The following is a 221,511-nucleotide window of genomic DNA, read 5'->3' on the forward strand; positions in this document are numbered from 1 at the left end:
TCCAGTTGTTAATCAGATAATACCTTATTTGGTTAATTACCATTAAGGCAAGCAGTAATATTCATGTGTAATAAATGTCTAAAAAAGCTTAATTTTGTTTTTTTTTGTAATAAGACATAAATGTGCTTTTTTAGACGCTTCTTACACGAACACAAATATAAAACACATTTCATTTTTATAGGAACGGTTCAATGTATTGAAAAGGAAAGGTGAATTTTGAAAAATGTATTAAGTAAGCATGACTAAATGATGATCAACATCCAAAAAAGGAATCCCGACGAGAACAAATTTTGTTGTTAACGTTAGTCTACTTAAGAATTGATTAGCCCGATCAATCAATGGACCAACAGTTTTGTTGGTACACGTTACACCAACTATCATAAAACATAAAACAAATTTGATCGTTAAATTTATATCGTATCATTTTTTATGACAAGATAGAGGTCTGCATTGACCACTATTCTACAACCCGGTCCGGCCCGGGCTTAATATATTAAAAACCTGACCCAGACCAGACCCGGACTATTATTATATCATTTTGTTGTAAAAACAAAAAAAATCGGCCAACTTAATTTTGGCCAGTTAATTTCAGCCAGAATTATGACGATTTTGGCCAGAATTACGAAAATCCGGGTTTAACGAAAATCATGTGCCGGCCCGGCCGGCCCGGGTGAAGAAATTTTGCCGTTCCGGTCCCGTTTGCAGACCTCTATGACAAGATAATCATAAAAGCTAGATAATATAAATAAAATATTAAATATTGATAGATAATTTAACTAATTTTAAAATTATTGATAATTTATTAATTTTTAAAATTATTATTTTTTTTTTTTACGTAATCATATAGTTGAACAAAAATTTTAATTGTTTTATCATGATTAGCATAACGAAAATTTAGTAATGATCATAATAAAAATTAATTTGTTTAAAGTCATTAAAATATTCTTAATTATCATAATAAAAATAGATCTAGATAAATATTTAATTATTATATTGTAATAAAAGAATAATTGAACAAAAATTTGATTGTTTTATTATGATTTAATTACCATAATAAAGATTGATATTTCTATCATAATTATCATAATAAAAAATGGATTTAGATAATTATTTATTACTACATAATAATTAATAATAAAAAAATAATAATAATAAAAATACCTTCTACAATATCATATTGTTGTGTCAACTGTCAAATAAAGTCAAATGAGCTACTAGTCGAAGAATTTGTCAATGGATTAACAAAATATATAGTTTAAGAAAATAAATTTAAAACATTATTTCCTTTTAACTGTTGATATCACTACTTTTTTTAAATTACAAAAAGTTACAAAAAAAACACACTGAAGGAAAATGGGAAACTTGCGCAATATCTCTGTATTAATGATTATGTCACTGGTATAAAATCCTCTATGAAAATTTCAAGAATTATATTTCTAACCAAAAAGTTGTTTTATAATTCCTTTCACTTTATTTAAAAGGTACTACTTATTTATGTTTTTTTGCTTCTAAATGTAAATTTCTAATAATACAAAACTGCTTGTATTATGTATGCTCATTTGTCAAACTTTCATTAAATAAAAAATGCCTTTGCCACTGCGTACAATACTTTCAAGAATAATACCCACCATTTATACATGGCATTAAAATTCATAATTCTAATAGAAAAAGACTAATTTTGGTCATATATATCACAAAGTACTCCTAGTTATTCAATTTAAAAAAAAATTGTATTTTTTGGATACTGTATGGCCAGTGGCAAATGGAAATAGGAATTCTTTATTAAAAAAGAAAAAGTTCAGTGGGCAATTACATTTTAAAGTTACCAAAAGAAAGCATCATTATTATGGCTTTTTAATGTATAACAACTGCAAAACATTTATATATTTCTCTAAAAAAAATAGAATTACCTACTTAAATATTTTAAAAATGCATAGTATATATATCATAATCATTTTTAATCTACTACTCTTCATAAAAAATAAATATCTTTTTATTAATAATAGTAATACCACAGTATAATACATACAGTATAATTAAATATAGGTAACCAACATGGATAGCTCCTCATGGAAAATTGCCTCTTGTTTTACACCAATCATTTTATGTCACTGATTGGTGAGGTTTTCAATTTTCTTAATGAAAATGATTGATTTTTTATAATTTAATAAAAAATCAGTTTTTTTAAAAAAACATTGATTGACATCAGTTGAGCCTTATTAAAAACGCTTTGGCATTTTTATTTTTGGGTCAATAGGTTAATCAAGTCAGGCAAAAACTTTGACCTGACCTAATACTGAATCAAAAATTTGATGACCTGACCAGATATTTTAGGATAGGTTATTGGGCCTGAATTAACTTTGACCTGTTCAGAACTCTATGAATAATATAAGTCAACATATCTTCTTACACTTTTGAATAATACTACACCAGTAGTTTTCCAAATAGTCTGCATATTGCAACCATCCTTTCTTAGCCTTTTATAAGAAAGGTATTGTTGATTTTTTTCATTTAGTAATAAAGGCAAGCTGTTCTTCTTTCAGAATAGATAGACCTTTACTAACAACAAAGATAGGATGCTGAATAATGGTCCTGGAGTGGATATCAAGTAATCAAATTTGGTAATTTTCCAAGATAACCCTGGGGAGAAACTGAAGTTCTCTTTTCTTTGCAAAATAAAAAAACTATGCCTTTTCATTCAAAGCAGTGAAAATGCTTTGATTTAGTCTTTTCACTTCATCCAAAAAATGACTTAACCAAGAACTGTCAAGGTTTATCCAGCTTGTCAAGAATAACATTGACAAAGTAATAATAGTGTCTCAACTGCAAAATAAAATATCAAGATATGATTTATCTTAATGCTGCTGTAAGTATGAAACAACTGAAGGATATAATGCCCAATATATGTTTTAATAAAATTGGAAGTAGAAGCAGTGACTATAGTGAAAATATATATTATAAATTTTTCATAAATTACACTATAAAACTTTCCAACTTGAACTTATATTAGTTGCACCTTTTTATAAAAATTAAAAAAGTTGCATTAACTAAATAAAGCTATTTATATATTATATTGAGTGAGATAATACTTACATCATTGTATTACTTCTGAAACAATAAATTGATTTCCAAAGTCTGAAAAAAAATCACATGATTGTTTTTGTAATTTTAATTTTAACTTTTCTCCCAAAATCTCTGATTGAGAGAATGTTATTTTAATTTTTATTATAAAATAACAAAATTTTCTAATAAAATTCTCTTATTATTTAGAAAATATATACATTATTTTATGTGGACTGTCCTGTTATGTTAAAGTTATCTTGTATCTGTACAAGTATGATTATAAGAAGTTAAAAGTCCTATACTGATTATCAATAAATTAATGTCACAATAGAATCACACCATTTTATTAATAACAGTACAATCAGGTGATCTAGCTATTTTATGTAACCTATAAACTAGAATGGTAATTTAAATTTGTGTAAATAAAGTTATGTGATGATGATGTCATGATGATGATTACTATGATGATGATGATAAATTATATGAAGAAAAGTTTACTTTAAATGATTTTTCAGTAATAGAGGATGCACTCATAAAGAATGCACTAAGGATTACCATTCCTTAGTGGTCATTAATAATGAAATAGCCATCTTGATAAGTATGTATATTTTTAAGTTTTTATGTATATCAGAATCAAAAAAATATAATGAAAATCTAAATCTATTAGTCATATAAGTTATTAAATTGGTATTGTTAATGTTACTTTTATTGTCAATGTCAAAATCAATTTTTACATTTGTATAAATGTTTTTTGTAAAGTAAAAGAAAATTATAAAAATGAAAAATACAAATTCTCAAATTTAAATTTTTTCAAAAAAAATTCATGTTTACTATTTTTTCTTGGTTTCTTTTAATTTAATCCTATTTAGAATTATTGTCATTTCAGTTTATTGTTTTCAGTTAAATCTTTCATATATTTTTGATAATTAATAAAATTGGTCAATACAAATAAGAATTCAATAAATCCTATGTGAAAAAAATTAAAATTAAATGAGTATAATTTTTGGAACCTTGGAACTAGCATTGCAAAAAAAAAGCCAATCTTTTACAATTAAATTGTTCCAATCAAATATAATCACCACACATGTGTAATTACTTGAAAATTTTCTGATAATTTAACGTGCGCTAAATATTTTTATATATAGGGATTATTATCAACTTCAATAGTAATATCACAATGTTCTTTATTGTTTAGAATAGCCATTATAATTGGATTTTAAATTTTAAATTGAAAGAGTTGAAAAGGAATTACCAAATAAACTAGGGTATCCAGGATTTTACGAACGATTTTCACGATATTTAAATTTGATTGGATAGCTGATAACCATGTCATGATTATGATTTTGCTGAAATTCTGGCCAAAATAATTCCGACTAAAATTATTGCGCTTTAGAAATTAGGCCGAAATTACGTTAATTTCAGCCAATCGCGAATTTGCGAAAAAATCGTGAAAATCACGCGTGATTTTTGGGTCATCACGACAACATCTTGGGCACCCTAAAATAAACCACTATTATTTATAAATCGGGATGTTAATTAGATCGTCCAATATTGAAAGGTTTTGTCTAAACAATTGAATGTAATTAAAAGCCTGTAAACTGCAAATAAATAATTTTAAAATATTCTTAATAATAAAAGGAAACGAAAAGAATAAGTTACTATCCAATTTTTTTTTAGAAAAAGTAGTTGAATGATGCTAACTTTGTACGACTAAAAGGTTTATCATTCTTACAGTGAATACAGTGAATACTACTGATGTTATTAACATACGTAAAAGAAATAGAAGTGGACTATATGCATTTCCATGTTTACAGACTCAATCTATCGATCTCGTCTCATTTTGTTCACTTTCACAAAGGCAAATAAAAGAATTCATTAACCAAGGCCTCATCTTTTTATATAATTTGCAAATAATCAAAAAAAAAAATATCTCCTATTAAAGATATAATTTTCTAACAAAAATCTTCCATTAAAGACACATTTTCCTATTAAAAAAATTCACAAAAGAATTTTATATCAAAAAAAACTTCACTCCTATTAAAAAAAATTCTTTAACAAATTCCTCTATCAAAAAAATCTCCCCCTGTTAAAAAAATTTACTAATAAAATGATCCATTAAAAAAAAACCTTTCCTATTAAAAAAAATTCTACAATGAAATTTCTATCAAAAAAAAAAAAAAAAAAAAAAATTCTCTAACGAAATTCCTTGCAAAAGAATATTTTCACTTATTAAAAAATTCTCAAAAAAAATTCTTTACCAAGAAAAACTTCCTCCTATTAAAAAAAATTCTTTAATGTAATTCTCAAAAAATCTCCAACGAAATTCTAAATCTTCCGTATTAAAAAAATCCTCCAATGAATTTTCTAAAAATTCTCTGCCAAACATTTTTTGAAAAAATCCAATAAAAAAATTCTTCACCTAATTGAAATTTAAAAATTTTTTTTTAATACGCTAAATTTAAACCATGTTGTTGATAGAATCAGCAATATCAGCTGATCTTTTGTCAAGACCCGGACATCAGAGGTCTTACACAAAATAAAATGATCTTAATAAGTTTTTTTTTAAAAAAAAAATAATAAATAATTAAGCAAAATAGCAAATTAATTAGGAATCGCTTCTTAAATTATTCACATGATCTTAATTAACATTATATGTTTGAAATTTTCCGAAAATTCTTACAATTATTTCAACACATATGCACTCCGGTATTCACATAATGCTGCTTGATAATGCCATAAAAAGCACAATTTTATTTTTATAAACTGCTGTTGTATTTGTCTTTTGTTATATTGCTAGTGTTATTTACGGAAACTATACAAACGTGCATAACTTATAAACTAAAAGCAATAAAATATTAAATCATATTTTATATCGTTCCATTATACCGCACATATTCGTGCACGATATTACAGTTGCAATAATTATTATGGGCGAGAATTTGAAGTTTCAAATCTACAGATTCTTTACTGAGATCGATTATCAAAGAGCGCAATGCCGTATTCATTTGTGTTAAATATGTATCTCGCTCTTGAAGTCTTTTTACAATCTGCTTTTGCTTATTACGGTATTTCGCCACTAAATAAAAATGGTTATTACAAATATGTTATTATAGAATAATAAATGTAAGATTATATATACCCGCAATTCGGTTTCTTTCTAATCTTTTCGCTCGTTTTTCTTCTGGGGTTTCTCTACGTTTATTATTCAAAGATCCTGTAGAAATAAAAGTTGTTTCTGCTGGTGAAGATGACTCGGTTTCTGCTTTTGTTACTGTTGTTACAGCAGTATTTAAAATCCCACCAGGCGAATATTCGTATGTCACACTTGAGGGAGTTGTCATAACAGTTGTTGAAGCTTGTCCGTATGATACTGTGGCTTCTGGAGAAATTAAATATGATAATTCAGAAAACGAAACATGTGCTTCGCTTTCTGTTATATGATAAACAGGTTGTGTTTTAATTTCGAGTCCAGAAACTTTAATCTGTTTTACTTGTGGAAATAATCGTTCATAATTTTCCATAATATTAGTTTCATAAAGATAATCAGATTTCATCAAAGAAATTTCCGACATATTGAGAAATTTTTGAGAGAAAAATTTTTTTTTATTGATTTTTAAGAGAATTTTTCCTATTGATTATAAAAAATATCTATCTCTTTTTATAGGAAATCTTATCGTATATAATGATAAAAAGATAAAACATACAATATAAATGTATTAGTCATTATCTCAAGCTCCTGATGCGTAGTAGTATTCAAACTAAAGGAATGATTGTTTATCAGATCCCATACATGTGATTGGCGTAGTAAACAAAATGATTAATAATCTTATGCGCAGTCTAATGAAAATTAATAATAACTTTTTAATTACTGTTTTTTATATTATGCAATTAAATATACCTAATTGAGTCAGAGTATACATTTATGAGATGGGTTAGATAAATAACGTGTAACCCCGTGCTGTTATGATTAATAATTAGTAAGGATATTATTTATTTTGATATTTGAAAAGTTAATGATAAATTTGTTAAAAAACTTTGAAAATTTTTATTTAATAAAATAATATACTGATTTCTGGCCTGTATAACTAGCTAATTTTTTTTACCAAAATTACTAATTTTAATAATAAATTAAATAAGTATATTAAGAGTTACAATTATGAAAAATATTTTGACTTTTTGTTTTACAATATGTTTTTTCAACATTATTTCGTCATATTTTGTCATTGTGGAGAACTCTATTAACAATGTTCGTTAGAACAAGTGAAGAATATTTTCCTTAACAATTATGAAAAATATTTCCCATAATTAATATAACCTTATTAGATTTTAAATTATAAATATAAATACAGACTGATCTATAGTCACATTATGTGTATATCATTGATTGTTAATATCTATCTGAAATTTGATTTGGTATAATTTTTTTTGTAGTGCATTGGACTTTTTTTAAAGGTGATATTTGGTGAAATAGAGAAATTTGCTATACTAATTAAAATCAATCAATTACTTAATCATCTCCCTCCTCTGATTACTTTCCAGCAGATTTAATGGTGGTGGTGGTCCGAGCAGATCTAATGGAAAATATAAAAGATATAAGATAATAGACCATACTAGTTGGAATCTCTTTTATTTTTTTTTTTTAGTTTTTGATGGCAACTTTATGGCGACTTGTATGAGTCCAGAACTCATCTGATAATCATAATTGTTAGGAGAACTTATCAGATATCTTTGTAGATTACCTAGAGCAAATAAAATTGGTTCTATTTAAAATCTAATATTAAAACTTGTAAATATATACAAACTGTCCATTATTCTACTTAAATTTTCATATCCTATATTTATTAAATTATTTTAAATATTTACTAATAGTATCAAATAAAAAATAAAAGTAAATAGCAAGATATTTACTGTGTTTTTAAATGTTTCACTTATTTTGGCATTGAAATGGAGTGACTGTAATTTGCACATAAATGTTCATATTTGGAAACTATTTAATTTTACACCTTCTCTTCATTCTTCTCTTCCTCTTTGTAGATACTCTGATATCAGCATCATAAGAAAAGTTTCTTTTCTTTTTTGTAGGGTGCCGGACAAATACTATGAACCGGAATTTGAATTAAAGTAAATGGAAGAGGGGAGGTACTACTTCATTGTTAATAGAAATGTTTCTAACATTTCTTCTTTTCTTTTTGTAGGTCATCGGACTATTTAGACGAACCCGGACTTGGAATGTAAGAAATGGGGAAGGTGGGAATTAAAGAAACGTACCTAATGTTTCTTTATTTTTTTTAGGCCACTGGACTCCCGAACTTGTAATGTAAGGAATGAACGTCAACTTGGGGTACGCTTGTGGGTGCTCCAATATCAGCTGTGATTTAACAGTATCCTTAAGGCGAACCTTTGTAGCCTACTTGAGTCAAATACAGGACTAAAAAAGGTGCCTCATTTACAATAATAATCATTTTCTTTAAAAACCCTTTCACGCATTTTCTATTTGATGCTCCTCTTGCTCTATCAATGAAATCTCGTAAAAGCTGGCGTAAAGTACATGTATAAAAGAAATCAAATAAATACATGTAATTTGAGATTTTGATCATGATTTTGATCATGAATTTATTAACTTAATAAACTACCAGGTTTTTTCCAAAAGTAAGAATTAAATTTCTGATAATACTACTTAGCCCATTGAATTTGCGGACCTCATATATAATCACAGCACATTTATATTGAACTAGAATAATCATATATTAAAAGACTATCTTATTGTTCACATCATATAATATATATAATATTTGTATAAGCATACATTTTTTTGATCCTAATTAAATGTATAGATGAGCTTATAATTTATTTCATTGTGGCAATGTATAAAGTCATAAATAAACTACTTTCTAAAATATCTCCATTTACTTATTTTAAAAATATAGAATAAAATATTTTCATAAATCCCCTTATATTGGTGATATGTTTTTAGCCATGAAACTATCAGAAGTATAAGGAAATTATTAGGAAGTACTCTAGTAAATGTTCAGCAAATCAGAAATCACATTTAATTTTGACTTGATTTAACCAATATAATCCTTTTCTATATCATATGTTAAACTTGGATATACAATAATTATGTACTCAATACTCATCTATGTAAATCTCTAAATAAAAGTGTTGTAAATACATAATAATACTAATTAAAATTTGTAACATAGAGCAATAAAAATATGCATTTTATTACTTTTAACAAGATTTACAGCCAATATTCATTTACATCTTACTGGGATGAAGTATTAAAAATATATTTACATATTCAAATATTTTTGTGCATAATACAATGTACTGCATATAAATTTATTATTTCCACATATTGATCTTATTATATGGTATATACTTTCTACACATTTCAAGTTATTATAACTAGAAAATATTATCTCAAATTCTCCTATCAGTGTATACCTTTTTTTTAATTCCACTTTAAATTCTTTTCTTTGATTTCTGGTAACTATTTGATTTTTAGTGTTTAATAAGTTTTTATATCTAAAAGTTAAATTTTTAATATAGATCTATAAACTCATATTTTTATGTCGTCATAATCTGAAATTCCTCAATATGTTTGTATACTATCTTTGCAATTTTATTATTTTAAAGTTTAAAATATTATTATTCTTCTAATAATTTTATTTTTATTTTTTTCATTAGTATAAAACTATTTTAGTTCTGTTGCTATGTGCATATCAAATTTTCTTTTATATCATTTTATTAGATTATTGTTATCTTTCTTTAACTATAATTCTTTTATATAATACATTAATATTTTACAAGAAATTGGTGTAATTTAAACATTTATAAGATTTTATAGTTGTATTTCTGATATTCATGAAAAAAACTGGATATTTTGATAATATTATATATAATTTAACAGTTATAACTATCAAAACTAATATTATTGAGCAACTATCATGTCATTTCCTTGTAGTAAATCATTAGTACATCCACACAGCTACAGATGAGACACTGTTATATATTTGATATGTGATTATAGACTTGCCAATTTGATATACTATGTAAGATTACAACATTATATTGTTATACTTATTTGGATTCAAATACATACGCTATCATTTTGAGATTTTATTTATAGCCATATAGTGAGTTAAATATTAAATATAGATCATATCAATAGAAACAAATTTATTTTATTAATAGTGAATGTATATAGACCTATAAATTTAGATCAAATTTAGATCAATTATAAACTGATACTTAATTATAAATAACTAGGTAATAGGAACCGTGAAGCATTATAATCATATGATCATCAAATACTTGGCCATACACGTGAACTTGAAGCTTGAAGCTTCGGACAATTAAACAACATAATAAGATACAAAAAATAGCTACACAAGATCCGAAAATTTGAGTGTATTTGAAGTTTCCTACGCTCATGCTTCGGACAATAATATGTTAAATAATTTTCTTTTTTACAATTTATATAAAGTGGACAAAGTCAAATAAAGAATGCTCTTTAATTGGTCTTGACAAATCTTATTATTATCCAATTATATATACAGATTACTTTATTCACGACCTATTTTGTATTATCTTACAATAATGAATTATTATTAACTTTAAAGCAAAAGCCTTTAAAGCCTAAATTTGTTATATAATAGATTCATTTTAAATAATTATTTGTTAATTACAGTTTAGAGGTTAGAATCATCCAAAAAACCTTAACCGGTAATATTGAGAACATTATTAAACCTTTTTTGCAAATTATTTTTATAATACTAATAAATTAATAAGGTTTGATTCATATTCTTTTATAGTATAATAAAAATAATAAAATTTTTTATCATTATTTATTTAACTGTATTTATTATTACTATTATCATTTGTGCGGTACGTAAAAGACAAAATATTATCTACTTTTGAGTTAATATTTTTACTAACTTTATGCATGACAAATATAAAAATTATTTTTATATAAACATTCATGTAGTTCATTTAAATATCTTTAAACATTTAACTACTTTTTGGAAAATTTAACCTTACATATTTATTTGAACAAAAAAAACACAATATCTCAATTATATTATAAACTATTAGTGGATTAAATTAGTATTATTTATTTAATGGAGTTGGGAATAATAGGGTTTTATCCCAAAGGGAAAGAGGCCCTAATGTTCCCCTTCCCATGAAATAAATGAGTAATCCCCGGAGCGTGTCACTCATTAAATATTAACTATTTTAAACTAAAATTAGTAATTTTCCGATCTATAAGAGCCCAGGAAATAAGTAAACGAAGTTTCCTGATCATTTATAAACTCAGATAATCACTCACATTTTTAAAAATTAGTATAAAGTGATCATGGGTGACACCTAGTTCAATAGGATCAAATTGATATATAGTAATAAATCATTCAAAAAATAAATTTGTTAAGTAATGCATATTTGATGATATAGTAGTATTGTGAACAGTTTTCAAATAAAGTTGATAATTTGGAATGCGCCCAATATGTTGATCGGCCGATATTGGGATCAATGATTATGGAATTTTTAATCATTTTCATCACACAATATGTAGTAGTAAACATGACTACTTTTTTATAGTATATAAAAGCAAGGGTTTCAATATATATTTAAAAAGAAAAAAAAGGGAAAAAAAAATGGAAAGACAAGATTCATTAGGAGAAGACAATCCCAAAATACAATGATGTAGAAATTAATTTTATGGTTGTAGACTAATTTTAGCAGCAAGATCCAAAGTATTTGATAGATTATTTCATTATGGAATAAAGGAATACTATGAACCATAAATTTCCCTTCCAAATATTAATTCTGCCGAAATGGAAATTATATTAGAATATAATTATACAGATTCAATTAAAAAAGAAAGAAGAATCCTTAACAAAAGATAATATAATTAATGCTTTTTACGCAGCAGATTATTTTGGCCTTAATAATTTTATTATGAAAACTTTAAAAAATAAGTCAAAAAACAATTAACATGAAAATTATTCACCAGTATTATTATCTAAATTTGTGGGAAAAATGCCATTAATGAAAGATAATAAACTTTCAAATTTATTGATAAAAGTGGTAGCAATCAAAGATTCCATTAAATACTATTAAATTCTATATTTAAAATCAATGTCACCATTTTATTCTTTGTCAGAAGAATAAGATTCTTCATCAAATTTGTCAGCAATCATTATGGGTTTTTTAAGGAAAGGTGCATACCTATTTTTAAAAGCAAGATCTATTATACAAGCAACAGATTTAAGTTAGAACCCATTTAGTTTCGGATTCACAAGGTATGAGTAATTTAATATTATTATCAGCTATGACAAAATCTGGTTCTCCAACAATATTTTTTAAAGCATGACCATCCAAAAAATAAATAGGTTGCTCTAGTGTAGTTAATGTATCAAAGATATTTGTATCTGTTGCTGACCATATATCTTTCTCACTAATGATTTTACATGACCTAAATATGGGTTTATAATATTTTTATTTGATTCTAGTTGCCATTTTTGAACCTCTTGCTTAAAATCCAACCAATCTGTAATTTCATTAGGAGAACGTTGTTCTGTTAATTCAATAGTTGATTTTGATTTATCAATCTAGATGTACCAGATTTGGTATGATATTTTGGGCAATTCTAATAAATAAATCTCTAAAAATTTACAAAGAACAAAATATAAATCATAAAATAATTGATAATGTTAACAGATATCATAGATAAAAACATCATAATTTACTTACTACTAATTGATGAATATTTTAATGATATTGAAGTAGAAACCATGAAACTTTCTTCATCAGCTTTAAAGTTGTTCTTTTCCTTTTTCATTTTTTTTAGATTTCTTTCTAAATTTATCTTTTCAATAGATTTTCTTTTAACAGGTGTGACAGCCATTTTCCTTTCTTCATTAATTTCTTTTCCAGATTTCTGAAATAATATGCAAGAAATTATGAGTAAGATCCCTTAACATAAGGAAGGTACATAGCGAATTCCTCCTCCAGAATAAGCAGACCTTAATCAAAGAAATCCCATAGCTAGTTGTGCACGCCTCAGCGGATGAGTGAACTCATTCTGGCTAGACGCTCTTCTTCCCTATACCCGCAGAATAGGTTGTAGCACTTTCACTATGGCTCGTTAATATTTTAAAAAAATACTAACCTTTAGTTGACACTTCAAATCATTTATTTCTTGTTTTTGGTTCTAAGTTTTTGATTAAAGTTTCTAGTTCAAATCCTAATGCAGTATGTGATGTTTGCTTTGATGCATTTGGAAATTCTTTAAAGAAAAATTGATCCTATGTATCAATTCGCCATTGTGTATATGATCTTTTCCAGTAATTGGCAAAGATTATGCAAGTCTTTTTGATATCATAATCATAAATAAGTTGATAGTTTAGTGAAAAAGCGATAAGAAATAGAAAAAGAATCAATAAAGCATTTGAGTATTAAATACAAAAAAAATTGCTATAATCAACATAATTTGACACATTGATACAATATGACTATTATGATATTAAAAAGTAAAGATGATGATGATTTTCATTATGATTGTCCTTATTTATTATGTCACAAAACCATTTAGTTAGGCTTAAATGTTACATAATTATTTTCATATGATAATTAAATTTTGAGGCTTATTATTTGTTTTTTTTTCTACTTGATTACGTCATAATAACATGGAAAATTATTCATAGTTATGTAAGTTGATTGACTCTTTTTTATTCATTGATGACGATTATTACTGAACCTGTTAAGGAAATGTCAAACATAAAAACTCATAATAAGTCAGTGCACATATGGCTATGATTGATTATCATTTAATTTTGTATCAGTATGAATACAATAATTACAACAGTATTAAAATTTATATTATTCTTACATACTATAAGATGTGCGTAACACTTGAAGTTGCTTTACCCACTTTTTCTCAGCGTAGTATCATAGCATTATCTTGGTCGAATTTGAATTCGGGCTCATCAAAATAATAATCAATTGTAATAGATTTCAATAAATTTTATACATATAATAAATTTTTTTTTTAACTGGGAATATTATCATTACCTAATTAACTCATTTAATATAAAAAGACAAATATAGCAAAATGGGATTATTTGAATAATATAATAATATTCTAAATCATTATAAATTTATTTTTTAATGTAATTGTTCTGCCTAATCCTGGAGTAATTCATTTGTAAATTAGTAGATCCGAATACCGTTCAAACTCTAGGATTTATCCGTTCAAGAAAAGCTCTAGATTCCCCTTTCATTAAAATTACCCGGTCGGTCATTGCATTCTATTCTTCCATTTCATTCTGCGATACGGTTAGAATATCTTTGCAGAAAGTCAGAAACGATAGTTGTTTTACAACTTGTCTATATTTTGGAATGGATTTTCTTATTATAATGTAATGCTTGAAGTTTTAATAATTTACAAATCTTGGCTACTTAATTAAGATATCGGTCGTTAGCACGTTTCTTTACAACTTAATAATATTATTTCCGGTATCCCATAAGCCAATAATTTTGCTCATATCCGGCATGTTACGTAATTTATTGCCGGAAATAAATGATGCCTGTCGAAATTGATTAATTTATCAAGTACCACAGTGACGATTGAATTTACATTTCACGTGATGTATATACATAACTTACGCCCACGAGACGTCGTGACAATGTACAGTACATTCAAAAATTATGTTGTGCACATAAATATTACGTTAAATATTTTTTTTAAAAAAAAATGGTATGACTACCATCTAATACGAATCCTGAAAACAAAGGAAATGAAATTAAAAGTCTACTTGTATGGCGTTCCTTTATTATCTCATAAAGTTTTCAATTTTCTTTTTTTTTGAAACGCTTTCATGAATAATAATTATTGCAGCGTTAAAAAACAAATAATTTATTCGATAAAAAAACGTCGACGAGGGTAAATATGTTACTTTGACTTTATTGGAATAAATTTCATTTACTAAAAAAAAGTTTCATTTATGTATATTATTAACAGCTGTAATCCTTCAAATTTTTTTTTTGATAACAATATAACACTTGCAATTAGTATAGGAGGTTTATCAAAGCAGAAGATAAAAACAATTAATGTCTTTTTTTTATTCTGGTTGAGTTTGAAAGAAAGTTAGTTCGTTCAAAGGCAAAAATCAATAAATGAAAACATTATTCAGAAATCTGAAAATAAGTTAGTAACATAAATAATATAGGCTGTAAGGCTGTTTTTCTGTATAAATATATAATGTAAAACTCCGTTCCATTGCTAATATCTTGTCTTTCAACAAGAAAAAACATTGTTTGGTCCACAAAATTCATTTTTATATTGTACATCTAAATATTACAATCAAGTAAAATTTTCATATTTACGTTCATTCATAATTTTACTATTTCGTTAGTTACTCTCACGCGTTTGTTGTTATAGTTTGACTATTTATAACTTGTATTACATAATTATGCAGTATTTTATTCGTTGATTTAAATCGGTCGGTCTATTAAATTTTGTATAAATGCCTCATTTTTTTCTTCCTCAACTACATCTTCAACTTCTTCATATATACACTACAGTAAAATGTATATTCCCTATAAAAAAATTGGATACGTTTTTTATAAAGTTTTTATACGATTTTTTTTCCTTAGAAATAACGTATCATAATAGGATACGGAAAAATGCACAATTCCGTATCACTAAAAATATGGTTTGGATACGGAATTTGCACGGAATTCATATGGAATTTACATGATTTGATCACTGATTTTATCACGAAATTTATACGATTTGGTCACTGAATTTACTATTTGTATTACAGTTTACTATAATTATATTTACATAAATCTAATTTTACTTTATTAAATTAAATAAAAAATAAAAAATAAACAAAATACAAATACATTATGAAAATTCCCTCTTTATTAAGGCCACCTATTGCAACCAAAATTATCTATAAGTTCATTTGGAGTTAAACAACCTAAAAAAAACAAAAAAGAACATCTAACTTAATTGGAAACAAAACCCCCTTCATATAGTATCTGCAATCGTCCAAGTCACCAAAGGTCAGAATTCCTACAAAAAAAGAAAGAGAACTCCAGAATGTCTGACCTACATAAATGAAAAGAATTATGAAGCATCTGATGAAAAAGAAACCAAAATAACAAAATAAATCCAAAACTGACCTACAAAAAAAGAAGAATCTGAAGCAACAAAACTGAAACAACCTACAAAAAGAAAAGAATCTGAACCCAACTTACAAAAAAAAAAAAAAGAAAATTTGAACTGACCTAAAAAAGAAAAAAATCCTGAACAATCCTACAAAAAGGAAAGGACTCCCAAACTGATCAACAAAAAAACTGAATCTTCTCACAAAAAAAAATCTGCTGGCCTATGAAATAAAAAAAAGGGATAAATATAAATAAAAAAGAAAGGGGAATAAAGAATAAATCAAAAAAAAATATTTTTTTAAAAAGAGGGTAACGAAGTTAGGAGAGTTAAAAAAAATTTTTTTTTAAAGGGAGGACGTCAAAGTTAGAAAAATAAAAAATTTTTTATAAAGAGGAAATAGAAATAGAAAGAAGAAAATTTTTAGAAGAGTGGGAATAAAAGAATAAAATCAAAAAAAATTTTTTTTTTTAAGGGAGTGACGAAAAAAAATTTTTTTTTAAAGGAGTGATGAAAAAGAAAAATTTTTAAAGTGAGGTACGAAAAAAAAAAATTTTTTTTTAAAAGGGGGGTGACGAAAAAAGAAGAAAAATTTAGAAAAAATAACAAAAATAAGACGAGAGAAAAGAGAAGAAAAGGAAAGACAGAAAGGAAGATCGGAAGATCAAACTCATCAAAGTAAGGGTTTATATAAAAAACAAAAAACGTATCATAACAAAACAATAAACAATCACGTGATCTCGTGTTATGATACGAGATTTTTGTAAAATTATTTTCTAAAAATATTAAGTTTAAAAATTCCGTATACATCCGTATGATTGATTTTTTCCGTATACATTAGTTTTTTTAAAAAATATTCAAAAATGAATTGCTTATTAAATATACGGAATTTGTATACGGAATCTATAGAAACGTACATAAAATGTATACAAAACGTATCCTTTCCGTATACATATTTCTTATAGGGATTCTTAGACATAACAGCAAAATACGGTATATCCATATAGAAGACAAATACGTGGCAGTAACGCAGACATGTTTTCAGTACTAATTGTACGTTTACCATGGACGATGTGTTTGCACATCAATAATTTAATGGTTCCCCTTTTTAATATAGTAAGTATGATTCTATTACTTATGTGTTGTATCAACTATGATGAAAATTCTTAATTTTAAACTTTCTTGCATTAATTTTTGTATATTTTAAAGAAATATCATCAATTTTATTTCGTATAACGAAATTTATATATAAAATCGAATTTCTTAATAACATTTGAAAACATTAAGAGAAAAAATTTTTTTTCTATAGAATTTAAATTTATTATAATACAAATCTATTTTACATTAAGATTATTAAGTTTCTACAAATCATATGATAATTATGAAATTCAAACATTTTATGTATTTTAACATCCTATCGACAATTTTCCCCAGCAGAGCTATTTATATAGTTTTTTATTGTATTGAACTTTCATTTATCTTTCATTCGTTTCTGATTTTTAATCCCTTAATCCTTTAACCTATTACACTTTTGGTAGGGTCGTACATACACGGTTTGATAAAAGTTCTTTAATTGATCTTGACAAAGTTATATACTGTAGATTTTATTCATAACTGATTTTTGTAATATCTTGCATAATGAATTATTAACATTCAAAGCAAAGCTATTAAAGCGTAAATTTATCATAGGATAAATTTATTTTAATTAACCATTTGTCAATTATCCAAGTTTTGTATAATTTCAGTTTAGATGTTTGGAATCGTCCAAAAACCTTACATCGATATGTATCGAGAAATATGAAATTAATAAATCTCTTTTTGCCGCAAATTGTACGATCGATTTACTCACATATTTGGAATAAGGAGATTATATTTCACTAATAGTTTTACTAAAAATAAAAAAAAAACTACTAGAACTTCGATCGACTGAAATGACTGAAATTGTATATTATCTCCGGCCTGCATTATAAAACTTGACCAGAATTATCAAAAAATTTTAACCAATTAACGACCGTCTTAACTCTATAACTGGTTAACATTAATTAGTTCTAAAAATTTAAGCACTTTTTAATATGATATATACATTATCTCATCTTCCAATCCTTCAAACTTTATTTACATTAACTCCTACGATGGTTAATTCATAAAGTACTAGAACGTTAATATAAAAATAAACACAAATTTCTAATAATCTTATGTAATACTGGGCTAATCTGTTATTTAATGCTCTAAATAATTAACAAATCAAAAATTCAAAATTTAACTAACAAGTTTGCAAAACGTTGGTTGGTTTGTTAGAATTTTCATTCATATATATACATTTATACAGTACATTATCCTGCTGATACACGGAGAAAAAACGAAAAAATTCTTTCTAGTGTCGATTAATTAACAATATTGTTCAGAAAGCCGACGGTGAATTCATTGATAGAAGTAATTAAATATTATATCAAATTTTCAATCATTTTAAATATTAACATTGTTTCAAAGGCACATGTTTAGAAATTTATTACGTGCGTGTAAATACGAATAGGGGTTATAGGGAAATATCTATAATTCAATATTAGGCGATACAAAGTAAAAAAAAATTGGGTCTCATGACTCTCATATCAAAATTTACTTTAATCTGACCCGGCCGCACGGGTTTTTTAATAAAATTTTTTAAAAACAAAATTTTATCATTTATTTATTTATTTATTTTATGTGAAGTCAACAAAATTTTTATCATCTATCACGTGTAAAATTTCGATGATTTATCACGTGATATAATTTTAGGGCGATTTTATTGGTTAAAGTTAAAAAATTGGTATCGGCGTGTTTATCAGTTTATGTCGCCTTATAATCATTTAAAAATTTATTGAAATTCAGTAAAACCTTATAATTTTACTACTCTAAAAGCTTCAATTTCTTCAATTATATAAGGTATATTATTATCATCACTTACATTTTTTTCATAATGTTCATTACCGTTAGCATATAAATTCTGATTTTCCATACATAAAGCGTCACCACCAAAATTAAAACCATAATAATAATTATTATAAATAGCATAATCATATGATATTACTCTACTTAATTTAATATTTTTCATATAAGTATCATCTTCAAAAGAAAAAATAAAACTATTTTCAGAATAAATTAAACCATCAATACTATCATTACTATAAAATCCAACAGGAGTATAACCACCAAAAATTTTTTTAGTATTTTGACATTTTATTAAAACTAAAATTGGTAATCTTAAATTACATTTATTTCTAAATGAATTATTATTAATACCAGATTGACTACCACGATAAATAAGATCAAAATTATATAAAGAATCATTTTTATTTCTTATAGCCTTTGCATCTTTTTTATTAATCCAATTAATAATTGTAGAAATAAGTTTTATTTTAATAATTTTCGATTCAATATGACTTTTTCCAACTCTTGGAGGTAAATTGATTGTTTTTGGTATTGTACCATTAAAATAAAATTCTTCAACTTCATTATGAATAATATTAGGAATAATGGCTTTATAAGGACGAACTTTAGTTAAATAATCAGCGGCAGAAATTTCCACAAATCGAATAAGAGGAATAAATTGACTCAAAGTTTCTCTTAATGCTTCATAATTTTCATTATTCCATTTGGTTCTATCATTATTATTACTTTCAAAACCAGGAGTTTGTTCAATACCCCATTTAATTAAGCATTCCCAAATTATAACTTCTTCAACCGGTAAGTCATCACGTTCGAGTAAATTATATAGAATATCTTTATCCAACGAGGGAAAGTTTTTTGAAGTAATAAATGATCGTGGATCTGAACAAATGGATTCAAGACAATAGGTTTGTAATTTTTTACAGTTCAAAAGTTTAAATACAGTATGAAGAACGAGAACAAAATTTTCTTGAACCCAAGTTGTTTGTTTCTCAATTAAATTATCTTGAACATGTTCAAATAATTCTTCAAGGAGTAGTTCATCAGATGCAACTAAAAGTTCGAGAATATCTTCACTTTGATAATTTGTTAAGTCGAGTTCACCTGTATAAATATATCTTTGGAGAGATTATTTTAAATTATAGTAAATCAATCGAAATATTTTAACAGAGTCGAAAATTTTTAATTAAACTTACTTTAATATCATTTCAAAAACTAGAGGAGAAATATTTGGTTTATTAAATATTATCATGTCATTATTCTTTGTAATCCATTTATTTGATAGTGCACTTCTAAAATATGGAGAACGAGTACGTAAAATTACTGAATGGGCATGAAATTCTTTAATATATTCGTTCTTTCCGACTTGAATAATAACATTAAAATCATCGGCATCATTTAATATGGAAGAAAAATCTTTTGAAAGACCGGAATGAAATATTGAAGTCATTTAGAAATAAAAAAAAAAAGAGTTGAGAAGATAATTGTTTCAAACAAACATTGATTTTTTTTATAAAGAAATAATTTTTTTGTTACAGCATTTGTACCAACACGGGACCTCATATTACAGCGGCTCAATGTAGGCTTCTCCCCGTATCTGTTTGAAGTAAAAATCTGCAAGTCCACGATCTGTTTCACACATTTGTATAACCAAATGACATCATCACGGCTTAGTAAATAATGATTGTCAGAGAATGGAAAAAATATTTAAACAATCAAATACTTGCTTTTAGAATTTAATTAAACCGGATAAATGATTAATAATTACTATACTTATAACGAATTAGTTAATTAAAATCTTCAATATTAATTCCATTGAAATGATGGAAATTACTGTATTTGATATAATTATGAATGAATATAATGAACATATGTATTGAACAAGATAAATTACGCAATTCTTACTAGTTTAAATTCATTTACATATGAATATTAAAATATTTATTATTAATATGTGCATTACTTGATTTAAAACACAATGGCTTAAACATGCATAAATTTTAAATTCTTCACATGATAAAATTATTTAAACCAATAAAATCAATTTTCGTACACATTTATTTATAGATAAACTTAACTTATTTTGTATTTATTTGCAGATAGAAAAACAGATTTAGTCCGAATTAGATAAATTAGATCCAATTTTGATCGGGATAAGTATTTTTAACATACAGTAATATGTTTTAACTTTTCTTTTTTTTGGAATTTCTTTGTCTGGATAGATAATTACATGATAATTACCAAATTTGAATTTTTTTTTTTTAAAAATATTTTTTGATTTGTTTAACTTAAATGCCTCGATTTCTATTTATGATATATTCATAAAATTAGGAGTTTAATCACAAATATTTTTCTTAGCCACATGCAGTGTTACGATATATTTAGGGAAATAAATAATAAAATTCTTCTTTTAAGCTTTTATTTTTTGATAATAATGATGTCATCAGCGGCTTTGAACAATTTATCTAATAACGAATATTAATTTTACTTTTATTTTTTTTTTGCCGGTAATTTCCACCATGCATGTAAAAATTATTTATTACACAAAATTAATTAATTTCCAGAAAAAAATTTTTTGCAAGACGATTAAGATCACGTGGCGTGTCACGTTAAATGTTGATGACGTCATATGGCCCATTAAAAATTCTAAAAAAAATGAGAGTTCATGGTTACTAATTAAATAGTTAATATTTTTTTTGTTCCGGACTTATTCGTAAATTCTGCCAACATATAATCTTTTACTATTAAATTTATGTCACAGAAAACTATTTAATATTTCTCAAAACAATTATATTTAATGTGAAATATCTCAATGACTTTTATTTATCATAAATTTTTTTCTTATCTTTGACTTATTCTGCATTTGCAAATAAAAATTTATTTTTCGACTAATCAATTAACTAAAAAATAACATTCAATAAGCTAATGCTGCAAAGCTTTTCAAATACTTATTGTAAATATATGTGGATATTTCCATGAAAGGTACAAACGCACTATAACACTAATAAGAATGAATTTAAACTTTTAATTACATTTAAAATTTTAAATAGTTAAAATCTTTAAAATATTAAATGCTGGCTAAGCTGCTGTCAGAGAAATAATCCCATAAGATTTATACGATAAAAAAGATGTTTTTAGCATTAAAACATTTAAGTAAATTTATAATAAGTTTTGTTATAAATCATTTAGAAAAGAAAAATTAGAATTATTATAACATTGGAATTCGCAAAATACTAATTTATTAGTTTGTTATCATTTAAACAGAACTGCACATTATTTCTCTATTTATAACACTATATAAACTGCATTTTTTTTAATTATATTAATATATAAGTTATAATAAACCAATATTCAATAAAATTATAATTTACCTCGGGTATATGTCAGTATGTCACGTAAACCACTACCATTACTTTAGATTTAAAAGTGAGAAAGATGTTGAATTCTTTCACAAACTAGTAACTATCTAGTTTTAGCTAACTATATCGGTTTGAGCATAAACCGTTTTAAAACCAGTTCGTAATAAACCAGATAATTTCCCTAGCTTTATTATCTGTTATTCACAAAATATCACTGTATTTGTTGACAATCTCAAAACAAAAAATTAATCTTTATTCTTAAATATGCAATGAAAGTACCAAACTAAAAATTGTCGAGTTTCATACAATCACAAAGTGCGTATTGTTATGATACCCGACCAATAATAAAACCTAAAATACGTGACTTCTTATATACTAACTGAATAAAATCAACAATTTTGATATAATAAATTACAAAACAGTTATTTTGAAGACTTCAATTTCTGCCGGGACAAAATTATAATTAAAGTATGGGCTTAAAACATTGGTAACATTATTATCATAATATCCCGGATGATTACTATATATATATTGGTTATTAGATAATTGAAAAGTATTACCAAAATTAAATCCATTGTTGGAATTATGTTCGTAAATTGCATAATCAGCATAGCTACTATTCACACGACTTATTTTCATATTTTGAATATCTTCACTATTTTCAAAAGAAAATATAAAACTTTCAGTTGTATTATACCATTGTCCAGAAGAAGAATTAATAAAGCCAATTGGATTATACCCTCCATAAATCTTTGCTGAACTTGGATGCTTGACTAATACTATGCATCGACCTTTACCACAACAGTAATTTCGAAATGTATTTATATTGAGTCCATGTGCGCTACTACGATAATAAAGATCAAATTTATACTTGTATAATAATGCTTTTACATTTCTTCTTTCGAACCAGCCAGCAATTATACTAGCAAGTTTTGGTTTTATAAGAACCGATCCGATTAAGACATTGTTCTTTTCAATTCGTGGAGTTAAAGTGATTATTTTCGGTTGGGTACCCTTAAAATAAAATTCTTCAATATCATCATAAATATTATTAGGAATAATAGCTCTGTAAGGACGGATCTTATCAAAATATTCGGAAGAAGAAAATTCTGTAAACCGAATAAGTGGAATAAATTGATTTAAAGTTTTCTTTAATGCTTGATAATTTGAATTACTCCATTTGGTTCTATCACTATTATTTTTTCCCAAACCAGGAGTTTGTTCAATACCCCATTTAATTAAACAATTCCAAATGACATCTTCTTCGACAGGAAAATCATCTCGCTTAAGTAAGCCATATAGAATGTCTTTATCTAATGAGGGAAATTTCTTTGAAGTAATAAATGGTTGAGGATCCGCACAAATAGATTTAAGACAATAATCCTGTAGTTTTTCGCAGCCCTTAAGTTTAAATACTGTATGAAGAACGAGAACAAAATTTTTCTGAACCCAAGTTGCCTGTTCATTGATTAAATATTCTTGAACATGAGTAAATAATTCTTCAAGTAGCAGTTCATCAGATGCAACTAGAAGATTAAGAATATCTTCACCAGGATGGTTTTTTAAGTCAAGCTCACCAGTATAAATATATCTTAAAAAAGAAATATCGAATTAATAATACAACCAAATGAAATAATCCACGGTATACCGTATACATAAAAAAATAACTTACTTTAGAACCATTTCAAAAACCGTTGGAGTAATATTTGGTTTAATAAATGTGTTAGAATCATTCTTTTTAGTGGTCCATTCATCCGAAAATGCTCTTTTAAAGTATGGTGAACGAGCACGTAAAATTACTGAATGTACTTTAAATTCTCCTATGTTTTCGTGATCACCAACTTTAATAATAACGTTGAAATTGTCAGCATCATTTAATATGGAAGAAATATCTCTTATAAAGCCAGAATGAAAAGTTGAAGCCATTTTAAAAGCAAACAAAAATAAGTTAAAGTGAAGAAAACTTTCGTTGTCTATCTGATACGGTATCTGTTGTATGGTTCCTTAAATTAAAATTTTTTTTTGATTTATTGTAATATATGGTTAAAATGATTGTAAATGGAAATAATCAAAAAACATTTTTTTTTAAAAATATAGTTTGATTTATTCCAAAACGGCTCTTGATGATGATCAATGATTATCACAAATAAATCATTAAATGAACTTTCTCATTGAGGATTATCACATGAGATTTCTCATTGAGAGAATAATACGGTTAATAAGATCAAAGTAATTATCACAATTATGTGATGTTACATTACTTAATTTAATTTCATTGTTTTATTCAAAAGATAAAAATAAACCTATCCATAGAAGTTTCTAAATTTATATTATCAATTTCGCTTTATAAATAAGGTTAATGAATTATTATTCATATTAGTTGTTATTGATTAAAGATGACTTTTTTTTTCAACTTACGAATTTTGGCTTCGATAATTCTATACTTTAAATATTATTGGGAATTATAACTATAGATAAATTGATATTTTGATATTAGACAGCTTCGGTTTTTCATCATCTCCTATTTGACTTTCATTTTAAGAGTCAAATTTTACGCGGGTAGATAAAGTTTGATGATTTTTATATCGAGCTTTTTTAAGTCGGTTCGGATTTTAGATATTCGGTTCATCAATGTCATGTTATCGCGTGATATATTCTAATACTTTTAGCATATTGAGATTTTTATTATAAATTCCAGTATATCGATTAATTTCATCAAATAATCCGCTTTAGGACAAGTTTCAGTTTATCGAATATTCGATATATTTCGCTGCGTATAAAATGATGTAAATTATTACATTAAAAAACTGGCCTTTGAACATTTTATTCCGGAACAGCTCTGGTTCACGTAATTAACGTATAATGAAAAAAGTGAAGCGACTGATTATAGGAAAAAATCTGGGTTGTGAAATACATTAACGTAGAATAATGGACACGGGAATTATTGAGATTGTTAAACAGCTGAAAGAAGTACACTTAAATAAAACTTTCTTTTTTTAAAATAACCAGAAAGCTTAAGAATTAAATAAACATATATCTTTTATTTGATTCAAGTTGAAGGTACAAAACGACACAAATAAATTGACACGTTTCATACTACAAATTGTCGACACTCGACACTGATCTATAATAAATTTGTGAGAACAAAATCGATTTTGATATATATACCAAATTACGAAGCTTTCATTTTAAAGACTTCAATTTCTGCCGGAACAAAAGTACCACTAGGGTATGGGTCTAAAACATTGTTAATATTATTATCATAATAACCCTGATTACGAAAATATATATTTAGGTTACTATGTAAATAAAGAGTATTACCAAAATTAAATCCCTGGGTATTTTGCTCGTAAATTGCATAACTAGCATAACTACCCTGCACACGACTTATTTTCATATATTGAATATCTTCACTATTTTCAAAAGAAAATATAAAACTTTCTGTTGTACTATAATTTTGTCCATTAGCATTAACAAAGTCGAGCGGATTATATCCTCCATAAATTTTTGCTGAGTTTGGATGCTTAACTAATACTAAACATCGACCCTGGCCATTACATTTAGTTCGAAATGTATTAATGTTAAGTCCATCTCGACTACTACGATAAAGAAGATCAAATTTGTATTTGACTGATAAGTCTTTTTCATCTTTTCTTTCAATCCAACTAGTAATTATATTAGCAAGTTTTGGTTTTATAAGATTTGATTCGATGATCTTTTTACGTGGAGTCAAATTTATTGTTTTTGGTTGGACGCTTTTAAAATAGTACTCTTCAATTTCATCATAAATATTATTAGGAATGACAGTTTTGTAAGGACGGATCTTATCAAAATATTCAGCAGGAGAAAATTCTGCAAACCGAATAAGTGGAATAAATGGATTTAAGGTTTTCTTTAACGCATGATAATTTGAATTACTCCACTTGGTTCTATCACCATTTACATTTCCCAAGCCAGGAGTTTGCTTAATACCCCATTTAATTAAACAATCCCAAATGATACTTTCTTCAACTGGAAAATCATCTCGTTTGAGTAAACCATAAAGAATATCTTTATCTAATGAAGGAAATTTCTTTGAAGTAATAAATGGTTGTGGATCCGCACAAATGGATCCAAGGCAATAATCTTGTATTTTTTCGCAGTCCTTAAGTTTAAATACTGTATGAAGAACTTGGACAAAATTTTTCTGAACCCAAGGTGCTTGTTCTTCGATTAAATATTCTTGAACATGGATAAATAATTCTTCAAGAAATAATTCATAGGATGCAACTAGAAGCCCAAGAATATTTTCACCAAGATGGTTTGTTAAATCAAGTTCACCTGTATAAATATACCTTAAAAAAAAAATATTTTTTTAAATTAATAATAATGAAATCATATAATATAGTTTTATGTATCAAGGAAAAAATTAAAAAAATTACTTTAGAACCATTTCAAAAACTGTTGGAGTAATATTTGGTATATTAAAAGTGATCATATTATTCTTTTTTGTGGACTTTTCATCCGAGAGTTCATTTTTAAAGTATGGACAGCGAGCACGTAAAATTACTGAATGTGCTCGAAATTCTTTTACGTATTCATAATCACCGACTTTGATAATAACGTTGAAATCATCGGCATCATTTAATAAGGAAGAAATATCTTTTAAAAGGCCGGAATGAAAAATTGAAGTCATTTTAAGAACGAATAAATAAACAAACAAAAATAAGTTGAAATGGAATAATTTTTTCCGTTGTTATGGCCATTAAATAAATCTTGAAAAAAGTTTCTTGATTTACAGCAATATATGGTTAAAATGGCGGTGATTGTGACTATTTCGATTAAGGAAATAATTATTACGAATTTACGATAATCTGATTATTGTCATTTTTAACCGAAAGCGGCGGTAAATTGTCTTTGATGATCAATGATTTACTGCGCCATTACACAAACAATGTAAATGAGTTTACTAAGCCCATTGAAAGAATATTATTAATTTGTAATAAGGTTTAAATAAAGTTGTGTAAAAGTCATTAATTTCTAATTTTATAATTTATGAAAGAATGTTTCGTAAAAATTAATTCACAATAAAGTCTAAAAATAATTTTATCATTGAAAAAATAACCATATTTTCTTTTTAAGCCGTTGTGATTTTCTATAATTATTTTTGCATAATTTCATTGTTTCATTGTTTTACTGCTTTAAATCGGTATTGAACTCGGTTCAAACCGGTTTTCTAATGATTCATATTATGAAATCCAGTTATGTTTGAAGCAATGCAACCAGGGTTCCCGATATTTATAAAACAAATAATTATAAAATTTGATTTTCAAGTGCTGTTCATTTGGCGTAATATATTCATTTATTGATAAACTAGGAAACGGAGCAATCGGAGCATCCGGAACGCATAATGACAAAATGTGGTCAAACCATAAATAGTTTTATTATATGTATCACTTTCCATAAAAATTAAGATGTTATTATTTAATTAGTTTTCGATTTCATGTAAGCTGTATCTACTTGTTCTTTTATTAAATAATATGTATTTGATATTTTTTTGTGATTGTTAACAAAAACATTATGATGATTTCGCATCTCCAATTTTATTCTTCACTTCAATTTTTAAGTTGTAACGATAATTTTTTATTGATTAAAACAATAATAACTGAAGTTAAATTGAATAAATTAACAAATATTGTTTGAAGAAAGCTGAAATGTTGTTTCTTCATGAATAAAATATGCATATGAAAATCGAATACGTGCTACAGTATAACAGTAATCAATGGCTTGGACAAATAATTATTAAAAAATGCTTTAATTACACAGAATATTGTTTTATAATTATAAATTTCGTATTTAATTTATATTTTAATTTGATTATATACAGTAACTAAAAATTCCAATTTTTAATTAAGGAATTAAGGCAAACTTCGTTAAATTATGAACGAGAAAAAGTGAATATAGGCTGATTATAGAATTGAATTATAATGAGTTTGTTATACAACTGATGAAAGCAAGGTAGTTGTGAGGCACTTAAAATAGAACTCCCCTTCCATAAAGTCTTTACCAAAATAATCAATCAATCAAACACCAGTTAGTTGTACCAATGCTGATTGGTTGACATCTTATCACATGATTTTAATAAAAAGTAAAGTATAATGTAGGCCAGAATTATAGTGTTGACCAACATTAATCGATCTCAAATGACGGTGGTCATTTGTCATTTGAATCATTTGTCATTTGCCAAACATTTATACGTAACTGATGTTAATTAATTACCAGTTGTTAAAATAAAAATGTGGTGAAATTTTTAAAATGTTTCGCACATCGCTAGCAATAAATTTTTTATAGTAAAAAAATCATATTTTGTCTCGATTTTCAAACAAAAATAATCGTTGTAAAATTACAAGAGGAAAACAGAATAAACTAAAATGACCATACATTTATTGAAGTAGCAAACAAAGAAACAAAGATCCATTTCTAAATTATTAATAATGAAATATCAAACAAAATGCTTAAAAATAAGGTATTGAGTAAAATAGGACAGTACGCTAACGCAAATTAGTACGTACGTGTGTTTTTTTTTGTTCGTACGTACATTTACAGCTAATCAATTTTTTAAAACTAGTACGTACGAAAGTTTTAAAATTTTCGTATTAATTTGAGTTTTCGTACAATCGTACGACTTTGCATTCTTGTATTTTTGTGCAACTTCGAATATTGTTTTCAACAAAATATCTTACTAATTATAAAATTAAATGTTAAATTATAAAATTAAAAAAATTCTTTGAAGATAAGCTAATAAATTTTCATTCCTTTAACATATTCAGCTCCACAATAATAAAACTGACCATTAAAATAATAACTAAATTTTATTGGTTTATTTATTAATTTTTTCAATTCATTATCATATTTTATTTGTTCAAATTCAGGATTTAATAGCTCAAATGGATAATCTTTAACATCGGATATATTATAAATATCCATATTTCCAATTATTTTTCTTCTTCAAAGAAGTAAAAAATTAAAAGATATATTTACGATGACAGATTATATTACTCAAATATTGTGTGCAACATATTCATCTCAAAAATTTGATCACATGATGCTACAATGTAAAATATTAGTACGAAAAAATCAAAATTTATTTTTAAAGGTCCGTCTGAGTACGGAAAATTAAAATTTTTTTTTTTTTTGAACGTCCGTACTAATTTGTATTACCGTACAGTACTAATTTACTATATACTCTAAAAATGTCATTTCATAATAAATAATGTGCGTACTATGCATCTATAATAAATAACCAATAATAAATAACCAATAATAAATTAAATAATTATATAGTAATTATTTTGAATACTTCGATTTCTTCTGGAATAAAATTGGTACCTAAATATGGATTTAAAACATTACTAATATTCTCATCATAATATCCATGATTATCAAAATATATTTGTTGACCATTCATATAAAGAGTATTGAGAAAATTAAAACCATCGTTATAATTTTCGTGTAATGTATAATTATTATTCACGCGACTTATTTTCATATTTTGAATGTCTTTGCTATTTTCGAAAGAAAATATAAAACTTTCTGTTGTATTATAATATTGCATGATAGTATTTGTGAAACAAAGTGGATTATATCCTCCATAAATTTTTGTTGAGTTTGAATGTTTAACTAATACTAAACATTGACCTTGTTCATTACATTTAGTTCGAAATGTATTTATGTTAAGTCCATCCTGACTACTACGATAAATCAGTTCAAATTTGTACTTATTTAATAGATCTTTTTTACCTTTTCTTTCAATCCAATTAGTAATTATATTGGCAAGTTTTGGTTTTATAAGATTTGATTCGATGATCTTTTTACGTGGAGTCAAATTCATTGTTTTTGGTTGGACGTTTTTAAAATAGTATTCTTCAATTTCATCATAAATATTAATAGGAATAATAGCTTTATAAGGACGGATCTTATCAAAATATTCAGAAGAAGAAAATTCTGTAAATCGAATAAGCGGAATAAATTGATTTAAAGTTTTCTTTAATGCTTGATAATTTGAATTACTCCATTTGATTCTATCACTATTTTTTTTTCCCAAACCAGGGGTTTGTTTAATACCCCATTTAATTAGATAATCCCAAATGACACCTTCTTCGACAGAAAAATCGTCTCGCTTAAGTAAACCATAGAGAATATTTTTATCTAATGAGCGGAATTTCTTTGAAGTAATAAATGGTTGTGGATTCGCACAAATTGAATCAAGACAATAATCTTGTAGCTTCTTGCATTCCGTAAGTTTAAATGCGATGGGAAGTATAAGATCAAAATTTTCTTGAACCCAAGTTGTTTGTTTTTCGATTAAATATTCTTGAACATGGGTGAATAGTTCTTCAAGGAGTAGTTCATCAGATGCAACTAAAAGATCAAGAATACTTCCAAGTTGATTCGTTAAGTCAAGTTCACCCGTATAAATATATCTTAAAAAAGAAATATTTTTTTTTTAATTAATAATAATGCAACAATTCATCCAATAGTATTTATATATCAAAGAAATAACTTACTTTAGAACCATTTCAAAAACTGTCGGAGTAATATTTGGTTTTGTGAACATGATCATATCATTCTGTTTTGTAATCCATCCATTTGAGAGTGCAGCTTTAAAATATGGACAACGAGCACGTAAAATTACCGAATGTGCACGAAACTCCTTTATATTTTCGTATTTACCAACGTTAATAATAACATTGAAATCATCGGCATCATTTAATAGAGAAGAAATGTCTCTCAGAAAATTGGAATGAAAAATCGACATATTAAAAGTTAAGAACAAATAAATAAATTAAAAATAAGTTATAATAATGGAAGAATTTTTAGTTATGGCTACTTGCTAGTTCTTTTTAAAGATTTTTTTTGTTTTGTAATATATATATGGTTATTAATTAATGTAATTATTTTTGATTATGTTTTTACAAAAATTGATTATTTCCATTTCCAAATAAATGTAACCGAAAATGGTGATTTATCCGCTCTTCAACATAAATCGTTAGATTCATGGTCGATGAATTCCATTGATGAAACTAGTTATGAATCTCGATTAATCCTAATTTAGAAATTTTCTTTTTCTTTTTCTTTTTCTTTATTTAACTCCTCAAAAGTCCGGAGAAAAAAAAAAACAACATTATTTAGTTAATTCATTAAAACTTGTGAAACGTGATGAAACTGACATGTAATTTGGTAGTGGCACAGCTAAGCCTCAACTTTTTTGATTTTGCTTATACGCACTATAATTGAATTTTTTTTTTATAGTTTGATTTATTTACACTTTCCTAATTTTTTCTTTATATAAAACATATGTAATTATTTTTTTTACAATTTTATTTAATTATAGTATCAATTATTATAGAGGATAAGGCCAATAAGTTAGTATAATTTTTTTTAGTTTTTTTTAATAGATATGAATATTTTTGTTAAAAAAAATTAAATATGAGATAAAAGTATTGTATTGCTTAATAAAGAGAATATATTAAAAGTTTATGTAAATAAAATGAATATGTTTTCTAATATTTTTTAGATTTTTTGTTAATATTTTAATTTTTGTACTTAGGAATTTTTTTTTTGAACGAGATAAATGTTATACATGTTACACAGCGATAAAATTAGTAATAACTACTGTGTAGCATATTTATGACGTAAAGTAGTCGTAAACAATCAGTGTTTTGTATTGGTGATACAGGAAAATTGGGAACATCCGATCGATTTTTTTCTGAAAAAAAGGTGTTTTTTCTGTCAATACTGTAATAAATTTCCATATAACTTGTAATATATTTCACTTTTAGTCATTTTATCGTATGAACTAGAATATTTATAATTAAATCTGTATTCGGCAGATAATTGTTTAAAAACATAATATTTTGAGCAATTTCTTGCAATATTCTTAAATATTTTGTTGTTCTTTTTCTTAAATTCCATGTTCATTGCATAACTTCGTCATATAATATACATTATAATATACATCCTAATTTATATTATTTTGATTATATAAGATAATGGGGATGAACATTTTTGGATAATCACAAAAAGATACGTCAATTATATTCTCACAATAAAAACATTTATAATCATCCTCATTAAAAGAAACAAACTTAATTGGGATAGGACTAGATTTTAATTTTGGAGTCGGGTCAAAAAAATTTCATCATTTATCTTTACAAGTTCCATTTTAGAAAGTCGACATATTTATAGTTTTGAGAATTTCATTGAAAAGTTTTTAGCTCTTTAATCGACAGAAGATTGATAAAAATTTTATTTAACAGGAAAAAAACCCGATCATCTATATTTGAACAACTATACTAAAAGATAATATAAATACAAACACGAAATATAAATTATAAAAAATAAAAAAAAAGAAAACAAACTTGTGACATCAAATGCAAGACTATAAAGATTTATTTTTTATACCGTCCATTAAGTGTCGGAGAAAATCAAATAAAATAAACGATTCATTTTCAAGTAACAATTGATTCACAACCGTGAGAGTGTATATAATAAAATTATAAATTTCTTCGTCATCTATATTTTTAAAGAAGTTAGGACACAGAAATATATATAAAAGGGTCAGGTTTGAGTTTGCGTATTTTTAAAAAAAAAAATCATGAAAATCTTTCCTTTTTTAGATAATTTTTGATAATACCAGTCAGAATTTTATTTCCTATTATATAGTAACCGACTGACATTATCATAATTCCGGCCCTGAAAAAATGCGTAGTAAAAAATCACCTGACCCCTATATATATTTCTGGGTCCTAAAAAGTTCCCTACAATTCTTAATGAAAGTAATATATTAAGTTTTTGAACATTTATTGTACTGAATTGGTTAAAAATATATACATTCGTTTAACAGTTACTTTAGTAAAGCAATACGATAAACAATTTTGAATCCGGAATTCTAGAGCATTCGTGGAATTCCTGGAATACCTTATAAAATTTATAATCAAAATTCTATAATTAATACGTAATTCGGTAATTATTTGGATCATGAGTTTTGCACAAATTACCGTGCCAATATATATATATATATATATATCGCACGCCTCATGTCAAAAAATTAAGATTCAGATGTAATATAAAAATTTTTGAACCCGTCACGCAGCACAAAATCCTGGTATAAAACTGAATATGTAACAAACGTTATCGCATACTGTACATATATTGGCTGATATTCATACAATAAGTTGTGTTTGAATGATCATTGGAACTCATTCCTAAACTTCTTTGATGAATTATCTGAATCTGACATATAATATTATTCGTAAATAAAAATTTTCGATATTCATACTTTTGTAAAATCTTTTCTCAACACAAATAAATTAAACAAATCTTTTGATCTCATGAACTTCTCATGAACTGGATTTTCTTATCGTATTTAATAAATTATAATTCGCAGAAGTGCTAAATTTTGAGCTCCAGAATTTAATTATTATATAATTTAGAATGATTGTTCACATTCTTCTAATCCTGACCCAAGTTACTGGGTTCTAGCAAATTAATAATTTTTATATTACGTATTTGTGTATTCAGCAGTAAAGTGATTTTGTGAAAAAAAAACGCGAAGTTTATGATACATTGTAAAAGCTAAATTTATTTATAAATAAAATAATTGACAAAATAAAGAATAAAATAAAAGCTATGAATAGTAAAGAATTACAAATAATAAAAAAAAATAATAAAATTTTTTGTAAATTCATACTTAAATTCATCATATTTAATAATTAATGAATAAATTGTTATAGAATTTGTTCTATAAAGATAATAATATTTTACCTTGATCATTTTTTATGCCTAAGCCACAATTAAAACAGTAATGATTACCTGTATATACTGTACTGTAGCATATTTAAAAAATATATTTCAACCACAAAATCTCTTTTTTCCTATTTATTTGGATTAAAAAATTTAAATTTATGAAATAAATAATATAAAATAAATGACCAAATGAAGCAATCATTTACCATCATTTTCAATGTTTAATTCATTAATCTTTCTCTTTCTCAAAGTTGCAGGCACATTTAATGACCCACTAGGATAAATTGCATTCGGATGAATCGTTAAAGATAATAATTAATACACACATACTACGATTATTTAATTACAATTTGAATACCTTTCAGCAGACTCTATATCAAATTCCAGTTCTTTCGAAATGTAAGCTAAAAATTTAAGATGTTCGTTAAAAATATATAATACTTTAAGACAAGTTACACAAAACAAATACCTTGTTCATTGCTGTCAAATAAAGATGAATTGATAGATGAGCATTTAGAAATAAAATAGCTTAATGGTCTACTTGTATAAATGGCTTTTGAGTGAGGCTTTTTGGCAAACTCAGGACCAAGCTTCTTTAAATTTAATAACTCAATTCTTTTTAATTCAGCTTTATCAAATATATCATTGTGTTTTTTTCTGAAGGACCAACTACCAAAGGTATTACGAATATTTTTCGCCAAGGGTCTTTTTTTGGGGTCAGGATCCCAACAACTTTTCATTAAATCCGCATAACATTCTGGAGTATCTTCTGTAATTTCAGGTCGTTCTCCATCAAGAATTTTAAAAATCAGTTTATGATCATGTTCAACATTAGCAAAAGGCTTACAGCCTGTTGTTAGTTCCCACATAATCATGCCTATACTATAAATATCAGATTCTTTAGAAAATGAAGACCCCTTAAATATTTCTGGTGCGATGTAAGGTATTACTCCATATATTTCATTATTTGACGATGTGCTATTTGCGGGCTGTGATAATCCTAGGTCTCCAATTAGCCATTGATGTCTTTCTTTAAATTTAAATTTTTCTTTTATTGAGTTATTGTGAAATAAATCATATAATATATTTCCACTATGAAAATCTCGATGTATGTAATCAGCTTTATGAATAGTTTCAAGTCTAAAATAATATAAATGAATTAGAAATTATAAATAAGCATTATAAAATATATATTAATATAAATACCCTTCTGAAATTTGCCATAAAATAATTAATTTATCTTTATTCCACTTAATATTTACAAAACTCTTTTGTAACCAGTTATGTAAATCTCCTCCCGATGCATATTGCATAACTAACATATATTCACCTAATTTGGGATCTTTCGTAACGCCATGAGTTCTAATAATATGATGTTTAATTTCATAACAATATTGATTTGATTTTAACTAAAAAGTTTTAAATAACAAGGGTTAAATTAAATTATTTTTATACTATAATACGAATATTTAAATAATTACTACCTCATTTAAGAAATATCTGCTGGTATCTTGTGAATTTTTGAATTTTTTTAAAATTACACTTTGCCGATCTAAAGTTCCACGGTATATAATGCCAAATCCTCCTCTTGCTATTTCTTTTACATCCGTAAATTGAGGATATGATATCCATTCTATCAACTTTTCTGATTGAGCATTCTTATAGTTTTGACACAGAGAACGAATAGTTGAATTTATTTCCAATGGAATATAATATTCACTACTTTTTATTTTGTCTGCAAACTCATCTGCTTTAAAATTATTGTATGATTCAGGTAATATATTAGCAAGAAAATCATCTAATTCACTATTTCCACTCAAAATATTTAAATTATCAATAATATATGATACTCTTTGGCATTTTCTACATTGAGATCGAGTTGTCAATCCAAAAATAATATTTGTTGTTAAACAGTATCTACATCCAATATAAAATATAAAACATCCACCGCAATACTTTTGACAGTCTGATGTAATTTTTAATTCTTTTCCACAACCATCACAATGAGGTTTATTGTGCCACCATGGTAAATAAATAATTGGAATAAGTTTTTTAGTAAAGGTTGATTCTATATTTCCATAAGTGATCAAATAACAATATGAACATAATCTGACTTTATGTTTAATAGAAGAGTCTGTTCCTTGATATAAAGATTTCCCACATAGCTTACAATATTTTTCACTTTCCACCACATTAACTTTTAAAATGTCGTATAAATTACGTTCAAAAATCGAAGAAAAACCAAATCCGGATATACTAAAATGATTCGTAGGTATTTGTTTAAACCATAATATTTCTAAGCAATTTTTGCAGCAACCTTGAATATTTTGCGGTTCTTTTGTCCTAATTATTTCGTGTTCACTACATTTTAAGTTCCTTGTGAATATATATACATCCAAATAAATATTATTATCAGTTATATTGGTTAGATAATTCGATAAGCATTTTTTACAATATCTTTGATAACAATAATGCGTCAGAACGTAATACTCTCCACAATTAAAACATTTTGTATCATTATTATTAAAAGAAATAAAATTAATTGGTATAGGATTAGATTTTAGTTTTGGCGTTGGATCAAAAGAATTTTCATCATTCGTATTTGTAAGTTCCATCTTATTATTTTATAGGCAATTATAAAAAATTTGACATATTTATAGTTTTAACCATAATCAGTTTAGAAAATTAGAATTTTCTGTTGATCAACTAGAAATGGATAATTACATTTTCTAAGAATGGTTGCACGGAATTTATAATCGAAGAAATAAACCGGTATCATCCATATTGATTTTAATAAAAAGTAAATTAAAAATACAAACAATAAAGAAAAACGGTAAATTAGAACTTTCGAATTCTAGAGCACTCCGAAAATTCTAAGAATGTAAGTTCTATTTTATTATTTTATATGCAATTATAGGAAACTCGATAGTTTTGTCAAGTTCCATAATCAGTTTGGAAAAATAGAATTTTCTGTTGATCAACTAGAAATTGATAATAAGAATGGTTACACAATCGTAGTGCTTTTCGAATTATGGATCATGAGATTTACATCATAAAATCAGCCTATCACAAAATAAGCTCCTTAAAATTAAGGATAACTTAATAAATAATTCAGTGTCGGCACATGACAAGGTCATATGGCCCCAACCACCCTAGCGTCGCCTGCAAAATATGGTAGCCGGTTCTAATTTGCCGGGTTACATATATTATTGAGAGGTGATAAATAATACGTGACATTTAGTACTTTACGTATAAAAAATTTTTTAAGTCCTCAGAATAATTATAAAATTAAAGAAACGTTAGGGTGTGACATTATGTGACGAATTCCTAACCCTTAATCCCCTTACCCTAATCCTAGTCCTAATCCCCTTACCCTAATCCCAACCCTAATCCTAACCCTAACACTAAAGAACCGGCAAAATAATCCGGCTACCATTTTTTGGAGGCGACGCTATGGTCGTCATATGGCCCCGAAAATATTATCTTTGTCATATGTCTATAATGGCATAACTAAAAAATGATTTTTTTTTTTTAATATATTTAGTTAAATTGACTTCGTAAAAAAAAATGTAAAATAAAATTTTTTTATTTTATATCTGAACCTATTTTATATTACATCTTAAAACTGCTGCTGAATGATAATTTTTCTGAATATATTGGTTGAAAACATTGAAAATCTTTATCTGGGTGCGTCTTCCACTGCTGCAATTTCTAAGAGGTCACCATTTTTGGAGTCAACAACTAGTAATTAACAGCTGCAACGAAAGTTCTTTTTTATTAAATAAAATTCAAATATATGAATATGTTTACACTTGCTGCTAATAAGACAATATTCTAATTACATTATTGAAACGTTCCCTTATAGTGAACCAATAAATTTTTAATTATGAATTTAGAAAAAATAAATTAATACTTTTTTTTTATTAAATATCTTACAAGATTTCCATATTCTTTTTTTAACATTATTATAGTTTCTGTAATTAAGTATTTGTTTTAAATAAATATATTGCGATACATGTGGGATTTAAAGGACGGAACTGTGGCGAGCCGCGAGCTAAAAATCGGTAAAATAGATAGAAATAAATAAAATAAATAACTTATTATAAACGCAAAATTTATATAATTAATCGATTAAGGTTTTTTCGGTCGATTCCATGTAGTTACTCTTCAACTATTAGTTATTATAAAATATAAATCGTTACTAATCTACCGTATCACAGAAAGTTTGTACAACTAGAAGTCAGGCATTTGTAAATTTAAATATTGAGAGCATCATTATTTTCTTGATCAATTACAAATATTTTAACTAACTTTGCACTATGTTCAGGTCTGGTTATTTTACTTCATTTGTCTTAATGCCTAAATCTATATTTTAAATACATTTTTTTCAGTAGTATTTTAATAAACTCTATTATTCAAATTACTTCGTATAACTAATTATAATATTTTTTGAACAAATTTATAATCTAATATTATAAATATTGTATATCATCCTATCCCGTTATTCAAATTCTTTTTTGCAGTGTTACTATATTGTTAACTTGTTATTTTCAATTTATCTATTTATTTTATTATTATTGATAAATTTATCTGACGCGTTATCTAAATGGATGGATGTGGATTGCACTTTTATAATTTCTGTATTATATAAATTTAATTTCTCTCGTAAAGTGATAAATTTGGATACAATAGTTTATATGACTGAATATTACATAATCGTAAATAGCCGCAAATTCTGATTTTTTAAACTTACATCTATAGTCAGACCGATATCCTATGTACCAATACTTGCCTGTACCCGATAAATTTTCTGTCCCGTTTCATAATTAATAAAAACCTCATTATGCCGATATTATATATAGTTTCACGATGTAACAATTGTAAAATGTATCGATACTTTAGTTACACTGATATTAATTCGGGCAAACACTATAAATTTGGCCAGAGTTAACATGAAGGTTTCCATCCAAATCACATGACATTTTAATCTGGAGTTTGCATAATGCTGGCAAGAATTGGATTTTGGCCCGCATTATGATTCATTGGTGACCTATATGTAAACGGAACATAAGTAAAGTCTTGATATATCTGAGTTGGAACCTGGAACGGATTATCATAATCTATATAAATTAATTTACCCTCGATATAACGGATTTTTCGATATAACAGATTTTTGACAAATTTTACTAATGGAACGGATGGTTCCATTATATCGAATTTCACTGTGTACATGATGATGAAGCAAACAAAATCATGCTTTCACTGATATATAATTTCCATAGTAAAACTAAAGAGTTTAATGTAAACTATAATAAATATAAATAGAGTATAAACGGAAGAGTATTACAAAATTAAAGAAAGAAGAAGAGGAACCAAAGAAACCAAAACTTATCTACGTTCAATTGAATTGTAATACTATATAATAAGTTTAAAATAAACTTATACTATTATGCTTTACCACAAATCACTCTATTTAAATAAATAAATTTTTATTGAAATTTGGTTATTTTAATACATTAAAAAACATTCTATACTTATAAATATCATCATTCTTTTACTACTTTAAATGCTTCAATATCTTCAATAATATAATAATAATTACTATTCTTACTAACATTATCTTTATAAAAACCATTTTTATTTTTTAACCATAAAATTTGATCTTTCATAGATAATGCATCATTACCAAAATTAAATCCATAATCACCAAAACCATTATTATAAATAGCATAATTACATGTTATAACACGACTTAATTTCATATTTTCAGTATCATTATTATCTTCAAAAGAAAATATAAAATTATTCAAAGAAGTAATATTCTTATGATTAATCCCTAATCTACGTCTTACATTGTGATAAAATCCAACTGTTGTATAACCTCCTAATATTTTTTTTGTATTTTGACATTTAATTAAAACTAATATTTGTTCTTGTGAATTACATTTATTTTTAAATGAATTATTATTAATTCCATCTTTACTACCTCTATAAATAAGTTCAAATTTATATATTGTATCATTTTTTTTTCGTATTTCTTTTGATTCTTTATTATCTATCCAATTAGATATTATAGATATTAATTTTTTTCTAATAATTTTTGATTCAATAAAACTTTGTTTAATTCTTGGTGTTAAAGTAATAGATTTTGGTAATGTACCTTTAATAAAATATTCTTTAACTTCATTATATATATCATTTGGTATAATAGCCTTGTAAGGTCGAACTTTAACAAAATAATCTGCTGCTGAAATTTCTACAAATCTAATATGAGGAATTAATTGATTCAAAGTTTCCTTTAAAGTTTCATAATTACTATTACTCCACCTATGTTTATCACTTCCTAAACTAGGTATTTGTTCAATTCCCCATTTAATTAAAAAATCAAAAATATCAATTTCTTTCACATTTAAATCATCTCGCTTAATTAAACCATAAAGAATATCTTCATCTAATAATTGGTAATTATTTGAAGTAAAAATTTGTTGTGGACTCATACAAATAGATTCAAGACAATGATCTCGTAATTTTTCACATCCTGAAAGTTTAAATATTTTATGATGAACGTGATGAAAATTGTTTTGAAGCCAGGTTGTTTGTTCCTCAATTAAATAATTTTGAACATGATTAAATAATTCTTCAAGTAATAATTCGTCAGATGCAACTAGAAGATCAAGAATATTTTCAACTTGATATTTTGTTAGGTCAAGTTCCCCCATGTAAATATATCTTTTCAAAAAAAAAAGGTAATTAATTATTAAATTATTATTATATTTGATTATATCATTTATATATAAAAAAAAATAATAAATAACTTACTTTAGTACCATTTCAAAAACTGTTGGATTAATATTCGGTTTACTAAACATAATCATATCATTCTTTCTTATAATCCATTCGGATGAGAGTGCACTTTTAAAGTACGGGCAACGAGCACGTAAAATTATTGAATGTGCTCTAAATTCTTTGGTATTATTGTTTTCACCAACTTGAATAATAACGTTGAAATCATCTGAATTATTTAACATAGATGAAATATCTTTTAAAAGACTGGAATGAAAAATTAAAGTCATTTTGGAGAAGAAATAAGGTTGAACCCGAAAAGGATGATGCGACTGCGTACGTAAATGATGATCATATTTATACTTTATATGCAATACAAGTTGTACGACCCGACCGGCATTACAGCATTAAGAAGTTACAATAAAGACCTGCGACATGCAATGATATTTTGGTTTAACGGGACATAACTTCAATAATAATCTTATTTCAATTTTCGACCAATCAAAATATATAAACGTCACGTTAAAAATGTTTTAATATAATAATATAAATGATGATAATTTTTCCTAAAAAATTAGCTTATTCAGTTATTTTCTTTCCCTTTTTGACATTTACCCTAAAAGCTTCAATTTCTTCAATTATATAAATACCATTATTATTTATATTTTGATAATTACAATCTTTATAAAATATCATTTTGCATATTTAAATCACCACCACCAAAATCAAATCCACAATTACCAAAATAATTATTATAATAGCATTAAAATTTGATTTAACACGAACCTTATTTCATATTTCGAATATCATTTTTTCCTTCAAAAGAAAAAATAAAATCATCATTATTAGCAATAATATATTTATCTTGTTATTCAAAACGTAAATTTTTAGTATTTCTTTTTTTTATAAAATTCAAATAAATTATAACCTCCAAATATTTTTTTTAAAATTTTTACATTTAATTAAAAATTAAAATTGGTTCTTTAAAATTACATATATTATTAAATGAATTATTATTAATTTTATCTCTACTACCTCTCTATAAATTAGTTCAAATTTATATAATAAATCATTTTTATCTCTTTTATAATTAACGTCTTTTTTATTAATCCAATTGATTATTATTGAAATATGTTTTAATTTAATTATTTTTGATATTTTTGATTCAATATAAATTTTTTAAATTCTTGGTGTTAAAATTGTTGATTTTAATAAGATACTTTTAAAATAAAATTTTGTTTTTGGTAAGGTATTTTTTAAATAAAATTCTTCAATTTCTTCGTAAATATTATTAGGAATAATAGCTTTATAAGGTTGAACTTTATCATAAAAATTTTTAGAAGAAATTTCTACAAATCGAATAAGAGGAATAAATTGTTTTAAAGTTTCTTTTAATGATTCATAATCTTCATTATTCCATTTAGTTTTATCACTTCCTAAATCAGGGGTTTGTTCAATACCTCATTTAATTAAACAATCCCAAGCGACAATTTCTTCGATCTGCAAATCATCTCGTTTAAGTAAAGCAAAAATGATATCCCTTATCTAATGACGGTAAATTTTTTGAAGAAATCAATGGGTTTGGATCTTTACAGATAGATTCACAACAATAATCTCGTAATTTCTTCGTAATTTCTCGCAACTAGTGAGTTGAAACACTTTGTGAAGAACAAGAACATAATTTTCTTGAATCCAACTAGTTTGGTTTTCGATTAAATATTCTTGAACATGATTGAGTAATTATTCAAGAAGTAATTCATCAGAAGCGATTATAAGTTCAAGAATATTTTTACCTTGATATTTCGTTAAATCAAGTTCACCTGTATAAATATATCTTAAAAATAAGAAATAATTATAAATTAATTAATAATCAAAATCAATTGAAATATTTTAAAAAGTTAACTTACTTTAGAATCATTTCAAAAACAACTGAATTGGAGTGATATTTGTTTTATTAAATATAATCATATCATTCTTTTTTGTAATCTATTCAGTTGAGAAAGCTCTTTTAAAATAATGTGAACGAGCACGTACTAAAATTACTGAATTTTTTTTGTATTTTTGTTTCACAAACTCGAATGATAGCGTCAAAATCATCGGCATCATTTAATATTTTAGATAAACCTTTTAGAAGTTTCGAATGGAAAATTAAAGCCATTTTTTTTAAAAAAAAAGGTTAAAAACGAAAGTGGAAATAATAAATAGGACTACTACTTTAATAGGATCATACTAATTTAGTTTACGTGACACAATTTATATTACAATGATTGTGGCGTTCTCTTATCATTTCGTACGTTGTAATACCTTCCATTTAAATATCATATATGATATCATATAATCAGCCAAGAATAAAAATAATAGGTTTATACTTTGAATTACAAAAAGAAAGAAATGAATGAAAAATAAAAATGTAAATAATGTAATTTTACTGCGCAAATAAATTTTCTAGAAATTAAATACAAACCCCAATAAAATTAATGAGAATATTGATAATAATTTCGAAGCTTATTTTATTTTCACCAGTAGTAATATTTTTTTTTTTCAAATTACCGGTGTATATACTCAATATATTACCTATCGAAGATCACGTGATATATTTCAAACAATTTCACCCATTTTTAAAAAATAGTCGTTACTAGTAACAAACTGGTACAACAAAATTCTTAACAAAATAATTTAATTATTTTAGTTACATGAAATGTAGTTCCATTTATTACATGGTTTCCTTATGTAATCCATAAAAAACGATGAAATGATAAAATTATTTTTACTTAAATTTGTTAATAATTTTAGCTAATTTTTTAATTTAAGAATTACAAAAAAAAAAAATTCCTTTGTACCCTATTGCTGCTTAAGGTTTAGAAATGTCATGAACCTCCGTCCGCTAATATTTGCTAATGCTGGTGCGGTGATTTTACACATTTACATTTGACATTTGACGACTAATAACGAAAAAAACGCAACCATATTTCTTTAAAGGATTTTATTTATAAATACGAGATGAGTATATATGTTTGTTAGATATTAGACAAAACAATGTCTTAAAATTTTAACAATCCTTTCCTGATACACTGAATACTTCAATTTCCTCAATATTAGATAAATGTTTTTCACCGAAAATGTTCCTATAATATCTATTATCATACCCAACAGCAAGACGTTGCCCATTAGTAACATATAACATATTTCCAAAATTAAAGAAACAATCATAAAAGGGACTATCATATATGGAACAAGCTATATTAGTTACCCTGCCAATTTTCATATTATACATATCTTGATCATTTCCAAAAGAAAAGACAAAACTTTCTGTTGAAGATAGCCACTGATTTCTTCCCGTATATCCAATTGGATTATAACCACCATAGATATTCTTTGTGTGAGTTCTTACTAATACTACAAATGGTCCTTGTCCAACACATTTGTTATAAAATGTTCCGCTATCAAATCTATCACGACTCATCAAGTAAATTAGATTGAATACATATTTATCATTATTTAAATTAGTTGCTATATCACTTCCATCAATCCAATCAGAAAGAATATTTGCGAGCCCTGGTTTAATGATTGTTGACGTTAATGATCCTGATTTTCTTGTACGAGGTGGTAAAGTCGTAGTTATTGGTAAAGCTTTTTTATAATAGAATTTTTCTAATTCTTCATAAATATGATTAGGAATAACATATTTATAAGGACGAACTTTATCAAAAAAATCATCAGAAGAAATTTCCACAAACCGAATGAGAGGAATAAATTGGATCAAAGTTTTCTTTAATGCTTTATAATTTTCTTTATTCCATTTGGTTCTATCATTATTATTACTTCCCAAACCAGGTGTTTGTTCAATACCCCATTTAATTAAACAATTCCAAGCGTCAATTTCTCTAATTTGTAAGTCATCCCATTTAAGTAAACCAAAAAGGATATCCTTATCTAACAAAGGAAACATTTTTGAAGAGATAAATGGTTCTGGATTTTCACAGATAGATTTAAGACAATAATCTTGTAATTTCTTATAACTAGGGCGTTGAAATACAGTATTGAGAACAAGAACAGAATAATTTTGAACCCAAATAGTTTGTTTTTCGATTAAATAATCTTGAATACGGTCGAATAATTCGTCGAAAAGTAATTCATCAGATGAAACTAATAAACCAAGAATATCTTCACCCGATTGTTTAGTCAAATCAAGTTCACCAGTATAAATGTATCTTAATAAATCATAAATCCATATTGTAAGATTTTTTAAAAATTTAAACTTATATCATTTAATTTAAAAATCTTACTTTAAAATCATGTCAAAAACTTTCGGAGTGATATTTGGCTTGTTATATACAATCATGTTATTTTTCTTTGAAATCCAATCGGAAGAAAAGGCAATTTTAAAATAAGCAGAACGAGCACGTAAAATCACTGAATGAGCACGAAATTCTCTCATATTTTTGTTTTCACCAACTTGAATAATAACGTCATAATCATCAGCATCTTTTAATATTGATAAAAGATCTTTTGAGAGACCTGAATGGAATACTAAAGTCATTTTTATTAAAGAAAAAAAATTATGAATTTTTTTTATCAATATTTAGAAAACATCGAGTATATATATAGTAAACATGTTGTGTATGTATGTTGTGTATGGTTAAACATGTAGTGTGTGTGGTTTTATATCTTGTAGTGTATGATTATTGGTTAAATATCACGCTTGTACTACTAACATCCCGTACTAAATATATAATTCATACATGTTATCGTAACACCCTGTTTAACCATACATTACATACTTAGCCACATTTTCCGTGGAAGGTTCATTTTTACGGAGTTTACAGAAATAACGGATAAACTTTTTTATATATTGCGCCTAATAGTAAACTAATTTATTATTGTTATCTGATATTGTTATTTGAATTGTCTAAAATTCTTAGAGCTCTTCAATATTCCAATTAAATTACACAAAAAAATTGTTGTAAATTTCTTAATATATAAATAAAAAGGACTCTTTAAATGGTTTCGCTTATTCTTTTGTTAATTTTAATTATAAATTAAGAAATATTGTAATAAATACTTTATGTCTAGAATTTGTCCAGGATTTTTTTATTTCCAGAAAATTGGACAAATTCTTGGATATAAAATAACGCGTGACAGATTTGAATTTTTTTTTCCTCTAGATCATTTTTTCCAGAATATTAGAAAAGTTTCCAGAAATTAATGGTGGGATAGGGGTACATGAAATTTATAATAAACTAATGCGGGAAATTTAAAAATGGTAATTAAAAATTATAATAACTCATAATAATTTTGTCAAATTTTGTCAAATTTTATAAATTTTATTTAAATTTCAGATAACAATGAAATAATGAATATTATCGCACGGCCCTATAGGATCATGCTGATTTTGCTTGACCAATATTTTCATATATTGCCGATCACCATACAATATTAAGCATCAAATAGTTTATTTTTGTACAATATTAAGCATCAAATAGTTTATTTTTGTACAATATTAAGCATCAAATAGTTTATTTCCGTACAATATTGATAACAGTAATATAATAATTAAATGGGGAACATTTACATCATTTACTTGTCCGAAATATTAATTTTTAAATTTACCCGTTGTAAAACTTCAAGTTCACCAAATTATTAGTATTCATAGTAATTTCTAGATTAGTATTGTTAGGATTAATTTCTTGTAATGGTTTATGTAAATCTTTCAAATTATTCGTATTTGATATTTCACAATTAGAGGTAAAAGCTAAATTAAAAAATATTAATTAAAATATACTAAATAAAGAAAACGAAACCAAAAAACTTCAATAATGTTTTTAACCTTCTTTAGCTGTAACAAATCCTTTATTCTTTTTCATCTTATAATTGTTATCAATATCAAATGTATTAGCGTCAGATTCCTCTAAATAAAAAATTTAAATCAATTTATACTTTTCATTAACATAATGATAAAATATTTGGTTTATTACATACCTTGTTTTCTTTTAGTACATTGAATGTTATCTACCAAATTATTAATCATTCCAATTTGTTCTTGTTCTCTTGGTAATTCATATGAATCTAAACTTTCTACATTTTTATGTCGAGTTGCTAATTTCATTGAATCTCTTGAAAAACCCAATTTTTGAAGCCCTTGTACAAGTGTTTTATGTCCAGTATGGTTTGTAATTTTTCGGTTAGTGCAATCAATACCACACATTTTACATATTTCATTCATAAAGCTTTTTAATCGGTTTTGTCCAACATGAATTCTCTCATACCAGCATCCTGTATATAAAGCTAATGATATAAATTAATGGATTAATAAATAAACTAAATAAACAGATTAATGAAATAAATAATAACATTAAATTTACCATCTGGTTCGTCACATTCTTGAAGATAAAAATTTGGCTCAGCCACTTGAGGACGGTAGGACAAATATTTTCATAAACTCCAATTATATCTGGATTATTTGGTAAGATAAGTTTATCAGCCTTTCCACGATTTCCAATTTCCACTCGCTGATTTGTCTTGGATCGATATATAAGTATATCAAAACCTCCATCTTCACGTTTTTTAAAATTTTCAGCCATTAAATAAAAATGTTCTCCTCCATGTAAGCCTAATAATATTGCATTGTAAAAAAAAACTTTTTTAAGTAGTGATTGTGGTGTAGATCCATCCATTAAAGAATGGTTTAAAATATTTTGAACTTCTTCGTTAGACAATCCATTAGAACCATTTTTTTCTCCATATCCTAAATCTGTCAAATATTTAATTTTCCCTGAATAAACTTGCCAGAATTGCTTATATATTTTGTTATCATATAAATTGCAATTTGATATGACTGAATTTTGATTTAAATAACGATAAATTGCTGAAACAGCCGCTTTAATTGAAGAAATGGAATATTCATTGCCATTTTGCTGTTTCATGGCTGCTAAATATTGTGCTAATTGAGAATCCAACACTTTTGTTTCGGATATCTCCTCTAATTTTTTTTCATAATTATTTTTAGCACGAAATAATTCTACAGCACGTATCCAATTATTGGTAGAATATTCCGTATTCTTAACTTTTCCAATTTCACAGAAGAAGTTCACATTTTTTTCTAAATTATCACTTGAAGCCTTATTCAAAAATCAAAATTATTATGAATATTATTAAACATTTTCTATCTAATATACAACTTACTAAAGTTTTTTCATAAATTCTGTTATTTTCACGAGGCATAATGACAAAAAAGAAATTTATTTATAAAGAAAAAAAAAGAACTGGGAAGAAAAAAAAGCTTATAATTAAATAGACTTTTAATAAACTTTATAAAGAGCATGATCTGCATCAGCCGTACGATAATATAGATATTGTACGGTGGTATTTACATTGGTTAACGTCACTTCGTGACGTTAACCAATATAAATACAACACCGTACAATATCCATTAATTAACATATGATTTTAGTTACAATTGAAGAAAAGAAAGAAATAAAAATTATAAAAAATAAAGTATAACAGTATTTTTTTTTGTAAATAATTTTATTTATTGTTCATAGAAATATTTAAAGGTATGACATTTATTTCTTTTCATTAAATTATTGAATTATGTTCTAACTACATTGAATACTATTATTAATGTTAATTATTATATACAACATAAATATTTTATATACAATATATGTCCAAAGCTGATTCAACTAGTAATACCGATCGCTTACCCTTTGTGAAAAAGTATTTAATTCTAGAGAAACTACGTCGCTAGGTTAAATCCAATACCACATTGGGAAATAAAAAAAAACATAAAAAACCAAATCTTCCACCAGGTCGTATTTTTCTTTCACCCTATGGTATCACGCAAATACTGTCATGCATGAAATAATGTTCGTGTTGAAGAGTCCACGGTATTGTTTTATTGTTGAATAGTGTACAGATACATCCGACCTTGACGCCATATTTTATTTGATGGAGTTCGTGGATGTCGAGGGCTTGTTGGTCCATTGTCAGATGATGGCGGGTGTTTGACGTTTCAAAAATACATCTAATTATGTAAGGAAATTAGCATCTTCAGTTGACCAAGAAAATCTATAATTTCCTAGGTATAAAAAGTGTTAGATCTGTGACCATAACAGAAAGAGGAAGAGGTTGTAATGGTGGTACGGGTGCATCATACGGATCACGAGGATTCGGTTAAGTTCGTATATCCCTGTTTGTAATGAATTATGTCTGCATCATCAAAAGCTAATTGTTGTGCTGTATGTTCTTGTTGTATATCGCGTTTACGCTGTTTTCTGAATTTTTTGTTTATTCTACAAGGAGCATTTTTACGTTTCGCTTATATCTACATCATTCTTCAGACAAGAGAGGAAAATTAGGATAAACAAAATTTTGACATTATTCTTTTTATATGGAATTGTATTCAGTGTATGCAGTTTCGGGGTCTGACGATATTTTTTTTCTAAAAAAAAAAAATTCAGTGTACGGTATATAGGTATCTAAGATCACGTGATATTTTCAAAATACTTTCACCTATTTTCAAAAAATAGCCGCTATTAATAAGAAATCATCACAACAAAATTCCTAACAAAGTAACTTGATTATTTTAATTACATGAAATGTAGTTTCGGTTACATGATTTCTCTATGTAATCCAAAAAAACGATGAAATGATAAATTATTTTTACTTGGAATAAAATTTTACTATTTACAAATGGATTGTATTTAGGTAGCTAAAATTATTAACAAATTTAAGAATTACAAAATTAATATTACTTAGTATATAACTCTTTTATACCCTATTTAATATACGGTGACAGTGCAATAAATTACAAAGCATATTTACTGCGTGATGACGCGGTATCATTTTGAGTTACTTATTTATTATTTCTTAATCAAACTAAAATTAAATATACTTTTGATATTTAAGGAATTTAATATGAAATCATAAGTCAAACCTTTCAGCTCACAATCCCGAAAATCATAATCCCAAAAATTCAAAATCGACATTCATTATTCCGATACTCATTATTCCGACATTTATTATCATCCTGACAATTATTATAATTCAACGTCGGTGATGTTGTGAAGCTGGAAGAAAGGTATTACATATGCTAGAATTAAGGCAACGGTTAATATTACACATTTTTTAATTTGATTTGTTTCAACCAATGGACTACACCGACTCTGTTTCAGGAATGACATCTTCACCGACAATCATTTCACTGACAAACGTTTCACCGACGCAAATATCGTTCTTATACGTGTACGACATACTATCTTATACGACCTATATTATGTGACATATACGTCGTATAAGAACATAGCACCTGATCGTATAAGAACGATACATTTGCTTCACCGACATACGTTTCACCGACAGGGTTATTTCACCGACAAACGTTTCACCGACATATATAAAATTAAATATACAATATCTTTATATGAAATAGGGAATTTTTTTGTTAGTAACACGTATTCAGAGTTAGGATTTAATAAAATACAAAAAAACTACTACTATAGATTTCCTTAGGGGAATAGCACATACTTTTCATAATAGTTTATTTTTTTTCAAAAATGTATTAATGTTTTGTTGTGATGATTCATATACAGTGTATATATATATATATATATTTGTTAGCAACGCGCATTTCTTTTATTATTTTAATGAAATTTATAATAACATATAAAAAAAATAAAAAAAATACAATAGATATAACTATATGTCATTCTATCTACTAACGGAAGTAAGTATCAATACTTATTAGATCTAAACTAAATATCCAAAAAAGTTTTTGTAATAAAATATCTCATATTCAATATTTATTTTCTATGTCGGTGAAATGATTGTCGGTGAAATGAACCGGACCCATTATGGGTGTCTGAATTTTTGGGTGATCCCGGTAAAAGTACTGTACTGTACATTCTTTAAAAAAAGTTTGTATATTATTTTTACAAATTTTTGTTACAGAATGTGAGATTTGAGAATGTGAGATACACATTTATTCTTATAATAATATTACGTTTATAAAATAACAATATAAAAATAAAAAAAAAAGAACGGCTCGCTAATTAAAGAAAATAAATTTAAAAAAAACGTAGCCATATTTTTTTTAAAGGAATTTATTTAGAGTTGTGACGGATACGCGTGTTTGTTAAATTATAAAAATTGTGCTTTCAAATAAAATATAAAATTATAAATAGAATTATTGTCCGGAGCGAAGCGAAGGACAACGTATGTCTACGCACTATGAAAAAAAAATCGAGCATGTGAATTTCTCTGTCTGCCACGTGGTCGTCACCCAATGAAATCGCAAAATTTTAGTTTTTTGCTCCGGACCTACGACGGTTCCCGTTTCCTAGTTTTGGATTACACTGAATACTTCAATTTCTTCAATAGTAGGTGATTGACTTCCACCGAAAATATTTACATAATGACTATTATTATACCCAATATAAAGTTTTTGTTCATCGATAAATAAAATACCTCCAAAATTAAAGAAACTATCATAATTGCAATAATCATATACAGAATAGGTCGAATTAGTTACCCTGCCAATTTTCATATTAAATATATCTTGATCATTTTCAAAAGAAAAGACAAAACATTCTGCTGAAGATAACCACCGATCTCTTCCCGCATATCCAATTGGATTATAACCACCATAAATTTTCTTTGATTGAACTCTTATCAATATTACAAATGGTCCTTGTCCATTACATCTATTATAAAATGTTTCGCTATTAAATCCATCACGACTCATCAAGTAAATTAGATTGTACCTATATCTATTATTATCAATAATAGTTGCAAAATCATTTCTATCAATCCAATTAGAAATAATATTCGCAAGTTTTGGTTTGATGATCGTTGACGTTAATAATTCTAATTTTCTTATACGAGGTGGTAATATTGTATTGCTTGGTAGAGTATTTGTATAATAAAATTCAGCAATTTCTTCATAAATATGATGAGGAAAAACAGCTTTGTAAGGTCGAACTTTATAATAGAAATCTTTAGAAGAAATTTCAACAAAGCGTATGAGAGGAATAAATTGATTTAAAGTTTCTTTTAATGAATCATAATCTTCATTATTCCAGTTAGTTCTATCATTATTCTTACTTTTCAAACCAGGTGTTTGTTCAATACCCCATTTAATTAAACAATCCCAAATAGCAATTTCTTCAATTTGCAAGTCATTCCGTTTAAGTAAACCAAAAAGGATATCCCTATCTAACGAAGGAAATGTCGTTGAAAAGATAAATGGTTCTGGATCTTCACAGATAGATTCAAGACAATAATCTTGCAATTTCTTGCAACTAGGAAGTTTAAATACAGTATGGAGAACAAAAACAAAATTCATTTGAACCCAAATAGTATGTTTTTCGATTAAATAATCTTGGATGTAGTCGAACAATTCATCGATAAGTAATTCATCACATGAAATTAATAAGCTAAGAATAATTTCAGCCGATTGTTTAGTCAAATCAAGTTCACCAGTATAAATATATCTTAATAAATAATAAAATCATATTGTAAGATTTTTTTTAAAAAACAAAAAAATTTAAACTTCAATTTAATTTAAAAAGTGTTGCTTACTTTAAAATTATGTCAAAAACTGTCGGAGTGATATTTGGTTTATTAAATATAATCATGTCATTTTTCTTTGTAATCCAATCTGCAGAAAAGGCGCTTTTAAAATAAGGAGAACGAGCACGTAAAATCACTGAATGAGCACGAAATTCTTTCGTATTTCGGTTTTCACCAACTTGAATAATAACGTTATAATCATCAGCATCATTTAATATTGACGAAAGATCTTTTGAGAGACCTGAATGGAATATTAAAGTCATTTTTACTAAAGAAAAAGTTATAAAAATTTTTTATCAATATTAAGAAAATATGAAAGAAATATAATAATAATATCCCGTATAGAATAATATCCCGTAAGACTATTATAAAACTATTTATGAAAAAAATTTTTCTTGAATATGAAACGGTCAATCAGTTAATATAATATATTTTTTAGAAATTATTTGGTTACACTACATTTATTTGTGAATCTTAATTTAGTTAATTACCGGTCTTAAAATTAACCGGTTATTTCGGGCCGAATTACAGCTGTTTTCATAAGACCTAGACAAAATAATTTTTTGAACCCGACCGCCGACCCGCCGATCTGGTATTTTTAGCTGGGCACATGATCCAGATTTGATAGTTTGATTTGTAAAATAAATAACAACTGAACTGGATCGGCGGGTTAGCGGTCGGGTTCAAAAATTTATTTTGTCCCAGGTCTTATGAAAACAGCTGCCAGAATTTTATAACCGATACCGATCTCTATCAAAATTGTTGTTGATTGGTTAATTGATTAATATGATGTAATTGTTGGAGCTTTGATGTAAATGATTTTACTAAACCAATTAACGGGAATAAGATATATGAGTCTATGAGAAATATGAATGAGTTATTAGTTTTTCTTTTAATGGTTTAGTTGTTAAAAATATTTAATACGTTATGATGAATAATTTAAATGGTTCATTATTTTTTCATGGTTCCATTTATAATCCTGTGTATTAACACTAAATTATTGACTACTGATCATTTAAAAATATTGCATTTAATAGTAAACTAATTTATTAATAATGTCGTTATTAATTGAATTGTCTAAGTTCTTGCTTTCAATATTTTATTTAAATTAATGTTTCTTTGTTATGCTTTTCAAAATCAACTTTCATAATAACTTTAGGATTCTATAATAATTAAAAGTCATCCATTCTAATATGAAATAATCGTCACTTTCTGTCGATTAGAAATATGAGAATTAATCACCGCAGTATTCCTAATAACCTAACTATAACTCAGTTATTGCTGGAGGGGATATCAGTCTTCAACCGATATGATCTCTCTTCTCTCACTCAATAATAACTATCTAATATTATATAGTATAGCTTTATATTTACTCTTCGCTTGGTAATAAAGAGTTATGCGATCAGATGGTGTTATTGTCATACATCAGAGAAACTAAATGTGAAATGCGAGGTATGTCAAGACACAAAAAGATAAATATTGAAGTTTTCATTTTCTTATTATAGTGTTGCGATCCGTTGATCCGTCATTCGGATGGTTATCCGGAAATAACGGATCGGTCATCCGGATTTTTATATTGAAATTCATCCGGATGGTCATCCGGATCATCCATTTATTTCGGACCGGGATTAAGCGGATGACGAATCCATCTGGATCGTAACACTATGACTTAATATATAAATAAAAAGGGCTCTAGAAGTGGGTTTGCTTATTTCTTTAATTTAATTGTGAAAACTACTACTAATACATTTCGAGGAATTATTTATGAAATTCTCTTAAATGGCTTTTGAGCTTATTTGTTCAGAAATTCTTTTTTAAATGTGATTGACATACTGTACGCTTAGGTTACGATGTTATACAAATTGGTGATATTAGTTGTCTAAAAAGAGGATACCAGAATTACGAAAAATTTTTTCCGGAATTACGGCATTAAGAAGTAACCATGTGACAATTAGGACTATGATAAATAGGATTTCGCATAGCGAAAAATTGTGTCCCCAGAATACAGAATATTTAGTAAAAATAAAAGGCGGACGCCGTGCGAATAATATTTTTACTATGATCACGTGATTTTCCGCTTTAGACGTCCCCTAAAAAAAGTAACAATCAAAAATTTTATATTGTATGAGCTTATTGTACGATATCATCATGAAGTCATGAAATCTTTTCATTATTCCGGCCTTTAAAAGCGATATATTATTCAATTACAAGAAGTGTAACAATCGCAAAGTTAATATCTATCTAATTAAAAAAATTGTGTCATATTTAGATTACCCTGTATAAATAATTCGAATTGTGTAACATTGAAAAGTGTGATATTCTTGCTATTTCGTATTTATCATATCATAATTAACTGACTACGATAACCAATCTTTAAACTAATACATTTCCAGTTAATTAAAATTTTACTGGATTTTTTTTTATTCTGATGGATTAATACTAACAAAAAAATATATAATTTTTCTTATTAATTGCATTTATTTGCGGTCATTTCCGCTCTCTTAGTTACCACGAACCACTCATTTCTATAATAATAATTTTTTTTTATTTTTGTTTTTACCGTAAAAACCGAAACTACCTTTTTAGTCTTTTTCTTATTCTTTTTTTTTGTTTTATTTTTATTGGATTTTTTTAGGGGATTTTTTTTTAATCGGAATTTATCAAAATTTTTGGAATTTTTTTTTAACCCAAAAAATATAGTTTATTCTTTTTTTTTTGGTTTGAATCAAGACTATAATGAGATTGTTTATTAAATCTATAATAAATTTTATAACTATATAACTAAAAAAACTATATAACTAAAAAAATTTGTCTGACGTTTGGATTAGTCTCTGCATAAATAATTTGAATTGTGTAACTTCTATTTATCCGTGTAACTAATACAATTTCAGTTAATGAAATTTTTACCTTAATCGGATTTTTTTTTTTGATTATTAGAAAAATTTGTTTTTTCTCATTCTTTTCCCGTTTAGGTTTAATTTTTTTTCCCAAACTGAAAAATATTTTTTCTCGAATTATTTTCCTTTTTTTTTCAGAATTTTTTTCGGTACTTATTTTTTTTTTTTTCAGATTCCTTTTTTTTCGGAAATTTCCCTTTTTTGAACCGATTCTTTCTTTATCCTTTTTCTTAAAAAAATCAATAACATGTAGAAAGATGACTAAGATTTTCAATTAAATTGAACGCTGGATAAATAGGTTGATATTTTTACAATATTTTATAATTAATTAATTAAAGAAATTGTTGATTTAATAATAGACTATTATAACCAAATCCATATCCGAAATTCTCTAAATAATCACCAGATTTTTGAATAAAAATTTTAATTCAAATGGTTTAGTTAAATTAATAATTTATCGAATAAAATGAGTATCAAAAGAATAATAATAAATGAAATGAACTGATTTCCAATACATTTAATTGTTCAAATATTTTTCCTAAGTTGATTATAAGTTTAAAATTGACGTAATATAAAATAATAAGAAATAATTATAAAATTTATAAAAATATTTCTAGTATTTTCATAAATTAAAGTTTTTTCAAAAATACTTCTAAAAAATTAATCAATTTTTATTGATAATTATTTTTCACAATTCCTAATTAATCCGAATTTCACTCTACACTCAAACATCAAATCATTAATATAAATAGCTACATTATTCTAAAAATAACTGAATTTATTATCTATATCATTCTAATATTATAAATATAATTTAATACATATTTTTTGTTACCTAATTATTACCATATTAAATTCCTAATTATAAACAAAAAACTTCTTTAATTTACTTAGTATTACATTATAATACTAAATCTTTCTATTTAAAAAAACTCATTTGTTCCGGTGCGAAGCAACGGGTGACAGCTAGTTTTATTAAAATATTATTTACTTATATGCTGGTAAATAATTTGTTTTAAAAGTTATAAACAAAAAAAACGTAAATAAAAAAAAGTATTAAAATTATTCATTTCTATCAATCACAGGCTGTCTAGCTTATTGTGCCATATTTTGCTTATATTGAGCGGCATATTCAATTTTGAATAGTTCATACTTTTGGAATGTCAGTTTCTTCTAAACTACCTTTCTCTATTAATTTTGTAAGTTCATTTCACATTTCTTGTACGCTATATCTATTGCTCTTATCTAAATTTCCTGCTAATTAATTATTTTTAAAATAATTCACAAAATGTATTAGTAGATTTTACTGGTTTGGACGTATTAAGAAACTACTGTTATTTAATAATAACGCGTAGCAAATTTGAATTTTTTCTCAGACATTTTTCTAGAATATTAAAACAATTTCTGAACGGTTTTGAAATATTTTCCAGAAATTTAATGGGCGAGAAGAGGTACATGAAATTTATAATAACTAATGCACGAAATTGATATACTGTAATTTTAAAAATGGTTATTAAAAATTATAGTAGCTCATAATAATTTAATTAAATTTTTAGATAACAATGAATACCAATATATAATTTTAGATACAATTTAAGAGAAGAAACAAATGGAAATTATTAAAAGTAAGATGAACGATATTATTTTGTAAAGATTTTATTAACTATACTTAGAAATATTTCTTTAATAAAAGTTAAATCATTTCTTAACTACACTGAATACTTCAATTTCTTCAATGATATATGGTGAATTTTTTTCTCCAAAATTGTTTTCATAATGGTCATTATTATATCCAACAAAAAGATTTTGTTCATAAATAAACAACATATCTCCAAAACTAAAGAATTTATCATAATTGCAGTAATCCAATACAGAACAGTTCGTATTTAATGACCTACATATTTTCATATTATGTATATCTTGATCATTATCAAAAGAAAAAATAAAACTTTCTGTTGAAGATAACCACAGATTTCTTCCCGTATATCCAATTGGATTATAACCACCATAGATTTTCTTTGATTGAATTTTTATTAATACTACAAATGGTCCTTGTCCATTACATTTATTATAAAATGTTCTGCAATCAAACCCATCACGGCTCATCAAATAAATTAGATTAAACTTATACTTGTCATTGTTTGAACGAGCTGCTGAATTATTTCTATCAATCCAATTAGAAATAATATTTACAAGTTTCGATTTAATGATTTTTGACGTTAATGATCCTGATTTTCCTGTACGAGGTGGTAAAGTCGTGGTTTTTGGTAAAGTTTTCTTATAATAGAATTCTTCTAATTCTTCATAAATATGATGAGAAATAATAGCTTTATAAGGACGAACTTTATCAAAAAAATCTTTAGAAGAAATTCCCACAAACCGAATAAGAGGAACAAATTGATTCAAAGTTTTCTTTATTCCTTCATAGTTTTCATTATTCCATTTGGTTCTGTCACTATTCTTATTTCCTAAACCGGGTGTTTGTTCAATGCCCCATTTAATTAGACAATCCCAAATGTCAATTTCATTAATCTGAAAATCATCTCGTTTAAGCAAATCAAAAAGAATATCCTTATCTAACGAAGGAAACATTTTTGAAGAGATAAATGATTCTGGATCTTCACAAATAGATTTAAGACAATAATCTTGCAATTTCTTGCAACTAGTAAGTTGAAACACAGTATGGAGAACAAGAACAAAATTTTTTTGAACCCAACTAGTTTTTTTTTCAATTAAATAATCTTGAACATGGTTAAATAGTTCTTCAATAAGTAATTCATCAGATGAAACTAATAAACTGAGAATATCTTCACCAGATTGTTTAGTCAAATCAAGTTCACCAGTATAAATATATCTTAATAAATAATAAAATAAGGATTTTTTTTTTTTGAAGAAAATTTAAATTTAAAATTTAAATACTTTAATAATTTAAAAATTCTCGCTTACTTTAAAACCATTTCAAAAACAGTTGGAGCAATGTTTGGTTTATTAATTGTAATCATGTTATTTTTCTTTGAAATCCAATCGGCAGAGAAGGCACTTTTAAAATAAGGAGAGCGAGCACGTAAAATCACTGAATGAGCACGAAATTCTTTCATATTTCTGTTTTCACCAACTTGAATAATAACGTTATAATCATCAGCATCATTTAATAATGATAAAAGATCTTTTGAGAGACCTGAATGGAATATTGAAGTCATTTTTATTAAAGAAAATTATGAAATTTTTTAATCAATATAATAATATCTTGTAGACTTGTAAGATCGTTTAAAAAACTATTTATGAAAAAATAATTTTTTTTCTTGAATGTGAAAAGGAGGAGAATCAGTTAAAAAATAAAATTTGTCTAATAAAAAGATTTTTTTTTTTGGCTACACTACATTGTTTGTGAAACTTAATCACCGGTTTTAAATTAACCGGTTAATTCTGACCGGAATTAAAAATTCGGCCAGAATTAACATATCGGAAATTAATTCTGGCCAGGATTTTGTAACCTATAATTTTTCGTTTTTTATGGTGAACCACATTTGTTGGTTAGCTGATTAAATATAATTTAATTTTTTGAGTTTTGATATAAATGATTAGGAACAATAGTCTTTAATAAGGGATTTTACTAAATCAACCAACAATGAAATAGTATGATTTGAATGAGAAACTAAATGTTCTTTTTAATGGCTTAGTTATCAAAAAATGATTAATATGTATGTTATGATAAATAATTCATTATTTTGTTTATTAACACTAATTTACTTATGTTATTTGTCTAAATTCTTGCTTTTCAATATTCTATTTAAATTAATGTCTTCTTTGTCATGCTTTTCCAAAATCAACTTTCATGATAACTTTCTTTTTAGTTCAGCAATAAAGAGTTATGCGGTCGGATAGTGTTCATATCATCAAATGAAGTATGTCAAGATATAAAGATTGTCACAAAATTAAATATTGAGGCTTTTATCTTCTTAGTAAAGACTCTTTAAGTAGTTTTGTTTATTGTTAATAAAAATTGAACCCAATTCTAAATATAAAAATAACGCGTAGCAGATTTGAAAGTTTTTTCTAGAATATTAGAACAATTTCTAGACATTTTTGATAACATTTTCACAAAATTAAAAGTGGGATATAAGGAACATGAAATTTATAATAATTGATGCAAGAAATTGGTGTTAATTTTAAAAATGGTTATTGTAGCTCATAATAACTTTGCCAAATTTTTAGATAACAATGAATACCAATATATGATTTTAGATACAATTGAAGAGAAGAAACAAATGAAAATTATTAAAAGTAAGATGAACGATATTATTTTGTAAAGATTTTATTTACTGTACTTACTAGGAATATTTAAAGCAGTTTCTTTAAAAGTTAAATCATTTCTTAACTACACTGAATACTTCAATTTCTTCAATGAAATATGATGAATTTTCTACTCCAAAATTGTTTTCATAATGGCTATTATTATATCCAACAAAAAGATTTTGTTCATAAATATACAACATATCTCCAAAACTAAAGAATTTATCATAATTGCAGTAATCCAGTACAGAACGGTTCGTATTTAATGACCTACATATTTTCATATTATGTATATCTTGATCATTTTCGAAAGAAAAGACAAAACTTTCTGTTGAAGATAACCACCGATCTCTTCCCGTATATCCAATTGGATTATAACCACCATAGATTTTATTTGATTGAACTCTTATTAATACCACAAATGGCCCTTGTCTATTACATTTATTATAAAATGTCACATTATTAAATCCATCACGACTCATTAAGTAAATTAGATTAAACTTAAATTTATTATTATTTGAAAGAGTTGCTGAATCATTTCTATTAATCCAATTAGAAATTATATTTATGAGTTTTGGTTTAATAATTGTTGATGTTAATAATCCTGATTTACCCGTACGAGGTGGTAAGGTCGTGGCTTTTGGTAAAGTTTTTTTATAATAGAATTCTTCTAATTCTTCATAAATATGATGGGAAATAATAGCTTTATAAGGGCGAACTTTGTCAAAAAAATCTTCAGAAGAAATTTCCACAAACCGAATAAGAGGAATAAATTGATTCAAAGTTTTCTTTAATGCTTCATAATTTTCATTATTCCATTTGGTTCTATCACTTCCTAAACCAGGTGTTTGTTCAATACCCCATTTAATTAGACAATCCCAAATGTCAATTTCTTTAATCTGAAAATCATCACGTTTAAGCAAACCAAAAAGAATATCCTTATCTAACGAAGAAAACATTTTTAAAGAGATAAATGATTCTGGATCTTCACAAATAGATTCGAGACAATAATCTTGTAATTTCTTGCAACTAGTGAGTTTAAACACAGTATGGAGAACAAGAACAAAATTTTTTTGAACCCAACTAGTTTGTTTTTCGATTAAATAATCTTGAACATGGTTAAATAATTCATCGATAAGTAATTCATCAGATGAAACTAATAAACTGAGAATATCTTCACCCGATTGTTTAGTCAAATCAAGTTCACCAGTATAAATATATCTTATAAAATAGTAAAATCATATATTGTAAAATTTTTTTAATAAAATATGAAATTTAAAACCAAAATAATTATTAATTTAATTTAAAAAGACTTGCTTACTTTAAAATCATGTCAAAAACTTTCGGAGTGATATTTGGCTTGTTAAATACAATCATGTTATTTTCCTTTGAAATCCATTCGTCAGAAAAGGCACTTTTAAAATAAGGAGAACGAGCTCGTAAAATTACTGAATGAGCACGAAATTCTTTTGTGTTTTGGTTTTCGCCAACTTGAATAATAACGTTAAAATCGTCAGCATCATTTAATATTGATGAAAGATCTTTTGAGAGACCGGAATGGAATATTGATGTCATTTTTTTTAAAAAAAAAAAATTGTAAATTTTTTATCTATATTTAGAAGATATGAAAAAGAAATAATCGGTTAAATTAAAATTTGTTTAATATATATATTGGAAATTATTTGGTTACACTACATTATCGTGAAATCGTCGGTTCAAAAATTAACCGGTTAAACTTAATTCTGATATTTAGCCAGAATTAACACTAATTCTAGCATAAATACTAAATCTGGCCGGAATTAATTGCTTAATTTATTGCTCCACGTCTAACAAACTTATCATCAATTGTTATAATTTTTTCGTTTTTCATAATGAGCCACATTTAATTGGTTAACTGATTAAAATATATTTTTCTTTGGTTTAATTTTGAGAGTTCGATTGGTATAATGATTAGGAACAATAGCTTTTGACAAGGGATTTTACCAAGTTAATCAAGAATCCAAGATATATGAATTGAATGACGAGTTAATATTTTCTTTAAGGAAAAAGAGTTTCATACACTATGAATCTATGATTAATTATTCATTAATGTTTCAATGATTCATATTTACAATTAAGTATTAAAAAACTTTAATTGCATTTAATAGTAAATTAATTTATTACCATTACTGTAATATTTTTTTAAAAAAAATAATTAGAGAATAAAAAATTGGTATAACACGCTTCCTCATATAGTAATTTTAAATAAAATGTAATAAGTTCATGTGATTTCCTTGTGAAATCTCAGAGTTTTTTTTTTTAAAAAAAAAATTTATTACGAATAAATCATATTTAGAGTTTTATGAAGGTAACCAAGGTTAATTAGCAGACGTAAGAGTAACTAGAAGAAAAACTTGTTACTGGTACTTATGCAATTCCTTTATACACAATAAATATACGGTATAGTGCAATACAAAAATTTACTACTATTTAAAACTCTTCGAACTTTTAAATTATACGACCCAGTTTATACTGCGTATAGTATTTTTTTTTTTATTTACAACAATAAAAGTTAAATTAAACCTGTATAAATAATTTTGAATAGTACAACGTATGATATGTCTGCGCCTGTTCTTTTCCATATTTTTATAGCTAATTCAAATTGATCAGTAAATTCATCTTGATTATGATTTGACGATTATTTTTTTGATTAGATTGAATGTTCTGGTAAGTTCTACTAATATATATATATATATATTTTTTTTTTAATGATTTATAAAGTTCTACTAATATTAATAATAAGCAATAATTAATTAACATAATAATTAATAATCCTTTTTTTATCTAGGCTGATATCTTCAGTGATGACTAGGTACGTTCCTTTTTTTGATTACTAATAAAATTAGTACTAATTTATTCGTTATTTATGCAATGTTATTGGGTGATTAATCAGTTTGACGGGAAAAATTTTATTTCAAATATATAATCACGTTAATAAGAAACTTAATGTAATATGAATAATGATTTAATTAAATTAATGAAAATTACTTTCAAATCGTATGAAATCTTGCTTCTATGTAACTACTACGTTAAAAAGTTTAATTTGCTTAAAAAATAGCTTATTTTGTTATTTTCTTTTCCCTTTTTGACAGTTTACTCTAAAAGCTTCAATCTCCTCAATTATATAAATACCATTATTATTTGTATGTTGATAATTACTATTCTTGATATATAAATTATCATTTTGCATATTTAAATCGCCACCACCAAAATCAAATCCACAATCACCAAAATAATTATTATAAACAACATTAACATTTGATATCACTCGTCCTAATTTCATATTTTGAATATCATTTTTTCCTTCAAAAGAAAAAACAAAATTATCATCAGAAGTAATGTATTTATTTTGATATTCATTACGCATATGATGATAAAATCCAACTGAACTATAACCACCAAAAATTTTTTTTAAATTTTTACATTTAATTAAAATTAAAACTGGTTCTTGTAAATTACATTTATTATTACATGAATTATTATTAATTCCATCTTTACTACCTCTATAAATAAGTTCAAATTTATATATTAAATCATTTTTATCTCGTATATCATTAGAATCTTTTTTATCAATCCAATTTGTAATTATTGAAATAGAGTTTAATCTAATAATTTTTGATTCGATATAACTTTTTCCAATTCTTGGTGGTAAAGTTGTTGTCTTTGGTAAGGTACTTTTAAAATAAAATTCTTCGATTTCTTCATAAATTTTATTAGGAATAATAGCTTTATAAGGTCGTACTTTATCATAATAATCTTTAGAAGAAATTTCTACAAACCGAATAATAGGAATAAATTGTTTCAAGGTTTCTTTCAATGATTCATATTCTTCATTATTCCATTTAGTTCTATCATTATTCTCACTCCCTAAACCAGGGGTTTGTTCAATACCCCATTTAATCAAACAATCCCAAGCAATAATTTCTTCAATCCGAAAATCATCTCGTTTAAATAAATCAAAAAGGATATCCTCATCTAACGAAGGAAAAACTTCTGATGTTACAAATGGTTCCGGATCTTCACAAATAAATTCAAAACAATAATCTTGTAATTTTTTACAGTTCGCAATTTTAAATACAGTGTGGAGAACTAGAACAAAATTTTGTTGAAACCAAGTTTTTTGATTCTCAAATAAATATTCTTGAACATTGTTAAATAATTCTTCAAGAAGTAGTTCATCAGAAGCAATTAAAAGTTCAAGAATATTTTTACCTTGATATTTTGTTAAATCAAGTTCACCTGTGTAAATATATCTTAAAATAAGAAATTATTATAAATTAATAATCAAAATCAACTGAAATAATTTATTAAAGTAAAAAAAGATAACTACTTACTTTAGAATCATTTCAAAAACAATTGGAGTGATATTTGGCTTATTAAACATAATCACATCATCCTTTTTTATGATCCATTCAGTTGAGAAAGCTCTTTTAAAATAAGGTGAACGAGCACGTAAAATTACTGAATGAGCATGAAATTCTTTTGTATTTTTGTTTTCACCAACTCGAATAATGACGTTGAAATCATCGGCATCATTTAATATTTGAGATAAATCTACTGAAAGTTTCGAATGGAAAATTAAAGCCATTTTTGAAAATAAAAGTTAAAGTGGAAATATAAATGAGCTGTACTACTTTATTACTAGGATCGTACTAATTTAATTTACGTGATACAATTTATATTACAATGAGTCAATGACTGTGGCGTTCTCTTTCACTGTTTCACAGAGTTGTTTACGTAATTACGTTGTAATACCTGCCACATCTGTCACACTTAATATCATGCAGTCAGTCTATGCTATCCAAGAATAAAAATCATTGACAAAAGTACTAAGGAATGAAAATAATATATGTAGTTAATTTTACTGCGTAAATAAATTTCTTAGAAGTAAGTGCAAACCCCAAAAATATTAATAAAAATATTGTAATAATTCGAAACCATTATTTACACTAGTAGTATATTTTTTCTTCTAAAAAAAATTAAAGAGGGATTTAGTAGTGTATATGATATTACATATCGAAGATCACGTGATCGTTTCTTCTATTTCACTACCCCCACTACCCGAGGGTTTGATAAATAAACGAGGGACAACTCTAGGTTACACAGACTTATCAATAATAACCAGACCATAAATTGATTACACAATTGAAATCTACTATGAAATTGCGCAAATTTTTTTACTTTTTTTGCCGATCTCAGAAGTCAAGGTAATATATGCTAGCTCTATATAGGCGAAGTTTTTTTATTAAAATTAGACCACTGGTTGCTTTATTCTTAATTTTATATGTTTTTGCTCTTTTATGATAGAAAGTTAAAATTACATCCTTTTTTTTCAAGATTTCAATAAGTATATACTAAATATTTTTATGTAAAACGTTTTAAAATAGCCTTTTCTTCTTTTATTATGTATTATTTTCAAGTGTGTAATAAAATTTTATATGTTTTTGAGATATTTCAAACAGCCGATCCAAAATTTTAAAAAATATTAGACAGAATATTTCGAAAAAAAAGGTACCGTTGCATTTTACTATTAACTCATAATAATTTACATATGGAGACAGTTTATGTGATCATTTGGCCAGTCTGTTTAACATATGTGTTGGCCCCCGTTTATTTATCTAACCACTAGCCACTACTACTAAGTTGATAAGTTGGCAATCTAAAAAAAACGACAAAATAATAAATTATTTTTGTTTAAAATAAAACATTTAATTATACAGTATTTAGAGTTTAATAAAAGTAGCTAAAATGATTAACAAACTTGAAAATTACAAAAAAAAAACTATAACTTTAAATTATAAAGCCTAGTTACTGCGTAAAGGCGCGGTATCATTTGGAGTTACCTATTTATGCATTTTTCAAGCTCTAGCTAATTACTAAATAAATATATAATCCACGTTTTTTAGGGTTATTTATAAATGCGTGATGGATACGTATGCTTGTTAAAATTTAGATATTGTCTTAAATACAATAAATATTTTATAAATTTTAAAAATAATTATTTTTTAACTACACTGAATACTTCAATTTCTTCAATAATAAGTGTTTTACTTTCCCAAAAATATTCTCATAATAGCTGTTATTAAACCAAACATAAAGCTTTGGCCAATTGATATGTATAATATCAATACAATAAATAATATCATAGTTTTTAAAAATTATTTTTTAATCACACTGAATACTTCAATTTCTTCAATAGAAGGTGATTGACCTCCACCGAAAATATTTTCATAATGAGCACTATTAAACCCAACATAAAGATTTTGTTCGCTGATATATAAATCACCTCCAAAATTAAAGAAATTATTAGAATTGCGATTATCATATACAGAATAGGTTGTATTAGTTACCCTGCCAATTTTCATATTATGTATATCTTGATCATTTTCGAAAGAAAAGATAAAACTTTCTATTGAAGACAACCAACGATTATTTCTCCCCGCATATCCAATTGGATTATAACCACCATAGATTTTCTTTGATTGAACTCTTATTAATACTACAAATGGTCCTTGTCCATTACATTTATTATAAAATGTTCTGTAATCAAATCCATCACGGCTCATCAAATAAATAAGACTAAATTTATACTTGTCATTGTTTGAGTGAGCTGCTGAATTATTTCTATCAATCCAATTAGAAATTATATTTATGAGTTTTGGTTTAATAATTGTTGATGTTAATGATCCTGATTTTCCCGTACGAGGTGGCAATGTTGTAGTTTTTGGTAAAGTTTTTTTATAATAAAATTCAGCGACTTCTTCATAAATATGGTGAGGAATAATAGCTTTATAAGGACGAACTTTATCAAAAAAATCTTCAGAAGAAATTTCCACAAACCGAATAAGAGGAATAAATTTGTTTAAAGTTTTTTTTAATGCTTCATAATTTTCATTATTCCATTTGGTTCTATCACTATTCTTACTTCCTAAACCAGGTGTTTGTTCAATACCCCATTTAATTAAACAATCCCAAGCGGCAATTTCTTTAATTTGCAAGTCATTCCGTTTGAGTAAACCAAAAAGAATATCTTTATCTAACGAAAGAAACGTTTTTGAAGAGATGAATGGTTCTGGATCTTCACAGATAGATTCAAGACAATAATCTTGTAATTTCTTGCAACTAGTGAGTTGAAACACAGTATGGAGAACAAGAACAAAATTTTTTTGAACCCAACTAGTTTGTTTTTCGATTAAATAATCTTGAACATGGTTGAATAATTCATCGATAAGTAATTCATCAGAAGAAACTAATAAACCAAGAATATCTTCACCCGATTGTTTTGCCAAATCAAGTTCACCGGTATAAATATATCTTATAAAATAGTAAAATCATATATTTGTAAAATTTTTTTTTTAAAAAAATATGAAATTTAAAATCAAAATAATTATTAATTTAATTTAAAAAGGCTGGCTTACTTTAAAATCATGTCAAAAACTTTCGGAGTGATATTTGGTTTGTTAAATATAATCATGTTATTTTTCTTTGTAATCCAATCGGCAGAAAAGGCACTTTTAAAATAAGGAGAACGAGCACGTAAAATTACTGAATGAGCACGAAATTCTTTTGTGTTTTGGTTTTCACCAACTTGAATAATAACGTTATGATCGTCAGCATCATTTAATATTGATAAAAGATCTTTTGAGAGACCGGAATGGAATATAGAAGTCATTTTTTTTAAAAAAATATTGATAATTTTTCTTTATCAATATTTAATAAAGAAATTAAATAAAAATTTGTCTAGTATAATATTTATTGAGTTTGATTTTAATAATTATTTGGCTACACTGCATCATTTGTGAAACTTAAGGCCGGTCCAAAAATTAGCCGATCAAACTTAATTCGGGTTGGAATTAAATAATTAGCCGGATTAACATCAAAATTATTTGTAACTGATAACTAGCAGTCACCCGTTACTTCGCACCGGGACCAATAAGTTTGTTTAAATAGAAAAATATGTAATGCTAAGTAATTTAAAGATGGTTACAATAGTTTTTGTTTATAATTAGGAATTTAATATGGTAATATGTATTAAATTATATTTATAATATTAGAATGATATAAATTATATTTACAATAATATAGCTTATATTAATAATTTGACGTTTGAGTGTAGAATGAAATTCGGATTAATTAAGGAAGATTATAACTAATTTTTTCACCCTGGGCGATTAACAATTTTTCACCTAGGGTTCTTTTTTTCTTTAGGTCCTTGCACTCCTTTGCACGGCACTCAAGGTTTGTCTTCTTTCTTTTATTCATTTTTGCTTCTTGCATTCTGTTTCCTACTAACTTTATTTCGTTTTTTAGATCCTTTGGCTCTTTCGATTTTGCAATTAAGATATGACCAGCACTATATGGCCGTTTCTTCTTGTCAGTTATTTTTATTCCATTCTTAATGTTTCGTTCCTTACATTTTGTATTTCATTCTTTTAGGTCTTTCGGTTCTTCTCTGTAACTACTGCGGTATGTTTTTATTTTTTGTTTTTGTTTATTTATTACATGTAATTTCCGTTCCCTACTAACTTTATTTCTTCTTTTATTTTATGGGTTTGATTTTTACTTGGTCCCGTTTTTCTCATTTTCGTCCCTTCTCTATTTTTTTGTTCTCTTTTCATTTCTTTTGCTCTTTTTATTCTTCCCTTCCTTCATTTTTTCCGTTGTTTCTTCGTTCCTTTCATCTTTTCATTTCTTTACACAACCCTTCGTTCCTTTCATTTTTTATTCCCCTTTTCTCCATTTCGTTCCTCTCTCACTCCCCCTTCGTTTCTTTTATTCCCTTTTACTCTCCTTATTTTTTCATTCGCCCTCATTTTTTTGATTAATTGTTTAGAAGTATTTTCGAAAAAACTTTAATATTATGAAAATACTATAAATATTTTTATTAATCAATTATAAATTTTATAATTATTTCTTATTTTATATTACGTCAATCTTAAACTTGTAACCACTTAGGAAAAATATTTGAATAATTAAATGTATTAGAATCTATTCATTTCATTTATTATTTTTCTTTTGGTACTCATTATTTACTTGATTTAACTAAACCATTTGAATTAAAATCTTTATTCAAAAATCTGGTGATTATTTAGAGAATGTCGAATATGGATTTGGTTATAATAATCTATTATTAAATCAACAATTTCTTCAATTAATTATGTATAAATATCAATTTTTTTTTTTTGATTTTTATGAATTTGATTATCAAACTATTTATCCAGCGCTCAATTTAATTGAAAAAATCTTAATCATCTTTCTATTAACGTCGGTCAATCTTCCTGTATGTTATAGTGATTTTTTTTAAAAAAATAATAATTTTGTAAATTTTGTAAATGATATTTTATTTTTTATTTATATTAAAAAAAATTGAAAGAAAAAGAAAAAAAAATTTGGGGGAAGAAAGGATAAAGAGTTTAAAAAAAAGGGAAATTTCCGAAAAAAAGGAATCCGAAAAAAAATAAGTACAAAAAAAATTCTGAAAAAAAAGACAATAATCCGATCAAAGGATGAAAAAAATAATAATACTAAAAAAAAAAGATTGAAAAAAAATAATATAAAAAAATTGGTCTTAAAAGACCGAAACAATGCTAATTTTTCGGGTTGAAAAAAAAAACTAAACTGAAAGAAGAAAAGGGAGAAAAAAAAATCGGACAAAAATTAATAATCAAAAAAAAAATTCCATTAAAGGTAAAATTTTATTAACTGAAATTGGATGGAATGCACACGGTCGGATCAAATAGTTTTTGACCATAAATAGATCAGGCGGAGCTGCGGGATTTCAAGTTACACAATTCAAATTATTTATACGGAGACTAATCTAAACGCCAGACAAATTTTTTAGTTATAGACTAGATAGTCGGATTTTTGATCACATGTGATCAGAATCAAAATTGAGCTTTGTCGATCTTGATTTTGATTGATCGAATTTTTTTTCAAAAATTAATAAATTTTTTCTTGAGTCAGTATTAGTACGTTTAGTAGAAGTTTTTCTGATAATTTGTACTTGGTTAATTTTTCTTTTTTTTAATTTCATTCAAAAGCGAAGCGCGTTTTTAATTTTCTACTTTTCAGTAGTTCGTGAAAAAATCGGTTACTGATCAAGTACACAAGTAGGGCACAAAAGGGGGTTCTGGGGTCAAATTCAAGAAAAGGTTCCCAGATATATTTCCAAAGCCTTCTAGCTATACGAAATCACTATAGAATTTTTAAACTCTTATCCAAATATAGGCTCTTCCCCGCTATCCAAATATTTGGTATCCAATTTGGTATTAAATTACCCCGCCAGATACCAAGAATAAAACAATCATTTATAGCCTTTCTAGCCTGATTTTAAACCCAAATAATATATCAAAAAAAATATGCCATACTGCTTGCCTTTGGGAGTGGCCTAGAATATGGAGGAACGAAGTAACTAAATATTCTAGGCTACGACCCTTACAAGTCTAATATGCATACCAATTTTTTATGATATTCTAGAATTAATTCTAAAGCTGATTCATTGATAAAATCAAAGGGTCACAAAATCTAACCTCTGGGTATCCAAAAATTTTTCGTATGACTTAGTGAAGCTAAGTCATACGAAAAATTGGATAACAGGAAAGTGTTTTAACTATTATTCTACTTTATTCTAGCATATAAGTAATTTCTCGATATGCAGGAAACCATTCTAGACCCATTTTATTAAGAAAAATATAAGGTCCAATAAGTCATACGAAAAAAATTACACCTATAAGTCTCACCTCTAAATCATACGAAAAATTGCTAACTATTCTAAGTACACCGAGCCTTATCCCGAAGTCTGTTCACATATTGGATCACATAGTATCCTTTAACATGCAATGGACACCGCCCAGAAGTTGAGCCAGTTGGCTTGCCACATTCACTGCAAGGGATGCGTGGCTTAGCCTTCCAATGTAAATGACAACCTTCAGGTCGCATGCAGGGGACACCATGGGCCTTGCCAGTATTAAGTAAGTATGGACAGAAATATTCTCCGATCATTTTCACTATATAGGGAAATAATTAATTAAAGAGAAAAATCTGTAAGGGTAATATATAAAAAACTTTATACACAATGAGTACACAAATTCAAATAACCGAAGCCAAGCCTACCTCCCAGCAGGTCGAGCAGGCATTAATAAATGTAGTCAAGGCAGGAATCTATTATAGAAAGCCAAAGGATGGCAAATTCATGCAAAGCTATAAAGAAAGAGTCATGAAATTGCGTCAGGCAGAAGACCCTGATAAATTTATCCTAGAAAATGCAAAAAGATTGTTCCCAACTAAGGATAAGTATCATCAAATCATGGATGACTACAAATCTTGGTATGGAAAAGATCCAAAAATTCTCAATGCTGTTATAGACCTATATAAGTTATATTATAAATTAGCTAAGGATTATTTCAATACAGAAGAACTGGTTAATGAAGAAACTGAAGACTTCTTGTCGTCAATTTGATAAGACCCATTGAGGGGGATACTCAACATCAGGAGGAATGATTTGAAGCTCCTCTCTCACAAAAGACTTTTCCGGGCCATTGCCCTCATCATCTATTAGCCAGTACAAGACCGGCTGATTTTTTTGTATTAAAGATTCGCAGATCTGATAAATCTTAGAAGACCAATTCATATCAGTTGCGCGTCTTCTTCCTCCTTCATATTCACTAGAATCAAGCAGATATATAACAGAATTATCAAAAGATAATCTTTCTTCGTCATACCCCACAGGCCCTTTTCGAGGTTTAGAAGGCTTGGCAAAAACACTTTTCTTTTTTATCGCCTCCGCAGGAGTCATACTAAGCAAGCGGGTTACAGAGTTATTAAGATCTTCTACTATTGAATCAACAACACCTGCTAGGTCTTCTAACTCTATTATATCAGAAGAGGTATCCAATAAGTCATACGCATCAAGAATGCTATAGAATCGTTCTTGAAACGTTCTGTTAGATCTTTCAATAATACCCATAGTTTTCTTAGACTTAGCCTTTTGTATTCTCACGCCATGCTTTCTTAGCAGTTTTTCACATTCACCCTTAAATTCAGACCCCCTATCTGATAAAAATACTTTTGGCCAGATAAGAGGGTTTTCAGGATCATCATAAATTTTTTCTAAGCATTTAGCAATTGTAGACGAAGTTAAAATACCTTGCATATTCTTAATGCTCTTGGCAGGTCCCTTAAGGGTCACACCGATAGGAACAATTGCTTCATATCTTGAAGCCACATCCTTTACATTAAGGTAAAAAAGATAAATCGTTCGTCTAGACTTAACATGGCGTGTATAGAGAACATCTGCCTGATGCATCTCATTGGGTGTAGTAATGGAGCTAAAACTTGCTCGTGGAATATATCTAGGACGGGGTTTATGTAATAGATGTAATAATTGTCTCTCAAGCCAATCCTTAACTTCGTCTAGACTAAAATCATACCCAGCTTTAAGAGAAGCTTCAAGCAATTTTTTAGCATTTCTATGATAGCCGATAGGCTGGTAGTAAATTTTTTGCAAAGTAGTAGATACAAGTTCGTCTCTTCTAGAGGTATTTATGTGGATTATAGGAATCAATGGGAGTTGAGCAGGCATATATCGATTTACTAGACAGCAATTTAGAATTGTGAATAAAGTTGACTAAAGAGGAAACTATTACCATTAGAAATAAGGAGAAGATTCGCAAGCTCACAAATGATCTAGAGCGATGTGAGCTATATATCAAATATCTTGAAAAAAATCTTATCTCACGAGAGAATGAGATAAATAGATTAAAAGCAGAATACTACTCCACCTTATATAATCTCAAAAAATGTCAGGATCATTTAGAGCTAAAGGAGGAGGCATTAGTCACTCAAGATAACCGAATCATTCTGCTAGAAGATACAGTAGAAAAGCTCAAAAGCCAAATTCTCAAGATATCACATTTTCAAAATAACAGTAATAAACCTTCTGAAGAAGAAGAACAAGAAAATATGGCACTGCCAGATATCTTAAGAAATATTGGTACAGCTTTAGATCGGGTTGAAAATTATATTGATGGGGTAGATACAACATTTAATCCAAAAAATACTCTGAATGGAATACGGATCTCATTAACAACTGTTCGTGGTCATATGCAAAGGCATGCTCAAGATGCTATTAACTTACAAGGCCAGCTTAATACTGCTCATAATTTGCTCAATAATGCTAATGGGCAGATAAATAACTTTTTTAATGATATGGCAAATGTTAGAAATGAATGTCTTCGAAGAGCTCAATTATTAACTATAGCATATAATAATGAGGCAAATGAGCATCACCGTTGGTGGCAAATAGCTCAGGAAAGGCAAACTAATGGTCAAAGAATGGCCTTTAGAAAGCAGAATCGGATTAATATATTAGTACAAGAGAAGGCAGTTCTCCAAATATTAGCTAGGAGGCGCAAAGCTGAGGCCGACTTGGCAGAATTCAATCGAGCATGGGTATTTAATAGATACCAAAAATGGAAGGCTAGGGAATTAAATTCACGACAAATTATTTTGAATTTACAAAACAACCCACTCGGAAACATGGCTACTATTCAAGATGTTATGCATACATTATCACCTTTACTTGCACAATTACCCAGTTATGATGGGCAGGAACCACCAGATGTATATTATCAAAGGCTTAGAAATATAAATGAGACGGCACGTCCCTTAGCTGTTGTTGGTTTTAATCCTGGTGTAAGATGTCAAGTTATGATAAATAAGATGACAGGTAGATTTGCACCTGTTCCTGCTAATGATCCATATGCCGGAGGTAATCCAGCTATTGTTACTGAACCTCTCTTCCTAAACTGGTTGCGTGAAAGATATAGAGAAGTTATGGTAGGGACTAACCGAAGTGCTATATTTGCTCTTGTTAATGAAAAGTTTTTAGAGACAGATACTCCAGATAGTTATGAAAAACGAATCAAACCGCTAGTACAAGCAATGCTAGATGCTGATGCCTTACCTTATCTATTTAATCATTTGCCTTCTGATTTAGAAATGAGAGTTAGAATTGCTACCCCTGCTACAGTCAATGCATTTTTTACAGACTTACGCAATATATGGTATGAAAGTGCAGGCAAAAGAATACAAGCTCCTGCATCAACCTCAGTTAGCTTTACTACTCAACCACAAAAAGATGATTTTAAAATTCGGCTAGCAAGGGATTTGGCATATTCAGGAATAATAACAGATGACGCAACATTAGAAAATTTTATCTATGAAGAGCTTCAAAAGAGGTTAGGAGGCAAAACAGCTCATGTTAGAAAGAGTCCCTTTACGCCCAGAAGTGCTTATGCCACAAAGAAGATTGTTAGAAAGATAGTACCAAGCAAAGCGCCTATCGGCAAAGCATCAAGTAAACATGTCCGACATTGCTCAGCATGCGGAAAGGCTGGTCATACAAAGGTTAATTGTCCTAAAGGCAAGCGGACTAAAAAAGTTAATTATGTATACCAAGATGAGGTAGAAGATCCTGAAGCTTCTGAAGAAGAATACATATTGGAAGAGGAAGATGAAGCCGAAGAAGAGGAAATAGAAGAAGTCGAAGATGATGAGGAGGAATATGATGATAATGAATCTCGTAACTGCTATGCTGTAAAAAAAAAGTGGGGCGAAGTGGAGTACTTATGAAAAAGAGTGCCAAGTCAAAAGAAGGAGCAACCAAGAAATCCCCTACTTCCAAATCTCGTGCTAAGACATCAGGCAATATAATCATGGCTACAGACCTAATGTATCAAATAGCCTTAAAATCTTCAATATCATCATTAGTCCCTTATTGTCCTAGAGAGATTCTTATAGAAATTTCGAAAGTTATTAATATGATATTCCCCAAATTAAAAGACCATTGCTTGAATATTGTTATGCCAAATGATACAGTTAAAAGAAGGGAATTAGCATGGGGAACGTTGCAAGTAAATTTGAAGACATCTTATTTCCTCTATTGCAGGCAGTAAATAGTGAGCAGAAGCCTCTTTTACAAGTTCCAGATAATAATGAATCTATCCTGAATGCCCCCAGTCTAAAAGAAGATATAGTTATGGCTGATTCGACTAAAATTAAGGAAATTAATACTACATCCACTAGTCATGTTTTACCAGAGAACATCCGGCTAGAACATGCTATTAAGGCTTATGCATCGGCTCAAAAAAAAAATAGCCAAATATATTGGCCCAAGCCCTTAGAGATAAATTTTTTACAAATAAAGGATGCTGACGACGTTGCAACCATCTCCTGTAAGGTGGGGAGCGTGACTATACCCTATGCAATGATTGATAGTGGATCAGACTCGTCAATAGTCTCAGAAAATGTTGCAAAACATTTGGGTCTAAAAATAGATAAGAAAAAGATTCACAGACTTAATGGGGTCGCGAGTAAGTCCCATTCCCTTGGTACAGTTGATAGTGTTCCTGTAACTATTGAGGATGGAGAAAATAGAGACACCATTCCGGATGAATTCTCTGTCGTCCCTACAGAATATGATGATAGTGGAAAAGAACTATCCCTATTTATTCTTGGAACACAATGGCAGTATCGTGCAGGATGGGAACCCTTAGTGAAGGGGGAATTTAAGGCAAGCCGAAATGGGAAGACTATTACTATCCCCTTATCAGTTCATAAATCCCAGCGTAATGTTTTTACTGTAGGGAAGGATCCAGAACCTATAAAAAAAAACTAGCTGATCGAACTTGTATGTATTGTGGAAAGGAATTTAGATATCCTGCTAATCTTAGGCAACATTTTTTACGAAAAAATCCATGCGCAGTTGAGAAATCCCATGTAAAGCCCATGCAAAATTTGGCAGACCCATGCGCAGTCAAGAATTCTCATATAAAGCCCATGCAAAGTTTATCAAACCCATATTTAGAAAAAAATATGGTACCCATTCGGTTAAGCCTTGCCTAGACACGAGTTCGAAAAGTATATTTTTTTCGGATGTTTAGATCATCTTTAGCGTCATCATGCCATCTAGTCCACAATACTTTGGCTTCTTTTTCATAAAAGATAGTTGGCTCTATAGTATTATCTATACAGTCAGGATTGATAGAACGGATTCCATCGTAATAGGCAATAATTGTTTGGTCTTTAGAATAGATAATATCATCCAATGTCTTGATAGTTTTTTTAACCGAAGAAAGGACATGTTTAAGATCCTTTATTTCATTCTTATATCGGGATAGGGATGCTGATAACCTGCCAATCTCCTTATCTTTTACAGCATTAGCTTTATCCAAAGTGGAGATACAAGATTTGTATTGCCTCTCCAAGTCAGCCGAGCTAGATTTCTGTTGCTCTTCTAGCTGATGTTTGAATAAAATATATTTGCTGTTTCATATCTACCATACAATTATTATATTCACTCTCCAGACGAGACTTAAGAGCATCATATTCATCTTTTAGACGTTTGCGTTCCTCAGCAACCTGAGCATCAATAGTTTTCTTAATATTATTTTCCCGTTGCTGTACACAAAGCTCACGTTCCTCTAACTGTTTCTCAAATCCATCCAGCCGGGATAATGTACTAGAACCATCGGAAGAGGTATTTGCTTCAATCTTAATCTTCTGGCGATTTTTTTTATTAAAGTATCTATTAACCTCCCTAGTAAGCAACTCCTCAATGTCCGGATGGATACCCCTAACCTGCTCCTCAGATAATGGTCTATTTTTGCGGTTTGTAAGGCGTAACCATACATCCTTTTTCATGGATGGGGGTAACTGATCAAGCAAATTCTTATAGTGTTCGTTGAAATTTGGTTGGCTGGACATATATTCGATTATAGGTAAGTGATATAGTCTTGGAAAATTCCTGGAAAAAAATATTCCTGGAAGTTCGGAAATTCCATATTTTCCTAGAAGTTTGTGTATTCCATATATTTCCAGCAAAACTTTCCGCCTATAAATTAGCCAAAAAAATTGCCGAAGTCTAGAATCCAGGAAAAATGCCGGGAAAATTAGTTGTTTGAAAATATCAAACCACTATAATATTTCTGAATCATGGGATGATCGGCTAATTATATTCCGGGAAAAATAGAGACACTGGTGCAGTAACCTGGCACAGTACAAAGGAATCCTGGACATGCATGTCCGCTAATTATGCAGTGTCAGTATCGATCAAATATTTTTGGACATGCATGTCCGCTAATTAGGTGGTGATCTGTGACATTAATGTCACACTACTTCCAATGAGATTTGGACATGTTTTGGAACCGTGACATGGCTTATACCTGACTTTTATTAGTTAATTTACGTTAATCATGCTTTACAATACTACATATAAAAAAAGTGCTAAACTTTGAGAAGCGGACATCGTATCCTGATCTCGGAATTCAGGTATCAGGTGATAAGCGTGAATACTCTTCACATTTCCAGCCAATAGAAAGCCGGCAAGAATTTTACCGATACTGTACTGAGCGAGCATTTACCAAGAAAAATTTTTTATTAATACATACTAAAAATAAATACAAAGTTCGGGACTATGCCCGCAATACATGATGTCTATACTATTGTACATGATTATTTTTTCGAACGATACCCCTCTATCCTAACCCTCTTCCTTTCTGGTTCTTCTTCCGCACATGCCCCTATCCTTTAATAATCCTACTACTACGCCCAACACCTTTTTCACGCCGTTACGTAATGTTTGATATTCTGCAGACTCTTTATCCAAAGCATCTTCGGAAAATTCGATGCTAAATGGTAATTTACTGCCTTGTGAAATTTTCCCCGGAGTGTAGAGCAAGAAGTGCCAGTCCCGAGCTGTAGTAACAACGCCATACAAATAATCGAAATCATCATCGTCTACCCGCTTCCGTTTTCTCGTATTCGTTTGACATGAGCTCTCTAACTGTTTGATATTCTGAGCGAAGCCTTCGATCACATTCCGCTGTGGCTTATCCTCCGTTATGCAAATAAGGTTCTCGACATCCTGAAATGAAGTATGGTGTTAGTATGATACCCGAGACGGCATAAAGAGTTCTGACTAAAGTTCACTCTTCACCCGCCCAGTGCTTTCTTCACCTATTATTTCGTATTCAGGCCTCATACTTAATTCTTTCCCTGTGACATCCCTGGTTATATTTATTGCGGAATGAAGAATGGCCACAACGTACTCATTGCGCATGGCTTCCAAGCTATCCACAACCAAAGTTCCGTAATTTTTCAGCCTGACTAATATTTCCGCCATACATTGCTTGAAGTGCTCGTTAGTATCCTCTATCTCATACGACTGCAGTGAAAAAAAGCGGGATAGTGTCTGTACCGTTGCCATCAATACCGTATTTCGTTAACACCTCACTCAAACTCTTGTATGAGGAGAACGCACGCTTCGGCTTTTCTTTGAGGGTCTGGACCTCTTTTGCGAGAAGCGTTGCTGGACCACCTTTAAATCCATAACGCTCAAAGTCTTCTCTAGTCAAGTCGAGAAAGGAGAGACCGTTAATTTCTTCTTCACGAAGAATGTCGAAGTGCTTTTTCTCGAGCTTGAGGTTCTGCTCTTTCAAAAAATCGATAAGGGTTTCTGTATCCCAGTTCTCAACCAAGTAAGAGTCATGTTCAGCTGTTGAGGTAGACATAGTGTTACGTTTTTATAGGGATATTATCTCGGATAAAAAATAGTGTTACGTTCGGAAGAAAAATAGAGTTTTATTTCTAGTGGGAACGCAGGTGTTAATATAGGTTTTTATGTAGCACAGGCATTGCATCATCGCACGTGACCCTTTCTCAATATACGTTCGATAAAATAATACTTTATTTATGAAATAAAATAATACTTTATTTATGAAATAAAATAGTTGCCGGAAGGGTCTCAGAGGGACCAAGTCGGCCTACAATACATAAAAATGCGACTATACTTCGTGGCTAAGGCCTATCGCTACATGATAATGAAATATAGATAAAAAAAAATTCTAACTACTAGGAGGAGTATTTAAATACGTACAATAATATGAATTTTATTGTTAGGAGGTTGCTGGGGAAAATGACTAGAAATTAATTGATATGGGAACATTTCTTCTCCTCCTTCGCCATGCCCATTATTATATTGACTAATTTGATCGACAATAGTTATAACTACTCCGGAATCGATCTTGCGAAGAATAAAGTTGGTAGGAAGAATATTTTCAAATAATGATGGCCACCTTTCCTTAATCATAGGCCTTAACAGATCGACCGTCTCGTTGCTAGAGATCTTAAGCGTAGTAATACTTTGCCTTGTTACGCTTTCGGGCGAGGCATCGGGGATAACAAGACAATTAAGAGTTAAAGTATTGGCCATTGTCTGATTCCTATTTCCAAGGACTCATGGTTAGAAAAACTCGCTCCCATACATACATAACTTCTAGCATATACATACCTTATTTTGCGTTAGCTACGCTAGTGAAACTATTTTCTCTGGGAAAGTTTTTTGAGGAAAGTTGGCTGAACTTCCACATACCTCTACATGCTTTATATCTTGCTGGAAAAAGAGCGCCAAGCCGAAGTTAAGGAGATAAGAATAGTGATTAGCATTGTCGTATGATGCCAAGAGCTCTATGAAAGCACATGTAAACGGAATTCTCTTACCTTTTCACATGTAGATCTACCGGAGAGACATAGTTGGTCTTACGCCTGGCGATCTCGAAAATTGCGAAGTCCTCAGCCTTTCATAACATATGCTTTTGTCGTCACTATTTACTTATAGGGAAGGTTCTGTGTTGCAACTAAACCTCCTTTCACATTTTTCTCATGTTGGTTTGGGAAAAAATAAAGAACAAAGGTTAATATGTTTTTCTTTTTAGAATATATGAAGATTATTATGTCGCACAGACCTGTCTGGTGATCCACATATTTTCGTCGTACCAATTGGCCGAAGGTGGCTCAGCAATTCTTCCGAGCTGATGATCATTTCTCCGGACTAGCATTAATCGAACTGCCTGGGAAATTAGGATCGGAAATATCAAACATTTTACTCACATCGCTTCTAAACAATTTTACCATGTTTTCTAGAGCCTCTAAATTTTTCTCAAATACTTTGGTTAGCTCCTCCTGATCGCTAGGTAAATTATTGGATGAGGAAGCATAGCTGGCCCCTTTAGGACTGCTTCGAGTCTCTGACTCCTCTTTTTTACTTGATCCCTCTGGGACCCTTTCGGCTTGGCGCTTGCTTTCCATTACTTGAACCTTTGGTACTGCGAAAGTTAGTCTAATTATTGAGAAAAAAAAAATGCACAATATTTAGTTGATTATGCTCCGGACTAGTTTGATCGTACTGCTCGGGCTGGATTCCTTCTAGGTTTCGCCTTCTTATTGCCGGATTTTTTCTTCACACACTTTACTTTGCAAATATTCTTTTCTGAGCTGGTAGGCGCTTCGCATAGCGTATATTTATAATCTGAATCGGATGAATCTGAATCGGATGAAATCTCTTTACCTGGCTCTACACCAGTTTTCTCTTCTACATAATTTTCTATACATTCTACAGTTGTTTCTAGCTTTTTAATTTGCACAAATAAAGCACCTACGTTATTTTTTAGCCAGTCTGTTAAAACCAGTAGCTTGGCACCTTCTTCATCTTCTAAATATGTTTCGCTAGGCATCCTATTGTTTGATAAATGCTTGGTCCTGGAGGTATCATTTCGTCTGACTACCATCTTTTCTACAACTGAATATTTTTTGCCCCAGAAAAAAAAAATAAAAGCTGAATTTATCAATCTGCAGGAGAGAGCCTATCTGAAAAAATAACTGATTAATTATCACTGGATTGTATTTCTTTTCCCGAATGAATATGAGAAATAGAGTTGTACATTTCGTCTATATCACTTCTTAACATTTTTTCGAAATCTTCGGGTGCCATAGCATTATATAGATAATAGATTTCTCGGGCAATTGTTTTAAGATTTTGATGTATTTTAGTTACATCACGTTCCAGTGCTATAATAGACTCTTTGATATTCACAATAGTGTATATCTTTTCTTTTTCCGAATCTGTGTAATATTTTTTAGAAGGCATTTTATATATCTGAAAAAAAAATAAACTGAATATTTATCATATCAGAAAAAAAAAATATAATAATTATGTAAGTGCTATGCGGAAGTCATCACTAGTCTAGCTTATTGCTGGGAGCTGGCTATGTGAGACGTACTTTCATTTTGATATTTCTCTGGGAGCTTGGCCCTCATAGCTCTTTTTTCGGCCTCGTCATGGGAGATACTATCTTTGACCATATTCTTATATGCTTGGATTCGCCAATGTCTATATGGTAAAGTGGTAATCCCATCAGATAAGATCCAGCGCTTAGTATCTATGGGGCAGAGTGCCTTTTTCTCCGATTCGACCAGAGATAATATGTGGTCCTTTGATCGGAAACCAACATTCTTGGCATGAAATACTTCCTTACCAAAGAGACAGTCTCGATAGACTAGAGTCATGGGGTCTGCATCGGCTCGCATAGCTTCTTGCTCCGATAGTGAAGACTTATCTATTGGATCATCTAAAAGGGACCCTTCTAAGCTTGGCATATATGTGTCTATTGCCATTTCTTCCATACCATTCTTACTAACCCCCTTATGTTTAGACCTTGTAGATTTATCGGCTAAGACATAATGGTAAGACTTGGCTCGAATGTGAAAAGATTCTGTAATCACACTGTCAGGGGTCTCATCCTTGAAAAGCCCAATAGTTTTGGAATCATTGAGATCGAATAGATCTGGGTGTTCGGCCATATCTTTATAAACATCTTTAGTCATAATTAGAATTATAAAGGAATCTGTGTCCATATAGCCAAGTTGGGCATTATCACCATATCTCTCCTTTACATACCCATACCAGAATCGATACATATGGAGCTTGCTAAGACCCAAGACTGATGCCCCAACTATGATGGGCTTATTGAGGGTCACACTAGCCTTTCCCATATGGGCTCCTATCAGTGTGTCTCCAAGCTGTCTGCCATACTTAAAATTTGGTTTGTTAACCTTATTCAAGAATGCCTTTTCATCCCGCTCATTATTACACTTCATGAGCTTGACATCCTGGTATTTGCGAACATTCTCCATAGTCTTGCCATATACTGAGTTATTCATGAGCTTGAAGAAGTCTTTTTCAAAGGCATTCCTAGCTCCTTGTCGTTTCTCAGTATTAAATGCAATATATGGGGCAAGCCAGTTAGTCTGGTCAAAGGAAAGGATTTCTGTAACTTCGTCTACAACCATTCCTAACTTCACATAGTATTGGAGCTCTAGGTAATGGATGACATAATCCTTTCTCGGACCAAGATGAGGGACTAACTTTTCTGTTTTAGAGAAGCGTCCACCATCTAAGTTATTTACAAGCTCCTCATTATATGGGCTAAGCCAATCCTTTCCTACTGCTACATTCTCTACGGCTGGGGGTAAGTCTCTCAAATAATCATGGGTTTTGAGAGGGAAATGAGACTTAATGTTTAAGAAATATCCACGTCGGACATTTGGCTTAGCTTTAAGAACCATTTCAAGATATGCCTTTTGCATAGCCGGATTCTTGAGTAAATACTCCCGGCTAGCCTCCCATCCCTATGAAAAAAGTCTGTGTGATTTTTGTTGAAAAATCATTCAATTAAATTCACTACAATTTCTGTATATTTGACCATACAATAATTGTGCTAAAAATTGCAATAAATCACACAATTATTGCATGGTAATTCATTCAATAATTATCCTATTTTTGACCTGAATTTATACAATTATTGTGTGATTTTTGAGCCAAATTTTAGGCCATATTTTAGGAATTATAGGTTAAATTTTACAGTAATAACAGGCAATTTATAAAGTAAAATTATGAATTTTTATTGACTTAAAATATAAAAAATATACACAATATTTCATAAATAAAATACTAAATTTGATATAATCATAAATATAAAAATTTGTAAGAAAATAAAATAAAATAAAGTATGTTAGCTTAGTAACATGAAAGTAAATTAGTAGTATCAAAGAAGAAAGTAAATTATTAGTGTAAGTAAATTATTAGTATTAAATAAAAAAGTATGAAGTTAGTGAAGAAAGCAAATTAGTAGTGTTAAAAAGTAAATTATTAGTGTTGGTAATAAAAAAGTATGAAGTTAGTGAAGAAAGCAAATTAGTAATGTTAAAAAGTAAATTATTAGTGTTAGTAATAAAAAAAAAGTATGAAGTTAGTGAAGAAAGCAAGTTAGTAACATTAAAATGTAAAAAGTTAGGAAAATAAAAAGATAAAGAACACAAGTTTTCTTACCTGATATTTTAAAAGAAAGCTGAAGAAAAGTTAAAAGGTTAAAAAAACATAAACAAAAACATTTCGCGTCATCATATTTATTTTGACGGTCAGATCACGTGATCAACATATAATTTTAAGAGTTGATTTTTACCGCTTAATTCTGGCCAAATTATAATTCCAGTCAGAACTAATTGTGTAACTTAATAAAAAGTTTTGACTTTTTTTTAGTTACAAGGTGATATAAAAATTTCACCAATGGGTCCGGAAGATGCCCGTTTATAAGCAAATATGCAGTTGAATTTTGTGTAACCTTACTGCATAAATCACTTTACTTAGAAAAATCTATTTGTAATGGTTAAAAGTGGTCTATTTGACCCTAAAAGTGGTCAAATGTAACCATACAGGTAAGATGGAAAGTAGTATAGTAGGATTACCCAAAAATTGCTTTCCGTATCCTAAATTTAAGTCTATTTTCAAGTTGTACAATAATCACAATTTTTATTGTACAAAAATTGAATGTTTTCTGTATCCTAAATTTAAGTTGTATAAAGATCACACAAAAATTGAACATTTTCTATATCCTAAATTTAAGTTGTACAAAAATTGCATACTTTTAATATGCTTTGAAAAACTTCATAGCTATTTTTATCCAAAAATCTGCAATAATTGTACAATTTCCACACAGACTTGAACAAATATTGTACAAAAATTGGATGATTTTTTTTCATAGGGCATTGATAATTTCCTATGGGTAAGAACTGACTCATTGCCCAGCCATAGAGATTATTTGCGTCTACATATGAGATCCATGATGTGGGTTTAGATGGGTTGTATGCCTGACCCATCTTAGGATTATTAGCTTTGAAATATCGCTTACAAGCCTTAGATATACCACCTCTCTTAGCCTTTTCAACGAAGTCATGCATAGACATATCTGTAAATAACTCGATCTTAACACCAGTCTTCTTGAGCATAGCATCCCAGGATAAGGATGGTGCAGAGACATAGTGGCTGGGATCAAGCTCATAATATTTTATGCATGTCTTTCTGAATTGTGTCCAGACATCGGCAAGAGAGAGTACATCAATCTTAAGATAGAGATCATGATACTCACCTAGATTTTTACATCCGAATGTCTTCCATACTTTCTGGGCATGGTGGTAGTCCTCCTGCGAGATCTTCCCCTTTAGGGTAGAATGGAATTCATGAATAGGGGGAAGTTCTTTTTCCAAGAATCTAACCAGAGAATCGATATAGTTATAGGGATACATCCCCTTGCGAGTAGCTAGAGAAATTTGGCCAGGAGTAAAGTCTTTAAAGTGCTGGCTGGTGATTGGATGGTCATCGCCTAAGTTTTTTGTAAGATTGGCCAAGCTATTGTTCATGAACTGCATGCTATCGATATATTTGAGCTGACCTACTTTCATAGACTTATATTGCTCAAAGGTTTCAGCTATAACCTTAATCTGATGTGCATTAACTGAGCGTCCAACAGATTCACATACTAAGTGAGAGTCATAGCCCCTGAAGTTATGAAAGACTACTGGAATTGGGGTCTTCCATGGCTCGATCTGGAGTTTGAGATTACAATCTCTATGGGCAGACCCTCGAAACTTACCTGTAATGTGGCAGTGGTCCCAAACCTTATCAGCCTTAGCTTTTATGCTGGTAATTGTCTTGGTCGCTTTTTCAATGGTTGTTTGAATACCATTATATTCTGCATTAAGATAAGTCTTAAATGACTTTTTATCGAATTTTTCTAGCTTCTCATTAAGACTAATTATTTTGCTTTCTAAGCATTCTATTTCATCTGTATCTATAGCGAACTTACCTTTACAGATCCAACAGGTATCAGCCTCAGCGAATTTCTTCTTGTCTTCTTCAGTCTCAATTCGATCTACTTTGATAGCTAAGACTTCATTGATGCTAACTAGCTCCTGATCAATCCTTCGGACGAATTCTTGGGTGGCATTTTCACCTCGATATAGGAAAGGTCCCCACACATCTCCAGTATCGATCCAGTGGACTAGATAGCAGAAACTATTAGCCTTCTGCTCAGAGATCTTGCGCATTTGTCCACCATAAGATTTGAATGGTTTCATTATCCCTCCTGAACAATCCCATCTAACATTGGCAGCCTCGAAGTCAGCTATAATCACACATGGAGAATTGATCATCCGACTATAGTTCTTGAACTGTTCGAAATCATTGACCCCTTTCACTGGCAGTTTAACACTTTGACAAGCTTCGCCTAATCCTAAGCAATATTCTTGATGACTATCTCGAGATTTTTTGGATGGAAAACTAATTGTACAACGTCTGCAAAGATGCCTCTTTTCTTTATGTGCAGTATCTCTATATATTAATCCATCAATATTTTTGATCCATAGGAAGTGATTCTTTTGCCCATACTTGTTTGTATCCTCTGATTTGACAATATTTGTAAGGGCTAAGAGATCGATTTCATGTGGTCTTTTGAAATTCTTACTAGCAATTTCTGCTTTTGGAGTAGCTGTTTCTTCATTCCATCCCCAGACATTGATGGAGATATCTGGATTCATCTCCTCAATCTTACCGAATATGTGTGGACAGATTGGGGTAGGCATGGGAATTCCATCGAGCTTAACAACATCTAAGTATTTTTTAAGGCTTTTTGCCCTAAATATGCGTCTACCAAGATGGTCTGTAATTCCATCCTGATCAGCGAAATAGCATCCAAGTGCACCTTGGAGACATTTTTCAGATAATGCATTTGTTTCTGGATCAACAAGACCTTCTTTGCAGAAACCTCTGGTTTTCACAAAATATGTCAGACATAATCACTACATATTACTAACAGATGGTATATATATGTTCTATATATTTTAATATACGCAATATGTTTGTAATATTAATAAAATAATGTTATAATATTTTTAATATATGTTGAAATTTAAACTTAAACTAATATAGTGTAGTAAATATTTTTGTAATATGAATAAAATAATTTTACAATATTTTCAAAGTATGTTAAAACATGTACTTAAACAAATGATATAATGAATATTTTGAATATGTTGTTAATATATTTCAAATATGCTGTTGATATATGAATAACATATTTTGAATACTGTTGTTGATATACAAACAATATATTTTGAATATGTTGTTGATATATGAATAATATATTTTGAATATGTTGTTGTTATATGAATAACTGCTTCTAGCATGTGACTGTCATGTGACTATAAGGTTGATCGCTAGTGCATTTTTTTCGTCTTAGTTACCAAATCACTACTTTATATTGGCTATATGAAGGCAATATGAAACCTTAATTTTTTTAATTTTAAATAATATGATTTTTTTTAAAAAAAAATAAAAATAAAAATTTATAATTTTATCCTTTTAACGAAAATACAAATTGTGTTCAATTTACCTAATGCTAAAAAATAAATCTTGATTAGCTTTGCCATTTATCATAACACTAATTTATTAAAATGCATTATAATAATATAATAAGGACACTCGTTATTGTTAATTTATTGATATATAGCAAAAATGTATTTAATTTAAATAGTAAATAAATTGTGTAATCAAACATAAGATATCAATATTGATATATAGTATATATTTAAAAATCATAAACTTCGTAGCCACGCTCAATTAAGGCAATGTATTACTAGACCTACACTAAAGATGACTTTAGCAAGGCTTTCTTTGTGAATTAAAAGAAATTTCATACACTTTGCCAGCTGGTGGGATAGCTTATGACCTCTAACAAGTCTGTTTATACTTTATACTAATAAATCCAGAATGTTTGCACCGCTAATAAAATGTATCCTAAAAAAATAAAATAAATAAATGAGCAATTAGTAAACAATCAAATTAAATAAAAAAAAATACTTTCTTTTTTTGTTTATAATCACATGATATCAATTGATTTGCATAACAGTGACTTGTACAGATGATCCCGGGAAAATTACAGCCGATACGATCAATATACCAACCAAATTTTACGCATCTAGATCCATCTAAAGAGAAAAGCTACCCATAGCCAAACATGATAATATAACAATATCAGCCACAAATCCTTTGAATGACTTTATTTTGACTCACAATATAAAATATGGGCCATTTTCTGATAAAAGATTTATTTTATATTTTTTTTTTTAGTAGTAAAACGTAATACTTTATCAAAAAAATAAAAGTAAAAAGAAAACCAAAATTTTCATGTACTATATAATACTTTCTGGTTCCTTTATAAATGGTTCTTCCATTGAAAAAAAAGCTTTTACTAAAATAATAATATTTCTATAGGAAAGAAAAAAATTTTTAGGTTATAGAAAGTTGGAAAAAAAAGTGTGAAAAAAAAGGAAAAAAGTTTATATAAATAAGTATTTTAAGTGGGAAAAAAAAGTTCAAATTTTCGGTTATACAAACTTATTGTAATAAATTCGCGTCATGTGATTTAATATTAGCAATATAACAATATCACTTTTTTTTAAAAAAAAGTATAACTTTAAAAAAAGTCTAAAGTTAAAGTTTAAAAAAAAGTTAAACTTTTTTCGGCATAAACTTTTTTTTGGTAAACTTTCCTCTCTCATTTTCCCCCTTTCCCTCTCTTTCATAATTTCCCTTTCCCTCTTTTCATTTTTTTCCCTATCTCTCTTTCATGTACTTCCCTTTCTCTCACTTTTTTCTTTTTTTTTAGACGGATGTAAATTTCAGTATTCTTTGAATATTTTTGGACAAGGATTTTGGTAAGAGGAATGTTTCTGGCCTATCTCTTTAATGAAATAATTATTAATGTTCTGTTTCTTTTCTCTTTTAAGCGACTTTTTAGTTCTTTGGATATGGATTTTGGTTTTTTTAAAAAAATTTCTCTATTTCGTCTTTTAAAATGCTTTTTTTTTTAAACGGCTTGGATACTAGGATTTCAGTAAGAAATTGGCCTTGTTTTTTCATATTTTTAGACAAGTTTGGACGCGTAGAATAGGTAAGTTTCAAAAACAGAAATTTGAAACTTTAAAGAAAAGTTTTTTTAAAACTTATTTTTGTTTGATTTTTGTAGGAAATTAGCTCTGACTTGAAAGCTGGAATTCTAGATAATGGCGAGTTGAACTCAAAACTTTTAAAAAAACTTTTTATCATTTTTTTTTCAATCAGTTCCGACTTGGAAAACTGAAATCTCAAATATTGTAAGTTTCGAAAATAGGAATTCAAAATTTTAAAGAAAAAAATTTTTTTTTACATTTTTTCTTTTTTTGTAGGGAAATCAGCTCTGACGGATGTAGACACCAGATTCCCAAGTGAGTATCAAAAAATATTTTTGAAAATTAATTAAAAAAAGTTTTTATTAACCTTTTTTATTTCTTTAGTAGGACTCCTGTCTTTAGAACTCTTGTGAAAGATGTTTAATTACAGTAGCGTCTTCTTTTATTTTATGTTTTCCTTTGACTCAATTATCAGAGTTCCCAGTATGATAACTGGTCTTTATATTGTTCGGATTGTGCGAAATTAGTAAACTTTTGGGAAAATAAATTCGAAAATGATAAAAAATTGTGATTACTGTTTTTTTCTTTTTTTTTTTTATAGGATGGATTTCCAATTGATCGGATGGTGAGTTCAAAATTTTGAAATTAAATTATTTCAAAATTAATTTTTTTTAAATAATATTTAACTTTTCCTCTTTTTTATAGGAAATGGATTCTGGTTCTTGAGTGGATTGGATGGTAAGTTTTGATTTTAAAAACTTAATTTATTTAGCTATTTTTTTATTAATGAAATAATATTAACATTTTATTTATATTTATTTTATAGAAGGCTAAAGAATCACTACGGTGGTTTCAAAATTTTCCAATTACCTTGGTTGATCACATTCCACGTTTATTCTTTATCACAATTGTAGGAATACATAATACTGAGCATAATGAAGGAAATCGATGTTATATTTTATTATAATGCGGTATTGATATGGATAATAATATTATTAAGAATTATATAGTATTTTAAATTTTTTGATAGATGAGAGAAACATTTGTGCCATATGATATTGTATACATGTAATTAAATTTTTGATTATTTTAATAAATTGATTTATAATATTTCCAACATATTTTTGATATATAATGAAAACATCCCTATTACATATTTCCAACATATTTTTGATATATAATAAAAACATTCCTATTACATATTTTCATCATATTTTTGATTGATGTTTAACATATTCTAGACATATTTTTATTTCGTATTTTTGACATATGCTTAACATATTGCTGTTATCGAGTTACAACAGAGTTAACAGAAATACGTATGCAATATGGTGATCATATTTTAAAAATGTTTCTACCATATTTTTCAAAATCGATAGGTTTCAGCAAAGTTGATTATCTGGATTAATGGTACACTTGGTATTGGCTAACTTTTTTGGAGTAGATATGAAAGATCCTCCAGTGGCTCGTTTTAAATTATATGCCTCAATATAAACCATATCAATTCGTACTAAAATCCAGTTAGACCCATTTTCTAAGTATTCTTCTATTTTATTATCTATTTCCCCACTAGAGCTAGTTAAATGTTCATCTATGTAGTTTTCTGAGAGAAGAGCTCGCATTTCTCCTCTATGCCATTTTTCTGCTATTCTGATGATTCTGGGTGCCTTATTATCAGTTCTATCCTTTTTTTCTTTCCTATAATATATACATTTTACAGCTATTGCTGACTTGATTTGTTCTTTCCTTTTAAACTCTGTTTGAAACACTCTTGTCATTTCTTGTCTAGCCGAAGCTATTAACTTAGGCATATATGGAATTTCCTTATATTTCTTTGCTCCTTCTACCATATCATTGAAAGCATATGCAGGGTTTGACCTTCTAGGTACTTTAGCTTCCCATTTGCTCATTAAAGACCGGTTTTGATGTGGTCTTTCTAGATCTCTTCCAACCGGACCTTCTTCAAAATGAATGTCTCCTTCTGGTGCGTGATCTTCTATACTAGCTATTTTCTTCATACCTTCAAAGTATCCCGCAAGTTCTTCCGTTTCTGTTTCTTCTATCATGCCTAACTCTTTTAGAAAACTATAGTCTGCTACATCTTTGACAAAAGTATCTATATTGTGATCAGACTTCTTTGCGATTGTGTCTTGCTCTTGAGCGTCTTGTTGCTCATCCTCACTATGTTCTCCCTCTTTAGGAATAATTTCCTCGAAAGCCACATCATCAGCTTGTAATAGAGCATGATGTAGACGCTGACATTCTTTTAAGTTTAGTGGCATAACACATTCTTCACCAGTAACATCAACCCATCTTTGACGCAATCTAGCACCCCATGTTTTTAAATGCTCTCTAGGCTTTCTTGCATGCCTATCAATATACTTACCTCTTGAAGAGACCTCGCTGGATTCCACCTGTCCTTCTCTAGCCGGAGGTGCTAAAGCATATGCTTGGGTTGATGGGCCGGGGTCAGCTTCAGGATCATTCTCTTGATTTTTGTCTTGTGGAATGGGTGCTTGAATAGGCTCAGGTTTCTCTCTTCTTCGATCCTTTCCTCGAGCATGGACTACTGGAGCACCCCCTTGGTTTTTGATCTGTGGGGTGAGGGTTTGAATAGGTATTGGCTTGCATTTAAACTTTCTATTTAAGTGCTCACGAAGTTTATTAGGATTTGCACACTCTTTTCCACATCGTTCACAAGTTCGATTTTTTTTGTCACTTCTTGCCATACTGATTTGTATATAATACCTTTACAAATTTTTTATTTAATTAATTAATTCCCTAGGTGATGGTATATATTCAGGACAATATATTACCCTTACAGATTTTTCTCTTTAATTAATTATTTCCCTATATAGTGAAAATGATCGGAGAATATTTCTGTCCATACTTACTTAATACTGGCAAGGCCCATGGTGTCCCCTGCATGCGACCTGAAGGTTGTCATTTACATTGGAAGGCTAAGCCACGTATCCCTTGCAGTGAATGTGGCAAGCCAACTGGCTCAACTTCTGGGCGGTGTCCATTGCATGTTAAAGGATACTATGTGATCCAATATGTGAACAGACTTCGGGATAAGGCTCGGTGTACTTAGAATAGTTAGCAATTTTTCGTATGATTTAGAGGTGAGACTTATAGGTGTAATTTTTTTCGTATGACTTATTGGACCTTATATTTTTCTTAATAAAATGGGTCTAGAATGGTTTCCTGCATATCGAGAAATTACTTATATGCTAGAATAAAGTAGAATAATAGTTAGAACACTTTCCTGTTATCCAATTTTTCGTATGACTTAGCTTCACTAAGTCATACGAAAAATTTTTGGATACCCAGAGGTTAGATTTTGTGACCCTTTGATTTTATCAATGAATCAGCTTTAGAATTAATTCTAGAATATCATAAAAAATTGGTATGCATATTAGACTTGTAAGGGTCGTAGCCTAGAATATTTAGTTACTTCGTTCCTCCATATTCTAGGCCACTCCCAAAGGCAAGCAGTATGGCATATTTTTTTTGATATATTATTTGGGTTTAAAATCAGGCTAGAAAGGCTATAAATGATTGTTTTATTCTTGGTATCTGGCGGGGTAATTTAATACCAAATTGGATACCAAATATTTGGATAGCGGGGAAGAGCCTATATTTGGATAAGAGTTTAAAAATTCTATAGTGATTTCGTATAGCTAGAAGGCTTTGGAAATATATCTGGGAACCTTTTCTTGAATTTGACCCCAGAACCCCTTTTGTGCCCTACTTACACAATCCTGTTAGCCAATAATCATAACTCAAAACCCGATCATATTCACAATTCACGAATTATCCAAAATTATTATCAAAAAAACTTTCATTTTTCATGATTAAGAACAATAGTCTTAATAAGTAATTTTATCAAACTAACAGGATTGAGAAATATAAATTGAATGAGAAACGTGAATACGTTAATATTTTCTTTGATGTTGAAAAATAATTTATCACATTATGATGAATGATTCATTAATATTTTTCATGGTTCCAATAATGGTTCTGTCATTTCTGTGCAATAATAATAAAGTATTATCGATAATTAAGAACCCTTAGTTGCATTCAATAATAAGCTAGTTAATTATTATTCGCTAATGATAATATTTTTTTTTAATAAAAAAAATTAAAAAATAAGGAAATTGGCACTTTTAATATAGCAATTTTAATCTTTTAATGAAACGTAATGCGTTCAAACGATTTCCTTATATAACCCAAAGAAATTTCAAATCGTTTATAATTTTTTTTTAAAAAAAAGAGATTTATTACGAATGAATTATATTTTGAGTTTTATAAAAGTAATAAAGGTAATCAAGATTAATTAGAATATGTAAGAATTGCAAGAAAACAAACTTATTACTGTTATTTATACGACACCTTCATACTCCATTAAATATATGATGCAGTACAATTCATAAAAAATTGTAAATATAAAAACAAAAAAACAATTTACTATTTAAAAATTCTTGAACTTTAAATTAAAAAACCTAGCTCATTTTTTTTTTAAGTCACCTATTTATAATTTCTCAATCAAACTAAAAATAAAATATACTAATTAAAGAAATATGAATTTATAAAAAAAAAGCGTAAATCATGTTCTTTTTTTTCAAAGGAGTTTATTTATAAATATACAGTATGATGGATACTTACGTTAAATTTGAGACATTGTATCTTCAAAAACAAAAAACAATGTCTTTAAAATTTTTTAAAAAAATTATTCTTTAACTACGCTGAACACTTCAATTTCTTCAATATTAAGTATTTTTTTTTCGCCAAAAATATTCTCATAATGGCCATTATTATACCCAATATTAAGATTTCGTCCATTAATATATAAAATATCTCCAAAACTAAAAAAATAATTGGAACTATCATATACAGAATAGGCTGAATTAATTACCCTGCCAAATTTCATATTATATATATTCTGATTATTTTCAAAAGAAAAGATAAAGCTTTCTGTTGAAGATAACCACTTATTTCCTCCTGTACACCCAATTGGATTATAACCACCATAGATTTTATTTGATTGAACTCTTATTAATACTACAAATGGGCCTTGTCCATTGCATTTATTATAAAATGTTCTGCCATTCGATCCATCACGACTCATCGAATAAATAAGATTAAACTTACATTTATTATCATTTGAATGAGTCACTAAATCATTTTTATCAGTCCACTTAGAAATTGCATTTGCGAGTCTAAACTTTATGATTGCTGACATTAATGATCTTGATTGTCTCCTACGAGGCAGTAAGATTGTGGTTCTTGATAAAGCTTTTTTACAATAGAATTCTTCCAGTTCTTCATAAATATAATGGGGGATAATAGCTTTATAAGGTTGAACTTTATCAAAAAAACTACCGGAAGAAATTCCCACGAACCGAATAAGAGGAATAAATTGATTCAAAGTTTTCTTTAATGCTTCAAAATTTTCATTATTCCATTTGGTTCTATCACTATTCTTATTTCCTAAACCAGGTGTTTGTTCAATACCCCATTTAATTAAACAATCCCAAGCAACAATTTCTTCTTCAACCTGCAAGTCATCTCGTTTAAGTAAACCAAAAAGGATATTCTTATCTAATGAAGGAAACATTTTTGAAGAGATAAATGGTTCTGGATCTTCACAGATAGATTCAAGACAATAATCTTGTAATTTCTTGCAACTAGGGAGTTGAAACACAGTATGGAGAACAAGAACAAAATTTTTTTGAACCCAACTAGTTTGTTTCTCGATTAAATAATCTTGAACATGGTTGAATAATTCATCGATAAGTAATTCATCAGATGAAACTAATAAACCAAGAATGTCTTCACATGATTGTTTAGTCAAATCAAGTTCACCGGTATAAATATATCTTTTAAAATAATAAAACCATATAAGATTTTTTTTTAAAAAAAAAATAAAAATTTTAAAAATAATTAATTTAAAAGTGTCTTACTTACTTTAAAATTATGTCAAAAACTGTCGGAGTGACATTAGGTTTATTAAATATAATCATGTTATTTTTCTTTGAAATCCAATTGGAAGAGAAAGCACATTTAAAATAAGGAGAACGAGCACGTAAAATTACTGAATGAGCATAAAATTCTTTTGTATTCTGGTTTTCTCCAACTTGAATAATAACGTTAAAATCATCAGCATCATTTAATATAAGTGATAAATCTTTCGAGAGACCTGAATGAAATATTGTAGTCATTTTTAAAAATTGCGAATTTTTTTTTTATCAATACTTAGAAATATGAAAGAAAATATTTCGGATAAAACTAAATTGTCTTTATATACTGTATGTAACGTAATACTTCAAAACTGGTTTTTGTTTATTTTTAGGAATTAATTTGCTACACAAGGAACCGATCAATATATAAATAGGTAACAAGAGATCAGCATTCATTCACTATTAGCTCTACGGCTCTACGCGTTCTCTTCAGGCCAGTATTTCGTAATGCCGCTGGAATTTCCCAAAAAAGAAGGGATCTACACATTATTTTGATTCTACAGTAATATGAATCGCGGTCAGAATTTAAATATTTGGCCAGAGTTAACACGACAATACTTAACTCTGGCAAGAATTAATTGCTTAATTTATAACCGGCACCAATTACTAACAAAATTATTATTAAATGCTATAAATTCTTTCATTTGATCACATTTTATTGGTTGGTTAATTAATATATTTCTAAAAATGGTTTTTAATTTTTAGATAATTAGTGAGTTTTGATTAGGAACAGCCTTTAATAGGCGATTTTACCAAAATAGATATATGAATTTGACGGATGACTTAATAATGTTTAATAAATTATTCGTCATAATACATTAAGTTGTAATTTTGAAAACCTTATTTACTGTTATTTGCATTTAATAGTAGACTAATCTGTTATTATTGTTCTCCGCTAATGATGATATTTCTAAAAAAGAAAAAAAAAAAAGAAAATAAGAAAATTGGAGCTACACACTTTCTATTTTAAATGAAATGTAGTATGTTCACATGGTTTTCTTATGAAATCCAACGAAATTTCAAATTGTAAGCGGAAAATTTTTAAAGGTAACCAAGAATAATTAACATACGTAAGTATTACAAGAAAAAATTTCAAAGAATTTTTATCTATAAATATATGATGGTTACACATGTTAAGTTTTAGACATTGTGTTTTAATACAATATATCGTATTTGTTTAACATTAAAAAAAAATCACTTATTAATTGTAATGAATACTTCAGTTTCTTCAATAATAGGTGTTTCGCCTTCTTCACCTCTACCAAAAATATTCTCACAATTGTAAACATTATACCCAGCATAAAGATCTTGCTCATTAATATATAACATATAAAGAAACCACCGATACTGGAATAATCATATACAGAACAGAATGAATTAGTTACCCTGACAAAATCTCACATTATGTATATCTTGGTCATTTTTAAAAGAAAAAAACAAAACTTTCTGTTGAGAATAACCATTGATTTTTTCCTACACATCCAATTAGATAGATTATAACCACCATAGATTTTCTTTGATTGAACTCTTATTAATACTACAAGTTCATTACATATATTATGAAGTGTTTCGCTATTATGTCCATCACGACTCATCATTGAAGTAACAAGATTAAACTTACATTTATTATTATTTGAAAGAGTTACTGAATCATTTCTATCAATCCAATTATAAATAACTTTACAAGTTTTGGTTTAATGATTGCTGATGTTAATGGCCCTGATTGTAAACGAGGTGGTAAGGCTATGAGTTTTGATATTTTTTTAACAGAGTTCTTCAAATTCTTCATAAATACGATGAGAAGTAATACCTATATAAGGACAAGCTTTATGAATAAGAGAAATAAATTGATTCAAAAATTTCTTTAATGCTTCATAATTTTCGTTATTCCATTTGATTCTTTCTTCCCAAACTAAGGTGTGTTTGTTCAATATTTCATTTAAATTAAATAATCCCTTGCGACAGCTTTTCCAATCTGTAAATCATCTCGTTTAACCAAAAGGATATCTCTTATCTGACGAAGGAAATATTTATTTTTTTGAAGAGATAAATGGTTCCGGATCTTCACGGATAGATTCAAGTCAATAATCTTGTAATTTCTTGCAACTAGTGAGTTAAAACACAGTGTGAAGAATAACAAAATTTTGAACCATATTAATGATCTTGAACATGATTGAATAATTCTTCAATAAGTAATTCGTCAGGTGAAACCAATGAACCAAGAATATCTTCGCCCTTGTTTAGCCAAATCGAGTGACCAGTATAAATATAACTTAATAAATAATAAAATCATATAAGAGTTATTTAAAATTTTAAATTTAAAATTCAAATAATTAATTATAAAAAAGTATTTGCTTACTTTAAGAACAAGGACTGTTGAAATGACACTTAGTTTATTAATCATGCTATCTTTCTTTGAAATTCAATTGGCAGAGAAGGCACTTTTAAAGTAAGGTGAACGACCACTTAAAATCACTAAATTTGAATAATAACATTAAAATTAATAACATTTAATATTGATGAAAGAACTTTTAAGGGAATATGAAGTCATTTATTAAAAAAAAATTGAGAATAAATTTAAAAACTCTTATATATATGTGTTTTTTTACTATTCTGCTATAGAGCTATACCTTATTTGTGAAGCCACTAGATTAGTTATTATTAACGGGTTAACTTTTAACCGGCTCCAACTCCGGAACGAACATCAATTATAAATCATTTTTCATGATTTGATATTTTAGAATATTATTACTTCCATTACTCTATTACGATTCTTATGTCATAACTCCTATTGTAATTACCGTAAAACGCTCCCGTAACATAATGAGTACGTCGTAATTTTTATAAATGACTTCATCATTAATGAGTTTTGTTATATTTAGTACTCTTCGATTATAATGACTCTTCTTATAATAATACCATCTATATAATATTTTAGTAACTTGGTAGAATGTGATAAAATTTTGGGATTTGGTAAAAAAGTGTTCAACTTCTTCAAAAATAAGACTAATGACTGTAATGAGGAACTTATGATAATATAGTTGTGACTTGTAAATCTGCATTAAGGTAGCAACGCTTGGTTAAATATAGTATGAAAGACAAAGCTTACCTACGTAATATATATATCATAATCAATCGACGAAATAGTTTTAAATTTAATAAATTTAAAATGAAAAAATTCTTTTAAGAATAAGGAGGATGAAAATCTTAAATTTGTTCAATCTTTGTTAATATACGGTACTTTGTATAATTTATTACTTAGATCTATGAAAATTTGTAGATTATTAAAATCATACGTTAAAAATGCGAAATAATACAGTATAATTACATCGTTTAATGAATATTCAGAATGAATTTCATGATTCGGCACAAATTTTTCATAGTGAACGAAGCGGACAATAATATACTAGTTTTGTAATTGACAAATTACAACTAAATATCTTAACGTAATCTAAAGTCGATAATTTTTGAAAATAGAAAACTAACAGCCGTGAAAAAAACACAGAGTTCCTTAGAAGAAAGATCTTTTTGTAAGTCATACTACTTGCGGGTCATGAATTAACGAAATTCGAACCTTAATTTTTGCTTTATTAACTGCCAACATTTTAGCAATATTAAATTAATACCTCAAGACATTAACGAACACCCTATAAAAAAATTGGATACGTTTTTTATAAAGTTTTTATACGATTTTTTTCCTTAGAAATAACAATAGGATACGGAAAAATGCACAATTCCGTATCACTAAATATATGGTTTGGATACGGAATTTGCACGGAATTCATATGGAATTTACATGATTTGATCACTGATTTTATCACGAAATTTATACGATTTGGTCACTGAATTTACTATTTGTATTACAATTTACTATAATTATATTTACATAAATCTAATTTTACTTTATTAAATTAAAAAATAAAAAATAAACAAAACACAAATACATTATGAAAATTCCCTCCTCATTAAAACCACCTATTGCAACCAAAATTATCTATAAGTTCAGGTTCATTTGGAGTCAAACAACCTAAAAAAAACAAAAAAAGAAACATAAGAACGTCTAACTTAATTGGAAACAAAATCCCCCCTTCATATAGTATCTGCAATCGTCCAAATCACCAAAGGTCACCATTCCTACAAAAAAAGAAAGAGAACTCCAGAATGTCTGACCTACATAAATGAAAAAAATTATGGAGCATCTGATGAAAAAGAAACCAAAACAACAAAATAAATCCAAAACTGACCTACAAAAAAAGAAGACTCTGAAGCAACAAAACTGAAACAACCTACAAAAAGAAAAGAATCTGAACCCAACTTACAAAAAAAAAAAAAAGAAATTCGAACTGACCTAAAAAAAGAAAAAAATCTTGAACAATCCTACAAAAAGGAAAGGAAAAGACTCCCAAACTGATCTACAAAAAAGAAAAAAGAAACTGAATCTTCTCACAAAAAAAATCTGCTGGCCTATGAAATAAAAAAAAGGGATAAATATAAATAAAAAAGAAAGGGGAATAAAGAATAAATCAAAAAAAAATATATATTTTTAAAAAGAGGGTAACGAAGTTAGGAAAGTTAAAAAAAATTTTTTTTTTAAAGAGACGACGTCAAAGTTAGAAAAATAAAAAATTTTTTATAAAGAGGAAATAGAAATAGAAAGAAGAAAATTTTTTTTAAAAAAAAAAGAAGAGTGGGAATAAAAGAATAAATCAAAAAAAATTTTTTTTTTAAAGGAGAGTGATGAAAAAAAAATTTTAAAGTGAGGTACGAAAAAAAAATTTTTTTTTTAAAAGGAGGGTGACGAAAAAAGAAGAAAAATTTAGAAAAAATAACAAAAATAAGACGAGAAAAAGAGAAGGAAGGGAAGACAGAAAGGAAGATCGGAAGATCAAACTCATCAAAGTAAGGGTTTATATAAAAAACAAAAACGTATCATAACAAACAATAAATAATCACGTGATCTCGTGTTATGATACGAGATTTTTGTAAAATTATTTTCTAAAAATATTAAGTTTAAAAATTTCGTATACATTCCGTATGATTATTTTTTTCCATATACACTTCATATACATTAGTTTTTTTAAAAATGTTCAAAAATGAATTGCTTATTAAATATACGGAATTTGTATACGGAATCTATAGAAACGTACATAAAATGTATACAAAACGTATCCTTTCCGTATACATATTTCTTATAGGGACATCTTTGTATCAAAAATATCAATAAGAATCTTACGATACTATAATGGTAATTAATCTTCACGTATTGAATTAATTAATTATTTATATATTAAAAGATGCCTTTGTGGTAAGTTAGTATTTCGCAAGTATAAATTAAGAGTTTATTTTTAGTCTAATTCAGAATTTCATAACTTATTTTATCATTTTACCCAAAAAAAAACTTTATATTATAGAATTATACATTTATTATTGTCGATACTTTAAAATAGAATGTGGTCTAACTCAATGCCGTGATTACTCAATACTATATAAAATTCAATTAAAACATTATAAATATTATTCCCTGGATTAATTCACATCGGTTATAGAAAATTTCATTGTAAAGTTTTGATTTATTTTCATTATATACTTACTGTATATTTTAATTATTAACCCTTTTTTAAAGAATATGGATAAGTTTTTTCGTCGTACTTAAATAATTTCATAAACTTCCATTCTTTGCATAAAATAAAATCGTATATCTATGTGTTTGGATCTTAAGTTATTTATTCCAAATTCGACGACATAAAAATTGAAAAAGGTTGATTACATTTTATTAATATTTTATTAACAAATTTTAACGTAAACTGAAATCTTAACCTATATCTCATTTATTAAATATCTTCCATCATGAAATCTGTAAGTTATTGTATACGTCCTATTACTTTATAACAATTACTTGTTGAATCGTTTCGTATGGTTGTTAAATGTAATAAAATAATAAATCATTGTAATTTGTAATCCCTCTAAGCAACAGGAATTTAATTAATTTTAACATTGAAAAAGTACTACTCTTAATGTTGGTATTATTCTTTATAGATTGTAATGGTTTAATAATTCTTTATAATATTAAATATTTTAATTCTTTAAGTTATTATTTTAATCAGTAACATCATTTTATTAGTAGTCATCGTTTTTAAATTGATGCAAATAAGATAAAATAATAAATTAAACCCACGTGAATTCGGCTTACAATATATTTGTATAATTCTAAAATTAGAATAGGGTTTCATTTTTTACAGGGAATATAATAGTATGTTACTGTAATATATTATTCCACTTCATATAAAATTTGCTAAATTTAATTCTTTCTAATTAATTTAAAAAAAAAAATTTTTTTTCTTTAAAAGTAAAATTAAACTAACATAACAATCTCTAAAAGTGAAAGATAAAAATAAGTTTTATCAAAAGAAGAGAAAAATTCTCAAAAAAATTTATATCATACCTTCAGACATACAGTATAAGGAAAGAAAATAGAAAGAATTTTTTCCTTAAAAAGCTACATCATTTTGAAATAGCAATTTAATTACGGCCGAAATTAGCATAATTTGACCAAGTTTAAATAATATGATAATTGAATTGTGTAACATATAAACGCGTGATGTGTCTGCGCCTAATCTATTCCTAATTCTTTTCGTGTGCCACTGGCAAATCCAGTTCTGATTAATGAATTTTGATTGTGAAAAAAGTTTAGTTGGGAGTAGCAACTACTTCCTTCACCAAGTCGTATAATCCTTTTAATCAAGGTTATTCAGTAACTAATTCACAGTATTCAGTACGAACTTCTTGTAATAGGGTCACACATATGACCTACGACATGATCGCATTTAAAGTGACTTACAATCTCACCCATTCGTTCCACTTTCAATTCCTTCATCATACCAAACAAGGGAAAACAAATATGTAACAAAGGAAAAAACCCCACTAAAATTTAAAAAGAGAAAAAAATGAAATATCAAATTTACATTTCCTAAATTATAACCTATCTAAAAAAATTTTTATTTTGGAAGTCCGCGAAGAAAATCACTTATCCCAGAATACTTGTCCCATACCTTCTTTCTAAGTGTGTAAAAGAAATAAAAAATGAGACACAACATTTCAACCGTGTACTAAGTAATCTACTTGTTCCATATCTATGGAAAAAAGTTAAGCCGAAGATGATAGCCCGATCAGATGTCCACAAAAGGAGTCTCCCATATCCGTTAACACCTTGATCTTTTTTTAGTAACACGTTTAGGGTAGATTCAGAACGTACCAAAAAGTCCAGATGTGTATCCTTTTTGGTAAAAGAACTTCGGGAAAGACTTCAAGATGAGAAAATAGAATGAGAAGGTGTATTCAAAGCTTCACAGAAAGAAGAGAAATTGTCTCTCTAAGTGCTTAATCAACTTTAGTCTTGAGATGTGAGGCAGTACTATTACTAAGATTTGTTTTTCCAGAACTGAGAGTAAGGACGGACCGTTGGGATACAGAAGGTTCGCCAAAAGAAAATCTGCAAAGTAAATACCATAAAAGGTTGAACTCTTTGCTCCGTTAGTTGACATATTTTAATCACGTTGTCCAGTAAGGCTGTTAATTCCGTCTTGCTTGCCCTATAAGAAATATGTATACGGAAAGGATACGTTTTGTATACATTTTATGTACGTTTCTATAGATTCCGTATACAAATTCTGTATATTTAATAAGCAATTCATTTTTGAACATTTTTTAAAAAAACTAATGTATACGGAAAAAATCAATCATACGGAATGTATACGGAATTTTTAAACTTAATATTTTTAGAAAATAATTTTACAAAAATCTCGTATCATAACACGAGATCACGTGATTGTTTATTGTTGTTATGATACGTTTTTTGTTTTTATATAAACCCTTACTTTTGGAAAAAAAAAAACTCTTTCCCCTTTTTTACGTTTTTGTTAATTTTCCGCAGTAATTTTGCGCAAGTTTTTTTTTCAGTTTCTATTTGAAACACTAAAGGGGAGAGGCCCAAACGGGCGCCTCTGTCTTATACGAGGTTTTTAGTTCCTTCTATACCCAATATTATTACAAAATATGTCTTCTACACCTTATATTGAAATAGACTGGTCTTCCGCTTCACAACATTCTTACCCTCAACTCGGTGACCCTACAACACCTAACAACGACTCAGACATAATATTACATGATACTGAGCGGCCAACAGTACTTTCTGCTAAGGATATTCTTTCCCTAGATATTGATGATATTTATCCTTATAAGTACTCAACTCATCATTTCGATGACAATGATTTGGAAGAAACCTATGACGAGGACGAAGAAGATTATTTTTAACAATTATTAAATACTTCATTAAACGCTGAAATAGAAGAAGTCACCTATGGAGGAAATGAAATACCTCCGACTCTCAACACTCCTTTGACTCCTATACAGGATATTATTCCTTTACCACCTCCGGATACTGCGCCTATTTCAGAAATTTCACTTAAAGATGAGAAAAAAACTACTCTCTCGGTCTCCCTGAAAAAATTTCACGTGACTACGCCAAAACGATCAGGTTATAACAAGATTTATGAAATCCGCCGATCTAGGAGTTTCTTTTTTGAGCTTGCTGATCGCAATCAAAACACCAATGACATTCATTTAACGATACACACCAATGATTATCATATGAATACTAAACCAATTAGTTATAATAACACAAGTTCATTTCCTAATGACAAATATCAAATCAGCTGCATGCTTACACATTTTTTTTCCTCGCAAAGAGATATTCCACGACGAATACAAGATAAATTTTTTAATTTTTTACACAACAAACTATTGGATAGAATTAAGATCATCAAATCACGTGCCATTAGCACAGCTAATAGAAATTATTCTACAAAGACTTTTTTTAATTTCACTTACAAGAAACGTCATTTTTACTTTGGCATATATGTTCCCTGCCCTCATATTAACGACCCTGAACACTTTCATAAAGATACGCAATCACTGGTCAAAATCAATACTATCGGGTACATATCAGGTACCTGATATGTGTATAATATATGTGATATATGTGTATGATATTTAACAATACCACACATATCAGGTACCCGATATGTGTAGTAGAAATGTAGAAAATCGGTGACATATACTGTAAACATCATGTATACATCTTACACATATCGGGTAGTCAAATATCGGTGACATATCTTGTAAACATCATGTATATATCTTATACATATCGGGTAGTCAAATATCGGTGACATATCTTGTAAACATCACGTATATATCTTATACATATCGGGTAGTCAAATATCAGTGATATATATTATAAATATCATATATTTAACACACATATATCGGGTAGTAAAATATTTGTAATACATCAGTTAGTAGCTATAAATTTCATATAAAACCAATAGACATATATCTCTTTTTTTTATTTTAATTCAGATAAAATGAAATTCAACTTTATTAAAATTTAAACAATAATACAAATCTTACTCTATCTACTACATACGTAAAATCAAATAAAGTTGAACATTAAAAATAAATAATTATACTATGTAATATGTAAAGTTCTACTAAAAGTAACAATGATAATAAAATTATCTGTTTAACATTTAAAAGAAATATTAGTGAAAATATTAGTAAGTATATTAATTAATAAGAGAAATAAAAATAGAAATGTTAATAAAAACGTTAGTGGTAAATATAGAAAATATTAGTAAAAATGTTAGTAGGAAGAAAGAAAAGTTAGTAAAATAGAAAATATTAATATGAGAATGTTAATAAAAACATGTTAGTAGTATTTAATATTAATAGAAAATGTTAATAAGTGGTAGAAAACATTAGTGAGAGAAAAGAAAAAAAGTATTAGAACGTCAATAGAAAATGTATATATAAAAGAAAAAACAAGCATAATAAAAATATACCTTTATGTTTATTTCTAATATAAAAATAAATAAAAAAATATAATAATAATATTATTTCATAATAACTAAGTAAAGAGTTTGTTTTAAATAAAAAGTTTAAGAGAAAGGTTTTTACGAAAGGAAAAAAAAAATAAACAAAGTGCGAAATATAAATACTGAAATCATGTGATCAATCGCCTGATTACAACAACAAATTCTGATTGGGCCATGGATTTTAACCCCAACATATCAATCCGGATTATTATAATTAATAAAATGCATTTATACTATTTATACTAGAATTACACTGCAAGTTAAACTCTTTATTACTTTAAATAATACAAAACCCTACTTAAATATACCAATTAGTCATATATCGGGTACCTATCGGTAGCCTATCATACATATACCAGTCAACAAGTTAAATCACTGATTTTTCATAATATCACAATTATTTAGAATCTCCTTCATCCACTCAACTTACAGTTTGTATTATTATCCAAGAATCCATGTCCCTAATAAAAATGATAAAAAAAAAGAAAGGGAACATTATTAACGTCCTTACATGAAGAAATATAAAAAAATAACTTCCTCTTTTAGAAATACTCACCGGTCTCCATTTCCAAGTTCTGGGCTAAAATCTACAAAAAAAAGAAGTAAAGGAACGTTAATAAACGTTCTTACATAAAGAAAAATTAAAAAAATCCGCTTCCTCCCTTTAAAAATACTCACCACTGGTCACCATTTCCGAGTTCTGGGCTAAAATCTACAAAAAAAAGGTAGTAAAAGAACGTTAATAAACGTTCTTACATGAAGAAATATAAAAAAACATTTAGAAATACTCACCGGTCTCCATTTTCAAGTTTCGGGCTAAAATCTACAATAAAAGAAGTAAAGGAACGTTAATAAACGTTCTTGCATAAAGAAAACAAAAAAAACCCCTACTTTTCCAAATACTCACCGGTCTCCATTTCTGAGTTCCGGGCCGAAATCTACAAAAAAATAGAAATAAAAGAACGTTAATAAACGTTCTTACATAAATAAAATAAAAAACCCCCCACTTCCCTTTTTAAAAATACTCACCGGTCTCCATTTCTGAGTTCCAGGCCGAAATCTACAAAAAAAATAGAAATAAAAGAACGTTAATAAACGTTCTTACATAAATAAAATAAAAAACCCCCACTTCCCTTTTTAAAAATACTCACCGGTCTCCATTTCTGAGTTCCGGGCCGAAATCTACAAAAAAAATAAAAATAAAAGAACGTTAATATACGTTCTTACATAAAGAAAAATTTAAAAATCTGCTTCCTCCCTTTAAAAATACTCACCACCGGTCTCTATTTCTGAGTTCCGGGCCGAAATCTACAAAAAAAAAATAAAAGAACGTTAATAAACGTTCTTACATAAAAAAAAAAAACCTCCTCCTTCTCAAATACCCACCGGTCCCCATATCTGAATTGCAGGCTAAAATCTACAAAAAAAAGAAGTAAAGAACGTTAATAAACGTTCTTACATAAAAAAATCTCCTGCTTTCCCCTCTTACTGATCCTAATTTCAAGTTCACAGGCCGAAATCTACAAAAAGGAAAAAGTAAAAGAACGTTAATAAACGTTCTTACATATGAAAAACCGAAAAAAAAACTCGCTTCCTCCTTTTAAAAATACTCACCGGTCTCCATTTCCAAGTTCCGGCCGAAATCTACAAAAAAAAAAGCAGTAAAAGAACGTTAATGAACGTTCTTACATAAAAAACAAAATTTTTCGAGACACTTACCCAGAATCTACAAAAAAAAGATGTGTAGATCGGCCAATCAAATATACCGATATACTGAATACCCGATAGCATCCATTTCCGGTTAAACGATATTGAGTATGAAATATACCTCCGAATCCTCTGATGTTGTATAGTATAGTTGATAAAAATCTATATTTATCCATACAGTATAATTTTTTATCTATACAGTATAGTTTTTTATTTTATACAGTATAGTTTTTATTTTATACAGTACCCCTTTTATCTATACAGTATAGTTTTTTTACACTATACTTCTCTTATTATGACGAAATTAATGATAAATTAACTTTTCCCAATATTATTATAGGGACAAAACATCAAAGATGATTTACCGAATGATAATTATATAAACGAAAAAGATATGAATTGTAAGTACTTGGATTATAATATACAATGAACGGTTTTTAGAATTTTATTACTATACACCATCGGAAGTATATATCATACTCAATAACTATATTATCTTAGAAATTTCTCTATCAAATGATACCTTCAGTTAAAAAATTCTCAAAAAATAATTTTTCAAACAAACTCTTAGAAAATTCTCTATCAAAAAATGTTCCAAATAGTTAAAAAATTCTCAAAAATAATCTCTCCAAACGAATCTTTAGAAAATTCTCTATCAAAAATGCCCTAAGCGATCCTCTTAATTAAAAAATTTAAAAAATAATTTTTCCAAACAAACTCTTAGAAAATTCTCTATCAAAAATTGCCCTAAACGATCTCCTTAATTAAAAAATTTAAAAAATAATTTCCCTAAACGAACTCTTAGAAATTTCTCTATCAAACGATACTTCAGTTAAAAAATTCTCAAAAAATAATTTCCCCAAACTCTTAGAAAATTCTCTATCAAAAAATACCCTAAACGATCCCCTTAATTAAAAAATTCAAAAAATAATTTCCCTATACGAACTCTTGGAAATTTCTCTATCAAACGATACCTTCAGTTAAAAAATTCTCAAAAAATACTTTCCCCAAATAAACTCCTAGAATTTTCTCTATCAAAAATGTCCCAAATGATCCCTTTAGTTAAAAAATTCTCAAAAAATAATTTTTCCAAACGAACTCTTAGAAAATTCTCTATCAAAAAATGCCCTAAACGATCCTTTTAGTTAAAAAATTCTTGAAAAACCATTTCCAAATGAACTCTTAGAAAATTCTCTATCAAAAATGTTCCAAACGATCCCTTTGGTGAAAAAATTCTCAAAAATAATCTCTCCAAACGAATCATTAGAAAATTCTCTATCAAAAAATGCCCTAAACGATCCCCTTAATTAAAAAATTCAAAAAATAATTTCCCTAAACACACTCTTAGAAAATTCTCTATCAAAAAATACCCTAAATGATTCTTTTAATTAAAAAATTCTCGAAAAACCATTTCCCAAACGAACTCTTAGAAAATTCTCTATCAAAAATGTTCCAAACGTTCCCTTTAGTTAAAAAATTCTCAAAAATAATCTCTTCAAACGAATCCTTAGAAAATTCTCTATCAAAAAATGCCCTAAACGATCCCCTTAATTAAAAAATTCAAAAAATAATTTCCCCAAACGAACTCTTAGAAAATTCTCTATCAAAAATGCCCTAAATGATCCTTTTAGTTAAAAAATTCTCGAAAAACCATTTCCCAAACAAATTCTTAGAAAATTCTCTATCAAAAATATTCCAAACGTTCCCTTTAGTTAAAAAATTCTCAAAAACAATCTCTCCAAACGAATCATTAGAAAATTCTCTATCAAAAATGCCCTAAGCGATCCCCTTAATTAAAAAATACAAAAAATAATTTCCCTAAACGAACTCTTAGAAAATTCTCAATCAAAAATGCCCTAAATGATCCTTTTAGTTAAAAAATTCTCAAAAAACCATTTCCCAAACAAATTCTTAGAAAATTCTCTATCAAAAATGTTCCAAACGTTCCCTTTAGTTAAAAAAATTCTCAAAAACAATCTCTCCAAACGAATCATTAGAAAATTCTCTATCAAAAATGCCCTAAGCGATCCCCTTAATTAAAAAATACAAAAAATAATTTCCCCAAACGAACTCTTAGAAAATTCTCTATCAAAAATGCCCTAAATGATCCTTTTAGTTAAAAAATTCTCGAAAAACCATTTCCCAAACAAATTCTTAGAAAATTCTCTATCAAAAATGTTCCAAATGTTCCTTTTAGTTAAAAAATTCTCAAAAATAATCTCTCCAAACGAATCATTAGAAAATTCTCTATTAAAAATGCCCTAAGCGATCCCCTTAATTAAAAAATACAAAAAATAATTTCCCTAAACGAACTCTTAGAAAATTCTCAATCAAAAATGCCCTAAATGATCCTTTAGGTTAAAAAATTCTCGAAAAACCATTTCCCAAACAAATTCTTAGAAAATTCTCTATCAAAAATGTTCCAAACGTTCCCTTTAGTTAAAAAATTCTCAAAAACAATCTCTCCAAACGAATCATTAGAAAATTCTCTATCAAAAATGCCCTAAGCGATCCCCTTAATTAAAAAATACAAAAAATAATTTCCCTAAACGAACTCTTAGAAAATTCTCAATCAAAAATGCCCTAAATGATCCTTTAGGTTAAAAAATTCTCGAAAAACCATTTCCCAAACAAATTCTTAGAAAATTCTCTATCAAAAATGTTCCAAACGTTCCCTTTAGTTAAAAAATTCTCAAAAACAATCTCTCCAAACGAATCATTAGAAAATTCTCTATCAAAAATGCCCTAAGCGATCCCCTTAATTAAAAAATACAAAAAATAATTTCCCTAAACGAACTCTTAGAAATTTCTCTATCAAATGATACCTTCAGTTAAAAAATTCTCAAAAAATAATTTTTCCAAACAAACTCTTAGAAAATTCTCTATCAAAAAATGTTCCAACGGTCCCTTTGGTTAAAAAATTCTCAAAAATAATTTCTCCAAACGAATCATTAGAAAATTCTCTATCAAAAAATGCCCTAAACGATCCCCTTAATTAAAAAATACAAAAAATAATTTCCCTAAACGAACTCTTAGAAAATTCTCTATTAAAAAATGCCCTAAACGATCCCCTTAATTAAAAAATTCAAAAAATAATTTCCCTAAACGAACTCTTAGAAAATTCTCAATCAAAAAATGCCCTAAACGATCCCCTTAATTAAAAAATTCAAAAAATAATTTCCCTAAACGAACTCTTAGAAAATTCTCAATCAAAAAATGCCCTAAACGATCCCCTTAATTAAAAAATTCAAAAAATAATTTCCCTGAACGAACTCTTAGAAAATTCTCAATCAAAAAATGCCCTAAATGATCCTTTTAGTTAAAAAATTCTTGAAAAACCATTTCCCAAACAAATTCTTAGAAAATTCTCTATCAAAAATGTTCCAAACGTTCCCTTTAATTAAAAAATTCTCAAAAAAAATCTCTCCAAACGAATCATTAGAAAATTCTCTATCAAAAATGTCCTAAGCGATCCCCTTAATTAAAAAATACAAAAAATAATTTTCCTAAACGAACTCCTAGAAATTTCTCTATCAAATGATACCTTCAGTTAAAAAATTCTCAAAAAATAATTTTTCCAAACAAACTCTTAGAAAATTCTCTATCAAAAAAATTCTCTATCAAAAAATGTTCCAACGGTCCCTTTGGTTAAAAAATTCTCAAAAATAATCTCTCTAAACGAACTCTTAGAAAATTCTCAATCAAAAAATGCCCTAAACGATCCCCTTAATTAAAAAATTCAAAAAATAATTTCCCTAAACGAACTCTTAGAAAATTCTCAATCAAAAAATGCCCAAATGATCCTTTTAGTTAAAAAATTCTCAAAAAACTATTTCCCAAACGAATTCTTAGAAAATTCTCTATCAAAAAATGTTCCAAACGGTCCCTTTAGTTAAAAAATTCTCAAAAATAATCTCTCCAAACAAATCTTTAGAAAATTCTCTATCAAAAATGCTCTAAATGATCCTCTTAGTTAAAAAAATAATTTTTCCAAACGGACTCTTAAAAAATTTCTCAAAAAAATCTATCTAAAAGTTTCTTAAATAAAATCCCTATTAAATATTATTCAAATGGACTTTTAAAATTTCTTAGAAAATTATTTATAAAAATTATCTAAAAAATGAATTTAAATAAAAAATTTTAGTTGAAACGGATTATATATAATACAGTACGTTGTACAAAATAAAAATCTTACGTATTAAAATTTACATATCGGGTACCTGATATGTGTAAGATAGATCAATGCCCGATATACAATATCAGTGACTAATAGCTTAGCTATCGGGTACCCGATATGTAAAAATACCCGATATTTATCCGATTAGCCACCGATATATAGGTACCCGATATGTACCCGATAGAATTGATTTTGACCAGTGAATGTGGTATTCCTACTCCCTTTGTTATGTCACAACATCGACGCGCATGCGTCACTCATCAACATATTTTCGCAAAAACACAATGTTTCAATAATATTAAACAAAATAATACACAAAATCTGGATATAATATCAACTGATTTTGATAATAACAAGATTTCTCATGCCAATTTATTATATTACAGATGGCTCGATGGAAAATCCAAACGTATTACCTCTAGACGACTGGGTATTTCGTATGATAGCAATATTCATGCTAGAGACTCTCTTTCTATCACTCAACGGGGCAATAGACATATGTACCGAAAATCTTTGTCCAACTTTAAATATAGTTTAAGTCCTAATCTAAAGACACAGAAACAACAAGAAATACGTTTTAAATGCTCCTGCCGTCGTGTATTTAACAAGATGCGATTACCTTCCAATCACAAAGCAAAAAATCAAGATTACTTGGCAATTGCGCGCAAATACCATTTTTTATTTTTGAAATCTCAATATGTCAAAGTTCCCGTTCGACATTTATTGTACAAACAAGCTCACACGATTCCTAACGCTGATAACTATCCATTTTTGGTTCCTTTTTTTGCGATGGATTCAAATCACAAGAAACAAATTATGACTAAACTTAGTCAAGTCCCAGTAACATCATCTACACCACCTTCTGATTACAATCTGATTCCAGATGTATTCATACCTGCTAAATATCATGATATTATACCAACGAATCCAATTTACGTGAACGATCGTTATATAGCTCCTGGATCTTGCGAGTGGTTCACTTATATGTACAATGTTGATGAATCTTTTTACCCACAAAATGATAGAGTGGCACGTTATGATAGAAAAAGGAAATATATCCCACTACGCCCAATTTACCGTTCACAAGCTGTTGGAAATTACGTTCCGACTCATATTGTAGAAAAAGCTCAAATGGAATACAAGGAAAAACTGAAGGCGGTCGCCTTACGCAAAGAATCAGCTTTTTATGGAACTACTCCCAAGCATTATTACTCTCGGGTGAATACCATTAAATTCCTAACTGAGGCATCAGATAACTTCCACGCTCGCATACCCAAATATTTGGTGAAGAGAAAAGAAAATCACGAATACGGTTGTAGTAACGCTACGTTAGACAAACATTTAAATAAATTCTTAAAGAATAATAGGCTCCGAACTCAAGGTGCCATGCGATTTCCTACACACATAGTAGCAGAGGTATCTGACGACACAGCTGAATTTGAATACCGCTCCAATAAACGGGACAACGCTCATAATGATCATCATTATTTGCCATTTCTGGATCATAAGATGAAATGACTCCGTCCTATGCCAGTTATTACCAATGACTCCCTGGTTATAGGACCTTCAAGTTCCAAGACCGTTTAATTTATATATTATATATATTAGTATTCTCAATAATAGGAGTACGATACCTTTATCTAGTAGTATTAACTACATTTTTGTTCATTTTCGTTATCATATGTATAACACAACTTAAAATAGTGTGAACCATTCCACCTCTTACAGTATTCATAGGTGGCAACCTTGGTTGAAAGGAAAATACGGATCATTATTTTTTTTTAATTTTGATTGTTTTATTACACCATATAACCCAGTGTTGGGCAATTGGACAATTGGACGTTTTGGACATTTGTCCAAAACCTGTCCAAAACTTGTCCAAAACCAAAACCTTTTTTTCATTGGACAGGTTTTGGACAGATCACATGACAAAAAATTTAATTTTGGCCAGAATTATGACTAATTTTGGCTAATTTTAATTTTAGTTCAATTATTAATTTACTTCAATTATTAATTTACTTCAAAAATCTTTAAATGTTAATTTTTAATATTATTTTGATTTTACATTAATTTTTATTATTTAATTTATATTAAATATTTACTTTTTTAACATTTTAACATTATATTTTTATTTTATTTTTAGTTTCAGTTGTTTTCAGTTGATAAATATTAGGACTCTTGAGCAGTTTTAAACTGTCCAAAACTATGTCCAAAACTATGTCCAAAACTGGTTTTGGACAGTCCAAAATTGTCCAATTAAAAAAACCAATTGGACAAGTCCAAAACCCAACACTGATATAACCTCTTCGCTCACAACATACTGTAGATAAAGTTTGACTATATTAGCCGCCCTTTAACTTTTTTTTTAGATAGCCGCTACTTTTTCAGATGGTTTTTTCTTGGTCCCCATTTGATTTTTTAGCGTAGTCCTACTTTATCAAATAGTACAGATCGAAGAGTGGGGTCCCGTAGGGGATGACGAACAAAGGTCTATACACATATATTAGTTTCAAGTCTTTTCGAACTCTTCCTTCTTTTATTTGTAATAGTCTGGGTTCTAACACTCTTTTAGTAATAAAATAAATAAATAAATAAAATAAACCCTTACTTTGATGAGTTTGATCTTCCGATCTTCCGATCTTCCTTTCTGTCTTTCCCTTCCTTCTCTTTTCTCTTGTCTTATTTTTGTTATTTTTTCTAAATTTTTCTTCTTTTTTCGTCACCCCCCTTTAAAAAAAAATTTTTTTTTTTCGTACCTCGCTTTAAAAAATTTTTTTTTCATCACTCTCCTTTAAAAAAAAAATTTTTTTTGATTTTATTCTTTTATTCCCACTCTTCTTTCTATTTCTATTTCCTCTTTATAAAAAATTTTTTATTTTTCTAACTTTGACGTCCTCCCTTTAAAAAAAATATTTTTTTTAACTTTCCTAACTTCGTTACTCTCTTTTTAAGGGGAGCGTGTAGTCACGTGATTTATAATAAGACTATCAATGGCGCAAAAATTTAAAATATGAAGCCCAAGAACAAAAGTACTTTAGTTTGAATAATTATGTATTATTTTATTATTATTTTTGTAAAGACATGTGAAAACATACCTATAGAATACAAATATATTAAATTAATTAATGATAAAATGCTTTTTGTTAAAAAAATAATATTATGTTTTCCAGTAGAGAGATTCTAAACTTTCACTAAGCGATTCGCAACCTTTTTGGAACTTCTTTTGATATTTTCTCCAAAATATAATATTTAAGTCTAAATAAAAACTATACCTGGTGAACTTTCAGGTCCCAAAAGGTAAGAAAATAATATATTTTTTTTAATATTTAGTAATTTACAAATGTTTTATTAGACATGGACGTTCTGAATAGCACAAAAAAAATTTTGTGTCAATTAAAAGTCACGTGATTACACTCTCCCCTTAAAAAAATATTTTTTTGATTTATTCTTTATTCCCTTTCTTTTTTTATTTATATTTATCCCTTTTTTTTTATTTCATAGGCCAGCAGCTATTTTTTGTGAGAAGATTCAGTTTCTTTTTTCTTTTTTGTTGATCAGTTTGGGAGTCCTTTCCTTTTTGTAGGATTGTTCAGGATTTTTTTCTTTTTTTAGGTCAGTTCAAATTTTCTTTTTTTTTTGTAAGTTGGGTTCAGATTCTTTTCTTTTTGTTTCAGTTTTGTTGCTTTAGAGTCTTCTTTTTTTGTAGGTCAGTTTTGGATTTATTTTGTTGTTTTGGTTTCTTTTTCATCAGATGCTTCATAATTCTTTTCATTTATGTAAGTCAGACATTCTGGAGTTCTCTTTCTTTTTTTGTAGGAATGCTGGCCTTTGGTGACTTGGACGATTGCAGATACTATATGAAGGGGGGTTTTGTTTCCAATTAAGTTAGACGTTCTTATGTTTCTTTTTTTTTGTTTTTTTAGGTTGTTTGACTCCAAATGAACATGAACTTATAGATAATTTTGGTTGCAATAGGTGGTTTTAATAAGGAGGGAATTCATAATGTATTTGTATTTTGTTTATTTTTTATTTTTTATTTAATTTAATAAAGTAAAATTAGATTTATGTAAATATAATTATAGTAAACTGTAATACAAATAGTAAATTCAGTGACCAAATCGTATAAATTTCGTGATAAAATCAGTGATCAAATCATGTAAATTCCATATGAATTCCGTGCAAATTCCGTATCCAAACCATATTTTTAGTGATACGGAATTGTGCATTTTTCCGTATCCTATTATGATACGTTATTTCTAAGGAAAAAAATCGTATAAAAACTTTATAAAAAACGTATCTAATTTTTTTATAGGGTTGCTGTAGTCAAATTTTATCTATGCCTTAAGAGAGAAAATAATACAGAAATAAAAGTTGAAAATCAAATAAGATACATTTTTTAATAAAAATATTTTAAATGTTTATAATAAATACGCGAAAAAATAAAATCTTATTGATTTTTTTTCAGTAATAATACTTAGTATATTATGTAATAACTAATTTTCCTAAATATTGATCAGAAAATGACCTGGTCATTTGCCAACCGCTAAAATATAATAAATTTAAAACAAAATCTTACAATCTTCAATCAAAATGGATATACTGTAAATATGTGATCTAGATATTAAATTTATTTGGTACTGCTTATATCGTTCTTTTGTGTCTTAAATATTTTTTACATCCACTTGCTTCTATGTGTAGTTATTTGCAATCTAAACAACTTATTTAAATGTTATTAAAATTCTCAAATTATATAAATCTTACAGTAAACGTATTGATAAGTTAATTGTACGAATCGTACGATCATCGCCCATAATTAAAAGCTACCAAAATACAGTAATTGACTTCCAAGAAATATTATTTATTTGTTTATACGTTTAATTATACAATTATTTTAAATATTTGAAATAAAAATATACATTTATTTATTAATATATATATATATATAATTATTATATTTGTAATATATATGAAATGGAAAAATTTGCAAATACAAATAATAATAAAATACTATCTTATCTGGATTCTACTGATTTCTTTACATTAAATATTTCTAAATAATCTGCATTTGTAGAATAACGAAATATTTTACTTGCCTCTATAGTTCTATAGATAATTGAAACTAGTTTTAATACGTTTTCCTATAATAATATTTTTATATTTAAAAAAAAATTAAATATTAATGTAAACGTTAAAAAACAAAAATAAATAAAATAACATCAAGCCAGATAAATATTTACCACTATTACCATGAGTTTCAACATTTAAAAATTCTTCATTTCTTCTCTTTTTTAAAGAAGTTGAAAAATTTTGATTTGTACAACTTAAATTTTGAGATGATAAACTAATTAAAAAATTAATAATTTCAATAATTAGTTGTGTCAGTTGCTTAAAAACATTTTTTTTTCATTATTTTAATACCTTTCAGTATCTATATCAAGCCCTAATTCAGCTGAGATATAATTAGAATCTAAAGCAGTTGAAAAATTTTGAGTTACAGAATTTAAATCTTGTGATGTTGAACTATTAAAAAAATTAATAAATTCAAATAATTAGTTGTGTTGTTTAAAAAAACTTTTTTTTTCATTATTTTAATACCTTTCAGTATCTATATCAAGCCCTAATTCAGCTGAGATATAATTAGAATCTAAAGGGGTTGAAAAATTTTGAATTGTGGAACTTATGTTTTGTGATAATAAGCAAATTAATAAATTTAAATAATTAGTTACGTTATTTAAAAACAAAAAAAAAAAAATGTTTGTTATTTTAATACCTTTTAGTGACCGTATTATTCTCAAGTCCTGAAATATAATTGAATATAGCATATTATAAATTATATATAATATTTTTTAAATTGAAATTAACCTTTATAATAATACCTTGTTTACCACCAAATGAAATGTTTGAAGATGAATAGGCGGATGAACATTTAGAAATTAAATCACTTAATGGTCTACTTGTATAAATGGCTTCTAAATGTCGTTTTATAGCAAATTCCGGTCCAATCTTCTTTGAATTTATCAATGACATTTTTTTTGTTTCAGCTTGTTTAAATTCTTCTTCATTTACACTTCCAAATGCCCACCACCTACCAAAGGTCAACCGAATTTTTTTTATAGTAGGTCTTTTTTTTGGATCAGGATCCCAACAACTCTTCATTAAGTTAGCGTAACATTCTGGTGTATCTTCTGTAATTTTGGGTCGTTCTCCATCAAGAATTTTATAAATAAGATTATGATCATGTTTAACATTATCAAAGGGTTTACAACCTGTTGTAAGTTCCCACATAATCATACCAAAACCATAAATATCAGCTTCTTTAGAAAATTCAGACCCTCTAAATATTTCCGGTGCAATATAAGGTATTACTCCATATATTTCATTATTTGTTGATTTACTATTTACGGCTTGTGATAATCCTAGATCTCCAATTTTCCATTCATCATCGACATATCTACTTTTATATAAATCAAATAATATGTTTCCACTATGGAAATCTCGATGTATAAATTCTTTATTATGGATATCTTCAAGTCTAAAAATATAAAATTAATAACCTAAACTTGTAGATTATAATTAATAAATATAAAATATAAAATATAAATACCCCATTGAAATTTGATGTAAAATAAGTACTTTTTGTTTATTCCATGCAATATTTTTCTTTTGTAAATACTTATGTAAATCTCCTCCTGACGCATATCTCATAACTAATACATAATCCTCTGACCCAGGTTCTTTTGCAAAGCCATGAGTTTTAATGATATGACATTTTTTATCTTTAAAACAATGATGATATGATTTTAGCTATTTAAATTTAAAGATTAAATTAAATTAAAATAAGTTTGTTCAAAAGAAATTATTTAAGAATGTTTAAAATATTTCACCTCACTTAAAAAATATTTGCCAATATTTTTAGAATTTTCAAATCTTTTTAAAATGACAGTTTCATTGTTATTATTTGACCAAGTTGCTTTATATATAATACCATATCCCCCTTTGTCATTTCTTTTACATCTTTAAATTGAGAATATGGTATCCAATTAATTGATTTTACTTGTTTTCTTTCTTTAAATATAGACTTTAATATTTCCGTTGGTACAAAATATTCATTAATATGTTTTACAATTTTTTCAAATTCAGCTAACTTTAAATAATCTGAATTTTCGCATGTCATAAGATTATTATTAAAAAGAAAATCATCAAAATCAAAATCACTAATATTTATGGACGATATTCTCTTGCATTTTTTACATTGAGATTGGTCCGTGGGTCCAAAAAAAATGTTTGTTGTTAAACAATATCTACATCCAACATAAAATATAAAACAATTTACACAATACTTTTGACAGTCTGATGTAAATGTTAATTCTGAAAAACAAATATTACAACTAGAATTATCAAGCCACCATGGTAAGTAAAGAATTGAAACTTGCTTTTTAACCATCCCTATAAAAAATTTTTATTCGGCACACTCCGATTTTTTTCCGAATATTTTGAAATGTCCCGAATATTACTGAAAATATTCCGATTATGTTGCGAATGTTGTTTTAGTTAAATTTTAGGAATTTAAAATAACTGAAAATTTCTAGAAATATTCCGAAAATAATCCAGTTTTATATCTAAATTGAAAATACTCCGGAAAGCAATTTCATGTAGATCACTTAATAAATTAGTTAAATTACATAGTAACTATTAAAAAGGTAAGTGGACGCGTTTAAAACATATATATAAGTATAAAAAACGCGTTATAATTTAAGTCAAAAAATAAGCTCGCAATAAATGATCATTGAAGTATGAAAGTATAAATAAAAACGTATTTTTGCTTTTTAGAACTTAATTCTTATCATTTTTTTTTTAATATTACTATTACAATAATACTTATAAAATATTTAAAAAAATAAATATTGACATATTAATGGTAAATATAAAATAATAATAATACTATTTGAGTAGTAGTTCAAGGATAAAGTTTTAATGAGATTTTTAAATATTCTGAATTTACACATAAAATTACTTTTATTTGTAGATTATAGGTGATAACATGGATAAAAATAACAATAATAATTCAAATATTATAATAAATTTAGAATCCACTCCAAGTATAACTTTATTATTTCAGCTACTAGCGAATCCAAAAGTTCTGCTATGATCATCCAACAAACCCCTTCTGCGCCAACTCCAACGCCTATTTCTACTGTTATACTATCAATTTAACACATCGGTAATTAAATACAAAAATGTTTCAAAAATAATATTAGTGATATTAATAATAATTGTTAGTTTCCACGTGGTTCAGTATACAAAATCCTATTACCAAAGAAGAATGGAAACAACGGAAAAAATGAAACAACCAAAAGAGGACTGGAAAGATTTTCTCCATTTATCGTATGATACATATTGGACTTATCAGGCAAGTATAATTTTACAATTTTATAAATTTAACAATATGTCCTAACGAAGAATTTGTAAATTGCAGAAATTGCAGAGAAACTTTGGGTAAAATTCAAAATGTCATTAATAATTTAAGTTATATATTTATATCTTCCATATTCTTAAACCTAATTAACTTTCTAAACTATTATTTAGTTTAAAAATGATTTTCCAACATTTCCTGTTTCAGTGGGAGACTTTATTTGCAAAAATGAGCGTAGATATCGTTGGAAATTGGGTAATATTTAGTATGTTATTATTACGTACAATTTTAACTTGATATTAATATAAATTTATAGCTGAGATTGAATGCAAGAAAAAAGTTAAATAAGCTCATTACAAGGTATGATCCACCTCCCAACGAAAATGTATCACTCCCCCTTATCCAAAACTCAAGAAAACAAGTCCAAATTCACAAACACCAAATCATTATCAAGTATTGATATTGATGTCCAATTGTCCTCACCTGAAGTTATTAAGAAATCTGCATCAACTCCTTCTAAAACAATTATTGAAGCATCTTCAATTACTGAAAGAACGAACTGGTGTTTAATTAGTATCTTCACAAATACAATAGGATTCGAGAAATTCCGGTATATTTATAATTTTTGTTAGTGTTTACAAATATTTATAATATTACAATTTAAATTTGATAAATATAAGAGGCAATAAAAGTTTAACTAGAATAACAAAATCAAGTTCAACAAAAGAAAAAAACAGCTAATAACCAAATTACTACTTGAAAAAATCATAAGAAAGCTAAAAAATAGAATAAGTACTTTCAGATAATAGCTGGAAAATATGAATAAAAAGAACCGTAAATCTGTAATATTCAATAAATTTTCTGGATACTTTCGGATAATATATATTGTAAAATATCTGATAATATTCCGTTTACATTCATAGAATTTACTGAGCAATTTCGGGTAAAATCTGTAATTATCATTCCGAAAAATGATCACTTTCCGTAGTAAAATCGGATAATAAAAATCGGAAAATTTTCGGAATACATAAACCAGATAAAAATCGGAATACATCCAAAAAAAATTTTTTATAGGGCGGCCAAGGTTGATTCTATCAATCCAGAAGAAATTAGATAACAATCCGAACACAATTTAATTTCTTTTATACTCTTTATATCCGTTCCTTGATATAACTTTCCACATAATTTACAATTTTTTTCACTTTCAATCACTTTATCTAAAGTGAATTTGCAAAAACTAGCAATAAATACATCTATTTGTTTAAAACATAAAATTTTCACACAATTTTCACAGCATTCTTGAATACTTTGTGGTATTTTTGTCCTACTTATTTTATGTTCTTTGCATTCCAAGTCCATATATACATCCGAGTACATATTAATATGAGTTACATTTTTAATATAATGCGATAAACATTTTTGGCAATATTGTTGCCATTCCTGCCGCCGAATATAATGATATTGATGTCTAACACCAAGAATCGTATCAGTATAATATTCTCCACAATAAACACATTTTTTATCTTTCCAATTAAAAGAAATAAATTTAATCGGTATAGGACTAGGTTTTAATCTTGGCGTTGGGTCAAAAGAATTTTCATCATTTGTATTTGCAATTTCCATTTCATTAAAAGTTAATTAATATATGCTATAAACAAAGTATAGATAAGACAATAAATTTGGAAAATTTGAATATGCGTATTTTATTTATATCTAAATTATCAGGAATTTGATCCTTTTGTTGGTGATACGGAAAGCATTTCTAGATTTTCCCATGGAATCTTAAGAATTTGCCATAGTACTACAGAAAAGTCCGTTTGAAAAATTTAGCATTTTATCGGAGTAATGCATAGCGAAATGCAATTAATATATTTAACTTTATTATTTTTACTTATATGATCGACTAACGGAAATATCTAAGTATTTGGCGTAATAAAATAAACCTTTCAGCGTAGAAGATAATGATGGAAAGTACAAATTAACAAGAAAGGGAACGGAAAAAAATTGAAGCAATAATTTGTACAAAAGCGGAGAATAAAAAAAAATTATTTCTTCTTTTGCATATAAATAGGGTCATAAAATTAATTATGTACGACAAATTGAGATGTATAATTACTTTTGTACTAGTATAAATAAGGCCGCTCCAATTAAATTATTTGTTTAATGTACTTTATTTATTTTATTTTATCATTCTATTAAACATATAGTAATAAATATGTTTAAATGCCCTTCTAAATTTAAATTATGATTTTCCAGAATTTCTAGAATTTCCCAAATTATGTTTGTTTGTTTATTGTAGACCCTCAAACTCTTCATAAATTCTGGACGTTAAACAAACAATCAAATTGGAGCGGCCTAATCATTCTAAAACTCATTACAATGAACGCCGAATATAGTAAATTATTTTTTATTAAAAAAAAAGTAGATCGATACCTAAATACAAAAAAAAAGTTCATTGAATAATAACAAGATATTGTACTCCATCTCGTTGTGACTTCAACCACTTTTTCTTCTATTTGTTCTTAGTGCAGTTAATTGTAAAACTATTCTAAACAATTATATTCGCATATTATTATTAGTATTCCAAAATTATGTAAATTATGTAAGAACGATTATCTTTCTAGAACAAAGTAATTTAGTTCTATTAAAACCATAAGATATCCAAGATATTATGCAAAATATTTGCATATTCTAATGTTCTATACCGTTATTGGTTAAAGGCCTTTAAAGGTCAATTATTGTTAAACATGTTTAGCGTGTAGTAATAGTTTAACATGCATAGTAAATGTGTATCAGTGTATAATGATTCAAAAATAATCTTTATTTTTTTTTATCTATTATAAATGTTAATGAATTCTTATTTTTGACTCAAATTCCCCCATTAAAAAAAAAAATAATAATTATAATAATAATAGTGTTCTTTTAATCTAGATATAAGATAAATAATATTATTATCTGAACGTGAAAATAAAATTACGTGAACAAATGTTGAGAATAGTATTTAATTGATTTTTTGATTTTTTCAAATACAATGTAAAATCTGCTTTAATATCATTGATATGTTCATAACCAACAGAGACACGTATCATCCCTTTATTTACTCCTGTTCTTCGTCCGTTAATTGTTGATGTACCGTTGAAGCAGGATGTATCGCGAAAGTTTTTCATTTGCAAAATGACTAATAATTACTATTATAGTAATAAGTAATTTTTCATGCGAATAAAAAAAAATCAATTAAATTTATTTAATCTTACCTTGCAAGTTGTAAAGCATCAATGAACACGGCTAAACATTAGCGTCACCTTTAACGCCATAAGCCAAAATACATCGCATATATTTTTGGCATTTTCATGATAAGGATGTGATTCAAGTCCTGGATATGAAACTCATAGTAGGACATCATCTCTCGATTATAACCATCTTGCTAATTCTATGAACTCTTAATATAAAGTTTCAATGCCTGTATTAATAAAAATGATCTGAAAAAATTTTGACATGGTCCTATGTTACGCATAATTCTTAACGTGCTTTCATAGTAAAGACGTTATACCCAAATGTATCCTAATAAAATCTTGTGTAGACATAGTTTAAGAAAATGATAATTGATAATTAATTGTTTTCGAAGTCAGGTAAAAAGAAAAGGGGGAATGGTTGTTTATAATTACGCGCGACAACGCGTCACATAAATCTCTGCGAGATCTGCGAGATGTGCGAGATGATTAGATGAAAGATCGTCGTGACTAAATTTAGTCCCCAATTAAAAAAGAATTCACGTGACGTAATTGGTCTCGGAAATTTCGCTGGTTTCGGAAATTTCGCAGTTTCGGAATGGGAAACCTAAAATAGGCGAAACATTACTGTGCAGCCTGTCCAGACGATGTAGAAATAGCGTTGGTTCCACCTTCAAGCGCAGCCATTCTCTGTTCACTTGCACGTGTGGCAAAATCACCTGCATGCAATTGAAGGGATTCAAAACGAAAATTGCTCTTCTCTATCTTTCAGTCTTTTACGTCATATTTAAGGGTCAAAAATGATCAAAGCTTAAGAGTGTTTATAAAATGATGTACAGTACCTTACCAATTTAATCATTGATTCTCGTGTAGAAAAGTATGATTTACGATAAACAGTCTATATCAAATCTAAGATAAGAAACAACACTAGCTTAGTAGTGTGTTACGTAATCGAAAGTCAATAATTTTTAAAAATAGAAAACTATAACAGCCGTGAAAAAGCACGGATCAATCCATTCTAAAAATTCTTAAAACACTACATCGAAGTTAATTTATAATATTAACAATAAAAAAAGTATTGAAAGATTATAAATTTGAAATTTTAAATAAACACCTTTATCTAAAGCAATTTCAAAGATTGCATTCCCAAATGAGAAGAAAGTTCTTTATAAGAAAGATCTTTTTGTATGTCATGCTACTTTGTGGGTTCATGATTAACGAAATTCGAAACCTTAATTTTTGCTTTGTTAACTGTCAACATTTTAGCAATATTAAATTAATACTTCAGGATATTAACGAATACCTTTGTATAACTTGGAATAAAAATAACTCATTAACTGATTAATGCAAATTATTTGTGTAATGGTAATTAATCTTCACTTATTTAAAGATTAATTTAACATCATTGAATACTTCAGATGTACACAAATAATATATAAGGTATTAGGCCATTTAATAAGAAGAATTTATAAAGGCTTTGGTCGCAAAAAGAAAGTCTTCGTAAGATTAGTTACTACTTATGTATTTGATTTACTGTATTTACCATAAAAGGATGTCTTTGTGGTAAGTTAGTAATTCGGAAGTGTAAATTAAGAGTTTATTTTTAGTCTAATTTAGAATTTCAATTTAACATTTTGCCTTAAAAAAAAACTTTTTATTATTGTCGATACTTTAAAACAGAATTTGGTCTAACTCAAATATTTAATGTTTTGATTGCTCAATACTATGTAAAATTCAAGTATAGTAAATACTATAAATATTAATTTCTAGATTAATTCATGTCAGTTATTGACTTATTGACAAATTTTGATTTACGTATTTTCATTATATACCGTATATAATAGTACGCCAATATATTATTTCACTCCATATAATAAAATTTATTAAATTTCTTATCTTGTTAAAACTTTATGATATTTAAGGTCTTTAAAAAAATTAAATTAACAAAGAAATTCCCAAAGTACTAAAAGATAAAATTTAGTTTATATAATTTGTTCCGAGAAGATCCAGTTAATGAAATTTGAAAAAAGTTTTTATTAATCATATTTCCACTTGGAATGATACGATTAGCCGCAGCAGAATGACTTAAAAAAAATTAAAAAAAAAAATTCTTTTTATATCGAAATTTTTTTTTTTTAAAACCGAAATTTTTTCGTTATTTTTAGCAGAAATTTTTTCTTTAAACTGATTTTTTCTTTAAACTGATTCTTTTTTCTTTAACCCATTTTATTATTTTTTTCAGATTTTAATTTTTTTTTCTTTATACCTATATAGTAATATTTTTTCCTAATTATTTTTTTTTCATTCTTTTACCTTTTAGGTTTAGATCAGTGATTGAATCAATACAAAACAACTTATTTGAATTTTCAAATAATATAAATCTTATAGTAAACGCGTTGACAATTTATTTATTAAAATGTATATAATTCGTATTGCAATCTCAATACTTCTAAATACACTACATTTGCGGAATAACGAAATATTTTACTTCTATAGTTCTATGGTAAATAACTGAAATTAGTTTTAATACGTTTTCCTATAATAATAATTTTATATTTGATTTAAATAAAAAAATTAAATATTAATGTAAACGTTAAAACAATAATAAAATAACATCGAGTCAGATAAATATTTACCACTATTATCATGAGTTTCTAAATTTAAAAATTCTTTATTTCTTCTCTTTTTTAAATTTTGTGATCTGAAACCAAATAAAAAATTATACAGTAAATTTAAATGATTAGTTGTGTCATTTATAAACATTTTTTTTTACTATTATTTTAAATACCTTTCAGTATTTATATCAAGCTCTAATTCTGCTGAGATATATCTAGAATAACTTAAATTTTGAGATGAAAAAATAATTAAAAATTAATAAATTTAAATAATTTAAAGAAATTTTTTTATCATTATTTTAAATACCTTTCAGTCTTTATATCAAGCTCTAATTCTGCTGAAATATATCTACTAGAATCTAATGTGGTTGAATAATTTTGAATCGTAGAACTTAAATTTTGAGATAATAAAACCAATTAAAAATTAATAAATTCAAATAATTATTTGTGTCATATAAAACATTTTTTTTTTTGTTATTTGAAATACCTTTCATTGTCTAGTATATCAAACTCTAATTCTTCTGAGATATAATTAGAATTTAAAGAGGTTGAAAAATTTCGGATTGCAAAATTTAAATTTAGTGACGATAAACTAGTAATAAATTAACAAATTCGAATAATTAGTTACATCATTAAAATAATTTTTTTTTTTCGTTATTTTAAATACCTTTCAGTGTTTGTATCATCCTCTAATTCTGAGATATAATTGGAACCTAAAGATTATAACAAATTTCTTATAAATTGCAATATATAGATAATATTTTTAAATTACAATCAAAAAAATTTTTTTTTTTGTAATACCTTGTTTACCAAATGAAATTGTTGAAGAATAGACGGATGAACATTTAGAAATTAAAGCACTTAATGGTCTACTTGTATAAATGGCCCCTGAATGTCGTTTTTCAGCAAATTCCGGCCCAATCTTCTTTGAATTTATCAATTTCTTTCTTTTTTCTTCAGCTTGAATAAATACTGCTTTATTTTTATTTCTAGATATCCACCCACTAATAGCCAAACGAATATCTTTTATAGAAGGTCTTTTTTTTGGATCAGGGTCCCAACAACTTTTCATTAAATTAGCATAACATTCTGGCGTATCTTCTGTAATTTTAGGCCGTGCTCCATCAAGAATTTTATAAATAAGAGTATGATCGTGTTCAACATTATCAAAAGGTTTACAACCTGTTGTAAGTTCCCACATAATCATAGCAAAACTATAAATATCAGCTTCTTTAGTAAATTTTGATCCTTTAAATATTTCCGGTGCAATATAAGGTATTACTCCATATATTTCATTATTTGATGATTTATTATTTACCGCTTGTGATAATCCTAGATCTCCAATTTGCAATTCATCATGCTTATATTTATTCGAACTATATCTAGTACCTGAAACACATAATATGTTCCCACTATGGAAGTCTCGATGCATAAATCTTTTATTATGAATATCTTGGAGTCTAAAAATATAAAAAATTTATAACCTAAATTTTAGAATATAATTAATGAATAAAATATACATACCCCTTTGAAATGTCATATAAAATAAGTAATTTTTGTATATTCCATGTAATATTTGTAAAATTCTTTTGTAAATACTTATGTAAATCTCCATTTGACGCATATTTCATAACTAATATATAATCCTCTGATTCGGGATCTTTAGTAAAGCCATAAGTTTCAATGATATAACTCCTATATTCTTCAAAACAGTGCTGACATGATTTTAACTATTTAAATTTAAAGGTTTAATTAAATTAAAAATTGAATTTATTTGACAAAAAAATTATATAAGAAATATTTAAATATTTTACCTCATTTAAGAAATATTTGCCAATATTTTTAGAATTTTCAAATCTTTTTAAAATGACAGTTTCATTTTTATTATTTTTATTCGACCAAGTTGCTTTATATATAATACCATATCCTCCTTTTGCTATTTCTTTAACATCTGTAAATAAAGAAAAAGATATCCATCTAATTGATCCTATCCCAATTTTTCCTTTTCTAAATTTAGTAGGAAATATAGATCTTAATATATCGTGTGATATAAAGTATTTATCAATGGTTTTTATAATATTTTTAAACTTATTCATCTCTAAATTATATAAATTATCATGTATAATGTTGTCAAGAATAAAATCATCAAGACCAATGCATCCACTAATAAGCGATATTCGTTTGCATTTTTTACATTTAGATTGATCCGTAGGTCCAAAAAAAATGTTTGTTGTTAAACAATATCTGCATCCAACATAAAATAGATAACAATTTCCACAATACTTTTGACAGTCTGATGTAAATTTTAACTCAGAATAACAAATAATACAATTAAGGCTATTATCCCACCATGGTAAGTAAAGAATTGAAATTTGCTTTCTAACCAAGGTTGATTCTATCAATTCAGAAGAAATTATATAACAATCTGAGCATAATTTAATTTTCTCCATAATCTTTTTATCTGTTCCTTGATATAATGACTTTTCACATAATTTACAATTTTTTTCACTTTCAATCACCTTATTGTATAAAGTGGAAATATTTTTATCAATTCCATTATAAATAATAGTATAACTAATATGTATTTGTTTAAAACATAAAATGCTCACACAATTTCCACAACATTCTTGAATACTTTGTGGTACTTTTGTCCTACTTATTTCATGTTCACTACATTCTATGTTATTTGCGTAAAATACATCCAAATATATATTATTATCAGTTATATCATTAATATAACGTGATAAACATTTTTGGCAATAAAGTTGATAACAAAAAAACGCCTTAATATATTTTTCTCCACAATAAACACAATTTTCATCTTTCCAATTAAAAGAAATAAATTTAATTGGTATAGGACTAGATTTTAATCTTGGTGTCGGATCAAAAGAATTTTCATCATTTGAATTTACAATTTCCATTTTTTAAGTTAGTAATTAATATTTGTTATAAACAGGTATCGATAAGATAATGAATTTGGAAAATTTTGAATGTACGTATTTTATTTATATCTGAATTATCAGGAGTTTGAGCCTTTTGTTGGTGATACGGAAAGTATTTCTAGATTTTCTCATGGAATCTTAAGAATTTTACCATAGTACTACGGGAGTAAATGCATAGCGAAATGCAATTAATACATTTAACTTTATCATTTTTACTTATTTAGTTGTAATTCATATGATCAACTAGTGGTAATATCTAAGTATTTGGCGTAATAAAATAAACCTTTCAACATAGAAGATAATGATGGAAAGTACAAATTAACGAAAAAGGAAACGGAAAAAATAATTTGTACGAAAGTGGAAATAAGAAAAAATTATTATCTTCTTTTGCATATAAAATAAGGTCAAAAAAATAACTGTGTACGACAATTTGAGATTGTATAATTACTTTATAGGACAATTATTCTAAAACTCATTACAATGAACACCGAATATAGTAAATTTTTTTTATTAAAAAAAAAGTAGATCGATACCTAAATACAAAAAAGAGTTCATTGACCTAATTAAAAAAAAAACAAACAAAAAAGAGTTCATTGAATAATAACAAGATATTGTACTCCTGGTTTCAACCATTTTTTCTTGTTTCTACGTGGAATTAATTGTAAAACTATTCTAAACAATTATATTTCGCATATTACTAATATTCTAAAATTATGTAAATTATACAAGAACGATTATCTTTCTAGAACAAAGTAATTTAGCTCTATTAAAAACCATAAAATCTCGGGTTGTTTCCAAAATACAAAATATTTGCATATTCTAATATTCTATGACGTTATTGGCTAAAAGCCTTTAAAGGCATTGCATCGTAAAACATGTCTAGCATCTGTGCAGTAGTTTAATACTTGCATACATCAGGAAGTTTTTAGGTGGGTCGGTCCATGTAATTCCACGTGGGTTTGCTCAGAAATACGTGGAATTCCACACATTCCCAATATCCTACATGGATCCACACCGAATTTCGTGGACTTATGCCGAAAATACCACGTGTTTCGTCACAGGGTATTCGGAAAATACTGGAACTATTTGGATTTCCACATATTTCCACAGTATTTGATGTGGATTTCCATGTGGATTTTAAACGGAAAAAAATTCCTGATGTAAATGTGTATCAGTGTATAATGATTCAAAAATAATCTTTATTTTTTTTGTCTATTATAAATGTTAATGAATTCATATTTTTGACTCAAATTCCCTATCAAAAAAAATTATAATAATAATAGTGTTCTTTTAGGCCATTGTTATTTCTACCCCCAATTTTGTTATTCATACCCTCATGGCCAGAATTAAGGAAAATTTGGCCAAGCGATATCACGTGTCAGTGCATAATGTTGCATAATGTTGGCCAGAGGCGGGTAGAAATAACAAAAATGGGGGTAGAAATAACAGCCGCCTTCTTTTAATCTAGCTAGATATGTATAAGATAAATAATATTATTATTATCTTGAACGTGAAATAAAATTACGTGAGCAAAAGTTAAGAATATTAATTGACTTCTTCAATTTTTTCAAACGCGATTGTAAAATCTTCTTTAATATCATCAATATGTTCATAGCTAACAGAGACACGTATCATCTCTTTTATTTACTCCTGCAGATAATTGTTCTTCGTCCGTTAATTGTTGATGTGTCGTTGAAGCAACTGAAGATGTATCACGAGAGTTTTTGCGTCTCTCACATTAGCTAAATGACTAAAGAAATAATAAAAATAATTAACTAAATTGGTTTAACCTCCTTACCTTGCAAGTTGTAAAGAATGCGGCTCCAACATTTGCATCACCTTTAACACCAAAATCCAAAATACATCCAAATCCATTCCGCATATATTTTTTAGCATTTTCATGATAAGGATGGGAATATGAACCCTATAGGACATCATCTCTTGATTCGAACCATTTTTCTAATTCCAAAACATTTTCAGCTTGTGTATATACAGTATGAACTCTTAATGATAAAGCTTCAAAACCTTGTATTAATAAGAATGATCCAAAAGGGTTTTGACACGGTCCTACGTTGCGCATAATTTCTGAACGTGCTTTCGTAGTAAAGGCATTATATCCAAATATATCCCAATAAATTAATCCATGATAATCAGAACTTGGATTAGTGAAAATTGTGAATCCTCCATTATTCCATGGGGATTTACCTCCATCAATCATTATACCTCTATTGTTGTTCCATAACCTTCAGTCCCTAACGAATGAACATAAAGATTAACGAACGGGACGCTTAATCAAGAGGTGATCATAAACCTATTATAAACAATATCTGCACCATGTTCAATTGGATTAATAAAATATCTACCTATATATAAAATCAAGTTAATTAGAGAGGTATTATCAACGGTAACTGGTATTTTCACATCATGTGCAACCTTACAAATTGCTTCAAAATCTAGAATATTAACAAGATTAATTTCGAATACCCAAGATTCAAGATATATAGCTTTGTTTTATCATCAATTAATCCAATGAATACGAATTTGATTTCTAATTTTGGAAGTGTAACCTTTTCGAAATAATTAATACGTATGGTATCCTTTAATAGATTTTAGTTTACAACAAAAAATAATTACCTTAAATTGAATGTACTGTAAGTTCCGCCGTATAAACAACTTGTTGAAGTATACAATCGTTGATATGGCAACGAATTGTGCAACCCGATGACGTAGAAATAGCGTTAGATCCACCTTCAAGCGCAGCCATTCTCTGTCCAGATATAGCTAACATTTTTTTTTTACAAAGCAAAGGAGAGTCGGCATTTTAGTTGCACTAAATAAAAGTGTGAAATAAATAAATTCTTTTATCTATACATTTCATCCTTTTTTTAAAAGAAAAAAATTTTTTGATTGATTATTTTTGATTTTTTAAAAAAAAATTCGTAAATCAAAATCAAATAAAAAATTTTTTATAATGGAATACCTCGTGTAAACGTGAGCTACTTCTTTACCTCCAAAACCATTTATGACATACTCAATTGCACGCACTTTTCTTCTTATTTATGCAACTACTTTGTTTACATTTAAGAGTTTCAAAACGAAATTTTCTCTTTTCTGTCTTTTCCATCTTTTCGTCATTTTTTTAAATTCTTTGGTTATAAATTCAATGAATTAATTGTAAAGAAAAAAAAATGAATGATGATCACGATGAATAAATTTATTTTTATAAAAAGTCATGACGTACAGAACCTTACCAATTTTAGTCATTGCATACTTATTTAGGTCACGGGAATTGGAATCAACAAGGGACGAAAACCGGAGCAGCAAATTACCGATAAAAAGGGATCGACACAAATACTTAGCATCTTAGCGTGACGTCGTGACGATAAGATTTCGGCTTAGTAAGACGTGTCAAGATCAAAAAACAGCACAGGTATCAATACATCTTATAAAAGGAGAATCAGAATAGGCATGGATAATGATAAAGGTATAGTAATCTTGTCTTTGAAACTATATGGTAAAAGTACAAATTTTTCGATGGTTTCCAAAAGAAACAAAATTGGCAGACATTAAAGAACGATTTAAATAGGTCGCTTATAAAGAATTATCCGACGATTAAAAAATCTCTCAGAAGCGGACCTGCGATTTAAATTTATTGGGAATTATAATTGGTTATTTGCTAAAGTTTGAAGATAGAAGGGAAGCGAGTCTTCTATCTATGCATATTTTAAAGATGAGGGGCGTTAGCGAAGGCGATTACGACTTCATTAGAAAAAGAAGGAATAGAAAAAAAGGGTTATGGTTTGAAAATCTAATTCTTTCGCCGAATATGAAGAATAAAGTCCAAGCTGTTTCAGATACGAAAGTAGATGAACTACCCACCGAAGATAAAGTAATCGATACAGTGAATAAATATAGACGAGCATCATGATTCGAAAAAACACCAAAAATTGAATCGACGAATTTAATAATATACATCTCCGGAAAAGGTTGTGAATGTAATTAACGAATTACGAGACGAAAATATGTACAGAAGAGACAAGAGGATCTGGATTCTGGTGGGTCGAAGCAGGTCATACCGTTTCGGAAGCCGATAAACATGTTTAATTTTTAGCACACAATGATACTAACAATTAGAATTCATTTTACTTTTTTGTGTAAAACAATGAATACTAGCTTATAGCTTTTATCTCTCAGAATTTTTAATGCTTTTGTGACTTAAAATATTTTTACGGCTACTTGTTTCTATAGCCTTGTTCATTTCCAGTCGGTCGCATTTTTCGGATTTAAGTTTATTTGATTGGGCTGATCAGTTTGTACAACGCCCAATTTTTTTGGTCGAACGCCAAAAAATAACCAACCAAAATTAGATAATTTCTGTTTACGTGACATTTTAAGGAAAAAAATATATATCAATATAAGGAATTCGAACTAAATTTCAATCTAAAGCACTTCAATTTGTTCAATTTGCAATCGAAAATAAAAAAATTTATTAAATAATTTTTGTATAACAAAATCTGACCGAAAAAATACGACCGACCGGAATATTTGTAAAATCACATTCTAAACAACTTATTTGCATATTATTGAAATGCTCAAATTATATTAATCTTATAGAAAACGAACGTGTTTGATAAATTGATTGACAGCGAACCTTCAAAGAAAAAGTACTAGTACTCATTTATTTGTTCAATTACTTTAAAATATTCAGTATAAATAAATAAACAATTATTCGTTAATATGAACAATAGTAAGTATTACTATATAAATATTATATTTTTGTATATGAAATAAAAAAATTACAAATTCGAGACTTAAATAAATATTATGCCCGGGTTCTAATTTCTTTTCTTTTTATAATGAGAAAGTCTAATAAAAATTATTAAATATTTCTAATGTCCTGAATTTGCAGAATAACGAAATATTTTACTTTCATAGTTCTATGGATAATTGAAATTAGTTTTAATACGTTTTCCTATAATAGTATTTTCATATTTGATTTAAATAGAAAAATTAAATATTAATAATGTAAACGTTAAAACAATAATAAAATAAAATTGAGCCAGATAAATATTTACCACTATCATCATGAGTTTCTAAATTTAAATATCCTTCATTTCTTCTCTTTTTTAAATTTTGTGATCTGAAACTGAACAAAAAATTATATGGTAAATTTAAATGATTAGTTGTGTCATTTATAAACATTCTTTTTATCATTATTTTAAATAGTACTACCTTTCGGTATTTATATCAAGCTCTAATTCTGTTGAGATATATCTAGAATAGCTTAAATTTTGAGATGATAAAATAATTAAAAATTAATAAATTTAAATAATTAGTTGTCATTTAAAGACATTTTTTTTATCAATATTTTAAATACCTTTCAGTATTTATATCAAGCTCTAATTCTGCTGAAATATATCTACTAGAATCTAATGTGGTTGAATAATTTTGAATCGTAGAACTTAAATTTTGAGATGATAAAACCAATTAAAAATTAATAAAATTCAAATAATTATTTGTGTCATATAAAACATTTTTTTTTTGTTATTTGAAATACCTTTCATTGTCTTGTATATCAAACTCTAATTCTTCTGAGATATAATTAGAATTTAAAGAGGTTGAAAATTTTTGAATTGCAAAATTTAAATTTTGTGACGATAAACTAGCAGTAAATAAATTAATAAATTCAAATAATTAGTTACATCATTTAAAATAAATTTTTTTTTTTCGTTATTTTAAATACCTTTCAGTGTCTTTATCATCCTTTAATTCTGAGATATAATTGGAATCTAAAGATTATAACGTATTTCTTATAAATTAAAGTATATATAAAATATTTTTAAATTACAATCGAAATTTTTTTTTTGTAATACCTTGTTTACCAAATGAAATTGTTGAAGAATAGATGGATGAACATTTAGAAATTAAAGCACTTAATGGCCTACTTGTATAAATGGCTCCTGAATGTCGCTTTTTAGCAAATTCCGGCCCAATCTTCTTTGATTCTATCAATTTTTTTCTTTTTTCTTCAGCTTGAATAAATTCTGCTTTATTTTTACATCTAAATATCCAACCACTAAAAGTTAAACGAATTTCTTTTATAGAAGGTCTTTTTTTTGGATCAGGGTCACAACAACTTTTCATTAAGTTAGCATAACATTCTGGTGTATCTTCTGTAATTTTAGGTCGTTCTCCATCAAGAATTTTATAAATAAGAGTATGATCATGTTCAACATTATCAAAAGGTTTACACCCTGTTGTAAGTTCCCACATAATCATACCAAAACTATAAATATCAGCTTCTTTAGAAAATTTTGATCCTTTAAATATTTCCGGTGCAATATAAGGTATTACTCCATATATTTCATTATTTGATGATTTATTATTTACAGCTTGTGATAATCCTAGATCTCCAATTTGTAATTTATCATGTTTATATTTATTCCTACTATATCTACTACTTGAATCACATAATATGTTCCCGCTATGGAAGTCTCGATGCATAAATTTTTTATTATGAATAGTTTCAAGTCTAAAAATATAAAAAATTGATGACAAAATTTTAGAATATAATTAATATATATAAAATATACATACCCCATTGAAATGTCATATAAAATAATTAATTTTTGTATATTCCATGTAATATTTGTAAAATTCTTTTGTAAATACTTATGTAAATCTCCATTTGGCGCATATTTCATAACTAATACATAATCCTCTGATTCGGGATCTTTAGTAAAGCCATAAATTTTAATGATATAACTCAACATATAATCTTCTTTAAAATAATGTTGATTTGATTTTAACTATTTAAATTTAAAGGTTTAATTAAATTAAAAATTAAGTTTATTTGACAAGAAATTATATAAGAAATATTTAAATATTTTACCTCATTTAAGAAATATTTTCCAATATTTTTAGAATTTTCAAATCTTTTTAAAATGACAGTTTCATTTTTATTATTTTTATTCGACCAAGTTGCTTTATATATAATACCATATCCTCCTTTTGCTATTTCTTTAACATCTGTAAATTGAGAAAAAGATATCCATCTAATTGATCTTATCTCATTTTTTCCTTTTAATTTAATTATAGAAAATATAGAACTTAATATAGTATCGTCTGATATAAAGTATTTATCAATTTTTTTTACGATATTTTTAAACTTATTCATCTCTAAATTATTTAAATTATCATGTATAATGTTGTCAAAAATAAAATCATCAAGACCAATGCATCCACTGATAAGTGATATTCGTTTGCATTTTTTACATTTAGATTGATCCGTAGGTCCAAAAAGAATGTTTGTTATTAAACAATATCTGCATCCAACATAAAATAGATAACAATTTCCACAATACTTTTGACAGTCTGATGTAGATGTTAACTTTAATTTACAAATATCGCACTTAATATTTTTATGCCACCATGGTAAGTAAAGAATTGAAATTTGCTTTTTAACCAAGGTTGATTCTATCAATTCAGAAGAAATTATATAACAATCTGAACATAATTTAAATTGCTTCATAATCTCTTCATCTGTTCCTTGATATAATGACTTTCCACATAATTTACAATTTTTTTCACTTTCAATCACTTTATTGTATAAAGTGAGATTGTTTTTAACAAGTCTATAACTAGCATATCCATCCATTTGTTTAAAATATAAAATTTTCACACAATTTCTACAGCATTCTTGAATACTTTGTGGTACTTTTGTCCTACTTATTTCATGTTCACTACATTCCAAGTCCATTATATAGTGTACATCCAAATAAATATTATCATCAGTTATATCATTAATATAACGTGATAAACATGGTTTGCAATATTTTTGCCAACAAAAAAGCGCTTCAATATATTTTTCTCCACAATAAACACAATTTTGATCATCCCAGTTAAAAGAAATAAATTTAATCGGTATAGGACTAGATTTTAATCTTGGCGTTGGATCAAAAGAATTTTCATCATTTGTATTTACAATTTCCATTTTATTAAGTTAATTAATATTTGTTATAAACAGGTATCGATAAGATAATGAATTTGGAAAATTTTGAATGTACGTATTTTATTTATATCTGAATTATCAGGAGTTTTGAGCCTTTTGTTGGTGATACGGAAAGTATTTCTAGATTTTCTCATGGAATCTTAAGAATTTTACCATAGTACTACGGAAAAATCCGTCTAAAAAATTTAGCATTTTATCGGAGTAAATGCATAGCGAAATGCAATTAATACATTTAACTTTATCATTTTTACTTATTTAGATGTAATTCATATGATCAACTAGTGGTAATATCTAAGTATTTGGCGTAATAAAATAAACCTTTCAACATAGAAGATAATGATGGAAAGTACAAATTAACGAAAAAGGAAACGGAAAAAATAATTTGTACAAAAGTGGAAAATAAGAAAAAATTATTATCTTCTTTTGCATATAAAATAAGGTCAAAAAAATAACTGTGTACGACAAATTGAGATTGTATAATTACTTTATAGGATAATCATTCTAAAACTCATTACAATGAACACCAAATATAGTAAATTTTTTTTTATTAAAAAAAAAGTAGATCGATACCTAAATACAAAAAAGAGTTCATTGACCTAATTAAAAAAAAAAAACAAAAAAGAGTTCATTGAATAATAACAAGACATTGTACTCCTGGTTTCAACCATTTTTTCTTCTATTTGTTTCTACGTGGAATTAATTGTAAAACTATTCTAAACAATTATATTCTCATATTACTAATATTCTAAAATAATGTAAATTATACAAGAACGATTATCTTTCTAGAACAAAGTAATTTAGCTCCATAAAATCTCGGGTTGTTTCCAAAATACAAAATATTTGCATATTCTAATATTCTATGACGTTATTGGCTAAAAGCCTTTAAAGGCATTGCATCGTAAAACATGTCTAGCATCTGTGTAGTAGTTTAACACTTGCATAAATGTGTATCAGTGTATAATGATTCAAAAATAAACTTTATTTTTTTTGTCAATTATAAATGTTAATTCATAATTTTGACTCAAATTCCCTATTAAAAAAAAAAATTATAATAATAATAGTGTTCTTATAATCTAGCTAGATATAAGATAAATAATAATATTATTATCTTGAACGTGAAAATAAAATTACGTGAACAAAAGTTAAGAAATATTAATTGATTTCTTTAATTTTTTCAAACGCAATTGTAAAATCTTCTTTAATATCACCGATATGTTCATAGCCAACAGAGACATGTATAATCTCTTTATTTACTCCTGCAGACAATTGTTCTTCGTCCGTTAATTGTTGATGTGTCGTTGAAGCAGAATGTATCACGAGAGTTTTTGCGTCTCCACATTTGCCAAATGACTAAAGAAATATTAATAATAATTAATTTTTCATGTGAATAAAGATAATTAGTTAAATTGGTTTTAACCTCCTTACCTTGCAAGTTGTAAAAGCATCAATGAATGCGACTCCAGTATTAGCATCACCTTTAACACCAAAAGCCAAAATACATCCAAATCCATTCCGCATAAATTTTTTAGCATTTTCATGATAAGGATGTTGGATATGAAACCCATGAGACATCATCTCTTGATTTTAACCATTTTGCTAATTCTAAAGCGTTTTCGGCTTGTCTATGAACTCTTAATGATAAAGTTTCAAGATCTTGAATTAATAAAAATGATCCAAAAGGATTTTGACATGGTCCAATACGCATAATTTTAAACGTGCTTTCATAGTAAAGGCATTATACCCAAATGTATCCCAATAAATTAACCCATAATAATTAGGACTTGGATCAGTAAAAAATCGTGAATCTTCCATTATTCTATGGAAATTTACCTCCATTGATTACTATGCCTCCTATTGTTGTTCCATGACCTCCAATCATTTCGTTGCGCCTAACGAGTGACATAAAGATTAACAAATAGATATTCCAAAATGACGATTAATCAAGAGTTAATCATAAACCTACCGTGAACAACAATATCTGCACCATGTTCAATTGGCTTAATAAGATAACCACTTATATATACATAATATATACAATCAATTAATTGGATATCAATAATATAAATAAAAGTAAAAAATCCCTCATCTCTTTTTACTTACCAGCACCAAAGGTATTATCAATAATAACAGGTATTCCCGCAACATGTGCAATCTTACAAATTGCAAAATCTGGAATATTTAATTTTGGATTTCCCATAGACTCAAGATATATAGCTTTCGTTTTATTATCTATTAATCTAGCGAATTCTTCCGGATCATCACCTTGAACGAATTTAACATTGATCCCAAATCTTGGAAGTGTAACCTATTCGTTTAAAAAAAAAAAAATAACTAGCACACATGATGTTAACTTTAAAAGATTTTAGTTTACAAAAGAATACCTTAAACTGAATGTAAATTCCGCCATATAGACAATTTGTTGAAATGATATTATCACCCACCGAGCAAATCGTTGATATGGCAACAAATTGTGCAGCCTGTCCAGATGGTGTAAAAATAGCGTTAGTTCCCCCTTCAAGCGCGGCCATTCTCTCTTCAAATACAGCTAATAATTTTTTTTATGAATAAAATAAGGATCAACATATATTTGTAAGAATAAAAGTAAAATAAATCTAATATTTATTTACATGATGTTGGATTATCTTTTTTAAGAAAGAAAATTTGATTAATTATTTTTGATTAAAATAAAATTATAAATCAAAATCAAAAAAAAAAAATTTTTTAAAATGTAATACACTCGTATAAATGTGAGCTGACTTCTTTACCACCAAAAACATTTGCGGCGTGTTCAACATTTTTAAATGTAAACGAAGTAGTTGCATAAATTGGAACAGCTCTTGCACGTGTAGTAATATCAGGTGTATCATGTATGGCCTGCAATTGAAGAGTTTCAAACCGAAAATTTCTCTTTTCCGTCTTTTCCGTCTTTTCCGTCATATTTAAAAAAAACAATGAATTTCGGAAGGAAAAAAATGAATGAATCAAATGATCATCGGGTATTTATAAAATCATGATGAACCTTACTAATTTAGTCACTGATTGACCATATGTAGAAAAGTATATTATCTATAGAGTATAGTATGAAGCGCCATACTGATCAAAAGTCTATGGAAAGCCGCCATGGTCAAAAGTGCGTAGCAAAACATAGCGTGTATACGCTATGTTTTGTAGCGCATATACGTTATATTTCACGGCGGGTTACCCCTGTTCTGTCTGTTTCAGGGGTAACCTGTTGCAAAAAATAGCGTTTAATACGCTATGTTTCATAGCGTTATATACGTTATATGTTATGACGGGTACCCGTTATAAGAAACGGCGGGTACCTGTTATATGGAATGGCGGGTACCCGCTATAAGAAACGGCGGGTACCTGTTATAAGGAACGGCGGGTACCCGCTATAAGAAACGGCGGGTACCCGTTATAAGAAACGGCAGGTACCCGCTATAAGAAACGGCGGGTACTCGTTATAAGAACTGGCAGTCAGCATATTAACTTTTGATATCAATAATGATAATTATTTATTTAATGAAATTTTATTTGCAAATATTAAAATTTAAGTCACCCATTTACGATTTTAAAGAAAAAAATCACCATATATTTATTTTTATTTAAGTGTAAAAATAAAAGAAACAATAACAATAAATAAAAAAGATAAGTAAATTACAATGATCAAGGAGAAAGATGCTAATAAAAAAATGAAATAACAGTGGGAGTAATGGAAAGTAATAGAAGATGAAAGGTAGTAAAAAAGAGTAATGAGAAGTGATAGGAAACAAAAAGGAGAAATAGGACATAATGAGAGATGAAAAGGAGTGATGGGAGACGAAAAGGAGTGATGGGAGACAAAGAGGAGCGATAAGAAATAAAAAGGAGTTATGGGAGACAAAAAGAAGATGAAGAGGAACGAAAAGAAGTGATGGGAGACGAAAAGAACGAAAAGGAGTGATGGTAGACGAAGAGGAGTGATGGAAGACGAAAAGGAGCGATGGGAGATGAAAAGAAGTGATGGGAAGATGAAGAGAAGTAAAAATTTATTAAAATTGTAAATTTAATAAAAAATTTTCCAATAAATTTTCAATCAATTTTTATAAAAAAAATTAAAAAAAAATTTCAAGCCAAAATTCTCGATACACTTATTAAAAAAAAACTATTATCAATAAAATTTTCTATTAAGATTTCTAAACAAAATTCACCATCAAAAAAATAAAAAAAATTTTCAACAAACAATTCTCTAATGAAATTCTCAATCAAAAAAAATATCCCCGATTAAAAAGATTCTTACCACCTATTAAAAAAAAATTCTCAAAGAATTTCTATATCAAAAAAAAAACTCTCCTATTAAAAAAAAAATCTTTACCGAAATTCTCTATCAAAAAAAAAGTCTCCCCTGTTAAAAAAAATTTACACTAACGAAATTATCTATCAAAAAAAAATTCTATGATGAAATTTCTATCAAAAAAAAAAAAAAATTCTCAGCGAAATTCTTTAATGAAATTCTCTATCAAAAACAATCCCCCTATTAAAAAAAAATTCTCTAATAAAATTCTCCGTCAAAAAATACTTTCACCTATTAAAAAAATTCCCAAAAGAAATTCTTTATTAAGGAAAACTCCTTCAATTAAAAAAAAATTCGTAACAAAATTCTCTATCAAAAAAAATTTCACTTGTTAAAAAATTTTCTAACGAAATTATCTATCAAAAAAAAAATCTTCTCTATTAAAAAAATTCTTCAAATAATTTTCTACAAAAAAAAAAAATCTCAAATAATTCTCTATCAAAAAAATCTCTCCTGTTAAAAAAAATTGCTCCAACAAATTAAGTATACGTCAAAAAAAAAAAAATCTTATTAAAAAAAATTCTCCAATGAAATTTCTATCAAATAAAAGTTTTTAACGAAATTATCCATCAAAAAAAAAAAACTCAGAAATGTCCCTATCAATGAAAAAAAATTTTCTAACAAAATTTTTTATCAAAAAAAATCTTCTTATTAAAAAAATTCCCAATGAAATTCTATCAAACAAAGCTTTTGCCTATATTAAAAATAAAAGTTCTCTACAAAATTTGTTTATAAAAAAAAGCCAATAAAAAAAAAAAATTTTTTTTTAAAAAAAATTAAATGGCAGGTACCCGATATGTAAAATGGCGGGTACCCGATATGTGAAACGGCGGGTACCCGATATGTGAAGCGGCAGGTACCCGATATGTGAAGCGGCGGGTACCTGATATGTAGAACGGCGGGTACCTGATATTTGAAACGGCAGGTATTCGATCCCTTAATAATTTAAAATTTGGTCCAAAATAAATTAATAAACCGTTATAATATAAAGCGCATACGCGTTAAATTATGTAGCGTATACACGTTGCTTTTTATGGCGGGTTACCCCTGAAATTGACAGGTTAACCCAACAGAACAGGGGTAACCCGCCGTGAAATATAACGTGTATACGCTATGTTTTGTAGCGTGTACACGCTATGTTTTGCTACGCACTTTTGACCACTACCGCTTGCCATAAAAGTCTGGGGTTTAAACCCCAGATCAAATCCCAGATTTATCCGGGGTGAAAATGGATTAATCCATATTTCATCCCAGATTTTCCTATATTTCACCCCGGATTTGATCCATATTTTATCCCGGATCTGATCCACATTTTACCCCAGATTAATTCCTTAAATTTCACCAAAAATTACATCACACCCAATTGTCAAACCCCGGATTAATCCATATTTCATCCCAGATTTAATCCATATTTTACCCCGGATTAATCCATATTTTATCCCAGATTAATCCATATTTTATCCTGGATCTGATTCCCGGATTTGATTTTATCTATATTTGATTTTATCCTGGTGATATAAATCCAACATTACGAAGTCAATTATTGATTTTAACCAGTTAGAATTCTTGCCGATCAACCAATAAAATTAAATTCTCCTTACGCTGCTCTTTTTAAAAATTTTTTAAAAAAACCTTAATAATTAATCTTAACTCTAGTTAGCATTATAAATTTAGCCAGAATTATGATTACTAAATATATAAATTTCAATATTATATAATTTTAACCAATCAAATTTATCATAATTTTTATCTTATATAAGTAAAAAAATTGAGAAAATTTTTTATTTACTTTACTTAATCAATTTATTTTATTAAAAACTATTTAATGATAAAATTTTATAAAATTCTAATTATTAGATCATCATATAAAATACAAGAGATACCTATTATAGAGGTATTGCACTGAATAAATAATAAAAATAATTTATTTTAATCAGCCTGTTAATAGGTTAATAATAAATTTTTAAAAAAATCTCAAAATATTTTTCAACATATTTATTTATAAAAAATGTATGAAAATAAGTTTTTTACTTCAAATCACCAGGTAATTATTTTCATTTAGCCAGAATTATCAATTTTTACTGGCATTATATTTTTTAATGCTGGTTGATTATCATAATTTCAGTCACCTGGTGATCATCATCTCCAGTAATAGTTAGAAAAATTCTGAAAATAAAATTTAAAAAAATTTTTTATAATAAAGTTTCTATTTATATATAGGATGTTTAAACTTTAAATATGAATTATATATATAATTATCATAATACTAAATATTTTTTCAATAATACCAACAAATTTTCTCCCCTATATAATCTAAAAATATTTATTGTTTATATTTATCTAAAGGGCTTGGTTTTTTTTTGCCTTCTAATTATAAAATTGTTAGATAAGAGAAATAAAATAAATAATACCAAATGATTGATATGAAAATTTTCCTTTTAAAAAGTCATATAACCTTATGTATAATTTTCCAATTTTATTGGAACTAAAATTTCAATAAGTGTAATGTCAGTTCCTATAAAAATGAAAAAAAAATAATTAAAAAATTATTTTATTTTTGAAAAATATTTTTTGAAAACTTATCTAAAATTTCGGTCATATGATATAATGTGAGAATGGAATCAGCATTACAAACTTGGCAACTTGGCTGAAATTAAGCGTAAAGGGTATGACATCTGGTAATAATTTAAAATCATGTAATCTCTATATTTAAGGATAGCCCTGAAATTTGAAATTAATTTAACAAAAATCTGAAATCTGAAATTATGCCATAATTAAAATTAATGAACCCGCAATTCCAGCCAAAATCGAAATTCAATAGTTCCTGCTGGAATTAAGTGCATAATTCCGGCTGAATTTACATATTTAATTTCAATTTTGGCTGGAATTTCAGATTTCAGAAGTTTGGAATTACGGATTATGGGTTCAGAATTTTGGAAAATCTAATTTCAGGGTCATCTTTATCTCTATTCAAAACATCTCATGTAAACTTTAATAGAAATTTTACTTTATTTTAAAGTTATAAGAGAGGTTTCTAAAATGATCTCATAAACAAAAAAATCTGATCACATGACTTAAAACCTGTGATATAGTCTAAGGATAAAATATAATCCGGATAAAATATAGATCATAAAATTGAATCTGGGATAAATCAAATCCGGGATAAAATATAGAATAAAATATAGATCAAATCCGGGATAAAATATGGATCAAATCTGGGATGAAATATGGATTAATCCGGGGTTTGACAATTGGGTGTGATATAATTTTTGGTGAATTTTAAGGAATTAATCTGGGGTAAAATGTGGATCAGATCCGGGATAAAATATGGATCAGATCTGGGATAAAATATGGATCAAATCCGGGGTGAAATATAGGAAAATCTGGGATGAAATATGGATTAATCCATTTTCACCCCGGATAAATCTGGGGTTTGATCTGGGGTTTAAACCCCAGACTTTTGAACAGCATGGCGCCTCATAGTATAGACTGTATCATTGAACTCCATACTTAGCAATGTGTTACGTAATCGAAAGTCAATAACTATAACAGCCGTGAAAAAAATACGGATCAATCTAAAAATTCTTAAAACACTATAACAATAAAGAAAGTATTGAAAGAATAAAATTTCAGATGATGATTATAAACTTGAAACTAATAAACACCTTTACCTAAAAACAACTTTAAAGATTACATTCCCAAATGAGAAGAAAAAATCTTTAGAAGATATTTTTGTAAGTTATGCTACTTGCGGTTCACGGATTAATGAATCTTGCGCGGAAAAATTCGAAACCTTAATTTGTGCTTTATTAACTGCCAACATTTTAGTAATATTAAATTAATATCTCAAGTCATTAACGAATATTTTTACATAACTTGGAATAAAAATATCAAAAAGAATCTTACGTTATTAAATACTTTAACTGATTAACGCATATTATTTTTAATAAAATACAATTATTTGTGTAACATTGTACCTCTTGTAAAGAGTAAAATAAAATTATTATTATTCTCATTTGTAGTTTATCTATTCTATCTGAATAATAATAATAATAAATTATTTAAGAACGAACTAAGATCAATTTTAACATCATTGCATATCACAAATAAAAATATAAGGCGTTGGGCCATTTAATAGGAAGAATTTATAAAGGGATTCGGCCGTAAAAGAAAAGATTAGTTACTTATGTACAGTATTTGATTTGTTTACCATAAAAGGAATAAAGGATGTAATTGTAAACCGAGTTTATTTTTAATCTAATTTAGAATTTCAACTTTAACTTCTGTATATAGTATTATTAATTTAAAATATTTAAGTCTGCGAAGATACATACATTTCAATAAAAAATATATTTATTAAAAACAAATAAATAAATATAAATAAAACCTTTCATAACTCAAATATTTTAATGTATTTTTATTATTAAACTTATGGACAAGTCTCGTCGTCTTATTTAAATAATTTCTTTAAATTCGGCATAAAATTTGGTTACATTTTATTGTTAGCTCGTTAATATTTACTAACAAATTCTAATCTTCCATCGTAAAATCTATAACTGTTCTAATACTTTAAAACCTGGATCACTTCGGATTGTTTAAACACCCTCAAGCATAATAAAATAACCAATTATTGGAACTTAAATTATCAAATTGCAATACCTACCCTTAATGTTGGTATTACTCTTTTATAGATTGTAATAGTTTTATAATTCTTTACTAGGAGACGGGAGCCGTTGTAAGTCTGGAGCGAAGATAAAACTAAATTTATGATTTAATTGGATGACATCACGTGAGGGATAAGAAATTTCATATAACCTAGGGGTTAGATAAATATACGGGGGGGCCAACTCATAGGTTACACAGGCTGATCAATAAAAACCCGAACTGTCGCCACTATAAATTGGTTACACAAACGAATTTTCATATTAAATCGCGCAAAAATTTTACTTTTTTTTAATTTTTTCGACGCGCATAGATAGAGAAGCAGCCGATCTTAAAAGTTAAGGTTGTATATGTTAGCTCTATGTAAGTGTAGTTTTTTTATCAAAATTGAACCACTGGTTGCTTCGTTCTTGATTTTATGTGTATTTGTTACTTTTATATTAGAAAGCTAGAATTATACTTTTTTTTTTTTAGAGATTCCAATAAAAAGTTATAAAATATTTTTGCTTAAAACATTTAAAAATAGTGCTTTCTTCTTTTATTATGTATTATTTTCAAGTGTGTAATAATTTTTCATATAGTTTTGAGGTATTTCAAATAGCCGATCCTATTTTTTGAAAAATACAGAAAATAAACTAACGAAAAAAAATACGTAACGATAAACTTGAGCATTTCGTCATTTCCGAAAAATAGTTTTTATTTTGTGATGGGTTGATTATCGGCAGATCTTTCACTTTAAACATGGGGTATCGTTACATTTTACTAGTAACACATAGTAATTTACATATGGTGACAGTTCTGGCGATCACTAATCAGCCTGTGTAACCTATGAGTTGGCCCCCCCCGTATATTTATCTAACCCCTAGATATAACCCAGAAAAATTCTTCGATCACGTGATCTGTTTTTATTTATCACATCGTCACGCCCTGTCCAAGTTTCACTGTTTATATTTATCTGAGGGACTTGGATTTTTTCAAGTAGATGAAATTCTATTTGTCACGTTTTATTCATCACATCCTAAATTCTTCGATCACGTGTCAGTGCATAACGCCGGCCGAGTTCGAAGAATTTTCTGGGTGCCGTTGGGGTAGTTAGAAATTTCATTGTGGTCGATCATTTTTCATAATAGTCCTTTGCTTCGCAGGCAATAATATTAAAAGTTTTAATTTCTTAAGATATAAATATTTTATTATTTTAATCAGTAACATCATTTGTTAGTAATCATCATTTTTTAAATTGATGTAAATAAGATCGCATTAATTGACTATTTGCTTCTTAAAATATATTTGTTTATTTCCATTTTATTGAAATTGAATAATTCTAAAATTAGAATAGGTTTTCATTTTTTACAGGAATATATTATTTCACTCCATATAAAATTTATTAAATAAAACTTTTATGATGTTTAAGATCTTTAATAAAATTAATTTAGCAGAGCAATCCCTAAAAGTAAAATTTAAAAGAAACTGAGATTCTCGAATTTATTCCTTAAAAAGCTAACGTCATTTGAAATAGGCGCAAAATTTAAAAGGCAATGTAATAACACCCAAATTAACATAATTTTGACCAAACTTAATACGGTATTAATTTACAGAAAATCGGCAACTAAAAATTGTATAACATAGAAACGCGTGATATGTGCTCCTGATCTATTCCATGTTTATATTCGTTCCGTGAAGATTTTTGTGGGCTAGTCCAATTCTGGTTAATAAAGTTTTTTATTATCATATTTCAACCTTGAGATGCAGCAGAATATCGATTTTAAAAATCAATTTTTGTTCCTTAAACTGATTTTTTTCTTTAAACTGAAATTTTTCTTTAGCCCAATTTTTTTTTTCTTTAACCCATTTTTCTTTAACTCATTTTTTTAACTCTTTTTTAATTTTTTTTCTTTATACTGTACCTATAAAGTAATATTTTTTCCTAATTATTTTTTTTTCATTCTTTCACCTTTTTAGGTTTAGATCAGTGATTTGGATCAATACAACCGTATTCTAAACAACTCATCTGAATTCTCAAAGAATATAAATCTTATAGTAAACGTGTCGACAATTTATTTATTTATTAGAATGTACTGTATATAATTCGTACTTGTAATCTCTAGTACATGAAATAAAAAAAATCACAAATTCAAGTCTTAAATAAATATTATTTCTGGATTCTAATTTCTTTTTGCATTATTTTCTTTTTTATAATGAGAAAGTCTAATAAAAAATTATTAAATACTTCTAAATACATTACATTTGCAGAATAACGAAATATTTTTACTTCTATAAATAATTGAAACTAGTTTTGATACGTTTTCCTATAATAATATTTTTTATATTTGATTTAAATAAAAATAAAAAAAAATTAAATATTAATGTAAACGTTAAAACAAAAAATAAAATAAAATAAAATCGAACCAGAAAAATATTTACCACTATTATCATAATTTTCAACATTTAATAATTCTTCATTTCTTCTCTTTTTCAAAGAGGTTGAAAAATTTTGATTTGTACAACTTAAATTTTGTGATAAGAAACTAAGTAAAAAAAGAAAATTAATAAATTTTAAATAATTAGCTGATATCATTTAAAGAACATTTCTTTTATCATTATTATTTTAATACCTTTTAGTATTTATATCAAACTCTAATTCTGCTGAGATATAATTAGAATCTAAAGTGGTTGAATAATTTCGAATCGTAGAATTTAAATCTTGTGATGTTAAACTAATTAAAAAAAAATTAAGTTCAAATAATTAGTTTGTGTCATTTAAAAAAGATTTCTTTTTTTCGTTATTTGAATTACCTTTCAGTGTTTATATCAAACTCTAATTCTTCTGAAATATAACTAGAATTTAAAGAAGTTGAAAATTTTTGAATTGCAAAATTTAAATTTTGTGATGATAAACTAAACGGATAAATTAATAAAATCCAAATAATTAGTTAAGTCATTTTAAAAACAAAAAAAAAAAATTTTTTTTTTCATTTCAAATACCTTTTTATAATATCTGTATTATAACTTTCTAATTTTGAGATATGACTAGAATCTAAAGAGTATAATATATTTCTTATTAATTATATATATATAATGTTTTTTAAATTGCAATCAACTTATTTTGTAATAACTTTGCTTACTAAATGAAATTGTTAACGGATAGAAGGATGAAATTTTAGAAATTAAAGCACTTAATGATCTACTCGTATAATTGCCTCCTGAATGTCGTTTTTCAGCAAATTCAGGTCTAATCTTCTTTGATTCTATCGATTTCTTTCTTTTTACTTCAGCTTGTTTAAATTCTGCTTTATTTTTATTTGTATACATCCAATCACCAAGAGTTATACGAATATCTTTTATAGAAGGTCTTTTTTTTGGATCAGAATCCCAACAACTTTTCATTAAATTAGCATAACATTCTGGTGTATCTTCTGTAATTTTAGGTCGTTCTCCATGAAGGATTTTATAAACAAGAAGTTTATCATGTTTAACATTAACAAAAGGTATACAACCTGTTGTAAGTTCCCACATAATCATACCAAAACTATAAATATCAGCTTCTTTAGAAAATTCTGATCCTTTAAATATTTCCGGTGCAATATAAGGTATTACTCCACATATTTCATGATTTGATGATTTACTATTTACAGCTCGTGATAATCCTAAATCTCCAATCTTCCATTCATCACAATTATTACTTTTATTTGACTTAAATAATACTATGTTTCCACTATGAAAATCTCGATGTACAAATTTTTTTTCATGAATAGTTTCAAGCCTATAAAAATATGAAAAAAAAAAAATTTAATAATTTAAAATTTAAAGAATATAATTAATAAATAAATACCCTTCTGAAATTTGATATAAAATATATAATTTTTCTTTATTCCATGTAATATTTGTAAAATTCTTTTGTAAATACTTATGTAAATCCCCTCCTGTCGCATATTCCATAACTAATATATAATCCTCTAATTTAGGATCTTTTGTAAAACCATAAGTTTCAATGATATGACCATATTCTTTAAAACAATGATTACATGATTCTAACTAATTTTTAAATATAAAGATTTAAAAAATTAAATTAAAAAATTTAAAGTTTATTTAAAAAAAAAAAAAAATTATATAAAGAAATGTTTAAAAATATTTTTACCTCATTTAAGAAATATTTTCCAATATTTTTAGAATTTTCAAATCTTTTTAAAATGACAGTTTCATTTCTATTTGACCAAGTTGCTTTATATATAATACCATATCCTCCTTTTGTTATTTCTTTTACATCTTTAAATTGAGAATAAGGTAACCACTTGAATGGTTTTACTTGTTTTTTTTCTTTAAATATGGTCCCTAATATACTTGATGGCACAAAATACTTATCAATAATACCTTTTACAATATTATCAAATTCAACTGATTTTAAATAATCTGAATTATCGCATGTCATAAGACCACTATTAAAAAGAAATTCATCAAAATCACTATTTATATGCGATATTCTTTTGCATTTACATTGAGATTTAAGTGTATGCCCAAAAAGAATGTTTGTTGTTAAACAATATCTGCATCCAACATAAAATATAAAACAATTTGCACAATATTTTTGACAGTCTGATGTAAATATTAACTTTGAATTACAAATATCACACATAGAATAATCATGCCACCATGGTAAGTAAAGAATTGGAAGTTGCCTTTTAATCAAGGTTGATTCTATCAATCCAGAAGAAATTATATAACAATCAGAGCATAATTTAAATTGTCCCATGATCCATTTATCTGTTCCTTGATATAATGACTTTCCACATAATTTACAATTTCTTTCACTTTCAATCACTTTATTGTACATAGTAAGGTTGTTTTTATCAATTCCATAATCACTAACATATCCATCCATTTGTTTAAAACATAAAATTTTCACACAATTTCTACAACATTCTTGAATACTTTGTGGTATTTTTGTTCTGCTTATTTCATGTTCATTACATTCTAAGTCCATTGTATAGTGTACATCCAAATAAATATTATTATCAGTTATATCATAAATATAACATGATAAACATTTTTTGCAATATTTTTGTTGACGACAAAGAAGCGTTTCAATATATTCTTCTCCACAATAAATACAATTTTTATCATTCCTATTAAAAGAAATAAATTTAATTGGTATAGGACTAAATTTTAATCTTGGTGTTGGATCAAAAGAATTCTTATCATTTGTATCTATAATTTCCATTTTATTAATTAAATATTATGTTTAATATATATATATAAACTTGTATCGATAAGATAAATAAATTTGGAAAATTTGAACGTACCGTATTTTATTTATATTTTGAATTATCAAGGAGTTTTGAAGTTTTTTTTTTGTTGGTGATACGAAAAGTATTTCTAGAATTTCATCATGGAAATTCTTAAGAATTTACCAATAATACTACAGAAAAGGTCCATTTTTAAAAAAATTTTAGTACTTATATCGGAGTAAATTTGCATTAGGAAACGTAATTAATGCATTTTGACTTTATCATTTTTACTTTATTTAGTTGTGATTTATATATATATGATCAACAAGTGGAAAATATTTTTAAGTATTTTGGCGTAATTATTATTATTAAAACATTTCAGTATAGAAGATAATGATGGAAATTACAAATTTAACGTGGAAGGAAAATGGGGAAAAAAATGAAGTAATTATTTTTACAAAATTGGAAAATAAAAAAAGAAAATTTTTCTTCTTTTGTCTATAAAATAAGGTCAAAAAAATAATTATTATGTACTACATAATTATTTTTGTAGTATGATCATTTTTAAAAGCATACAATATTAGCGATTAACATTATAGTAAATATATTTTTTTTTAAAAAAAATAGATCTAATAATACCTAAATACAAAAAAAGAGTTCATTGAATAATAATAAAGGTAATGTCTTTGTTTTTTCATCTTATTATGGTTTCAATAGAATAGTTTTACAATTAACTGCTTGTTAAAAACAAAACAAATAATATATAACAATTATATTCGCATATCCAAAATTATTGTAAATTATGTAAGAACGTAATTTAGCTCTATTAAAACCATAATATTTCAGGTTGTTTTAAAGATACTATGTAAAAATATTTGCTCTATGACGTTATTGGTTAAAGGCCTTAAAAGGTATTACATCATAAAACATAGCGTATAGTAAGTAATAGGTTTCACTTAAATCATTTTACATAAATTGTGTATTAATCTTTATTTTCATTAAATTGGTTTAGGTCAATTTATAAATGATGAATTCATATTTTTGACTCAACATTTTCCATTAAAAAAAAAAAAAGTAATTTATAATAATATAAGTGTCCTTTAATAATCTAGATATAAGTTAAATAATATTGTTGTTTGAACGTTACATGAATAAAAGTTAAGAATATTATTTGATTTCTTTAATTTTTCAAACACAATTGTAAAGTCTTCTTTAATATCATCGATATGTTCATATCCAACAGAGACATTTATCATCTCTTTATTTACTCCTGCAGATAATTGTTCTTCGTCCGTTAATTGTTGATGTGTTGTTGAAGCAGGATGTATCACGAGAGTTTTTGCGTCTCCCACATTTGCTAAATGACTAATAATAATAAAATTAAGTAATTTTCCACGTGAATAAAAATAATCAATTAAATTGGTTTAACCTTACCTTGCAAGTCATAAAGCATCAATGAAAGTGGCTCCAACATTAGCATCACCTTTAACACCAAAAGCAAAAATACACCCAAATCCATTCCGCATATATTTTCAGCATTTTCATGATATTCAAATCCTCGATATGAAACCCATAGAACTTCATCTCTTGATTCTAACCATCTTTCTAATTCTAAAGCAATTTCAGCTTCACAGTATTATTTTAGATTGCAAAGTTTAACGTTATTTTCAAGATACTATAAGATTCTTACTATGAAAGCGCGAATAAGATTCTTACCAGTATGCTTGTCTATGAACTCTTAATGATAAAGTTTCAGGACCTTGGTCTCCCTGCAGCATTTTTCTTTTACTTGTAAATTTAAAGATATTTCTAACAGTACCTGACGTAAATTGGGACGTTGATAGGTTCGCTCGTCTTGACTATATAAACTGTTTACACGGTTTGTTGCAACTTGTTGCAACTTGTTGCAACTAACTACGTCCTACTACTTCGTCTATAACTAAAATGACCTTGTCCAGAGTAAAAAGTATTAATAGTAATGATCCAAAAGGATTCTGACATGGTCCTATGTTACGCATAATTCTGAACGTGCTTTCATAGTAAAGGAATTATACACAAAATGTATCCCAATAAATTATGGTTGAATCAGTAATCTTCCATTGTTCCACGGAAATTTACTTCCATCGATACTACACCACCTATTGTTGTTCCATGACCTTCAATCCATTTCGTTGCGCCTAACGAAACAAATGTAAAGATTAACAAATAGATATTTCAAATGACACTTAATCAAATAAACCTACTATGAATAACAATATATCTGCACCATGTTCAATTAGCTTAATAAGATATCCACCTATATATATATACAATTAATTAGTTATCAATAATATAAATAAAAGTAAAAAAAAAACTTTCACCTTTTTACTTGACAACACCAAAAGTATTATCAACGATAACCGGTATTCCCGTATCATGCGTAATCTTACAAATTGCTTCAAAATCTGTTTCGGATTTCCCATAGATTCAAGATATATAACTTTCATTTATCATCAATTAATCTAGCGAATTCTTCTGGATCATCACCTTGAACGAATTTGAAATTGATCCCAATTTTGAAATTGTAACCTATTCGTTTAAAAAAAAATAACTAGCACACATGATGTTAACTTTAAAAGATTTTAGTTTACAAAAGAATACCTTAAGCTGAATGTAAGTTCCGCCATATAAACAACTTGTTGAAATGATATTATTACCCACTGAACAAATCGTTGATATAGCAACAAATTGTGCAGCCTGTCCAGATGATGTAGAAATAGTGTAAGTTCCACCTTCAAGTGCAACCATTCTTTGTTCAAATATAGCCAACAATTTCTTTTTTTTTACGAATAAATAAGGGTCACCATGATATTATTTGTAGAAAAAAAAGTGAACATTTATTTACATGTTGTTGGATTATCCATCCTTCTTTTTTTTTAAAGAAAAAATTTAATTATTTTTGATTAATAAAAAAAAATCATAAATCGAAATCAGAAGTATAAAATTTTATAATGGAATACAGTACCTCGTATAAACATGAGCTACTTCTTTACCACCAAAAACATTTGCGGTATGTTCAGTACTTTAAATGTAGTTTGGAACGGCTCTTGCACGTGTGGCGATATCGGGTGTGTTAGCCCGCGTGCGATTGAAGGGTTCAAACAAAATTCTTCTTCTTCATCTTCTCCGTCTTTTCCGTCATATTTTAAATTCTTTTGTTATTGAATTGAAAGGGAAAAAAATGAATGAATCAAATGATGATCAAAAATTTGAGGGTATTTATAAAAATTTGATGATGTGCTTACCTATTGATTGTCATGCGAAATCTGTAATACCCGATCGTAGATAATTGGTTAATCATCATGTGAACTTAGAATGTTGATTTAACCACAATTTTGAGTGTTTTCTAATTTCTATTTAAAATACCATGATAGCGCGTTACATTTATTTAAACATAAAATATTTTGTTTTTTTACGTTATTTTGATAGTATTTGTGATTTTTCGTATTACAATACTAACTTGTCAATATTCTATTAGCCTTTATTTTTTTTACAATATCCAATTTCAAAAATTCTCGTTATTAAATTGTTCAAAGACGAACTTTGCAAGTACTTCACGAAGTGTAGGGAATACTAATTTTTCTCATGATGAAAATACAAACGAAAATTATTCAGATAAATCATTCGAAAATCAAAAGCATCTTTGAGCTACAGTTAAATTATGAACGACCAAGAGCAAGCAGAAAACTGATCAACAGGTCATTATAGAGTAAAATTTTTTATTGTTTTAAAGAGTGGGCAAAGGGAGAACCAGTTAATTGGAAATATATTTAGGTTATGAATGTACAAGATGTCCAGAAAATGTTAAATTACTGGGTTACAAAATTATTGACAAACAAAAAAATTATCAACGAACTTCGTCAACCAAGAGAAAAAAGGCACAAACTAATATAATAAGCTACTTCAAAAATGATGAGCCACTTCTACTTTTTGAACAGAAATTTTTTGGATCAAGTCGTACTGAAGTCATGGTTGCAACTGGGATTTCATTTTCTGTCATTGAAATCAATTTGTTATTGATCTCTTTATGAGATCGAATCCGTCTTACACCACGAACAACATTATCAGGTCGAATTTTAAGAGAAGAAGCAATTAAAGCCAAGACAAAAATTGATAAAATATTTGGACAATCAGAAAATCCAACTTTGTGTACGTATTTTCAATATTAATTGTATTTAGTAATTCTATTTTTTTTTTATTACAAAATTTCTTATTTATTAATATATTTTTTGATTTGTTTTTTAATTTAATAATTATTGAACCTAATTCTTTACAATTTTTCTTAACTATAGATGGATGGACAAAGTCAGACTCATAATCCAATTATAATTTTACATCAGATTGGCGTGAATTCCTTGCAGAATTAAAAGATTACTCACAAGATTTTGCTACCGTAGACCTTTTAGTTAATGAAGTATTTTCTATAGTTGAAAAAATCGGAATAGAAAAATTTACAGCGTTGTGAGTTGTGACTGATTCGGAAGTAATTGTCATCGAGCTAGAGAAATAATTGAACACACCTATCCACTTATAATAGATAGGTGTACAGCACATGTAATTAATTTAATTACGGCTGATTTTTACAAAATTCCGATGGTGGCAAAATTTATTGTTGAATTAAATAAGGCGATTGAATTTTTTAATGGGTCATATGTAATAAAGAATTAAAAGATGGATAAGAAACATGAAAATTAGTGGAGGCGGGGTTACAAACATATGTAAAAACACGATGGGGATCTCATTATTTAGCTCTGTTGTTTCTATATACGCGCAAAACCAATTTTTGGGTGATATGTTGTGAAGCTTTATTTCGATTCTATGCTTTTTTTATTTGCACAGATTTTGCGTGAAAAACCAGAAATCATATCAAATGCTCAAGTTAGAACTAAGAATCAAATAAAAAAAATGATGAATTCTATTTCTGAGTCAAACTGTTTCTTGTATTTCCTGTAAAAAAAGTCGATCCGTTTTTTATATTCGTCTTTTTTCCGTAAAAGACTCATATTTCCGGAATTAATAACCTCTTATATCACGGACTTATCGAATTATTTACATTTTCCGTGAATGGATCCGTGAAAGGCTCATTTTCACGGAGTTTTTACAGAAATAACGGATAAAATTTTTTATAGGGATTATGAAACCAATTGAGAATTGTATATTAAAGCTTGAAGCAAGAATAGCGTCCTGCTATATTCAAATGTTAAAATTAGCTACTGCAATTAATAGGCTTCCCTCCAGCAAAACTTTAAATTTCCTATTACAAAATTTACAATCACCGCAAAAATTTGATCATGAAGCATGTTTATTCCCATTATATCATGGTACGATTATTTTTTTTTTTAATTTTAACGAATCAATTTTATTAAAATTGTAAAATTCAATACTAATTGATTATCAATTTTAGGACGTGAATTAAATGATAAAGCTTTTCAAATTTCATGTCGTGTTGCAACTAAATATTGGCAGACGCATGGTCATGGAGAAAATATTCTTATCATCTATTAACTAACTGCGGCAATTCAAACGAAAAGATCCTCCATTTAATTTGGACTATGATTCAAAGTCTGAACCACTGCTTGCTTGGTGGCTAACATATGAAATGCCTTTAGTTTCTCTTGCAGTCAAAGATGTTTTCAAATTACACCTAGCAAAGCAGTATGTGAAAGAAATTTCTCAGTTCTTAAATGGTTTTATGGTGATTGCAGGACTCGTTTGGATATTAGTAGAATTGAAATTAATGTCAATGATACATTCTTTTTGGATAACAAATGCTAAAAAAGAAATTACGGCTGATGGTTTGCGGAATTGTACTCAAATCTCGACTGTTATGGACGAATTTGATGAGCTTAATGAATATGATGACGCAGTGGTCGTGCACCTGGATCTTACATCACTTAATATTAGTTTAATAGTTAATTTAGATCACGTCTAATAGAGAATTTTAGTGCCAGATAATTTAGAATATAATGTAGATGATTTTTTGTTTCGCATTTTAAATGAGGAACACGATACAGATAGTAATAGTTGATGATGATGTATAAATCAAATAAATCTCACAATGAAAATAAAACATTTTTTTTTTTTGAAATATAATTAATTAGTATTATAAGTTAATTTAAAAATAATTTTTTTTATTTCCATATTTGGATTTCTCTCAATTGACGCCCTATGTTTGGATTTGGGGCGAGTATAATGATTTTTTTGGTGCGACAATCAAAATATAGGTACTGGTCTACGGTACTATATAACTCGCACAGGTGATGTAGCAAGGAATCGCTTCGTATTGAATATTTATAGCCTTAATTATGTTTTAATAATGTATATTTACATATTCTCACTTTCTTTTCTTTTAACGTTAAGCTCTCTAGACTCCAGATTTCTTTTTAATAATAATTTTTTTAAGTCATAATACGTGTATCTTTCCAAATAACCCAATCAGACCGAATCTAGTTAAAATAACTATGTATTAATAATTGGTCTGTGCGTTACTTGTAATAAGGAATTTATAATAAACCAAGTTATGATCTTTTTTTTTTAAAAAAAAAATGCAATCATTAGTTTGTAAATTTATTAGTTTATCAGTTTAATTTAGATTAAATGATAATATATTTATTTTCATGGCATAATAAAATTTCAACTTTTTCTACATATATTCATCTGCACGTACTTTCTTATTCATCAATTCATGAAAAAACAAAGCCTACCAAACAAACTAAGATTAATGATTAATCTAAATAATTTCAGGATCTTTTTATTTTTTCTCTTCTTTAACGTAACAGTTGAAATTCTATGTTCAATTTCAACTTTAGCGGAAGTTGCTTCGATTCTGTCAAAAAAGATATATCTTAATTATAAGCTATTGTAATACAATAAAACTGACTATATCTTTATAACTCACTTGGAAGCTCCACTTCCACTTCAAATGGGCTGACAGGTAAGTAACTTATTGTTTTCCAGGAACAATCTTTTCATTAAAATAACTTTCAATACTAATTACTTTGTCATTAACGGAAGAAATTAGAAGCCCCGACTTGTCTGCAATGCCAGGTGTATGCAAAATTATGATATATGTTTAGCTTAATATTAAAGTATAAAAAATAGATATTAACCCGTCCTAAAAGAGTTTATACACTTGGAAATTTGTTAATCTTAGGGTTTCCAGATTTTGGATTCTCGTTATTGCTAATATCGATGACTTTACATTTTCTAGATTTCGTGTTTTCATTACTCTCATTATTACTGACGGTCTCATTATCCTAAATAGTTTTTTATTGTATTATTAGGACTGCTAGGTTATTTATAATAATAAATAAAATAAATTTTACCATTTGTATTCTACTTTTCGGCTGGTATTAAAATAAATTGCTGCAAGAAACCACATTAGTCCTCTTCGTCATGATGATAAGACATCCCTCTCATCTTATAGTAGAATTCTGCTGCTCGTTTTCTTGAACTAAAGTGAACAAAGCCAAAACTGAAAAGTTCACTTGTTAGTAATTCATTTCAATAATAAGTAAATAATAAATATTTATAATCTACCCATTCTCCTCCTTCTTGACTACATGAATGAAATCGAGTTGCATGGATTTTGTAATATCTCATTATGATCGATACCCGTGCTGCCGGCCGGCCGTGCCGTGCATGGCTAACTGTATATACAGTATATAATAAAAATTATACAAATTATAACAATTACAACAATTATAACAATTATAACGCTTCCACTAAGGAAGGGTGAAGCGCTCCCATGGGGGGAGGGAGATGCACTCCCACGAAGGGAGGGTGGTAGCACTCCCATGAAGGGAGGGTGATATGAAAGCACTCCCATGAAGGGAGTTGATAGCACTCCACGAAGGGAGGGTGAAAGCACTCCCACAAAAGGGAGGGTGATGCACTCCCACTCACGGAAATTTCTTTGTTTATCATAAAGATAGGTACATAACCGGTTCCTCCTTCAGAAACAGTAGTCCTTTAATCCTTTAATCAAAGAAACCCACTTTCACAAGAGAGGGTAAGGAAATGCGCAAAATACTTATAAAAGAACTGTTATAAATTGCCTTTTCCCATTGCTATACTAATGATACAAAGAAAAAATATTAACGCTAAACAATATTCTAGTAAGATTTTCATTTGTTAAATTACTATAAATTCCCCAACAAATATCAACGCAAAGAAATATCAACGGCATTCAACGCAATCAACGCAAAGAAGAAACAAATATCAACGTAAAGAAAAAAAATATCAACGCGTCAAAGACCGTTTATATAAGATGTGGGCTTATGATGCGCGAAGTACGCGTAATTCTTTTTTGACAGTGATGCAAATTTGGTCGGACCTTTAAAAAAATTTATACTTAGACATACATGATAGAATAGCTTGTGGCCACCAAATGATTGTGATCAAAGTATCATTCATACGATATGTAATTATAGTGGGCTAAGTTTTTCCGATTGATTATATAGCTGATGAAATCACGACGAACGCAATTATGATACCTTTGTTCATAAGATTAATTCTCACAAAATTGTTAAAAATTTATGGCCGAGATATTTCCATAATGTATTGTGGTTAAGTCTTAAGAGATGTATTATGTTACCGCAGAGTGGGAGAAAAAGTCATACTTAAATATGTCAAGTCAAATCCGGTCATCAGAAAGTTCATTGAGGATGACAGAAATTTTAATAAGGAGGTATATACAAAGTTGCAGACAACATTTTCACTAACATTCATAAGCGATAGATGCGAATACATCAAATGGTATCTGATCACGATAATATTACCACATTTTATGGCACAAGGTAGCCTTCTTTAAAATAAATTAAATAAATTAATGATGGAAATTATTATAAAAATATTTTATAACGTAAATCATAATATACTATTTATCCATTTTAGTTTTTTCGAAATTTTATTTTTTACAAGTTATAGTGTGACGAAGAACTGATACACGCTAGTGTGTATACGCTGTATATTACAACGCACTTTTGACCATGGTGGCTTTCAATAGTTCGGTAAATATGTGATCTAAAGTTCCTTCTGTGACTTAAAAATATTTTTATATGTCTACTTGTTTCTATGTGTAGTTATTTGTAATCTAAATAAACTTATTTATATATTATTAAAATTCTCAAATTATATAATCTTATAGTAAACGCGTTGGTAAATTCATTGACAACGTACGACATCGCTCAAATAATAATGTCCACTTGTAGGGTTTAGGCCACAAAATTGGTGACTTTTAAGAAGCAAGTATTAGTACTCATTTATTTATTCATATTGGGCAGTTACTTTAAATATAAATGTAAAAAAACAAACAATTTACTCGTAATCTCTAGTAGTATATTAAATAAAAAATTACAAATTCAAGACTTAAATGAATATCATATCTGAATTCTAATTTCTTTACATTATTTTCTTTAATAGTGAGACAATTATTAAATATTTCTATATACTCTGTTTAAGGATAACGAAATACTTACTTCTATATTTCTATAGATAATTAATTAGTTTTAATACGTTTTCCTATAAATAATATTTTATATTTGATTTAAATGTAAAAAATTAAATATTAATGTAATTGATTAAAACGAAAGTAAAATAAAATAACATCGATCCAAATGAATATTTACCACTATTATCATGAGGTTCTACATTTAAAAATTCTACATTTCTTCTTTTTTTTAAAGAGGTTGAAAAATTTTGAATTGCAGAACTTAAATTTTGTGATCTGAAACTAAGTAAAAAATTATACGGTAAATTTCGTATCATTTAAAAATATTTTTTTTTGTCATTTGAAATACCTTTCAATGTCTATATCAAGTTCTAATTCTTCTGAGATGTAATTAAAATTTAAATTTTGTAGTGATAAACTAAACGGAAATTAATAAATTCGAATAATTAATTACATTTAAAATATTTTTTTTTTCATTTTAAATACTACCTTTCAGTGTCTTTATTATTCTCTAATTCTGAGATATAATTGGAATCTAAGGAGTATAACATATTTCTTATAAATTACAGTTTATAGATGACATTTTTAAATTTTTTTTTGAAATACCTCGCTTACCAAATGAAATCGTTGAAAATGAATATATGGATGAATATTTAGAAATTAATGCACTTAATGGTCTACTTGTATAAATGGCTCCTTCGTGACATTTTTTAGCAAATTCCAACCCAATCTTCTTTGATTCTATCATTTTCATTCTTTTTGCTTCAGCCTGGCTAAATTCTTCTTCATTTACCTTTTTATATAACCATCTACCAAAAGTCAAACGAATATCTTTTATAGAAGGTCTTTTTTTGGGATCAGGATCCCAACAACTTTTCATTAAATTAGCATAACATTCTGGTGTATCTTCTGTAATATTAGGTCGTTCTCCATCAAGAATTTTATAAATAAGACTATGATCATGTTCAATATTATCAAAAGGTTTACGGCCCGTTGTAAGTTCCCACATAATCATACCAAAACTATAAATATCAGCTTCTTTAGAAAATTCGGATCCTTTAAATATTTCTGGTGCAATGTAAGGAATTACTCCATATACTTCATTATTTGATGATTTACTATTTACAGCTTGTGATAATCCTAGATCTCCAATTCTCCAACCTTCACTTCTACGAATCTTTGGATCAAATAAAATGTTTCCACTATGGAAGTCTCGATGCATAAAATTTTTTTTATGAATAGTTTCAAGTCTAAAAATATAAAAAAAAATTAATAACTTAAATTTAAAGAAAATTAATAAACATATAAAGTATAAATACCCCATTGAAATTTGATGTAAAATACGTAATTTTTCTTTATTCCATGTAATACTTGCAAAATCTTTCTGCAAATGCTTATGTAAATCTCCTCCTGATGCATATTTCATAACTAATATATAATCCTCTGATTCAGGATCTTTTGTAAAGCCAAGAGTTTTAATGATACGACCCTTATCGTCTTTAAAACAATGACAATATGATTCTAACTATTTGAATTTAAAGATTAAATTAAATTTAATTAAATTAAAAATTTAGTTTATTTAAAATAAATTATATAAGATATATTTAAAATATTTTACCTCATTTAAGAAATATTTTCCAATATTTTTAGAATTTCCAAATCTTTTTAAAATGACAGTTTCGTTTCTACCATTTGACCAAGTTGCTTTATATATAATACCATATCCCCCCTTTGTCATTTCGTTTACATCTTTAAATTGAGAATATGGTATCCACTTTATTTTAAATATAGAATATAATTTGCGCCATGGTAGAAAATATTTATTGATGTTTTTTACTGTATTTTCAAATTTAGTTAATTTTAAATAATCTAAATTATCGCATATCATAATATTATTAGTAAAAAGAAAATCATCAAAGTCTCTATTTATGGGCGATATTCTTTTACATTTTTTACATTGAGATTGATCCGTAGGTCCAAAAAGAATGTTTGTTATTAAACAATATCTGCATCCAACATAAAATATAAAACAGTCTACACAATACTTTTGACAGTCTGATGTAAACGTTAATTCTGAATTACAAAGATTACACCTAGAATCAGCATGCCACCATGGTAAGTAAAGAATTGAAATTTGCTTTTTAACCAAGGTTGATTCTATCAATTCAGAAGAAATTATATAACAATCTGAGCATAATTTAAATTCTTTCATAATCCATTTATCTGTTCCTTGATATAATGACTTTCCACATAATTTACAGTTTCTTTCACTTTCAATCACCTTATTGTATAAAGTGGAAATATTTTTATCAGTTATATCATAATACATAAACTTTACTTGTTTAAAACATAAAATGCTCACACAATTTCCACAGCATTCTTGAATACTTTGTGGTACTTTTGTCCTGCTTATTTCATGTTCACTACATTCTATGTCGTTTGTGTAAATATATACGTCCAAGTATATATTATTATCAGTTATATCATTAATATAACGTGATAAACATTTTTTGCAATATTTTTGCCAACAAAAAAGCGTATCAATATATATTTCTCCACAATAAATACAATTTTTATCATTCCCATTAAAAGAAATAAATTTAATTGGTATAGGACTAGATTTTAATCTTGGTGTTGGATCAAAAAAATTTTCATCATTTGAATTTACAATTTTCATTTTATTAAGTTAATTAATATTTGTTATAAACAAGTATCAATAAGATAATGAATTTGGAAAATTTTGAATGTACGTATTTTATTTATATCTGAATTATCAGGAGTTTGAGCCTTTTGTTGGTGAAACGGAAAGTATTTCTAGATTTTCTTAAGAATTTACCATAGTACTACTACGGAAAAGTCCGTTTAAAAAATTTAGCATTTTATCGGAGTAAATGCATAGCGAAATGCAATTAATACATTTAACTTTATTATTTTTACCTATTTAGTTTAATTCGTATGATCAACTAGTGGAAATATCTAAATATTTGGTGAATAAAATAAACCTTTCAGCATAGAAGATAATGATAGAAAGTACAAATTAACGAAAAAGAAAACGGAAAAAAGTGAAGCAATAATTTGTACAAAAGCGGAAAATAAAAAAAAAAATTATTTCCTTCTTTTGCATGAAATCGCTAATACGATTTGAACTTTATATAAAATAGGGGTCAAAAATTAATTATGTACGACAAATTGAGATGTATAATTATTTTTGTACTAGTATAATTCATTACAATGAACACCGAATATAGTAAATTATTCTTTATTAAAAAAAAGTAGATCGAGAATAAATAACTACTGTGATTTTCTTCTATTTGTTCCTACGCGCAGTTAATTGTAAAACTATTTTAAACAATTACTATATTACTAGTTCACATATTATTAATATTCCAAAATTATGTAAATTATGCAAGAACGATTATCTTCCTAGAACAAAATAATTTATTTCTATTAAAATCATAAGACTACGGTTTGCTTCCTAGATACTATGCAAAAAATATTTGTAATGTTTTATAACGTTATTAGTTAAAGGCCTTATAGGTATTGCATTGTAAAACATGTTTAGCGTGTAGTAGTTTAACACTTGAAAATCATTTTGCATAAATGTGTATCAGTCAGTGTATAATGATCATGATTCTAAAATTATCTTTATTTTGGTTCAAATCTATTATAAATGATGAATTCATATTTTTGACTCATATTCTCATTTTTTTTTAAAAAAAAAATTACAATAATAATAGTGTTCTTTTAATCTAGATATAAGATCATTATTATCTGAACGTGAAAATAAAATTACGTAAATAAAAGTCAAGAATATTATTTGATTTCTTTAATTTTTTCAAACGCAATTTTAAAATCTTCTTTAATATCATCGATATGTATGTTCATAGTCAACGCCAACAGAGTCTTTATTTACTCTTGCGGATAATTGTTCTTCGTCCGTTAATTGTTGATGTGTCATTGAAGCAGAAATGTATCACGAAAGTTTTTGCGTCTCCCACATATGCCAAATGAATAAAGAAGTTAATAATAATAAGTAATTTTTAATGTAAATAAAAAAAAATAAATTAAATTGGATTAACCTTACCTTGCAAGTTGTAAAGTATCAATGAATGCGGCTCCAACATTAGCATCACCTTTAACGCCAAAAGCCAAAATACAATCAAATCCATTCCACATATATTTTTTGGCATTTTCATGACGAGGACATGATTCAAGTCCTGATATGAAACCCATAGGATATTATCTCTAGATTCTAACCATCTTGCTAATTCTAAAGCATTTTCATTTTCGGCTTGTCTATAAACTCTTAACAAAACAATAAAGTTTAAGAACTTGTATTAATAAAAATAGTCCAAGAGGATTTTGACATGGTCCAATGTTACGCATAATTTTTGAACGTGTTTCATAGTAAAGGCATTATACTTAAATGTATCCCAATAAATTAACCCATGTTAAGGATTTGAATTAGTGAAAATTAGGAATCTTCTATTATTCCACGGAAATTTACCTTAATCAACTAATTACACACCTCCTATTGTTGTTCAATGACCTCCAATCCATTTTGTTGTGAATGAACATAAAGATTAACAAATGGATATTGCAAAATGATGGTTAATCAAGAGTTGATCATAAACCTGATCATAAACCTACTGCGAACAACAATATCTGCACCATATTTCAATTGGTTTAATAAAAATATCCACCTATATGTATAATCAATTAATTAGATATCAATAATGTAAATAAAAGTAAAAAAATCTCATCTTAAACTTGCAAGTACCAAAGGTATTATCAACGATAACATGTATTTTCAGTGATAACTGGTATTCCCGCATCATGTACAATCTTCCAAATTGCTTCAAAATCTGGAATATTAAATTTCGGATTTCTCAATAGATTCAAGATATATAGCTTTCGGTATTAATTTAGCGAATTCTTCTGGATCATCGCCTTGAACGAATTTGACATTGATCCCCAATTTTGGAAGTGTAACCTATTCGTTTAAAAAAAATAATTCATAACTTTAAAAAAAATTTAATTTACGAAATTAAGTTCCACCATATAAGCAACTTGTTGAAATGATATTATCACCCACCGAGCGAATCGTTAATATGGCAACAAATTATACAGTCCGTCCAGACGATGTAGAAATAATGTTAGTTTCACCTTCAAGTGCAGCCATCCTCTGTTCAAATACGGTTAACAATTTTTATTATGAATAAAATAGGGGTTAGCATATTATTTGTAAGAATAAAGCAAAATAAGTTTAAACATTTATTTACATGTTGTTAGATTATCTATCCTTTTTTTTTAAAAAAAAAAAAATTGATAAATTATTTTAATAAAAAAAATCATAAATCAAAATCAGATGTATAAAATTTTTAGTACCTTGTATAAACGTGAGCTATTTCTTTACTACAAGCGGCATATTCAGCACTTCTAAAATGTAAACGAAGCCCTATAAATAGTTTATTCTATGTTTTTTTTATTCTATGTTATTTCTATTTCTATAAATGTATTATATTTGCGGAATTCTTATAGAAATTATGGATAAAATATTTTACAGGGAAGTAGTTACATTAATTGGACAGCTCTTTGCACGTGTAGTAATAATATCGACTGCGTGCAATTGAAGAGTTTCAATACGGAAATTCCTCTTTCTGTTTTATTTCATCTTTTCCGTCATATTTTAAATTATTTGATAAAATTCAATAAATTGAAAGGAAAAAAACATGAATCAAACGAGAATAAATTTTTTTTAAGGTAAATCATAAATGCATCTTACTAATTTAGTCATTGATCGTCATGCATGTAGCCATGTATAAATAAATTACTGCGGTCCGGAATGACATTTGAACAAGTTTGATAGGATTAGGATTATTAATAGGAATCAGGTGAATTACTAAATATAGTAACATCTTTGAAAGATCAAATTTTGGAAATTTTTAAAAAATTGATAAGAAAAAGTTGGAAATGATATTTTTAGATTTCTGACGAGGTTTACTAAGATCAAAATTCGTTGGAAGTAAAAATGGAGGAAGTTAAAAAGGGAAGATTAATAATACGGTTTAAAAAAAAAGACCAAAAAAAATAATATAAGTCTTAAAAGACCGAAACATTTAAATTATTTGATAAAAAAAAAATAATAATAATTTTTCGATTTTGGAAAAAAAACCAAATCTAAATGGGAAAAGAATGGAAAAAATGGAAAAAAAGAAAGAGGAAAAAAAATGAAAAATTTTTAAAAAAAGAAAAGGTGTTTGAAAGAGGAATGAAAATTAAAAAGGGGGAACTGAAAAAATTTAGATGAAAAGGAAAAAAAAAATTCCTCATTAACCGGAATTGGATTAGATGTACAAACATGACTTGCCGATCAAGCGGGTCTTTAACTATAGATAAGTGAATTATGTCAGTCTATTATTGAGCTTGATACAACCTAAAAAATAATATTATTAATAATAAGAATCGGGAAAAAAGGCAATTTCCCTCCGGCTATCTCAACCCAGACCTAATGATCTACAAAAAACGAAAGATTTTTTTTTTATAGTTAATTTGGGTTTATTATAAATAAATTTTATTTTTTAAATTTACATAGTAATAATAATAATATATTTTTTAAAAAAGAATTACATTATTTATTATATTTTTAAATGGTTTCAAAAAGTTGTTAATTAAAAAAATAATTTTAAAAATAAATCAAGAAATCATTATCAGTTATAAAAAAAATTTATGTAAAAAAAAAAAAATAATAATAATAATAACGGTTATCAAAAAATGGGTTCAGTCTATAAAAAAAAGGTATTACCTAAATGGTTATGGTACGATCTACTCATTTGATTACGGTACGTCGGTACGTTCAGATTTATGCAGGTACTAACGTTTTTTAACAACAATCATACCGTACCCAAAACACTGTTTGTATATATATTAATGTTATCAATGTTGTATGTACGGCAACTTTAGTTATACAGTATAAACTTAAACAAATCGTAATATACTATATTTTTTTTTTAATCTTACATTTATTATACAATAACGCTCAAAATTAAAATTATTACAATTAATACTGCATAGACATAATATTATATTTACATATATTTTATTGTTATAATAATAATAATGGTGAAGAAAAAATTAATAAAGAAGAGAAAGAAAAAAAATTTTCGATCAACAAACTCATTATATAGATGATAAATTATTGTGATTCGCAGGTACGAGTGACATCATTTGTTTGTAACTGGTACCATTTTTATATTGATGAAAATAATAATTAATTTAAAAAAAACTTTTACTTAATAAATTAAGCTAACGGAGCAATCCCTAAAAGTAAAAGATAAAATTAAAATTTTCAAAAACTTTATACCATATTACCATCCATACCTTCATACATATAATAAAAAGAAAAAATGTAAGTTATTCCTTAAAAAGCTACGTCATTTAAAATAGGCGCCATTTATAACTCAAACTTAATACGGTATTAATTTAATTCTTTAATATGAAACGCGTGATATGTTTGCGCCTGATCTATATAATTCGATTTTTGTATGCTAGTCCAGTTCTGGTTAATGTATAAATATTCTTTTTATGATTTTTACACGAAGTATTTTTTATTTATTTTATTGGCTTTTTTTAATAAAACAATTTGTTTTATAGAGAATTTTTATTTTTATTATAGACAAAGGCTTTTTTATTAAAGACTTTTTTTTGATAAAAAATTTTGTTGGAGAATTTTTTTATTGATAGGGACATTTCTGTCGATAATTTCGTTAAAAAATTGAGAATTTTTTTTTTAATAAGAATTTTTTTTTGGACATACCTAATTTGTTGGAACAATTTTTTTAACAGGATTTTTTTTTTTCGGTAGAGAATTCATTGAGAATTTTTTTTTTTGTAGAAAATTCTTTGGAGAATTTTTTTTAATAGGAAAGATTTTTTTTGATAAAAATAATTTTGTCAGAATTTTTTTAAACAAATGAGATTTTTTTTTGATAGAGAATTTCGTTAAGAATTTTTTTTTTAATAGGAGGGAGTTTTCCTTGATAAAAAATTTCTTTTGGGAATTTTTTTTAATAGGTGAAAGTATTTTTTGACGGAGAATTTATTAGAGAATTTTTTTTTTAATAGGGGGATTGTTTTTGATAGAGGATTTTATTAAAGAATTTTTCTTTAATAGGAAGATAAATAATTTCGCTGAGAATTTTTTTTTGATAGAAAGTCTTTTGAGAATTTTTTTTAATAGTAAGAATCTTTGAATTTTTTTTTTAATAGGGAAAATGTGTAGATTTTCGTTAGAAATTTTTCTTAGTCAGGGATATTTTTTTTGATTGAGAATTTCATTAGAGAATTGTTGGTTGAAAAGTTTTTTTTATTTTTTTGATGGAGAATTTTGTTAGAAGTCTCAATAGAAAATTTTATTGAAAATAGTTTTTTTTAAATAAGGGTATCGAGAATTTTGGCTTGAAATTTTTTTTTTTTAATAAAGAATTTCATTAGAGATCTTTTTTTATAAAATTAAAAAAATATTAAATTACATTAATAAGATTAAGATAAAATTAAAAAAAAAACTATGATAGAATCTTAAATAGCATAATAAATTAAGCAAATTCTATATATAGTAAAGCTCCGCATAAGCCGAGCCGGCTTGCAAGCCAAGTCATACTTAATAAATTGGCTTGATGCTTGACAAGCCAGCTTGAAAAAGCTCGAGCTGGCTCACTTACAAAGTAATAAAATATAAATTAATCATTAGTAATTTTTTTTTTTTTGGTTTATTTGTTTCATTTTAATAATTTTAGATTTCTAGAATTTATTTTTATGGTATTTTTTTAAAAAAATTTATCTTACTTTATTTAATAATTTTCTTTAGTTTGGTATTTTTTGATTCCATTTTTAACTTTAATTTTTAACATTTTTTTTTAATCTAATATTTTTTAATTTTATAAAAATTTTTTTACAAATTTCTTATTATATAATCATATAATATTCATATATAACATAAATTAAAAAGTTTTTAAAATAATGTTAACTTTAAAAAAAAGTATATAGCAGAAATTTGTTTGAAGCAGTTTTCTTTTTATCATTAATAATATTAAATAATTGGCATAAAAACATTTTTTAAAAATTTTTTCATGATGTATCTAATTTTTGATTCTTTTAAAAAATTCTTTTGCAAACATATTTATTCAAAATAATCTTATTTAGTGAAATTTTTATTTGCAAATATTAAAATTTAAGTCACACATTTATGATTTTAAAGAAAAAAATCATCATATTTATTTTTATTGAAGTGTACAAATAAAAGAAACAATAACAATAAATAAAAAAGATAAGTAAATTACAATGATCAAGGAGAAAGATGCTAATAAAAAAATGAAATAACAATGGAGTAATGGAAAGTAATAGAAGATGAAAGGGAGTAAAAAAGAGTAATGAGAAGTGATAGAAAACAAAAAGGAGAAATAGGACATGATGAGAGATGAAAAGGAGTGATGGGAGACGAAAAGAAGTGATGGGAGACAAAGAGGAGTAAGAGCGACGAAGAGGAGTGATAGGAAGATTAAGAGGAGTGATGGGAGACGAAAAGAAGTGATGGGAGATAAAGAGGAGTGATAGGCGACGAAGAGGAGTGATGGGAGATAAAAAGGAGTGATGGGAGATAAAAAGGAGTGATGGGAGACGAAAAGAAGTGATGGGAAGATTAAGAGGAATGATGGGAGATGAAAAGAAGTGATAGGAAGATTAAGAGGAGTGATGGGAGACGAAAAGAAACAATGGAAGACGAAAAGAAAAGGAGTGATGGGAAGATGAAGAGGAGTAAAAATTTATTAAAATTGTAAAATTTAATAAAAAATTTTCCAACAAATTTTCAATCAATTTTTTATAAAAAAAAGATCTCTAATGAAATTCTTTATTAAAAAAAAATTTTAAGCCAAAATTCTTGATACACTTATTAAAAAAAAACTATTTTCAATAAAATTTTCTATTAAGATTTCTAAACAAAATTCTCCATCAAAAAAATAAAAACTTTTTCAACAAACAATTCTCTAATGAAATTCTCAATCAAAAAAAATATCCTCGATTAAAGAAAAATTCAAAGATTCTTACCACCTTATTAAAAAAAAATTCTCAAAAGAATTTCTATATCAAAAAAAAATCTCCCCTGTTAAAAAAATTTACACTAACGAAATGATCTATCAAAAAAAAAAAATCTTACCTGTTTAAAAAAAATTTTATGATGAAATTTCTATAAAAAAAAAAATTCTCAGAGAAATCTATTAAAGAAAAATTCTTTAATGAAATTCTCTATCAAAACAATCCCCCTATTAAAAAAAAAATTCTCTAATAAAATTCTCCATTAAAAAATATTTTCACCTATTAAAAAAATTCCCAAAAGAATTCTTTATCAAAAAAACTCCCTCCTATTAAAAAAAATTCTCAATTAATTCTCTATCAAAAATAAAAAATCTCTTCTGTTAAAAAAAATTGTTCCAACAAATTAAATATATGTCAAAAAAAAAAATCTTATTAAAAAAAAATTCTCCAATAAAATTTCTATCAAATAAAAGTTTTTAACGAAATTATCCATCAAAAAAAAAAATCAGAAATGTCGCTATCAATGAAAAAAATTTTCTAACGAAATTTTTTATAAAAAAAATCTTATTAAAAAAATTCCCAAAGAAATTCTTTCAAACAAAGCCTTTGCCTATATTAAAAATAAAAAATTCTCTACAAAATTTGTTTATAAAAAAAAAAGCCAATAAAAAAAAAATTTTTTAAAACTACGCTAAACTTAGAAACATGTGACTGACAAAATATCAACCTTGTGCTGACAAAGAAACTAATTTTTGACAAAGATAAAATTATTGAGTATAGTTGGATTAAATCAAACACAGTTGGACAAAAACATCAAGCATAGACGGACAAAAATATCAAGCACAGATGGATAAAAACATAAAGCATGGACGGATAATAATGTCAAGTATGGTCAGATAAAACCATCAAGTATGATAGTTTAGTCCAGCTTGGCTTGCCATATTCAGTCCCATGTTCTGTGGTGGGTACTGGAACAAAAAAAAATACTGGCTAGCTAGTTATCCTATAAAAGTAATTATACACCTCAACTTGTCGTACACAGACCTTATTTTATATATAAAAGAAAATAATTTTTTTTATTTTCCAGTTAAGTACAAATTATTACTTTACTTTTTTCTGTTTCCTTTTTCGTTAATTTGTACTTTCATATTGTTTAATTTTTCATAAAACCTTTATCATTATCTAACAATTTTTTAGCAAAAGAAAGTATACTATATAAGTTTACTGTGCCCATATATGACAGGTTAACGTAACATTAACGTAACATTAACTTTTAATTAACATTTGTTAACTGCCAATTATATTAAAATAGAAAAGCTTGATATTAAATGTATTATGTAATTGGCAAACAAATGCTAAATATGAGGGATCATCATCTTAAAAGAAAATACTCGAAACTAATCTTATGTTAAATGTAATAAATAAAAAATAATAATCACATGAAACTGTGAAACTGGCAACAATTACTGCTGGCAAAATTATTTTTTTTAAAAAAAATCTCATCCATTTTGAATTACTATAAAACAGTATGAACAGGAAAAATAAAATAAAAAATAAATTTTCTTAAAACCCATAATAACAGTAAATTTTATGGCATTTTTGAAACAGAAAAGGTATGATAAATTACATAAAATTTTAAAAAGTTGCTTATATGCAAACTTGCTAAAGAATTTAAGTTTACTGCTCTGAAGATAATGTTTTCATGTAATTCAAAAAAGGGCGACAATTAGTTTTACCAATATTATATGTATGTGAATATTCACATATACAAGAAATTTGATTGTTTGATTATTATGACAAAAATTATTTATTTATTGTAAACAAATAACTGATAAACAAATAAAAAAGGATAATCACATGAAATTAGTAATAGTTACGGCTGGTAAAATTATTTTTTTTTAAATCTCATCTGCAAATTAATTATTATTTTTACCAATATTATCAGTTATATGTATGTAGATATTTACATATACAGAAAATTTGAGTTTGATTATTATTGTTTAAATAAAAATTTAGTTTTTTAAAAAATTAATTAATAATCAACTATCATTAAAAAAGAAGTTAAAAATCCATGTATCTATTGATTCAATTCAGTATACTTATATGTAAATTTCCAATTAGATTTAAGAAGAAAAATATTTAATTGCTTTTTTATATAAAAAAGAACAGTAGTCAAATAATATTAATAAAAGAAGAAAAAAATTTAAAAAGAAAAAAATATATATTAACATTATTAATCAAAAATCAGGAATTTACAGCCTCTAGCATTATTTCTTATCCCACAATTTTTAACAAAAAAAAAAATATAAATATAAGTACCAGTTGACCGTATGGGTGGATATCCCCCAGCATTACCCACAATTTTCACCTATATATATAAAACTTAATTTTAGCCTGAATTGTCAAGCATTTATTTATTAAAATTTGAAAATATTTTTATAATTAAACAATTCATGATTTTACCGATCAGTGGAGCAACATTTTGCTGATCACTAATTAAATTTGGAAAATTGCAGAAATTAGCCATTAGAAACACGATTTATTTATATTTGTAAAAAGGAGGTGGCTGAAATTTACATGTGATATCATAACTACACACCTTAAATTGGAGTGCTTTTTTTTATGACTTTATTTTATTTCAAAATTTTAATAGTAAAAAGCATAGCATAGTGGACATGCTTTCATCACTTTGCTGATCATTCATCAATCATATAATATATCATGTCACATTAATTTTGAAGTTATGGTTAAAGCCATAAAATGCTTGGCCAAACTATACTAATGTTTTTTTTAGCAGTTTATGAAAAATAAAAAAAATTATATTGTCAAAGTTAACCTTAAACCAAAATTTTCAATAATTAGATAACTGTTTAAAGAATTTTTTTGATAAATTTAATATGCAGTAAATTTAAATGAATGTTAAACTGTCTATAAAATTATTATTATATAGGATTTTCAACCAAAAGCGGAGTGATAAAATTAAATAAATGATTGACAAATGATTGACAAAATTGTGACAAAGTAAAAATGAATGATAATCATTTCATTGGTGCTTAATAATTACCTAAGATGAAATGATTAATCAGTTACTGCGATTTTGTAATAATTGATCTACATTCCAGTTTGTTTGTCATATATGCAATGATGCAATACTTGTACTTGTGATCAACGCTTTTGCACATAATGTATTTTGCATAAATATTATTACCATATTTATTCATACTAATAAAGGCGCTCAATAATAAAAAAAAAAAGAAAAGAAATAAAAATATTTACTTTATCCTTTTCCAGTTGGGAAGAATTTGAGAATTTTGATATAGTAATGGACCAATGTATTAAAGGTAGCTGAAATATTTTTTTATTTATAAACAATTCATGTTTAATATTTTACATAATTCAACTAATTATATTCTTAATTTAAATAACTAGATTGTAAGTAATATATATAATTTACAGTAAATGCCTTTATATTATCTTTATATTTAACTAATTAATAATTAATAATACTACAGGGTGTAAGTTATATGATATCTATATTTGCATTATTTATATAATTTAAACTAACTAATTTCTTTATTTAAAAAATTATTTCATAGATGGTAAGTTATTTATTTAATTCTATTATTACCTATTGTTATAATATTTACATATAATTTAAACTAACTAATTTCTTTATTTAAAAAATTATTTCATAGATGGTAAGTTATTTATTTAATTCTATTATTACCTATTGTTATAATATTTACATATAATTTAAACTAACTAATTTCTTTATTTAAAAAATTATTTCATAGATGGTAAGTTATTTATTTAATTCTATTATTACTTATTGTTATAATATTTACATATAATTTAAACTATCTAATTTCTTTATTTAAAAAATTATTTTGTAATTTATTTAGTTGGTAAGTCATAAGTTGTTTATTTAATTCTATTATTACTTATTGTTATAATATTTACATATAATTTAAACTATCTAATTTCTTTATTTATTTAATAGATCGTAAGTTATAAATTATGTATTTAATTCTATTATTACTTATTGTTATAATATTTACATATAATTTAAACTATCTAATTTCTTTATTTATTTAATAGATCGTAAGTTATAAATTATGTATTTAATTCTATTATTACTTATTGTTATAATATTTACATATAATTTAAACTATCTAATTTCTTTATTTATTTAATAGATCGTAAGTTATAAATTATGTATTTAATTCTATTATTACTTATTGTTATAATATTTACATATAATTTAAACTATCTAATTTCTTTATTTATTTAATAGATCGTAAGTTATAAATTATGTATTTAATTCTATTATTACTTATTGTTATAATATTTACATATAATTTAAACTATCTAATTTCTTTATTTATTTAATAGATCGTAAGTTATAAATTATGTATTTAATTCTATTATTACTTATTGTTATAATATTTACATATAATTTAAACTATCTAATTTCTTTATTTAAAAAATTATTTTGTAATTTATTTAGTTGGTAAGTCATAAGTTGTTTATTTAATTCTATTATTACTTATTGTTATAATATTTACATATAATTTAAACTATCTAATTTCTTTATTTAAAAAATTATTTTGTAATTTATTTAGTTGGTAAGTCATAAGTTGTTTATTTAATTCTATTATTACTTATTGTTATAATATTTACATATAATTTAAACTATCTAATTTCTTTATTTAAAAAATTATTATGATCTAGCTTGTAAGTATCTCTATTGTTATATATTTATATAATATTTATTTGTTAATTGAATTCTTTTATTTAAAAAATTATCTGTTACTTTAGTTGGTAAGTTGTAAATTATGGGTTATTATGTATTTATCCAAAAACTAAGACTTATATTACATTAAATTCCTATTTAAATTTTAGAGTAAGTAATAATTTATTTTAGTGTAAATTATAATACAATCTATAATATAATTTTAATTATATAAATTTATAGATTTGGGAAAAGTGGAAATACAATTATAGATGATTTTATTCTTGAAAAAAAATTAAGATGGATTCCTTATAACAAATTTAAAAATGTTGAATATCTTGATGAGGGAGGATTTGGTACTATATACAAAGCTATTTGGTTAAAGAATAATGGAGATGAAAAAGAAGTAATTCTTAAATGTCCCAAGAATTTAAATGAAAATTTAAATGAATTTTTGAAAGAAGTATGATAGATTGATAGTATATTATTTTTTTATTTTTATAATTTATATTAATTAATTATTATTAATTTTTGTAGTGGAACTATCATAAGAATTGTTTAAATTCATCATATGATATTATAAATTTTTATGGATTTACAAAAGATCCAAAAATTTCAAAATATGCGGTAGTAATGGCTTATGCAAATAATGGTAATTTAAGAGAAAATTTAACAAGAATAGTCAAAAATAATTGGAATCAAAAATTATATATGTTGTACAGAATTATTACTGGACTAAATGATATACATGAAAAAAATCTTATTCATTGTGATTTTCATGATGGTAATATTTTAAATCATGATGAGAATATAATTTGTATTAGTGATTTAGGATTATGTCAACCTGTAAAATCGTTTTTGAAAAAGTATGATATTTATGGTGTTATACCATTTATGGCTCCTGAAGTTTTAAGAGGCAAATCTTATACTCCAGCTAGTGATATATATAGTTTTTCTATGATTATGTGGGAACTTACATCTGGAGTACCACCATTTAATAATAGAGCACATGACATTCAACTTAGTTTAAGTATTTGTAAATATGGTGAACGTCCTGAAATTATTGAAAATACTCCACAATGTTATGTAAATTTGATGAAAAAATGTTGGAATGAAGATCCATTAAAAAGACCATCTGCTAAAGAAGTATTAAAAATTATTAAGAATTGGATTTTCCGTCCTGATGATGATGAAGTCAATGATGAATTAAAAAGCAACATTATGGAATTTATAAATGCACCAATTGGGCAGTATAACAATTTTGTTACTCAATCTCATCCTAAAGCATGTTATACAAGTCGCTTACTTAATTTTACTAGTAAAAAATTGAATGAAATTATTGAAAGTGAAGATTCACAAGCTAGTATAGAAGCAAATGAAATGCTAGTAAGTGAAGATTTGAATGATTATATAATTAAGGATTTGGGGTCATTAGGTATGTATTATGATATATAAAAAATTAATCTTGCAAATTATTTATGTGAAATTAATTTTATTTAATATTTAATCATTAAAACAGATGAAAATAATAGTAAAAAGTTGAATGAAATTGAAGATTCACAAGCTAGTATAAAAGCAAATGAAATGCTAGTAAGTGAAGATTTGAATGATTATATAATTAAGAATTTGGGGTCATTAGGTATGTATTATGATATAAAAAAGAATTAATGAATTAATCTTGCAAATTATTTATGTGAAATTAATTTTATTTAATATTTAATTTAGATATTAAAACAGATGAAAATTAACTAGTCATTGTTTGTTTTTAAAAAAAAATTATATTTTTTTTTTTAAGTGATATTTGATATTATACATTTAAAAGAAATTGTTCTTAATTTATTCTTTTTAAATTTATTTAAACGCTAAGGCTAGAGTAGTAAAATATTTTACAAAATTCTTAGTTTGTAATTTAAATAATTCCTTTTTTTTCTTTTTTTATTATACTTATAATTATTTAAACACTAAGACTAGAGTAGTAAAATATTTACAAGTTTCTTAGTTTGTAATTTAAATAAATCTTTTTTTTATAACTTTTCCAATTATGAGATATAAATTATCAAAATAATAATATAAACCCATTTCCAATGATAATGTATAGGCCAATAGCCTAACACTAGCCATTTTCTGTTTGATCACATGTTCGTACATAGCTCTGCATAACTCTGCTGGCTAAACCTGTCTGGAAAATGTCCTTCTATCAATTTTGTTTTACAGACAGTTCTATGAAAATGACAGCAAGTTCTTCTTCACAAGCCTCTTCCTTAATCCTCCAAAAAAGCAATCATACTTTACAGAAACTTTTAAAATCGAAACAAAATATTGACCATATCGAAAATATATCATGAAACTTTAATCAAGATTTGGCCATAACAAAATCAGCTGATTTGATCAAAATTGTAAAAATGTATTATTGAAATCTTATCGAATTTGTAAATAAATTGTAAAATTGTGTCATGAACCAATATTACGCATAATTTTTGAACGTGTTTGATAGTAAAGGCATTATACTCAAATGTATTCCAATATTAAAATTAACCCATGGTAATCAGGACTTGGATTAGTAAAAATTGGGAATCTTCCATTATTCCACGGAGATTTACCTTAATCAATTACTACACCTCCTATTGTCGTTCCATGACCTCCAATTCATTTCGTTGCGAATGAACATAAAGATTAAAAATGGATATTGCAAAAGATGGTTAATCAAGAGTTTATCATAAACCTACTGCGAACAACAATATCTGCACCATATTTTAATTGGTTTAATAAAAATATTCACCTATATGTATAATCAATTAATTAGATATCAATAATGTAAATAAAAGTAAAAAAATCTCATCTTATACTGGCCAGTACCAAAGGTATTATTAATGATAACATGTATTTTCAGTGATAACTGGTATTCCCACATCATGTGCAATCTTACAAATTGCTTCAAAATCTGTAATATTAAATTTCGGATTTCTCATAGATTCAAGATATATAGCTCTCAGTTTATCATTGATAATTTAGCGAATTCTTCTGGATCATTGCCTTGAACAAAATTGACATTGATCCCAATTTTGGAAGTGTAGCCTATTCGTTAAAAAAAAAAAATAATTCACACATGATGTTAACTTTAAAAAAATTTTAATTTATGAAAATTAAGTTCCACCATATAAGCAACTTGTTGAAATGATATTATCACCCACCGAGCGAATCATTAATATGGCAACAAATTATACAATCCGTCCAGACGATGTAGAGATAATGTTAGTTTCACCTTCAAGTGCAGCCATCCTCTTTTCAAATACGGTTAATAATTTTTTTTATGAATAAAATAATGGGCAGCATATTATTTGTAAGAATAAAAGTAAAATAAGTTTAAAACATTTATTAACATGTTGTTGGATTATCCATCCTTTTTTTTAAAAAAAAGAAAAAATTGGTTATTATAATTATTTTAATAAAAAAAAAATCATAAATCAGTATCATATTTGCGGAATTCTTATAGAAATTATGGATAAAATATTTTACAGGGAAGTAGTTACATTAATTGGACAGCTCTTTGCATATGTAGTAATAATATCAAGTGTATGAATCTGCATGCAATTGAAGAGTTTCAAAACGGAAATTACTCTTTTTGTTTTTTTCCATCTTTTCCGTCATATTTTAAATTATTTGGTTAAAATTCAATAAATCTGGAAGGAAAAAAACAAACGAGTCAAATGATGATCAAAAATTCGAATAAATTCTTTTAAGGTATTTATAGAAAAATCATAAATGCACCTTACTAATTTAGTCATTGATCATCATGCGTAAAGGAAACTGTAAAAATAACGGATCAATTCGTTATAAAAATTCTTAAAACATATATTAATTACATCGAAGTTTATTATGCTTAATTTCGAATGATGACTATAAATTTAAAATTTAAAATAAATGCCTTTGCCTAAAATAACTTTAAGGTAAAATAGAAGATCATTTGTAAGTTACGCTACTTGTGGTAATCGTTATTTAACTCGGTATAATGTAATTACGGGAAACAAAAATAAAAAAACTGAAATTATCTTAAATTCTTTTGAAAATTATTATTAAAGATTCTTATTTGTAATCAATCTATTCTATCTGAATAATAAATTAATCTTCACATATTGAAAAATTATTTAAGAACTAAGATTAATTTTAACATCATTGAATAATTCAAACGTACACAAGTAAAAATATCAAGTATTAGGTCATTTAATAAGAAGAATTTATAAAAGATTTTGGTCACCGATCGTAAAAAAAAAGATTAGTTTTTTTATTTATATATGATATTTGATTTGTCTACCATAAAAGGATGTCAAGGATATTACGTAACGGAGATTTATATCCTTGAAAATGAAAAATTGGGATTAAATTATTATACCTAACCAAAATTCCCGATTTGGACGAAAAACTCTCGGATACTTTTAGTACTAACGCCTAAATTTTTTTTTTTTGTTAGAAAAGGAAACTACTTGCCATTTTTAATTTGTCCTTTTCTCTTTTTGTAATAAAAACAGCTGGCTCAAAATTCAAACCACTTCCCTATTTTATCATTTTCTCTTTTGTAGGAAAAAAAAAAATTTTATCAAAAAAAATTAATTTCTTGAAAATTTCTGATATTTCAATTAAGGTTATAATTATTTTAATTTTGAAAAAAAAATACAATCATCAAAAAATAGTAAAAAAGGAAGAAACAATATTAATAATTGTTTAAGTGTAAAGAAATAGTCTGAGTTTTAGAAAAATATCAAATGGTTCCTATCAAAAAAAACTATTCCATCCATATTATTTAAAGATGAACTGTACATTTGTGAGCATTGGAATTTAGTGTCTGTATTAAAAATAAACATTCATCATTTATTTATTTAAATTGAAACATAATCATGGTAACGTTCAAAAATTTTTCATAATTCGGAAGCGTAAATTAACGGTTAAGAGTTTATTTTTAGTCTTAGAATTTCCATGTAGTATTATTAATTGTTATTAAGCCTGCGAAGATTATAAACATATTTAATTTGGTCTTTATTATCATATTGTTTTAACCTATTATTATATAATTATTCATTTATTATAGAATTTGGTCTAACTCAAATATTTAATGCAATTTTTAATTGTTATTAAACCTTTTTAAGAATATGAACAAGTCTTGTTGTCTGATTTAAATAATTTCATAAGCTATCGTCTGTTCCACTTTGCATATTACAAAATAATATTAATTCAAATTCAATATAAAAGTTCATTTGTGACTATTAATTTTTTATGATTTTCACGCTTTTATTTTTCATTATTATTTCGCACAAAAACTTTTGTTAATTTTAGTCAGTATTTATTTCCTTTAAAAATCCTTACTTAATTTCCATATCTATATCCATTACCATTTTCAATTTCAGAATGTTAAGTTTTGATAAGTCAAGATTCAAAGAAAAGGGTATTTTTTGAGTATTCATGAATGATTATGCACAAATTGTGCAAGTTGATTTAAATGTATCTCAAAAATTCCTGTAGTAATACTTTCTTCATCAATAACATCATGATCGTAATTAATGGATTTTGCGGTTATTTGTTTTTTTTGGAAATACGTTTAGATTTATACTTTTTAGTTGTTTAATCAAACATGAATTACAAGTTTTAGAATGTCGATTTCTTAACTACTTATTGCATCTTCAGAAAAATATAATGAAAACGTGTTGGTCAAAGTAAAATTGCGTGGCTTTTAAGAATTTAGCAGCTTTTTATTAACTAATCATATTTGCTGCGCCGCAGAGAAATTTGAAGGGTCTGTATAAATAATTTTCAGTGAAATGACGAGTCAGATAATTTTCATGTCGATAAACGTTAAAATGACATCTCGGTGAAATGAAGCTAGGTAATTTTTTCATATCGGTAAAATGGAAGTCAACAAAATGTAATCGGTTAATTACATGGCGGTGAAATGGCTGGCTATATATTGTCATCATAACCCTTTTCTTTATAAAAATATAATACAAAACTAATTTACTAAGTTTACAATTTTTTTTATGGCAGTTAGAGAACTTGTGCATTGACTGTTAAATGATGATTCTTTTCATCTAAAGTTTGGGTTAAAGTCTGTAGGAAAATCATGGAGAAGTTATTTTATCGGCTTTGGATTCGGGTCAAAATATCTTTTGTGTAAAAAAACTCTGTTGTTTAACGAAGATCAAATAAATGATATGATTGCATCTTAATTACGTTAAAATTTATTTTTTATTAGGAAAAATTATTTTCATAACTAAAGTATTACATGATTGATAAAAGCATTAAAAAAACTATATTACATTATAGATAAAATCATTAAAAAGCTACATATTACATGATTGAGAATTATAGATAAAGCATTAAAAAGTACATATTATATATCTACATATTATATGTTTGAAATTATAGACATAGCATCATAAAAATATAAATTTAAGAATTGATTCCAGTGAAATATACAAGAAAAAAAGCTAACGACTTTTTTCAATTTCACTAACACCACTATCGATTCTATATAAAGACGTCAACTTTGCTTTCTGATCCTACAGACAGCAAGTAAGCAAAAAAAAAAAGTTGGTACAATTGAGCCTAACTTAGGAAATGTGAAATGAAACAGTACTCACCTTATAGTCTGTGAGAAACTTTTCCACATCCCACCCAAATGTGTCCTCTAGCTCATTCAAAATGTCAAATTTGTAGGTTTCTAGGGTTACTGATGATATGTCCATCCGAGCAAGAATAGAAAATACAAAACAAGCACGAGCTTTGTGCTGAAGAAATTCTTCAAATGATGGATGATCCAGAGCAATCCACGTATGTATGTCATTAGCATAAAAATGATCCGTATAATTCATACCATTAATACACAAGTTGAACATGAGCCAATATAGTTCGATAATCCTAAAATCTTTCACGCCTTCCAAATCCTCTTTAGCACGAACTAATGGATCTGGATATACGGCAGCTTTAATATTGCATACTTGCCAATCCAGATCTTTCACTGCTCGTATATATTCATCCTTAGTCATTTGTTCTGTAGCCACAATAATAAAATGCCATCCTTTTTTATTCTTTTTTGGAAAACGGAGTTTCATTTCGTGAGTGTAAACTAGGGCTAGTTTACTAGGAAGATATGTTCCTTGGCTAAGATAATAACAGGGGGCTTCTTTACTAACTGGTGAATTGTGGTTAGGATCGCCTAAAGGTACGAAACAAGAAGCTCCAACTGCTCCTTCGACGTTGTTAGATGGGTAATACTTTATGTAATCATCAGCCACAATTTCATAATCATGATAAAGTGTTAAATCTTCAAGTTTGGCATTAATACGATGCGTTGGCCAATAGACCTTTGAAAAACGTACACCTTTCTCTGGAGGAATAGAATAAATAGGTTCCATAGTCAGAAAGTAAATAAAAGAAATTTTTTTTTTTTTTTTTTTTGAAATGTTGTTATTTAAATAATTATTAAATGATATCATGACGTAAGATCAATAGTCCGCAGTAAACACAATTAATTATTAATAATGACTGATAATTGTCAGTCTGACTAAATGGCGTAGTAAAAATTATTAACATGATTAACATGATTAATAATTTGTTTAATTTATTTATACTTTATAGAGTTTGATATCCTTGATATCCTATGACGCATCTGCGCTTTGAGATGGCACCACAAAAGATACAAGAGATGACTCATGATGTTTATCATGTGACTACATGAGTACTTGAAAAAATACTAATTATATGTCACACATCAGTAAAAAAATCTATGGTCCATCAAGATGTTATTTTTATAAAAAAAAAAATTGACTTTAGCTGATGATGGGCTTATGATTGATTATACAGCTGTGATTTGTAAATCTGCAAAGGTAACAGTCCTTGATTAAATATATTGATTATGAAAGATAATATACGTTAATCAAAGAAATAGTTTTTTAAAAAGTTTTTTTAAGAATAAAAGTCATATATTTATGTAAGAAAATTGATGCGATTTGTCGCTAGTCCCTGTTTGTCATGTGAACTACGTAATTTAATATGGTATACACGTGATATTTACTTCATTAAACTTTTTGATTTCCCACTTGAATTTTTTTATCTTTAATATTGAACGTAGAACCCATAAATAATTTCATTTACTTTTTTCCCTTTCACGTAAACCTACTTTATGGAAGAAAAAGAATTCAAAAATATTCATCTTTCAGAATTTGCTCAAGGTATGTAATTAGGTAAAATAATGTTGGCAGTATAATGTTGGTTTTAAAATAGTGTTGGCTTTAGAGTGGTAGTTGGTTTTGGAGCAGCTTAGGGTTATGGTAAGAAGAGCGCGAGGTAGGAATTGTCCATCGTCGTACATATGTCTGATTTTACTAAATGCACTACTGTGAAAAAGATTAGTTGTCCATTTATTATTAATATTTCATGTCCGAAGTCGAACAATCCTGAAGGCTTTGTGATTATCAACAAAATTGTTGTTGAATTTGTTGTTTTACATATATTGTTGTTATTTATATTGAACTTATTAATTTAACTAAGAATAATGTTTGGTTTGTTCGGTTTGGAATAGAATATATAAACAAAAAGAATGTATTAATGGAGTAAAGAAATGTATAAATATAAGGAATGTATTAATAGGATACAATGATGTTAATAATTAATGTTAACAAATAATATTGCTATATTTTAACTAATAAATCACATGATTAATTCTCTAAACACGTGACAATCGTGACATTTGAGGCTTAACGATGTATCAGCCATAGCAATAAAAAACAAAACCATATCCAATATAATTTTTACGAATCTGTAAATATACATTTTTTTATGTGAATATAAAATTATTATAGTGAAAGTATAGAACTATTTTAATATAAATTTATATCTAATGGATCTAATCCATAATCAAATAAATATTATGTAAATATTTTATATAAAAATTATATAAGTGTAAAACTATTTAAAATATAAATTTATATATAATCTATATCTAATTTATATACTAGTAATTATATATTCACAAAATTTCAATACATGTTTTTCATGTAAACCTGTGTATAAAAATATTTATATATTTTATTTAATTTTTAAATAAGTTATCCTATATAATTTTAATTTAAAATACTTGGCGAGGTTTAATAAAGTTACGATAAATCTCATTTTTAAAAATTTTAGCTATCAATACTAAAACTTCGCCAACATAACACATCTTGTGATTTTGTAAAATATTTTGATTAGTAATTTAAAAAATTAACTAGATAGTTGAGTAGATGCAAAAAATAAAAGAATCCATTAAAATCTAAGATAAAAAAAATTAACGAAAATAGTTTTAACGATCCAATTTTTTTATTAATGAACTAAAATGCATTTTTTTTTAAATATAAAAAAACTATTTAGTTTTTTTGAAACGAAAATCGGTTGTTTATAAATTTTTCTTGTGTTTTTCATTTTTTTAAACAAATAATGCATGATATCTCGTAATATTTTCAATGATCAGCTGATTCAGTTCATGTGATGATCATTTAAACGCGAATCTGCAACTCAGCAATAAAAAACGTACATCAAAGTTTCTAAAATTTAATAATTATTAATAAATTGTCATTTAGAATAAATTTTACTTTAAACCTTATTTTCTTAATTTTAAATTCATACGATAAATTTTCTTGATAATTGAAATTAATTATTTCATAAATCGATTTAAAGACGGTCGAATATTTTTACAAAATAAATTTTTGATGAATACATAATTTTTGAATAAAATTATTCGTAATTTTTCAATTTGTTATGTGTGAATATCAACAAAGAATTTTCTATGAATTACGTGATAACCTAGTTTACAATTAATAAAAATATATTATATTGGCTTATTAAATTGACTAGACTTACTGTTTTTTTAGCTAGCTATGCTCTGCCCGTTCTGTTCCATAAACTACTGCTCATGTAAAATATATTATTTTTCATCTGTTTTAATTAATTACTTAATTATGATGTAAATATTGATGTCATCTTTGTCTATTTTGTCTATTAACATGAAAAATAGATATTAGTTATAACATATTGTAATGATTAATTGATCTAACTTTTTTATATGAAAAAATTATCATCTTCAGTTGATTTAAGCTGAAAACTTTTTCAAAAGCTACAGTACAATAAAAATAGTAATTTCTTTCGATACACTTTTTGCTGGAGTAAAGTCAATTCAAATTTGGGAAACCCCAAGAAAAAAAAAGAAGTAAATTCGAAAGACTAATGATGATAAAATCGAGGAATTAGTTGAAGAAAATCAAAGTTTAAGAAGATGTTGAATTGTATATGAGTAAAATATTAAATTATAGTTAATTTTATATGTCAATTGTACCCGCAAAATAACAATGTTAGAAAATTGTAGAATAGTAAGTGGTAATGCTTTTTTGGGGAATCGGTTAAGGTTTTTTTGGAATATTGTTTCATTCTAATAGGAAAAATTAATAGAAAGTATTTTTATCACGTTGAGACATTATCGTACATTACATACTGGGTTTCATGGTCAGAATTCATGATCGACATCATTAGTTACATTAGCAGTTAGCTACACGTTGTACGTCATCTATTCTAAAATTCATAAGACATTAAATCTCTGTATTCGTGTCTTTTAGTCAACAGAACTTGGTGTGAAATGACGGTGCCAATTTTATAGAGTAAATGATGTTATCTAACCAAAGTAGCATGTAAAATTTCATTATTAAATGTAATATTTCCACATTTATCAGAAGAATCAAGAGATTATTTAAAGAATCAGGGAATTGATCTTTTTAATAGAAACATATCAACGTCCATCGTTTAAATATATTAATTTTTGGAAGCATTTAAATTTATATTTCTAATATTTAATGGATGTTTTGTAATAAATTATGAAATATATAAGAACCTATTATAAAAAACGAAGTAATGAAATTGTTTATTAATAATAATACGATATTTCAGAACTACTACAATATATTAATGTGAACATTACTTTTCAAAATTCAAATATTTTTATTGCAATGATAATATCATAGCTGTAATAAACACACCAATTAAAAGATTAACCATTAATATCATGACGCATACCAATAATCCTGGAATTGTTAGATTAATAGAAGCTCAATAAAATCTAAAGTCAATTTCGGTGAAAATTTTGTAGATCATTAATGAAATTTATTTAATCGACATGGCATCACTGTGTCTAGTGTAACAAAATGAAAACGTTAACGCAATATTTTATAGCAGAAAAACCGAATGCATTATCTGTTATTAATTTCCCTTCTGATAAAAATTAAAAAAAATAACTCATCTTTGTAGCAACAGAAGATTCTTATTATCTACGAATTTCACTGATCGACGAATTAAACCTGAAACTTTTTTTTTCAAATTTATTTTTTTTCGGTTTTTTTCTTTAAACAGATTATTTTACTTTTTTTTGGTTTTAATTTTTTTTCCCTTTATGGCCTATATCCGATATAGTAATTTTTTTTCTTAATTTTTTTTTCATTCTTTACATTTTAGGTTTGGATCAGGCCAGTCACATTCTTTTTTTTTATTCGAATAAATATATTTTTTTTTTAGTTAGAATAAATAAGATTTTAAAAAATATACAACCGAAAAAAAAGTAAAACTTATTTTAATATTGCTCATTTTTATTTTTTTTTATTATTAATATTATAATTTATTTTATTTAAGTAAAATTCATTAATCCTGTTGCAGCGCTACATTACAGTATATTAAATAATAGTTTACTATTTGATCGAGCCAATAATGCTTGATCATTGATCGGTTTCGAATCAATAACGTAAGAATTAAATAAAAATGCTCGCCTATAGTATTTTCGATAATAAACAACATTTGGATCTCACTTATACCTTTTTATCTCAGAATTTTTATTCTGAAGCTTAAAAATAGTCAAGTCTCGATCAAAAAGGATATACAGTAAATATGTGATCTGAATAATCCTAGTTTTATCATCCTTTTGTAACTTAAAATATTTTTACGTTTACTTTGTTTCTATGTGTAGTTATTTGTAAAATCACATTCTAAACAACTTTATTTGCATATTATTAAATACTCAAATTATATTAATCTTATCGTGTTTGATAAATTCATTGACAACTAACGATCATCGCTTCAAATATTATGTCCGTTAAGCTACAAAATTGGTGACTTCAAAGAAAAAGTATTGGTACTCATTTATTTGTTCATATTATACAGTTACTTTAAATATATATAGTATAAATAATAAACAAATTATTCGTTAATATGAACAATAGTAAGCACCATATAAATATTATATTTTTATATATGAAATAAAAAAATTACAAATTCGAGTATAATGAGAAAGTCTAATAAAAATTATTAAATATTTCAGTTCTAATACTTTGCATTTGCAGAATAACGAAATATTTTACTTTTATAGTTCTATGGATAATTGAAATTAGTTTTAATACGTTTTCCTATAATAATTTTATATTTGATTTAAATAAAAAAAATTAACTATTAATGTAAATATTAAAACAATAATAAAATAACATTGAGCCAGATAAATATTTAATTACCACTATCATCATGAGTTTCTAAATTTAAAAATTCTTCATTTCTTCTCTTTTTTAAATTTTGTGATCTGAAACTAAATAAAAAAATTATACAAATGATTAGTTGTGCCATTTATAAACATTCTTTTTATCATTATTTTAAATACCTTTCAGTATTTATATCAAGCTCTAATTCTGTTGAGATATATCTAGAATAACTTAAATTTTGAGATGATAAACTAATTAAAAAATTAATAAATTTAAATAATTAGTTGTCATTTAAAGACATTTTTTTATCATTATTTTAAATACCTTTCAGTGTTTATATCAAGATCTAATTCTGCTGAAATATATCTACTAGAATCTAAAGTGGTTGAATAATTTTGAATCGTAAAACTTAAATTTTGAGATGATAAACTAATTAAAAAAATTTACAAATTCAAATAATTAGTTGTCATTTAAAACATTTTTTTTTTTTTTGTTATTTGAAATACCTTTCATTTTCTAGTATATCAAACTCTAATTCTTCTGAGATATAATTAGAATTTAAAGAGGTTGAAGATTTTTGGATTGCAAAATTTAAATTTTGTGATGATAAACTAATAAATAAATTAACAAATACAAATAATTAGTTACGTTATTTAAAATAAATTTTTTTTTTCGTTATTTTAAATACCTTTCAGTGTCTTTATCATCCTGTAATTCTGAGATATAATTGGAATCTTAAGATTATAACATATTTCTTATAAATTACAGTATATAGATAGTAAATATTTTTAAATTACAACCAATATTTTTTTTGTAATACCTTGTTTACCAAATGAAATTGTTGTTGATGAATAGATGGATGAACATTTAGAAATTAAAGCACTTAATGGCCTACTTGTATAAATGGCTCCTGGATGTCGTTTTTCAGCAAATACCGGCCCAATATTCTTTGATTCTATCAATTTTTTTCTATTTTCTTCAGCTTGAATAAACTCTGCTTTATTTTTAATTCTAAATATCCACTCACTAAAAGTTGAACGAATTTCTTTTATAATAGGTCTTTTTTTTGGATCAGGATTCCAACAACTTTTCATTAAGTTGGCATAACATTCTGGTGTATCTTCTGTAATTTTGGGTCGTTCTCCATCAAGAATTTTATAAATAAGACTGTGATCATGTTCAACATTATCAAAAGGTTTACATCCTGTTGTAAGTTCCCACATAATCATACCAAAACTATAAATATCAGCTTCTTTAGAAAATTCGGATCCTTTAAATATTTCCGGTGCAATATAAGGTATTACTCCGTATATTTCGTTATTTGATGATTTATTATTTACAGCTTGTGATAATCCTAGATCTCCAATTCGCAAATCATCATGTTTATATTTACTACTAGTGCCATAATACCTACTACTTGAATAACATAATATGTTCCCGCTATGGAAGTCTCGGTGCATAAATTTTTTATTATGAATAGTTTCAAGTCTAAAAATATTAAAAATTAATAACAAAATTTTAGAATATAATTAATAAATATAAATTATGCATACCCCTTTGAAATGTCATATAAAATAAAATATTAAAAATTAATAACAAAATTTCAAAATATAATTAATAAATATGCATACCCCTTTGAAATGTCATATAAAATAAGTAATTTTTGTTTATTCCATGTAATATTTGTAAATTTTTTTTGTAAATACTTATGTAAATCTCCTCCTGACGCATATTCTATAACTAATATATAATCCTCTAATTCAGGATCTTTAGTAAAGCCATAAGTTTGAATGATATAACTATTAAAATTTTCAAAACAATGTTGACATGAATTTAACTATTTAAATTTAAAGGTTTAATTAAATTAAAATTAAGTTTATTTGAACAAGAATATTATATAAGAAATATTTAAATATTTTACCTCATTTAAGAAATATTTGTCAATATTTTTAGAATTTTCAAATCTTTTTAAAATGACAGTTTTATTTTTACTTGACCAAGTTGCTTTATATATAATACCATATCCTCCTTTTGCTATTTCTTTAACACTAGTAAATTGAGAATATGGTATCCACTTAATTGGGTTTAACCTTGATTGTTTATTAAGGAAACTATTGAATATTTTCCTTGGGTTAAAATATTTATTTATCTTTTTTATACAATTTGCAGATTTAATTTGTATTTTTAGTTTGTCGAATTTATGTAATATAACATTATAAAGAAGAAAATCATCGATATCACTTTTTAAACTACTGTTTATAATTAATGATATTCTTTTACATCTTTTACATTGAGATTGACCTGTAGGTCCAAAAATAATATTTGTTGTTAAACAGTAGCTGCATCCAATATAATATACAAGACAATCTGCACAATACTTTTGACAGTCTGATGTAAATGTTAACTCTGAATCACATACATCACAATGAGAATTATTATGCCACCATGGTAAGTAAAGAATTGAAATTTGCTTTTTAACCAAGGTGGATTCTATCAATTCAGAAGAAATTATATAACAATCAGAGCATAATTTAAATTGCTTCATGATCCATTTATCCGTTCCTTGATATAATGACATTCCACATAATTTACAATTTTTTTCACTTTCAATCACCTTATTGTATAAAATGGAAATATTTTTATCCGTTCCACCATATACAATACCATAACTATCATATATTTGTTTAAAACATAAAATTCTCACACAATTTGCACAGCATTCTTGAATACTTTGTGGTACTTTTGTACTACTTATTTCATGCTCACTACATTCTAAGTCCTCAGTGTAAATATATAAGTCCAAGTATATATTATTATCAGTTATATCATTAATATAACGTGATAAACATTTTTTGCAATATTGTTGTAAATAACAAAAAAGCGTTCTAATATATTTTTCTCCACAATAAACACAATTTTCATCCCTACAATTAAAAGGAATAAATTTAATTGGTATAGGACTAGATTTTAATCTTGGTGTTGGATCAAAAGAATTTTCATCATTTGCATTTACAATTTCCATTTTATTAAGTTAATTAATATTTGTTATAGACAAGTATCGATAAGATAATGAATTTGGAAAATTTGAATATACGTATTTTATTTATATCTGAATTATCAGGAGTTTGAGCCTTTTGTTGGTGAAACGGAAAGTATTTCTAGATTTTCTCATGGAATCTTAAGAATTTAACATAGTACTACGGAAAAGTCCATTTAAAAAATTTAGCATTTTATCGGAGTAAATGCATAGCGAAATGCAATTAATACATTTAACTTTATCATTTTTACTTAATTTAGTTGTAATTCATATAATCAACTAGTGGAAATATCTAAGTATTTGGCGTAATAAAATAAACCTTTCAGCATAGAAAATAATTATGGAAAGTACAAATTAACGAAAAAGGGAACGGAAAAAAGCGAAGCAATAATTTGCACAAAAGCGGAAAATAAGAAAAAAATATTTCCTTCTTTTGTACATAAAATAAGGCCAAAAAAATAACTGTGTACGACAAATTGAGATATATAATTACTTTTGTAATATAATGAATGATAATCCTAAAAAAGTTCATTACAATGAACACTGAATATTAAAATTTTTTTTTTTAGATTGATCTACTCAATACCTAAATATAAAAAAAGAGCTCATAGAATAATAACAATTCGGCTTTTTCCATTTTATTGTAATATTTTTTTTTTGTTCTTACGTGCAGTTAATTGTAAAACTATTCTAAACAATTAGTATATTTGCATATTAAATACGCAAGAACAATAATCATTCTAGAACAAAATAATTTAATTCTATTAAAATCATAAGACTTCGGTTTGCTTCCTAGATATTATGCAAAAAATATTTGCATGTTCTAACGTTCTATGACGTTATTGGTTAAAGGCCTTATAAGTATTACATCGTAAAACATGTTCAGCGTGTAGTAGTTTAACACTTGAAAATCATTTTGCATAAATGTAGTGTATAATGATTAAAAAATAATCTTTATTTTTTTTTTGTCTATTATAAATGTTAATGAATTCATAATTTTGACTCAAATTCCTCATTAAAAAAAAACAATAATTATAATAATAATAGTGTTCTTTTAATCTAGCTAGATATAAGATAAATAATATTATTATTATCTTGAACGTGAAAATAAAATTACGTGAACAAAAGTTAAGAATATTAATTGATTTCTTTAATTTTTTCAAACGCAATTGTAAAATCTTCTTTAATATCATCGATATGTTCATAGCCAACAGAGACACGTATCATCTCTTTATTTACTCCTGCAGATATTTGTTCTTCGTCCGTTAATTGTTGATGTGTCGTTGAAGCAGGATGTATTACGAGAGTTTTTGCGTCTCCCACATTTGCTAAATGACTAAAGAAATAATAATGATAATTAATTTTTCATGTGAATAAAAATAATTAATTAAATTGATTTAACCTTCTTACCTTGCAAGTTGTAAAGCATCAATGAATGCGTCACCAATATTAGCATCACCTTTAACACCAAAAGCCAAAACACATCCAAAACCATTTCGCATATATTTTTTAGCATTTTTATGATAAGGATGTGATTCAAGTCCTGGATATGAAACCCATAAGACATCATCTCTTGATTCTAACCATCTTGCTAATTCTAAAGCATTTTCAGCTTGTCTATGAACTCTTAATGATAAAGTTTCAAGACCTTGAATTAATAAAAATGAACCAAAAGGATTTTGACATGGTCCAATGTTACGCATAATTTCTAAACGTGCTTTCATAGTAAAGGAATTATAGCCAAATGTATCCCAACAAATTAACCCATGGTAATCAGTACATGGATTAGTAAAAATTGGGAATTTTCCATTATTCCACGGAAATTTACCACCATCAATTATTACACCACCTATTGTTGTTCCATGACCTCCAATCCATTTCGTTGCGCCTAACGATTGAACATAAAGATTAACAAATGGATATTTCAAAATGACGTTTAATCAAGAGTTGATAATAAACCTACTGTGAACAACAATATCTGCACCATGTTCAATTGGCTTAATAAGATATCCACCTATATATACATAATATATACGATCAATTAATTAGATATCAATAAAAGTAAAAAAAAAAACTCTCATCTCTTTTTACTTGCCAGCACCAAAGGTATTATCAACGATAACAGGTATTCCCGCATCATGTGCAACCTTACATATTGCTTCAAAATCTGGAACATTAAATTTCGGATTTCCCATAGATTCAAGATATATAGCTTTCGTTTTATCATCTATTAATTTAGAGAATTCTTCTGGATCATCACCTTGAACGAATTTAACATTGATCCCAAATCTTGGAAGTGTAACCTATTCGTTTAAAAAAAAAAAATAATTAACACACATGATGTTAACTTTAAAGATTTTGGTTTACAAAAAAAAATACCTTAAATTGAATGTAAGTTCCGCCATATAAACAACTTGTTGAAATGATATTATCACCCATTGAACAAATCGTTGTGATGGCAACAAATTGTGCAGCCTGACCAGATGATGTAGAAATAGCGTTAGTTCCACCTTCAAGCGCAGCCATTCTCTGTTCAAATACAGCTAACAATTTTTTTTATAAATAAAATAAGGGTCAGTATATATTTGTAAAAATAAAAGTAAAATAAATCGAAACATTTATTTATTTACATGTTGTTGGATTATCCATTCTTTTTTTAAGAAAGAAAAATTGATTAAATATTTTGATTAATAAAAAAAAAAATCATAAATCAAAATCAAAAAAAAATAAAATTTTTTATAACATAATATAGTACCTCGAATAAACGTAAGCTACTTCTTTACCACCAAAAACATTTGCGGCATGTTCAGCATTTTTAAATGTAAACGAAGTAGTTGCATAAATTGGAACAGCTCTTGCACGTGTAGCAATATCAGGTGTATGACCTGCGTGTAATTGAAGAGTTTCAAAACGAAAATTTCTCTTTTCCGTCGTTTCCGTCGTTTCTGTCGTTTCCGTCGTTTCCGTCGTTTCTGTCATTTCTGTCTTTTCCGTTTTTTCCGTCATATTTTAAATTTTTTAGTTAAAAAATCAATGAATTTTAAAAGGAAAAAAATGAATGAATCAAATGATGATCAAAATTTTCGAATAAATTTGATTTAAGGGTATTTATAAAAATCATGATATACCTTACCAATTTTGTATAATTTAGTCATTGGGATTGTCATGTGTAGAATAGTAGTAATACTTTGTTTCTTAATTTAGATTTAATATAGACTGATTGTCGTAAATCATTAAAATAATAAGACGCCCTTACTTAGCAATGTGTTACGTAATCAAAAGTCAATAAAAATAGGAAAACTATAACCGTGGAAAAAGTATGGATCAATCGAAATATATATTATGAATACTACCAATAAAAGAAAGTATTGAAAGAATCAAAATTCGAATGATGATTATAAATTTGAAATTTAAAATAAACACCTTTACCTAAAATAACTTTAAGATTGCATTCCCAAATGAGAAGAAAGATTTTATTAGAAAGAAATATTTTTTTGGAAATTAAAAACCAATTACGGTTCATAAACTAATTAGGGATATGAAATTTGCGGAAATCGTTATTTAACTCATTTAAACTCGGTATAAAGTTATTGAAATATTCGAAACCTTAATTTTTTTATTGAATAAATAATAAAAATTTTAAATGAGTACATATATTAAGTTTAAGATACTTCAAGAGTCACTAATAAATATCTTAATAACTCGGAATAAAAATATTAAGAATGTTACGATAATACCGACGAATTAAATAAATTTTCATTAAATAATCATTGAAAATTTTAACTGGTTAACGCAATATATTGATTACTGTAATAATATACGCCTTGCACAACGTAAATTTTCACAAAAAAAATAAAATAAAATAAAATAAACCGAAATTAAAAATCAATTCAAGTAAAAATCTTCTATATATACTATCTGCACTATTAATATTCACATATTGAATAATTATTCATTTGACAAATTTAGACAAAAGCGCAAAGATTAACACCATTAAATACTCCAAATAAATATACACAAATAAAAATATTATAAAGTAATAAAGTAATAGGCCATTTAATAAGGGGTCTTTAAAAGTAAAAAATAAAAAAGGTTTTTGTTTGCGGTTATATTTGATTTGTTTACCATAAAAGGATGACTTTGTTATGTAATTGTGTTACATTTTTATCACTTATAAGGTAAGTTAATTTAGTAATCATCAACTTTTGTTTCTTTATTAGAATATTAATGACGAAATTGAAAACCGCAGTAATAAATTACGCAGTCAGTTACGCAGTCATTGTTGTATTATTATTAAGGATCAACAATTAAATTTTACAATATAATTGTTTACTCCTACTCCTTTTAATTGAAAATTTACATTGTGACGCCATTCAAATAACTTACAAAAGCAAATATTATTAATTGTATTAATTTGGAAATATTCATCAAAATTTACTATAAATCTAATCTTTCTTTTGTTTCCAAATAAAGAATATTAATATTCTCCTTATGATTAATTTTCATTATAAATAAAGGTTAATTCTCCCTTTCTCAAAAATATTAATTTTCAAAAAAGTTAAAAATCTATTACTATCTAAAGACAAATTATTTAAACATGTTAATTAAAGATTCACTCTATACGAAAAAAATCGTGAAATCTTTTCATATTTATAATAACAATAATAGTGCTACTCTTTACGATTTAAAAAAAAGACATGTAGAAGAAAGAGTAGAAAAAGAAGAAAATCTTTTAAATTAAAGAAAAAGTTATAAATTTATAAATTTAAAATATTTAAAATATTTAAAATATTTGATAGGACATCAGACATCAGACATCTCCTCTCTCAACGTCTGGTGTCCTTACAAAGGATAATCTTTATAAATTATTATGTTAAAGAAACTCTAGAAATTCACTTTAAACAAATATTATCTTGTCACTTATTAAAGTTCCTAATCTTAGTTTATGTTAGTTTATTTGTAGTTTATGTTAGTTTGTTTGCAGTTTACGTTAGTTTATTTGTAGTTTATGTTAGTTAATTTTTATTCCTTACACTATTTCTTACACATTCTTCTTATTCGATCTTAATAAAATTTATCCGTCAGGAATTTTTTTTTCTAAAAAAAAAATATTTTTAATTTGTTAATGGTTTTTTATTTGAAACTTGCTCGTGTGACTACAATATCGTGCATTTTAACTTAATAATATTTACAGTTAATCCAAGTGACCTTAAAAGTTATAATAACGAATCTTGACTTTTAACGAATCCAATAATAAAACACGGCCAATTCTTTCCAACGCGTTATTCTACTAAATTAGCAATCCCAATATAACTTTTATCATTTAAAACATACTGTATAAGCGCAACTGGAACGTATTTATTAACGAAACGATTATGCGTAAAAAAGAAAAAGAAAAAATCTTTTTTTTTTTTTATTGAAAAAAATTACAATCTATTACATACGCATATAAACGTATATTTAACCCATCCCAAACCGTGAAATTTAAAAAAAAAGTTTATAATTTTAAAAGGTAAATTTCATAGACTACAGTGATTAAAAGTAAACATATTTGATAGAACGTGATTGACGATAACGAATATAACGAATTTCCTAATGAATTTGATTCAGTGAAAGGTGGAAGTGGAGGGGGAATTGTTGGTTTATAATCTGCAATGGGCTTATCAATGGTAGAATATCTATTAAAAAAATAATTGATTAAATGAGTAAATAAACCAAAAAATCATGAGTACCACCAAAAAAAATCAAAATAACGTATTATTTAACTTACCCTATAGTTTCAAATACTCTCATTAATTTTGGACCAATAGATCCATATAAAATACTATCTGTACTATTTGTAGAATTATCATAATTTCCCCCATTAATAATTTCATTTTGAAGAATTTCACCAAAAGGTAATCGATATCTCATTAAAAAATCACTCGTATTATAATATAATATATCATCAACAAATTTTAGATTAACATCATCATTAAAAGGTGATATATTTGTTAATAATACCAAAATATCTTTATAATCTATATCATTCCAAGAAAAAAATCCAATCGTACTATTTGTTGTTGATAATTCATACATTTCTTTTGCAATATTATATTGTGTTGATGTTTTAAATTCTTTCTCTAAATTTCTGATTCTACCTTTAATATTTTTTGTTTCAAAGAATTTATTTAAATCCCTTGTTTTATCTGTTAACATTTCACCTGTATATAAATTCATTAAATATTTATCAAATATATATTCTCTAAATCCAATCCATTTTTTATGCACTTTTCTACCCTTAATGCTACATTCTCCATTTCCATCATCACAAAGAGGTCTAGGAACTATAATTGTTTGATCTTTAAACCACGTTCCCCATGATGAATGAAATCCTAACGCTCGAACTATTTCACGTAATGCTAATTGTAAAAAATCTAAGTTTTGTGTAGAATTATAGATTGGTAAAGGATCTCCTTGAAACCAATAATTCGATCGTATAGGAAACCTAACTTTAATATCTACATCATCATATTCTGGAAGATTTGTATAAAATTGTTTCGCTAAAGGTTGTTGATAATATCTTTCAACTCCTTTTTCATCTGCCAATAAAACCATTGATCCGGGTCTTGCATTTCCTTTTTTTTTTAAAAAAAATAATAATAAAATTGGTTAATACTTTTTTTTTAACGTAAAAAATTTTTTATAAAATTTTTTAAAATTTTCTAACGAACGAAATAAATTTTACCTATAAGATTAATATCTTCTACACAATCAATTTCTCCAAGCATACAATCTTGTTCAACTGTTACATTTACCAATAAAGGTTCTTTAAATAATATTACTGATGAAAGTAATGTTCCGATTGTATTAAATGATTTTATTATTTTACCACAATAAATTGTATCATTTGATACACATGTTACTGCGAATATCATTTTATTATCTCCTCTTTTAATAAGCTGATCATTTTTTTTTTCAATATTTGTTATCGGATATTTAACGCATTGTATCGTTGATATTTGTAAATTTATAATGATAATTATTATTACTATAATATTTATAAAACTTATTTTCATATTTAATTAAAAAGAAAAAAAAGAATAAAATAAAATAAATATATTTCGTTTCAGAAAAAAATATATAATGATTTTTCAGAAAAAAAAAATTATGATATTTAAAAATAAAAGAAAAAAAGAAAAAAGAAAAAAAAATATCAATCGAAAGAAAAAAAGAAATTCGGAATTTTCGGAGTAAACAGTTTTTATCTAAAATAAAACAATGAATTAACCAAATAAAACTTGGTGCATAATTGTTAATTTTATAACTATAGTCGTGTAACCTTAACGGGCTATAAGACTATAAATACTTTCAACCCTAAATATTTTTTTTTAGAATTTTCTATTGGATTTTTCCTTATACAGAATATCCAATTTTTTGTATAAAAAAAATTTTTTTAATAGTAAAAAAAAATAATGGGACATGTTCGTTAAAAACCGTACTCTGCAGTAAGCATGTCCGAAATTTTCCTGTATCACGGGTATCCTGCAAATTTCAAGGGTATATTACTATTACATGGGTGGATACTATACTAGTTATTTTTTAACGGATTGGCGTTAATTAAGTCAATATGAGGTAAATCATGTATTAATTTAAAATCGATCTAATGTAAAAAAGTTTATTTAAAAAAAAAATGATGTAGACACTCTCTGCATTTACCAAAAAAAGAAAAAAATTAATAGTGAATCCGATAAAAGATAAATGACAAACTTTAAGTTGATCTAGTTGATCTGTAAATGAGTAAAGAATTTATGACCAAAAAATTTTTCGCCCTTACGGAATATATTTTGTCTTTCGCTGATGATTTACTTACTAGAAACGCTCTCCGCCGATGATTTAAACGCAACGGCATTTTTTCCTTTTTTTGTGTATCGTACAAGCTGAAGTTGAGTGGAGTACGGTAACATTTGGCGAGGTAAGACGAATAGTTGTGGAGTCCGGTGGAGATGTTGAGTGGTGTACGGTGACATTTAGCGGTGTGTAACATAATAGATGTGAAGCGTACTCAGGTGATGAATAGTATCTCGGCCCACTCTGAATCACGTGTTTAGCCCGTCGTGTTATTTATCACTTGAGTAAACTGTCACATAGGGGACCGTACTCCACTCATCATCTCCACCGGACTCCACAACTTTCCGTATCACTCGCTGATCCGGGTATTAATTACACAAAGCTCTCAAATTAGAATATAAATTCTCAATTAGTTTATTATTTCTCACAAAATACTTTTTTTTTTTTTATAAAAAAATTTATATATATATATAATTAGAATCCTTCTAAAATGTCTTTTGAATTTTATCCTGGATTATCACAGAATTTTTCTCAATTACTTGAGGATACAGATGAACATAATGTTATTATTAAAGTTGGAGAAGGTTCAAATACAAAAGAATTTCGTGCTCATTCTATTATATTGAAAGCTCGTTCTATTTATTTTAAAAAAGCTCTTTCACAGGATTGGGTTACTAAAGAAAATAACATGATTAATTTTACTAAACAGAATATTTCTCCTATTGTGTTTGAGATGATTATTAGGTAATTATTTCTTGTATTTCCGTCTACTGCTTTGCCGTCAAATGGCATTTTTTTTTTACTTTTAGAATAATTAAATTTTATAATTTTTTTTTTAGATATATATATACTGGTATTCTTGATTTAAAAGACAAAGATGTTTCAGATATTTTAGATCTTCTTGTGGCATCTGATGAATTATTTATTGAGGAATTGGTTACTTTTATACAAAAGTACTTGATTGAAAGTCAGACTGAGTGGGTAAGACAAAATAGTTTCAAAATTTTCCGTAAGGTGATTAAATTAGAAAGTTGTAAACAACTTCAAGAAGGTTGTTATGAAATTATTTATGAATATCCTGAACCTTTTTTAAATTCCCCTGAATTTCCAAGATTGGAAAAAAATATTCTTCTTAATTTAGTTAAGCAAGATAATTTAATCATTGAAGAAATTGAATTATGGAATTATCTTATTAAGTGGGGAATTGCTCAAACTTATGAATTAGATGATAAAAATATAAATGATTTAAATAAATGGAACAAAGAAGATTTCTTAGCTTTGAAGAAAACTTTAGAACCATTTATCTCGCATGTCAGATTTTTCGATATTTCTCCAAAAGATTTTCATAATATTATCTTTCCTTTTAAAAAAGTGTTACCTGAAACACTTCGTAAAGAATTATTGTCTTTCTATATGACCGAGACTTTACCTGAAAATGTATTACTTCCTCGTAATGGAATTATTACTATTGATTCAGTTATTATTAGACCAAAACATGCCGCCATTCTTTCTAACTGGACTCAAAGAAATGAAGCTACTGCAAGAATTCCAAAGAATAAATTTAATTTTAACCTTATTTACCGTGGGAGTAGAGATGGTTTTGATAAAGACATCATGCGTAGTAAATGTAATGGACAAAGAGCAACTATTTTAGTTATCAAAATTAAAGAAAATGGAATTATAATTGGTGGTTATAACCCGTTAAGTTGGGGTTATTTTGACCATGTCAGATCTTTGAATTTATCAAATGCTTGGAAAAAAACTACGGAAAGTTTCATTTTTTCTTTAGGTAATAAGAAAGATTTTAAAAAAGTTATTAGTCGAGTTGTCAATAGCGATTGTGCAATGTTTGATAGTAGTAATTATACAAATGTTGCTTTAAATTTCGGTAATAGCGATTTAGTGATTAATGGAACAAATGGTTCTTGCAATAGAAAATATTACGAAAGTAACATTTTGGATACAAATAAATTTTTAATTGAAGAAATGGAAATTTTTAAATTTTATCAAAGCGAGTGACTTAATAGTAATAATAATTACATAATTATTTGTTTCTTCGTTATATTATTTTATATTTTATCCTTATAGTATTCAAAGTGTATGACATATTTAATACGAAGATTTTAATTATTATTACTTAATTTCAAATATTATTTAAATAAATGCGAAATATTATTTAAGATTTTGTGTTATTTTTTAAAATTTTACAATGAAGATATAGAAGATATAGATATATCAATTGTTTTAGTCAGGGTCTAGTCGTACATTATCAACAATTCGTGAATTTACCTGTTCACTAAAAGAAGCATACGGTCAACTAACCAAAACTATATTCGGTATCATATAGTAAAAATTTACTGACTGATGAATTTTTTTTAACGAAATTGATATTGAGATGATTTAATCTTTGAGCATCATCAGATAATTATTGAACTGTAATTATGAATTTATTTCGTTGCCTGTCCACGTCGTTCACATATTGTCATTTCTCCGCTTTTAACTTTTAAGGCTTTGCGTTTCACGTTCTTTTTTCAATTGACGAGCACGTCAAAACTTCTTCCGTTAAAAAATCTGAAATTAATGAAAAATTTGATAATTTTTATTTATAAAACTAACATTCAAATAATATAAAGATTTTAAATGAATACACAATGCAATAATCTAAAATTCAAACATCAATATAAATTTATTTTATTTTATTTTTTATAAAAATTATAGTAAAATATTAATATATTTTAAAGTTTTTTTATATATAACTAATAATTAATTTAATTAATTTGAAAAAACAAATAAAAAAATTGAAATATCTAAATCAAATATTCGAATCTTGTAACATATTTGAAATTCTAGAATATTTAACTTCATCTGATTTATATTCGATTATCCCAATTTGGATTTAATGTTAAATATGACGCAAATATTTATGGCAAGCGGACTTTGAATGGATTGCCAACTTGCTATAAATATTCGAGCTAATGTTGTGGGCAAAACTTATTTTGTGATTGACGAAACTTTCCGTCTTTTAGGGTTAAATTCTGAAACTTCGCCCAAACCTCCGAAACTTTTGTGACCTCTGATACTTTAAGTCTGAATAATCACTCACTTATAGTGTCAACATATGCCTTATTGTTTTACAGTATTTAAAAATAAAATTCATGCCTGTTGTTTCTTTTTAAAATAGTACATTACTATAAGATTTACTTTCAAATCTTCAATAATATCATGACACTTTTTACCATATAATGGTCTATCATGCGATCATGCGCGCGCATTACAAAACAACCAATATAACCAATCTATGTTTCATCACGGAAAAGAAACTAGTTCCGTCCATCCTCAGAAGTTTCGCCCATCAATAGATTTCTGTTTCGTCCGCAACATTAGCTATAGTCGCATTTACAACTTGCAAGGTAAGTATAATTTCTTTTTGTATGGTAAATTAATTTTTTCTTAGCAATTAATTAAGGGCTTTCTTATCTCGTTTTTTAGGGTGCATGAAACATCCTGCTTCAACAACACATTATTAATCGACGGATGAAGAATAACTTGCTGCAAAGGTAAATAAAGATCTTTGTTGTCTACGAACATATCGACGTTTGAAAAAATTAAAGAAATCGAATAATATTCTTGAGTTTTATTCACGTAATTTTATTTCATATAGTATCAACAATTTTATATCTAGATTAAAAGAATGTGATTGTTATTTTTTTTTTACTGGAGAATGTGAGCCAAAAAAATGAATTCATTATTTTATAATAAATTTAAAAATAACTTTGATGAGTAAAGATAACTTTTTGAATCATCATATACACATCATGCAAATGTTTTTCAAATGAAACTAATACTTTTTACGACGTAGTACCTTTAGAGAATATTAGAACACGCAGAGTTCTAATGTAAAGATAAAACGCTAAATTACTTCATTAGGAAATGATTGCTCTCGCATAATTGTCCGGAGCGAAGCGAAGGACTATATATGTCTACGCACTATGATGATCTATGGAAATAACGTGTAAATTTTCAATCACGTGAGTTTCTCTGTCCAGGAATTCCAAGGCGTTATGCTGCTAATCAGCAGAAATTTACCGGAATTCCAAGTCGTTATGCTGCTAATCAGCAGAAAATTACCGGAATTCCAAGGCGTTATGCTGCTAATTAGTAGAATATCGCTACATCTTTATTTATTATACCTCGCTCCGGACTTACAACGGTTCCCGTTTCCTAGTTTACCTAATTTTTGAATTTTTGTCCGGAGCGAAGCGAAGGACTATATATGTCTACGCACTATGATGATCTATGGAAATAACGTGTAAATTTTCAATCACGTGAGTTTCTCTGTCCAGGAATTCCAAGGCGTTATGCTGCTAATCAGCAGAAAATTACCGGAATTCCAAGGCGTTATGCTGCTAATTAGTAGAATATCGCTACATCTTTATTTATTATACCTCGCTCCGGACTTACAACGGTTCCCGTTTCCTAGTAGTAATATGCGAATAGAATAATTTTATAATTAAATGCAGGTAAAGACTTATTATTATTATTATTTAATAAACTACTTTTTTTTTGTATTACGTTGAGTATGTCCGAATATCCGGATTGAACGGATACAGAATTCTGGATATACGGATAATCCGACGGATATCCGGATAATATCCGTTAAGAGTAACTTGGACAAATTTTATAATGCCGGCCAAATAATTTTTTGTGGAACGGCTATCGCTAAAAATGGAAATGATCATCTTACCAAGGCGTAATCCTGGTCGGAATTGTAAATTTGGCCTGAATTAGTCTTCGTAAATAATTGGATATCCGGATAATATCCGGGTAATATCCGGATAAATCACGCAAAAATCGGATATCCCGGATATAAACTTTCATTGTAACAAGCTTTAGAATGTCTATACTATAAAAGTATTACACACTCTAATTTGTCGTACAAAATTATTTTTTGGCCTTTATTTATATGCAAAAGGAGAAATAATTTTTCTTATTTTCCGTTTTTGTACAAATTATTGCTTCACTTTTTTCCGTTTCCTTTCTCGTTAATTTGTACTTTCCATCAATATCTTCTATGTTGAAAGGTTTATTTTATTACGCCAAATACTTAGATATTTCCACTAGTTGATAATGTGAATTACTAAATAAGTAAAAATGACAAAGTTAAATGTAAACGGACGTACTAGTCGTACTATGGTAAATTCTTAAGATTCCATGAGAAAATCTAGAAATATTTTCCGTATCACCAACAAAAGGCTCAAACTCCCGATAATTCAGATATAAATAAAATACGTACTTTCAAATTTTCCAAATTCATTATCTTATCGATACTTGTTTATAACAAATATTAATTAACTTAATAAAATGGAAATTGTAAATGCAAATGATGAAAATTCTTTTGATCCAACACCAAGATTAAAATCTAGTCCTATACCAATTAAATTTATTTCTTTTAATATGTGGGATGAAAATTGTATTTATTGTGGAGAAAAATATATTAGGACGCTTCTTTGTTCTTGGCAAAAATATTGCAAAAAATGTTTATCACGTTATATTAATGATATAACTGATAATAATATATACTTGGATGTACACTATATAATGGACTTGGAATGTAGTGAGCATGAAATAGTAAATAGAACACAAGTACCACAAAGTATTCAAGAATGCTGTGGAAATTGTGTGAGCATTTTATATTTTAAACAAATAGATGGAAATCCTATTAGTAATGATGGAACCGATAAAAATATTTCCACTTTATACAATAAAGTGATTGAAAGTGAAAGAAATTGTAAATTATGTGGAAAGTCATCATATCAAGGAACAGATGAATGGACCAAATTATGTTCATTATGTTCAGATTGTTATCTAATTTCTTTTGAATTGATAGAATCAACCTTAGTTAAAAAGCAAATTTCAATTCTTTACTTACCATGGTGGCGTAATAAAAGTCGTGATTGTAATATTTGTCATTCAAAATTAACAGTTACATCGGACTGTCAAAAGTATTGTGTAAAATGTTTTGTATTTTATGTTGGATGCAGATATTGTTTAACAACAAACATTCTTTTTGGACCTACGGATCAATCTCAATGTAAAAAATGTAAACGAATATCACTTATCGTAAACAGCAGTGAATACAGTGGTCTTGATGATTTTATTATTAACAATATTATACATGATAATTTATATAATTTAGAGATGAAAAAGTTTAAAGATATTGTAAAAAACATTGATAAATACTTTATATCATACGATATATTAAGATCTATATTTTCTATTAAATTTCAAAAAAGAAAAAGTAGGATAGGACCAATTTTCTGGATCTCTTTTTCTCAATTTACAGATGTTGAAGAAATAGCAAAAGGAGGATATGGTATTATATATAAAGCAACTTGGTCAAGTAAAAATGAAACTGTCATTTTAAAAAGATTTGAAAATTCTAAAAATATTGGCAAATATTTCTTAAATGAGGTAAAATATTTAAACATTTCTTATATAATTTTCTTCAAATTTAATTTAATTAAACTTTTAAATTTTTAAAAATAGTTAAAATCATGTCAACATTGTTTTAAATTTTATGGAAGTTATATTATTGAAACTTATGGCGTTACTAAAGATCCTGAATCAGAGGATTATATATTAGTTATGAAATATGCGCCAAATGGAGATTTACATAAATATTTACAAAAGAATTTTACAAATCTTACATGGAATAACAAAAAACTACTTATTTTATATGACATTTCGAAGGGGTAAGTATGATATTTATTAATTATACTCTAAAATTTATGTTATTAACTTTTTATATTTTTAGACTTGAAACTATTCATAATAAAAAATTTATGCATCGAGACTTCCATAGTGGGAACATATTATGTGATTCAGGTAGTGGTTATAGTAAGAATAAATATAAACATGATCAATTGCGAATTGGAGATCTAGGATTATCACAAGCTGTAAATAATAAATCATCAAATAATGAAATATATGGAGTAATACCTTATATTGCACCGGAAATATTTAAAGGATCCGAATTTTCTAAAGAAGCTGATATTTATAGTTTTGGTATGATTATGTGGGAACTTACAACAGGTTGTAAACCTTTTAATAATGTTAAACATGATCATCATCTTATTTATAAAATTCTTGATGGAGAACGACCTAAAATTACAGAAGATACACCAGAATGTTATGCTAATTTAATGAAAAGTTGTTGGGATGCCGATCCAAAAAAAAGACCTTCTATAAAAGATATTCGTTTGACTTTTGGTAGGTGGACATTTAAAAATGTAAATGAAGAAGAATTTGAACAAGCTGAAGCAAAGAGAAAGAAAATGATAGAATCAAAGAAGATTGGGCCGGAATTTGCTGAAAAACGACATTCGGGGGCTATTTATACAAGTAGACCATTAAGTGCTTTAATTTCTAAATGTTCATCTATCTATTCATCTTCAATTTCATTTGGTAAGCGAGGTATTATAAAAAAATATTGTTTGAATATTATCTATATACTGTAATTTTAAGAAATATGTTATAATCTTTAGATTCCAATTATATCTCAGAATTAAAGGATGATAAAGACACTGAAAGGTATTTAAAATAGCGAAAAAAAATTTTATTTTAAATGATATAACTAATTATTTGAATTTGTTAATTTATTTACTAGTTTATCATCACAAAATTTAAATTTTGCAAATCAAAAATTTTCAACCTCTCTAAATTCTAATTATATCTCAGAAGAATTAAAGTTTGATATACTAGACGATGAAAGGTATTTCAAATAACAAAAAAAAAATGTTTCTAAATGACACAACTAATTATTTTGATTTATTAATTTTTTAATTAGTTTATCATCACAAGATTTAAATTCTACGATTCAAAATTTAGATTCTAAATATATCTCAGCAGAATTAGAGCTTGATATAAACACTGAAGGGTATTTAAAATAATGATAAAAAAAATCTAAAATGTTTTTAAATGACACAACTAATTATATGAATTTATTATAGTTTATCATCACAAAATTCAAGTTCTACAATTCAAAATTTTTCAACCTCCTCAAAAAAGAGAAGAAATAAAGTTGGAACTCATGACGAGAGTGGTAAATATTTATCTAGCTCGATATTATTTTATTTTAATATTTACGTTAATATTTAACTTTATTGTTTAAATTAAATTTAAAAAAAAAATATCATAATAGGTAAACGTATTAAAACTAGTTTTAATCTATAAAAGTTAAAATATTTCGTTATCCGTGTAACCGATTTCCAATAAATTTCATAAAGAAATTAGAATCCAGGATACTTTATATTAGAACTTAAATTTGCAATCTTTTTAATCTTTTTCATTTCGTATAGAGATTACAATTTGTTAATGAATTTATAATAAATATCTACTTTTATATTTAAAGGATATTATAAATCAAATAATGTTTTCCTGAGATTTGTTTCTAATGCTATTTTAAAAGTTACTTCTTTGGGTAGCAGAAATAGAGCAAAATCTTAGATTCGGGAAATGTCATTGTTGACCGAGTTTACGGTAAAATAACATAATATACATAATTTTAGAATTTGATTGATACGCAAATAAAATTATCATTGACTTCACGCAGAACAAAATAGACGAAAAAACTTTTTGAAGCCACATTAAGGATAACATAGGACCCAGAAATATATATAAAAGGGTCAGGTTTGAGTTTGCGTATTTTGAACTAAAAAAAATCATGAAAATCTTCCTATTATAGTAACCGACTGACATTATCATAATTCTGGCCCTGAAAAAATGCGTACAGCTCATAGTAAAAAATTTTTTTCATCACCTGACCCCTATATATATATTTCTGGGCCCTGATAACATTAATTTTTAGAAACCACTTTTTGTATTTAAGTTAGTTTAAGATTGAGTAGACCTATATTATATGCGTTATATTTTTGTTTTACGAGATTTTACTATAACGAGCTTTTGAATGAAAATTCAAAATAATAAATGTAAATTTACTGTATATCAGCCAGCCGCCATTTAATTTTTGCGCTCACTTTTTCGTAAGAGTTGACGTCACTATATCGATAAGGAAATTTTAATTTATGCCGACATTTAAAGTCATTACGTAAGAAGTATATGAACTATTTTTTCATTCGGTAGTACAGTATGAGAAACGCTGCGGCATTATTTGTTTTACAAAGTTAAAAATACTCAAAAACTAGGAAACATTAAGCCTAGTTAAACTAGTTAACAGACTTCCAATCTTTACTTTTGAATAATTTATAGAATCAAAAACACGTTATTTGATAAAATAAATATTTTATAAATTTATATACGTAATTTGTTTCGTTATAGTAAATTAAAAATTGTTTGAAATAAAAAAATAAGTTCTCAATGGATAAAAATTTTAGTTGTATAAAAAGAACAAAAAAAATAGTTAGGAGTTTTGAGGCGATAAGTATTGAATTATTAAAGGATATCAGCTAACATTATACTTCTTAAAAGACTTAATTCAAAATAAATTAGGGCAGTAAGTCTTAACCCACCCCACATAATATATAAAATCTTATGCGACCTTTCTTTACCCACCCCTAAAATATTACTAAAATATTACGTAATCCCTTATACAATCAGAGTATACTAGCGCAATAAAAATTATTAAGTAAAATTATGTCTATTAGACGGTACTTTAATTATTACGGATGATAATAGGAAAAATTATGGTAAAGCAATCAAAGCATAAAATATAGCGATTTTTTCTAATAAACTTCATTCGTGTGGAAAGTTTAATGAGATGTACTGTATAGCGATGGATTGTTAAAGTTTTAAATTCACCTTACTAAAGGTTATTACACAAAGAGCAAAGAACATGAATTGAAAATTCAAATACCAAAGAATTTATTTCTACTTTTATTATCTTGAGAATTTCGAACTTTGAAGCTTTAAAAGAGCTTTTCTCGGATTAAGTAAAACAATATATACTAATTAAATTTTTATATAGAACATTTGATATATTTTTTAATTCAGAATTGACTAATTGTAGGCGACGATAAAACTCAATAAGGAATACGACTATACGAATCAGAATTCAAATTGTTTGTTATCGCAATACCTTTTATGGCATTATACGAAAATTGTTTGGCTAATCGTATCATAATCGCTAAAAAAGCGCGTTTGTTTATCTAAGAAATGGATTATGATAGATTTTTTTCATGTAATACTTTTTATAAAGCTAAGTACAATCTTATTAATCTTTGATTATTATTATTATTATTATTTGTTTTCAGTAGAAAATATTGTTATTCGTAGAATGATCTGAAAAATTGACCGCTACACCTCACATAATTGAAATGTTCGTATTGTAAATGAGAGCATAACACAATAAATATCATTGAAAGGTTTATATGATACTTTCGATATTTCACAACTATCTAATGACTAAATTATGATAGGCTACAAAACATATTTACACTAAATATGGTAAGTATATTGTAATTTGTGCAACTTAACTAAGTGGTGGCATTTTTATTATTTTCTCATTCTATCCGTTAATGGGATCCCTTGTGTTTTAAGTTGCACTAAATAAATTTGAGTTAGGTTACACCGATGATCACAATTTACACAATTTACACAAGGCGCTTGAATTAGAATACAAGTTTTTTTTTTAAAAAAATATTTCTCACGAATTCTTTTTTTCTTACGATAAAAAACACACTAAAAATTTATTTTAAAATGACTTTTGAATTTTATACTAGATTATCTCAAAGTTTTTCTCAATTACTTGATGACGCAAATGACCATGATATTATTATCAAAGTTGGAGGAAATTCAAATACAAAAGAATTTCGTGCTCACTCATATATATTAAAAGCTCGATCTCCTTATTTCAAAAGAGCTCTTTCACAGGACTGGGCTATAAAGAAAAACAATATGTATAATTTTACTAAACCGAATATCTCTCCCATTACATTTGAGATTATTCTTAGGTAATTATATATTTTTGTTTTCTTATGTGATATTAAAATTTAACGTATTTAATGATTATTATTATTATCAGATATATGTATACTGGTATTCTTGATTTAAAAGGTAGCGATTGCTCAGATATTCTAGATCTTCTCGTGGTATCTGATGAATTACTTATTGAAGAATTGGTTACGTTTATACAAGATTACTTTTATGAATATAAAATTGATTGGTTGAGACAAAATAGTTCCAAGGTTTTTCATACGGTAATTAAATTGGAAAGTTGTAAAAAACTTCAAGAATATTGTTATGAAATTATTTACGAATTTCCAAAACCTTTTTTAAATTCCCTTGAATTTCCAAGATTAGAAAAAAGTATTTTACTTGAATTAGTTAAACAAGATTTAATAATTGAAGAAATTGAATTATGGAATTATCTTTTTAAATGGGGAATCGTTCATACTCCTGAATTAGAAGGAAAGAGTATAACTGATTTAAGTAAATGGGATGAAGAAGATTTCTTAGCTTTAAAAAATACTTTAAACCCATTTATCTCTCATGTTAGATTTTTCGATATTTCTTCAAGAGATTTTCATACTATTATCTGGCCTTTTAAAAAAGTGTTACCCGAAATACTCTGTGAGGATGTATTGTCATTTCATATGGCTGGTAATATACCTGAAAATAAATTACCTTCTCGTAATGGAATTGTAACTAATGATTCAGTTATCATTAGATCAAAACATGCCGCAATCCTTGTTAACTGGGCTCTAAAAAAGGATGATGATACAAAAATACCAAAAAATAAATATAAATTTCAACTTATTCATCGTGGAAGTAATGATGGTTTTAGTGTTAAAACTATGCGTAGTGCATGTAGTAATAAAGGTCCAATTTTTTTAATCGTCAAAATTAAAGAAAATGGAACTATAATTGGTGGTTTTAATCCTCTCGGTTATAAGAATGATAATTATTATGGTAAAAATAGAGAATATTTTGGTACAACTAATGATAGTTTTATTTTTTCTTTGGGTAATAATAAAGATTGTAAAAAAATTATTAGTAGAGTTACCAATGAATTTTATGCGATATGTGAATCACGCTACACAAATCTTGCTTTAAGTTTTGGTAATAGCGATTTAATTATTAAGGGTACATATGGTACGTGCAAAAAATGTTATTATCAATGTGAAATTTTAGATACTGATATTTTCTCAATTGAAGAAATTGAAATCTTTAAATTTTATGTTGAAAAAAACAAATAACTTACATTATTTTAAAAACTTTATTATTGAATATTTTTTTGCATTATGTTTTAGTTAATTTGTTCTACAGTTTTAATAATTTTACTATAAAGATAGAGAGATATTACTAGTTACTATTTATTTCTTCGTTATCATAACAATGGCATATTTAGTATAGATATTTTAATGATTATAAATTATAAATTTATTTAAGACGAAATAATATATAATTTCTTATATCCTTAAAAAAAAAAATATATTTTTTTTTCAAAATTTACAATTTTCATAATGTACATATAATAAGTATTCGGGTACCATATTACTGATATTAGCTACTGCGACCTCTTCATCAAATAACTTATAACTGTTGAACTAAAACTATTAATTATTTCATACCTCGTTTCTTATTGTTCCCGCGTTTAACTTATTGAGGCTTACGTTTCGCGTGCTTTTTTTTGGTTGATGAGCCCGCCTTAAATTTGAGACATTCTCATTAAAAAAATTCAGAAATGTTTTTAAAAATATAATATTTTTTTGAGTTAAAATCAACAAAATTTAAATGAATATACGATGTGATAACTCGAAAATAGTAAAAAAAAATGTCTTTTCCTATATAGATGTATTTGAAAAATATTCATTATTATTTGTAACTGAAAACATAAATGATCATTTTCAAGAAAACACGGTGTTGCATGAAAAAGAATATTTTGTAGTAAATTTAGAACGTAAATATTGGGAAGAGTTCAAAGTTATGGAAATAATGAAAATACATCAATTTATCCGTTGCACGGCGATGGCCAGAAATACAATTATGTTAGCCGTCCATTATATTAAATATCTTTTATCTACTGGGAGATTATCTTTTTATAATTCCAGTGAAAATATTGTTGCCGCACAAATCAGTTGAAGGGTGAGGGACAAACTCAAATAGTTTAAAGATACCTCAAACACCCCATCATCATTGGACAATCTAAAGAAACAAAATAAAAATTGTAAGTATACATCATAATTATTAAGGTAAACATCCCGGGCTTAACACGGTAACATCTAAACACATATCCTATTCACCACAACCGGACTTAAACATGGTAGCTTTTCAGATAATTAAATGAAGAAGGACGTTCATTGACTGGTAACTATCGCAAACTGTGCCACGTTGCGCTTCCAGTTCTTTATCAATTATCCTAGTGGCAGCGTAACTTCAGATATGTATAACTCAGCATTGCTTAGTGGCTCACCTATTCGATATTATAGCTTTTTAAATTTGTTGTATCTTATCTTCGTATAGAAAGGTTAATATCTATTTCGTAAAACTTGAGACTTGTAAGTCAGAAGGATGAATATTTATTGTTTACAGAGAAGGTCAATATCTTTTTCGTAAAACTTGACTTGTAATTTAGGGTATTGTTTAGAGAAAGATTATTTTTTTCTTTTAGGCTATTTAAGCGGATGATCATAATGGTCTTTTGTTACTTTCTTATTACGTTAAACCACTATAATTAGATATACTATTTTTCTGACACGTGCCTGTATCAGTATGTTTTGTTTTGATTATTGCGTCAGGTTTTGCTTGTCATTTTCTTGTGTAACACGAATATCCGACCTTCTGACCATAAAATTTTAGGTTATATACTCATATATGGTTCGCCAATATTAAAATGATATTAATTTTGTTTTCCACCAATTTTTTTTATTATAAAGACTGAAGTAAATTATTAAATTAAAAGGTTTTTAAATATGACTAATTAACTACCCTTGAAGAACAATAATTCAAAGGTTCAAATTCGAAGATTCAAACATCAATTTCCGTATCATGCATCACATATTTTGAATGTTAAAATTTTAGAATATTAACTTCACTTGGTTTAAATTCGAATAACCTAATTTGTATACTATGTTAAGGTGACGCAAATATTTATAGCAAGCGAACCATTTGACTTGAATGGCATATTGAGGGCGAAACTGTTTTGTGATTTATGAAACTTTTCTCAAACTCTGAAACATTGGTCCAAACTTTCAACCTGCTCAAACTTTCCTATCCTCCAAAACTTTTAAGTCTTGAATTACTTGGTCCAGACCTAATTTAACGTTGATTTTATATGTATCTTATTATTTTAAAATTAAAATATTAGTTGTTTCTTGTTTTCTTCGTAAAATTGTACATAAATTTACATAGCATCAATTACTTCATCAGCTTCAAAAATAGTGAAACTTTTATTTTAGTTCATATAACATAATTTGCCATATAGTGGTTCGGTCTATTTTCGTCCTGTTTTGATCACAAATATTTTTTTTTATATGGAAAATTACCAATTTAGTTTAATTGAAATTTTTTATTTTTTTTTCTATTTTGGAGTGACACAAAAACTTGTGATACATCCTGCTTCAACAACACATTAACGGATAAAGAATAATTAGTTGTGAATGTGAATAAATAATACGTTTCTCTGTTGACATGAACACATAGATGATATCAAAGAATAAATAAGATTATGAGAATGCGCTTGGAAAAATAATATTATACTAGTCTTTGACTAAGTACGGACTGATCCATCTTTAATATTTTATTAAAAAAACTCAATAGTGATATAGGCCAAAAGACTAGCCATGGACCGCTGGACCGGTCCTGACTGCCGAAAAAGTTGACCGGACCGGAACAGACTGATCCAACCCTAGGTCCATTGATTTCATATTTATAAAATCGTCATGAATAAAAAAATTTCTCAATAATAAATAAATTTATTAAGCAACTTTTATTAACACATATGCATGAAACTAATCAATATTCATTGTAAAATCATCAAAATTAATGGATAAATCTCTATAACTTTGAATTCTAATATTATGTAACTTGAATTCCTTTACTATATCTTTCAAATCAGATAATTCTCTACGTTTTTTAATATTCTCAATAGCTAAATATCTAACTCTTTTTTCCTTCATAATATATTTCTTTATATAAGGTAAAATATCATCACTACCACCTTGTCGAAATATTAATAATTTATTAATAAAAATATCTTGAGAATTTTCCAAGAAAACTTTAAAATCATTTTCTTTAATAACAAGAGACAAATTTATATATTCTAATTTATTAGGAAGAATTTGTCCTAAATTTTGTAATATTATTGAATTACCAATTGATAAATGACGATTATCTTCCCATATATGAATTGAAAGATAATTAAGATTTTTTTTAATACTTTCAATTAAATCAAATATTTTATAAGTAATTTGAATTTCAAATTCAAATAAATCAAGAAATTTAATATTTTTACAATATTTTATAAATAATTCTAATAATATTTTTCTTGGTATTGTATTACGATTAAAATCGAAACCGAAATTTTCTAAAGAATCACCAGATTTTTGTAATAATAAATGTAATGATTCAATTTGAAATAATTCATTTATAAATAAAGATTTCAATTTAAATGGTTTAGTTAAATTAATAATTTGTTGAATAAAATCAGTATTTAAAAAAGAACAATAAAGAATATTAACAGATTCTAAAACATTTAATTGTTCAAATATTTTATAAAAATTGAATATATCATTAAAATTAACATGATAAAAAGTGATTGTATTTAAAGTATTTGAACAATTATATTCTTTTAATAATAATAATGATTGATATGAAGGTAAATCATCATAACCTATTAAAATTTTCTTAAGATTTTGTTGTAAATTAATTATTTCTGTTATACGATTTTTAATTAATTTAAATTCATCATAATCTCCGATAAAAAGTTTCAAATTTTTAATATTATGAATAAAATTTTTATTCTGTAAAATTAATTCAAGAATCTTATCAAGACATGTATTATAATAAGTACTTGAGACCTCAATTTCTAGGGTATGTAAATTTACTTCATTTTCAATAAATATTTTAAATAATGATATACACATATCATTTAACCCAGTTACTGAATATAATCCAATTTTAGGTTTTGAAGTTTCTAACCATTTCGCAATACAAAAAGTAAATTTATATGTATACAAATATTTTAAAAATTTAGGATAATTGAATAATGTATTTGAAGGTAATAATAATGAATCATTATTAATTTTAGATTCATTTAATTTCGTTTTAAAATAAGTTTCAATAAAATTAAAATTATTTGTAGGAATTGAAAATGGATTTTCCCATAATAATGGAATCGTTAGGCGACACCATAATCTATTAATTAAAATGCATGAATGTAAAGTTGAATAATCATTCTGAAAATATTTTATAATTTTATATGTTAATTCAGGTAAATCTCCTGAAAATATTTTTGAACATGACATATTGTAATTAAAAAAATTAAAAAGTGAAAAGGTGAAACATAAAAATGATAAAATTATTATTACGTCGGACTGAGTAAATTTATATTCATTTTCGTGATGATGATTTCGATATTGTCGCACAATTCGTCAATCTTAATGGTGGTCGATTAATTGATTATACTACTCAATTTACTATACATATTTAGTTATTTTATGGTATTATTTTAGCTAGAACAAGCCATTTTGAATCTATTTTCTGACATCCCGAAATAAATGAATATGAAAAAAAAAATACTATTAAATTCTTCAATTCTCAAATTTGCGGTTGTAACTTAATAGAGATAGGTCCAAAGCAATTTAAGTATAAACCGGGAATTTTTGAAATTTCTCTATGGAGCTACTCCTATGTTGATCCAAACCTTAAATGGTGAAAAAATGAAAAAAAAAACTAACCCGAAAGAGTGAGAAAAAAATTTCAAGTTTGGAAAAAAAACCCAACCCGAAAAAAAAATAGGGGAAAAAATTGAAAATTTCAAAAAGAACAAGATTTGTTTGAAAAAAAAAAATCAAAAAATGAAAATTATAAAAAAATTTTGGGTTTAAAAGAAAAAAAAAACCGGTCACTATCAGGTTAGTACCTTTTCATTTTTTTATTTTAAAATGCCTTTTTTTTTTACCGTTCTAATAGACTTGAAATTTTTTCTGAAATTTTAATTATCGGTTTTTTAGTTCATACCGAAAAATAAATTTTTTTAATCAGTTTTTTTATTTTCAGTTTTTTTTTTTAGTTCAATACCGAAAAATAAATTTTTTTTTTTTTACTAAAAAAAAAAATCTTTTTAATCAAATTTTTTTATTTTCGGTTTTTTTTAGTTCAATACCGAATAATTTTTTGGTTTTTTTATTCTCGATCTTTTTTCAAAACAAAAAAAAAATTTTTTTAATTGTTTTTTTTTATTTTTAGTTTTTTATTTTGATTTTGGTATTATTTTACATTTTGTTGAATTTTTGTTTATTGATTGATAATAATAATAATTAATGCCAATAAAAAGACTTTGTTTTTACTATTATTTTTTTTATTATTCATTTTTTTGGTTTTCTCCAATTATAGTAAATTTTTAATGATATAAAATCGGATATGTTTCCATGATACTAATGTTGCTGTCGTTAATGCTGTAATCCGAATGGCTTCTCTTCAGAAAATATTTGAAGTTGAGGACTTGAGATTCCTGAACAAACGTAAAAAAGATTATGTAAAAAAGACAATCCTGTAACAGAAAAAGGAAAAGGTCATGGGTATAAATTTTATAGATGAGCGACATATTGGCATAAATTAATCCTGTTGAAGGTTTCTCGAAAATTAGCGGCTGAGGAGTCTCATTTACCATTGTAGTACTTAAGCCCGTCATTAAATGACGTTGCCACCTTAAGTTACAAAATGATCCTTTATTAAATAATTCAAAATAACAACTGTTAATATATTCCGAGTTACGTCATAAATAAATATTTAAGGAAATTATTAAATTGCTTGGTTTCGAATCATTTTCTTCTAAATTATTTTCTAGAGCCAAACTTCGATAATTCTCCCTCCCTAACAATTTCTAATAAACCATCAATCAAAATAATTAATGTGGCTCTTTTTCATCATAAGAAAAAGGCAAAAAGAATCGAATATGGAAAAATGATGGTTGATGTTAATTAATTAACGTCAAGCAACCCTTTTTATAAACTTTTGACATACGATCGTCCATATAAATCATGAAAATAAACATTACAAAATATAATTCTATCAATATTCAAATATAGTAATAAATATTTAACCAATAAAATTTCAACAATAGTTTTCAGAATAGTTTTACATCATTACGGATGGACTTCATTTAAAACACTTCAAAAATTTTATACACCTAAATTAAATATTATACTGCGCCCCACAATTAATAAAGTTGTCTTTACACCACGTGAAGATTGTGGTTCTAATGAGCGTATTGCGATTACCAATCACATGAACCAATTAATTAAAGTATCTTTAATGGAAAAGATAAATTGGAAGAAACTTTAGGATCTGATGAATCAGAATTTCTATTTTTTTTTATAGATATTAAGCTACAAATTAATCTTTTTTAAATTAATATGAGAGTATAATACAATTAATATGTTATATGTTATTACACTTGTATATTTAATTTAAATATTTAGATTAACTTGTCTAGTTTATTAAAATAATTAATAATTCTACCTTATTTTTTGCTCTTTAGTATCAGCTAATATATGTATACGGTATACCATCATGTTCATATGATTAGTGTGGATCTAATTCATGCGCCAATTAAATAAGAATCCTCTAATTATCGAAGGACTCTACAGACTCCATATCAAAGGTTTGTCTGTCACGCCGTGTAAACTACTATGTTACTATTTAAGAATTATTTGATGTTACATATTTTAGTAATACCTAAGGGTAGGTAATACATCTCTTTCGTGGTACTGTATCAACGTATCGGACGCTCCAACGGTTCCCGTTACCTAGTAAAATACTTCTAAGTTCTAAAAAGAACTCTCTGTTGTAATACAGAATGTTCCCGAATATTTCATGCAGAACGTTTTTGTGAAAATGTATATATACCATGTTTGTATGACTGTGATGTTTGGGTACAAATAAAACCCCTTAATAATACAAAGAAATAATCTATAGTATTAGAATTTTCCATGAGAAAATCTGAAAACACTCTGTATCACCAACGGAATTAAAACTAATATATAATTTAGATATAAATACAGCACAGTCAAATTTTCAAATTCATTATCGTTATCGATACTTGTTTATAACTTATATCAATTAACAAAATGAAAATTGTAAATATTACAAATTACAAAAAATCTTTTGATCCAACCCAAGATTAAAATCTAGTCCTATACCAATTAAATTTATTTCTTTTAGTTGGAATGATGAAAATTGTATTTATTGTGGAGAAGAATATACTAGGACGCTTCTCTGTGATCGCTTTGATACTCAAAAATATTGCAAAAAATGTTTATCACAGTACATTAACTAGGGTAATTTGGTATTGTTAGTGAGTTATAATATAATTATTGCATTATTCAGTAATTATTTATATATATTTTAAGTAATATAATAGGGTTTATATTAAAAAGTTGATTTGTATTTTGTATTTTTATCAAATAATAAATTTTATGGTTTATTTTGAGTTTATTAGTTTTATTAAAGAAATATTATATTTAATGATCAAAATGAATTGATCCTGTAACATGTTAAGTGGTAATAATATAAAGATAAATATAAATATAATAGTTTGTATTAATTTTAGTAAAATATTAGATATGATGATAATGTTAAGTATAGTGATTTAAAAAAATTAGATTGGATGCTATTATGATAAATACATTGTATTGAACTTCTCCTGTAATCTATTTAATTCTGACAACATTGCATCATCTACTTTTATTGCATTTGGATCAAAAGATTGGATTTCTAGATTTTCCCAAGATGTGGCACGACTAATTGATACATAAGATTGCCCATGAGCAAACATTTGTTCATCCAATGATACAGTTACATGGGGTAATGTAAGGCCTTGTGTCTTGTGTACAGTTAGAGCAAATGCATTTTGAAGTGGAAATTGTGTTCGTTGTGCTGAAGCTCCATGTAAGTTAAAATAAGTTGTAATTTTTTCTACTATAACTTGATTTATCCCATTATTTATTGGAAATGCCACTTCTACTTGATTTTCATTTATTAATTTAGTTACCACACCAATTGATCCATTACAAAGTTGTTCATTAAATAATTTGTTAGTTAGAAACATTACTCTTGCTCCTTCTCTTATTATTAATTCAGATGGTAAATTAGTATAATGTCTAAATTGTTTATCATATTCTTTTGGTATACATTCTTTTTCATTAACATAATCAATAGCTGTAGAAATTAAAAATCCAGAGGAGATATCTTTAAAAATAGGAAGATAACCACAGATTAAATTATTAATTGAATCTGCACTATGACGAAATCCAAAAATATAGGTAGTATCAGTTGACATTTCATTGTTACTTTGATATGATTGCACTTTTTCATCAATTAATCTTCTTGTTTCTGAACTTATATTTCCTATTCGCATTTCTTCTAATATATTATAAAATGATCTATCTTGTTGGCGATGAGAAGTTGTAAGAAAAAGTGGGAAAAATTCTTGCCATTCTGGAGCATAAAAAACTTGTTTACCACTTACAGGTGGAAGTTGAGCAATATCTCCAATTAGTAAAGTTGGAATTCCACCAAAAGGTACTGGTGATTTGTTAATTTTTGCAAATAATGAACTAATAAAAGATAAAAGAATTGATGATACCATTGATACTTCTTCAATTATAATAGCTTTAATCTGGCTAAGTTTTTCAAATTGTTGATTATTATAATGAGATAATGTTTCAAAATAGGTTTGAGTATTTCTAATATATAGTGCTGAATGTATAGTTTTTCCATTTACATTTTGTGCAGCAACACCAGTAGGAGCCATCAATAAATATTCAGTTTTTTTATCAGCTAAAAAATTTTTAATTAGATGTATCATAAAAGATTTACCAGTACCTGCTGAACCAGTTAGAAAAAAATAAGGATGTTTAGAATGTAATCTTTCTCCCCAACTATTTGTAAGTATATTCATTATTTTATATTGATCTTCAGAAAGTAGCATAGATGAGAGATTTAAAGAGCGAATAGGTTGACGTAACAAATTATTTAACTGATTTCCAATAATTTCTTGTAAGTTTACATGCAATGAAGATATCAAATTATTAACTAAATTTTGATAATTATTTGTATATCTTTGAATATTAGATTGCATTGAATTTTGTACAAAATTTAAAGTTAATGAATATTCAGTAGGATATTTAGCTTCAAAATGAGCTTTATAAGTTTGATATAAGCTTTTTAAATCAGTTTCACTTCTAACAGGTAATCTAAGTAGTAATTGTTGATAATAAAATGATTCTGATTGCTGAATTGTTAAATGTTGAAAACGTACAAGAATTTCTTTTTGTCTTTTTCTTACAAAGCGGTTTTTTTTATCTATATAATATATTCCATTTTTTGGCTGACTTTTTTGTATAGTATAATTGCGATGATAAAAAGGATATGTCATACTATCAAATTCATTATCAGATGGACGATCAAAATATTTATCAATGGCATCATCCCAATAGGGAGATAATTGTTCTTCTTGTTGTAATAAATAAAGTGGTTTTATAGATTTAGTTCTTATTTCAGGAGGAATAGAAGGAAGAAATTCAACAGCAATTGATGATCGACATATTGAATATCCAAGTAAAAGAATCATTAATTCCATTGATCCAAGACGTCTTGCTAAAATATGTTTTCGAAATGCATCAGGTTCAGAAATATCAAAATATTCTGATGGTTCAGATTTTGTAACATACTTAGTCATATATTTTGCAAATTGATGTGTTGTTACATATTGAAAATTAATATGACCATTCCATAAAAATAATGTTGGTGCATGATATGGAATAACATATAAATCTTCTTCTTTAGTACGACGATAAATATATCTTAAGGAATTAGGATCTTCATGTGTAGTATCTGAATATGGTTGAGGAAAACCTTTTTTGCAACGTGAACCAGATGGAGCTGGACCTCCACAACGTGAATCACAAGTATGAATTTGATGTTTTTTAACCAATTCATATAATTCTGGTTCAGAATTGGGATCTGGCATATCTGCTCTAATTACATTAGAATCAATTAATTCAGAAATTGATTTAGATAAATAAGCTATACCATGTGTATGAATTGCTCCACGATTTTGAAATTCATCACGTTCAAAATGATGTAACCAGTTACCCCAATCAGTTAAATTTGGATTTTTCCAAAGATATTGATGCATTGATGCTAAACGATGATGATAATGCAAGTAGGTATGAAATGGACGATTAGAAGGAAGGGGATCTTTGTTATCAGTTTTTAATAAAATATTTTTTAAATGTGACCAATGATTTTCAGCCATAGTCATAGTATAAAAAATTTGTGGTAAACCAAATCCTTGAACCATAGTATTAATATGATGTTCTTTTTGGCGAAAATAAGAATCTCCTGTTCTAATATAAGAAGGTATAGTTGTTGTATTTTTTTCATTAATTATTGGACATCCAGTATAAATACTATTGGTAATTAAATCTGCTGTTGTTAATTGATGTGATAGTGAAGTATTATATTGATTTAAAATTCGATTTCTATTTTGGTGATTTCTTAATTTTTCAATTGTTAAATAAATATAATGAGGCCAATACCAAGATAATCTCCATCTGGGATCAGGACAAAGTAGTAAAGATTTTGCATAATTACCTAAACTATCTGTAAATCGCCGATTTGTATTTTCATCATTTATATAAAATCCTTTTCCATATGGAAAAAGGTCAGGAAATAAAAGTGGTTCAATATTTTTATCATAAAAAGATATTGGTAATTTTTTATTATATGGATCAGTTAAAAATCCTGCCATTAATCGATTATAATGGTAATCTTCATTATGAATTTCTGCATCAAGTTCATAGGGAGGTAGTATTACAGCAGAAGGACGTGAATTAATGTTAAATAATGGTTGGTCTTGATTTTGAGAAGTATTACTAAGTGAGGCATTTGGAAAGATAATTGGTGCCCCATCCCATGTTCCATGATTAATTAAAGTTTGATATGGTTTAAAATAAGGATTATGATCTCGTAACCATCTTGCTGCATTATCAAGTGAAGAATGATACCATGAATTTGATTGATTATTATTTAGTATAGCACCAATGGTACCAGAATATAATGCAAGTGCATTAATATTTTTTGAGTAGTTAAAGGTTCCAGTTAAGTGACGATAGTTTGTGTAAGCATTGCTATTTGGAACTCGGCCTAATGAACAACTAAGATGAATAGGTGAGAGATAAATTCGATGATATAAAGGCACACTTTGAATTTCATCAGGTATAGGATCAGGAATTGGTATTTTAAGATGATTATTAGAATTATAACAAGAAGAACATGTTGCTATACGTGCAGGTTGAGAATCATCAGTATGAAAAACTAATGTGATTTGTGGATTATTTGAATAAGCTTCTTCTAAAGGATATTTAAATGTTCTATCATATAGTTCCCAATTTGCCTTTGTTGGATACTGTAAACGAGAACAATAACTACATGGAACACATGGATATTGAGTAAGAATAGTTGTATTAAACCGATCTTGTAAGTTACACAATTTTATAGAAGGTTGCCAGGATGGAAAATAAGCTCTAAAGGTGATGTTTGCAGAAGACAAAGATGGTTGAATTGGAATTCGAGAATGATCTGCATTAGCTTGTTGACGAACTGCATAACTTGAAAATAATGAACTATCAAAATTTTCATGTTCTGAGTTCAAATAAGATTCAGAATCATTATCTGATACTTCAACTCTCCAATGATTAACAGTAAAACTCATAGTTTTATATTATATGAAAAAATTAAAAATGTATTTATTAATGTAAGAATTTTAATTACATTTCAGTGTTAATATACCAAAATAAAGGGTCTTTTACTAAAACCCTATTTTTAAATTGTGAAAGGGTTTAACCAATAAAATTCCAGAAATCCAAAATTTTGGCTGAAATTTGTAATTTTGACTGAAACTTCAAAATTAGGCCGAATCTTAAGATAGGCCGAAACCTGCCAAAATATCCGATTCCCGAAGATCATATGTGTTATGTAATACATGGATTTTATTATCTTATTTTTCTTATTTGTAATTCTGGTAATTAATTACCAGTTTTTTCCTAAAAATAATGTAAAATACGTGATTATTCATTTTATTTATCATGTAATTAATGCAATTATTATTCGCTATATATATGACTTAGCTGTTATATCTAAAATTATTTAATATATTGATAAATAATTAATATTATTTATTAACTATATATATATATTAAAAACCACAGTTTTGGTA

General features: G+C 26.7%; 51 protein-coding genes across 54 annotated transcripts; 8 read left to right on the forward strand and 43 right to left on the reverse strand.

The window, feature by feature from the left end:
* Window positions 1–5,930: 5,930 nt before the first annotated feature.
* OCT59_006030 (uncharacterized protein) lies at window positions 5,931–6,635 on the reverse strand (the record flags this gene model as incomplete). The annotated part of the gene is made up of 2 exons (XM_025311071.1): window positions 5,931–6,139; window positions 6,203–6,635. The coding sequence occupies 2 exons, from the start codon at window positions 6,633–6,635 to the stop codon at window positions 5,931–5,933; spliced, it is 642 nt and encodes a 213-aa protein (XP_025175330.1).
* Window positions 6,636–19,115: 12,480 nt separating this feature from the next.
* On the reverse strand, window positions 19,116–20,372 carry OCT59_006031 (uncharacterized protein; the record flags this gene model as incomplete). The annotated part of the gene is made up of 2 exons (XM_025311073.2): window positions 19,116–20,283; window positions 20,362–20,372. The coding sequence occupies 2 exons, from the start codon at window positions 20,370–20,372 to the stop codon at window positions 19,116–19,118; spliced, it is 1,179 nt and encodes a 392-aa protein (XP_025175333.2).
* A 2,563-nt stretch (window positions 20,373–22,935) lies between these two features.
* Window positions 22,936–24,207, reverse strand: OCT59_006032 (uncharacterized protein; the record flags this gene model as incomplete). Its single annotated transcript, XM_025326605.2, has 2 exons — window positions 22,936–24,115; window positions 24,197–24,207. 2 exons carry the CDS (start codon window positions 24,205–24,207, stop codon window positions 22,936–22,938), a joined length of 1,191 nt encoding a protein of 396 aa, XP_025175334.2.
* Window positions 24,208–25,538: 1,331 nt separating this feature from the next.
* Window positions 25,539–27,239, reverse strand: OCT59_006033 (uncharacterized protein). The gene is made up of 2 exons (XM_025332216.2): window positions 26,946–27,239; window positions 25,539–26,858 (listed from the first exon to the last, which is right to left on the reverse strand). Exons 1-2 carry the CDS (start codon window positions 27,197–27,199, stop codon window positions 25,697–25,699), a joined length of 1,416 nt encoding a protein of 471 aa, XP_025175335.1. The 5' UTR covers window positions 27,200–27,239; the 3' UTR covers window positions 25,539–25,696.
* Window positions 27,240–29,839: 2,600 nt separating this feature from the next.
* OCT59_006034 (uncharacterized protein) lies at window positions 29,840–31,081 on the reverse strand (the record flags this gene model as incomplete). Its single annotated transcript, XM_025326606.2, has 2 exons — window positions 29,840–30,986; window positions 31,071–31,081. 2 exons carry the CDS (start codon window positions 31,079–31,081, stop codon window positions 29,840–29,842), a joined length of 1,158 nt encoding a protein of 385 aa, XP_025175336.2.
* Window positions 31,082–34,416: 3,335 nt separating this feature from the next.
* Window positions 34,417–36,926, reverse strand: OCT59_006035 (uncharacterized protein; the record flags this gene model as incomplete). Its single annotated transcript, XM_025332217.2, has 6 exons — window positions 34,417–34,439; window positions 34,518–34,585; window positions 34,670–34,715; window positions 34,781–35,451; window positions 35,518–35,720; window positions 35,796–36,926. The coding sequence occupies 6 exons, from the start codon at window positions 36,924–36,926 to the stop codon at window positions 34,417–34,419; spliced, it is 2,142 nt and encodes a 713-aa protein (XP_025175337.1).
* A 2,368-nt stretch (window positions 36,927–39,294) lies between these two features.
* Window positions 39,295–39,519, reverse strand: OCT59_006036 (uncharacterized protein; the record flags this gene model as incomplete). Its single annotated transcript, XM_066140992.1, has 1 exon — window positions 39,295–39,519. The coding sequence occupies one exon, from the start codon at window positions 39,517–39,519 to the stop codon at window positions 39,295–39,297; it is 225 nt and encodes a 74-aa protein (XP_065997827.1).
* Window positions 39,520–39,857: 338 nt separating this feature from the next.
* Window positions 39,858–41,384, reverse strand: OCT59_006037 (uncharacterized protein; the record flags this gene model as incomplete). The annotated part of the gene is made up of 2 exons (XM_025332218.1): window positions 39,858–41,040; window positions 41,131–41,384. The coding sequence occupies 2 exons, from the start codon at window positions 41,382–41,384 to the stop codon at window positions 39,858–39,860; spliced, it is 1,437 nt and encodes a 478-aa protein (XP_025175338.1).
* A 2,759-nt stretch (window positions 41,385–44,143) lies between these two features.
* Window positions 44,144–45,634, reverse strand: OCT59_006038 (uncharacterized protein; the record flags this gene model as incomplete). Its single annotated transcript, XM_066140993.1, has 3 exons — window positions 44,144–44,751; window positions 44,917–45,352; window positions 45,551–45,634. The coding sequence occupies 3 exons, from the start codon at window positions 45,632–45,634 to the stop codon at window positions 44,144–44,146; spliced, it is 1,128 nt and encodes a 375-aa protein (XP_065997828.1).
* A 1,066-nt stretch (window positions 45,635–46,700) lies between these two features.
* OCT59_006039 (uncharacterized protein) lies at window positions 46,701–48,315 on the reverse strand (the record flags this gene model as incomplete). Its single annotated transcript, XM_066140994.1, has 6 exons — window positions 46,701–46,846; window positions 46,922–47,002; window positions 47,074–47,169; window positions 47,361–47,379; window positions 47,457–48,212; window positions 48,277–48,315. The coding sequence occupies 6 exons, from the start codon at window positions 48,313–48,315 to the stop codon at window positions 46,701–46,703; spliced, it is 1,137 nt and encodes a 378-aa protein (XP_065997829.1).
* A 3,115-nt stretch (window positions 48,316–51,430) lies between these two features.
* Window positions 51,431–52,435, reverse strand: OCT59_006040 (uncharacterized protein; the record flags this gene model as incomplete). Its single annotated transcript, XM_066140995.1, has 2 exons — window positions 51,431–52,071; window positions 52,195–52,435. The coding sequence occupies 2 exons, from the start codon at window positions 52,433–52,435 to the stop codon at window positions 51,431–51,433; spliced, it is 882 nt and encodes a 293-aa protein (XP_065997830.1).
* Window positions 52,436–57,180: 4,745 nt separating this feature from the next.
* OCT59_006041 (uncharacterized protein) lies at window positions 57,181–58,516 on the reverse strand (the record flags this gene model as incomplete). The annotated part of the gene is made up of 2 exons (XM_025330492.2): window positions 57,181–58,413; window positions 58,506–58,516. The coding sequence occupies 2 exons, from the start codon at window positions 58,514–58,516 to the stop codon at window positions 57,258–57,260; spliced, it is 1,167 nt and encodes a 388-aa protein (XP_025175341.2). The 3' UTR covers window positions 57,181–57,257.
* A 1,410-nt stretch (window positions 58,517–59,926) lies between these two features.
* OCT59_006042 (uncharacterized protein) lies at window positions 59,927–61,427 on the reverse strand (the record flags this gene model as incomplete). The annotated part of the gene is made up of 2 exons (XM_025326608.1): window positions 59,927–61,073; window positions 61,174–61,427. 2 exons carry the CDS (start codon window positions 61,425–61,427, stop codon window positions 59,927–59,929), a joined length of 1,401 nt encoding a protein of 466 aa, XP_025175342.1.
* Window positions 61,428–62,958: 1,531 nt separating this feature from the next.
* Window positions 62,959–64,236, reverse strand: OCT59_006043 (uncharacterized protein; the record flags this gene model as incomplete). The annotated part of the gene is made up of 2 exons (XM_025330493.2): window positions 62,959–64,144; window positions 64,226–64,236. The coding sequence occupies 2 exons, from the start codon at window positions 64,234–64,236 to the stop codon at window positions 62,959–62,961; spliced, it is 1,197 nt and encodes a 398-aa protein (XP_025175343.2).
* A 1,813-nt stretch (window positions 64,237–66,049) lies between these two features.
* Window positions 66,050–67,320, reverse strand: OCT59_006044 (uncharacterized protein; the record flags this gene model as incomplete). Its single annotated transcript, XM_066140997.1, has 3 exons — window positions 66,050–66,693; window positions 66,817–67,205; window positions 67,310–67,320. 3 exons carry the CDS (start codon window positions 67,318–67,320, stop codon window positions 66,050–66,052), a joined length of 1,044 nt encoding a protein of 347 aa, XP_065997831.1.
* Window positions 67,321–72,851: 5,531 nt separating this feature from the next.
* OCT59_006045 (uncharacterized protein) lies at window positions 72,852–74,845 on the forward strand (the record flags this gene model as incomplete). Its single annotated transcript, XM_066140998.1, has 3 exons — window positions 72,852–73,659; window positions 73,888–74,472; window positions 74,544–74,845. The coding sequence occupies 3 exons, from the start codon at window positions 72,852–72,854 to the stop codon at window positions 74,843–74,845; spliced, it is 1,695 nt and encodes a 564-aa protein (XP_065997832.1).
* A 1,321-nt stretch (window positions 74,846–76,166) lies between these two features.
* On the reverse strand, window positions 76,167–76,655 carry OCT59_006046 (uncharacterized protein; the record flags this gene model as incomplete). The annotated part of the gene is made up of 2 exons (XM_066140999.1): window positions 76,167–76,451; window positions 76,530–76,655. The coding sequence occupies 2 exons, from the start codon at window positions 76,653–76,655 to the stop codon at window positions 76,167–76,169; spliced, it is 411 nt and encodes a 136-aa protein (XP_065997833.1).
* A 2,158-nt stretch (window positions 76,656–78,813) lies between these two features.
* On the reverse strand, window positions 78,814–79,161 carry OCT59_006047 (uncharacterized protein; the record flags this gene model as incomplete). Its single annotated transcript, XM_025326609.1, has 1 exon — window positions 78,814–79,161. The coding sequence occupies one exon, from the start codon at window positions 79,159–79,161 to the stop codon at window positions 78,814–78,816; it is 348 nt and encodes a 115-aa protein (XP_025175346.1).
* Window positions 79,162–79,766: 605 nt separating this feature from the next.
* OCT59_006048 (uncharacterized protein) lies at window positions 79,767–80,515 on the reverse strand (the record flags this gene model as incomplete). The annotated part of the gene is made up of 2 exons (XM_066141000.1): window positions 79,767–80,067; window positions 80,196–80,515. 2 exons carry the CDS (start codon window positions 80,513–80,515, stop codon window positions 79,767–79,769), a joined length of 621 nt encoding a protein of 206 aa, XP_065997834.1.
* Window positions 80,516–80,610: 95 nt separating this feature from the next.
* On the reverse strand, window positions 80,611–80,874 carry OCT59_006049 (uncharacterized protein; the record flags this gene model as incomplete). The annotated part of the gene is made up of 1 exon (XM_066141001.1): window positions 80,611–80,874. The coding sequence occupies one exon, from the start codon at window positions 80,872–80,874 to the stop codon at window positions 80,611–80,613; it is 264 nt and encodes an 87-aa protein (XP_065997835.1).
* A 101-nt stretch (window positions 80,875–80,975) lies between these two features.
* OCT59_006050 (uncharacterized protein) lies at window positions 80,976–81,611 on the reverse strand (the record flags this gene model as incomplete). Its single annotated transcript, XM_066141002.1, has 1 exon — window positions 80,976–81,611. The coding sequence occupies one exon, from the start codon at window positions 81,609–81,611 to the stop codon at window positions 80,976–80,978; it is 636 nt and encodes a 211-aa protein (XP_065997836.1).
* Window positions 81,612–81,873: 262 nt separating this feature from the next.
* On the reverse strand, window positions 81,874–82,373 carry OCT59_006051 (uncharacterized protein; the record flags this gene model as incomplete). Its single annotated transcript, XM_066141003.1, has 2 exons — window positions 81,874–81,934; window positions 82,153–82,373. The coding sequence occupies 2 exons, from the start codon at window positions 82,371–82,373 to the stop codon at window positions 81,874–81,876; spliced, it is 282 nt and encodes a 93-aa protein (XP_065997837.1).
* A 2,228-nt stretch (window positions 82,374–84,601) lies between these two features.
* OCT59_006052 (uncharacterized protein) lies at window positions 84,602–86,556 on the reverse strand (the record flags this gene model as incomplete). The annotated part of the gene is made up of 3 exons (XM_066141004.1): window positions 84,602–84,621; window positions 84,716–85,887; window positions 86,513–86,556. The coding sequence occupies 3 exons, from the start codon at window positions 86,554–86,556 to the stop codon at window positions 84,602–84,604; spliced, it is 1,236 nt and encodes a 411-aa protein (XP_065997838.1).
* A 2,896-nt stretch (window positions 86,557–89,452) lies between these two features.
* Window positions 89,453–90,799, reverse strand: OCT59_006053 (uncharacterized protein; the record flags this gene model as incomplete). The annotated part of the gene is made up of 1 exon (XM_025311076.1): window positions 89,453–90,799. The coding sequence occupies one exon, from the start codon at window positions 90,797–90,799 to the stop codon at window positions 89,453–89,455; it is 1,347 nt and encodes a 448-aa protein (XP_025175347.1).
* Window positions 90,800–92,696: 1,897 nt separating this feature from the next.
* On the reverse strand, window positions 92,697–94,294 carry OCT59_006054 (uncharacterized protein; the record flags this gene model as incomplete). The annotated part of the gene is made up of 2 exons (XM_025330494.2): window positions 92,697–93,952; window positions 94,041–94,294. 2 exons carry the CDS (start codon window positions 94,292–94,294, stop codon window positions 92,803–92,805), a joined length of 1,404 nt encoding a protein of 467 aa, XP_025175348.1. The 3' UTR covers window positions 92,697–92,802.
* Window positions 94,295–95,287: 993 nt separating this feature from the next.
* OCT59_006055 (uncharacterized protein) lies at window positions 95,288–95,688 on the reverse strand (the record flags this gene model as incomplete). The annotated part of the gene is made up of 2 exons (XM_025326610.2): window positions 95,288–95,440; window positions 95,554–95,688. The coding sequence occupies 2 exons, from the start codon at window positions 95,686–95,688 to the stop codon at window positions 95,288–95,290; spliced, it is 288 nt and encodes a 95-aa protein (XP_025175349.2).
* Window positions 95,689–102,145: 6,457 nt separating this feature from the next.
* Window positions 102,146–102,403, forward strand: OCT59_006056 (uncharacterized protein; the record flags this gene model as incomplete). The annotated part of the gene is made up of 1 exon (XM_066141005.1): window positions 102,146–102,403. The coding sequence occupies one exon, from the start codon at window positions 102,146–102,148 to the stop codon at window positions 102,401–102,403; it is 258 nt and encodes an 85-aa protein (XP_065997839.1).
* Window positions 102,404–103,619: 1,216 nt separating this feature from the next.
* On the reverse strand, window positions 103,620–105,908 carry OCT59_006057 (uncharacterized protein; the record flags this gene model as incomplete). Its single annotated transcript, XM_066141006.1, has 13 exons — window positions 103,620–103,669; window positions 103,993–104,006; window positions 104,356–104,366; window positions 104,456–104,486; window positions 104,582–104,612; window positions 104,704–104,737; window positions 105,055–105,085; window positions 105,177–105,207; window positions 105,300–105,333; window positions 105,412–105,435; window positions 105,515–105,545; window positions 105,640–105,669; window positions 105,745–105,908. 13 exons carry the CDS (start codon window positions 105,906–105,908, stop codon window positions 103,620–103,622), a joined length of 516 nt encoding a protein of 171 aa, XP_065997840.1.
* A 4,172-nt stretch (window positions 105,909–110,080) lies between these two features.
* Window positions 110,081–111,427, forward strand: OCT59_006058 (uncharacterized protein; the record flags this gene model as incomplete). 3 transcript variants are annotated; one of them, XM_066141008.1, is made up of 2 exons in its annotated part: window positions 110,081–111,237; window positions 111,318–111,333. In XM_066141008.1, 2 exons carry the CDS (start codon window positions 110,081–110,083, stop codon window positions 111,331–111,333), a joined length of 1,173 nt encoding a protein of 390 aa, XP_065997842.1. The 3 variants fall into 3 exon arrangements, with proteins under 3 accessions (XP_065997842.1, XP_065997841.1, XP_025171286.1); XM_066141007.1 differs by lacking the exon at window positions 111,318–111,333 and having other exon boundaries at window positions 110,081–110,895; window positions 111,030–111,141; XM_025311480.1 differs by having other exon boundaries at window positions 110,081–111,427.
* Window positions 111,428–115,012: 3,585 nt separating this feature from the next.
* On the reverse strand, window positions 115,013–117,353 carry OCT59_006059 (uncharacterized protein; the record flags this gene model as incomplete). The annotated part of the gene is made up of 8 exons (XM_066141009.1): window positions 115,013–115,047; window positions 115,147–115,250; window positions 115,328–115,429; window positions 115,505–115,585; window positions 115,680–115,707; window positions 115,786–115,994; window positions 116,514–116,713; window positions 116,895–117,353. The coding sequence occupies 8 exons, from the start codon at window positions 117,351–117,353 to the stop codon at window positions 115,013–115,015; spliced, it is 1,218 nt and encodes a 405-aa protein (XP_065997843.1).
* Window positions 117,354–118,705: 1,352 nt separating this feature from the next.
* On the forward strand, window positions 118,706–119,063 carry OCT59_006060 (uncharacterized protein; the record flags this gene model as incomplete). Its single annotated transcript, XM_066141010.1, has 2 exons — window positions 118,706–118,932; window positions 119,003–119,063. The coding sequence occupies 2 exons, from the start codon at window positions 118,706–118,708 to the stop codon at window positions 119,061–119,063; spliced, it is 288 nt and encodes a 95-aa protein (XP_065997844.1).
* Window positions 119,064–119,390: 327 nt separating this feature from the next.
* Window positions 119,391–119,945, reverse strand: OCT59_006061 (uncharacterized protein; the record flags this gene model as incomplete). Its single annotated transcript, XM_066141011.1, has 1 exon — window positions 119,391–119,945. One exon carries the CDS (start codon window positions 119,943–119,945, stop codon window positions 119,391–119,393), a length of 555 nt encoding a protein of 184 aa, XP_065997845.1.
* Window positions 119,946–124,050: 4,105 nt separating this feature from the next.
* OCT59_006062 (uncharacterized protein) lies at window positions 124,051–127,088 on the reverse strand (the record flags this gene model as incomplete). Its single annotated transcript, XM_066141012.1, has 9 exons — window positions 124,051–124,088; window positions 124,189–124,253; window positions 124,341–124,391; window positions 124,475–124,558; window positions 124,655–124,759; window positions 124,835–124,880; window positions 124,969–125,627; window positions 125,692–125,897; window positions 125,982–127,088. The coding sequence occupies 9 exons, from the start codon at window positions 127,086–127,088 to the stop codon at window positions 124,051–124,053; spliced, it is 2,361 nt and encodes a 786-aa protein (XP_065997846.1).
* Window positions 127,089–128,783: 1,695 nt separating this feature from the next.
* OCT59_006063 (uncharacterized protein) lies at window positions 128,784–130,129 on the reverse strand (the record flags this gene model as incomplete). The annotated part of the gene is made up of 7 exons (XM_066141013.1): window positions 128,784–128,810; window positions 128,908–129,033; window positions 129,103–129,334; window positions 129,421–129,468; window positions 129,594–129,676; window positions 129,744–129,890; window positions 130,118–130,129. The coding sequence occupies 7 exons, from the start codon at window positions 130,127–130,129 to the stop codon at window positions 128,784–128,786; spliced, it is 675 nt and encodes a 224-aa protein (XP_065997847.1).
* A 1,917-nt stretch (window positions 130,130–132,046) lies between these two features.
* Window positions 132,047–135,102, reverse strand: OCT59_006064 (uncharacterized protein; the record flags this gene model as incomplete). 2 transcript variants are annotated; one of them, XM_025333568.2, is made up of 9 exons in its annotated part: window positions 132,047–132,081; window positions 132,185–132,255; window positions 132,342–132,392; window positions 132,487–132,570; window positions 132,667–132,771; window positions 132,853–132,898; window positions 132,983–133,641; window positions 133,707–133,918; window positions 134,002–135,102. In XM_025333568.2, the coding sequence occupies 9 exons, from the start codon at window positions 135,100–135,102 to the stop codon at window positions 132,047–132,049; spliced, it is 2,364 nt and encodes a 787-aa protein (XP_025171282.2). The 2 variants fall into 2 exon arrangements, with proteins under 2 accessions (XP_025171282.2, XP_065997848.1); XM_066141015.1 differs by lacking the exons at window positions 132,047–132,081; window positions 132,185–132,255; window positions 132,342–132,392; ... (2 more) ...; window positions 132,853–132,898; window positions 132,983–133,641 and having other exon boundaries at window positions 133,915–135,102.
* A 1,170-nt stretch (window positions 135,103–136,272) lies between these two features.
* On the reverse strand, window positions 136,273–136,695 carry OCT59_006065 (uncharacterized protein; the record flags this gene model as incomplete). Its single annotated transcript, XM_066141016.1, has 2 exons — window positions 136,273–136,470; window positions 136,546–136,695. 2 exons carry the CDS (start codon window positions 136,693–136,695, stop codon window positions 136,273–136,275), a joined length of 348 nt encoding a protein of 115 aa, XP_065997849.1.
* Window positions 136,696–136,946: 251 nt separating this feature from the next.
* On the reverse strand, window positions 136,947–138,057 carry OCT59_006066 (uncharacterized protein; the record flags this gene model as incomplete). Its single annotated transcript, XM_066141017.1, has 6 exons — window positions 136,947–137,009; window positions 137,084–137,133; window positions 137,221–137,425; window positions 137,502–137,665; window positions 137,748–137,762; window positions 137,886–138,057. 6 exons carry the CDS (start codon window positions 138,055–138,057, stop codon window positions 136,947–136,949), a joined length of 669 nt encoding a protein of 222 aa, XP_065997850.1.
* An 8,332-nt stretch (window positions 138,058–146,389) lies between these two features.
* On the reverse strand, window positions 146,390–149,333 carry OCT59_006067 (uncharacterized protein; the record flags this gene model as incomplete). Its single annotated transcript, XM_025311478.2, has 8 exons — window positions 146,390–146,424; window positions 146,540–146,643; window positions 146,731–146,832; window positions 146,912–147,013; window positions 147,101–147,152; window positions 147,241–147,878; window positions 147,948–148,150; window positions 148,254–149,333. 8 exons carry the CDS (start codon window positions 149,331–149,333, stop codon window positions 146,390–146,392), a joined length of 2,316 nt encoding a protein of 771 aa, XP_025171279.2.
* Window positions 149,334–150,697: 1,364 nt separating this feature from the next.
* OCT59_006068 (uncharacterized protein) lies at window positions 150,698–151,358 on the reverse strand (the record flags this gene model as incomplete). Its single annotated transcript, XM_066141018.1, has 4 exons — window positions 150,698–150,705; window positions 150,775–150,966; window positions 151,057–151,068; window positions 151,259–151,358. 4 exons carry the CDS (start codon window positions 151,356–151,358, stop codon window positions 150,698–150,700), a joined length of 312 nt encoding a protein of 103 aa, XP_065997851.1.
* A 120-nt stretch (window positions 151,359–151,478) lies between these two features.
* OCT59_006069 (uncharacterized protein) lies at window positions 151,479–152,357 on the reverse strand (the record flags this gene model as incomplete). Its single annotated transcript, XM_066141019.1, has 7 exons — window positions 151,479–151,517; window positions 151,584–151,636; window positions 151,709–151,784; window positions 151,867–151,908; window positions 151,981–152,076; window positions 152,225–152,247; window positions 152,345–152,357. The coding sequence occupies 7 exons, from the start codon at window positions 152,355–152,357 to the stop codon at window positions 151,479–151,481; spliced, it is 342 nt and encodes a 113-aa protein (XP_065997852.1).
* Window positions 152,358–154,513: 2,156 nt separating this feature from the next.
* On the forward strand, window positions 154,514–155,311 carry OCT59_006070 (uncharacterized protein; the record flags this gene model as incomplete). The annotated part of the gene is made up of 3 exons (XM_025327439.2): window positions 154,514–154,700; window positions 154,784–154,852; window positions 154,911–155,311. The coding sequence occupies 3 exons, from the start codon at window positions 154,514–154,516 to the stop codon at window positions 155,309–155,311; spliced, it is 657 nt and encodes a 218-aa protein (XP_025171277.2).
* A 3,567-nt stretch (window positions 155,312–158,878) lies between these two features.
* On the reverse strand, window positions 158,879–161,916 carry OCT59_006071 (uncharacterized protein; the record flags this gene model as incomplete). The annotated part of the gene is made up of 8 exons (XM_025308798.2): window positions 161,768–161,916; window positions 160,449–161,676; window positions 160,150–160,355; window positions 159,437–160,080; window positions 159,320–159,365; window positions 159,180–159,248; window positions 159,009–159,112; window positions 158,879–158,901 (listed from the first exon to the last, which is right to left on the reverse strand). The coding sequence occupies exons 2-8, from the start codon at window positions 161,505–161,507 to the stop codon at window positions 158,879–158,881; spliced, it is 2,151 nt and encodes a 716-aa protein (XP_025171276.2). The 5' UTR covers window positions 161,508–161,676; window positions 161,768–161,916.
* Window positions 161,917–162,894: 978 nt separating this feature from the next.
* Window positions 162,895–163,634, reverse strand: OCT59_006072 (uncharacterized protein; the record flags this gene model as incomplete). The annotated part of the gene is made up of 3 exons (XM_066141020.1): window positions 162,895–163,135; window positions 163,481–163,533; window positions 163,611–163,634. The coding sequence occupies 3 exons, from the start codon at window positions 163,632–163,634 to the stop codon at window positions 162,895–162,897; spliced, it is 318 nt and encodes a 105-aa protein (XP_065997853.1).
* Window positions 163,635–180,130: 16,496 nt separating this feature from the next.
* On the reverse strand, window positions 180,131–181,057 carry OCT59_006073 (uncharacterized protein; the record flags this gene model as incomplete). Its single annotated transcript, XM_025311477.1, has 2 exons — window positions 180,131–180,202; window positions 180,284–181,057. The coding sequence occupies 2 exons, from the start codon at window positions 181,055–181,057 to the stop codon at window positions 180,131–180,133; spliced, it is 846 nt and encodes a 281-aa protein (XP_025171273.1).
* A 5,155-nt stretch (window positions 181,058–186,212) lies between these two features.
* Window positions 186,213–189,206, reverse strand: OCT59_006074 (uncharacterized protein; the record flags this gene model as incomplete). The annotated part of the gene is made up of 8 exons (XM_066141022.1): window positions 186,213–186,291; window positions 186,364–186,435; window positions 186,509–186,613; window positions 186,691–186,795; window positions 186,873–186,918; window positions 187,005–187,672; window positions 187,816–188,021; window positions 188,106–189,206. 8 exons carry the CDS (start codon window positions 189,204–189,206, stop codon window positions 186,213–186,215), a joined length of 2,382 nt encoding a protein of 793 aa, XP_065997854.1.
* Window positions 189,207–190,188: 982 nt separating this feature from the next.
* OCT59_006075 (uncharacterized protein) lies at window positions 190,189–192,227 on the reverse strand (the record flags this gene model as incomplete). The annotated part of the gene is made up of 7 exons (XM_025323313.2): window positions 190,189–190,557; window positions 190,632–191,109; window positions 191,185–191,235; window positions 191,317–191,524; window positions 191,601–191,764; window positions 191,852–191,871; window positions 191,977–192,227. 7 exons carry the CDS (start codon window positions 192,225–192,227, stop codon window positions 190,359–190,361), a joined length of 1,371 nt encoding a protein of 456 aa, XP_025171271.2. The 3' UTR covers window positions 190,189–190,358.
* A 2,491-nt stretch (window positions 192,228–194,718) lies between these two features.
* OCT59_006076 (uncharacterized protein) lies at window positions 194,719–196,432 on the reverse strand (the record flags this gene model as incomplete). The annotated part of the gene is made up of 3 exons (XM_025320459.2): window positions 195,949–196,432; window positions 194,992–195,838; window positions 194,719–194,899 (listed from the first exon to the last, which is right to left on the reverse strand). The coding sequence occupies exons 1-3, from the start codon at window positions 196,277–196,279 to the stop codon at window positions 194,719–194,721; spliced, it is 1,359 nt and encodes a 452-aa protein (XP_025171270.2). The 5' UTR covers window positions 196,280–196,432.
* A 1,109-nt stretch (window positions 196,433–197,541) lies between these two features.
* OCT59_006077 (uncharacterized protein) lies at window positions 197,542–199,070 on the forward strand (the record flags this gene model as incomplete). The annotated part of the gene is made up of 2 exons (XM_066141023.1): window positions 197,542–197,795; window positions 197,891–199,070. 2 exons carry the CDS (start codon window positions 197,542–197,544, stop codon window positions 199,068–199,070), a joined length of 1,434 nt encoding a protein of 477 aa, XP_065997855.1.
* A 3,342-nt stretch (window positions 199,071–202,412) lies between these two features.
* On the forward strand, window positions 202,413–205,556 carry OCT59_006078 (uncharacterized protein; the record flags this gene model as incomplete). Its single annotated transcript, XM_066141024.1, has 9 exons — window positions 202,413–203,522; window positions 203,598–203,803; window positions 203,866–204,116; window positions 204,225–204,524; window positions 204,596–204,641; window positions 204,718–204,822; window positions 204,898–204,987; window positions 205,061–205,152; window positions 205,462–205,556. 9 exons carry the CDS (start codon window positions 202,413–202,415, stop codon window positions 205,554–205,556), a joined length of 2,295 nt encoding a protein of 764 aa, XP_065997856.1.
* A 2,208-nt stretch (window positions 205,557–207,764) lies between these two features.
* Window positions 207,765–209,263, forward strand: OCT59_006079 (uncharacterized protein; the record flags this gene model as incomplete). The annotated part of the gene is made up of 2 exons (XM_025320458.2): window positions 207,765–208,018; window positions 208,090–209,263. The coding sequence occupies 2 exons, from the start codon at window positions 207,765–207,767 to the stop codon at window positions 209,261–209,263; spliced, it is 1,428 nt and encodes a 475-aa protein (XP_025171267.1).
* Window positions 209,264–212,017: 2,754 nt separating this feature from the next.
* On the reverse strand, window positions 212,018–213,532 carry OCT59_006080 (uncharacterized protein; the record flags this gene model as incomplete). Its single annotated transcript, XM_025332489.2, has 1 exon — window positions 212,018–213,532. The coding sequence occupies one exon, from the start codon at window positions 213,530–213,532 to the stop codon at window positions 212,018–212,020; it is 1,515 nt and encodes a 504-aa protein (XP_025171266.1).
* Window positions 213,533–221,511: the final 7,979 nt, after the last annotated feature.

The sequence above is a fragment of the Rhizophagus irregularis genome, chromosome 14, assembly GCF_026210795.1.
Source record: "Rhizophagus irregularis chromosome 14, complete sequence".
NCBI classification, from domain to species: Eukaryota; Fungi; Glomeromycota; class Glomeromycetes; order Glomerales; family Glomeraceae; genus Rhizophagus; species Rhizophagus irregularis.

What these genes read in the sequence shown, in the direction of transcription:
- OCT59_006033 (XM_025332216.2), bottom strand. Translation starts at nt 27,199, where the DNA reads ATGACTTCAATTTTTCATTCCGGCCTTTTAAAAGATATTTCTTCCTTA. An exon ending in GTTTTTGAAATGGTTCTAAA is followed by an intron (nt 26,859 to 26,945) that starts GTAATTTTTTTA and finishes TTTTTTTTTAAG; the next exon opens with GTATATTTATACAGGTGAAC.